Source organism: Talpa europaea (genome assembly GCF_964194135.1).
Source record: "Talpa europaea genome assembly, chromosome: 14".
NCBI lineage: Eukaryota > Metazoa > Chordata > Mammalia > Eulipotyphla > Talpidae > Talpa > Talpa europaea.
Window position 1 is genome coordinate 41,061,465 of NC_140082.1, and position 288,358 is coordinate 41,349,822.

General features: G+C 37.7%; 1 protein-coding gene across 4 annotated transcripts; it reads left to right on the top strand.

The window, feature by feature from the left end:
• Positions 1-22,633: 22,633 nt before the first annotated feature.
• On the top strand, positions 22,634-162,019 carry ZEB1 (zinc finger E-box binding homeobox 1; the record flags this gene model as incomplete). 4 transcript variants are annotated; one of them, XM_084253980.1, is made up of 9 exons in its annotated part: positions 22,634-22,691; positions 121,864-122,064; positions 132,320-132,379; positions 138,784-138,945; positions 140,730-140,932; positions 144,793-144,898; positions 149,669-151,479; positions 154,117-154,297; positions 161,029-162,019. In XM_084253980.1, 9 exons carry the CDS (start codon positions 22,634-22,636, stop codon positions 161,637-161,639), a joined length of 3,393 nt encoding a protein of 1,130 aa, XP_084110106.1. In that variant the 3' UTR covers positions 161,640-162,019. The 4 variants fall into 4 exon arrangements, with proteins under 4 accessions (XP_084110106.1, XP_084110107.1, XP_084110108.1 ...); XM_084253981.1 differs by lacking the exon at positions 132,320-132,379; XM_084253982.1 differs by lacking the exon at positions 121,864-122,064.
• Positions 162,020-288,358: the final 126,339 nt, after the last annotated feature.

The window sequence follows — 288,358 nt, forward strand, 5'->3', positions numbered from 1 at the left end:
AGGAGAGTAGTCTACATTAATTAATTTAGCTTGATCATATACTCCATCTTTAGAATCTGGGGGTCATTTCAATGCCTCAGGTACATAGGGAGTCCCAAAGAGAAATAAGAGTTGTTGGGAAGAGGGTGATGCAGAGGTGCCCAAGTTTTTTGTTCAGAGAGCCCTTAGTATCTCAGTAATTTTTAATGGGGTCTTCAGGTTAAAAGAAATATTGAACAGCTCATTTTTATTCCTTTTAATAAATAGGTTCAAACAATAATAGTTCATAACACAATATAGTTTACAACTTTTCTATTGAAAATATAAAATATCTCAAGAGTGCTTCTGTGAGCTCTCTGTAATTCCCCAGGGCATAAGAGTGCAGTTTTGGGAACTATGTTAATAGTGGCTGAGAGGTGGCAGTCACACATAACCGCTGGCTTCCTAAGTCAACAATAATGAAAACAACACTATTTTGGAACAAAGGAAAAAACTTTCATAAAGAGAAACTAAGGAAGTATAGGTGCAGACATTATTTCTCAACATCATACTGTGAACACCTATTACCTTTAACAAAACCATAGAACACTAAGGAGTGGTGGGCATCTGAAAAGGACATAAAAGAATTGATAAAAATTCACCTCCTAGCCTGCTGAGCCAAGAATTTTGAAAGACAATGAGAATCCCTGCACTTATATTTGAAACTGCAAGTCCTGGCGCAATATCCTTTGTTCTCCTTTATACTGGTTCCTATGCAGATCAGAGTTATGAACAAAGATAATGAAGCCACTTTATATATTTGTGAACAAAGAACTGGATTAAAGGCAAATAAGGATATCCACATAGCAAAAATATAAAGTCAAAAGAGAATATTTAATAGCTCTTATTTTAGAGGCTATGGTTTTTAATACTAAAGCACCTATAGTTAACTCAGGTAATGCTAATTACTGTTTAAATACAACATCCTCCGTCTCATCAAACCTGCCCCAATTGTTTCTGAGAGTTCACAAGAGCTGTCCCATATACGCTCATTAAAAAGTCTTGTCAATTTTCATTAAATTAGAGTGAATGAAGAGAAATCATTATTATTTATGATTTTATTTCCTTTTGGCTCCACATGCCCATCAACTCATTATCACCACATCCCTTGGGCACTGTTGTGGTTGGATACCACATTGTATGTGTATGACTGGACACTGTTATCATTTCCTTAAAGACCATATTGGTATGGCTATGAAATATAGTGGCATGGTTTTCCATGAGAAGAGGTGGAAATAAGTCATGAGATTATAGAACACTTCCCCTCCCCAGTATTTTATTACCACATCAACATGGCTCCAGTATATAACTGAAAGATTCACAAGATACAGATTCTATTTAAGAAAGGTTTTTAGGGAAACCTAAACACAACTCGTGAGAGCGAAAAAAAAAAAACCCAAGACAGACTAACAATAAAACAACCCCCAAGCCCCCCAAAAAATCTGAAGGAAACTTAAGCCTCTGGCACCACTACAGCGAACATTAAACACAGTCCAGTTCCCAGAATAACCTAGTATCTCACACTAAAAGCCTGATTACCTCTTCATATTACCTCAGTTCTTATTTGGCTTTCAGCAAAAAATTGTAAGGCATGCTAAAAAAAGACAAAATGGGTTAAGATACTTATCCTACGTAATGAATACATACAAACATCTACCCTAACCCAGCTCCTCTTCTCAACAATCTTGTATTATGGCAACAAAAGATTTTATTTTGATGCATGATATAGATAAATAACAAAACCCAGAGTACTAATTTTCTGCTATAAAGAGGAAATGTTATTCTTTTTTAAAATTCAACATTTTTAGAGCATATTAATACACAGTATCTACTCATCATTTCTAAGAGGTTCTGATGCCTTCTCTCCTGGTGCTATACTAAGAATCACTATCAGCAGTAGGTACAGACTTAAATGATCAACAATTCTCCATTAGAAGAAAAATTCAATTCTTAAAACAGCATGACTCAAGGATGATGGCTTTTCAGAGCAAATGTGGCCTAATCCTTCTATAATTTTTAGGAAATTTTAAGGAGTCCTAAAAGAAATATCTTCTTGACTACTAGTATTTTAAATTGGTGACTTAATTATATTATAATTTCTGTTTATAAATACTGGTGATAGTTTTGCTGAATTTGCCTATTTTATACTTGACATTTAAATGGGTCCTTTGGCTGTAGGCCTGGGACAGGGACATATGTCTTCCCGTCCATTAAAATCTCATACGATAAACATATAATATTTGTGTCTGTCCTGAAAGGCTTGTTTCCCATTTTGGTAGTTTACGTTAATTCTTGATGAAATTAGTTTTCTTGCTATGATACTATATCCAATTCTCAAGGACTATTCACAAAAATAAAGTCTAAGTTATTTTCATTATAAAAAAGTATTTATAGGGCCTCCCCGACGGCGCAGCGGTTGAGCGCTGGGCTGCGAAGCTGCCCGCAGCCTCTGCATCACCGGTTTGATCCCCAGCCGCCGGGCAAGGGTCCCACATGGCGCTCAGACCTCTCCTGCTGCCCGCTGCTCCCCTCAGCAGTGTATTTCGTCACTCTGCCTGTTCTGCTCTCCTCTCTGGCTCTGGTGAATTCTCTCACCCTCCCGTGCTTCTGACTATACCCAGTGCTTGTATAAATAAATAAATAAATCTTTAAAAAAAAAAGTATTTATAATCTGGGCCCAGTAATTGATAGACACATACACACACACACTAAAATACATGAAACATACACATGTTTTTATTGTAATATTCTTGTAATGACAAAAATCTGGAAACAATTTAAATACCTTAAACAATTTAAATTTTAATACAATTTAAATATTAGTAGGAGGTAGGCTAAATAATAAATCATGAAATTTCCCTGTGGTAGAATATTATTCAACCATTTAAAATAATGATATAAATATTATTTAGATTTAAAAGAATGATGTGAATATTTATGTACTATTGGCAAATATGCTGAAACTATATATGGGTGAAGGGAACTTACTTTTTGCTCAATAGTCCTATATATTCAAACTCATGAATAACTTAATACCTATTTTATAAAAATGAAATAATTTCAAACATAACTTAGATATAAAAAAATCACAACACAATATGTGAATTATAATTGCATTTCATTTTTTAAAACTATATTTTACATATATTGATAAATGAAGGCATTGAGTAGAACCACAAAACAATTAATTTGGAATTAAAATATTAAAAAAGTATTTGATAAAGTGCCTCTTAAAATTTTATTTGAGTCTATGCTTGCTAACTCAAAATATTTAGTGAAATATCCAGTCATTTTTTTTTGAAGATTTATTTATTTATTTATACAAGAACTGGGTAAAATCAGAAGCAGGGATGGTGAGAGAATTCACCAGAGCCAGAGCGGGGAGCAGAACAGGCAGACCAATGAAGTACACTGCTGAGGAGAGCAGTGGGCGCAGCAGGAGAGGTCTGCATACCATGTGGGACCCTCGCCAGCAGCCAGGGATGGAACCCAGCGCTGCAGAGGCTGCGGGCAGCCTCGCTGCCCAGCGCTCAACAGCTGCACCACAGGGGAGGCCCTATCCAGTCATCTTTTAAGTCAAGAGTCTGACTTTCCTAAGTACTATTATACTAGCTCACATAATGCCTTTCCCAACAACTATAAGACACCGTAACAAAAATAAATTGACAAAATAGGTCAAAATGGTATCTAACATGTAATAGTTGTTATTTTGCAATGGGGATTTTAAAAATCTTTTAAAATTTATTATTGAAAGTATAACAGGCATACATGAAAAATTATAAATTCATGAATTATCACAAAATGAACACATTTATAACCACCACCAGATCAAGAAACAACACTATTAGCACCTCAAAATCCCCTCTCTTGGATCCTCTCCATTTCTAAACCATTTCTCCTGGAAGAGAATTGATATGATTTTTTTTAATCACCATTGAATAGTTTTATCTATTTTTGGATTTTATTTGAATGGGTTAGCGATGGTTAGTTCACTTTCATTGCCTGAATGGTCACTGTATAATGTTATCTACATATATGCTGTTATGAACAGTCTTGTATGTCATTTGGTGGATGTGGAATTACTAGGTCATAAGGTATAAATCTGTTTAGTTTTAGTAGACATTAAAAATCATGTTCTCAGTGAGTGGTGCCAATTTATAAACATTCCTACCAGCAACATTACCATTGCTCCACTTCCTTCATACATAGTACAGTCACACTTTTCTATTTTATTCATTCAGATGGATTTGAAGTGATATCTCTTTATGGATTTAATTTCTATTTCCCTGAGTAATATAATGTCATCTTTCATGTATTTTTTGACCATTTTCATATCCTCTTTCGTGAATTGTTTGTTCAGGTCTCCTGACTACTTTTCTTTTGGTTATTTATCTTTTTCTAATGATCTACAAGAGTTCTTCACACATTCTAGGTATGAGATCTTTGCTGGCTATACAAGGCAAGTATTGCCTTGTAATCTGTGGCTTTCATTTTACTCTCAATTATTTTAGTGGCAGAAGTTCTTAATTTTAATGTAGTCTACTTAATGTATCATTTTATTTTTAAATAGTGTTATGTCCTGTTTAAGAAACCTTTGCCTAGCTTAATGTCCTGAAAATAACATTCTATATTATTTTCTGGAAGATTCACTGTTGAACTTTTTTTTACATTTATATTTATATTTACAATGTACTTGTAATGAATTTTTGTGTATGGTATAAAAGGGTTTAGTTTCATCTTTTACCATATGGATAGCCAAGTGAGTCAATGCCTATTATTGAAATGATGCCACCTATCATAAACCAATAATCCATATATGTATATAATCAGTCTTGGAACCTATTCTTTGGTCTATTGCTCTTTTTCTCAATTGTTTTGTAAATGCACACCTTTAATTATTTCGCTTTATAATAAATCATGGTATTTAATAAATTCCTTCATAGCTCTTTTTCTTCTCTAAGACTCTGTGCTATTCATGGCCCTCGGTATTTCCATATAAATTTTAGAATCAGATGGTCAATTTTCATAAACGCCTGCTGGAAATTTCCTTGCATATGTTTCTTGGGTACATTAAACTCTGATATCTTTACAATATTGAGTTTTTGAACACATACATATGAGAGTATTCTGACTTGTTCCACTGAACAGGCTGACGGGAAAAATGGCAAAAATAGGGAAACCCAGTGAGGGAAATTATAATAGTCCAGGTGAGTGATAATGGTGTTTGGGTCCAGATGGTAGCAAGTGAACTGATGAAAAGTGATCAAATTCTAGATGTTCTTGAAAGCAGAACATACAAATTTTCTGAAAAATTGAATGGCTTACAAAAAAATGGGGAGTCAAGAATAACTCCAAGATTTTGGTTTGAGTCTTTAGAAAGCTGGAACTACTATCATGTGAAATAAGAAACTGAAGGAGCAGGTTGGGGGAGGGAGGCAGAACCTAAAACGTCAGTTTGGGGCAGTTTGAGTTTGCAATACCTATTAACCATCCAAATGAGAGGCCAAATATGCCCAGAGTTCATGGATTATTTCCACACCAGAGACTTCGTGAACTATGGGCATACAGATGAGTATTAAGACCAAGAAAATAGATAAGATCATGGAGGGGAGGCATGTATAGAGAGGGAAAGACATCCATAGACCGACACCTGGGACTTTAATGTTTAAAGACTGGTGAGAGAAGGACAATAACCAAATAAGAGAGACCAAAAGCAGTAACTTGAAAAGTATTTGGGAAACCAGGCAAATATGGTAAAGGCCAAGTGCAGAAAATATTTCAAGGATGACAGAGGATTGCCTATGAGGATTTGATATGCCAGGGTACTGAGGACTAAGAAATAATCACTAGATCTAAAAACATGATATACCACATTGTATTACTGAAGGGGATCTTAGAGGGGAGATAATTTCATTCCTTGAGTGGATGAGGGGTTATGGAATTCAGCATACAAGTAGAGGGGCTTTTGCCTTATTGCCTGTCAAAGAGAAAACCAGAAGAAAATATAAAAATGCAAAAATATAAAAGTGTCTTGAGCAATAAGGAAAACTATCCTAATAAACCTATAAAAATCTGGAATGAGTTCTAAGTCTACTTACCTGGGGAGTTGCTTCAATCTTTAGAGATACTATACTAATAATATATTGCTTTTCTCTTGGAAGTGGGGTAGAGCACTCCTGTTGAACAATGTTAAATTTCATCCCATTATTCAGTGTGCAATTAAACTTCTTTACCAAGTCCTAACCAGTCTGCACATACACACGTGTGTGCATGCACACATATGTCCCTCTAAGAATATTTTGGAACAACAAGGAAAGAAAAACTTTAGATTTCAAAAATAATAAATGTCTTATTGTCACTGTTTCATAAAACAAAATGTGACAGGTTATTCTTTTGCAATCTTTTTTTCTTTAAATTTTTTTTTTTTAAGATTTATTTATTTATTTTTACAAGCACTGGGTACAGTCAGAAGCGCGGGAGGGTGAGAGAATTCACCAGAGTCAGAGCGGGGAGCAGAGCAGGCAGAAGGACCGAAGCACACTGCCGAGGGGAGCAGCGGGCGGCAGGAGAGGTCTGCGCGCCATGTGGGACCCTCCTCTGGCGGCCGAGGAGCAGCTGGGGATTGAACCGGCGGCGCTGCAGAGGCTGCGGGCAGCTTCGCAACCCAGCGCTCAACCGCTGCGCCACCGCCACCGGGGAGGCCCCTTCTTTTGCAATCTTAAAGACCAAGCTGGAAGAGAAACCTAAGACAAGGTCTGTGGCAGTTAGTGTTTCAGACACTCATTAATATGCAGTAAAGGACTAAAATGACTCAGTGTTTAGCAATTCAACTTGTGTAACAACATGAGTATTGACATTAGAACATTTAAAAAATTTGTATTCTAAAATTTTGGCTCAATCCCTAAATTACAAAGCATAAAAAATGAACTTTGAAATATTAATTTTTACAATATCAGCTTCTTTGCGATTTTTTCAATCTTAAAAAATCATGAATTATTAAGATTTTATAAAAGATATGTTACTTTGAAAAAATCCTGCAGTTTATATCCTAAGTGAATGTAAACATAAAAATAAGCCAACTAAGATTCTTATACATAGTTGGTTGCTTTCTTTATTACAGATTATGACAGTTCTGCTCCCATTCTGAGATGAAAGGAGAGGGTGAGTTGAGGTGAGCTAAATTGTTGGCTGGGGTAGAGCAGCAAGAACAGGAGCCAGAGGAGAGATGCTTAGTCATTCTACAACAAGCACTTACCTAGACAATACAATATCAAGATTTGGTAAGCTCCATGAAATAATTGTTCCAGTTATCACAATTAAACCAAGTCATTTAAATATCTCAGATGTTTTTAAGAACAGTGTAGGATTCATGTAGGTTCCATATGCCATGACCTTGGTAAAAACAATCTGAGTCTTTCATAAAAACCTTGCTGAGGAACAAGTAAGATTTTAAGTGGCAAAATTAGTATAGTTCAAAGCTCTTTAACTATATTATTATAATTAATAATACATTACTGAATTATCTTTCAAGGTTTGAGAAAAGGAGGGAGTAGTTTCTGTATATACATAATCTTGAACAGAAGTGTTATTGATAACATAGTTGAATAAAATTAAAATAGATATACCATATGATCCAGCAATTCTACTCCTTATATTTATCAAAGGAATGCAAAAACACTAATTTGAAGGCATATATACACTCCTATGTTTATTGCAGCAATATTTACAGTAGCCAAATTATAGAAACATCCTCAGTGCCTAACATCAGATGAATGGATAAGATATGGTATATACACACAATGGAATACTACTTAGCTATAAAATGGGGTGAAATCTTTCCATTTGCAACAACATGGATGGAATTAGAGGGGATTATACTAAGTGAAATAAGTCAGAAGGAAAGAAACAAATACTGGATGACTTCACTCATATATGGAATATAGAAACAAAGTAATAGGCAAAACTAAACCAAAGCAAACCTTAGAAATTTAGCTGCAGAACTGAGGATACTGGGGGGTGGGATTGACAATGAGGAGCAAAGGTAGAAGGGAGCCAACGGTCTATAGTAAAGGACTATGGGTACTGCGGTCATGGGTGTGGTGTGGTAACATACATCTGAATAGGTGTGAACATATTCCCCTAAATCATATACAGTATTGTAAACTGTTACTTCAATTTAAAAAAAGACAAACTGGGTAAGCACCACACTATGAAGCAATCTGCAGCCTCTACAGCATGAGTTCGATCCCCTGGCTGGCCAGGGAGCAACCCACATGGCGCAGCAGACCTCTGCTGACTCACCCGCTGCTCCCCTCAGCAGTGTATTTCAGTCGGTCTGCCTGTTCTGTTCCCCACTCTGTCTCTGGTGAATCCTCTCACCACCCCCCCAAATCTCTGGCCTGTACCCCAGCTCTTGTATGCATAGATGGATAAATCTTTAAAAAAAAAAAAAAAGACAAACCCCTAAGGCCTCCAGCCTCTCCCTAAATTAGTAAATTTCTTCACATTCTTTAGCCCAGTGTGCAATCAGGTGAGCTATTCACTCTTGGAAGTTAAAGAAATTATCCCTATTTTCTTAAACACACAAACATAAACAATTATATCATCACTAACACTGATGAAAAGAATGTAAATGTTTTATAACTGAAAATGTACATATGTTCAATTATTTTGCTTTTAAACAGTAGTAAAATTGCATTTAACAAAATGAAAAACAAAAAGAACAGGTGTTAAGAATTCAATTAATGGGAGTCATCACAGATTTTGTTTATTATAGCATTCATAAAAAAACTATTTTTAAAAAAAAAATCCACAACTTACTTTCTTCTATGACACCTGCTTTGAACCAAACCAGAATTGAGCAGTTAAAATCAAACAATAATTTATGGGACACTAACATCTTCCTCAAATATACTGTGGCGCCTTCTGAAAACCTGTTGCAGAGCACTGGAATTTTACTTTCAAATTTAGAAGAGGAAACCATGATCTCTCTGCCCCTTTAATCACTCTTACTCTGCCTTATTTTTCCACAGAATCTAATCCTATTTTAACAAATCCAATAATTTGCTCATTTATTATATTTGTTGATTATTTGTCTCATGCCACTTGAACGTAAGTCATTCTACTAGGCAGCTATTTTTGCGTCTCTGGTTCTTTGCTGTATAACAAGAACTTAGAACAATGCCTGGCACATAGAAGCAAATCAATAAATATTTGTCAAATTAATGAATACAATGAATTCTTCTCAAGTGTTCCTCTTGAAGAAGACTAGGCACTCTCCTTTGATTCCAAGTTAGGTTTATAAGATAAGGTTAAAGAGCATGTTTTGACATCTTGGATTGAGTATTTGATTTCAGTTTTATCTTACTTAGGCACAAAGTTGTTTCCTAAAAATAATCCAGCAATATTTTCTGTAATGCTTTTACAACACTGACTGCCCTCAGTACTGAAAGAACAATCATATTTCACTATTTCTTTTGTTCTAAGATCTTCATTATGGCTTGGATAACTTTTCAAAGATTTTTTTTAAGATTTACTTTCATTTATTTATACAAAGAAAAACTGGGGTGTAGGCCAGAGGTGCAGGGGATGAGAGGATTCACCAGAGACAGAGTGGGGAGCAGAACAGGCAGATCTACTGTAATACACTGCTGAGGGCAACAGCTGGTGAGCCAGGAGAGGTCTGCTGTGCCATGTGGGTTAGCTCCCTGGCTGGAGATAGCTTGATAGCACTAAGTCTTTAACCCCTGTGCCACTGGGGAGACCCAAAAAGGGGTTCTTTTTGTGTGAATAATGTTGACATTTCCTTGTGGACAATTATTACCTATATCTATACTTATATTCTTTTCAGTTTTTCACCCTTAGGTAGTATGATTAGAATTTATTTTTTTAATCATTATCATCATTTCACTCAGATAACCAATTAACAAAAATTTTTTAATCTCATTTTTTTAAAGATTTATGTATTTATGCATATAAGAACTAGGGTACAGGCCAGAGGTGGGGGTGAGAAGATTCACCAGAAACAGAATGGGGAACAGAACGGGCAGATTGGCTGAAATACATTGCTGAGTTGAGACAGGAGAGGTCTGCTGTGCCATGTGGGTATCTCCCTGGCCAGCCGGGAATTGAACCCACGTTGCAGAGGCCGCAGACAGCGTCACAGCACTGCACTCAACCTGCTGTGCCACTAGGGAAGCCCCTATTTCATCTTATTCTTTACAAATTTCAGTCACTGCATCTTGTGTGGAGGGTGTGTGTGTGTGTGTGTAACTATCTTCATTCTTACAGGAATCTCACCTTGGTTCTGACATAATTATTATAATCTTATTATTAGGATACAGGAATCCACAGAGGTAAGAAAAAAGGCATAATAAAATTTAAAGAGAAAAAACAGAATCAGTTTATTATGTCTATGGGTAACTCCAGCATCAATGTAATACTGAATTTTCTCCCAACTCTTAGTCCCCACTAGAGATATCCACTCTGAAAAAAATACATTCTTGATCTTTTCTGTCTCTGCAACTACAAAAACTATTTATCATGTGTTCAGACATTCATGGACAATCTAGATCCCTTTCTATTCTAGATACTATATTCTAACTCAGAATTTAAGTTGTTTGGATGTGGTTATAAATTTGTGACTGTCACTTTCCACTTGTACTTTTGTCTAGTCATGTCAAAGACTTTTGTTCCAAAAATCAATCTTTCCTCCTGAGTCTCAGAATCAGGAATACTAATACCATATGTAATGGTACTAAAATTAAAATGAGATAGCTTATCCTAGGGAGCTCATTGAAACAGAATTACCACTTTTATAGCCTTTTGGCTTTCCATTAGGTTAGGTTCAGGTTATTGTTTTAAGTATTCTGAACCAAACTTCAATAACTTCTATGTCAGTTTCCATTCAGGACCCGTTACCTACCAGTTATAGATGATAGTTATCGCAGAGATTATTATATATACTTTCTAAATATGCTCATCACTATAATAAGTTATTAGCTATAATCTTTATCATAATGCTGTTTATAATACAGCATGGGGTAAAAGGTAAAGAACAAATGATTATGAAATAAAAATGACTTGGGATGGGTGGTCAGAAAGTATGGGAAGCAATGAAGAATAAAAGGCAAATGGGAGGGATGGGGTGTGAGAAAAAAGATCTGAAAAGTAGGAGCAGGAGGGAATGTTTTGTGTTTATGGAGCTATTCAACTAGAGAAAAGGGAGTACAGAATGAACTATGTAATTCAAATTTTTGTACATAATGAGAAAGTTTACAGGAATAACTATACATTCACTAAAATATTTCTGCTCATAATTTTTCTGAACATTAAAATATTATTTATACTTAACAATTGATTTGATTTTATATTCAAGTACATAAAATTTAAACACAGAATTTGTAATTTTTATCTAGGTTTGAATCACTGTCTAGATGACATGAACTGTATGACTCTTTGAATCTGTTTATAAACATATGAGATGGAAAAATATATCATGTGATATCGTATTATAAAGGTTCTACAAACAATACATTTTTATTAGAATTGCTAAGCGTGTACTAACATATATAAGATATCTCCTTCCCTTTTACTCTTTCTTTATTCTAGAATCTAAACACAAGGAGATACATGATTTTCCATTTTATCGTAGAAAGCAGCTTTCATTCTTTATGTGGAACCTGACAGCAATCATCCCCTAGTTAGATCTAAATGATTGAATTGCAAGGTGAACTGTGTTGGTGACTAACTCATTTTCCCTCACCTCCAGCACCTTCTTTCTCCCAAGATCAAGCAATTTTCCTGTTTAATGAACTGTATCTGCTATCAAGTGGTCTGGAAATTAAGAGTTCCAAAGCATCTTCCAAATCCTCGTTTCCCATTTGGTATCATGATGTCTTTTGCTGCTACATTACTGATCTATGTTTTCCAAGGCTATACAAAGGAGAAATGCAAAAATGAATTGAATTACACAATAATTTTATAGACAAGGAAAGTTTCAATTGACTTTGAATTATTCAGGGAATGCTTTTCTAGTTAATGGGTTGTCAAATTCTTTTCATCAAATAGTTTTATCTGACTGATACCTTTCGGTCAGTTTGATGCTGACTAGCAATGGAAAGGGAGCAAATGCAATAGAGACATGCTTTAAATACAACATAAACCACCCGAAGTGGGTTTTAGCAGTTTGATTTATGTACATAACTTACCCAAAGTTTAGAGAGTGAGTTCAAGAGAGGACAAAAATATGAGCAAGCTAGGTAATAAGGAAACCCTATATTTTCTTGATTTACTATAACTTCCATAGGCATAGGGAAAAAAATAGGGAGGAACTATAAACAATTTATACAATCACCGTAAGAATTTAAAATTTTATCATAGTCAATGTTTTTAATATTTTTCTTCTAGCAGAAAATATTGAATAATTTCTTCTGCTAACCACTTCTGCTATTTATAAAGTATATGCTGAACATTTGCTGTTTTACATTCATATGTTACTTCCAGCATTTACTAAAAATGTCACCAGTTAGCTAATGAAAATACCTGCCAGAAACATTTCATATCATTATGACATTATTGAAAAATAGCGACAGATATTTATTAGTGACTTTACTAATTAGAAGTCCAATATCAAATATGTAGATTCAGGAAATAAGTTGAGTTACTAAAGAGAAAAGACACTTATCTAATGACAGTAATTATTCAATGTACATAAAATGACTAAATTACACAGTTACTTAACTTAAAACATTAATAAAAATTGTTAGTTATAATAGCAAAACATGTTGAATAATGCCGATTCCACAGGTACATGCTTTACAAGCCACTATAACGAGAAATGACTTATCCCAATAAATAAAATATGGTTAGTGAAGGTAAAACATAATTATCTAAATCTATCGAGCAAGAATATAAAAGAGGAATGCTTTATAAAATAACCTAGAGAGAAAAATGTGATTAATTTCAACTACATTTGACAGTCAGTAGAACATCTCGGCCAAAATCTAAGTGGATAATCTCAGAGACAAAACTGGTCATTAAAAAAAAAAAAAAAGTCAGTACACTGCAAAAAAATCCAGAAATAAAAAACAAGTCTTTTTCAAAATGATGTCAGGGTAGATACTTACAATAATCAAATATTTGATATGCCATATGAAACCTCCTTTTGCTCTGCCTTTTCTGTTTGCTTTTGCATTTGTTTTGACATTTTCATTGTTTAAAAGCACCTCTATCAGAAGGTGAAAAATAGAAATTAAAAGTAAGCAACTCAATTTATGTTAATGAAGTGAGTTGATATTATAGAAGTTCTAAGACTATTATAGAAGTTCTAAGAAAATTATTTAAAATTCATTTATAGTTGACTTTAGGAAGAATTTCTATATTGATATAGCATATCTACACAGTAAAACATGAAAATTTTGTCTTACAGTTTTTAAAATAACTTCCTCTTACAGGATCTCAGGTGATATTCACAAAAACTCTATTATGTAGGGAAATTAGGTTTGATTTTGCAGAAAATAAACTCAGGTTTCAAGAAGTTACGAGATTTGTCCAAGGTTATACCCATAGTAAAGAGGTGAATGTGAACTTTCAAATATCACTCACTCATTTTTCTTTCGCTAGTATTGAAACTGTTCGTCCATTTTGAGTACCCTTTGCTAGATGAAGGCAGTCTTGATAGAAGAGAGCAAGAAAAGCCACGTAAGATTAAGAATTTACCATAGCGGGCCTCCCTGGTGGTGCAAGGGGTTAAGAACCACACTATGAAAGCTAGCCTTAGCCTCTGCAGTGCCAGTTCGATCCCGGCTGACCAGCGAGGGTCCCACAGGGCGCGGCAGACCTCGCCTGTCTCACCCGCTGCTCCCCTCAGCAGTGTATTTCGTCAGTCTGCCTTTTCTGTTGCCCGCTCTGTCTCTGGTGAATCCTCTCACCCTCCCGTGTATCTGGCCTGTACCCCAGTTCTTGTATAAATAAATAAATCTTTAAAAAAAATTTACCATAGAAAATCAGAAAAATGGAAAATTAGCCAGAATTATATGCTTTTAGATATAGATCAAATGTGAAAATACTCCTAACAGGGATTTAAAATTCCTTCAGACCTTGCTATTCTTCAACCCATTAGCAGGGCTAAAAGTTGATTTATAGACTTATAATCTTACAGTTCTAAATAGAACTAGAAAGACTGTAATACTCTTATAATCTTACAGTTCTAAATAGAATTAGAAAGACTGTAATACTCAAAATCATGATAAAGTGGATAGAGCTGAAATAAAAAAAAATGATTTTGAGTATTACATGATTTTGAGTATTACATTCTTTCTAGTTTATAAGTACTATTGTAGTGTGTAACCTTACAATCAATAGGGTTTTCAGGAGGATAACCTAGCCCTTTGACGCCATTATTTTAAATTATCATTATTCATGTTTTTGAATTGATAATTGTGTTCATAATACAAAATTAATTCCAAAGGTACAAATATTTTCAGTACAAAAGAAGTCTTTCTGACTATCCTGTTGTTTATCCTCCCAGAACCCCTTCCTAGGGGCAAACATTGCTATCGGGATCCCTTCCACAGATAATCTACTGTCTACACTTGTGAGTTTTCTAAGTCTGTGTATATAACAAATGGTAGCAAACTATACACAATGTCCTTTAAGTTGCCTTTTTACTTAGCTGCTGCTTCATACCTTTTTTGAGTCATAGCACCTTTATATGAAGTGGTTGCTCCTGGAAAATGAAAGATACAGAGTGACAAGAGAGGTTAGAAATGAAGAGGTGCTTCTCATGTTTATAAAAGTGTATAACTCCTCACTTTTGAGATAGTAGGATGCTTTCCCACTGTGGGATTCTATGAAAACAAACAAACAACTATCATTCTTGTTACAAATTTCTGTCTTTTTGGCTCAGGGTGGTTTGACCAGGTATCTTTTATACACAAACCAAGAACCAAGAAACAAAACTTATGACAGTTTTTATATTTCTTTCATAACCCTTAACTTATATTTTTATTTTCTTACTGCAGTACCATGAGTTTACATCCTTATTAGTATTTTGGAAACATGAGCTCTCTCCCTTCAGCTGTAGTCAAATAGTGCACCCAGAATCAAAGCACCCATAGTCTTCTACCATATTCTACCATGCTATGTTCTCATCCCACTCTCTTCTCCTCCCCCTCTGGATATCTCAATTCTATGATCAGATTTAAAGGGTTGGTTTAAAAGTTTAATCTTCATCTGACTGTTTAGTTTCTTTATATTCCACACATAAGTGACACCATCGAATATCTATCTCCTTCTGGCTTATTTTGCTTAGCATAAACCCTTTCAGCTCTATCCATGTTGCCACAAATGGCATGGGCTTATCTTTTGTGATTGCTGAGTAGTATTTCATCATATAAATATACCGTATCTTCTTGAACCATTCATTCATTTTTGGACACTTAGGCTGTTTGTATATAATAGCTTGATTATTACAAAAAGGACTAAAATTAATATGCGTGCATACATTAGTGTTTTTGTATTCTTCTGTCAGAGAGCTAGAAGTGGAATTGCTGGGTTGTATGGCAAATACATTTTTAATCTTTTGAGAAACCTCCATACTGCTTTCCACAAGGACTGGATGAGTGTACATTCCCACAAACGGTGTAAGAGGGTTCCTTTGTCTCTCACTAACACTTGTTATTTCGGGGCTTTTTGATATGGGCCATTCTCACAGGTGTGAGGTAGTATCTCATTGTGGTTTTGATTTGCATTTCCTTGATGATAAGTATGATGAACATTTTTTCATATGCCTGTTGGCCATCTGCCTTCGTTAGAGAAGTGACTATTTAGCTCTTCTAACCAGTTTTTGATTGAGTTGTTTTCTTTTTGTTGAGTTGTATGAGTTCTTCGTAGATCTTTGATATGAGAACCTTGTCAAATGTATAGTGTGCAAATATTTCCCCCCATTCATAGGGTGTCTCTTTGTTTTGGTTAGTTTCTTTGTGCAGAAAAAGTTTGATGTAGTTTCAGTTATTTATATTCCCTTTTGTTTTCTTGCTGGAGATAAATCCTCAAAGACATCACTGATGTTTATGTCCTGAAGTGTTTCACCTGTTTTCTTTGTATCTTATGGTTTCAGGTCTTATATCCATGTCTTTTATCCATTTGATTTTTTTTTTAACTTGTATTTTTAAAAAGTTCCACATACCATCTATATGCATTGCAGTGGTGTTATCCTTACGTAGTGTTTACTTATTGCACAATTCCCCAAATACAGTTAACATAGCCAAAGTGTTTCTTGACAATGTAACAAATATTCCCTTATAAATGGGAGGCAGAAATAGAAATAGTGAGCTGGCAGCATAAGGAATCTACCTGCTATTGCTGGCAGGAAGATGAAGATGTGCTTTAGCAAAGAAATACGGCCAGTGTCTAGAAACTGGAAAAGGCAAGGAATAGATTCTCCCTACAGGCTTCTGAAGGAATGCAATCGAGATTAAACTTTGGTTTTAGCCTGGTGAAGCCCACTTTGACTTCTGACTTCCAGAATTATAATGTATTTGTGTTATTTTAAGCCACTAAGTGTGTGGCAATTTTTTATGAAGCAAAAGTAAATTAATACACATACCTACATCAAACAGGATTAACTTTGCATGAGAAAAAAAAACCTAAGAAAAGGTGGCTTAAAAATATATATTTATTTCTTTCTCTACAAAAGAGATCTGGAGGTAGGCAGTCCATAGACTCGGTTTTCTTCAATCTTGTTGCTCTGTCTTCCTTAATCTTATAACCCTCTAGTCAACAGGTCTGGCACTACCCATCAGTGAGAAGAGAAAGAATGATGAACTATCTTCTTTTGAAGGACTTCATCCAAGTTGCACTTATCACTGCCACTTATTTCTCATTGGTCAGAATCATGCAGGTCAGTAGTACCTAGGTACAAGCAAGAACCATTCAAGTGGCCATGTGATAAGAATGCAGAATTCTATTATTAAAAAAGGGAAGAACACTTTGAAGGCTACCAGTTACCTCCATGTTAATGCCTTAGTAGTGTGATTTCCCGCTGCTCCCCACTTGTTTTCAGTCTATAAAAGCAGCCTCTCCTATATTTTAAATCAGGGCAGGGGCCTTCATTCCACATAGAGTTACTGAATAACTACTATGTAGTAGGCTCTGGCATATTTCTAAGTATTTGTCAGATTTTGCATGTGTATATACATCAGAACATGAGTCTATACTTGTTCAACAAATGATATAATACACTGATATCACATTGATATTTTAGTGTTGTAATTAGTGGGAACAGATTTTTTGATTGATAAAAAACAAGGTTAGAAGGTGTATTTTATTTATATATGTTATTATTCAGAGGCCTGGCGGGAAAGAGATGGTACACTCAAAGGGTAAGTTAAAGAAAGTATGATGAAAAGACGACACAAAGGTGTGGGCAAGTTTTAAGGGAATCAGTAAAGGATAAAGTACCGAAGTATTTGCAACAGGAGGAAACCATTACCATCCCTAGGCCTGAAGGGACAAAGGGAAGGAGTTTCTGGAACTTGCCAAGACCCATAGTCATGGAAAAGGGTTGGCTGACTACAACTATGGCCTTAGGTAGAGGAATGAAGCTAATGCCAAAAGCCACAGACAAGCAGGGGGAAGTTGGGGGAAGGTGAAATAAATATCCTGACCTCTCTCTTTACTCCCTCTGATCATTTGCCAATGCCTCCAAATTGGCTGAAACCAAATAGAAACCAGAGAGGGTAAAGAAGCCTTGGGTGATGTGGTCCACAGAATTTTACAGAGTTGAAATGATTAAAAAAAAAAAGAAGAACACAAAACTTGAATAAAAGAGGAAAGGAACTGATCCAAACAGAATTTGTGTCAGACCTGGGACAAAGAAAGATGAAGAGAATGATTAAAAAGTAAAACAGTAGAAAGAGGCACAGTGCATGATCTATTTATATAAGCAGGATAAAGACAGTGAGCAAAGGAATAGAAGCATGAGATGAAAGAATGAGAAGGGTCTGACCTGGGATTTTAAAGTGTGGATATAGTTGAACAAATGTATTTTTCAGTACCAATTTTTTCATGTGAGTTTCACACAATAGTAGGACATCTAATTACCATCTGCTATTGACTGAAAATATTTGAAACATATATACCCCAAGGAGTGAACAGTGGTAGTGACTGTAACTGAGGATTATGGAATACAGAAGGCCAGGTCTGTAGGACAAAGAACAGCCACATTCTGAAGAAGAATCCGTCAGCTGATCAAAGTTGAGATACCAGGGAAAAGATATAGAGACAAAAACAACTAGCAGTAGAAACTAGACATTTAATATGGTAAATACTTAAAATTCACTTAAATCCAAAATATGTATGTTGCTCTCTCATACAAATTACCTACCTATAATTCTTACATTTAAAAAAATGCTATTCACAAGTGATATCAATGACATAAACCATCTTCTGTGGAAGGCTCTTTGAAAGTAATTTGTTTTACTAACTGAATTTTATGAAGAAAGTTAATTTTACTTTTTGGATGTTTATTAACATCCTTCAAATATTTCTTTCAACATTTATTTATACTCACACTGTTCTATACTAGAAGTATTCTTGAAAAATGCTCCCCTTCCAAACAAACGGCTCGGTGGGTTATCATTTCATCGACATATTAAAAATAGGAGCCTTAATCTCTAAAACTATTTTGTGGTGTAGTATCATATGAAGGTTTGGCCCCTATTATAATATAACTACCAGGAGACTTTATTACAAAAGATGGTGTGGGTCCTAAAGATAAACATTGGTTCTGCATCACACCCTGTGTTCATGTTTTCTTGCTGACTCAGCAATGATAGGAAATTTGGAGAAACTGCAGCAGTGAAATCACTATTGCCCTCTCTTGTTTCATAGTGAGCTAGATATCCAGAGTCACTTTTGAGCCAAGGACTGTGGAGAAACCTTAAGGGACTTTCAAATTCTGTACTTTGATGGATAACATGTATCAATTTTTTTTCTTCAAAGTGCTAAGATTAAAACCACATGTTAATATAACTAGCTTAATTAAAAATACATTATCCTTCCATGAAAACAGGCAACTTTTTATTTTGATGAAGATTAGAGAATTACTATATATGTATGAACTTCCCAAATGTGTCAAAAGTGATGAACATGAAAATCATGCTAACGACATGTCTTACACAGAACACATGTAACATATGACTTCAATGGGCTTCATGAAAAATTTATAGAAATAACTCAATACTGAAAATATTTTACCCATTTAGTTTTTTCTGCAAATTGAGAAAAAGGTATAGTAATTCAGCTTTAGCAGAGCATCTCTCACTATTTGCAATCCCAGTGCTCACTAGATGCAAAGTTATCATTTCATTAACATTAAAAATAAGAATATAGGGGTCTCCCTGGTGGCGTAGGGGTTAAAGACGCAGTACTATCAAGCTATCTTCACCCACTACAGCAGGAGGTTGAATCCAGGCCAGCTGGCCAGGGACCTAATCCACAAGGAGCTACAGACCTCTCCTGTCTTGCCTGCTGTTCCCCTCAGCAGTGTATTTCAGTAGATCTGCCTGTTCTGCGCCCCACTCTGTCTCTGGTGAATCCTCTAAGCCCTGGCACCTCTGGCCTACATCCCAGTTCTTATATGCATAAGTAAATAAACCTTTAAAAAAATGAGTATATATTGAGTATATGGTGTGTGATGCCATTAAATTTTATTACTAAAACCCCACAATACAGAATACATGTTAAACTCTTATTAGTAGCCCCATCGTGTCTGATTTAAATAAACCCAAGTTTTAATAAATTTATTCTTTCCAAATTTATGCTAAAGACCTTTCCCAATTTGTAGCTATGAGAAATAAGAAGCAAGCATCACATATGCATCAGGTTTAAAGCTGTAATTATTCTAACATTTACTTTTGTCTACTTTCTTTCCAGTCTATATTTCAATAATTTTGGGAACATTAGAATAAATAAAGCTTACTAATCAAATATTCAATTTATAATATATACTTATTACAGGATTTTACAAATTGAAGTTCTATAGTGGAATATTTTAGATCATTAATATTTCCCTGCATATTTTAAAAATAAGAAAGAGCAGAGTTAGTCATTTAGGAAAAATGATTATGAAGAATTTAAAATCCAAAGCAATTAGTCTCAAAATTACGTAGGATACAAATGACAGTAAATGGCTTTTGCATCTATGTTATTAACTGTTCCCAAGAACTAATGTGATGAAGGCAGGTAAACAATCCTCCCTTTAAAGTTAATGTCAGATTCAGAAATGCTCAACATTAATTTACTTAAATACTTGCTTATTGAATCTACTCTGCGACGAGGGATTCTGTGAGGGCTGGAGGACAATCAAAAAAAGGGAAAATGTATAAAATATGGACAAGATAACTAAACTAGTAACCATTAAAATAAGGAAGAGAATGACTTCCATTGAATTTGTCCTTTCATTGTGTCTGATTTTGAGGTGAGGATAAACAAAGAAGGAAGTTTAGTAGGGAGCTACAGGACAAGCACTTCAAAAAAAAATTGTATGTGTAACACTTTTCTAAGTTTCAGAGTAGGTTAAATGTATGCTAAAAAGTATTATTCCTTTCTGACTGGAGAGTAGAATAGTTGTAAAAAAAAAAATGGTTTTGGGGGTGGGGAGGGAATTGCAAGTAAAATAGAGTCTATAACCTGATTCAGAAAGCAACTAAACATTACATAATTCTAGGGTAGGAGAAATTACCATTTCAAACAAGTAAAGCATGGACACCGTTCTGCAAGTTTAGTTAACATGGTATTGAGGATAGCTAGGACTGCCTCTACCTAAAATGATAGCAAGAACGACTCTACTTCTGGCATTGAGGATAAGAGTGTGTGAGTGTGAGTGTGTATATGTAGTCATTATGCACAACAAAGATTATTTAGTTCATTTCATGCACCAATTAATAAAGATTTCACTTTTTGAAATGCCAAAGCAAATGTGGGAGCAAAAACTTCATCTATATTCAGGGTTAAACTTTCAAATTTTAAATTACCAGATTTCAACCGCAAATTTATTTCAGTTGAAAGGTTTGAACAGATTATTGATGAATCTCCTAAAATTCTCGAGCATGCTTAAAAGATAATTTTAATAAAGACTCACTACAGGTATGGCACAAATTACAGGTGTACATTTATTGAGCACCTACAATAAGACAGCACTGTGCCGGGCAACTTACAACATGATTTCTAATACTCTATGTCACCTTTCAGTTTTCTCAATTTCTCTATCAGTGACTTTTACACGGTTAGTTTATATTATCTGACATACAGTTCAGCTCATTTACTTCATAAAGTTGGTCCCAAAGACATTTTCTCATTTGAAGGGGCATCTTCTCATTTTAGGAGAAAGTTAAATCCCACTGAATACCTAACACTTGATTTTCTGACCTTTCAGAAACCCCCAAACGTGTACAAAGTCAAGGACTTGAGATAAGATCAACACAATCTATCAGTCTCAAAAGCCACATCTGTCCATCTTAGGGTCCTATACAGCGATAACTGCCCATTTAGGTAGTAAATCATGGCCTCCTAAACCCTTAACTCAAAGTCCTGACCCCTCGGACCTCCCCCGTCTATTCAGAGGGGAGAGCAGGGAGCGGCCGGGGAGCAGCTCCGCCGCGCGGGGTGGGGGTGGGGGAGGCCGAGGTGACAGCAGGTGAGGGCCCGGTGCGGATGAGGAAGTGAGACAGGGACAATGTGGGTATTACTCATTCTGCTTTACCGCCACGGTTGCTTAGAAGCGGAACTTGTAGCCTCGGTCTCGGCTCAGCTTAAGTTCTACCGAAGTGACTTCCCAACCCGGTTCGCTCGGGGAAAACCACGCGTCTGGGGAAGGGAAGAGAGTCAGAGCCGCGGCGGTCAGGTAGCCTCTCCCGTGACGCCGCGTGTCCTGGCCGTCAGAGGCCGTTTCCCCACTCAGTCCCTCGCTGTTCCCCGAACTTGCCCTTCCCCTAATTTCATCACGGGAACTCCCAGCGCAGCCCCGAGAGCACGACCCTCCCCAGCACCCCGGGGCGCGCTGGACGGACCACCCCAGCCCGGGAGCGGAGCCCAGCCGCGAGGATGAGGGCAGCCAGGTTGCTCCCGTGCCCCGGGGGGGGGGGGGCAGCTCCGAGCGCGCGGGGTCGTGGGGCGCTGCAGCCAGACCCCAGCACGTCCCCCAGGCGGCCGCGGCGGGTGTGGCCAGTCCCGAGGCAGAATGCCACCGAGCCGCCTCCTTTACCTTTCCCGCTGCGCCCGCCTTGTCGTCCTCCTGCCCGCGCCCCGGCCCCGCGCCCCCCCACGCGCCCCTCCCCCGCCCCACGACACCTGAGGGAAACTTTTCCCTCTCCCCCTCAATTCAAATTCAGCTGCTTCTACACTGCCGCAAACCGTCCTCTCCCTAGCAACAAGGTTCCGGCCGTAGAGCGAGCGCCTCTAGGTGTAAGGAAGGTGATGTCGTAAAGCCGCGAGTGTCGTAAACCAGGTGCGGTGGGGAGGGGGGAGGGGGGAGGGGTGGAGGCGGACGGGGGGGGAAAGGGGAGGGAGGGGGAGGAGGTGACTCGAGCATTTAGACACAAGCGAGAGGATCATGGCGGATGGCCCCAGGTGTAAGCGCAGAAAGCAGGCGAACCCGCGGCGCAATAACGGTGAGTGGCGGAGGGGACCCGGGAGCGGCGGACTCAGGGGGAGTCGGACAGCCGGGGCGTCCCGGGGGTGAGGGGGGCGAGCCGGGCTGGGGGCGGCCGGGGCAGGGACGGGCAAAGTGGAGTGGGAAAGTAGAAAGTAGTGCTCTCTGCCCCCCTCCGCCGCCGCCGCTGCCGGAGCCGCGCCGCGGCCGCTCGCTCTCCCTGAACCGTTATGTCTCTTACCTGGTCTCTCTCCGCCTAGCGGCTCCTGCCGCCCCTGCCGCCTCCCTGGACCGTTAGCCGCGCCGCGCCGCCGCCGCATCCCCGGCGCAGAGCGGGCGGCCGGGACGCGCCCGGCCACTTTTCTGGCCCCGGGTGGCGCGGCTGTTGCTTCTTTCCGCACTTTTCCCCACTCTTCTGCCCCCCGGCGCCTCTCCGTCCCCCGCCGCCTCAGCGCGGCTCTCCCCGGGCGTGGAGGCCCCCGGGCGCCGGGGAACTAACTAACTTGTGCCCGGCGCCGGCCGTGCAAAGTGGCTTCCGCGCGCCGCGGCCCCGGCCGGCGCCGGCGCTCGGGCCCCGCGGCTCGGGCCGGGCCGGGCCGGGCCGGGCTGAGGCGCGCGGCGGGAGGCGGCGGCGGGGCCGCGGGCGGCGTGAGGCGTCCGTGCGCGCGTGTGCGCGGGCGCCGGCGGGGCGCGCTCGGGCGGACCGGGCGCCCCCGGCCGCGGTAAAGTTGGGACCGGCCGGCGAGGCGCGTCCGCGGAGCGGGGAGTCGCGGACGCGCGGGTCCCTCAGCGCCCCTCCTCGCCGCCGCCGCCGCCGGGCCCCCCCGGGCTGCGGAGGGGCGCCGAGGCGAGCCCCCGAGTGCGGTCCGCGTCGCGCGGGGCGCCGGCGGAGGGGCAGCAACGGCACCTACTTGCTGCTGTGGGAGAGCTGCGGATGGCGGCGAGCCGGGCAGCGGGTGTGTTTGTGGAGTTGTTAACCTGGTCGTGGACACGGGGAAGCGCCACAGACGGAGCCCCCCTCCCCGCGCGGGGCTGGGGTTCTGTGCTTGTGCCTTTCTTTCTTTCTTTTTTTTTTTTTTTCTTTTTTTTTTTCTCTTTCGGTTTTTGGGGAAGTTGTTACCTGGGCCGGACGCACGGAGCGCTGAAGCTGGATAATGGAGCTGGGATGGCGCTCGAGGTCGCGGGTGGAAAGAGGGTGGGGGAGGGGGGCGGACGGACCGACGGACTCGCGGGGCTGCAGCGCCGGGGGTTATTGATTGGTGCCCGGGCGCCGACGAAATACACAACCCTCTGGCGTGAGACTTAATTAAAAAATAATAATGATGATGATGATAATAATAGCGGCGGAGGAGGAGGCGAGAGCCGAGCATGTGGCGGTGTGTGGCACGGTCGCCTTGCCTTTTCCAGTTGGGAGAGACGGTGGAAGTTGATGTGGATTTCTGCTGCTCGCGGGGTCGGCTCCGCGCTCGCCTCCCCTCCAGCGCGGCGGCGAGAGGTCCGCGGCTTGTTATTGTCTGGACAGTTCCTGTGGCGAGAGGGGCGAGACTCCTGCGCCCGGGGGCGGCGGGAGGGAGCCGGAGAGGCCCCCGCCCGCGCGGCCGGGTACCTGTTTGTATAATAATGGGCGGCGACGGCCCTGCCGCGGGCTGCAGCCCAGGCTATATAAGGAATTACACGTCCATGTCGGACCCAGGGGCTCCCGGGGGTCCCTGCGTTCTTTTGGAAGCGAGTTTCTCCAGAGTGGGGAAATGAGAGGCGCCAATAACGGGATGGCCGTGGCGTGAGGAGGAGGACATGTGTGTTGGAGGAGAAACTCTCGCGCCCTCCTCCCGCCCCACCCCCCGCGCCAGACTCCCCCCCGCCCTCCCCTCTGGGATGCGAAACGCGAGGTTTTGTAACCTTTCCTGGCAATTTTAGATTTTGTGTGGGATTTCCTGTCTAGAAGCAAGTACGAAGATTGTAAGCTGTTTCAAGAGGTTTCTTTGCAATCGTAAACGTTATTTTTTTTTTTCGTGTGTATCTGAGTCGGCATTAAAATCACTGTTTTCATAAATCGCTTTGGTGGTTCAAATAAACATTGGTGGTGTAAGGACGTCTGTTAGTTGTGATCGATAACTGATATTTGCTGTCCTCATTGTGGAGAGATGACTTGTTACAGCCAGGAGCGGAGCCTACATAGGCTATTGCAATTTTAATTTCCTGTTTTAGCGTCAAATAATGTGTTCTATATTGAGCTGTTGCCGCTGTTGCTGATGTGGCTTTTATGAAAGGTAAGTTGGTTCTGAAAGGGTTGTTCGCTTGTTGCCTTATTTAAAATGTTCATCGCCAGAGAAAGGGGCTTTTCTTGTTGCTGACGACATGTGTGTGACATGTGAGTCTGAACCACCCAGCGTCTGTGCAGCTGCTGTAAACATGTTTACCTGAACAGGAAAGAATGGATTTTTCTCCTAAAGATCCTGTGATATGACTATTATACTCATAAGGCATATCAACAGATGACTTAAGGGAGAAAAGCTATCCTGAAAGGTACTTGAAATCAACAGGAAAAAGAGATTCTCGATCGCTGCAGCAAATGGCAACTTGTGCAGGTAGAAAAAAGATGGTGTTTAGTTTTCTCCTGCATGTATGTCAGCCCCCTCCTGTCTTCTGCTTTCGTTCTCAAGGGAGGGATTTATTTACCACCTTTGCTGTTAGTGTTTTTCCTTTGTGCTTAATATTAGGAAAACAGATTTGGAGCTGTTTAGTACCAAATGCCTTGTCTGCAGTATTCATTACTCACAGAAAACAAAAGGTGTTTAAGATAGCACTGTGTTACTACAGGTATCTTCCATTTTCATCACTTTTGGCTCTCTCCTTGTATTTCTTTTTGTTCTCGGATGCATTTCATCCATTACTTTTAATTACAGACATGCTATTTGATTAAGCCTTATAATTTGCAAATTGAAAAAAAATGAAACTATATGCCATTGTGTTGGGAAACCTCAGGATAGGTGCAGGTTAATATTTCTTAGCAACGCAGTCATAATTAAGTTGCAGTTTTTGGGAGAGAATTGCTTGGAGAAATGTCGACTCTTAAATCTTTTTAATGAAGGAATACATGATGTATACAGTGCGAGATAAACAGAGATGCTTTATGATGTTATTTATATGTAAATATTTTTATATTATAAAATAAGGTAAGCAGATTTTATTGCTGAGCCTCCAGTAAAACGTTTTAATTTCCTTTCTGGAATATATCAGCAGAGTATGAATGGGAAAATCAAGTAATGTAATTTGACAAGGGTAAACCAACTGAGCAAGGCTTGGCCAAGGTATCAAACCTTGTGTAGTAACTTTATGTTATGATGTTAGTCATCTGTAAGGAGTTGCATTAGAATTGCTGAAATTGATTTTTACCATTTATAATGTAATGTTCTGTTGTATTTAAAAAAAATTGTCTTCTCATTTTCTAATTTTGCACACTGTGTGGTTTTTCTTATTTATATGTTTAGGTTGGGGGTGGGGGTTGGACTCTGGCTACTAATGACCACATGCTCATGAATCCACTTTAAATGGACTAGCAGGGACATATCTTTATGTCATTTGTACCATTTCCACTTGCTATCTTTGGAAACCACCAGTAGAGGATGCTAACAAAAATTAGTATTGGTGTAGTAATACCATGAGTCTCTTTATTATCTACTGTTGATTGGGACCTCTGCATTGATTAGGACCTTAAGTATAATTCTGTGTCTTACTGATATTTAAAACTAGCCCCAGATAAATTAGGCATAAGTATTTTCTAGCCTTCTAAGATTGGAAAGAAGTAGGAATGTTTTAACTCAACAGTTTTATAAATCTGAGATTTTTAAATCTTGTAATTGAGAGTGCCATCAGTTTAGTCTTGCTTTTGAATGATTTTAGCACTGCGTTGTTTTTTTAAGTTTTATGTTGTTGGATTTGGAGAAGAATGTGTAAATGATTCGCCCATATTTATTATGTATACTTACTGAGCTTTTTAGCCAGCCTCCTTTTTCATAAGATCCCTGAAAATAAATGTTTTCAGATGTTAAAAGATGTAAATGGTTAACTATGGTAAGGAAAATACAATTATCAGATTGGTAATACTGTGTAATTATTTTCACATAACTTGTATGGCTTAATCTATACATGCGTTGGCAGACAACTACTAAGGAAAGAATTAAATATTAGTCAGATGTTAGTGATTTTTAAATTTTATGTTTTCCTTCTAATTAAGAATCAGAATCAAGTAGTGTGTACATTTTAAATTTGTGTATGGTAAATTAAGGAATGTAAGTTTGTTTTTGAAGTTTTAAATGTGAGAAAATCTCTACTTTGATTATTATGTTTCTACTCAAATAATTCTTTACAATAGACTAAAAATTGGTATAACATTTTACATATAAGAAATTGCATGACTTAATGAATTTAGTTGTCCTTTTGGTTTGTGTCCATGTAATTATACTGTAGACTTTTGGAAGCTTTTCATTAGGTCAAATGTTAGATGTATTTATTTCCCTAATTATTTTTTATGGTGTCTCAATAAATGCATCAACACCAGTACCATAATGCAATAGTAATACTGCTTATCTTGAATTGAGTAGGAATTACTGGAGTTGTCAGGCAAAAACAGTGGATTTCTGATTTTAGGATGTCATGGTTCTTGTGTGTTTATGTGTGAATAGTTTCACATTTCCTTGAATTTGGTGTGTTCTAGTTCCTAGAGTTCAGCAGTCAGTAACTATGATTCACTTACTTATTTTTAATGAACTGAGGGACTTTACCACAAAACCTTGACATATTAATTGTAGCATGGAGGAAAAGCTTACAGTATCTTATAAATTGAAGGTGTCAATCACTTGTTAAGATGATCCTTACATAAAATAATTTTATTTCATATACCGTACCCTGCATTTGCAGTTTTAACAGCTTTGAGCCATATGGTGAGAAAGTTCTATGCAATTGGGAATGATATTAAATAATAGCATAATTATTTCTTATATTTTGTTTTTATTTTGTTTCTCCCCACTCCATTTTTGCTTCACCCTGCATAAATCACTTTTAAGCATGTGATTAGAGCCAGATGTAAACACAGATGCACTATCATATGGAATTATATTGTTAGCTGTTCTTAACTACCTGTATTGAATTGCAGTAGAGAAGAAAAATTAAGCAGATTTTTTGCATTAGTGTGAAAAAGAGTACTTAATAAAATTATAGATACAGCATTTGGGTTTGAAAAAGATTTCTTAATCTAGCCTATTTTATGTGGAAATGTGTGTTCATTCTAATAGAGATATAAACTAAAATAAAAATGTATTGTTGGAAGAAAAAATTAAAAAAATAAGCTAGAAAAAGTTCACTGATAAGGAAAAATAAAAAATGGTTTAAGAGATACTTTAAAAAGGCTGCATGTTATATATATTACTAACTCAATAATCATTGAACTCTGTATAAGTTAAAAGAAGAAAATAAGTATACATCGTGAGATAGAAATAGTATCGTGGTAATCCCACTTAAAATTAAATTTCATTTATTGTACAGGCATTGCATTGCTATAGGAAATAATCTTTCCTTTTTGTTGGGATAGTGTTTTGAGAATTGTATTCCTTAAAAGGTAACATTCTTAGCACAACAATTTTATCAAGTGAAAAATTTTGGTGTAGTGTAAACATGTCTAGATTTTAACCTTGATTAGGTAGGTTTTACTCTTGTTAGTGTGAACCTAGGTTGTTCAAAAATATACTATTTAAAGAGCCATATACTATTTAAAGAGCAGAATGCTCTCTAGTAAGTAAAGTCTGCCTTAAGATTGTTTTCAGAGAAAAAAATTAATAGTTAGAACTCACTTCATTAATTTTGTTAAAATATACTTTGAAGTATATAATTTAATCGCAGATAACTTGAAAGATTCCATAAAGGGAAGAGAAAAAAAAAAAACAAGTTCAAGTGTATACTTGTATTATAGCTATGAAACTTTATTAGATTCTTGTTTTCATTCTCTAAGAAATTATTTTTCTCATTTCTTCAAACATCTTGTTATTTAATACATGTCATTTATATACATTTATCTTTGTATATACACATTTCTCCTCATAATCAACTTTATATACTTATTGAGATTTGGTACCTGGAGATTAAGGTATACTATGACTTGTTGGTAGAATACTATGACAAACTGAGAAAACCTTCATCATCTCTTTGCAGTAAACGCTACATCTGTGCTGGAATTATTAGTAACAGATGTTTTGTGACTTCTTAATTCCCACTCCCTTACTTCCTTTTCCCACTCATATTTAAAATTAAATGTGAATGAAGGATAATAGGAGAATGCTGTCAGTTTTTCATGTTCATTGTTGTAAGAAGATTGTAAGTCCTCTACTTCTCTAAATCATAATTTCAAAATGTTGGTTTTTTTAAGTATTCTAATTTCAGTTTCTTAGATATTTTAAATAATCATTTTCTTATAAAATGTAACAACAGTTCTGTTCATGGTCACCAACGTATATAATGCATTCTTATTTTCTTTATTAAATTCTTCATGTTCATTTAATCCATCTTTCTCATTTAATGCTTCCTTTTTTGTTAAATGCTGAGAGTGACTAGTTTGTTGATTAAAAAAACTCATCGTCCCTTTGGAAGCTTACATTTTTAATAAGAAAGGGACCTTTAGCAATTTTTTTAAAATTTACAAATTGATACAGATAAACCATTGATTTCACACTTTCACATAGAAACTTAAAAAAAATTTAATTTGTGTTTTCAGATAGGTAATAGTGGTATCTGCAATAGCATATAGTTAGTAATTTGACTGAAGTTGAGCACAAGTTAACCTTACTTTGTCTTAAGGACTTGAAAAGACTGAAAATCACTGTATCCCTTTAGTGTTTTCTTCTCTCTACCCTTTAAAACTAAGTTGCTATTTCCTCCTATTGCAACATCACTTTTCTAATTCTCTTTGGATACTCGTCTTTTTTTTTTTTTTTTTTGAGAAGGGAGAAAATTATTTCATGTGACTAAAAATTTGGAAAATAAAATAAATTTTGGCACTGGTGAGATTTGGAAGAGTCACCCAAAATCTATTTTTTGCAGATAAGCAGACAAATTTAAAGAGGTAAATAACCAGGTCCTCCCCGGTGGCACAGCGGGTTGAGCACTGTGCTGTGAAGCTGTTCGCAGCCTCTGCAGTGAGGGTTGGATCCCTGCCTGCTGGGGAGAATCCCACATGGTGCCTCAGAACTCTCCTGTTGTGCCCGCCACTCCCCTCAGCAGTGTATTTCGGTCACTCTGCCTGTTCTGTTCCCCGCTCTGTCTCTGGTGAGTCCTCTCACCCTCCCGTGCCTCTGGCCTGTACCCCAACTCTTGCATAAAAATAAATAAATCTTTAAAAAAAATTACTTAAAAAAAAGAGGCAAATAACCATGTCAAGTCCCTATTACTAATTAGTTTGAACTAGGTTATGGCTTCTCATAGTCATAGCTACACGTTCCTTTTATTAAAACATTTTGAGTGTATTTATCAATAATAGTAACCAGCAAGAACTAGATGCCCTAAATTTTTAAATTTATCATAATCAAAACCAGAGTGTATCATGTGAAATACACTATCATCTCAGAAAAAGGCATTTCTAATCAATTGGCACAAATCTAATAATTGATATTACTATCACTTAAAACATTTCAAATGCACAGTTTTGTTTAGCGGCATACTCATTGTTTTGATCATAAATTTCTCTTTTAATTTTCAGTCTCAGCTTCCATTCATTATATACTTCCAATCCTCATTTGCATCATATGTACGTATTTAAAGATATATACATACACACACATATACACACTTTAGAAATCATGTAGTTAGGGGTTATAGCTCAGGGGTAGAGCATTTCATGGAAATGCAAAAAATTAGTTCTTTGTGGTTAGACATCTGTATAACTGCTATTTTTGTTAATCTATTTTACCTTTTTTACTCAGTATTGTTTGCTATCTGTTCATATTGTATGTCTGTCTAATTCACTACTTCTATCTGTGTAGTATTTTCATGGTTTGCATCCAAAACAAATGATGAATTTACCTTGTGATATTATACAGTGCCCCACATTTTGCTAATTTAGCTATTATTAAGTGGAACCTCATGGTTGCTTTAATGTGTTTCTTGTTTACCAGAAAGAGTGATATGTCTTCATATCCTTGCTATCCATTTGACTTCTGTGTCTGGCCTATTCATATTCTTTTTGATTGATTTCCAGTACTTCTTGTTGATTTCCTGGAATTCCATGTGTATCTGAAATAGCAACCCCTTGGTGGTTTTAGACATGGCAAATATTTCCCCAATTTGTAAATCATTTGATGACTTTGATGATGGTGCAGGAATCCCTAAGTATAATCTATGTAAAGATACCAAATTTGACTTTGTGGGTAGTAAGAAGTCCTTATTAACCCATAAATTGCAAGGATAATTCCCTAGATTTTCTTCTATTAGTTTTGTTGTTTTACATCTTATATTTAGATCATTAATGCATCTGGAGTTTACCTTTTAAATACAGCATTTCTTTCTTAAGAGGATCTTATGTAGTGATTAAGAATTTTGATTAATCCTGTATTTTTGCTAACTGAATCATGGTAGCCACGTTGCTTGGTTTCCCAATGCTTGAATTCCCCCATGTATGAAATGGCAACAGTAATCTCAGAGCTAGAAAGATTAAATCAGATGTATGAATCACTGAGCCTTGTACATGTTTTAAGAATTCAACATATCTTTAAATTTTTACTGATAATATTAGATAAAATTTATTATATTTGACGATTTATTGCCTCTTACCCAATATTAACTCTAATATAACTGCCACCTAAAAAAATAGTTATAAAATTTGTTGTTTGTTCTTTTAACATTGCTTAGTTGTGTTAACCTTAAGGACAAGGTTGTTAAATCAGCAATATAATGGTAATATACACCAAAGCTTTATCTTAATGTTCCTTGTGATGTCTTTTAGCTTGGGAAAGATTACCTTTGATTCTTTCTAAGGAACATTGTAATAACAGAGATCTCACCAAATTAATTTTATGTGTATAGCTTTAATATGGACCTCAAGGATAACTTACCAATGTTACTTGTATAAAACAACTCAAGCCCAAGGACTGTATGAAATTCACAGTTCCTCAAATTCTAAACTTAATTTGGAATTTAAGAAGATGGTTGTGTGTCTTCTTAGAACATAGAATGTTATTGTGGTATAATTCAAGACAAAAGCTAAAATAATATCCTAATATTGTTTGTGTGTGTTGCAGTAAACCTTATTGAGGTATCAAACACGATTAAGCATATAGATTTTGATGAGATTTGACATATTTATTCATCTGTGTAACCACCACCACAGTTAAGATATAGAACATTTCTATCTTGTACTTCATCTCAGTCTTCCCCACCTCTGGCCCAAGCAACCCATGTTTTTGATGACTATGTATTAGATTTATTGTTTCCAGAGTTTCATATAAACAGAATTATACAGTATGTGTACCATTTCATTCTTTCTTTTGCTCAACATGTTTTTGAGATTCATCCATGTTATTGCATATTTCAATAATTCACTTATTTTATATTGCTGAATAGTATTCCATTGTATGAATATATCAAAATTTATCCATTCAACCTACAATAGGCTTACTACTTTTGTTTCTGTTTGTTTTTGCTATAAAATAAAGCTGTTTTGAACATATACATACACATTTTTGTGTAGATACATGCATATATTTCTTTTGGGTAAGTACCAAGATACAGAATTGACGGGTCATGTAGTAGGTGTATGTTTATGTTTGTAAGAAACTGATCTCTAAAGTGATTGTAACATTTACTTTTCTACCAGCAGTATATGAACATTCTAGTAGCTCCAATTCTTACAAACATATGTTTTTAATTTTAGCCATTCCAATGAAAGTGTATTTTTGGATTTAATTTGGATTTCACTGATACTAATGATGTTTGAATATCTTTAATTTTAATTTTAAATTTTGTGTAGAAGAACTGAAGTGTAGGCCAGAGGTGGGGGGGTGGGGCGGGAATGAGATAACTCCCCAGAAACAGGGTGGTGAGCTGAGCAGGCAGAATTACTGAAATAAGCTATTAATGGGAACAGCAGATGAGACAGGAGAGGTCTGCTGTGCCATATGTGGGTTAGCTCCCTGGACAGGTATTGAACTCAGACCTTAGCAGTGATAGCACTGACACTGAACCCCTAGACCACCAGGGAGGCCCTAAGTATCTTTTAATAGACTTTTGGCCATTTGTCTATTTTCTTTTGCAAAATGTCTGTTCCAATCATTTTCCTATTTATAATTGGGTTGCTTTTTTATTATTAATGAGTTGTAATAGTTCTTTAAATATTTTGGATCCAAAATCTTTTTTGGATATAAATGTTTGAAATAACCCTTTGTGTGTTTGTCTTTTAATTTTCATAGTATATTATAATTTAGTATTTGAAGCACAAAAGTTTTAAATTTTGGTGAACTCTAGTTTATAATGTCATCATTTTAGGCTTTGTGTTTTTAGAAATCTTTGTCCACTCTAAGCAGATTTGCGTTTACGAAAATTTTAGATGTTTGTAGCTTTAGCATTTAGGTCTATGATTCATTTCAGGTTAATTTTTCTATACTTAGTTTTGATATTTATCTAGAAGCTTGCCTGAGAAAGCCTTGAACAGTTTGCAAAGGATAAAAACTTGACCTTACTCATTAATTTAATATGGGAATTTCTATTTGCATTTAAAAAAATATATTTTTCAGAACCCAACTAAGAACCAAAAACTCAAGAATGTAGAGGAACACAAGTAATACTTTCCTGGTTTTATATACAAAACTGAGAGCAATTGCATTGAGTTTAATCAGTGTTTTCAAAATATTTTATTTCCTTGACATATTTTTAACCCATGGAGACATACTTGAGTAAGGCTAAAATTTTAGATAAAGGTACCCATGGAGAGTAGCCATAGTTAAGCAGAATGTGGGTGCTATCTTATCTTCATGGTCTCTTTTATTTCATACACGGTTTTAATGAATTTAGTACTATACCAGCTCTTTTTCACATTCCATGATTTTTATGTTTATTTGAATTTATTTAAACCTACCACTTATCTTGAATTCATTAAGGGCCATAATTTTATCCTTTTGATATTAAAATTTCTTTACCCATCTCCTAAGTTCTTGTATAAGGATTCTACCCTATTACATTGAAGCTGAATAGTAAAGGTCTCCATCAACTTCCAAACCACATGAAGCCTCCTAGATTTTTATCTTACTTTTTATCTTAGTGGACATCCCCCCATTTGATATTGTTGACTGTCCTAGAAGGCTTTGCTTCTTCAGCTTCAATATTATTACTCTTTTTGTTGTTGTTGTATCTTCCCATTCTCTCTTAGAGTCTTTTCTTTTTGGTGTTACTCAGGGTTGTTTCTCTTCTTGTTTGGTACATACTGAGTCTAATCCAACTCTCTTAGTTTCAGCTCTCACCTGTAGCACATTTTCAATATATTTATCTCTTGTTCAGAATTAGACTGAGATCCAGATATGAGTATAGAATTGTTTGTGCAACTTTTCCAACTACATATCCCACAGTACTCTCAAACTTCACATATCCAAAATTGAACTAATTCCTTTTATCTGTATCTCACCTAGTCTTGCTTTCCTTCTGCATTCATGGTCTTGTTAATGCCACCACCAATATGTTATGCTTCCAACTTAAAACCTAGAATTAACATTCTCGCCTGTAGTCTATCTGATAATCACCACATCTGTCAATTTTACACCCTGGATAGCTCTCAAATCAATTTTCCTCTTTATTTCTATTTCTGTTGCTTTATGATCCTCCTTTCTCACCCAAACTCTTACACTGTCTGTCGTTTCCCTACTCTTCTCTGTCAAGCAGTGTGCTGACAATTTTTGTTAAAAGAAAGTCTGATTCAGTCATTCTCTGACTTCCTTCTCTGGATCTTTGTTAACTTCCCGATAAAGCTGTGATCTTTAGCATGACATACAAGGCCTAGGTTTGTGATCATACCCCTGCTGTTCTGTCTATCAGCTGATCACCTCCCACTCTCTACCAAGTACCTATAGATTCTTGTATCTACAAGCTATTCTTTTTTCCCTATCCCTTTAAATATACTTTTGGTTCCTCTACCTGAAATACACTTTTCCATTATCCCATACTTTCTGGTATATTTTGAAATGGAGACAGGATTTCATTTCAGGTTTGTGTTTTTTTTTTTTTTTTCTCCAAATTGTTTTTCCTTATCCTTTTCCTATTTGTCAGAGGAAGTTAATTATCTTTTCTGTTTCACATCTGTTTTTTATACATAGATTATTGTGCTTATCCTGTAGTATTGTGGTTTGATTGTATATCATCTTCCCTAATTGGGTATAGTTCCCTTTAGAATGGAAACTGTCTTACTCATCTCTTCATGCTAGCAGTAGATAGTAATAATTGTTGTAGTAATAGCATGGACATTATAGCAACTATTACACTTATATCATTTTCTGTATGCCAGGTGCTACTTTAAGTACTTTACATTTATTAGCTCCTTTTGATGCTCGCAATAATTTTATTATTATTTTCAAACTTTTTTTTTTAACAGATGAACCAAACAAAGAGAGATTAAGTTTTTTGCCCAAGTTCACACAGCTAATAAGTAGTAGAACAGGGATTTGAATCCATTTAATTTTAGGTTATAGAGTAGGCTCATTAGTTGCCACTCTTTGTTGCTTCTCAGTACATCTAACTCATGGTGGGCTTTTAGTACATGTTGAATGAATGATTAATCTAGAGAGATTATTTACTGTCCTGTTCCCCTCAGCCCCAAAGATGACTTTAAAGGTATACTTAGGCTTGGTGTTCTTACATTTCATGGATATTTAAAAACTATATATATCTGTGTTCATTATATATTATTTAAATTGTAAATAGAGAATTTTTTCAGTCTATTCTTCTCAGATTGATTTTTCATTTAAGTTACACTATTCTTTTAACTTCTTTCCTTATAAAGGATATATACGAAATAAATCGACTTTCCTCTTACAGTGGCATAATTATGATGTCCATTGCCTGCTGTAGCATAAATGCTTGATCTTGTTTATTTTTAGTTTACCCCTCATTTTGTTTTGACTAAAAAATACTTATTTTGAACCTTGATAAGTTAATTGCAGGTGTGTATAGATTTATTTACTTCTGTTTTTATGTTCAAAAAAGTATATGTTATTAGACTAACTCACATGTAATTTTTATTGTTATTGGGGGGTTTTCTGCATGTATCTACATACCTCTTTATCTCTTTTAATCAGCCATCCCAATTTATTGAAAATTCTCTATAACTAACATGTCTTATTTTTTATTTTAAAGCTCTTTTTAAGATCCCAGTCCTGTCCCATTGAAAATTATAGATATTGATGCATAATCCCTTCTTATCTGCAGTCCATAGGTGCTTTTACAGAATGAGCACTGATCTCGGAGATAGAAATGTTAGATTCTAAATTTAAATCTGCCATTAATTGGCCTATGAAATTTGGGAAATAATTCATCTTCCTTGCATCTAAGTTTGTTCATCATAGAATGACTATAATTCTTCACTATGTGGTAGACAATGAGACTCCAAGGGTGAAAGATATAGCATCTTGATTTAAAGAACTTACAGTGTAGTGAGGAAGAAAAACAGAAAAATGTATTTCTAGAATATAGTTTAGTAACTAATCGTATATTCTGTTCTGCATGCACAGAAGAGATGTCTATGCATCCGCTAGGCCAAGTCTAAAAGAATGTATATAGTAAATATATGGAAAATAACATTCCACACAAGGGAATAGTAGATGTAAAAGTTCATGCACACAGACACACACACACACACACACATCGTGAGACCCTACAAGTCACATTTCATCAAACTGTAGGGTAAATAGAAGAATTAGTAGAGATGAAGCTAGAGAATTATAGAGGAAGCAAGTGAAGGCAAAACAAAACTTTATATAGTCATGTTTATATTTTATCTAGGAAATGATGGGAAATTGCCAGAATTTTTGAAGAAGGAAATGACATATTTACATAATCCATCATTATCTTTTAATTAAATGTTAAATGATCACATTTTCAAGAATGTATGTGTGTGTTTTACAAAAGTAGGAAACAGTTATAATAGAAGACGCTAATTTGTCCAGATTTTCCTTATATATAATATAACGCTCCTTATATATAACGCTCACCATCATCATTGTCAATAAAAGGCTTACTTTAGAAGTGGCAATTGTTAGAGTTGATTGCTAAAAAATCAGTGCACTAAGTTGATTGTGCATTTTTGAGCTCTGAACAATTGTGGAAAATTATGATTACTTTTCTTTCCAAAACAATAAATTATAATCCATACAAATATGTAGTCCTATGGAATAAAATGGATTTTTTGCCATTTTTCATTCTCCAAAGATATAAAGTCCCGTTTATTACTACTACATATTTTTCTGCATCCTTTCTGGCACTTATTAATTGTTCTGTGTATAACTCAATCTAGTGAACCTGGTATCTGTATTTTGATATCAGTTCCCTGCCACAGATATTTAACAAAATACAGCTACATGACCTTAACCATTCTTTCAGTAGGCCTAATCCAGGGCCTGATTGCCAGTGATAAATGAGGCCAATAATTTTATTCTTTGCATTAAATAATTGGGCATCTACAAAACTATCAGATTTCATAAAATGAAGTTTTATTTACCCAAATATTTCTCATTTAGATTAGTTATAGGCCTGATACATGTTTTTCTTATTGAACCAAAAAAATTAAAAGCCTTTTTTGGAAATTATACTATCTGCCACAAGATAGATTAATACCAATGTCCTTTTTTTTTTTTAGATCAAGTGCTTACTAAATATATATATTACCACATTTCAGTAGCTAGGTTAATAATACATCTTATGTTAAAAAAATTATCTGGTTTATGTACCAGTTTTTTAAATATTTCACATGTGAGCTAATTTGTATGTTAACTCAGGGGGGTTTATGATGTGTAATCTCCTCAGCATTTTTTAATCTAAACTTTAACCTTACTATATTAATATTCATTTATACCTTATTGTACCATCTATGCTTAATTTGCTTTATGTGCTATGTGACAATAGTAAAACTTAATGATTATATATTTTATAATCATAACTTTTACCATGTCAAGCTGATATTTTTGATGGGCGGCATCTGCCTTTCCTTTTTTCATAAGAGATGGATATGGGGGAGTTTTATTGTATCAACTTCAAAAATGACTTAGGAAAGTAAGGCAGACTTTGATAGTGGAGAGGGAAGCAAAGTGTTAGCTATTGTTAGATTTCACTACTACATTAACCACGCATCTTGTTCAAGTTTACCTGAGTTGTAAGAGTCTGGGGATTGCCATATGTCTTTAATGTTGACTGAATCAGAAGTCAGGTAACAGTAGTGGTTAATAGTCTACTCTCATAGAGAAGGACTGTGTTTGCAGTTGGAAAGACTGACCTGTGAAAAGGGTTAAGAACATTGAAGATGGTGTGTGTGTGTGTGTGTGTGTGTGTGTGTGTGTGTGTGTGTGAATAGTGTATATATGTAGGTATGCACATGCACTGTGTAAAATGTTTGAGGGGGGGTAAAATTGTTGATTAACTCTAGACTTTTTGTGTTTCTGAGATAATGGTATAAAAATCTGGAAACAATGTATCTAGAAAGGGGGGCAAGAATGAGAAAAAATACTAAAAAGACAAAAAGCAAAAAAAAAAGAAAACAGTAAGGAGAATACAAATGAAAGCCCAAATAAGTTAGTAGTATGTTACATGCAAATATATTAGTAATTACAGTGCATGTAAATAACAAGATGTTCCAGTTTAACAGAAATTCAGTTTCTGTTAAACTCAGTTCCTGTTAAAATAACTGTATAAAATAACAAAATTTATGCTGCTTATAATAAATTTACCTTGTTATATCCAACATTACTCACAAAAAGAAAGGTGTGTAGCTATAATAATATCATGTAAAGTTGACTTTGGAGGTGTTCCATCCTAGAGAGTAATGATTAATGATAAGTGGATAAAAAAACCATAATTTTAAATTGGTATATGCTTAATGATATATTTTCGAAATATAGTAAGCAAAAAACAGGCTCACAGAATAGGCAAGTCTATCAGCATTGCTAGTCATTTAAATAATCTCATTAAATGTTGAAAAGTAGAGAAAAATCAAAAAAAAAATTAGATCTTAACAGGATTTGTAAGGTTGCTATACTGGATACTTATGCTTCATTGCATCTCAGAATTTTTTTAAAGCCCATGATGAACAGTTACAAAAGTTGATCCCATTCTGGTAAATTACAGCCAGTTTTAACAAATTTTAAGGGTTGACCTCATGCTACATTTTCTGTTTGCTGCACTATTAAATATAAGTAACAACACAATTTCCCTGTGTGTTGGAAATTAAGATGTGTTATTTCCAAATAACTTGTGAGACAAAGAGAAACTTGTAATGAATATTAGAAAAATTTTATAATTTAAAGGTAAAAACACTATGTATCAGAACTTGCATGATATAGCTGAAGAGATGGAAATTTATGGACTTTAACGCCTACATTACAAGAATAAGTCTGAAAAATAATTGCATCCTTAAGAATAAAAGAATGCCCCCAGTTAAAGCAAAAAAGAGATATAAATTAATGAAATGGAAAACAAAAGTCAATGAGAGAAGAAACAAGTACAGTTCAAAATAGATTCAAAAAGACTAACAAAATTGAAAACTGCTGGGAAGTTTGCTCAAGGGAAAAGAGAAGTCAGGTGTCACTTACATGTGGCATATAGAGAAACCAGACAAAGGGTCAGATAAAGCCAAACTCAAAAACAAGCCCTTGGAAGCAGACTGTAGAGCTGAGGCATTCAGAGGGGAAAGGGAAGTGGGAGGAGCTAGCACAAAGCAGAGGAGGGAGTACAATGGACTGTGGTGGTGGACTATGGATGTTTTGGTGGTAGGAGTGCTATAGTAACATCACCAGGAGATGAAGGGGAGATCTTGTACTTCGGAAAAACAATTTAAACCATTACCTCATAAAAAATAAATAAAATACAGAACATGTTGTCAAAATATCCATTCCTCATAGATGCAACATATATTTCTTTTTCTTTTTTTTTTTTAACAGAAATGTTTCCTTTTATTTTTTTTTTAAAGATTTATTTATTTATTTATACAAGCACTGGGTACAGTCAGAAGCGTGGGAGGGTGAGAGAATTCACCAGAGCCAGAGCGGGGAGCAGAACAGGCAGAGTGACGAAGTACACTGCTGAGGGGAGCAGCGGGCGGCAGGAGAGGTCTGCGCGCCATGTGGGACCCTCGTTCTGCAGCCAGGGATCAAACCGGTGCTGCAGAGGCTGCAGGCAGCTTCGCAGCCCAGCGCGCAACCGCTGTGCCACCGGGGAGGCCCTCAACATATATTTCAACATTGAGCATATTATCATGGTTTATCTTCAATTTCTTACTGAATTTTTTTTAAAGGTTTATTTATTTATTTATACAAGAACCAGGTACAGGCCAGATGCGCGGGAGGGTGAGAGGACTCTCCAGAGACAGAGCAGGGAACAGAACAGGCAGATTGATGAAATACACTGTTGGTTGTATTTGGGGAGCAACGGGCATGACAGGAGAGGTCTGCTGTGCCATGTGGGACCCTCGCCGGCCTGCCGGGATCGAACCAGCCCTGTAGAGGCTGCTGACAGCTTCACAGCACTGCACTCAACCGCCTGCGGCTGAATTTTATAAAATAAAAAAAGTATCTGGAATGAAAAAGGGGATGTTACATTACTACAGATGTTTCAGGAATGGTCACTTTATGTAAGTTTAAATCAAATGGACAAATTACTAGAAATTGACGCTGGGTCAAGAGGGAATAGAAAAGTAATAGGCAATAAAATATAAAGGAAAAATAATCTCACAAAGAAACTTAAGCACCACACAAGTTAACTTGGAAGTTCTACAAAATACCCAATGGATTATAGCAAGATACTCATTAAGGAAACTTGATCTAATAATGTAATGGTAATCAGTGAAGACTTGATGGCTCTTATGATAATTGGGGTAGTTAGTTGATGTAAATGGTAAAAAGTTGAGTTGCACCATTGCTTCATATCATTTAGAAAAATCAATTCAACTGATTATTAAGCTAAATCTATACATAAGGCAAAGGTATAGTTAAGGTGAAATTATCACACTTTCTAAAGATAATAGAATGTTTTCATAAATGAACAAAGAAGATAAAAATTCATGAAAGAATATAACTATTGGTAAATGAGACTACAAAAAATTATTGTTTCACTAATAGATACCATAGAGAGGGATTAGTGTTCAGTGAAATGAAGACAACTTAATAGAAAACTGGATGAAGGACTGGAATATGTACTTTATGAAAGAGTGAGTTCATTTTGCCAAAAATGATATCACTAAATATGCAACCTCGTGAGTAATCAAGGAAATACAAATTAAAACCACAATAAGAAGGCATTTCATACCTCCTAGATTCTCAAAAAATAAAAGCCAAATTGCTGTTGGTGTGAAAATGGAGCAACTGGAATACTTTGGCAGTGTTGGTGATAATGTTGCTGATCTTTTCTTTTAGAGTTGGAATTGTGTATTGCCTAATTCACTTTCAAAGATTCCTCGAAGACACGGTATTTCCTACTCAATTTACTTGAGAGACCTGTATTTGTTATTGTAAGCAATTACTGACTTTTCAATAAGGATAGTTTTTTCAATTGAATAGACACTTGTTTTTTAAGAATATATATATTATATGTACAATAACCTATAGCTGTGACCACCAGATAATTTGAAATGTTCACAAACAGTTCTGGGTAATTGTGGAAGTATCCCCTCCACATCTGTTACTCATTTTGCCCACGTTGCTACTAGGATAACTAAATCACACAATAGAGTATTTTATATTGTTTTAGATTAGTCCATCAGCATAGCACAAGAAAGTAATTTATACCTTTAGCAGATTTGGGGGTATCAGCCTTCATGAAATGTTTCTCAGAAAGTGAGAAATAGTTCTCAGTTGTATCTTTTAAATTAATGCAAAGTTGCTATGTTATTTTATAGTTTACTTGTGTGTTAATTTAAGGGCTTTAGGAATTTGCATTACATTTTTCCTCTTAAAATTGGTTCAAGTGAGACATCTAGATGATTGCATTATTTAATCTGTGGCTTTAAGTCCCCATGTTGTTACTCCTTTCCACTAGTCAACCAAGCTTTTTGCGCAGGATTTTTTTTCAGTTGTCAGATCGTTTAGGAATACATTTTGTGAATTAATATTCTCTTGATATAGACTTGAAGAAAAGCTACAGCAATTTTAAAATTGTTTCGTATTGAATGGAGCTGCAGCTAACCTTTAAGATTCATTGATAACAATTTAATACTAGCACTTAACATTCAGAAAGGAAAAATAAATCACCTAACTTTTCATTTTTATTTTTATGTAATTTCACAACTTGATATTTCATGACTTACTTGCTATATTTGATATTAGATAGTATAACAAACATTTAATGATTGCTAACTGAGTTGTAGGCACTGTACTGCTTACTAGGGATATATTTACATACTGTGATTAAATACCTTTGAAGCTCATAGACAAAGGATAGTCACAAAAACAATTATTAATAATCACTACAATATAGATAAAACAGATTTTAGACTCAGTTTGGTTAGTAAATAATAAATTCATTAGGACTTGATGCTTGGAAATGACTAGTGAGAGTGCAACAATGCCTGAATGGGGAATCCCATGCTTCTATTATAGAAATACTGTAAATCAGTATTCTCAATAAAAAATATTTCATAATAATAAAAAAGAAGTGGCTAGTGGGAAAGAAGCAGACAAATTTAACTCTATAAAGTTTCTAATTGGGTTGACAACACTGATAGTGATAACACCAAACAGGAGAGAATATGTGAGTAAGGATCAATTTCAAAGATAAGGAAATTAAGCTTGGATATTCTGAATTTGAGATGACAGTGTTACAGGTCACTGAGGCAAATATTACATATTACGTGATGTGTGTATTCTTTATTATCTCTAATCCTCACAACTGTGATTGTTATGGATGATTCTAGAATGTATGTTCTGTGACAGAGGGATGTTTTATTGTCTGTTGTATTATTAGTGCTGAAAATATAATAATGGACTTTAACACTTGTTGAATAAATGAGTAAATATGAAGTATATATAATTATTCCCATTTTACAGATGTGGAAACTGGGCAATGAGAGATTAAGTAATTTTGCTACTTACTGGCAGAGCTAGTAGGGAAGGAAGTGAGGAGAGGAACTAGTAGAAGAATCAAGTGATTCTGCAAGTGGAGATTTCTGGGGGGTGTAGTAGAAACAAAGACCTGAGAGTTATAGAAAAGGACAAAGAGTAAAATGTTGAAGCATATATTTTTTTGAGGTGGAGTTGTTTAGATGATGACAGAGGGTTACATTCTAGGAAATAGATTGGAGCAGAGTATATTCATCGTTGAAGCTTAGTGGGCATCTGTATAAATGTTGAAAGATTCTAAGATTACAATAGAAGTTTGGGTAGAAGGGAAGATTATAAATGAGCTATTAAATGGAGATATATAGATGAGGAATAAGAGAGCCAAATAGATGTATGTCATTTTCTGTCTTTGGGTTCCAGCTTTTTTAACATAAATTGAGGATTATCTGGTTTGCTGAATATGATTACTTTCCCCCACCCTGCCACCCATATGGATAATCTTGTTGGAAAGCTTCAAAGGTATTCAGATTATAATACAAAAGTTTTAAATTTTGCCTGATATTCCTGCTCTAACTATGGTGTGAATTTTGTTTCATTTTTCCAAATTTTATGTTTCATTTCTGCAAAGAAACCTACTCTGTGTGTGTGTGTGTGTGTGTGTTGTAGTAGTAGTAGTAGTAGCTAGAGCTAAATTGTTTATGTTCATAGAAGGTGCTCACCTCTTTTTATTTGGTAGATGTTGAATATACATCCCAAGGATGGTAAAAAACTAAATGCACTTGCTCTTCTAAATCTTCCACCACTGCCTAGTGGATTGCCATTTGTTCCTGTTCCCTTGCTGACCCCTTTACCCTTCCCCTCCCCCAAGTCTCTTTTTGAGTGCTTTGTTTCTAGAAGCTCTTGAGCGCTGTCTTTCTACATTGTGTTGTAGCACAGAAAATAAAGTTCATTTAAGCACTAAGTTATAATTAACATTTTAAGCTGTGTATTTTCAGAATGTTTTAATAATCTTAGCAATAAATCCTAGGTTGTCTAAAAAAGATTATGTCTGATATTTTACCTGCTTTAAAAAACTAATTTCTTTTCATCTATTTTAATAGTATTGTGATTTTTGTCCTGAATGTTTCCCTTCAGGAAAATAGAAAAATTCAATAATTTATTACATGATTATGTTAAACTTTTATTTCTCACATCAATTTCAAACATTGTCTTTGATATATAGAATTTGTCATTCTGTAGTTGTGTAGTTATGCCCACATATACTTTTGTTTGTATATGTGTGTGTGATTCCACAAATAGGTTTTCAGGAAACTCATGAATAGCTTTCTGGAAACTCAAAGTTAATCAAATATACTATAAAATATTTGTATAAGGAAAAAATTGAAGAATATGATTTCCAGAGTTACCTTTTAGAACAATTGTACTATGATTTTATGGCTTTCTATGTTCTACTCACTTTAGATCTTAGTTATTAGCAGCAGCTGAAACACAGCTAAATGACCTCTGACACAGAACCCATGAATGCCCCAAGTATGATTTCACTTTCAGCTCCTCCTTTGTAAACCTAAATGCTTGTCAAATTGGGTGTGTATTTAGATCTTTTTACTGAGTGTGACTTAAGGAGGAGAACAAAGCTTTGGGTCAAGTTGGTATAATCCCCACGTTTATCTTTTTCTATTATAGAAGTTTGTTGGGGGATGGGGTGACAGTTCTTTCTGAGAAGAAAGTACAAGCTGAGTGTAGGTGGGCTGGCTGTCATCTCCACCACACATTTCCCAGCAGCCTCACAGGGTTCCAGTGATTTCCATACATTAATGTAAAGCAGACTAGGTGGGTTGCTAATTGGTATTTGTGATTCTTGTTTAATCCAAGTGCCTCTGTTATGTAATAGACACATTAACTGACAAATTATATCAAAGCACTGTGTTAGAAAGCGTCTCATTTTTCTTTCATCAATAAACTATATTGTCTCAGTAGTTAATATAGGAGATTTTTTCATGTGTTCATGCATGTGTATTGTATCTATTAAAAGATTGTGGGAATTCTTATGTGTAAAGTACTTAAATATAAATATTCTTAACTAGAGTATTTACTGTTAGCACTTTAATTTTATAGTAATGAATTCTTGATTCTTATTCTTTTAAACTTTCAAGTTTGGTTCTGAAAATCATTTTGAAAACTAGGAATATGCTCAGACTAATACGACTTTTAGTCAAAGCTATTACATCCTTATTGATATAGTTTAGAAGCTGTAAACAGTCATTAATATAAGAAGGTTGTAGGGGACCATGTGAAAGAGAACTCCTTACCTTTCCAGTTTGTTCACTGTACCTCATATACTTTGTTTCAAAAGAAAAGCTCTATTCAGTTCCTTTGGTGAAAAGACCCTTGCCTCCTTTTAGATAAGGATTGTGGGAAATCTCTTGCTAACTTGAAATTTCAATTTTTTCAAAGTTTTTTTGAACATATTAATCTGGGGATGTGGAATGGTTGATAAATTCTGTTTTTCATTGAATCAGTAGTTTAATAATTAAAGTCTATGTTCCTTTAGTAGATTTAATAAAGAAATATGAAGTTGAAACTTCATGAAAACTATTACATCATTTGATGTGGGAGAAGTTAATAAATCAAAATGCTTATAAAGAGGGGCCTCCCCGGGTGGCACAGCGATTGAGCACTGGGCTGCTAAGCTGCCTGCAGCCTTTGCAGCGCCGGTTTGATCCCCGGCCTGCCAACGAGTGTTCCACTTGGTGCAACAGATCTCTCCTGCTGCGTCCGCTGCTCCCCTCAGCAGTGTATTTCATCACTCTGCCTGTTCTGCTCCCCATTCTGGCTCTGGTGAATTCTCTCACCCTCCCGCGCTTCTGACTGTACCCAGTGCTTGTAAATAAATAAATATTTTTAAAAAATGCTTATAAAGATTTGACTAGAAGAGAAATGTTTTCTACCAGAACTTGTTTTGATTTAACAATTGGGGAGACATGTTAGGGAGTTGGAGATTCATTAAGGCTAAATTAACCACTAACATGCTAAATATCCAAGCTCATAGGCCTTTCACTGAACCATTTATGTTTACAACATTTTTGTTGAGTAGTTTTCTCATTTACAAGGCTCTGAAATCACTGTTTACCTAAAACTCCGTTTAGCTAAAAAGTGAAACATCTATTATGATAGATGAAAACAGATGTTTTGAGGTTTGTGTGATGTAATGTAAAAAATTCTATTAAAGCTATTTAAAATTGAAACAGTTTCTCAGAATTGTTTTAGTGATGGGAAGGTAGACTGGTAACCTAAAATTAATTTTTTCTCTGAATTTGTCAGATTCTTCAGTTAATATGGTAAATAAAATGACATGTTACAGTACAAAACTGCTTTCCAGAAGCTTTGATGTTTCACATGAAGATATAAAGACAAACAAAACAAAATCCAGACACCTTTTATAGGAGAGGAACCCTGTTATAAGTTCATCTTAACTAAACAGAACACTTAGGGGTACACAGTCCTTTTAGACTGTTTGCAGACACAATTTCATTCATTTATAGGAATTATGTTACAAGGGAAATCAGCTTCTCTAGGTCTCAAGGAGGGTTTTGAAAATATTGGCGCAGACTAGAAAACTTCTGTATAAACAAAAAGATAGAAACTTTTTTTTAACTTAAGTATGTTATCATTTTTGAAAAGGATCTGAAAAAGACTGAGTGTGACATAATGTACTTTTTTTCATTTGGAAAGGAACTTTAAGAAAGCCAAGTGATGTGGTCATTTTATAGGTAGGAACCGAGAACCTCAAAAAATTATATGGTTTGGTATAGAAAGCTAGTTTGAAGCGGAAGCTACAATTTCCTTACCGGGTTTGGTTGGTTAGAAGTGTGAATAATCATTGTAAGGGGTTTTAGTTTACCTTATGACAAAAAAAAAAAAAAAATCTACTAGTTAATTTACAGTTTTATGCTATATACCTCATTCACTGTTTTAGAAGACAAACTATTAAGTGATTTGTGTGAAAGACTGACAAAAAGTATTTGAAGCTTCTTGCTAACTTGTGTATCTCAACTACATCAGGATTATTTGTAGGAACTGGAATCCTTGTTTGTTAGAATCCTAAGTTAGGGAAACTTATTAACGGGAGAATGTAAGAATTGCTCATATATGGGAACCTTAGACCCAAAAATAAAGGTAGAACTATATGAACTTAGCACTTAAAATTTAAATGAAACAAAACTCTTTGAGATGTTTGAGCGGTTGCCCTAAACAGTTTATCTTTAATTAGATGGAGCATTTATTTTCCTTTTCCTTTTTGAGGTAGGTAAGACATTTGAATGTTCTTACATATTATGCTTTGGTAAGTCTTGAAATATGTTGAAAGCTATGAAATAAGAATTAAAATAAAAATCAAATTTTTTTTTACTATCTTTTCATCTGTTTATTCTTATTGTGTTACGGGAATTGACTGAATCTTGTCCAGTTACACATAAATCCTATTTCTCATAGAATTATAGCCAAACATGTTCATTGATGTCAATTTTTAGGTCTTTCCCTGTAGATTACAGAAGAAATACATGTGTTATCTGACCTTCCAGTCTTAAATAATGCAAATATACTTTGTATATTTTTCCCCTCTCTTGTTTGATGATACATAAAATGTTTTTTCCACCCTCAGACTGTACTGCTTATTCAGCCTTTTCCTTGGAGTTAAGATTTGATAAGATTTACAGATTTTTAGGAGTGTGATTTTATTTTCAAGGCATCTAACAACTGATAATTTTTTGAGGTTGATAAGTGAGTTAGTGCTTTTAGAAAGGGCGTAAAGAATCTCTCAAAATACTTGGAAGATATTTATTCCACAACTTCTAAGTAAAATGCAGTTAAGCTTTAGATAAAGAGGGTTTATTTGGGGTTTAGGAAACACTAAAGTGATTATCAAGACAGGGTTTGTTCTCCATAAAGTGCTACAGAAAGAAAATGAATTGTGCTGTGCCAGTTAAGATAGCCAGTGATTTCTTAGAAAAAGATCTTTCTCTCCTACACCTATTCTTATTCAAAATAAGATTCCTCTTATTTCTGTCAGTCTTATTATAATTAAATCTCCTTCAGTGAAGAACTAAGGATTCATTTGGTTAAAAACATTTGTTTTGCATACATTCATGAGTTTAACTTGTCCCTCTCTACCCACACACACCCCACCACTTAACAATATAAGGGCAGTACCTCTTACAACACTACTATGAAACTTTCACAAACATTTCAAATAGCTGTTACAATTCTTTAGTAGATATGTTATCAGTTCTTTAAAACACTTTTTTTATAAATACCTGCTAGGAATATTTATATGTTAAGCTTATCCAACAATTCCCAGAGCCTCATGTACATATTGCTAAAGTGTAAGAGGGCCAGAAGACCTAATCAGTTTATAATTTCTTTTTTTTATATATATCTTTATTTTTTTTTATAGAGGCATGTTTTATTTATTTATTTATTTGTTTGTTTGTTTGTTTGTTTATACATGCACTGGGTACAGTCAGAAGCACAGGAGGGTGAGAGAATTCACCAGAGCCAGAGCGGGGAGCAGAGCAGGCAGAAGGACTGAAGTACACTGCTGAGGGGAGCAGCGGGCGGCAGGAGAGGTCTGCGCCACGTGGGATCCTCCTCCGGTGGCCGGGGAGCAGCCGGGGATCGAACCGGCGCTGCAGAGGCCGCGGGCAGCTTCGCAACCCAGCGCTCAACCGCTGCGCCACTGGGGAGGCCCCAGTTTATAATTTCTAATATGAATTTTAGAATTGTTTGGGAGGGTGGTGAGGAAATGTAATAGAGCACCATAAGGTGTCTGGAAACATGGTTTCTAGTCTCTGGTGTGTTACATACTATTTGTATATATCTGAGTTAATAACTTGTATAGACCTCCTTTCCTCACTAAAATTAGATGAACTCTGAATATACTCCTAGCTCTAGTCTCACTCTTTTTTTTTTTTTTTTCAAAGTGAGTTTAAACAAGGAGCATCAATGCTGGTATCTTACCAGATGATTTATCTAGAAGGAAAGGAAAAACAGGGACAGTCAGATGAGGAGGGAGAAAACTAGGTATGAACAAGACATTTTGTTCATTCTGGTATTTCATTTTAAGAAGACTAGAAACCAGTCAACTTATATAACAGATACATTGAGACTTAGGGATTTTCAAGCAATTTTAAACATAATGAAAGTATAAGGAGACATGTATATAACTTTTCAAAAGATGTTCCATCTAGGGGATATAGAATATGAAATAGCTGAATCCAAGCCAAAAAATATTTTGCTAAAGAATCAGACATTCACACAAAATGCAAAAAAAAAGCTTACAAATGTTATAGTAAATTATTATGTGATGAGTGATCATAAATTCTGCATCATCTCAAATATGTAGGAAAAGGTAGCTTGAGCATTGATTAAAGCTGATTATTTTTCTTTTCAAGAAGAAAGTAAAAAAAAAATAACTTATATCTGCCTTTAGTCAACTAAAACTCAGTCATTATTATTCTGACAACCAGTCATCATAAATGGTTGTGAGAAAAACCGGACTAACTTGATTTACACTCATCAAGAAACAAGACTATCTTCCAGAAACTTCAGTAAAATAAATGTTGACATAGTACTATCACTAGTGGAGAAGGATAGAAGGATTTACTTGAACCAGCTTACGATAATTAATTAAGTAGATTAATGATAATAAATGAGCATTTGTAGATAAATGAACATTTTTGTTTTTAACTCCCCAAATTTAGAATAACCAAAAGTCTTATTTCTGTTATTAGCTGATTTTTTTAATCTGTTTTAAAGATTGACACTTTTGGTCTGATTTACAAAATTTACATATTGGAAATGTAAATTACTGTATACAAATACAATTTACAGCATTAAAATCTTTTTAAATAGAAAAAAAAAAACAAAAGTTTGCTGAATAGTGAGTTTCTGAACTTTATTAGCCTTTGAAGTCTAAGACCTGCAGAGATCTTTAGAGTTCTAGAACTCTTTAGAGTTCCTTGATAGATTGTTAGTGTTAGAAATAGTGAGTTCATTGCTTTACTGAATAAATAATTCATACGGCACAAAAGGGGCTTTTTCTTTCTCCCCAGTTCCTTTCTTCCCCATTATTTTCACTTTTTTTTCTTTTAAAAGGATCTCTTTACAACTAGAGAGTAACTTTTTGTGAATGTGCAAGGGTTTACACAAAGTTGCAATCTCAATGTTTGCTGAATATCTGGGTTTACCCAAGAAAATGAAGAATCTGTCTTAAAAGTACATTGTCCCGTAGCAACTGGAAATAAATTTAGTAGCTGTAAATTGTTAGACCTTAGCCTTGTGGTAAAGTTGTCTTGGGAATATATTTCATTTTTCTTTTTGGATAAATCTTTCATAGTGTATTCTTCAAAACAAAACTGAGTTTTAAAATTGAGTAAATCATTAAATTTCTTCTAGTTTTTTACACGTTTTACTAAATTAGATGAAATTGTCAAATTCGTCTGATAAAATGTTTTTTTTAAGTACATGATGTTTTAGAATGAATATGAAGATTATAGGGAACACCAGGTTATTTATTTATTTTTTTGGCTATTTAAGTCATAAGAAACTCAGTGATCATATTTGTATCAAAGTTATCTAAACCAATCATCTCTTTGACAGTGGTATCACTGGAGATGATGGTTATCTTTCATCCTTATTTTCTGGAGTAAATTAGTATCTGATGTCCTTAAGAGATTATCTAAAAATATTTCTTGAAGTTTGTGTGTATTCCAATTTCATGGTATAACAATACTTTTACATTTATGCAAAAAATTTGAAGTAAGGTATTAGACTGTAATCCAGACTTGTATCAACTGGAACTATTCGTGAATTGATATTTAGCTGCATCTCCAGTAAGCTGATGTTTCACCAGTTGGTGAATTACTTCACCAGTATAATGTCTATAATTGAATAAATTTCTAAATAAGATAAAATTCTATGTTTAATGTAATTCAATGCTGTATATTTTATTGTATGCTGTTCTTCATAAAACAATATTCCATATACGTAAGTTAGTAAGTTTGATGTGGACGCTCTATCTTGCTATAACCAAACTGTTCTTGATGCCTTCTTATTTCAAGACTGGCATTGAATAAAGTTTCTGGCAGGGATTGAGACTGGGCTGACCCAGTGCTCCTTGGTTTTCCTTAAGCATGGTTCTCTATGAAGATAATTGGGCTTTTTAATAGTATGATAGCTGGCCTTCAAGAAGGAATGCTCCAGAAGTCAAAGTGAGAAGCTGCAACTTTCAGGTTCAGATTCTGGTGTTACCCAGAGTCACTTCTTCCCATTCCATTGGTCAAAATAGATCACGACTATCCCAAATCACTGAGAAGGGAAAAGGGTTCACTTCTTGGTGGGGGAGAGCACACTACAAAAGAACAAATGGAGTGAGTTATATTGTTAAAGCCATTTTTGGAAACTACCACACGAGAATAGAAATTTTTGCTGAACGTGTTTGCCATTACCACATTTCACAAACTGGGATAATCAGACACATGGTGGATTTATATGCTGACTTTACACTAGAATCACTTAAGAGCTATTATCCACTACTTTTTGAGCTGTACATTAGTAGTACGATTGTCACAGGATAATTTGACAGTTGAATGAGATGATTTGTGTGGAAATACACAGCATAGTACTAGAGATTTACTCCCTTCTCTTTCCTATGTACTTTATGTTTGATTTATATGCATATTTGTGATGCTGGTATTTAAAAATGTTTTTAATGACTAATTACAATTCTTCTAAAATCTTTTCAGTCATACCAAGGCATTTGATAATTCCAATCTGAATAAAGTTTATAATAGTCATGTAATTTGAAGGTTTTCTCTTCCAGCATCTAATCATGCAGAAATTCTTTATAAACTTTTATGTAGTGAGCTACTGGTTGGTAGAAATGTTTAAACAGATTCACTGACTTTTTATTTGTTGTAGTTCTACATTCTATTCTGCCTTCCATTTTGTTGGAAGAGTCTTGTGACTTTCCTAAGCTGTATTTTTAAACATCTTACAGAATTTGTTTATGATCTAATTTATAAGTCCCTTGCAATAAAGGTTAACAAAATGAATCAGAGAAGTCTGAAGAGACTTTCCAGCCATCATTTATAAGGCAGGCATAGAGAGATCAGATACTTAACTTTGTTTAAAAAGCATGGTACTAATAGTAAAAATGGTTGATTCTGTTTTTGTGCATTGTTGTTTGTTCTATATAGTGTGTGTTGTTGCCAGCACAACCGTCTGTTGTCAGCGCATAGCTTTGGTTATCAGGTGAGCTTGTCATAGAAAACTAGTATTACTTATAGAAAAATGATTGACAGCAGATGTCTACTTTACTCTTGAAGATCAGATTGAAGAGTATGTTTGAATTCAAAAAATATCTACAAAGACCAAAACAAAATATTACATTAAATATGAGACTGTTAAAAGAATGGTAGTAGACATGAGGAAGAATTTTTGGACAGTGATTAATGATTAGATACTAGAATAGATTTCCTGGACAATGTTTTCAATAATTGAACATGTAACAGTATTATGGCTTATATGGGAAGTGCTAAGAGTGAGAACAAGGTAAAAAAGTGGGCTTAGTTTTTTCAACTCTGCTTATCTACTGAAAATTAGGGGAAGCATTTTATTTCATCTAAAAAAGATCAGTAGCATTAGTTTTTTTTAAGCACCAACTTTATATGTGGTGTTGGGGAGAAACTTTTAAGTTTAATGGGAAGCTCTCTTAATATGCGCACACAATGAGCACCTTTAAAACTACATATATTTATAGCACTTAATTTGTAGATCATGTTCATGCATATTACTTTCTCTCGATTCTAAGACATTTTCAATTGTAAGGCATATCCTTTGATTTAAAAACCTTTTTCTTTTCTTTCTGGAAAAATCAAACAATTTTCTTGGAGGAGAGAGGCACATTCTATCTAAGGATTATTTTTGAATTACTTTTAGCCATAGGCATTATAGTCACATGCTGTTGTTGACCTCTTCCACTTTTGGATTGATAACATAATTCTGAGGCACATCCAGAAACTATTTTGGCTCCGTTTCCATTTCCTATTTAATTAAACATGTAGCTTTATTTTTCTTTATTAATTACATTACATATCACCAAAAGTTAACTAACTTCTCTTGAAAGTTATCCGGAAAAGTTTAACAGACAGGTATTTGATGCCTTACTTAGTAAACCTTCACTAAATTAGCCTCATGTGACAGGAAGTACTGCATTCATAATAATGTTTTATTTCACTCTTATAGTGATCTTGATTAAGATATTTCAGGAATTAGGGGTTGAATATTAAAGCTCAACTGCATATGGTTCTATAATTACAGATAACTGAAGTGGCAGTTCAATGGTATATTCTTAGTCATGTCTCAGTTCACAAATGTATGGGCAAGGGCAAAGAAAAACAGGTATATGACTGGCAGGGTTCTTTTGATATCTGCTGAAGACTTTTTCATTTGAAAAGATGTTAAAGTGATAAAAATTTGCATTTTGGAATTGAGAAAATAAACCCTTCCTTTTTTTTCTTTTTCTAAAGTACCTAAGGATAATATAGCAGGCATTGGATAGTGCTTGTATTAAGTTAAAGAATCTGGCTGTTTGATTCTTAGGGTCACACAATAATGGTCAATTTGGGATTCTACACTAGGTCTTCAAGACTATAGATACATGTACAATCTACTGTATGTTACTGCTTTTTCAACAATAAGTTAGTTATGGATTAACTTCAATTTACTAAGATGCATTTATTCAACAAATATTAAATCATAATAAGCGAGACACTAAAGGGCTGTGTCCTCATGATACCAACAATTTTATGAAAGACTGAAACTAAACAAATAATTATAACTAAGTTGAATATAAGGGAGGTTATAAAGTGATAGAGGAATACATAACAGGCAAACCTGCCCTGCCCTGGAGTGGTAGAGTAGTGTCAGTAGTCAGTTCAGGGAAGGACAAAGAATAATTTTTAGGCTGAGATGGAATGAATCAGCATGAGTCAAAGGGTGTTGTAGGTAGCAGAAATTGCATTTATAAAGGGAAGAACTGTAAGTTTCCATTGTGGCTGAGCATTGAAAAGAAGAAATTAAGATGAAGAGGAATGCAGGAAATAGATTATGTGATCTTGTTCAGGATTTTTGGCCTGTTTCCTAAAGGTTAGTGGGCAATAAAAGACTTTTAGGAGAGGTGTAACAAAAAACATGAACATGACCATAGTTAATGTCAGAAATCCTGTTGTTAGAATTATTCTGCAAACCAGATTGAAAATGATAGGTACAGAATTAGAATTGGAGAGAAGGTGACAGATTTGAAATTTGAGGAATAGAGAAAGCTTGGGGATTTGACAGAAACTAGTATTGTTATATCATCTATAAAATTTGATTGCTTGATCATCTCCAAAAGTCTTTCATTAATTTGTGCCGAATCTTAGGAAGTGACTATATTATAGGATATAATTTAGAAAGCATTGTTCCTTGAAAGTAATTTGTGAGTTAGCTAATTTCTATTATTCTTTGATTCCATTAACTAGAATTTAGTTTCAAAAGGAATTTGGCTTCTTTATATATGATAAGGCATATAAGAAATGATATGTATACATATAGTGCATATTATTTTGTTCACATTATTAATATCAGTTTTGAAAGGTGACAGTAATATTTTCCTATTTTTCGGTTGACTGGTTGAAATGTAATATAGAATTTAAAACATTTTGTTTCAGATAGCTTTTTATTAAATTCTTGTTTAAAATTCTGATAACTTCTTGCTGGATCACTGGCTCTAAAAATGGGCTCCTGATTAAATTAGAAGATTTTGGTGGGGAAAGTTTTGGAAGCATACTTCCCTAAATGCTTTAGGGATCTCTTTATTTTCTTAGCTAAGAACATTTCTGAGTCCTGTGACTATTACTAGTATATATAATATAACTATTACTAGTTATATCAGGGATAGCATAGTTAAATACATGTCAGGGCTTGACTATACAGAATTAGACTATTTGGGGAAGTATATAGACATTGAGGTCTAGAGTTTTATGCCCGTCTAAGTAAGGAGGGAGATAGCTAAAACTGTATTCTACCTAATTATGGCCATGTGAATACTCAGGCTGGCTGTTGCCAATTTTTTTTCAATTGTTCAAAAAGATCCTGACATACAGATTTAATATGAATTAGGTTATTAATTCAAATTTTTAAAAACACTATCACAACAAAAGTGCCTGTGGAATCTGTTTGGTCCATGGGCTTTCATTTATAGCCTCTCTTACGTAGAGGTCTCCAATCACTATATAAAAGTCAAAGATCAAAATCATTTTTAGGTAAGATGAATGTCAAAAGAAGAAAGGGGAAAGGAAGAGAAAAAACATGATATTTTATAAGAAGTAGAAACTGAAATATCTAGCTTATGTTTTTAGTTTAAACTGACTTCCAGGAGAAATTCACTTGCCCAGAATAATTATTTACATAGTTCAGAAGAGCATTCTTGTAGTAATCAACTGTCTGAATATGCATAACCGAGAACTCAGAGTGGGGTGGGAGTGTGTTTGGTATAGGGAGCTAATGAACTGTAGATGAGAATTTAGTGTTTTTTTTCCTTCAGCAGTTACAAGTACAGTACAGCAGAAACAAGAGATAGTTGTTACCAGAGAGAAATCAGGCGACATAAATATAGCAATCTGAATATATCAATGATTCATGAAGTCCTTTTCTATTAAAAGAGTAATTTGGCTTTTATATTAATGACCAAGAAGAGGTCAGATTGTTTGGTACACTCTAATATTTTAAATATTACCCTCCCATTGACATATATAACACACAGTCATTGTAGGAAACTAAGAAAATATAAAGTAATACATAGTACTTTTCCTTAAAATTCAGGAATAGATAAAATTTTATAATTTCCTAAAGGTAATTAAATAGAACTTGGCTCTTACTAGTCTCCTAATACTTAATAACTTTCTAAATTAGTCTAGTTCATGCTTAAATTAAAAAAAAATGAAGTACCAGAAGTACATATATAAGGTATATTTAATCAGTGGCTCAATAATTTTCTTGAGGACTTGATTTATCTTTCTATTCTTTCTCTACCCAGTCAGTATTGCCTTTCCCCCAACACTTGTTAAGAGTGGCTAGTCAATGCAGTCAGGATTATGTGATTTCCTCTTTCAGATCCAGAGAGAGGAAATTAACTTTTCTTAGCTTTCTTAGAGACAGTAAGTTACAGGGCAACCCCAGTGTGAAATAGGTTGGTGCTTAAAAGAGACTTATAATGAGGCTCAACTGCAGGCATATACAAAAAGGTTAATAAAGAGTTTATTTACAAAAAAGGGAAAGTGAAGAAAGGAATAACTTGGGAAAAGAGAGATAAATTGGTGAATGCATCCTACCAGTTCTGCTGAGTTGGAACCCCAATAGCACTCTGAAAGCCGCGAAAAACCAACCACCCCCAAGACCCACATACCTGGTTACATATCAAGCCTGGCTACCTAACTCTACCCTCAGTTCCCAGCAACCCTCCCTTTGGTGGTGATGATTTGGGATTTGTAGTCCTTGGTGTCTTGGATCTCTTTGTTCTGGGGTGGGGCTGGGGTCCATAAAACCTGTTTGTGGAATTTGTTCAAGGACATCCTTTCCCCCCAACAAATATAACATTTTTTTCCTAAGTTCCCCTCCAGCATTATTGCCAGCTTGGTTCATATTGGCCTAATTTGTGTAATTCTAAATACCTAATCACCAGCAAGGGAGGATGGGCTTACCATAATAATCTGTTAGTAGTTGTGGTCAGCCCTCATTGTTCAAAGTCAGTCAGCTCCCCTTGAAGCACACTGATTACTGGGAGAGAGTTGGATATAGAAATCAAATCATGGATCATTAGGAAGGAGAAAAAACTAATAGGCACTTCAACATGGTCCACTATGGGTGATTCAAGAGGTATGAATTGTCTGAAATTTTTACTTCATGAAAATTCCCCCTATCCTTATTAAACCTGGTAAGCCTGAGGTAAGTTCAGTGTCTCCTGTATTCCAGCACCCTCCTTAACAAAACTTTTATAGCTTCTAAATAGAATATATCCCCATCCCCCAGTTCTCTTGTCACTTTATAGATCCTTCTCTGTAGAATAAACTCTGGGCCATAAATGGAAGAGCATTTAGGAAAAGAGTGTTCTTTAAATAGACTTTTAAAAATTTATAGTCGCCTTCTGATTATCAAAGGATTTTTGTAACTTTATTGTAGATAGTGTCATCCACTTATTACAAAGGTGAAGTATAATTTGTGAAAATATTTACAAAACAAAAACAGATACTTTTTTTAAAGTTTCAAATTCTCTGTATAGAAAATACTAATTGTATTTTAAGTACCTATCTTTTTGACCAAAATTTTTAACCTGTTGACCATATATTTCATTTCTTTCTGTTTTCAGATTTCTAAGTATTAGTCAAATATTTTAATATCTGGGTCAGTCATTACAAACCAATCTAGGCCAAAATGGTTTATGCTTCTCAATTGACAGGTTAGTTCTGTTTTATCATGCTCTGACTTTTCATTATTTGATTCATTTTCAACTATATATTATTTATATAAACAGTACTGTATTAGTTCTTGTATAAGATTGGCCTTCTTATATCTTTTTTCACTAAATCAAGGTAACAGAGCAAGTAAGTTATTGTGCTCTTGGCTGGTATATTAGAATTGTTGTGCAGAGGGTCAGATGTGTTAAATTATCTGTGCAGTGCTAATTGTGTGAAATCTTGTAAATGCTAGTGAAAACATTTTGGCCTAGCAGCTGTAATACTTCTTAAAATTCTAACTTACATATAATTTGCTATCGAGAGCCTCAGAACTTTCCTAAAGACCCTATATGACTTTAAAATGTAAACTTGTTTTACCTTGTCATACATGGTATAGCATTTTTCTTCAAGTAAAATGAGAAGTCTTAGTGTTCAGATATAGAGATAATGGAAAGAAGAGAGGAATAAATTGGAACAACAAAAATTTCATCTTCATTTTTGAAATACTATAGGCTATAAAATTCTATTTTCAGATACTTTGTTTGAAAAGAGTGTAGTTTACTGGCAACTTCTGTTTCTTAATTTTTTTCCTTTTCTTATAATTAAGACCTTAATATATTTTGGAATTTTTAATATAGTTCTTTGCTAAATTTATAATGATTTCACACTGTTATATTTTTTGAAAGTATAAGAGCATGTTCTTGAAGATTTTTAGATAATTATTCATCTTGTGTAAATGGACATTCAATTAGTAAATTTCCACATACTCAATGCTTGCCTTCTTTAATTGCTGTAATACTTCATTTCTTATTGTTTAATATCTTAGAAAATCTTAAATATTTTAATGTCTCTCGATGTTGATGAATATTAGCATGCCTTCCCAGCTACTGAGGCATGTCGCGGGTCATTTATCCTTAACCATTCTCAACTGCTATTGTTACCTTTAGTTTTTATTTACTCAATACTTGATATTAATTCATGTAACTACTAGCAGGCAGAGAAGGGTGTCTGTGAATAAGAGAAAGATAGTTCTTAATAGACTTGAAGAGCACTTCAATGAGAAAAGTACTTGGACTCTATGATGTTTGTTTTTATTTCATTTATTGCCTTCCCTCTGCCCCATGAGCTTGCCCCCTTAAATCCTAGCTTTTTAAAAAAAAAAAAAAAAAACATGATACTTGGTGGTGTTCCAGTTATTTTCCAAAATGCCTTTCCAAAAAGAGGAGGAGAGGAGAAGGCAGGGTTTGAATGAGAATCGAAAGATGTGTTTATAATGTAAACTTTTCTTATGTTTAAGAAGTGTGCAGGTAAAGGTAAGTCTGTCTATCAAAGCAAGGATTATCTTTTCCAAAGGAAATAAAGGAATTTTGCTTGTCATTGAGATTTGTTCATAAGTACTTTTTATGTTTGTTTGTAGCAAAGATTTTTTGTGAACTTTTTGACTGCACAGGCTGAATTTGTGAGTATTATTATGTTAAACTATTAAAATACATTTGTATGCCCTACCAAATATAGGGAGCATAATCTTTAAACTTAACTAATCATTTGCAGACATTCCATGTATTAAACTATTCTGCCTTTTCTTTCTAATACCTTTAAGGTCTTCTGATATATCAGAAATAAAAGGCAGTTGTGAGTGATACAGCTCTAGCAAAGGGGAGCTAATTCACCTGAGGATATTTGCAGTTTTCCACTGAGTTCTCTTTTGTTGTCTCGGATTATTACCTGCTTCCTACTGTAAACTCTCTAAGACCATCTTCTCAAACCCACTTTAGATAGCTTCTACTGTCTACCAAATCCTTCATTCTGAATTGCCAGGGAAAAATAGAATGTTCCCTGAAAAAAAAACAGGCTTAAAACTTTAGTCATCTTTGACTTTGTCACAGTTAATTAATTGAAATATTCCTTTAGATTCCTGTCCCCATCCAGTTGCAAGACCAGGCTTAGAGTGTCAAACCCCACTATGCATGCCATTTCCAAAACAATCTTTCTGAAGTACTGATTAGATTTTTGATCATTAGATATGTTCATCCTTTTTAGGATGCAGTGTATGATCCTAAAATACATGTAGTGTGCCCAAATTTCTGCTTTCTGCTCACACTATTTTCTTTGACCCAAGATGGCTTTATCTTTACTCATAAAAATCTTAGTTATAAGATCTAACAAGGAATTTTCCCACATATGAATTCTACCCCATTAGTGCTAACTAAAATCCCCTTCTCTGAGATCCTAACTCATACTAAACTAATCTAAAACAAGACTGCTGTGATACTTGGAAGAAAGTGAGACATTATTTTCCTAATGAGATTCCAGTAGTGTCATATCTTACGTTTCTATACTCTTAAACTTAACAGAGCATATATTTATTTTACAAATTTATTTTGATAATTGCTTTACTTACAAGGATTTTTTGTAAAATTGCTCTTACAGAAAAAGAATGAACTGTGTTAGCCTTTTTAACTGTTTGTTGAACCTGAGACCCTTCTTTATTTTTGCATTCCCATTTGCTCTTGAGTAGTTGAATCATTGAGTAGTTGAATTATTGTCTTTTGGAAATGAAAATAACTTTCAAAGCTGAGCTTTTTCTATTTTAAAGTATTGTTTCTTGTCATTGTATTCATAACATCATTGGTACAAGCAATGTCTTACATATTTATTTCCTTTTTAGTACAGTGTTTTGATTTTTTCAATACAGTGTTTTCAAATTTTGGTGTGATGTTGAATTAAAATCTCTGGGAGTGTGATCTAGAACTCCGCATTTTTACTAAGAATCACTTGAGGTGCTTAGAAGGATGGTTGTAGCTATGTTGGTGATGCTCATGATGATAATTATTGTGATAGTTCTACTTTTGAAGACTCATGATGTACTTGGTGCAGTTTCTAGGCAATTTGCAATTAATTTGATTACCAAATTTTTATAGCACACCTGTATAGTAAGATGTTATACTTATCTTCTGGTTTTCAGATGGAGAAACTGAAGCATAGATAAATTAAATAACTTATCCCCAAAATGTTTCTTATGAACATGGTAAAAATCCATGAAAAGAATAAAGTATATTTCTTTGATTGAAAAAATATCAATTTCATAGAGTTGCTGTGAATAATATGAATGATACAAATAAGCTTCTTATATACATACTGACTTATCAATATACTAATGCTGTATAGAATACCTCAGCAACTAGACCTAAATATAGATACCCTATATGACTTTTAAGAAGCAGTCACAATTCTAGATGAAACATAGGCATACATACATAAATTTAGTATGTTGAGAAAAACATTAGAATATGATGCTTTATAATAAATGCACATGATATTAAGAAGACTGCCATTTAATATACACACACATATGTATATATGTGTATATACATGTTCACTATATATGTATATCTACATATAATATATTGAGAAGTTACTTTGTAAGTAGAGTATAATTCCTTAAGCATATATTTTTGCTTTAATTGCATAAGATAAATCTTGATTTTATATGATAAAATATTTTATTCTATTTTTAATAATAAATGATAAGAATAATTTATGCCTTTTTGCTTCATAGACTCTGGACTGTGGGTTGGGGTGAGGATGTAATTTTTCATCATTGCCTTTTCAAAAGCAGTTTGATAAATGATTTTAGGTGTTTCCTACTAAGTGCTTTAACTTTTAAGACCAGCTGAACTGAAAAATGTTAGATTTTACTAGATACATCATATGAACTATATATGACTGAGTAGACAATGAACTCTAAATTGTGTTAGTCATCAATTTTTATCCTTACAAGTAAATCTAAGGTTTCAACTATATCTTTATACTTCCCATTTAGAATTTATATATATATATGGCATATTTAAATTGTTGGACAATCCTGCAGAAAACTCAATCAATACAGAGTATGGGAGGTGACAGGAAGACAAATGTGATGCCGTAGAAGATGCCAGAAAGTATTTATTTTTGTAGAAAGTTTTAAAAAATTTTACATATTCCTCAAATTTTGATGAAATTTTACATATTTCTCAAACTCATGTTCTAAATCTGTAAGAGCTGGGTGTCAGACTAAATTCCTACCTTCAAACTTGCAAAGAGATATCAAATTTATATTAATTATACACTTTCCATGACTTTATAAATCACTTCTCTGCCTTTTCTGGGACTTAGACTCTGAATGAGTGTTTGAGATTTAACATGGAAATTGAGAAGTTGACATCTTCCCTGATAAAAGGATGTCTCTTTGTGAGGTATAAATATTTATTCCCTTTGTTATTATAAAAAAACCATTTGTTTTAAGGAGACTTATTTTGTCTAAGACTAGCTGTGTGAGTTTTGACAAATAATGTCATTTTACTGGACCTGTTTTCTTCATTTGTGAAATGAGGGTAATGTTAAATTTGAAAACTCCCATAAGCAGATTTGTATATTTAAGATTATGTACAAACACATAGACACACTGGCAAGTCATTTGATGGTGGAATGTGAAATTACTTTTATTTAGGTGCAATTTTCAATAATGTTACTCACACCAAAGTAATCATTCTGTGCCTCTTGACTCGTGACTTTGAATCATGACTATTCAGAATAATGTCTCTTGTATTGAAAATTAAAATACTGCCATAATGATTGGATGAGTGGCATGAAAAATTTTAATATCTTTTCATAATTTGAAAGCCTAATGTTTTTTATATGTCTGTGTTCTATAATTTCATTTGGCTAAGGGTTTTACCTTTGATCTTCCTCCAGAGTGAGGACATGACTATTTCCATAGCTACATTCTATTGATATAATTAATTTTTGCTTTGTAGGTTTCATCATGCTAAAAGGAGTAAGATTGTAGTTTTTCTCTTTAAAAGTATTTCTTTATATTAAGTCTTGTCATATCAGCCCCGCATGAGACAATTTATATTTACCTCAATGCAAGTGCATTGCAAGTTTCTCTCTTAGAAATCTAACCATTCGTAGGTATGTCTTTTTGAGCTCTTTTTTTCTCTCCTCCCCTGTCCCCATGTCAAATTTTAGATTCTGAACTCCTTTAGAAAGAAATTTAACCTTTCCATTGTATCTCATAGATACAAGAAAGAGAACTTTGTTAGTCTCTGGGTAGTTTGTAAATGTTACAGCTATTGAAGATTTGGATTAAAATTATTGAATAGAATGGAATAAGTCTGTTTCTAGGATATAAAATTGGGATCAGTGTGATTAACTCAAAGACAGCAGTTTTGTTAAGCTCTACTTTGTGTTCTGAAGTTGGCTTTTTATTTTACCAATAGTTGATTATTTATCTTATATCTCTCCTATATAATACTTTATTGTCAGGTTATTGACAGGGGAAAGTCTGTCAGGGTACAGGAAAGGTACATGGGTTCTGTTGTAAACACATGTACTTGTGTGCGTTTACAACAGAATAAAACATAGAATATATGAGAATTTAGAGTACATGTTATGTTTAGTATTGTACTTATGTGTGCTTTATTTTAGACCTAGTATAGTTAACATTTAGAAACAATTTTTAACCAGTTGTAAATATGATACCATAGGAAGAAAAGAACATGTTTTCCTTTTCTATCATGCTTTCATTTTAATTTTATTGTATATTTGCCAAAGACTTAATTGTCAAGGATAAATAACATTTGAAATGTGCTAATTTATTGCTGGACAGAAATTATATTGGGAATCATATATTGTGTGTGTGTTTCAACATTTGGAAGAATTTAATATGCCTAATACTTGAGGAGTATCAAAACAGACTGTAAAATTCAGCAATCATAAAGCTTAATGGTCAAATATCTGATCTAATTGACACACTTTAGAGCAATTAGCTATAATAATTAGGAGAAAATAGCATAAATTGGTACAGAGAAGGAATTAGTTGTTTTTGTACTACAGATCAGAAGATGGTAATGGTAAATTTTGTCTTCTCAAAGCAAAGAATGATTTTTCTAAGCAGGGTGTGTCTTCAATTTTCTATGATATGTACTATACGAGTAGTTATTTAATAGTTTATGAATATAGATGATGTTTCCAAACATTGCATTTAAGTTTAATGTATAGTTAATTTCTGACAGAATTTAAACTTGTAACTATACTTTTTATATACATCACTGAAGAAGTCCTTATCATGTGCTCTCTTGGCTTACAGAACAATTAAGGGAACTTTTTGGAAGTGATTGAAGTTACTGTTCTCTAATGATACTGGAATTTTAGAGATTAAATTTTGTTTACTTATTCCTAGCATTTCATCTTTAACATAGTATTATGACTAATTGAAAAGAGGTTTATCAGACTCAACTCACTTTATTTTCTGGCTTGGAATCATCATTGCTCATTATCAGTTGGTGGGTGTGGAAAACAACTTAATAAAGTTTGGGTAATTTAGTTTCAGTTTAAATTCTCATCTGGCAAGTGGCCGAAAACTCCTATCTGAAGACGTGAGCAACCAAATGTCATTTTGTGATTTGGCTACTGTCTGCTTGACATAGGAAGGCCCTATCAAGGAAAACTAATGGAGAGTGACTATCAAAAGAAAATCAATGGTAAGAGTTTCCATTTAAATTGTGTGTGTGTGTATGTGTGTGTATGAAGCATACTAATTAACTATATTTAAACTAAAATTCTATAGCTTTCACATCTAGAACATAATGCCAAATATATGAATTTTATGTCTCTGACTTACATTAGTAATAAATAAATATAGATGGTAGTTTATAGATGAGATTTTTATATGCTTAATGTTGATAAAAATAGTAGGAAAGTGTGAAAAATCTGATTAAACAAATTCTGGGGCTTTATTTTTACTGTATTTAATTATTTTCTAATAGCATATTTCAAATATTGCTTGAATGAAGTTTAACTTTAAAAAATAATTATGCCAAACTTAATTTATCTGTTTCATAGATGCTTCTTACTTAAAAGTCAGTGTCATAAATTTTTCAATAAATTAGTCTGTTGACTGTTGTTACAGTTTTTACTTTGATTGTAAAATGATAGAGGGCAAAAGAAAGAAATGTCATGTAATAAGAGTCACTAAATTTAACAGTAGGCCTCTAAAAATGTGTCATTACTACTACACCTCTGTGGAAAATAATAATTTCTCAAAATTAGAAGTTTATATACCCAAATAAAGTGGAGTAGCTATTCATAGTATCACACAGCACTAAATTTTGGTGATAACAATCAGACATCTCCCCTGACTTAGACATTGCATGGGGAAAATAACTCAAATTTGGCTACATTTTTATATGTTTCAAGTTACCTTAAATTTAATATTTTTATTTTCATTGTATGTGAGTCCTATATACCCCATCATTTGAACATTTATGTCCTCTCGGATTCATGATTAGTTATGTTAACTTTGAACAAGAGTGGAAGTATTAGCTTTAAAGATTGAAATCAAAAACTGCAATTTATCAGAACTTATGCTAGTGTCTCCCTGAACATAGTAGCTTTGTGATAACTGGATAATGAGTGAGGAACATCAGACATTAATGATAGATTGAAACTTCTGTTGTCAAATTTATACTTTTGAAATTACAGTTTGAGTAGTTTTTCTTAATTATAGGTGTCAAAATGATGTTAATTGTATATTACCATATTCTTAACTGTTTTCTAAAGCTTATGAACAAATAGATCAGGAATAGCACATGTGATAAATACCTAACACATCTGACATCACATAAGCATTCAAATATTGATGGTGAACTAAATATTATAGATAGCCATATCTGTCCTTCGGTTTATTTATCTTGTAATTCAATTTGTTAGACTGTCTACTATGTGCCACCTATTCAGCTCGGCACTGCGGATAAAATGGTGCAATTACAAACAGAGATACTACCTACTGCTCTTGATCTTCCAGTATAGATGGTGATTACGTGCAGATAAAATAATGCAGAAAAATGTAAAATTGCAATTGAAACCAATATTGTGGAAAACTGTAAGTTACTATGAGAGTAGAGCAGTAAGTTTGGGTGTGTAAATAAAGCACAGAACCCACACATTACTTAAAGTGAACTAACTTATTTTTTGAAATTTTTAAGTTTATAATTCTATTAAATGACTGTTTTAATCAAGTTGTACACAAACACTAAATTCTGACCATGGGGAAATACATTTTTTATGTTGCTATCCTATTAGATTTCTTAAGAATTCACAACAAAGCATTGTTAAAGTAGCATTTTTTATGTAAGAATTTCACTATAGGAGAGAATTCCCACAGGATTCTTTAACATTTTGGAATTGAATGCTATGAATGAAGACCCCAATTTCTTCAGCTGAATTTAATTAAAGGATTTCAACTATTAAATAATTGCTATTCTCTCCAGAACAGATACTCCATTCTAGTATCAAGTAGTACAGAGAGTTATTTATCATTCATTTTATGTCATTGTGTTATTAAAGGCAGACAATTTTAATGGTAGTATAATTTTCTTAATCAACTTCTTTAGTACATTTCTGAAAGAAAAAAATGTAAAATATATATTTCTTTTATAAATGTATTCTAAAATGCATATACTTACTAAATTTTTGAAAATAGTAAAACATTTGGCAACCTTATATATTTGCACTTTTTCTGTAGGCTAAGATAGTCTTAAGAATAAGACATCAGGGATGTTTGAAAAATAATGAAGTTAGTTGCCTTTATATGTTAGATCTGTCAACATTTTAAAAAATTTCATTGAAGATTTGTTTTTCTTTATTCAACTGATAGTATAAACAAAACGAGTCAGCATAAAATCTTGATTGAAACAAATCAGAACTTACTTTCATTGTAGAAATGCTTTCCCTAATTTATTGCTAAAATATATAAGCTATTTAAAATATTAAATAATTATCCTTTTTAAGTGGCCAAAATCCAAGTTAACTCCATTGTTAAATTTTTTTCAAAATTTTGTTATTATTATGAGATTATTATAATCTCTGGGGTTTTTAAATTTAAATTTTTCTTGATATACTCAAAGTCTTTACTATTGCATCAAAAAGTATTAAATACCTAGGAGTAAACATAACAAAGAAGATGAAGGACCTATGCAATGAAAACTATAAAACATTGTTAAAAGCATTAAAGAAGACACAAGGAAATGGAAAGGTATTCCCTGTTTATAGATTAGAACAATATGCTAAAATGACACCCAGAGCAACAAATAGATTCAGTTCAATCCCTATAAAAGGTTCAGTGGCATTCTCCAAAGAAAGAGAATAATCATTACTGAATTTTTATGGAACCACAAAAGACTCTGAATAGCCAAAGCAATCCTGACTAAAAGAAAGAAGAATGAAGGTATCACACTCCAGTCTTCAAAGTATACCATAATACTATAGTTATCAAAAGAGTCTGGTATTGGAATAAAAATAGACATACCGACTAATAGAATACAATTGAGAGCTCAGAAATAAACCCACACTTACATGAACAATTAATCTTCAACAACAGCTAAAAGTATATGTTAGAGAAAGGAAAGTTTTTTCAATAAATGATATTGGGAAAACCAGACAACCACATGCAAAAGAATGAAGCCAGACCACTATCTCACACCACATACAAAAATTAAAATGGATTAAAGACTTGGTTATAAGACCTGAAACCATGAAATGTGTAGAAGAAAACATAGGCAAAACATTCCATGACATTGGCCTTAGTGATATTTTGGGGGACTACAAGAGTAAACAAATGGGACTGTATCAAACTAAAATACTAATGCACAGCATAAGATACTATCATTAAAATGAAGGAGACACTTTATTTAATAGGAGAAAATACTTAATAGGAGAAAATATTTGTATACTTTATTTAATAGGAGAAAATATTTGTACACTTTAATAGGAGAAAATATTTGTACATCATATTCTGACAAGAGGCTAATAGGAGAAAATATTTAATAGGAGAAAATATTTGTATACTTTAATAGGAGAAAATATTTGTACACTTTAATAGGAGAAAATATTTGTACATCATATTCTGACAAGAGGCAAATATCTAAGATCTACAAAGAACTCATACAACTCAACAAAAAGAAAGTGAAAAACCCAATCAAATATGAGCAGAATAAGTGTATTGAGTTTCTACTATAAAAAATTAGTATACAAAAACAAGATTTACCTCTAATTTCTTTTTTTATTTCACCTTTCATTAAAACCATATTTTCATTTTTTTATAATTTTTTTAAATAAAGTAACTTTGGTTTACAACAGTCTCATTCAGAAGTGTAGAATCTCACCATTTTGGGATATGTTACCACATGGAACCCACCACCAAGACATCAGTAGCCCTCCACTGTTGTCCATGGTGCACCTTCCCCCCCTTTCCTCTGCTATCTCCCCACCACTCTAATAGTATCAGTTTTATAGTCAAATTTCTGATTTTGGTTTGGTTTTGTCTCTTTGTTTTGTTTCTCTTTATTCCACATATGAGTGAAACCATTTGATATTTGTCATTTTCCTCCTGACTTATTTCACTTAGCATAATCCCCTCCACCCATGTTGTTACACATGGCAAAAGTTCATCTTTTTTATTGCTAAGCAGTACTCCTCTGTGTCTGTGTGCACACACACATGCATATGCCATGTCTTCTTAACCTACTCCTCTTCCCTATTATTTCCATAGCTTGTCTGTTATAAATAGGACTGTAATGAACATGTATCCCTTTGAATTACTGCTTTTGCATTCTTTTTTTAAAAAGATTTATTTATTTATACAAGAACCAGTGTACAGGCCAGATGTGTGGGAGGGTAAGAGGATTCACCAGAGACAGAGCGGGGAACAGAACAGGCAGACTAACGAAATACACTGCTGAGGGGAGCAGCGGGAGAGACAGGAGAGGTCTGCTGTGCCATGTAGGTTGCTCCATGGCCGGCAGGGATTGAACCGGCACTGAAGAGGCTGTGGACAGCTTCACAGCACTGTGCTCAACAGCCTGTGCCACAGGAGGCCCTGCTTTTGCATTCTTTAGGTTGATAATGAGGAGTAAATTACTGGGTCATAATGAATGAGTCAACTTCAATATTTTGAGAAAGCTCCATATTGTTTTACATAAGATCTGAACCAGTCTTCATCCTCACCAACAGCGTGCAGAGATTCCCTTTTCTTCTCATCCTTGCCAATACTTGTCGTTTCTGGTCTTTTTGATATGAGCCATTCTCACAAGCATGCCATGGTTTCTCATTGTGGTTTTGATTTGCATTTCTCTGATCTTGTGTGATAATATAAAACTAGAAATTGCTATAGGAAATTTTTCAGTTTCTTAGGTACCAAGAAACATTAATATGAACAGAACAAACAATGCCTACATAATGGCCGATAGTTAGTACATTATTTACTTTACATATCATTTAATAAAATTATATGAAACAATTTCTATTAAAAATTTCTGATTTTAATATTTTAAAAAGTTAGGCTATCAATAGAATCAGACTGGTTAGACTTAAATATTAAATCTAACACGAGCTTTTGCAATCTCAGGAAAATTGTGTAAGTGCTCTGTGTTTTACTTTCCTTATTCTGTAAAGTAACAATAATGATAAGAAGAGTACATATGTTATAGAAAATGTTTTTACACAGATACCAGATTTTTTTTATACCTTTGGTTAACTTTTATAAACCAGTTTTAAATCACTGCAGCATTTAAATGGACAGGAGGCATTACTAACTATACTGCTTGTAGTACTATAGGCATTTCTAGTTCTGCAAATAGTATCATGAGTTCTCAGATTAATTTTAATAATTCATTTAAAGGTACACACTGTAATTTTAAATGTAAAGAAATAAAACAAGCTTCATCTGTTTATCAGATGTTTTCACTGAATGACTTAAAATACCATTCATTCCTACTAAATAGGAAGAGAGTATTTGGGACCTTCTAATAGAAGCACCACTATAACTCTACTATCCAACTCTCAGTTATTGTTTTAGAAGTCTATGCCCTGATATGCTTAGAATCAAGTGAACATGGGGCAAAAAATGTGATATGTATTTTGTACTAACCATTAGAGGCTCTTTGGTATGTCTACTTAGCTAAAAGATACTTCTATAATCATAATTAGGATAATGTTCCAAAGAGTTAAAATAAATGCCTTCATAGGCTAAATAGAAGATTTAAGAACAGTCTTCTTTAATCATGAACTACATTTGAAATGTTAAAATACAATAAGGGGATTGAACACAAATAGTTTTTCCGCACTGATAATATTTAAGTTTATGAGTTAGTTGATGAAAACATTAGCATGCAATCATATGAAAGAAGACTGATTTATATTAAAAAAAAAAATAACTTCTTTGAAAACCTTCTAACTATAGTATCATGTGAAATACTGTCATACATCCTTAAGTAATTATTAATACTTTAAAAATGAAGTCCAAAACCACTAAAAATAACCTTTGTAATTGCTATGAAAATAAGATGACAAGTAGATAATTTCATCTTATGTTATGTAATACTTTTTACAATAGGGAGGAATAAGTGATGACTGCTGTTCTTTGCTAGAGGTGTGAGTGAGGAATGGAGTGTAGGGTAGTCTTTCAGATTTAAATGTATTTTTGATGGAAACAACCTACCTTTCCATTGATTGGTGAATAGAAAAAGAAGGTGTATATATATATATGCAGCAGAATGTTTTTCAACCATAAAAACTGAGGCATTTCTACTGTATTGACAATATGGATGGACCTTGAAGACATTAAACTAAGTGAAATACGAGAAACACAAATACTGTATAACCTTTTATATTTAGATTAAAAAAAAAAACTCACAGAAAAGAGATCAGATTTGTGGTTACTGGTGGCTGGCGGAGGGTGGTGGGAGATTGGCTGAATATTCCAGTTACAAAATAAATACTAGGGATGTGATGTGCAACAGAATGATTATAGCTAATAATGCTATAATGTATAGGAAAGTTGTTAAAATAAAGTAAATCTTAAGAGTTCTTATGACAAGGAAAATTTTTCCCCTGCTTTTCTTCTTTTATTTTTATTGTATTTATATGAGAAGATGAATGTTAGCTGAGCCTATTGTAGTAGTAATTTCACAGAATATGTAAGTCAAATCATGACAGTAACACTAATTGTCAATTTTTTCTTAATAAAACTGGAAAAATAGAAATTCATTTAAATTTTTAAGAGTATGTCATTCCAGGTGTCTCCGTGGATGTTAAACTTTGGCATTTATTTGTATACTTGAGTAATAAGTATGATACGATCATTCTGTTATTTTATGGTTGGCACAGTGAGGCTGTAATGTACACCTCATATTCTTAATTGAGACCAGTCACATATAGAGTATGGAAGATCAGTTGATTAAAGAGGAGTCATTTGACTCATCGGATTATTTTTGAAAATATATGCCCCCATATAGTATATGTACCATTGAAATTAGAAAACAGCATTATTTTGTTGATATATGAAGAAGGTAAGAAGATATAATAGTTTACTTTCCACTGGTTCGTTTTGTACCCAACAACCTGTTACACTTCTGCTTGTTTGTTTGTTTGTTTTGAAGATACAAATTATTTTCTTCTGAAGTTTTGTTTCTTGTTGCACTTATAAAATTTTTCTTTAGAAATATGCAACTAATGAAATGAAAATACTTTCTAAATGATAATTACTAAAATCATCTATTTTTTAAGTGACAATTATTTACAACCTGATTTCTCCCTATTCAGTTTCCCCTGTTTGGGGGGAATTCACTTTACAACTTTGGTTGTTCATTCAAAATCAAAACACAATCCATATAGCATTTGATTGTTAGGACTGTTCTATAATTATAATATCTTTTCTTCCTTACCACCTCTTTAACTCTTTCCTCCCCTTCCTGTTCTCTTTCTTCCATTCTTCCTATTTCCTCTCTTCTTTTTCATTATTTATTAAATAAATTGGGTAAACTATTTCATAGAATATTCCCCATCCTGGACTTTTCTGTTGATTGCCCAAGTTAACCTTTTCCTCTAAATTTCTTAGAAAATAAAAATTAGTTCAAAAAACTTAGATTCAGGTTCAACTTTGTTTATGGTGTTGTGGAAGGTTGGACAGGAATATGTCATTCATGGTGGTGTTCCTTCATAAGCACCTAAGGGGACATATAGTGTCTGTCTGTCACGCTTTTCGTGATGCTGAAATTAATCAGTGAAGACAGCCCATTTTCTCCATTGAGAGTTTTGTATAAATCTTTTCCTCTCATGTTTTCATTCATAGATGATTTTTCTCTGAATCAGTTCTACCATTAGGGATTGCAAGGTAGTGAATTTTTTAGCCTTCATTGCTTTCTACATTTATTAATAAAAATTCCTCTATAAAGATGTTTTCTTCTTAAAATCTGGCTTTTTGATTTCCCTGAAATAGTTCATCCTGAAAAGAAATCTAATGCTTTTAATATAATCTCTTAAATACCTCTTTTAATATTCAGTAGTAATTTTATCATCTGTGGCACACATACACCTTAGGTACCCATTTAACTGTGAGGATTTTTTTTTTTTTAAGAACAAAGATATTTCTTACTTGATTTTCACAAACATTGTCAATATTAGATAACTTTATATAATCAAATATACAGTGCTGGGGTTCGGGAACTTTTTCTGGTTCTATTTGGTCAAATACATTGTTTTGTGATGCTATGGGTAAGTTGAGCTCCAAGGAATATAATAGGATATTTCATTAAGTCAACAAACTGAACAGTCATCCAGCAGGGTAGAAGTACAAGTGGGGATGATTTAATATTGGTTAGAGTCATAAACTAAATTTGCAGACAAAACAATAACTACTTTTATTAGTTTATTCACAGTGATACCCTAACTCCATTATCATTTCATACAGTTAATGAAAAAAACTAAAGAAAAGGAAATAAAGCTAAAATATTTTATTTTTAGAAGACACTGGGAAAGTTTATGATAGTCAGCTTTAAAACTATTTCAAAGATGTAAAACAGAGGTAATACACACCCAAATTTTAAAATAAACTACAAAGCAATAGTAATCAGCAGTGTATGATATTTGGAATAAAAATAGACAAATTACATATTAAAGGAATATAATTGAGAACCCAGAAATAAACCTACACTTTTATAGCAGTTGATTTATAACTGAGGAGCCAATGGAGAAAGAGAAATCTCTTCAACAAATGGTTTTGGGAAAACTGGATAGCCACATGTAAAAGAATTAAACTAGACCTTCACACAATACACAAAAATTAAAAGTGGATTAAAAACTTTGCTGTTAAGATCTGAAAACATAAAGTACATAGAGGAAAACATAGGCAAAATACTCCATGATATTGGCCTGAGTGATGTCTTTGGGGATTTGACTGCAATGGTAAGGGAAACAAAAGCAAGAATTAACAAGTAGGACTGTATCAAACTAAAAAGTTCTTGAACAAGAACAAAAAAAAATACCTATTAAAATGAAAAAACACCCTAGTGAATTGGAGAAAATATTTGCACATCATACATCTGATAAGGGGATAATATCAAGGTCTCCAAAGAACTCATACAACTCAGCAAAAAGAAAATAAAGAATCCAGTCAAAACATAAGTAAAGTGAAATAGACATTTTTTTCTAAAGAAGACATATAGATGGCCAATAAGCACAAGAAAAAAATGTTCATCACTTATCAGGGAAATGCAAATCAAAACCATAGTGAGATATTGCCTCCCTAGTGAGCATGGCCCATATAAAAAAAAAATACCAGAAAAAAAAAAAGTTGGAGAAGGGTGTAGACTGTTGGTGGAATGTAGACTGGTCCAGTTCCTATGGAAAACAGTATGAAAGTTTCTCAAAATATTAAAAATAGAGCTACCATATGATCCAGCAATTCCACTCCTAGGTATTTAATGGCACGAATACAAAAATGCTAAGTATCCAATGATAAATGAGTGGGTAAAAAGGATGTGGTATATGTACAAGATGGAATATTATTCTGCTATAAAAAAAATTCTGTCATTTGGAAGACATAGATGGAACTAGGAGGAATTATGCTAGGGAAAAAACAAGTCAGGAGAAAAGCAAATAAAGAATCACTCATGTGGAGTATAAAAAAATCTTAGAAACAGTCAAAAGTAAAACAAGAACAAACCCTAGAAATTTAACCGAGAATTGAGGCTACTGGAGGGAAAGGATGGGAAACACGCCACAAAAGGGAATGATAGTCCAGTGAAATATGGTGGTGGATTATTGGTGCTTTGATGGTGAGCGTGGTACGGTAACATACACCTGAAGAGGTCTAACCTTTAGGTCTAAATCATATATGTTGGTATAACCAAATTTACCTTGAAAAAATACAATTTAAAACAACTTAATAAAGTCTGGGATATACTATATCTTTATGCCAGTGGTACCCCACTCAGAATTGTGACATACACTATAATACTTAGCAATAAATTTGAGAAAGATATTAGATCTTTAGAAAGAAACCATTAACATATTTAAAAACATTTAAGATTAAAATAAATAGAAACTTTCTGCATCATGCAATCATTGGCAGATTATTTGACTATAATATAGAGCTTTAGAAAGTTAAATCTAACTTTTAAAAATTCTAGTGACTTATTTTAATGATATGATTTTGTGATATGGGTGAGTCTTACCCCACTACATATCAGAAACTTTTAAAGGCAACAGTGTCTATAGCAGTAGAAACTATGCAGGACTTAGATACGTAACGAAATACTAGAAGAGACCTCTCTGCAACTTGGAAATTTAAATACAATTTTTTCTTGACCTTTTGACTTCCTAGTCAATAAGAATCAAATGCCTTTCTTTTTGTGATTTATATTGTACAAATCCCTGTTCTGATATGTGTGTCATGTTTCTATGTCCAAGCTTGAAAGCTTCTCTGGTTTCTGGCAGTGTCGGTACAGATATAAAATCAGCCCTTTTGCTAGTTTCAAAATTTGACATTTTGTAAATTGAACTCAGAGTCAGTTATAAACTGAGTCACTTATAAAACTGGCAAATTCTTTTCTTAATCTTTCAGCAAAACATTATTGTCCACATCCATGCCCTCCTGGTCATACAGTTTCCCTAAAGTAATATAGTTGCTCTAAGAGGATTCTGAAAGTAATTTTTTTTTAATTATCTTTTTTTTTTTTATTTTAAAGATTTATTTTTTTATTTATTCAAGCACTGGGTACAGTCAGAAGCGCAGGAGGGTGAGAGAATTCACCAGAGCCAGATTGGGGAACAGAACAGGCAGACTGACGAAGTACACTGTTGAGGGGAGCAGCGGGTGGGCGGCAGGAGAGGTCTGCGCACCATGTGGGACCCTCGCCCAGCGGCTGGCCCGCGGTGGAACTGGCGCTGCAGAGGCTGTGGGCAGCTTCACAGCCCAGCGCTCAACCACTGCACCACCAGGGAGGCCCTGAAAGTAAAATTTTTTATTTCTATTTTGTGGAACGTGGGTGTCTGGGGCATTGTGAGGAATCCAAAATGAGACCCAGCTACATATAACACTATGTGATAGCATATTCTTTCCTTAAAGAGAGGCCACATAAAAGATATTCAGTGGTATAACCATAAAACTCAGATAAAAAAATGTTTTCATCCATACTTGATACAGTTTTCATATTTGAAGAATTAGTAGGACACACCAAGGTAAAGATATCCTTGAATATTAAAAGAAATTGTTAGACTAAAGTATTACAATTGAAAGAATTACTGAAGATACAGTAAGCAAAATGCCTGCATCAGTAGTTACAAAGAAAGCAATAGTTATGAGTTTTATTACAGGTTATGCAATATGCAAAATTAGAAATAGATTCTAATATAGAAATGAGAAAAAAATACAAAAGTAAAAATTTACTTTGTTATTAAACTAATTTGAATAATAAATATGAGGGAATATATTTACCCATGCACATATCACAAAATTACCATATAAAATGACATTGAGGTAGTTTTTCCTTTGTATTAAAGGAACTAAATTTTTTTAAGAAATATATCAGCAAGATTAGCAGTGATTCCAAACACTTTTGTAAAGATACAAGAATATATGCTGAGAGTCATAGTAATGTTCTATTTCACTTGTGAGAATTTAGGAAACACTGTGCTAATTATAAATTATGTATATATAGAAAAGTACCTAATTTAGATATTATAGAACATTAATGTATTTTAAATTATTACTAGAACAACTATCCATTAGAACTTTCTATGTTGATAAGAGCCATTCTGTAATTTGCACTATCCAATATGGTAGTCATCAGTCACATGTGATTTCTGAGCACTTAGAATGTGACTAGGACTATTGAGGAATTGAACTTAACTTTGTTTTAATATTATTTATATTTAAATACTAACAAGGATAGTGTCACAGTATAGGGTAGCATATCCCTAGAAATATGAGAAATATTAGATGTAAGGGGAAATAAATTAGTTTATATGCAGTGATTACAAGTAAATACCTCTATTTAGATATAGAGAGTGATAGTGACAAGTCAAAAAATTTGTTAGAATGGAAAAAAATGGGTGATTTTTTAAAAATGCTAATTAAAAGACTAAGTAAAAATAATGTACTCCAGCACTTTGCGGCTCAATATTGTAGCCAGATATGGCACTTCAAATTTAATTTAATTTAAAGAAGGAAAATGAAAAATTCATTACCTTACTCATACTAGCCACCCAGTAAGTATTTAGCATTTGTACAGAGCAGATATAGAACATTTCTATCATTGCCAAAGTTTCTTTCACAGAAAAGACTGTAGCACTATATAAATGATGAAAGCAATGTACTGTATCAAGTCATTGATAATTTATTAGTCATAATTTCTAGGGGCACAAATGAATGAAAACTGGACATTGGATTCAGTGAGGGAAGAAGGTATACAGAATAGTGTCATAAGATCCTACATTTGTAGCTTACATTACTAGTATCTTCCATCCAGTAATTATGGGCAACAGATTAGTGCTGTGACTAAATGCTTACTCTCAGTTTCTATACTTGTTCAGAAACTTTCATAACTATGTAATATTTCTGTGTCATCCACCCATACCGCCTAGGTAATGAGCTGAGTTAAGAGCAGCTTTATCCATGTGCATGGGCGCCCACAATAGAAATAAAAACATTATGAGGAATACTGAAGAAAAAGAGAAGGTATTGATAGATAGCTCAAGGCAGGTTTTTAAGGAATTTAAATTGTTTGCTAGTATAGCTTAATCTATTCTTGCAAGTGAAATTAAAAACGTAGCACTAAATCTGAATGTAGTTATCTTAGACTTTTTCCTTACTGCTGCTGGAAATGAGACTAAAGATCTCCTTTTCACCAAAGTGAGTTAAGGAAGATCCTGGTCAGTTCTTCTAACTGGGAAATTTGTTTCCTCTTTTCATCCTCCTGAACCTCAGAGATATAATCAGCTAGAAGAATCTTTTCCTTTCAGCAAAATTTCTAACTTTGTATTGTGTTTAACTCCTCTTAAACTTCTTCCCAAAGTTAGTTTCAAAGGTTTGCAAAATGTTCAGACATGGGGAAATGGTTTTAAATTTAATGAGCTTCTGAAGTTTTGTTTCAAAATCTCTTCTTTTTTTTTCATTAAATCTGATTCCTAGATATAAGATATTAAATTGAATTATTAGACAAATGAGACAAGTTTTTACTATAATCAAAGTATATTCTGTCAGCTAAAGCATTATTTTAATGATATGGGGTAAGCATAAGTCCTGAGTTCATTTACTGTTGTTATTTTATTGTGGTTTTGGATATAAATTAAGTGATTGCCTGTAGCCTGCAATGAAATGTTCCATGTGCATTGCCTCGTTTGTTTTGAGGATTAACTCTGCATTTGTGGAATTTGGGGACAAATGGAATCAAGTACTTTGTAATAGTTGTTTGTTCTGATTCTAGAAGCCTTGCATTAATAAAATATAAATGATTTTATGTTATTGATTTCATCATTTCTTCTTTTTCTGCCTAATAAGTTTAGACAGATTTTTTTAAAAAAGGAAACAAATCTCTGTTTTTAGCAATAGTCTGCAAATTACAGAAAAATAAGTACATGAATAGTAGTCAGCATTTTGTCTAATATTTTGTTCTTTTTAAGATTCAATAAAATTTACATTTTTACTTAAAATGTATAGGAAAATCATACTAGTAGAGTGGCATCTTTTGATTTCAGTTTAACATGCTACGATTTACTTCGGCAAAATTACAGATATAGGTAATCATATTGTCACTTAGTTTATGCAGAGCTCTTCAAAAGATAAAATCAGTATCATGCCTAAGAAGGCATGTTACATTTTATTTGTATCAATATTATCATTCTTCTATTTGATATTTGATAATATACTTTTAAGGTACACTGTACTTTCCTGATCTTAACAAAAGTATTTCATCTATTGGATTATAATATATATTTACAGCATTTTCTCAATTTTTTTTTAAGATAACAGTATTCTAAAAACATTTTTAAGTTCTTTAATACATGATTAAAGGTTGATATTTCTAATATTATTTTTATATGACACAGTTCAAACTCCTTAAAACATTTGTAGACTTTAATTATTTTATTTTGTGTAAATTTTGACCTTGAGTATATTGCTTCATACATGATTCTGAATCATTTAGCATAACTCAAAGGGTTACTTTTCGTGGTAGTTAAGAAATTTCCAAATGACTATTTGGAAATACAGAGATGTAGAGCCAGTACAAAATTTCTTCTGCTTCTTTTTAACTCATTACTTTCAGTGAATTTAGCTTTACTAATTTAAAAATGGAATTTATAACTATGATCATTTGGCAACTCGGTTTTTCATATATTTATCAACTTCCCAACTTCAGTGCTGGGATAAAGGTTGAACTAATCAATCACTTAAGTTTTAAATTTAAGGAGTAATGTTTGAAACATGCAGTATTTTTAGGGAAGAAATTTTTTGAAAAAAGAAAATGTGATTTTTTTGAATACTCATGATTTTATCTAATATCTTTTCTTCAGAGCCTACGTTTTGTAGTTTGGATAGATAAACTTGAACCAAATGGTATGATCTCAGTATAATTTTTTACTCTTCTCTCCTCCTTCAGGAAAATTTTAAACTTCCAGCATAAGAAGATTAAAAAAGAGGTCCCTCCTGCACCAAGAAAGATCTGCAGATCTTTTTCAGTGTTCTTGGAGGTGTGGGGTGTGAGAACTTGATCATTTTGTGTCAGCCACCTTGTTCTCTAAAGGTAAGCACTGTGTAATGAGTGCACACTCATGGGCCCAAGCTCCTAATGCAGGACTGGTTTTGGAATGCTCCATTGAGGGTTTGAGACCATCAGACTTTTTCATTGAAGGGTGACCTACGTAGCTACTTCTTGTCAGGACATCACACACATCCATCAAGAGATCTTTTTTGCTGTGTAGAAGTAAAACATGCCCTTGATATGTATGGGTTTGTTTTGATTTGCTGTTTTGTTTTTTAAATCAGTTAGCTTAATCTTGTCTTCCAGTTCAGTCTGCATCTTGAAATCAGTGTAATAACTGCTGTGGTTGATCCCTGATCAGAACTGTCCTTGGATGTTTTCATATTTGCATTCAAGAATTTTGAAACAGTGACAGCATTTAAGCAGTCTGGTGACATAATATCTTCAATTTTTATAACCAGCTGTGATGAATTGCTTTTTGTAGTCTTTTTGAAGCTTCATAATTCTTCAAAACATTTTTTTGAAATACATGTTAAACTTCAGAAAGTATGAAAGAAAAGACTTTAATCTTTAAGCACATTAATAAATATATTTTAAGCACATTGTCTCCTGCCTTCAGGAAACAAAGACTATGTATATTGCTTCCACCAGAGAAGCCTTATAAATATAAAGGATAAAAAAATAAATGGCTCGCCTTTACTTCTAAACTCTAATATTAGAAACTTTTTTTCTTGCACAACACAACTTACTGACAGTTCTCAAAATGACCAATCCTAAATTAAATTACTGTTTGTATATCATTTATTGATTATGAAGAAAAACAGAAGCATGTTAATTTTAAAAAATGTCATCAAGATTAAAAATAGGTCAGTATTAGATAAGAATAGCTTTGACTGCCACCAAGAGACTAAATGTCTAACAAGGATTTCAGATTATCACTTGAGTACTATAGAATTAACAATGAATATTTAAGTGTGAAGAAATTAAATCTGTCCATTTCCAGTGTAATTCATCTTTTTCCTTAAAGTTCTTAAAGTGGCCTTGTAAAATTTAGTTCTGTAAAATATGAACACTTTATGAACCATTAAATTTGTGGGAAAGCTGCTAAATTTTGTCTAATAACCCTATTTTGGTAAATGATAAATTTTATTGTCTTTTTGAAGCCATTCTTCCTATGGTTGTTTAATAAGAGATATAAAGGAGGAAAAAAAATCCTCTGTGTTTGTTATTAGAATGAGAAGAAAATGCAGCTTAGACCTTTTGTGAAAAAATCCTTCAGTTCGCTTTCCTTTTTTTGCATGTAAATAGTTGAGGAATTTGAACTGGTCTTATTGTAAGCAGGCAGCTTTATAATATATAAATCTTTAAATTAGATATGATATGTTAAATTAGTGAAGAAATAGAGATTTAGAGGTATTTAGAGGCATCTTATTTTTCATAGGTAAATTCTACATGAAATTTTCTTTGGATTTTTGTTTGTGAAAACATTAATCTTTATAATAGCATGGAACAGAATGGGTAAAAACATTAATTCTTTGATTAGCTAAGAAAAAAATACTGCTCAGCTAAAAAAAAGATCAAAGCTGTTACTTGGAATAACAGAGATAAAATTGGAGGGAAATTATGGTTAGTGAAATAAGTCAGAAGGAAAAATACAAATACCAATGATTTTACTCATGTGGAATACAAAGAAACAAAGGGACAAACTAAACCAAAACAAATCCTAGAAATCTGACTGCAGAGGTGTGAACCTATACCCCTAAATCATAACAGTGTTGTAAACTAATGTTAAAAATACATTTTTTAAAAAAAAAAAAAAAAAAAAACATTAAGTCAAATCTACTGAAAACATGGCTAATAGAGCTAACAAGCTAATAATGGGTTATTTTTTAAACTAAAATTTTAGACTAAAGCTTTATAATCACTGAATTTTTTAAATAAAAATTCACCCTCCTTTAAAGACAAACTTTTGTTTTATGTAATTGGCAACATAGTTTTTAAAATAAAATTTTTTTTCACCATTATGGATCTAGTATTTGAATTTCAGATCAGTTATATAGCATGTGTACATAAATCAGGTACCACTGAGAATTTGTCTTATCTAGGGTATCAAAAACAATTCTTATTAATAACATCATTTACATTCATATTAGGTAAAAAGTTAATTGTTCTGTGATTTTGATAATATAGAGGGGTGAAAACCCAACATAAAGCTAGTGAGGGGTTCTTCGATTGGAAGTAGGATATGGGAGAAGATATTTTTATATATGCATACACATAATAGAAGTACATACTAGTGTTTATGCTTTTGAATTATGTAAGAATGATTTATCAAAGATCATGTTTCTGATTATCTTTCACTATTATTGGAATGCTCATTTTGTTTTTATTTTTAAGGCTCACAGCAACTCCATGGAAATAATTCCTTCTGGAAATTTATTTTCTTTGATATGATTATGGTCCCTATCAATGATGACAGCTAGAGGGAAGTGAGAGAGGAAGCCTTGTTTTTACTAATAATGATTTTCTTAGAGAAGGAAATTCTAGTCTAACCCTTTCTTTGGAGACTTCTAGACCAATACTCTCCAATAAAAATATAATGTGAGCCACAAATACAAGCTACATATGTAATATAAAATTTTTAGGTAGCCACATATCTAGACCAAAGGTAGAGCTATCATTTCTGCTGAAGTATGATCGTGCTGAAGTATCAGATAACCATATCAGCTCTCCTGGTGAAGTTTCCAGATTTATCAATAGACAACAACAAAGCAAAAGAGGATGCCCAGTTGAATTTGAATTTCAGGTAAATAACATAAGAACAATTATTTACTATTATTATGTCCCATGCTATATTGTAACATACTTACAAAATTATTTATCTGAAATATAAACTTAACTGGGCATACTTAATTTTACCTTAATACTTAATCTTACCCTGATTTAACTGCGTAAAAGATATCATAAAACTGCCAAGAAACTTGTTGGACTAGAGGATAGAGAAATGGTCTCCTCAGTGGTAGATTTTGATAATCCTTTGAAAATCAGTATGCAAATTAGAAACTCTTTATTCTTAATTCTCCGAGATGTTGAAGACATGAAAAGTGTTTATATAATGGGCTTAGTTAGTCCTTACACATTTAAACTTTTAAATCTAAATTACTACATTAAGCTATAAGGTTTGTGAAATTTTATAAATTGATTGCTTAGTTACTTGAGTTCATAAAATATAAATTATACAATGGCACATTATTCTAGTCCCATGTCTTATGACAAACAGTTTCTCTTAGTGACAAGCTCAGCGATTTTCAGGGTCCTGGTTATTTCAAGGTAGTTTCCTACCATTGGTTACAACTGCTGTTGTTATATAACCCTCAAGTTGGCAAGCACTGACCCAAAATTCAGGTTGCTAAATGCCAAGATAAACCTTACTTTACAATTCTGTAAGAACTTACGACTTTTCTGCTCTGGTGTTACCCATTGGATCCTGACCTAGTCATTCTTCCCCCCCCCCCCCATCCTTAATTTTATCACTCACTAGCTGTTTGACCTTGGGCAAGTCAGAGCCTCTACACTCATTTCCCCTTAACTACATTAATAACACCTCTTGGGTGTGAGGATAAAATTAGTTAATAAAAATCAAACAATTCCCCATTCATAGCATGGAATTATCACTACCAAAACTACCATAATCATCATTCCTATTTTACAGAAGAGAAATTTAGGCTTAGAGTTGTTACGTAATTTGCATAAGACCATATAGCTAGGAAGCAGCAAATCCAAAATTAAATATAGGTGTCTTTCCCCAAAGCCAATACTCAAAATTGGAATTCCTTCACCTATAAAAATTGCTTTTTCCAAACTTAGTTTCTGCCTTTTCTTTCTTTTTTAATTTTTCTTTGGTAACAGTTTTATTGAAGTATAATTTATGTAACATAATTCTCCCATCTAAAGTAAACAATTCAGTGGTTTTCAGTATTTTCATAGAATTGATCAACCGCCATCATAATCACTTTTGGCACATTTTTATCACCCTAAAAGGAAATCTCATACTCTAGCAATCACTCTCCATTTAACTCTAACCATTCCTCCAACCTCCACACCAGTCCTAGGATACCAGTAATCTGGTATATAAACTTTCTGTCTATAAAATTTCTCCAAAAGTTTGAATGTTTTGTCTGTTTGGGACAATTCATATAAGAGGAATGATACAATGTGTGGGGCCCAGTCAGTTCTTATATGAGCATATCTCATCCTTCCTAAGGACTTCATTTACAAAGGAAAAGCTTTCTGTTACTATTCTTTCACACTTTTTAGAAGCATCTAATAACTTCTTTAGGAGTAGATCTGTCCCCCTTAACCTCTAGAGAAGAGATCATTTATAGTTAGTATTCTCCAAGGACAACAATTACACCAGGTTCATGCTCCCTCTCAGGAGGAACACTTGCCTTCCTGAGTCAGTGACTATAGGTGGCAGCTCTGATTTACTACCAATTAGGCAGGTAGATCCAACTGCAGTTTGGCAGTTTAGCAGTCAGTTTTAAGCTATGGCGCATTCCAAATCCATTCACACTTAGGAGAATGTACCCAAGAGTGTGGATATGTTTTTATAATTACTGCATTTCCTTCAGAGAACAAGAATTACAGGTAAGTTTTATTTTTGTGGTGATTCAGCATTACTTTTAGATAAGAAATTTAAAAATTTAAGAAATTTAAAAATATTCCCAGACCCCCGAAAGTTTCATAAAGATCTCAAACATAGCCTACCTTATGTAATTTTTTTTCCTCACTTTAAGAAGGAAGAGAATCTGGTCATGATGTTGGGGTTGAAAGAAAACAACTTATTGTCATTTGAAAGCTGTGAATATCACACATTTCTAGAAATATCTTTGGTTTAAGTAAGAATTTTATTTTTTAATGTGTAAGGGAGGTATGAATTATTTTGTCAAATTAACACTTAAATCTATATATAGATAAAGTGTTTGGCCTTTTTGAGATATCTTTAACAGCAATGAGTAAATTAATGAATTGTGTTTGGGTTTTCACTTTTATTCTCAGGGCTGACATCTTCTTGTTTAAAGGTTTTAACCTTATTTCAGAAACCAAAATTTAAAGCTACAAAATAACCTTAAAAGTAATCTTTTTGCCACATAGTATGAGATGAGCTTCAGAGAGTCTGGGAATCTCCTGAAGTTATAATCAAATTTTGTATGTATGTGTTTTTTGGTTAGAAGAATGTCCCTAATTTTCATCATGTTCTCAAAGAGTTTTATAACAGCAACAAAATTGTTCGAACAACCACTGATCTAGGCTAATTTCATCACTTTGGTAAAGAAATTGAGTTCAAAGAATATGCTACATGTCTCCAATCATTTGAAATTTAATACTTGTAAAATAAATGTTTATCTCTAAAAACATTATGCCCATTTTTAGAAGGAAGAAGGTTAACTTGAATTAATTAATTTGAAAATACCAACCTAAATGAGAACAGTTAATTTGCTAATTGTTCCTTCTATTCATCCCTTTCATAGGAACCTTTATCAACTGTTATTTAAAAACGGCCCTTCAATAAATTACTGACTCTGTGATAAATTATTGAAGATGACTTAAAGGAAAAGTAAATTATCATTTAAATTTAAATCTTATTTTTCTCTTTTCAAGTCCTTACTCCAAAAAAAAAATTACTAAAAACCAGGAAAACAGATGAATGTTATTTCGAGAGCTTTTAAAAAGCAGTTAATTGCACTAATGAACACCATACTTAACAGCATGGGAGTTTTGGTGGTGGATGTAGTAAGATAGCGTACATTTGACAGGGTGTGATCCTATACCTTTAAATCATATGTGGTGTTGTAAAACAGTGTTAACTCAAAACAATTAATACCACACAGTATTGTTGAGAGTCTTGGTTTTCAACTCTATTTTAAAAAATTCTCAATGGGGCCTCCTTGGTGGCGCAAGGGGTTAGGCACAGCACTGTGAAGCTATCCACAGTCTTTGCAGCATGAGTTTGATACCCAGCCAGCCAGGGAGCTACCCACATGTTGCAGCAGACCTCTCCTGCCTCGCCCGCTGCTCTTCTCAGCAATGTATTTCAGTCACTCCGCCTGTTCTATTCCCCACTCTGTCTCTGGTGAATCTGCGCACCCCCTGCACATCTGGCCTGTACCCCAGTTCTTTTATGCATAAATAAATATATCTTTAAAAAAAATTTTCAGTGAACTGTATGTGCTTCAAGTTGTTTTTTCAGTGCTAGAGTATTTTTTATCATAAGGTGCTTTTAATATTGTGGTGGTTCTTTAGAAATGGGAAGTAGCAAGTTCTATATAAATTAGGACAAGTAATAATTTCACAAAATAAGTATTTTCCTTTTCTTTTTGTCATGTGATCAGGTGCCTAACTCAAGACTTAATTTATATCTTTAACTGAATGTTAGAATAAGAAGAAATTGGATGATAATACAAACAATACAATTACTTCTCCATAAGAATAGGGGGGAAAAAAGTGAGAGAACTTAGTAAAAAAAAATACAATAAACAAAAAATAAAACAACCTTTATTTTTTATTTAATTTGAATTACACTTGATTCTACAATGCTTAGTATAAAGCTCATTATAGACAGTGGCATTGATTTCCAAAATGACCTTTTCTTCTTTGGGCATTATCATTCATGCTGATTATCACTCATGCTTTACTACCTTTATAGAAGCCAGGTGTTCTTTTGAAACTTTGCCACAACTATCTGCCATGTTTTTGTACAGGAAATAAGTAAATTTATTCAAGCGGTCATCAGATATATAGAGAACTATGAGAATAGAGTGGTATTTGGTAAATAAGACACTTTCCCCTACCCTTATTAAAGAGGATGCATGGTGGAATGGTACAAAGAGGGGATTGCTAATGGATCAGAGACAACCGCCATGCAAATATGAAATTTCAACTGAATCTGAGACATTATTAGGGCCTAGTCAAATAAAATGAGAAAGCAGAATAAGTGTATATGAAAACCCTGAAATAACAAAGAGAGAAAGACATGTTCAACATCAACAGCTTATGGAGCAAGGGAAAGATGAGACTGCACTGTGAAATATCTTTAATATCATTGAAATATCATTAGGTTTTTGACCTTTGAACTTTAGCTTAAGGGCATTGGGAAGACATTATTTTGTATTTTTTCTAAAGCTTTCAATAGAAGACTAATATTCAACTAGAAAAATGAGTATATTGTAAATTCATAGCTCCATGAATTTTCACAAACTGAATATACATATCATCTCTGTGAACACTGTCAGCATCCCAGAAGTATCTCTCATCTTCTTCGAGTCAATCTTGCCCACCCCACCCACCAAGAAAACTTCTCTCCTGACATTTTTACTGCATAAATGTGGTGTTGCCTATGTTATATTTCATATAAATTGAAGCTACAGTGTATGTTCATTTGAGTGAAAGAAGCCAGACATTACATGATTCTGTGATCTATCCATATTGATTGTGGTCGCTGATCATTCTTACAGCTATATAATGCTCCATCATATGAATATACCACAAGATTTGCATTTTTTGAGATTGCCATACTTGCCCTCTGAAAAATAGAAATATGTGAAGTCAGTAAGCTTCACAGTAAGTCTAAGAGAAAGATAATGAGATTTGAGCTAGTGTGTTGACACTGAGGATGAAGAGAAATGGGCATATTAGAGAGAGAGATTTATGAGTTAGAATTTATAGATGATAGGGCTTAATTCAGTGAGGAGATGAGGAATACAGAGATACCAAGACTAACTGGTGGGTTTCTAACTGTGACAAAAGTGGTTGATGATACCTTTTATTAAACTCAAACACTAGAGATGACTGGATTGTTGTTTGAGTTTTAGAGATGGAGGGAGATACTGAGTTCAATATCTAAAATAATGGAAGCACCTGTGAAACATTGCACAGGTTTGCTTTATACAACTAAATAACTATTTACTTACTAAATTAATGTATGATTTTATATTCGTTAATAACAGTGTGATAACAAAAAAAGCCTCTACAAATGAAACGTTGTAAGTTTTCTGTCTATTCTTCACCTCTAAATCTCATCAGATACTCTTTTACTAAACGTTTGTTGAAGTGGTTTGTTACAGCTTATGCTGTTATAGCTTATGCCTGTGGTATGCTTTCCCTAAAGTATTGCTAACTACATGCAGGCAGAGTTGTATCTTCCTATATATGTAATAATATGAAAGACATGTAATATTTATAATGCCTTCATACTTTAAAAATTGTTTCTATCACTATAGTTTTCCTTTAATTAGCACAATAACCATACCTTAAAATGAGTTGATTACATAAAATGATTAACCTAATTACTTGTCAAGATTTAAAGTGACTGAAACAAATATACATTAAAAGTTGGCAAGGGTTTATCTTTTTGATTGCTGAATAGTATTCCATTTTGTGTGTGTGTGTGTGTGTGTCTGTGTGTGTGTGTATGTGTATACACCACATCTTCTTGATCCAGTAATCTATTTTTGGGCATTTGGGTTGTTTACATATCTATTATGAATAGTGCTGCAGTAAACATAGAGGTGCAGTTATCCTTTTGAATTAATGTTTTGGTGTCTTTTGGGTAGATTCCTAGGAATGGAATTGCTTGGTCATATGGTAGCTCCATTTTTAATAGTTTTAGGAACCTCCACACAGCTTTCCATAGTGGCTGGCCCAGTTTGCATTCCCACCAGCAGTGCAGGAGAGTTCCTTTTTCTCCACACCGTCGCCAACATTTGTTGTTGCTAGTTTTTTTAATGTGTGCCATTCTCACTGGTGTAAGTTGGTATCTCATTGTCATTTTGATTTGCAGTTCTCTGATTATAGAGATGTTGAACATTTTTTTATATACTTGTTGGCCATTTGCATTCCTCTTTGGAGAAGTGTCTTTTTAGTTCTTCTGCCCATTTTTGACTGGATTGTTTACTTTGTTTTTGTTGAGTCATGTGAGTTCTTTGTAGATCTTTGTGATCAGTTCCTTATCAGTGAGTGGAGCTAGAAGGGATTATGTTCAATGAAATCAGGAGGAAAAAGAAAAATATCAGATGGTTCCACTTTTAGGAGGAATATGGGAAAACCAAATAAGGGATCAGGGGAAAAAATAACAATAAAAACAAAACAAAAATTAAAAGGTAGCTATAAATCAGAGACATTCTGCAAGGAAGGGTGACGGGAGGGAAGAGCACAAGGGACTATGGTGATGGTACACAGGAGGTGAATTGGTGTTGGGAATTCTATGGGACTACACCTGAGAGGAGAAAGCAAACATTGTACAAAAATGAACAATGATGTAAAATATATATAAATAAACAAATTACATTTGTTTATTACAACTTTTAAAAAGTTGCCAAGGGGAAGGAAAAGAAGGATAAGAATAACTTGAGCACAAAGCTTGGCAGATTGCCATAGGGAGATCTCTTGAAGTCAGCAAACAGGATGAAAGCACCTGATTTTAAAGGGATAGAATGTCCAACTATAAACAAGGAACTTTGCCTACTTTTCAGTGCTGTCTGGGATTGGGTATACCCTTGAAAAATTTTATAGAAAAGGGAATAGTAACTATAGCATTAAGTAAGACAAATCCCTATGCATTGTGGAATCAAGTCTGCCCAGTTTATATCAATTAGATATGATTTACTTAGTTTGGCTCTGTCACTTACCAGATAGTTCATTATTTAAAATTAAATGCTCTTCTTTATTTCATGAAGTTTTTTTTCCAGTTTTTTGTCTGTAATTGACATTTTCATAAGCCATTACTTCAGAAGTATAACATATAAATATATATATATCAGTTTTAATAATGTTCTATCCTAAGGTGATGATAAAAAGTATTTCTGCCTTTTCCTTTTTCTATAGTTGAGAAAAGCTCAGAACATACAAAAGCAGTTTGGTAATAGAAATTATTATAGTCGGGCCTCCCCTGTAGCGCAGCGGGTTGAGCAACATGCTGTGAAGCTGTCCACAGACTCTGCAGCATGAGTTTGATTCCCACATGGCGCAGCAGACCTTTCCTGCCCTGCCAGCTGCTCCCCTCGGCAGTGTATTTTGGTCAATCTGCCTGTTCTGTTCTGTTCCCCACTCTGTCACTGGTGAATCCTCTAACTCTTCCACACCTCTGGCCTGTATCCCAGCTCTTGTATAAGTAAATAGTTGTATATAATATGTAACATGATCCAGGTGTTACATATTTCATTGCTAAAGTTGGACATTTATTTAAAATGCTTTATATTTTGTAGAAAGGAGATATTTATTAGTTCCAAAACAGAAAGAAATGTATACTTGAAATAGCACACCCAGCAAAATCTATATCAAAAAGCATTTTAATTGTCCTTTTATTGAAAGCCAAATTATTTATAAAATAGTCATTCTCTTTGGCTGCATAATCAATTCAACTGATACACTTTTAAGGATTATCTCATATTATTATGCCAGTAAACAGTGAGAGAAAGGGAAATAATTGTAACATTTAATGGGTTTTAATCCCCCTACATTAAAAAAATACACAAAGAAGTTAAAGATGGTTTAAGTCAAGTGAGCAAAAGCTGTTTTACTAAATTCTTTTAGATAGTCAGACCTTTCAAGGTTTTGATACAAAGGTGATAGATTTTTCCTCTACTGAAAGATAGACATCTAAACTTTTGCCCCTAATTTCAGAGGTCCAAATTCCTTGAAACCAATCCATAAATTCTAGGTAAAGACTCCGTGAACTTAAAAAGTACAATCACTTCATGCTTACCACATGACATCAAGCAAAATCTAATTAATTACTTCATAATGACAAAATAAAATTACTCTTCCAGATAATCTGAAAATCCAGAAAATAATCCATGCCCTATATCTTGTGGATTTCTCCTTGGGTATCTCCGTGGCCGGCGAGGAATTGAACCCGTGCTGCAGAGGCTGTGGACAGCTTCACAGCGGCTGTGCTCAACCTGCTGCACCACTGGGGAGGCCCTTTTTTTTTTTGCATTTTAAAATTATATTTAGAAAGAGGATTGTAAGAGGTGAGGATTGTAAAAAAGAATATGCACCAGAGATCCTTTGTGGCTCTCAAAACTATCTGGTCCTTGGGGTTTTTTTTTTTGCCAACCCTTGTTAAGAGTAGATTAGTTTTCAGCCCTCTGAAATACATGTGTTTTTATACAAGAGGGTATAGTGTTTTTAGATAGATATTTTTAAAGTTGGGTACATTTTACTAGAACTAGCAAAGTTGATTAGGTAAGCTAATCTGTTTCCTGTAAGTTCAACTTTGTTAATTCTGGAGTTGGAAGTGAGTGGACAAAATGTGGCCCCATGTTACTAATTTCATAGAACTGGATGAATATAAAAGTAGATTTTATTTTTCATAAATGTATAATATAGGCAACCATAATTATGAACAATTGATAAATATTAAAACATGATCTTATTTAATATAAAAGTGCAATCTTTTGAAGATAACAGTACATAAAGACAAAAGAAAATATACAGTTAGTGTTCTCTGAATGTAATATAGTAACCTGACCTCTTGGACTAGATAAACCTCCTTATCTTCCTACAAAGAAAAATTCCACCTGAGTTTTCCCCTTCTCAATAAATATCAACTTTGAATTGGCTTTGATGTCAACCTTGATTCCTAGGTTTTATTCATTCTACTTTTGATAATTTGCCACTGTTCTGTCACCACATTCTCTTGTGTATACCTTTAAATATATCCAGAATCCCATTGATCATTATTTCTACTGCTACTCTCTGATCCAAGTCACCTTTACATCTTGCCAATATTAGCATAAACACCTCCTATAATTTGTCTTCCTGTTTCTGTCCTTGATTTACTTTAGGCCATCCTTATATAAAAGATAGAGTACTTAGACTATAACATGTCAAATATGTCACTCTTTAGATGACAATCCTCTATTTTCTTATCTCAATCAGAATAAAAGCCATACTCCAAGGAATTGATGCCAGGCTCTATCGTGTGTCGTCTGTCTTTTCCTTAACCTAAGCTGCTTTTCTCCCCTCACACGCTCTGCCCTAATCAGACTGACTTCTCAACTGTTCTTAGGAGGTTCAGGCAAGTTCTTGCTTCAGATATTTTGCATTGACTGTTCTCTCTTTTTTTCTCTTTCTGTTCTGTGACTTTTTTATCTGCATGATTCTTTACCTCATTGATTTGGGATTTTTACTCAAATAATTTATTGAGTCTTTAGCCACTCAATCTAAAAATTGCAAGTTTCCCCCAGTCTATTCCAATTTTCCTTCTTCCTTTATGTTTCTTTTCCCATAAGCACTATTTTTCCTGGTATTTTTCTGCCTTTCCCACTGGAATATAAATGTTTGTTCATGCTCTGTCTTCAACACATAGAATAGTACCGAACTCATGTTATATACTCAATATTTGCTGAATGAATGAAATGTCAACAAGGAGAATTAAAAAATAATTGAGGGATCTTAAGAGCCCTTACAACATTTAATAACTTCAAATATTTCTGTATACCAGTGCAATGAACTAAAGGTTTTAGGAATATGATTATGTACTGATATGTAGAACTTGCTTCTTTGAACTATTCCTTGGTCTTTACCATTTACTTACTGAATTTTATTAATGTAGAATACTGAAAAAATAAGATTAGTTGCATATATAACTGTTTTAAATAATAATCGTCATATGTAATGAACATAATTTCATTGTTTAATTATGACATCCATTTTTCCATGTTCTATATAATCTCCATTATTATCTTTTTAAGTGACTAATAATAGACCATATTGCTAATTGATCATTATCAATAACTTACTCTCTTCCAGTCGGAGGTTGCCATCCAAGTGTGGTGATAGTAAGAATGGAAAATAAAGTATAAAATTGAGCAGTAGGAATTTACCTTCCCTACTGTAACTAGAAATTAAATGTTGGATGAAGAGGATAAAACATAAATATTTATCCAAGATTGCTCCAAAGTATTATTCTGAGTAACTAAAAAAATAGTGATTCTAGGAAAAGAATACAGGATAAAGAAGGAACTGTGTGAGTGGAAGGAGAGGGTATTCTTGAATTGATGAGTTTAGTGTAACGAGGAAGCCTAACTGAATAAGACATAATTCTGAACTGAGAGTTTGACTAATCACATAATCACGTGGGAAACATGATGGTTGTCACTTGCTTCTCTTTCTAATCTGTCAAATATTACACTATTAGATGATTGCCAAATTCTCATACAATTTTGAAATAATTGCTTTGTGTCTTTTATTTGAACTTCATTATTATTTCTTCTGATTATTTTCAAAGGACCTTGGTTTATAATGACAGAAAGATAAAATACTCAATTTTAAGTCTCTTGGGGATTCAACTTTCCTTAATATTGAAACACTTCACATGGGAATTGTCAGAGCCGCCATTTCATTTCATCTTTCTCTGCAGATATAACATCAAAATTTAGAACAAGAAAGACTGGATTTAAGTCCAAACTTGGAAAAAACATTGTGCAATTTTCCTTAATACATGCTTTGTTGGCAAGGGGGTCTTACTAAGTAAATGTGATTATTAAATAGTTCATGTGTTCTTAATAAATGTAATAAATATAATCAAAAGGTGGCAATATACAGAGAAAAAGAATAGGCTGTAGAATTAGTCAACTTGAGTCCAGATACCAGTTTTACCACTTTCCTATCTATGTAAGCTTAGGCAAATAGAAATGAAAAGTTTGATTTTAGAGTATGATTTGTTTTTTTTTTTATTTTATAGTGGTAATACTGAGTTTGCAGAATTTGCAGAATGAAGATTAGAAAGACAGCAAAGTACTAAGTACATAGCCTGATATTCACTAAGTAACCTTTATAAATTTTCAGTTATTGTTTTAGTATGCTCTGAATATTTTTTCAAAATGTTACATAATTTAATCTTATATAACACTATTTAACATTCTTGCCTCTAATTAGGTTCGTGTGTGCTGTGTGTGTGTGTGTGTGTGTGTGTGTGTGTGTGTGATTTCTAATATGGGATTTCTAATATTCAGCTTTGGGACAGCTGAAGTGATTTGGCAGAAACTAAAGAATTGTTTTCAAAATTCTTACCCTAGAGTTTTAGCATTGTCTCAGAAAGAATAATGTTTATTTTTAAGTAAGTGATTCTTTTACATAATTGCCCATCTTCTGTTGCTCTTGTAAGAACACTTGTTAAATTCAGACCACAGTCCAATAAAGTTATTAAAAGTATACTTTTTAGTAAGTTTAAAAGTAATGCAAAATGTTTTGTGATACAAATCGGGATAGCAAACTTTTTTTCCTAACAATTATTGGTTATATGTTATGTCATTATAGTATATTGCCATTTAATATACAAATCTATTATTTCCTAAAGGCAGAGCCAGAAGAACTTCCCTGGGTATTAACTGTTGGAAGGTTCCTGTGGTTCTTGGTGGCCCCTTTTGAGAATTTTATTTGTTAGGTATCTAAAGAAAATAGATATGTTTTGTTGGCTTGATTGTTAAAGAGACCTAGGCAGTTCTTTATTCAAAAACATATAGAGAAAGGAAGAGTAAATGAGGGAATAATGATAGTATAAATAAATGAGATTCTAAAAAAAGAAAATATGGGTGAAAATGACTTTATGATTTATCACAAAAGCTGTTAATCAGGAAGGCAAAATAGAAAAACATGAAAAAAATTAGAAAGAAAATTTAAAAGATCCTAATACTTTGACTGTATATTTTATGAGAAGAAACTAAAAGATTTGTTTACATTCAAATAAAAGAGATGTTAAATAATAAAAGACCATAACCATTTGGTGGTGGGTGTTGCTGAAGTGAAAACTGTATACTGGAAACCTGTGTTGTACCTCAGAAAAACAAATAGAAAAAAAATAAAAGATCATAAAGATGCAAGTGCTATTAATGCCAAACAGTACACTATGAAAAAACCTGTTTTGTTCTGGAATTGTTTCAAACTGGAGTAAGATAGATGTGTTTTTAGATGGATGACTTTCTTTCTTGTGTCAGTAAGTAACAGATATTACTTTCTTCTGTCTTTATATTGTGCTTTCTTTATGTTGCTTTTCATACCTGTTATCAGCTCAGTAGATGTTGTATACTTATGATTTCTCAGTTCACAATATTTATTACATAATTGTTAAAGCATTTTTGTCTTTTCTTAAAATTTCCTAATCTGTCATTCACCAAGACAGTAAGCTGAATCATAATTGTTTTTCCATATGATTTGACTACATTATTGATAAAAATAGGTTTTATATATTTGGAGAATCGATTTCTCCTAAGCAGTACCTTAACGATTCGATTGGTATAAGAATACCTATCAATAAAAAATATATGAAATTTGAAATACATGAAAATACAGCTTTATTTCAAGTATGACAAATTTTGAAACCACTTTAGTTGTATCAGAATCACCTGAGGGCTGGTTAAGACAAAAATTCGTTGAAACCATTCCCATTGTTTCTGACTTAGTAGGTCTGGAATAGAACCTCAGAATTTCCATGAAATTTCTAATAAGTTCCAAGTGGTACTGATGCTGTTGTTTCAGAGACCATACTTTTAAAGACTCACTAAATTTAACAGAATAACTTTACTTCATTCCCCACAGTATTTAAAGTTAGTAATATTTGAATTACCTGTATTAAGGATAATTTTGTGGCTGTTTGTTACCTGGTTACATAGAGACAAATGATGACCTTTTTTCATGTAGTTGGAAATAATATCTTTGCTATTTCAATACTGAAACTGTTCCTTTGTTTAGAAAACAATTGTGTAAAATTAGGCTCTTCCATGTCTATTTATTGTATTTAAAACCATCATTTCTGAGATTAATTTGTTTTTTAAAATGGTGTTTATACTAAACCAAACTAACCCTAGAAATATGACTGCAGAATTGGGGCTACTAGAAGGGAAGTGGGATTAAGAGTGGGAGACAAAATGGGGAGAGGGCCTAATGGTCTATGGTAAAGGACTGTGTTGTGGTGACATACATATCAGATGTGAGTCTTTTCCCTAAACATTACATGGCGTAAACTAGTGTCATCTCAATTTTTAAAAATCATTTTAAAAATCATTTAAGAGTCTTAACTTCAGACTAGGAATCTGCTATATCTGACAAAATAGTAGAAATACTATTCTATAGAATTTTGCCTATATTGCTTCCTTAAAATATAGCCAGTGATGTGGGTATTAAAGATTTTTTACTAATGTATCATTTAAATTACATATTCACCTTTGCTTCTATAAAATTTGCTTAAATGTTTCAAAGAAACAGCTAGAACTTCCAGTCATCTCTTAAGTATTTGCTTTAAATAAAACAGATTGATAGGCTAAAACTGTCATGTTTTTGCATAAATTACATTTTGTGAAATAATAAAAGTACCTTTTAAAATAGAGGACATATGAAAGGAAATTGCTGCTGAATATTCACACTTTAAGGAATAAACCATGTATATGTATTGAAGGTGAACAAACTGGGCTACATTTATTATATTAAATTTCTATTTAAGTTATAAAACATTTGGTATGTTATCCTTTTGGACATTTAAAGGTAGTAGCTCATTCTTTTAAGAGTAGTGGCAATGTGTTTAACAAATGTATCTTATTATTACAGTTATATTTGAAAAGTGTATCTTAATATAATTGTAGTTTCTCTAATTACTTTCCACATCTTTTTATTTTTTACTTTTTCTTTAAGACTATTTCATTATAATGATTATCTTTCTTGTTTCAGAAAGAATAATGATTACTTATTTGTTAATTGTAAATGCAGGCTTCAGTGTTTATGCTTTCATATATTTTTTTTCAAACTATATACAGCACTTATCTATGCAAGTATTAATTTGCTGAGAAAGTTACTAATGTGACCTTGAAGTTTTTCAGAATTCTTATTAATTCAAACTCCTTTTAAAAGCAAATGCACAGCTCCAAATTGAGAGAATTTTTTACCTTTGTGGAAAAAAATAACACATTTAATCACGTTTTAAGTCCACAGCTATGTGTTTTCACATATTAATTGCTTCATGCTTTGTATAGTTTTCTAGCACATTAATCTTTTTATATATTTATTATGTCCTGTTCTTACCTGGTGTCAGGTAGGTTGCAAGTAAAATACCTCAGGTAGGTTGCAAATACCTCTAATCTGTAGACCTTACCTTTCACTGTGTTCATACTGAATCTCCCCATTATTATTTCAGCCTGAAATAATATCCTAGATATGGTATTTTCAAATTGTTTAATGTCTCTGCACCTTCATATGTTATGTGGGCTAGTGAGTTTTTTGTCACTTCCAGAATTAAATGACCCGATATTTGAAAACAACCCAGCATGTTAGCTTTAGTTCAGCAAATGTTACTTGTTTTTCCTTTCTTCTCAAATAATAACAACTACTGAAAAGGTGATAACTTAGAGAAAAATATTTAAATTGTAATGCTTACTAAAATTTAGCTTATATTTATACAGTGGATTATGAATATGTTTATTTTCAGGTATTAGATTATTATTTTCTCTTTACCTTAATTTTGTTGTTTTTAAATGGTTAATTGGGACATAACAAAATATAGTTCACTATTCTACGAGGGCCCATAAAAATCATAATTATTTTAAGACAAGTTTGAAAATTAGCAAGAAGGGTTGTTAAATGACACTGGTTATACTTAGTTCTAATTTTAGTTATGAAATATTTTCTTTTATATCTATGGTGGCATCCTAATCCCACATTTCTATCCATGACTTAGCCATTTTACAAGTTGTGAATTAATGTTTTCACATCCTTACCTATAATAAATCATTATAGATTTGATCATGATATGCCTTGTTAAGTGTGGCAGTTGTATCACATACTTCATAATATTTATACCAAAGTTTAACCTGTCAAAACTGCCACCCCCCCACCTTTAAAGATGCCTCAACAAAGTGGAATTCAGTCCTCACTTCATTATAATTAGCAGCAATTTCAACTAGATGTTTTGTCATATTAAATAAGCAGAAACATCTCAACAAATGATAAGAGCATTATTCATACTTTATATAAAGTGTAAGCTTTGATAAAAGAACTTTGACCTGATAGGCATTGCTGATGGTAAAAAGCAATGCCTAGAAGTGTCCTCTTTGAATACAATCTCCATGTTAATAATATAATTAGCTGTTCAAAAGAGAATGTGATTTCTTAAAAATATATATAGTTTTCCTTGCTCACTTAATGCTCAAAACTCTTGTCTATCCAAAAAAATTGTAAGAACCACTGGATGGTATGCATATATGAAACTTAATTTCTGAGAAGTAAGAGTATTTAGCCAACTGTGAATTTTATAAATTAAACAAGAAGATGGTAAGAGTCCTAGCTGTTCTTACTGCTGTTACTAGTGCTAGTACTGATAAAAATACCATTATAAGTTTAAAAAAGGTCTTTCTGGTCATAGGAATAAGGAACAAAGTGGTTATATAGGTGATGGGATCACATCTCTTTTCAAATTTCTTTTGCTTACCACTTTCTAAATTTTCTTTATTGAAAGATTCTTCTGTATTTAAAAATATTTTTAATTAAAAAATAACATCCTGTCTTACTGAGCTTTTTAACAATTAAGAAATGTTAATTGGTTGTTTGGTTTCATAACCATTTATAAATTTTTAACAAGAAATGTTAATTTTTCTTCCTTTGTGAATAATAATAATAATAAATTTCAATGCTACCCAACTTGACACTTAAAAATTTAAGACAACTTCAGAGCATCAGATACCTAATTAGTAATTGAGGCTGGAATTATTTGTAATCATCTAAGCTATAAATTCTAATATCTTGTCGCTTTTCACTTCTGCTTTATTATTGCTGGTATAAAAATGTATTGAAATGTTTGATTTCCTCTGTTATAGTTTATATCCTTTGAGAAGTGATATTTATTCACCAGATTTTAAATACGGAGTAATGTTTACTACTAACACATAGTCACAAAGACTAATTTGACTGAATATATTCTTGATTACTTACAATTTAATATTTCATATTATTTAGTTTATTTATAAAATAGGCTCTTGACTTTTTCCTCTTGTGCTATGGAATGCTAAACAAAAATTGGTATAATTAAATGTGTTGAGTGCTTTCATTTTTATTTTTTACTATAATACAAAAAGAAATATCCCTGCCACCTTACTATCAACCTCTTTTGCCAAGCATGGCCAACCCAACTCCTACCTCTAGTCTTGGTTTTCATGCTATGTGTATATCAGTATTCAACCCGTTGCTGTTTCACAAGTGCTTGTATCTATCCACACCATGCTTACCCACAGCCACATCTGAGTCCTGCTACCACACTGGCTGCCACTGCCAAGTGTTTGGTTGGGGATGACCTTGTCAGCAGAACAATAGCTGTCCCTAGCTTCCACTGCCAAGCCTGGCCTCTGCTGCATGCATATGCTGGCAACTACTCCCACGGCAACACATACATACTTAGAACCTCAGCCACCGCCTACGCCAGCACAACTTACTGCTGGAACTGGAGGCACTGTTGAGAATTTCTCCAGCCCCCACAGCAACTACTGACCCTCTCAGTTGTCAGCGCACAATTGTTAATGTAATGGACCCAAGCTGCCACGCCATCAGAAACACCCTTCCATCCTGGAGCTGCATATGCTCTTGTACTTAGCACCCACACACTTGTGGTGCAACAGTGCTCTCCCACATACCCTTAAAATTGCACTCACACTAACCACCTAAACCTTACCACAGGCAAAGGTCTTTCCTTACAGAAGACAAGTTATGGAATCTGGAAAATTTTCACTACTTTTCAAATGCACATACACCAATGCATGCAAAGAAACAGGGAACAACAAAAATCAGGGAAATATGACACCATCAAATGAACACAAACTCAATAACTTACCCACATGGAAATGAAGATCCACAGGTTGCCTCACAAAGTATTCAGATAACTGCCCCAAAGAAGCTCAGTGAAGTACAAAAAGAACATAGATAATCAATTTAATAAGAAAAATAAATTAAGAATAAAATAAGAAAATAAAAAAGTATAAAAGAACCAAACGAAAATTCTGGAACTGAATTACACAATGCTGGAGCTAAAAAATACAATTCAGGGCTTCAGCAACAGTTTCATCAAACAGAGAGTCATTGAACTCATACACAAATCATTTGAAATTGTCCAATCTGTTATGAAAAAATAATAGAAAAAAAGTGAAGAAATCCTTTAAGGTTTATGGGTCATTATTGCATGAGGAGTTATGGAAGGGTAAGAGAATGACAGAGCGCTTACTTAGTGAAATAATAACTTTTCCCATTATCTGCGAAAATGGATTGAACAAAATAGATTGAACAAAAGATGTTTGCATGTACAACATTATAATTAAACTGTTAAAAAGTCTAAGAGAGGGGCCTCCCTGGTGGTGCAAGGGGTTAAGCACCACACTGTGAAGCAAATTCGCAGCCTCTGCAGCATGATTTCAATCTCCAGCCATCCAGGGAGCTACCCACATGGCGAAGCGGACCTCTCCTGACTCACCTGCTGCTCCCCGCAGCAGTGTGTTTAAGTCAGTCTGCCTGTTCTGTTTCCCACTCTGTCTCTAGTGAGTCCTCTCACCCCCTACCCCGCATCTCTGGCATGTACCCCAGCTCTTGTATGCATAAATAATAAATCTTAGAAAAAAAATAGTCTAAGAGAAATGTTTAAGAACATCAAGAGAAAAGTGACTCATCACATAAAGACAATTTCTATGACTATCAGTGGATTTCTTAAGAGAAACTTTGTAGACCAGGAGCCGTATCAAAGGGGTTCAACAGGCCATGTTAAGAAGAGGCATTCTTATCATGAGGGCAGTAGGAAGTCACTGAAAGGTTTTATGCTAAGGAAAAATGACATGAACCTGTTTGTCATAGTTATTCTAAACTCAGAGTGAGAACTCAGATTCAGATTTTATATTTTATGCTTTTTGTTAATACATTTTTAAATGTTAGTTGATATTTTCTTAAAAATATTTTTAAATAAGGTATTTTAGATCCTTTAAATCAGTGATTTTAAAAGGATCTAACATGCAATTCCTAAGAATTTAAAAATTTTATAGTAACTGGGTATTTTTAAAAAGGTAAAATTTTGGTAGTGTTCAATGTTTATTTTGTTGCATTTTATGGTGGGTAGTAGGTATAGTGGGCAAGGATGTTAGTTGTCTTGGTTACTTGACTGCACTACAGCAAGGTTAAGAACTGTATTTTAGAGCGGCATTATGTTACTAGGTGGGCTCTGTAGGTCTCACTGGTGGCAGCAATAACTTTCATAATTTGGCTTTGGTAGTCTCATAGGCTTTTACGTTTATTCAAAAATATGTATGAAGTATTCTTAGTACTGGTAATTTTTCTGTAAGCAAAACAGATACAATCTCTGACCTAACAGAGTTTCCCGTGCAATGGGGAAAATAGATATTTAAAAATAATCACACAGTATAACTATAAGCTATATGATAAGTATTGTGTAGATGAGTTATTGAGAGGTCTTGCAAGAAGGGACATGTAAGTAGAGATTTAAGCTGAGATCTGAAGGATATGTAGGAGGGGTATATAACATGCATGAATGCTCTGAGTAATAAGAGATAAAAGCTGGAGGAGGCAGAGGCCAGATTACGGAAAACCGAATTAGGGGTAAACTTTTATCTTCAATATAGCAATAAATTATGAAAAAGATTTTGAACAGGGGAATGAAATAAAATGATTAGTCTTAAAAAGATTATCCTGGCTGGTGTGTGGAAATTGCCTAAAAGAATAGCTAGAATACAGCTTTGAGGCTACTGCCAGAGTCTTATCGTAGTATCAGGCACATAGTAGACATTTAGTAGATACTTGTGAATTAGCTTGATGTTGACTCTACCACTGTCTCTCTTGTGATTTGCAAATCATTCATACTTTACCCGTGAGTAAAATTGTATGTTTTCAATGGGTCATAAAGGGTGGTGCTAATGTGTATTAACTATCATAAAATTTCATGTATTTTGAATGCCTTCACCTTGACCACTGTGAAAGTCATTCATTTATTCAAATATTTGCATACTTAAAATGTGCTGGTACTGGCTAGGAGATGATGATATAGCTTCAGTGAATAAGAATGGCACAGTATCTACCATCAGGTGCTTCTAATCTCATTAACCAAGTCTAAACAAAGTCTTCTGCTATTAATTTAAGAATAACTTTGCTAGGAGGGAGCAGTTGTCTTCCCTTTTTTCTGAGGTGAGCTTCATCTCTTTTTTCTGATTGGTTTGTCCATTAAAAATCAGCTTAGCGGAAAAAAAAAAAACACACATAGCTGTTACCTCCTTGCTAAAAATTTTTCTCATTTCCAGAAATCCCAGCCCCAGAGTATATTCTTGAGAAAGCTTACCCTTTTTCTTTATTTTTTACTGGTTCCTAGGTCTCACATAGATATTACACCTGCCATAATGTAACTTACTTATTTTCATGTTTGTCTACAGACCTACTTGTGTAGAGATAGATACATCTACTTATATACTAAATCATTGCTGATAGGTACAGATCTGTTTTCTTAACCATATTGCCTAACATATTGCAAATTCTCAATAAATGCTTAAATAAATAGTTGAATTAATCATTGCACCAACCCAGATCACAATATTTCCAACCCACTTGACTTCAAGTGACCAGATCTGATTCCATTAGATACAGGTATTGATCTTGATGAACCTAATTTTACTGTGTTCTGTGGATATAGATTTTTAACTACTGGTCTCTTTTTCTGTTGGTGATTTGGCTACTATAGCCTAGGGTTCTCTGCTTTTCTTTCTTTTTCCCCATTAACCAGCATGCTTTAAAGTCCTTAGGCCAGTTTTCCAAGGAGAGGTTATGTTTGACACAGTATCTTTTTTGACTTAAAGCCCTGTAAGACACTCCAAAAAGTATAGGGAAAGCAAAGGGTATTGTCTTAACTGTCAAGAATTATTTTAAGTGTAAATGAATTAAGCTCTGTAATCAAAAGGTACAGAGTGACTGAATGGGGAAAAAAAAAGGATCTAGTGATAGGATAACAACAAGAGACTTAGTTTAGATATAAAGATATACTAGAAATGTACTTTTTAATACTAGTATTCTATCAAATATTGATGACTGTGTCATAGGAGTCTAGAATTTGCAAAGTTTGGTATGGACAGCAATGCATTAATTTCAGAAACTAATTTTTCATTTGGAATGTGGGCAGAAACCAGTTTTGTGGTTTTCTTTATGGTCAGCTGGTTTTTATTGGTACTTACCTTTTAGAAGATACCTGACCAATTACAATTAACTAAAAACTTTTGTAAAAGTTTTTACAAATCTTTTGTTGATAGAAAATATTATAGGAGGTAACGTTTTGTTTAATAAGAAATAATACTTATAAGCTAATAGTTTTAAAAACAGGTGTAAGAAATAAATTTTTTAGTAAAAATTGAGATGGCGCATGTGATTGTCAACATTAATATTATACATGCTTTTCCAACTTCATTTCCGTTCTCAGGGTATTTATATTTCAAAGGTTTATTACCGTAAGTTTACTCCCTAAAGGTTGTGTCACTATATAATATAAATGCATAAGGATTAATGCTTGAGGAACTGAGTAGTTGCAGTCTAATTTACCTCTTCCCCAGTTTTCCTTATACACTTGTCTTTTCATAGTGACTTTGTGTAGCATGGTTTCATGTAAATTAGTAAGTTGTTACATTTTATTTTTATTTATTACACCATAAATAGTACTTAAGGTGATAGTAATATGAATGAAATTTAGTGGGGACAGTGATTTTTTTTAAGTTCCTTTGTTTAAATGGTAACGCAATTTAGTTGCTCCTCTGAATTAACAGAGTACATACTTGACATAGTTAATGAAAGGTTTTGCTAGCTTTTTTAATATTGAACATTTGTACAATAAACAGTTCTGTTGTGTGTTAGGATGTGAATTCCTCATGCGCAAAAATACTTACTACCTTCTTTGTTTCATTTCAGAATGACCTTATTTAAAAATGTATGAGGCTATTTATAATCGACTCAGTGGCAGTGATTAAAGAGGTGTGAATAATAGGTTATTGGAACTTGACAGCTCCTGGTTTGCTAAACTAGTGTTAGAACATTTATGCTGCTCAGATGTACCTCATTTTCTTAAGGTGGGAATTTCTCTTTTGACGTGTGTCATTGTGTAATATATTCTGTAAGTATTTCTCTTTAAAATATTTTAATCCAAATGACATAATTTTACTGATTTTGTTTTAAACCTTCTTCAGCTCAATGTATCAACATTTTGTATTTAATAATAATAATCTTAGTATAGGTTATCAATCAAATAAGATTGAACCTTAGGTCCAGCACCACTGACCTTCTGTCAAGTTTTTTCTGTAAGATAAGTACAATTAATTTTTCATTTTTTTAATGGGAAAAAACTTCCTTTTAGAAAATTTGAAAATGTTTGATAGGTTAATATTCAGCAGCTGTTTCTTTGGGAGCTGTATTACCACTATTTAAGGTAATACAGTGTATCTAAAAAGGAAGCAATGTATGCTTGGTGATTCAGTAAACTTTTGTTAATTTTGATTGCAAAGACCACAAATACATGAATTTGAATTATTCAAATTTGGATGTCACAATATTTTTATTTAAGAAGAAAAGGAAATATAGGAAGGTTTTTTACAATTTTGAGATTGAGTCAACCACTCATTAACCAAAAGAAATCTACTGTTATCATAGAGTCAGAACTCTTTATAATTTGCTAACACTCAAGAATGTATACTCAAAAATATATTACTAAAATACACTTAATATTATAACTAAGTTATCTCTTACCAGCCAGGATATTAGGTCAGGTTAGGTTTCTAAAAAGAATGGGGTTACTGTGCATAAACTGAGAGGGTATTATTCTTAGTAAAATAAACCAGACAGAGAAAGATAAGCACTGTATGATTTTACTCATATGTGATATATAGAAAAAACAAACAGATGAACTAAATAAACCGCCCCCCCCCCAAAAAAAAATCTTTAGATTGTAAGGCCAATTAGTGGCTACCAGACGGGAAGGGAAGAGGAGAGTAGGTAAGTCAGAATAAAGGGAATATGGTAAAGGATAGAATTGGACTTTTAATAGTGGACTTAATGTAGTGTATACACACATGTTGAATTTCAATAGTGCACATCTGAAACATATAGTAGTATAATGCAGTGTTACTTTAATAATAAAAATACAAGTTATCAAAGGGGGGAAAGTGAGTGAGATTGGCAAAACTGTAGCAAAGAAACTCAAGCCTCATCGAAAACAAAAGTTAGGAAGATAATAAAAATTTATTAAGTATATGTCCCACAGTAATTGAGAAATTCTTTAATCTATAAAGCAATTCCAAATAAGCCACATTTCTTAGCATACAAAACTATGAAGAATTGTGTAGCAGCTTGTGTTTTGATGATACTTAAGGGCATATTTTTGTAAAACTAAACATCTCACTGCATGTTGAAAGTTAAAATACAAATGTTTACCAAAGATGGAATGATTAAAGGTGTTAGAATTGTATGTACATATAAACAACCCCAAAGTTTTGTGAAAATTAAATATATTTATTGAATGTATTAATGTATTCAAAGCACCTGGAATAAGATTTATATTTAGTCCTGTAGTACCTGCACACCATGGTATTTTGAAGAAAACTCCAGAAACCTGTTTTTAATACTTACTTTACCAATTATCTGTGTGAATTTGTATAGATTTTGTATAGTGTCAAATGCCTTTTCCTTAAAAACTGATGATGATACCAATTCTACCAGTTCACAGTATTATTCTGAGAATGTGCTGGTTAAAATGCTTTGTAATTTGTAAATTGCAGTAGAGCTGTAAAGTTTGGTGATGCTGTTTTACTCCTTGCCAACCTGAAGATTGAAGTTAAATACTTAGCATGTGACTTAGAGAAACTATGACTCCCTCTCACTCTAGGATGACTAAAGTTGACAACTTTTCTTAGTTAAGAGAAAACTTGGGAATCACAGAACAGTTTCGGGAACTCCCTATGGATCTTCACTGGCTAGTTCATTTTGACCTTCTGAAACACTTTTTCTTGGAAGATAATTTATGTCTGCAGCTTCACTCCAGAGTCTCTAGATTACAAAGATATACTGATTATAGAGTCAGTATATCTTTATAATCTTGGTATAGTACATAAAACCCTCTGTTATTTAGGTTTTACAACTGGGGATGTCCTGTGATCTGACAGTTCTTAGTGGACAAGCTAACCCCACCCATATCCTGTTTGTGAGTAATTGGATGGTTGCCTGGAAATTCTAGTGCCAGATTATATAGCTCCTTCTACAATAGAAATTTCTAGTTTTGAGTGTTTTTTTACCTTTTCCACAGATAAATACATCTTGTAGGTGAGTCTTTGAGCAAAATATCAAGATTATGTAATCAGAAATATCTTAGTTATGTCTATAATTATGCTTTGAGTAGCACTTTCCATTGCTTGGATGGAAGACACATCTAAAGTATATATACAGGGCTGTAGTCTTTCTGTATAACTGAGGAAATAGGTTTTGAATTGCATACCTATTCCTATGAATATAGAAGAGATATTTCTGGGAGGGGACGAATTTTTTAATTGTCTTCTTATATAAATTGTGGGGAATAGGAAAAGATACTTACATCTTTATAGACTTTTAGATGTTCTATAGCTGCATTGCATTGAGACTAAGGGCATAAGATTTGCAATAAAAATCATAGGTATAAATGCTAAATCCATCACTTGCTAAAGAATTCTAGTGGATGTGGTAGAAGAAAACTTCCCTTATGTCTAATTGCTGTATTCTCATTCATAATTAATATATTAATAATAAATTTTGGTTGTAATTTCAGAAACCAGTTCAATCTTAATGCAAAAAGGGGGAGACAGGGTATGGACTTTATTGGCTCATGTAACTGAAAAGTATAAGAAGTGATGACTTCAGATATTACTGATTGAGGGGCTCAAATTATGTCATCAGTAATTAGTCTTAGTCTCTCTCTCAATTTCTCTCTCTTCTTCCGTAAACAGAATTCTTGCTTGAAGGGAGACATCTCATAGGATTCTAAGATTCTGTTTTTTTATATTCATAGGATTAAATTGCATGTGATTTTGAAGTATGAATCTTAATTTTCTTAAATAAGATACTCTGAAAGTTTCCTACTGTTCAGTAGTCTAGTATTTACTAGAATGAATCAAGGTGAAGTGCATCTGTGTCCTAAGAAATGTGTGTGGTGTGTAAGGTCATTTAATTAATCACTGTGTATAATTTACTGTGCTAAGGAGTTTACATAAATTCCCTAATTCTGCCCATAAAAGAATTTTAAGTAGTTATATTATCATGTTATATGTAGGAAAAACAAGACTCAGAAAGCTAAATTGCCCTAGGACTATCAGCCAATGAGTGTTTGATCCATCATTCGAATTCACTCAGTATGATTCCTGTGTCTCTGTAAGAGATATTATTAGGTTATATCTTTATCCTATTTATTAATAAATTGCACCCCTATGCAATACAAATAGAACCTTTTAATATAGCATTTTAGATTTCTACTGTCTTCAGATATGACTTTAATTTACTAAAAATTGTGTTCAACTTAGTAATTATTTAGTCATGAATTCTATCAAAATTTTCTAATTTTTGCCAGGTAAAATTTAACAAACCAGTTGGAGCCATAAAATTTGATTTTTCTTTTTAAAATATTTTTACACTGCAGCTATAGTTTAAATTTTTTACCCCTAACTACAGATTAATGTTTAGTAGAAAGTAAGTTGCTATATAACACTTCCACCATTTATATGGAAAATAAAATTGTTTATGTAAATATGTTAACTCTTATTTAGATCATATGCCTTTCTAGTTACAGAAGTATTATTTAGGATGAATTTAAATAGCAAAACAAAATTGAAAACAGGCTTCAGTAGCTAGAGTAATACAAAGTTTATACTATGTAAGAATTCCTTCATAAAATAGCAATTAGTTTTATTTTACTTTTATTGAAGATATAAATTCCTAATTCAGCTTAGGGTACACATTCTTTGTGTGGTGTACACTGATTTTCTAAGGTCCAAAACAGTACTTATTCCATGCTATACTATACAATTGGCATATAGGTTTATTTATTATTTATGCATACGAGAACTGGGGTGTAGGCCAGAGGTACGGGGGTGTGTGTGAGAGGATTCCCCAGAGTGGGGAGCAGAACAGGTGGACTTACTAAAATACACTGGTGAGGGGAGCAGTGGACAAGATAGGAGAGGTCTGCATGTGGGTTACTCCCTGGCCAGGGAGCTAACTTGTGCTGTGAATAACTTCATAGTGCTGAGACTTAAACCCTTGCACCACCAGGGAAGCCCAAATAGCATATAGTTTTAAGGTTTTTTTTTTTTTCCTTCTCTCACCAAAAAAAAAAAAAAATAATAAGATCTTTTTCTAAAAAGAATCTGATGGGGATGTTACATTGTCCTAAATTGGCAGAGGACTTTGGTATATATGTAAGCAGCTAGTTCCGGGTAGATATCTTGGTTGTTGCCCAGAAGCCCACATATCTCTTGTTTTTTTTTTTTTTTTTTTCCTTCTCATAAGTGTGGTCTTGTCTGCCAAGGAGCATTGTCTTAAACTAAACTGAAAATAAGTATCATTCATTATGTTATAAATATCTAACTATTGTATGAAAAGTTACAGAGAGCAAAAGAACACTACAGGTCAGACCTAGTTTTGGGGATCCCAGAGTACTTTGAAATAACTTGAAATATAAAAATCTGAGAAATATAGTCAAATTTATTTTAAGTTTTAATTTTAGCAAGTTTTTACATATTCCATTAATAGGATACAAAGGTTGGTCAAAGCAAAATAATAGGGGCTGAAATTTCAAAAGATTAGGAATCATATAAATCTATACAGGATATAAAATTATTCTGTAAACCACAGGTGATAGTCATCAAAAGCAAATTTAATTATTTCATTGTTTACAGATTTAATGTAACTTTTAAAACATTGTTTTCAACCACATGTACAGAAGTTTTTGATAAACTTGAAATTAGTAGTTCCTGATTATCACCTATAAGACTTATTTAGTATAACCAATCTCTAAGAGGAAAGATCTTTAAATCCTTGTATTAAATTAAGAAAGGAAGCAACATAAACATCAAATTGGCTGCTGGCAGTTTCTCAAAAGATTAAAAGTAGGTCTACATGTGATCTAGCAAAAGAATACAAAAACACTAATTCAAAAAGAAATACAAATGTCTGTGTTTATTGTAGCCATATTTACAGTAGCCAATTTAGGCAAACAACCTAAGTTACCAAGATAGATACATGTAGGCATGTGTGTGTGTGTGCACGCATATGCGCACATACATACAATGTGGAATATTACTCAACAATTAAAAAAACTAATTTTTGCTATTTGGAACAACATAGATGGAACTGAAAAAAAGGTATTACGCTAAGTAGTATAAGCCAGAGGAGGAAAGACAATTGCTGGATGGTTTTGCTCATATGTGGAATATAGAGTAAAAAAAAATAAAAGATAAAGAAAAACCTTAGAAATCTGACTGTAAAACTGAGGCTAACCGGAGAGGTAGCTGGAGAGGAAAGGGAGAGAGGCCACAGTGCATTATGGTGGAGGACTACATGTTATTGGGAACATACACCCGAATAGGTGGAATCCTGTATTTCTGAATCATACACATTATTGCAAGCCAATGTTACTTTATTTTTTTAAACCAATGTTACTTTAATAAATGAAAAACTAATCATATATTAAAATATATAAATTTGATCAATGCTTATAGCATTTTTCCTAAAGGAAGTGCCTTCTTTCACAAGACTACCTGCATGTTGAATTTTTGCCCCTTCTGTCGTTGCCTTCTACTTATTGTACATTAAATTTTCAGTAAGTTTTCCATGGGAAAAGTAATTTTAGTTTTTATTTTCTTAAACTGTGAGTATTGAAACATGATTATTTTAATAATTCATTGTGAAAATCTCCCTTTTTGTGCTTTGTTTTTGAAGATTTTTTAAAATATATATTTGTTGAATCTAATGTTCTCCTTAGTTTGGAAAGGCACTATATGCATAGATTCAGAACATGGTCTCTAGAGCCACATGACTTGAGTTGAAATTCATTCTTCCATACTTACCAATTGGTTTACATTTGGCAGGTTTTGTTTCTAAATTTCCTTACCTACAAAATGGGAATATCACTAGATCCATTTGTTCGCTAAGATAAAAGTTGTATGAAAACTTTAGTGTGTGGAGTTCACACCCCAATATCATTTGGGTATTACTGGTTTTCTGAATAGGTTCTTCCAAAAATAATTATTCCAGCTGCTTCTCAGATAAGTTGGGTGAACTTATCTGTTGCAAATTAACTTTGCAACAGCATGGTTTAAAAAAAAATAAGTATTCAAAATTTAATTTTTGTGGCACATTAGCAAGGCATAAAAATTATTCTATTTAATTTGATAATTTGCAAGTTTGTAATATTTTGTAATGTTTAGAAGGTCTCAAAATAAATTCTAGTTACCTTTAAGTTATTTTTAATGGTTCTTAAGAAATAAATCCCAATTCAGATCTTGTTAGGATGATTTTTGTTCTTCTATGATTAGCTAATAGAGGAATGGAGAGGTTTTCTTTACAAGGCTAGACTCAGGGAATCAGTACCCCTGTATTGAGATTTGGCCCTCAAGAAAGTTTCTAAAGAGGAAGTTCTGTAGTTGAGGTTACTTGAATTACCGTGTTCTGTCACTCCTTGGAAACAAGGGAGGATCTGACCTCACACTACCATCCTTTGGGATTCATGACTTTCTTTTGACTTTTGCCATGATTTACTTTCCCATTGTAAACATAGTGTCTAGCACTTAGCCCATAGTTTTAAATTATACACAGCATATTACTAGCTTAAAGAAATCTGAGAAAAACAAATGAATGGAATTAGGATAAAATGCTTGTCCTCATCCTTCACCATACTTTTCATAACCATTTCATCTGTGAGACAAAATCTCAAAACCAATCAGAGAAGACATCTACTGGGATGGTAAATGACAAAATATTTCTTTAACTTTTCTGTAAGTTGAAAACTACTTAGAATCATGCCACTCCTGTTATAGAAGCTACTAAGCATTTGATTGTGTTTATGAGTATATATATGTTGCTCTAACCTAGAGGCTCTGGTTGCATTTGGCAAGGGAGAATATATCTTTCTGCAAATCCTTCCTTCTGGTTATGGATGCAGTGGGAGTGCAGCTGCCTTCAGCATTCAGCAAGAAGGAATAGGAGGGCCTCCCCGGTGGCGCAGCGGTTGAGCGCTGGGTTGCGAAGCTGCCCGCGGCCTCTGCGGCGCCGGTTCGATCCCCGGCTGCTTCCCGGCCACCGGAGGAGGGTCCCGCATGGCGCGCAGACCTCTCCTGCCGCCCGCTGCTCCCCTCAGCAGCGTACTTCGGTCCTTCTGCCTGTTCTGCTCCCCGCTCTGGTGAATTCTCTCACCCTCCCGCGCTTCTGACTGTACCCAGTGCATGTATAAACAAAAAACAAACAAACAAACAAATAAAGAAAGAAAACATGCCTCTATAAAAAAAAAAAAAAAAAAAAGAAGGAATAGGAGTCACTTATCTTGGTCTTCACTTATTTCTCTTTGCAAGTGTTACCTCTCCTTTCATTTTAAGTAACTTCCTGTTTTATGTAGCCATGAGTAGAAGAGGTTTAATGTTACACTTAAAACAAAACTGATGTATTTCATATAGAGAAAAATAGAGCTTATTGTTTTCTATCAAAAGCTCACAATTATTGGGCCTCCCGGTGGTGCAGCAGATTGAGCACAGCACTATGAAGCTGTCCACAGCCTCTGCAGTGCGGGTTCGATTCCTGGCTGGCCAGGGAGATTGCCACATGGTGCGGCAGACCTGCCTGCCTCACCCGCTGCTCCCCTCCACAGTGTCTTCGGTCCGTCTGCCTGTTCTGCTCCCTGCTCTGTCTCTGGTGAGTTCTCTCACCCTCCCACGCCTCTGACTATACCCCAGCTCTTGTATAAATAAAAATAATTTTTAAAAAGCTCACAATTATTTCAAAATCCACAAAACTTATTTCAGCTTAGCATTTATCTTCAGTCATTAAATCATTAACTATTATATTTCTAATTATTTCTTCTACCTACTATTGTTAAAATTCACATAAAAATATTTTTTAAAAAGTAGCCCCCACGCCAGTTCAGTTTTGTTAAGTTCACCACTAGCAACAGAATGCTGAATATTACTTCAAACTTTTTTCTTGCTCCTTTAAAATGTATTTTAAAACTATTTTAAAAGTAATATAAACATTTAAACAGTATGGAAGGAATGAAATAGCTCCTATTTTGGAGAACTTCTCTATCAGTACAAAGGGATATACTTTGGGTGGTTATGTTTTCGTAATTAAAAACTTTTAAAATAAAAGTCTATGTATATTTGCAAATATGTGTAAATTAATTTGAAGAGGAAAACGCCAAGAAATTGTTGAATCAACAGGAAGACATTTAAAATTTTGATAAACATTGCCAAATTAGTACCAAACCATGTAAGATTGTACTGATTTTTTTTACCTTTGCATGTATCATTGTTATTGGGATCTTTCTTATCAGTTTATTAAACAAATATTTATTGAGCAATTAGTCCTATGGACAGTGTTCTCCATGCACAACAGTGAGCAAAAGAGAAAAAAATCCTGCCCGCATGGAACTCACGTTGTAGTGAGGGAAGACAACAAATAATACATATTATGGCATTTGATCATAAATGTTTTAAAAACAAGTAAGCAACTCTATGGGGAAGTCTATAAATTTAAATAGGGTAGCCACAGATAACCTCACTAAGAAGGTGAAATTGAGCAATGCATGAAGACTACCCCAGTGGCAGTGATATGAAGTACAAAAGCCTTGAGGCAAGAGAACAGTGTATCTGGAATGGAATAAGTGCAAAAGTAGAATGTGAAGTCAGGGTGATAATGGATGAATGAGAGTTATCTCCTAAAGGGCCTTTAGATTATAGTAAATAAGGTGGTTAGTTTGAGCAGGGAAGTGACAGGTTCTCCCTGATACCTTACTAATGTTACTTAGGATATTTGTTAACACCCTAAGAATTACTTTGACTACTGTATTGAGAACTGACTGTAGGAAGGCAACAGTGAAGCAAAGAAATCTGATAGAGACCACTTAGAATATTCTGGTTAAAAGGTGATGATAGTGGCTTAGAGTAGGATGAAGGTAGTGAAGACTTACTGATTAGTCATCATATCCTGAATAAATTTGAAGGTATTTCCCTCTAGATGTAGATGTTGGATATGAAAGAATAAAAAGTCAAATCTGACTTTTGTCCTGAGCAACTGAAAGAGTGGAATTGCCATTAACTGAAGTGGAGGAGACTGTGAAAATATCTAGAGTTGGGTTTGGGATATGGTAAGTTTCCACACTATTAATAGATATCAAAGCAGAGATGTCAAATAGACGATTGGGTATGAGTTTGGGGTTCGAGAAGTTTGGGCCAGGCTATGAAGAACGGAGTCATCAGATGATACTTAGAGCCATGAAACAGATTAAGAGTTAAGTGGAAAACCAGGAGAGTCCAGAGATTGTTTTGAAAAAGAGTAGTTGGATTGTGTCATATGATACTAGTAGGTCAAATCAGATGAAGACTGATAGTTGTCATTGAATTTAGTCATGTATAGATCCTTCATAATCATCACAACAATTTTGTGACTGGAGTTGGTTTGCAAGAGAATAAAAGAAAATAAGTTGGAAGTAAATAAGGGCAACTTTTTCATGAAGCTTGGTAGTAAAAAGGACTAAGGAATAGGATTTAGGAAAGTGAGATACAATCAGAATAGGGACTTTGAAATTAGAATAAAGCAAGACAGAGGAGAGTGTATACAAGAAATAATTATAGCCGTATAGGATTTAAGTGGGTATTTCTTTAATGAGGCTCAGCATCTTGTTACCTGTTTATTGGGTATTCGTATCGGTGTGAGTGTGATTTGCCTTTGCTTATTCTTATTGAGTGTTTGATCTCTTTCTCATGGATATTTGAGAATTCTCTGTAAAATAAGAAATCAACTTTTGGTAGCATACATTGCAAGTGTTTTTCAGTTTATATTGAATTTTTTTCTCTGTGTAGTCATGAGTTTTGCATATTTTTTGATAGTCTTTTTTATTCTAAAGCTATGAATGAAAGTGCCTATACAGTTGATCCTTGAGAAACATGAGGGAAATAGGGATTTCAGGACCCCTGTCCTCCACACAGTTAAAACTTTTGACTTCACCAAAACTTCACATAACTTGTTGACTGAAAGCCTTACCAATAATATAAACAGTTGGTTAAGATGTATTTTGTGTGTTATAGTATTGTATGCTATATTTTTACACTAAAGTAAGCGAGCAAAAAGAAAATATTACTAAGAAAGTCATGGCAGAGAAAATACACTTACAGTATTGTACTATATCAGTACCATAAGTTTGTGTCATTTGTTTATAAGAAAATCCTTCTATAAGTGAAGCATGCAATTCAAACCTAAGTTGTAAGAGTCAAATATACTTTCTTCTAGTATTTTTTGTGATTTCTTTAAAGTATTTGATTCATATTGATTTCCTTTTGGTTAAATTTATGAAGTAGGAATTTGGTTGGCAAAATACCATAGATGTAAGGGCTATATTTGTAGATTCTATTAAAGTTCATTGATAACTTTCCTATCCCTGTATAGTACTATTCATACAGTATAAATCTGCTCTTATATTTATGGTTTCAAGGTACATTTTCTTTTCAGTACAGTTAGTCCATATTATTGTACCACAATACCTATTATTTTTCTGAATTTTACTGAATATTTTTATTTCCCCAGATTACAGTAACACTAAAATATATATTGCGCACTTATGTATAATACTATAGGGAGTTTTTTGCACATACAACTATTTTCATCATTACAACCACCCTTTTAAGGACATTTTATTATCCCTTTTTTTTTGAGATGAGAAAATTGAGGCATAAGAAGACTAGGGAATATGCCCCAGGTGCTATGGCCAGTAAATGATGAAGCTGTAACTTACATCAGGCAGTCAGGCTTCAGAGAACTTATCACTCCCTCCCCATATAGTTTTAGACATTTTAGGTTTACAATCCAAAATATATTAATATTTCAATTAGATTGTGTTAAATTTATAGATTATTTTAAATAGAATTGGCATTTATGACTAATGTATGCTTTGTTCTTTTAATGTACTACTTACTGGATTTAATATTTTATTTAGAATTTTTACATCGGCCATCACCAGTGTGCCTATGTGTATGTTGGCGGGGAGTGCTATCCATGTGCTTTTTCTCAGATTTTAATTGACTATTAACTGGGCTGACTTTACAGAAAGAATTCAAACTTTTCATTTTCTCTCTTTAAAAAGCAACACAACTATCAGCACTTTGAAAACCTGCAGCAATTCACCTGGAAAAACATCTGGTACTTTTTGTATAAATATTTAATATCTTCCTAAATTAATTCTATGATCTTTGCCTTTTCTGTTTCTATATACTTTTATAAATTTATAAAATAATACATGTGGTCATTATTTACAAATTCCTAGAAATTCCTGTTTAGTCCATGTTTTTAAATTTATTTGTTTGTATAAAGTAAGTCTCTTAGAAATTCCTTTATAGTTGTAATTCTCTATTTGCATTTTAATATTGAATTCTTGTGCCTTAATTTTATGTCACGGATTAAGTGGGCCAGTGATTTATCTCTTTTATTAGTTCTTTAAAGACCTGGTTTTTGGGTTGATTTATAAATTATAATTTTTCTACTTTCAACAATGATTTTGCATTTATATGTTTTATTGCGCCATCACACTTTTCCTGAGTTTTGTCATACTGCTAGTATTACATAAGTAGTGATTCAAATAAATTAAAGAGCATCCTTCTGATAAATGCAGATTTTGCCCAGAAGGAAATATTAATTATTGATGATTTAGTGTGAATTACTTTAGTCTAAATACTTTCCTCACACAAAAGAGCTTCCTGTTCCTAGGACTGAATTTAGCTTAATCTATTGAAAACTTTACCATTTCACTATTTCATCTTTTTGTGAGTTGTACTAACACTAAAATTAGTTCACTGAGTGAATGGGGGTTTTGATAAGACAGTTTTGATAAGGTTTTTGTTGGGGTCCTACACATAGGACCTATGGAGAGTGAGAAAAAGGCCAGAATCAGAATGAAAGACTACCAAGGACACATCTCATGAATACTTAGTAATTTTTGCATAATGAAAGAGCAGAGAATTCTGTGCACAATGGTAACCCTCTTTTCTGTCTGTCTCTTTGCCTGCTAGTTTTCATTCTATTAATAGCTTGAAGACATTAAACGGTACCAAAGCTTTTTGCAGGGGTAAATTTCAGAATCATTGATTTTCATTGGAGTTATGTTTTCCAAAGTATTTCGAAAATGTACTGCTTATTTTAATAGGCAACTTACATTAAGAAAGAGTTTACCTACAGAAGGATTAAATTTACCCTAAATTTTGATGAACCATAAGTATTTGTTGCAACTTGACGTGCATAGATAATGCTTGGGAAACTAAAATTATGTTGATGCTGTTTTTAAAGGACTTAAGTCAAAATTAGATAATGTGTTTTATTGTATTATATACTACATTAAATAACGTATATTACATCATAACCTTTATTCATTTTATTATCTAAACTGCTTATAGTTAACATTATCTTTAAATTAGAAGCCAGATTAAGTATTTATAGTATATACTTAATGTAATATTTATGAACAACCTACATGCTTCTCTCCTGTTGTAATGTTACATGCAGAAATTTTCTCAACCCTGTGAATTAGCAGATGACCTCTCCTTTCCATGTCATGTGTTAATTTACCAGTTCTTTGTCACGTTATCACTGCAGTTTTATCATCATTTTCTTGAATTATCAGTAACACTTAAGTATTTCCTCATAGGGGAAAAAAGAAGTGTGGCCACACGTTCAGTTCAACAAATAATTCCCTACTATGTGGAAGGCAGTGTTCCAGAGAATCTCTTCAGGAGGGGAAAAATATATTAACCACTGTTATTTTTGTCCCAATTAATGTTAAACAGAAATACTTGTTCAATGTCACCACCTTTGTTTTCATATTTCATAGCGTTCATTCCTAATTGTGGTATTCTCAGTATAGTTCCCACATGTGTAAAATATTCTATTACTTGATGGAATTATAATCTATTTCTCTGGAGAACATAACTATAAGTATATCTGTTCTTCTAGGTGTCACTTTAGTTTTTAAGGATCAGTCATGCCTTTTTCAACAAGAGATTTTCTTACTTCCATGCACATGACTGTGTCTTTGGGAATTTGGTAGAAATACGTGAGACAAAATTAAGCATGTATTAATGGTACAGTGTAAGCAGAATCTCTCTCCCAGAAAGAAAAAACCTTTGTATATTGAAATATATGTTGGGCTTCCCCTGGTGGCGCAGCGGTTGAGCGCTGGGCTGCAAAGCTGCCTGCAGCCTCTGAAGCGCCAGTTTGATCCCTGGCCGCTGGCGAGGGTCCCACATGGCACGACAGACCTCTCCTGCCGTGCCCGCTGCTCCCCTCAGCAGTGTATTTCGTCAGTCTGCCTGTTCTGTTCCCCACTCTGGCTCTGGTGAATTCTCTCACCCTCCCGCACTTCTGACTGTACCCAATGCTTGTATAAATAAATAAATATTTTTAATAAATAAATAAATATATGTTGAGTTGTTTCCATAGCTTAGCTATTGTAAATAGTGCTGCTATAAACATAGGGGTGCAGGTGCCCTTTTGAATTTAGTGATTCTGTGTCCTCTGGGTAAATACCAAGGAGTGGAATTGCTGGATCATATGGAAGCTCCATCTTTAGCAGGTTGAGGAATCTCCCACACAGCTCTTCATAGTGGTTGGACCAGTTTGATCTCCCACCAGCAGTGCAGGAGAGTTCCTTTTTCTCCACATCCTCGCCAACATTTGTTGTTGCTAGTTTTTTTAATATGTGTCATTCTCAATGGTGTAAGATGGAATCTCATTGTAGTTTTAATTTGCATTTCCTTGATTACAAGTGATACTGAACATTTTTTGACATGCCTGTTGGCCATTTGCATTTCCTCTTTGGAGAAGTTCCTTTTTAGCTCTTCTGACCATTTCTCACTCATAGCAGGAATTTAGAAAACCTAAATAAGAGACCAGGAAAAAGACTATAATAAAGTAAAAATCAAAATCAAAATCAATGAGCAACTATGAACCAGAAACACACTACGTGTTGGGGGAGGAGGGTATAGGGTTAAAATAATGGGGGTGGGAATTCTATGGGGAATATAACCAAGATGAAAATGCAGGGTCCTCCCCAGTGGCACAGCGGATTGAGCACAGCGCTGTGAGGCTGTCAGCAGCCTCTGCAGTGAGGATTCAATTCCTGGCTGACCAGGGAGCTTCCCCCATGACGTGGCAGACCTCTCCTGTCTCGCCCACTGCTCCCCTATCTGCCTGACTGAAATATACTGCCTGTTCCTCGCTCTGGCTCTGGTGAATTCTCTCACCCTCCCGTGCTTCTGACTGTACCCAGTGCTTGTATAAATAAATAAATCTTAAAAAAAAAGAAAAAGAAAATGCATACATTGTGCAAAAATTAAAAATGATGTAATAAGTATATAAAATAAAATTAAAAGAAAGAAAAAAATGAAAAAAAAAATATGTTGAAGTATGGTCTTAGTTTGTGACCTTTATGAACACATTACACAAATTTCACTTAACAGAGATCAAAGACCTGAGAGTTAAATTAGGCCCTTCCTCCCACTTCCATCCCTTCCTCCTCCTATGCTGGCCTAACTTGCTATTCAGAACTACAAAAAATAATGTGTAATGGGATATTTAAAGCATTTAGATGATCTTTCTCTTAAAGACTGAAGTTGAGATTGTACTGCTCCTTCTTTGAACTCTAGTCATCTAACTTAATCTAACTTTTTATTGTATGTTATTTTAGTACAGTATTTTAGGTGTTGTTACATGGGAGTTTAATTGATGCAGTGTTCCATGCAATCAAGTGCTAAAAAATACCATGCTATGTGAAACTCTTTTAAAGGTTTATTAACTATTAAGATAACATAGAAAACTCCAAGATATACTATTATGTTATTAAGAGGTTCTAATGATTAAAATTCTTCAGTTACTTGAAATGTCTTAAGTGGCAAATTGTTAATATGGAATTCCAGGGCCCCAGAATAGGCTAGATACGGAAATGTAAGTTGAGGAATGTAAGTTTATCATTAGCACCAAAATTCTCAATTAGGAAGCTTTATACATAGTAGTTAAAATATACAGGTTGTGCAATCAGGCAGACCAAAATTTGAATTCTTTCTATAACATAATAGCTACATCACCTACATCAGGCTACTCCCTTTTGTAAATGAGAGATGCACTAGTACCTACTTCTTAGGAATGATTATAAATATTCAGTGAGATGATGACGATGTGATAGCAAACACTTCGGTAGTCTTCACTGTGTGCCAGACACTTACCTAAGTACAATACTTTCAAATCATTAGATTCTTACAACCTCCTTATGTAGTGGATACCTTATGTCTTATGTCTGGCATTAGATGTTAGAAAATAATACAAACTACCACCAAGAAATCAATGCATCTTTAGTCCTATTCTAGTGACAATAAGAATGCATTGTGCATTAAAAAATGTTACCATTATATGTTGAAATTCCATATTGAAATGTTACTATTTTATAATGTAGTTGTGTATCATAAATTATACTGGAACGGTTTTAAAACTGTGTTTACCTTTTCTATTTTCCTTTTATCTTTGCTTTGTTAAACCAAGAGGTGATGATCACCCATGATTGTTAATAATATACCACTTTTTATACAATTATATTTTATTAAATTTTTTAGCCAAAGGTTAAAGAGTATGGAGGTATGGTGATAGATGATTAGAGAATTGAGATAACTGACACTTCATTGGCTACTACTAGGATTTATTAAAGTCCTCCCTTAATCACCATGCTTTTAATGATGGTTCTCTGTTTTAGAAACTAGCTCTGTAGATCCACAAAAATAATAAATCAAGAAACACAGGGAAACATGTCTATTAAGTTATAATAAATGGTTTTCACTGTTTTTTTCTCTTACCTAAATGACTGTGAAACAGAAGAAAATGAGAAGCCTTGGAAAATAGTTACTGTGTTTTTCATCTTAGCCAATGTATTGGGTTTTTGTTTTTTTCCTTGATTTTTCAAATATACCATATATTCAAACATCTTTTGGCAAAGTTCACAAGATAACTATAAAATATATGCAATCTCTATGTTTTGGGTATTTGACTTAAATCTTTCATACCACAATGGAAGCTTAGTGGACAAGAAGTTTTGCTAGACAACTAGAAAGTGACAGGCATTCTCAAAGACTGCTTTGGACTAGAGTTAACTCAGGTAGAACAAAACATTCTGCAACTCAGGATAAAAAGAACTTAGAAAAAACTACAAAGCATGTAAGCAGATATTTGTACCATAATGCATATGTCTTAAAGCCTAATTAGTAGGAAATTTTCAAGTTTAAAATGCTCTGAATGTAAATGTGTTAAATATATAATAGAATATTAAACAAACTACAGTTGATAAAATTGATTATGATAAAGCTAATCTACAGTATTACATCATTAAAAGGTAAGAATAACACCATTGTAAAACCACAGCCAACTAAAGACACTGAAGAAACACCAAAACAACCTCCCTTCACAAAATGTTTCAGCTGTTCATGCATGTCCACACATAGTGAGAACTTTGCATTAAACCAAACTTTATGTGGTGGCCAGATCTAATAGAAGGCAGAAAAGATTTTAACTAAGGTATGTAAATGATTTTTTATAACCATGCCAACTTTAGGAACCCTGGAATGTAAAAATGAAAGTTAATAGCATTGTACATCATTTGCCAGTAAAATTCCTCCTTCAAAAATGTGCATGCACTATTCTTAAAAGAATCAGTGAGAAACCCTGTTTGAACTGTGGGCCAACCTTCAAGAATCATTTCCGTTACTTACACACACAGTTTCGCAATTTACTCTGCTCATAGTGTGACTGGAGTACAAGGAATTCCCCATGTTCTTATTTCTGTCTACTTAATAAGTTTTCATTTTTACCTAACATTTTTACTTTTACTAATATGTCTAACAAATGTATTAAAAGAATTGACAAAGATATATATTTACAAGAAAATTTATTAGGACATGGCTAATACTTAAACACTAGAAACTAAATTTCCTCAAGAGGCAATTGGTTAAGTTTTATATGTACAATAAAATGCTGTGTTGTCATCTGGAGGAAAATGAGAAATTTCCACATACACTGACAGAAAAATTTTGCAGGTGGTTAAAAATTAAGTGGCAAAACAATATAATGAATGTGATCCCATATGTGTGTGCTTAAATACACATATAAAGATTTATAGATAGGATTTTATATAAAACATATAAGATTTATATGTAAGTAAAGTGAGGCCTGTGTTATAATTAAATAAGACAAGATACAGAAAATTATTAGTATTATACCTACCTAGTGCCTAAGTTAATTAATAAATTCTGCTATTATGTCAATTTTATGAGTGAATGAATTGAGAAAGGAAAATTGGGCAAGGGAGCCTTTTGCTAATTTCACGTGTTTCATACTATTTGGATTTTTTTACAATTAAGCATGTGATACTTTTATAATAGAATTAGGGAGCAGTTCGCTTTTGGGAAAAGATCTGTTAAAATATATTTGTGACAACACAAGACTTGATATTTTTTCTTCTTCTTCTCAGGAATTCCTAATGTGGGTGCAAGGGTAACTCTATTACTCTTTTGGACAAAGATGTCCAAAGATGTGTGAAAGCAGTTTTAGAGATTTTTGGTTATGTGTTCTCATCTTCCCATTTACATACATATGTTGATTATATTTTTTTCTTCACGTTCTCATGTGTGTATGTGTGTGTGTGTGCGCGCGTGCACACATTTGCTGTGTTTATGTGACGAGGAATATTTATACATACCATTTAAACATTTAGATAGATTCTTATATGCATATCTTTTTTCAAGAATGGTTGTAAAATTTAAAGACTATGGAAAGAAGTAACTATTTTTAGTTAACAAAACAAAACTTCCTTTTTCATCTTCTCAAATCATATGTTAGCAAGTAAAAATGACTCTGCAAATAGTTGAAAAGAGATTTTTCCAGTGATCATACCCAATAAGTACTCTATGGCAGTAGAGTGGCATAAATTACAAGGAGTTCAAAAGGAAAATGATTGACTATGATATATTATTTGCTTTAGAAGTTTTTATTCTCAACTGTTATGGGTCTATAAACTATCCTCATTCAGAATAATTTTATATCTTTGTGACTCTGGCATTAAATTTTATTGAAAGTCATTAAAAATACGGAATGGGTACCTACTTAAAATTTTCTGAATATCAATTACTTTTTTAAAATAACAGACTTACATACAAACATTGAATAACAGACTTACATATAACCATTGTTTAAATCATACCTTAATTATATAGAAAATGACTGACTTGGTTGATTCCATCTAAAGTTAGTACAGAATTAATATAAAATGGTAGGGCCTGATTGACAATCTGGAAATAACTTTCTTATAGTAAATTTCATGATGCACTGTTATTTTATTAGGGGAAATACTCTTCTCTTAAATTGTAATGCTTTACAGTACCATAATACTACACAACATTGCATAACCGTATATAAATAGTACCATATAGATTAAGTTAATCATGATTACTAAGCATGTTTAATATAGTGTTTTAGAGCATAGAATGTGGAAACTGACTGCTAGGATTCAAACCTGGGCCATGTCACTTCCTAGCTATATCATCTTTAAGTTATATACCCACCTGTGTCTTAGTTTCCACTAATGTAAACTATATAAATTGTGGATGGTAGGTCTATATTCTATTTTAGGGGGTTACTATAAGCTTGTTGTAATAATTAAATGAATTACTATTTATAAAGCACTTGTAAATATATCACGTATTTAGTAAGTATAGCTTTTATTATATGTCATTTTGGCCATGTAGTATCTAGTAAGTTTGTGTAGGTCAGCTAAATTAGGTGTCTACATATTATTGTCAAAAAGGAAAAACAATATTGAACCTACAATTTGTTTTAATCAAGTATTTTTTAAATTTCTGTTTTACTGAAGGGTATAAAAACTGACTTTTGATTATTTCTTGTTTGTATTACAGTTACAAATTATAATACTGTGGTAGAAACAAATTCAGATTCAGATGATGAAGACAAACTCCATATTGTGGAAGAAGAAAGTATCACAGATGCAGCAGATTGTGAAGGTGGTGTGCCAGAAGATGACCTGCCAACAGACCAGACAGTATTACCAGGAAGCAGTGAAAGAGAAGGCAATGCTAAGAGCTGCTGGGAAGATGATGGTATGTTTAATTTTTTTTGTAGTGTTTTCTGATTCTTTTTTTGAAAAAATAACTGAAAACCTAAATTGGATTAAAAGTTTAGAATGAACCATAAAATTGTCTATTAATCAACGATAGGTGTCCTTCTACTTAACAAAAAGTAGATTATGAAGCAGAATAATAGTTGCTTTGACAATTCACACAATGTATATATTGAATTTTAGTAATTTTTAAGCCAGAATCAAGCTTTGTTTCTGTTGATAAAATTGAATCTCCCTTTAATTTCATATTATAGCCTCAACTGAAAAATCTACCTAGAAACCAAAAGTTATGTTTTGATACAATAATATAATTCATTATGCAAAAATGTCTCAAATACAGATAAATTATGGGGGTACGTTTAGTTTTTATAAGCTCATATCTCTCTCCATTCCCTCCCCCTCCATATTATTTACATAGAAATACCATATCCATATATAAATAATATAAATGGATATATAATGTGCGGACAGATATTTCTATATTTATATCTGTGGTTCTTTCACTTGCTTTAAGTTTTTACTCAACTAACATTTTTACTTTTATTGAAGTAAGGTGTGATTAAGTGGAAGGAACTATGAAAGTGAGAAGTTCCTCTGCTTACTGCCCTTTGAATGAGTAAACGGTGAATGTTTAAACCTTCCTCTTACCTGTCAAATGAAGAAATTAGACTATATTCTTTCATTCTAAGTCTAAAATTCCTCCTATCTACCTTTCCTAATAGTCTAATGAAATTATTCAGTCTGTCTTGCCAGAATTTAAACAATACTGGTATAAAAACAGAAGGATGTGGAAGTGCAGGTAGTGTGAATTAGGAGAGTTGGAGATTAAGAATAGAAGCATACACAGAGACAAAGAGGAGCCTACAAGAGATCAAACTCAAGGTCGTTCAGAAAAAAAAGTTGCCCTGCAAGAGTTCAAATTCAAGAAGGTCATCTAAACAGGATATCAAAAGCCAGGCCTGACAATCTGGGGAAATGACTCTACTGTGTAAGCCAGAGAATCTGTATAACCAAAGTGGAAGCTTAGATAAAAGTCTAAATAGTAGGGCCCCCTGGTGGCGCAGATGGTTGAGCACAGCGCTGTGAAGTTGTCCGCAGCCTCTGCAGCACGGGTTCAATCCCAGCAGGCCAGGGAGATACCCACATGGCGCGGCAGACCTCTCCTGTCACCCACTGCTCCCTTCAGCAGTGTGTTTCGGTCAGTCTGCCTGTTCTGTTTCCTGGTCTGTCTCTGGTGAATCCTCTCACCCTCCCACACATCTGGCCTGTACCCCAGTTCTTGTTTGCATGAATAAATAAATCTTTAAAAAAAAGTCTAAATAGTAGGCACAGGGTAATAGTTATGAATCCTGCAGTAGGACAACTAAGAAATTTTATAGCTATTGTAAGGCCCTTTGAAGTCATGTTATCAACCCTCTCATTTTATAGTATTGTTCATCTATCCCTTTAGTAAACTCCACAGGAATGTGGTTGCAAACTTTAATAAGATAGTTATCTCTGTTTGAAAAGTCCTTGTAGCTTAGTGGGTGGAAAAATAACTGTAAATGGTTTGATGTAAGTGTATATTTAGAATTATATGGAAACATCAAGGAGGAACATCCAGTCCTTAATTAAGCAAGGAAAGGGAATAGGAGGTACTACAAGCCGAAGAGGCAACATGCATGAAGTCACAGAGGTTTGAGCAAACTCTTTTTGTGGAAAATTAGATCAGAGACGTAAATGGAGACTATAAGACATTGTATGCTAAATTGAGATTTGAGCTTTTCCTGGAAGTTATGAGAAGAAATCATTGATATGTATTTTAGAATAAGGCTGGTAGCAACATGGTAACAGAATGTTAGAGGGAGGCAGTCTAAGGCAGGAGATAGTGCCTTCAATAGGAGAGGAGGTTGTAATAATTCAAGCAGTGATGAAGTTTTTGAGCTAATATAGTATTCCTTGGAATGAGAATAAAAGGTAGAGATTTGACAGAAATGCAGGAGGCAGAACAATAAGATTTGGTTGATTCCTTGTGGATGGTAACAGAAAGGAAAAGCTGATATAACTCCCAGGCTTCTTGAAAATAAAACCCAGAGAAGTTAATTTGTTCATTATCACAGCTGGTTAATGAAATACTATAGGCATTAACAAAGTAATAGGAGATATTATTTGCCACTAAACTTGAAAATACAGTCAATATATTAGAAATTCTAAACCAAAACTGACTCATGAAGAATTACAAAACATGAATAATCCTATAATTTATAAAGAAATTGAATCGGTAGTTAAAAATATTCCCACCAAGATTTGTTGAATTTATGAAGCAACTGACAGCTTTATGCATTTCTCACTGGATTGCAAATGGTGTTGCTATCCTGGAAAAGAGTTTGGCAGTTTATTATACAGTTAAATATACTTACCATGTGACCCAGCAGTCCCACTCCTGAGTTTCCCTGAAGAATTAAAAGCACAGTTTCATACGTAAATTTGTACATTTAATGTTTATAAAAGCTCTATTTAAATTGCCCCAAACTGGAAATAGCCCCTGTCTTTCTACAGGTAAGAAGATAAGGGAATTACCTATACAATGTAATACTACACAATAATAGTAAGGAAAAAACTATTGCTATACGCAACAACTTAGATGGTTTTTAATGGCATTGTGCTGAGTAAAAGAAGCCAGTCTCAAAGATCATTATGATTCCATTTATATGACATTTTCAAAAAGACAAAAGTGTATTCTGGGAAAATAGTGGTTTCCAGGGCCTAGAGGGGGACAGTATAACTATAAAGAGGTAGAAGTGAAAAGTTTGGGGTAATGGAACTGTTCTCTATACTGATTTTGGTGGTGATTATGTGAGTCTATACATTTGTTAAAATTCACAGATCTATACAACAAAAGAAACAATTTTCTGCATGATCATTTGTATGTACATATGTGTGCATATATATTTTTTTTCTCTCCTACTAAAAAACTCTAGCCCAGATGTCATCACTGGTAAGTTCTAAGTATTCATGGAGCAAATAACTCTAGTTTTCAAGAACTCTTCAAATACTAATAGAGAGGAAAAATTCTCCAACTCTCTAAATGAAGATACATTAATATTGCTCAGAACACACCTAAAAAGTGGAAAGAAGAAGGCAGATAGAGAGGGGACCTCAGAACCAAAGAACAACACAACAGTGAGTTCCCTGGGTTTTCTTTTAGCTTATATTTCCTCATAGATCAGACTGAGGGCTGGAGAAGCCAACACACAAAACTTTCAACACGTGCACACGTGCACAAGAAAAGCCTACTTTCTCTGCCAGAAGACTAGGAAAGAGGCCAAATAGAAAGACAAAATACTTTTTGACAATAGCGGTTCCTCTCCAGCCATATACCACAGGGGGAAAAATTGTAGCTTCACTCTCCATCCTCACCAGCAAATGCTGAGTAGGGAGCCTTGGACTTCCACTTTAATGGAAAGGAAGTACTCTAAACTCCCACCATGCTCCTGTCAGGGAAGACTATGTAGGGATCCAAGACTTTCATTACCACAAATTAGGAGCAAATGTCTCCTCTTCCCATGTGTTATCAGTGGAAATCACATGGAATGCTGTACTTCCATTCCACCCCCACCTAATGGTAACATGACGTCTTATTCTTACATGCTGTGGTGTTATCAGTGAAAAAACCTAATGAAGTTTTCACCACTTCCATCACTCCAGAGGAAAGCAAGCCACCCCTGCCCCCCATCTGTGGTGTGAATAGAAGCCACATGGGAAGTAGTATTTTGACTCTCTTTCCCCTCTCAGCCAAAGTGGAATCACCTTATCTCTTCCCAGAATCAGTGGGGATCTTGAATTCCCAATCCCACTTATGTAATGAGCAGCTCCTTTTCTCAGGGAAAGCTGACAGAAGAACCTCGCCTTCCACTTCTACTTACCAGTAATAGTAAAATGCCTTCCTTCTCACAGGAAGCCCGCTTAAACAGAAGGTTTTAAATATCAAGTCTGTCTCTCTTTATGTAATTGATAAATATCCAAGTTTCATTAAAAGAATCACTTATTATACCAAGAACCAGGAAAATTTTAACTGAATTAGAAAAGAAGTCAATAGACATTAAAACCAAGGTGACAAAAATAATAGTAGTATCTACCTTGATAAAAGTGCTTCAACAAGCATTTATAAACATACTTCAAACTAAAGAATACAGTCTAACAAAGAAATAGAAAATATAGAAAAGCAGCAAATTGAAAATTTAGAACTAAGAAATATATTAACTAAATTAAAAAATAAAACTCAATAGGTAGGCTCAGTAGCAGGATGTGAGGACAGAGGAAGAAATCAGTAAGTTGGAAATCAAACAGTGGAATTTACCCAGCATGAACAACAGACGGAAAATAAACTAGGAAAAAAAAAAAGCAAACAGAATCTAAATAACATTTATATCTTATGTTCATATCCTCAGAATTCCAAAAGGAAGTAAGAAAAAAAAATGGTACTGGAAAAACAGAGAAATGAAACTTTTATCTAGAGGGGAAAAGCAATTTGAATGACAGCAGTTTCTCATTAAAAATAAAAAAAATTTTAAAAAAGTGGAGACCAGGCAGAAATTGGACATTTTTCACACGGTGAAAAAATAGAATTGTCTATCTAAAATTCTATACCAGTGAAAATATTCTTCAAGAAAGAAGAAGCAGGACATTTTCAAATGAAGGAACACTAAGAGTTTGTCACCAGCAAACCTACTCTAAGTGAATTGCTAAAAGAAGTTCTCTAAACAGAAATGATAAAAGAAGGAATCATGGGACATCAAAAGAAGAAATAACACTGCAAATTGTCAAAATAAGGCTATTTACAATAAATTGCCTTATAGAGTTTTCTCAATCATGTATGATGATGAAGCAAAAAACATTAATCATGTATGATGATGAAGCAAAAAACATAATTATGGGTAAAGTTAATAAAACAGTAAATCTCCACACTCTATAATTTGTATTGTGTACAAAATACCTAAAAAGTAGCTTTTATGGTAAGTTTGATAACCAAGTCACAGGATATTTAGAATTACACATTAATTCCTATGTCAACATTTTTCATTTCAGCCATTATTATTCAATATGCATTGTTATTGAGAACACTCACAAAACTATTTAAAACTTAATAAAGAAAACTTAATAAAGAAAAATTCTTCATTTGAAATTGTCCTATAGTTAATAAATTTGTTTCTCACAGAGAAATGGGTTATTCTGAAACTACTTCCTGTGTATTGGGTTGGAACAACTAAGTAAATATATTGAGGATAATTAAACCCAAATTTCTCTGAGAAGTTACAAATAAGGGGGAGGGAAAGGCTAAAATAAACCCTGTGGTGTTCAATTACAATCAGTTATCAATATGAACAGATGGTTCTTAACATATGCATAGAAATAGATACAAAATACAGATGCGATATATGCAGATATTAGTGTGCATACATAGTTTTCCTAGCTCTTCTGAGAAGACATGAAAGTGACACCTGGTAGCAATGAGCACAGATAGTGCCCATGTCTATGATTCAAACACGGTTTTCCAACAGAAGGTACCAAGACTCCTAGTAGAAATGGTTGATTGTGGAACTAAAGTAGGAAAAATTCAGTATAAGCCTAGAGCAGTGAGTAAAAGTGCTTCAGGAAAAAAAAATGGTGTTGAAAGCGTATCAAGAAGACATAAAAACCAGCTTGAAAAATTTCCCAATATTCAAATATGAAAGTTTTAGCAAAAAAAATAAGTAAATAGTGACAATTTCAAAATATTTCCCTACCAGATTATTATTAGTGATAAAAAAGGACATAATTAGTATAAAGAAACCTAGCAGGTTAATTTCAGATTTAATCAGGTTAATTTCATCAATAATAAAACACTGACATCATATACCACTGGTGAGATATATTACAGAGGCACATAACTTCTAGTGATTTTTTTTGCTCAAAATATATCCCTTCAATCTAACCAGAGAAATCAAATTAAGAGGCATCCTACAAAATAAGTGACCAGTACTCATCAAAATTGTCAAGGTCATAAGAAAACAAAAACTAAAAGCAACTTGTTCATCACCAAAAAAAAAAAAAAAAAAATTTCCAGACCTAAAGGGAAAAAGTAGAAAACAGCACAATAATACTAGGGATTCTAAAACCCTACTTTCATCAATGAATATATCCTCCAAACAGAAAACCAATAAGGAAACATCAATCTTAAATGATTCATTAGATAACATGGACATAATAGATATATACAGAATGTCCCATCCAACAAATAGAAGAATATATATTCTTCTCAAATACACATGGAACAGTCTCAAGGATAGATCACATGTTGGACCCAAAACAAATCTCAATAAATCAAGAAGATTAATGGCATACCACACATATAATCTGACCACGGTGGTATGAGGTTAGAAATCAAGTATAAGAGGAAAACTGGAAAACCCACAAATACATGGAGATTAAATAACTTGCTACTGAACAAATACTGGGTTACCCGATGAATAAAAAAATATTTGGAGACAAATGAGAATAAAAATACTACATATCAGAACCTTTGAGATCCAATAAAGGCAGTGCTAATTGGAAAGCTTATGGAGCATTAAAAGCTTATCTAAAGAAACAAGAAAAATCTCAAAACAATCCAACCTTGTACCTAAAAGAACTAGAAAAAGAACAAGCAAAACCAAAAGCCATTGAAAGGAAGACCATAATAAAAAATCAGAATAGAAATAAAAGAAATAATGAACAAAAATCAGTGAAACAATCTGTTTTTTAATCAGTCAACTTAACAAACCATTGGCTAAACTACTCATTAAGGAAAAAAAAAAAGACTCAAAATCGTAAAAGACTTTACAGCAGATACCAAGAAATACAAAAGGGTCATAAGGCTACTATGAACATCTGTATGCCAACAAATTCGAAAACCTAAGAGAAAAACCCTTGAATTGTACAGAAAATGTGAACGCACCAGTTACAAGTAAAGAAACTGAAAAAGTAATCAAAAAGTAAAAGTCCAGGATCTTATAACTTCACTGGATGCAAAACACATCCTTTTCAAACTCTTCCAAAAAATCAAAAATGAGGAAATACTTGCTGACTCCTTTTATGAGGCCAGCAAATACTGATATCAAAACCAGATAAGAACAGCACAAAAAAAGAGAGAGAAATAATAGGACAATATTGCTGATTATGCAAAAAATCCTGAAAAAAATGTGTTAGCAAACCAAATTCAACAATACATTAAAAATATCATACATTACAATCAAGTGGGATTTACTCCAATGGTATGATGATAGTTCAGCATAGGCAGATCCATCAATAAGATACATCAGATGAACAAAATGAAAAATAAAAGTTATATATGGTTGTTGAGTCATCCTTTTCCCTGGAATAAATCCCAGGGAACAACTTGAGAAAAGGCAGGTGTAAATGTGCATTATATCTATTGTGTAATAATCACTAAGAAAGACACAAAGCAGAAAAGGAAAATCAGATTGAGTTTACTTGCTTACTGTGCCACTTTAGGTATTGCTGTGTAAAATATTCCCAGAGACACATTTGAAGTGGTTATAAATACATTGATATGAATTTCAAAAATGGAAATTTTAAAATTTAGAACATATGCTAAATAATCAATACTGTATGTTGAACTATTCTACCATTGATAGTAAATCTTCTGAATTTTTAATTAACATGTGTTACAGTTGCCATCTTGCTTTTACTTACTATGATTTCATCTATGAGAAAATGAACAAGCTCCATTTTTTTTGATCTAAATTTGTGGTGTTTGCCATTCATTTATTTTTTATTAAACTTTTAATTTTGTGATTCACAAGATTTTAATTTAAGATTCACAAATAAGTCACAAATAGTTGTAGAAATAATGCAGAGATTCTGTGTATCATTTATTCAGTTTACTCCAAGCTACAACATCTTGCAGAATTATAGTACAGTATATTTTATTGCAGCATATTAGCATTGATGTAGGCGATATAGAGAACAATTCCATCACACAGGGCCTCTCTGGCAGGCACTAATCTATTTTCAATTTTTATAACTAATACAGTATATAATAATAAAGTAGTAACTGGCTATTTGGGTTTTGATTTGAGGAGAAACGAGAACATAGATAAATAATAATAAACTATACAACTATTATATAATTATCCAGTTGGCATACTTTTTACTCGTTTATAGGTGTTTTGGAAAAAAAGATGCTAGAGATTTTTCAGACCCTTAACACTTGCTTTTATTCTACAATATTGTACACAATTTACGGGGATTTTTAAATTGTAATTTTGCTGATTGTAAATATAAAATGGTAATTCTTCAAAAGAAGTTAAATCTCATCATTATCTACTTTTATACAGTGTTTTTTTATACTGATCTAAAGAAAATATGCACTGATACGCACTGATTTCTTTAGATCAGTATAAAAAACACTGTATAAAAGTAGATAATGATGAGATTTAACTTCTTTTGAAGAATTACCATGTAAAAATAACATGGCGATCATCTTTAAGTGCTAATATAAAAGTTAATGAGTAAAGAAAATCTGCTGAACAAATCCACTCAGTAATCTGAAACACTTAAAGAAGTACATGCCTTAATGTGAGCAAAGATTTTACTTGATTAGTGCTCCAGTTCTCAATTCAATTATCAAATCTAGGGGAAATCTAAATCAAGACTCTTGACTAACATATTCAAAGGGATTTGATTGGGGTGCAGATAACAACATGATGTTTTAGTATGACTTCATAAGTCATGGTAATCATAATTATAATACCAAATTTTTTAAAAAGCAGTTTTCAGTTCCCTACTATTTTTCCTGATGTGCATGTTCTTAATAAGCTACTATAATAAATAAAATATATCCAAATATATAAAACATACTTCCTGCTTAACAAAATAATTTGCATATTTATTCTGAACTTTCTGGATATAAGTGGCAAAGAAAATAGATATCCAAAAATGCTTTATCAGTACTCCTATTATTATTTATTACTATTCACTAGTAAGAATCATTAATAGAAGGAAAGAAAAAGTATAGTTCCTTAGGTGTTTACTCTGGGCATAATGAAATTTGGTCAAATCTTTCTTTCTAGTTTCCTGATACTCTAGTTAGACAAGCCAGAGTGCAAAGGAAAGTAGGTTTTAGAGCTGTTAAAACCTGTATTCAGGGCTTCCCTGGTGGCACAGGTGGTTGAGGCCAGCTCTGTGAAGCTTTCCGCAGCCTCTGCAGTGCCGATTCGATCCCCACCGGCCACGGAGCAACCCACATGGCACGGCAGACCTCTCCTGTCTCGCCCGCTGCTCCCCTCAGCAGTGTATTTCAGTCAGTCTGCCTGTTCTGTTCCCAGCTCTGTCTCTGGTGAATCCCCTCACCCTCCTGCACATCTGGCCTGTATCCCAGTTCTTTTATAAATAAAATAAAAATAAATCTTTAAAAAAAAAATCCTGTATTCAGGGGCCTCCCTGGTTGCACAGGTGTTAAAGAAACAGCACTATCAAGCTATCACCAGCCACTGCAGCATGAGGGAGCAACCCACATGTTGCAGCAGACCTCTCCTGTCTTACCTGCTGCTCCCCTCAGCATTGTATTTCAGTAGAGCTGCCTGTTCTGCTCCTCACTTTCTCTGGTGAATCCTCTCACACACACCCCCACCACACCTCTGGTCTACACCCAGATTCTTGTATGCATAAATAAAATAAAATAAATCTTTAAAAAAAAAAAAACCTGTATTCAAATTCCATTGTACCATCTAATAACTACAAGTCCTTGGACAAGTTATTTAACCTCTTTCAAGCCTCAAGTTTTGCTTTTTTTTTTAATTTGTAAAATGGATCATTATGAAGGTTAAAGAAAATAAGTTCATAAAGCAGCTACAACAGTGCCTACCACATAGAAATTTGTGATTTAGGGAATAATATAAAGGGAATTCTGTACCACCTATAAGTAGAGCTCCAATCCTAAAAATAATACTAAGACACCAGCATGCTTATAATTCTAATATAGGTAATTCCAGAGTTATATATAAATATATACTAATTTTGCTTCCTTAAGATATGTTTGTGAGTTTGATAAAACATCTGCTTAATTCTTTAAAAAGCTTTACTTTTCAAGGACCCAATACTATACTTTTGAAAGGGGGAAAATTTAAATATAAAAGTTTCTTTTTCAGATTTCTAGAAATTAAAATGTGTGTGACACATGAGTCTATTTTAAACCCTTGTTTTTATTTTACTAGCAAAGGAAGGACAAGAAATCCTGGGGCCTGAAGCTCAGGCAGATGAAGCGGGATGTACAGGTACTCTTTTGCCATTTTGTTTCCTACTCTTTGAACAAGATTCAGACTCATTCTTCTGATTCATTACTTTTTTTATTCATGAATGCTTTTCTCTCTTTTATTTGCCCTTCTAAAATGTTTAGGTACCTAAATAAGGGCCTCTATATGAAAAGTAAGAAGTTCTTTAAATATAATGTAAGCATAGAGATTCATATAATACAGCAAATTTTTCATTTTATAAGGATGACAAATATAATCTACAGATAATCAAAATAATAAGCATTTCAGTGTTTAAATTTCTATCAATTAATTTACCAGAATTAGAGAAATGTTGATCTGTTTTGAGTTTCATTGTTAATTACCAGGATCTATACTGAATTACCCACATGACAGAAAGCAAAAGAGAAAAATAAGCAAATATCTTAAGGTCTCTCTAAACCAGATGATAATCTTGACTATTGAAAAGTTGAGTGAACATGTCACCACAGACAAGAGATTCAATATTTTTTTATGTTTCTGGCATTGAAAAAGGCCAAAATGAATTTGAATTATAGTAAACAAGGAAATTTGCTTCTAGGTGACTGCAAGTACATATTCCCTGAGACTTAAGGCTATTCCTCTATAATGAATTCAAATCAGATCTAAGAAGCAAAAGAGTAGGTGGAAAACTTAAATCCAGAGCTTATGTGTAATAATATCAGACACTTTTATTGTGTTACAAAGTCAGGTAGATAAATTAGAATGTAAAATTCAGAAATAAATTTCAGATTATTAAAGCATTCCCTCAGAATACTTAACCTAAAAGTAGTATAATTACATTTTGTTTATTTTTGCATAAGTTAATATTTCTGTCATAGAGTTTTAATTAAATTTCCTCCTCTGCTTTAACATTTACAGTTTTTTCGCTTTGCAGTGCAATTTTAGGAATATTCCATAGAGCCTTATATATAAATTTCATTATGAAAGACAAGTATGTTTTATAATAATGTGTCAAAGATAGATTTTCATCTACAGTATAAGAGTAACATTCCTATAACTGTCAATTATTGTTATAATGACTAAATATTTGTGCTGTTATTAAAGGTTCATTCTAAATTAATTAAATAATAATGGATAATATGATCATTTATGGTGCCTGCAACCTAAGGTTTTATATTTTCCCTTTAGTGTGGTTGTGTTTAACTTGTGTAAATAATGTATTTCAGGTATACTTATTATCAAATATTTTTTCATGTTAACTTACACATTATATAAAATATTTAAACTGGAGGATAAAATAGTAGAGCATTAATAAACACAGAAGACTCCTCCTATTTATTACTTTTACCTAATGTTAAACTTTGATTACTTATTACCATAGTTACAGATCTTGTGCCCCTGTGGGCAAAATATTACCCCAAAAGACATCTAACAAGTTTTGTCTCATAGTTCACTCTCTGCTACAAATGACATTAATTCTTTCAATTTTAAGTACTGAGTAGTACATAAATTATCTCAAAAAAGAAAATCACATCTTTAAGGTAGCATGACCTTATATTTATGAAAGTTGCTCCTGAGACATAAGGTCTACCCACCCCCTGTCCCATCAAGAAGATGATCCCTGATGCATTATTTCTTTAGAACTGGGGAGTTAAGAATAGTCGAGCATTTATTAAAGCCCAGGTAAATGTAATTTTAGGAAAAGAAGGTTGGAAAACAAATGTTTGAGACTTTTGAACAGTTAATCTTTAAAATTGTGTTTTGCTTTTGCTTTCATTAATTCCTTGACTTCCGTGGAATAATGTGTTGACAAAGTAAACAACAACATTGTACAAAGGTCACCATTATTCAGAACTTTGTCAGGTCCTTTCTATAGCTGACTTCTTTTTGCAATTCATGAAGCTGAGACTATAGTTCTTTTAATGTAGTATTCAGACAGTTAAAAACTCACCCAAAAGTCATTTTTCCATCTGAGCATCCCTTTTTTGTTAGTAGATTTACAAAGTTTCAAAAATGGAAAATAAAACAAGGAGAAATCCTAAAAACATTTATTCTAATGGAAATAATTTACTGATGGCTAAATAAAAATGTTTAGTCTTTATATTAAATGTTTGTCTCTCAATGCCTGCTCTCTAGTTTGTGTTTACAACCCTGTTGTTCTACATTTTGATAAATGATTATAGTTCTGTAATTCTATACTTTGAGAATCAGCTCTTGAGTTTTGTTCTGTCTAAAAGAAAAACAAATTATCAGTATTTCTCTGTGTATTTCTCATCTCTCTTGTGTTGAATACACAAGTTTGTCAGTCTTAGGAACTACGTATTTTGCTTTATAAATGACCTTTCACAATGTGTACTTCCCAACACTTTAAATTTTGTGTGTAAAACTGCAAAATTTCTAATTGTAGCTTAAAATTGACTGGGTAAATACAGATTCATGGAGACATTGTCATCTGCTCTAATAGTAATACTTTTTTACTGTGTGACTTTGGAAAATGCTGTCTAACTTTTCTGACCCAGATTTGTATTTGGAACATTTTTAATTGATAAATTATGTTCACTTTATAAAACTGCCTTGATTAAAAAGCTGACAATATTACACAGAATTTACTACTTGCCAGATACAGTACTAAGCTCATATTGTATTGATGAATTTAATTATCACAACAACCATAAGAACTACTGTTATCCTCCAAATTTATATTAAGTAAACTGCCTGACATATTTATAATTGATATATAAAGTTGTTCATTAGAATCACTTCCTCTTTTTCTGGGTCATATGCCAAAAAGATTTCACCAATACTAACTTATCAGAGAACCAACATATCCTTTTGGACTTTAGCTTTCCCCTCCCCTCACTTGGAAGCACATTATTTGATATATTCTGAAATGATTGGTGAACCATATCAAATTGAAATATTCAGTATTTTTTGCCAAAAATCGTTTTATCGTATTAACTGACTATGTTAATCAGTGCTTCAGAATCACAGACTTAGTTCATTCAATTTTTGGAAAATCTCTACCTAATAAGCTAACTAGCAAAGCAGTTAATCACTGTTATATCAATCAACTAAGTCAGACTTTCCATCAGAAAAACATGAACCTTCATTTTCTATTCAAATTAATGTTTAGTACACATTTTGATGAATTTTATAAAAAATTTCCTCTATAAAGAATGGAAATTATAAGTAATAAGAAATATATAAAGTAAAAATAAATACATTTATAAAATTAGATTATTCAATGATATTAAAATTATGTGGACCTTTTCTAATTTTTATGCTATAAAATTCTATCTCCAAATGACTACATTTAGAACCAGTGTTTTAGTAGTGTATAAATAACCTTATAACTCATTGAAGATAATGTCATATATAAAATAGACTATAATTCTGAAAAAGTATACTATTTAAAATCTCATCATTCCACTGTCTTGCCATTGAGCCCTCATTAACATGGTTTTTAACTGTGCAAGTTGACTTACATGCATATTTTCTTATGGACAGGTGACATATACTTACAATATTAATAAATACACTTATAAATGTACTTGCTCTTCCTTATGATTTTCTTTCTTTTTTCAGTGTCTGAGTAAAGTTTTATTTGGAACATAACATTAACATATTTTCTATTGCTATATTAGTGCTACTACAGCAGTTGCATTGTTGCCATAGAGACTAAATGACCCAGAAAGCTTAAAATATTTCCTGTCTGGCCTTTTACCAAAAGAATTTGTTCCCCCCAATATAGGACAACTTTACTTCTCCAGATCTCATCTTAGCCTCATGACAATTTTATTCCATAGGTTTTTCTCATTTTTTCTTAAATGCTGAGAAATGTTACTTTTTGTAATATTTAGGCTTTAGAAAATATCTTTCAAGGCATTAGTGTTGGGGGACCATTGAGTGGCCACGACAGTAACATATGGGTTTCACGGTGATACTTGCTAACTTGCAAAAATAAATGTTCTGGTCACCACTCATTGGGAGATGTAGGACATAAGGTGTGGGTATCTTACAATTTTCTTACTAACAGTTTCTTTCTCTAAATTGTTTTATTGTGAGAATTCGGTATATAACACACATAACATACAAATTTGTGTTATCAACTATTCATGTTGTCAGTAAGTTTTTTGGTCAGTAGCAGGCTATTAGTGAAAATTATCAGGGGTAAAAAGCTACATGTACCTGCTCAGCGAAATAAGCCAAAAAGAAAAAGAAAAATACCAGATGGTCTCACTCATAGCAGGAATCTAGAAAACTTAAATAAGGGACCAGGAAAATGAATAACTATAAGAAAGTGAAAATCCAAAATCAACAAAAAACTATGAACCAGAGACACTTTTAGGGGGGCGGGGGCGGGAGGGGAGGGATTGGGGTCAGAATGGGGGGCTGCAATTGTATGGGGAATATAACAATAAAATTTATAAAAAAAAAAAAAGCTACATGTACCTTTTTGTCTGAATATTTTGTAAATTCAGGTGGGAGTCAGTGTCTTAATCAGCATGTTGTTCATGGGTCAGTTGTATGTGTGTGTGGGGGGGCGGTATGTATATAGTTACTAAAATATGGACAATTTAAACATTTTATAAGTGGAGTCATAAATTGAAATAAATGTATAATGTAATTTGATAAAAATATTTTAATATTGTGAAATCTACATGGAATCTAAAAGAAATCACAAAAACAAGTTTCAGGAGTTTTAACTAAAAGTTTTACATTGAAAAACTCTATGATACTGACTTGTACTGTAATAGCTATTTTAAAATGCTTATTATTCCAGCTAATAACAGATCTCAGATTTTTTGAAACACTGTGCTTTGTTCTCACCAGGCTCCTCAGGAGCAGTGAACTCTTTAGTAATAGTTAGGGGATGGAAAAGGTGAGATTATTAAAGGAAAATTATCTCCATTTTCTTTGGCCTTAGAATTATATAACTGATCACAGAATTTCCCAACTAGGATCAAAATGCTCCATTTTAGTTGCCATTCTTTACCCCTGATAGAACTCCAGGTAAACAAGAAAGACTGGGAGACCTCTAATGATTTTATGCTGTCTTGGTTAATCAATTAAGAAGTTTTCCCCAGTCAGTATTTTGAATTTTTTACCTTTGGCAACCAGGAGGTTTTTAGTTCCAAGACTAGGTACTGTATTAACAGTAGATGGATGGAGGGGTGTTCCTTTGTCTCTTCTTTATGTAAGAGAACACTGTGAAAAGAAGAGGGTAGCATGAAGAACCTTTAAGATTCTAAGAAAGACATTCATGATAGTTGAGAATTGGAAGTTGATTCTCTTAATACCACCTAACTCTTGAAAAATCTTCACTTATCCCTGGATCCAGTACCCCAGTGTGGTAACTACTAGCATAAACTAAATAGTACAGTTCTCAGTATACAGCAGATGCTAAATAATTGATAGCTATTGAGTACATTAAAAAGAAAAGTGATGGATCACCATTATTTCTATGACATTGACTCTGAGATTCAAAATAGAAGCTACCCAGAGGAGTTCAGTTACTGTGCAGGAGATTTCAGCAAGATTGTTTTAATGACTGTTGAACAAAAAGATATTCATAAATCACAATTTTAATTTGGCTTCAATCTCAGTAGCTGAGAATTGCTGTTTTACAAATTCAGTCTGAAGTGTATAAAGAAGTCTTCCATGAGACACTTGGGAGCCATACTAACCTATTAAATTTACCATTAATACAGAGTAGACACTCTCCTCTGGAGCCATGGAGGAAATGGAGAAAAACCCACAATGCAGCAATACTACTTTATTAGAAACTTAACAGCACTCTATACTACCTTTCAAAAGTGAAAACATTCTGTTGTGAACCTTTCTAATAACTCAAGGAAAAAACTCTGCCATAATCCACAGTTAAATATTTTCTGAGGCAGAAATACAGAAAGAATAGCCTCATGTGTCTATGAATGTAGAGGAAAGAAGAAGCAGTTTTATCAATTTGATATTCTGATGAGATAACTATTAAAGCTAGTTTCTAAGAAAATATAAATTAACTGAACTTCAGCATGATTTATATTCAAAATGATTCAGATACTATCAGTTGCTAGGAAGAACTAAGATTTGAGAACTAAGATTTCTTTTTTCCCTATTCCTTACATTATCCTTAATTTAGAAATTAAAAATTTAGTAAATCTGAATTTATTACCTCATCCGTGGCATGTTTATCAGTAAAATAGAAGTACAACTCTAAAACTTAAAAGGGATATTGTGAAAATTCCAAAACTTTTATAGTACTAAATTCATAAACCAAAAAGACTGCTTAATATAACAGAATGACTGAATTTCCAGTTTAATTTTCAGTAAATATTTCCTACAAATTCAAAAGTTACCATGTATTCTTTCAAGGTAAACTATTTATAAAAAACTTTGTGACAACTTGTTTGTGAAATCGCTTTTTATAAAGTATGTATTTCTTTTAGTAAAAGATGATGAATGTGACTCGGATGCAGAAAATGAACAAAACCATGATCCTAATGTTGAAGAGTTTCTGCAACAACAAGACACTGCTGTCATTTACCCTGAAGCGCCCGAAGAAGACCAGAGGCAGGGAACACCAGAAGCCAGTGGTCATGATGAAAATGGTAAATGGTGATTTACATTTATTTTTGTTTTCTTCTTTTAAAGGATTGTTATTTACATTAAAATGAGATACCTACTCCATGGTAACATTTTTGAAAACCAAAATTTATTGCAGGTCTCTGTACAATCTCTTTAAAGAAACGTCATGATAATTGCATTGCATTAAATCTGTAACATCTCATACCTCTGCATTTGAACTTCCTAGGAACAGTGCTGGATGTTGATTTCTGTTCACTTACATGGCAGCAAGTAGTATAAATGGGAGCTTGGTTGACACCTATTGCTGCTTGATTCTTTTTCATTTTTCCTGTTAAGGAAAACCTGGTTGTCTGCTTCAAAACATGCTTCTTTGGAGACAAATGTTTTTTTTCATATTTGCTTTTGTTCACTCTTGTATCAATAGCTAGTGTATAAAGAGTCGTAAAATGCAATAATAATGTGCTCATTCTCTCCTAGAAAGAAATAGTCTATCATTCTACCTTTTCATATAATAGTAGAAACAGAGGAAAATAGCGGGGTGGTATCACTGTAAGAAATGTTAGGTAAGAAATGTATACTAGATATAACATTTAAAAATTTTCCTCATGTGGCTATTCCAATCCCCAAAGAAGAGGTTCGTGTTAGTGTTTTCACCAATTGAAAACTCTGGTTATGGGTGCCTTGTAAGATGACAACAGAAGATAACATCATAAACTTTGGTAGTTTTGGTTCTTTGATGCAATTTTAAAGATCTATGTAGTCATGTGCTCAGTCTATTATTTGAAGATTCTTCTTGAGCAAGACAACTTAAAAGGATTGGAATTTCAATAAAGTTAATATATTTTCTGATATCTTTGCTTATGAAGCATTTGGAGACTATAACACAATTTTCTTTTGTAGTCATTTCTATAAGAAACTTAAAATGCAGGTAAACATGATACTTACAATAAAGTGTCACTTAGGAATATATTTCTTTGAAGAAATAAATAAGGAAAACAGTTCTTGGTTAAATTATAGTAATTGGCAAAGTAGAATTACATTTTAGGATTGGTAGACTTAATGGTTCCCAATTAAAAAACATAGTTCATTTAGTAAACTTCATTTTATGTATACATAGTGCCTTTATTTTCTGAAAACTTCCTTATATTGATCCATATAAAATTATACAAAAAGTTTGTTAGTATATTTCAATAGAGAAAAGAACATAAGAAACCATGCATGGAAGGTCTTCATGCTCCAAGCCTAGCTCTGACGCCCATTATTACTCTTTCCCGCATGCACATTATTTTGGTGTGAACTCAAGCCACATGACCACACCTAACTTAGTAATATATAGTGTGACTATGTACTTACTCTCTGCCCACAATAACTTTATTGTGTAATTTTCAAATTTGAAAATATGAATGTTAAATAATGATAACATAGTTGCCAATAGAAAAAGTACCCTTTAATATATAAACAGAATATTAATGTAACCTGCATTCTGATTTTACTTTTGTTTTTTTTTTCTGTCTGACCACACAAAAGAAAGAAAGCATTATGCTCTAGTAAAAAAGACTTGGGACTTTGAAATGAGACAGTATGTGTTTGCATCTTATCTTCATCATTTATTGGACTATGTGACTTCAGTTATTTGACCTATCTGAACATCTTTTTTGTGAAATACAGATGAGTATTGCTATATTGTTTTGAGGATCAAATAAAGTCTGTAGCACAATATTTGGCACAAAACAATGGAGTCCTAACGGTAGCTTTGGTAAATTGTTTTAAAGTTTTAAATTTAATGTATGTGAGCTTTTTTTTATAGGAACACCAGATGCATTTTCCCAACTACTCACCTGTCCATATTGTGATAGAGGCTATAAACGCTTTACCTCGCTGAAAGAACACATTAAATATCGCCATGAAAAGAATGAAGATAACTTCAGTTGCTCTCTGTGCAGCTACACCTTTGCATACAGAACTCAACTTGAACGTCACATGACAACACATAAATCAGGAAGAGATCAAGTAAGTGACTGAGGACTTTGCAGATTTTGAGAATTCAGTCCTTCATAAAGACAAGATTTTAATATACTTAAAAATTAAATGGATGTTTGCTGGGCACTGTGTTGTCTACAGCCTTATAAAAATGAAAGTGATTATTTTAATTATCTGGCCATTTCTGTGTTCAAAAGTACATATGAACATTATTTTTGAAATAAATAGAAGATTTTTTTCTTTTTCAGATAAGATCCCATTCATCTCTATTTAATTTACTTTGCTTATAGCAAACATTTCTGTTAAGTTTGGAACTGGATTTCAAAATGTATTCCATTAACATGTTCATTATAGGGAAAATATCAGCTATATAAACATATAACAATACTGATCATATTGAGAAAAAATAAAATAATAAAATTTAAGTTTTTGCGACCCAATGACTAATCTCAGTATAAACTACCTGTCCTCTTTCTTACAGTAAAGTTGCCTTCTCTAAGAATCTAAAGCTTAGATTTTAAGCCATTTTTATTATGAAAACTCAAATTTCATATGGTTTATTCTACGTCTCTATCAGTTTACCTCTATTTCTAGAAGTATTCCAAGACTATGTTACATTTAAACTGTTGGCTTGAAGATTAAAGTCAAAGTTTTGCCAAGTTGGCTTTTTTCCCCCCCCAAAGATTTATTTATTAATTTATACAAGCACTGGGTACAGTCAGAAGCACTGGAGGGTGAGAGAATTCACCAGAGCCAGAGTGGGGAGTAGAGCAGGCAGAAGGACCGAAGGACACTGCTGAGGGGAGCAGCGGGTGGCAGGAGAGGTCTGCGGCCATGTGGGACCCTCCTCCGGTGGCCGGGGAGCAGCCCGGGATCTAACCAGTGCTGCAGAGGCTGCGGGCAGCTTCGCAACCCAGAGCTCAACAGCTGCGCCACAGGGGAAGCCCGAAGTTGGCTTTTTTTAAGGTCCTGATATGGTAAACTATAAACTATCAAATTAATATTGCTTAATTCTAGCTTTAAAAATCAAATAAACATATAACTGCAGGGGATATGTATGTTTTGATTCAGGCACATGTCCAATCTTTTATTTCAAAGGCTGTGAATACCTGTATACCTAACTCTGTGAGAACTCTGCCCTATGTATATACCTAATATAAGTCAGACATCCCATAGAGAAAAGCTATAAATCATGGCTGCTAAACCAAAAGAAAAAATTGTAACAGAAACAGATTGGTTGAGCAAGCTTAACCTGTCTTCTCAGGACTTTGGCAACAAGTCCTTATTATTATAAAATAATAAGATAAAGGGGGGAGGGGAGTAATCCAGGTATAAAAAAACAGAATTTTCTTAGGTAGATTAATGGTTAAGTCTCTGAAGGAACACTTTAAATAAGAGTGAGTACCAAAAGAAAGGATAAGTTTATACTGAGAAGGAACTAATGAAGACAAAAGACCATCACTTTACCATCTACACCTACACAAGTCTTATTAGGGATAATACAGGACAGTAATACTGCTATCCTGACATAAGTATAGCATATAAAAGCCTTGGAGAAATAACTTACTCATCTGCTATTTCCTCAAAACCCATCTTTCGCTGTCCTATATTCTCTCTGTACTAAGGGCCTTTTTCAAGGGAAAAGAATCTCCTTTATTTCAAAACTAATGGTAAATGCAAGAAACCATTATAATAACAAAGCATAAGATACCTGATGAGAATAGCAGTCACTTTTATGATAACATTTTGATGGTGCAAAGGTAGTAGATTTTATGTTTAGTATTATCAGACAAAGGTCAGAAAGGAGCTATGATAAATATGAAGACAAATAATGGGAGGAAAGCATAAGTAGAAGGTCTTAGAAACAATTTAGGTTATGCAGCAACAAATAAGTAGAATGGCTTTCTTTGAAAATTTTGCCAAATTTTTAAATGTGTTTCAATTTATTTATTCAACAAATATTTGAGTCTATTATGTGTCAGACCCTATTCTAGGTGTTAAGTGTACAATATGAAAAAGATGAGCAAATCCCCTAATAGTAGGGAGAATACATTGGTAGATCACAAAGAACATAAAAGCAAGTGGTATGAGGAAAATTAAAGCAGAACAAAAGGACAGAAAATTATGAAAGCTGCTATTTTTTTCAGAGTAGGGAGAACTTTCTGTGAATGGGACTTGTGAAATAAGGCCTGAATGAAATGGAACCAGTCGTGGAATGATTGAGGAAAGGGACTGCTAATGAAAGCAGACAGAGTGAAGCATGGGAAGGCCTTGAAGCAAAAGTCTACTTGTCATCACTAAAAAACAGCAAGGAGAACATTGTGAATAAAGCGGAGAAGGAGGGGAGGTATTGGAGGAGAGGCTGGGAGGTATTGGAGGCAAAATTATGTGCCCTTTGTATAGGCCATGGTAAACATTTGATTTTATTCAAAAGTGTAATAAGTTTTTGAAGAATGTTGAGCTTTATCTTTGTTTTATTTTTAAGAGAACACTGGCTGTTAGCTAGAATACAGATCAATAGCGACAAGAATGGAAGCAGGGAGACCATTTCTTTAGAGACTTTTTCTATAATCGAGGCCAAAGGGGTTGTGACTTTAAATCACAATTATGACAGATGTGCCATAATGAGGGATATTTGATTCAGAGTATATTCAGATGACTTGCTGATGGGTTGTGTAAGGGAGTTAGAGAAAAGAGAAACCAAGGATTATGCCACATTTTAGGGTACAACCAATAATCATGTAAGTGAGGGTGTTATTCACTAGGAAACACCTAGAGGAGGACCTGATTTTCAGGAGAAATTAAAAGTTCAGTGTCAGTCATGTTAAATTTCAGATGCTACTCACATTCCAACTGGCAATATCAAGGAAGTAATTGGCTATAAGAGTCTAGACTTGGAGAAGTCTAGAGATAGAAATTTTAGAGTTATCACCATGTATTCTGTTTTAAGCTGTGAATTTGGCTATAGTAAGGCCTAAAATATGGTAAGTACTCATTCTTTTTCCTTCCTATATGAAAATAAAAATGCCAGGGTGAACATGAAGAAAGTAGAATTTGAGTTAAGCCTTTGAAGGGTGCATAGAATCCTAACAATCATAATAAAGTGTTAACATAGCCAAGAAATAGGAACTGAGACTCATTTAATGACTGAGGCATGGACTTATAGAGAATTGGTGAAAAATACATCAGGAAACTTACAGGCTATCAACTTGGTATCTATAGATTCAGAGTCTTTTCAAGGTGAATGGTAAACCTTTAAAGGTTTATAGGTGGGAGTCAGTACAATGCAATTCAAGCAATGCTTTTATGAGATAAAAGGTGCAGAATATATTTGAAATATGGAAAAGTAGAAGTTTGATAAACCAGACAAAATTATTATAATAGTCCATCTTTAGCTGAAAAAGATAGAAATACTGTTTTAATTATCAAAGTACATTTCAGAAATACCATTATAAAGAAACAGAATAAAATGCTAGGAAAAGCCTAGTCTTCTATTCAGGAAATTTTATTCTTCTATTTAATAACTATGCTTTAGACAAATTACTGAGAATATTCTAGACCTCAGTTTCTTACTTGTAAATTAAAGCTATGTACAAGATCATCTCTAGTTCATAGTAAAGTATGTATTATTTTATTTTTCTAAGAACTGTATTGCTTAATGAGGTCTGCTTCTGAAACTTTAGAGAGGGGATTTTTCTCTATGTGAAAATTCTATTCCTGTTATCACCATAGTTTTAATAATACTCTAAATATTAGATTTTTATGACTGCTATAGTTTGAGGCCTTTCACAAACAAAATAGTCACCAAAATATTGCTTTTATCAGGTTGGATGTTCTTTTTGTGGGAAACTTTTTTGCTTTGTAAATAAAATACCAATGCTTTCTTCCAGAGACATGTGACGCAATCTGGGGGCAATCGTAAATTCAAGTGCACTGAATGTGGAAAAGCTTTCAAGTACAAACACCATCTAAAAGAGCACTTAAGAATCCACAGTGGTAAATATTCGTTTTCTTTTTAGACCTTGAATATCTTACCATATGTGATAATAAGTAAAGTCTATTGTAATATGATATACACATATGATTAGAAACATTTGGTTTTCTTTTCAGATAAAAACTAAAGAAATTTTCTTGTAAGAAATGGTGTTTTATTGTAGTCTATCTTTAAAGTATATCAAGTTAATATAATCTATGTCCTATTCTAGTCTTCTAGTCAGAATATAACATGTTTTAAGTATGACCTAATAGTAGGTTAGAAATTTCTAAACATAAAGAGCTATATTTGTATTTCTTTAGAGGCTCTATTGCACAAAAACTGTAAGGAAAACTTAGTAGCATCTCACATTGTACTATGAAATTTGTTTGTCTCCCAGTTAATTTTGATGTTATTTTATACTTGTTTTGTTTACAGAAGAAAGGGAAATTATGGGTATCTGCATATTGCTTATTTTGTGAAAATTACTGTGTTGACATTTATGTTTTACAGACATCATACTGAAAAATAGTTGGGTAGCTTTGTGAAGGGTGGTTGATGATATCTGTATTTTATTTTGGAACTGCATTCTAGAAGTTTCACTGTATTGCTCATTGAGGGCTAAATAATGTTATCACTCAAAAATGCTCAAAGATTCTTATAAAAACATTTTCACACATTAATGTGTCTGGAAAGTAGAGGCTGTCTTTTACAACCTGCCACAGAATCCTATTTATTAGCTCAAATGCTATAAAATAATCTTATCAATAATATATTTATAACCTGCCTTTTTACCAGAGATAATTTAAAGTTGTTGATAAAAGAGATTTAAATAATTCAAGAGAGATTTTGTTTTAATTTTGAAATTGGGGCAGAGGGAAGAAAAGGAAAGAAAGCTTAGAATAAGATTCATGTACAAAAAGAATGTCATATAGTCTTCTTACAGTTGTATAGTTAGATTTCATATCTATAGATGATACAAAATTGGGAAGCATAGATCATAACAAACATTAAAATACAGGTCTAGAAACAAATTGTTATTTAATGACAAAATCTTGCATTGATATTCAAAAATCAGTCTCAATCAAAGTAAGTAGGGAGCTGCTTTCCATAAACCTACAGAAAAATTGTAGGCGTATGGATGGTCAAGAGCTTTATACAATCAAACTGTATGCTGGTTCTTCAAAAGCTAATGCAAATTTAGGCTACATCTTGGAACACAAAACACCCACTGTCGATTTATTATGTATTTATATCTGTCTTAAAATTATTACTGTGAGGCTTATATGCCACTAATACAGCAAGAAATTTGATTTAGAAATATATAAGGAAAATAAGAAAGTAAGAAAGGCATGAGATAAACATGGAGAAAAATGAATGCTATGAAAATCCTATGCATGTGCTGGAGATGGACTGCAAGAGTGTCTGTAAAGAAAAAGAATTGGTTACTAGAAAAAGCACAACTCTTTATTATATTAACTCCATAGAGGAAATTATCTCTTGGATCCTTGGGCATCATAAATAGGAAAACACAAAATATAATTTGTATCATCTTTAAAAATATCCTTAACCAGTATATGATTCAGAAAAATGCATTGCTCCAGGATGGCAACTTTGATACAATCTAATGATTCACTATGTTTCAAGGGAAAATTTTCAAGGAGGGCTGCTGTGTCATCCCAGGACTGTTATTACCAATCTGCAAGCTATTTGTTACTAGTTCTTGAGGGGATGAATACAAAAACTGAGAGAAAGCATTTAGAAACTATTATTCCAAGGTATAATATTGTGACAATTTCATTTTACTTTATACAATATTGGTCCATAGTAGGTTGGAATTTTGAAACAGACAAAAAAAAAATGGTCTACCATAGATGGCTTTGAAAGCACTGTTCAGTATATCTAATAATGGATGAACGCCATATCCTTCAGGAATTCTCTCAGTTTTCAAAAGGAATGGAGACTATTCAGTTATCCTCCCTAAAATTACCTGGATTGTTGCTTCTTCTGATACCCATAAAATGATCCCTATGCAGAATGTCATGTGTATAACCTATCACTTGAACTCTATGAAAGCTGAGCTATCATGAGGAGGACACCACGCCTCCACTCAGGTGGGACAACAGAGTACCTGTATATCCTCCACAGAAAATAAATTAGAATTTGTTCCATGGCGTTAGTAATTTTAGCCTGGAAAATTTTTATAACAGATGCAACTAAGCACCCACCTCAGCCATTTTAAAACATCTTAGTATTCTTAGTACATCTAACTTTGAGCAGTGCAGCTTCCTGATATGACTTCCAGAGTTTAGTAGTTGCAAATACTTAGATAAATTAGGTGAGATACTTTAGCTATAAACCAAAAAGCAGTGAAATTAGAAACTAGGGGTTTTCTAACAAATACAGTGACATTGACTTTAGAATAATTGTTCTGCAGACGTTTTTGGCAATGATAAATTCCCAACAATAATAATGATCATAACATTTATTGGACATTTAACAATGTATAGCCATATTGTAGTTATTTGTATTCATTAACTCATACAGCCCTCACAATAAACCTGTGAGATAGGGACTTTCATTTCCTCCTTTTTTTATTGATGAGAAAATGGAGGTTCAGAGAGTTTAATTAACTTGCCCAGAGTCACTCAGCTAGTATATGGCACTAGCTGGAACTTCAAAACCATTGCCTTACCCATTGTGTATCTCAATTTCTCTGTTCGTAAAGATACAAATAATGTATAATATAGACGCTTATTTTCCTAGTATTTCTAGCAAAAGAACAAACATGTAGCCCATCTAAAATTGTTATCAAATATTTAAAAATGTTAAAATAGAGATATACTAAAAGAGATCCCTTGTTTTACCCTCACTGGAAATTTTCATCTGATGCATTTTAAGTATCAAATCATATTTCAGGCATCCAATTGGAAAGATATTGATTAAACTGGAGAATTTCCAGAGGTGAGTTAACAAACGGGTAAGGGTTCTAAAAACCATGTCCTGAGGAATGTTTGAAGGACTTAGATATATTTACCCTATAAAGGGAAATTTAAGGATACACATGACAGCTCTTCATCAATTTGTAAGTCTGGCTTATAGAAATAGTTAGACCTGATCAGTGTGACATCAGAAGGGCAAACTAGGGCAGGGAAGCAGACTTTATAAGACAGGTAGTACTCAACCTGTCTCTCAGTAGAATTGCCTTTTTAAAGAAACACTAAAATTTATTGAAACCACATGAAGAGTTCTGCTACCACAACCCAGTGAGGATGTATCTAAATTTATTTACACACCAACACACTGAAACTTGGAAAGGTTAAGAAAATAGTGTGTGACAGAGCCAGGATTTATACTCAAATCCGTGGTCCTCAGCAGAACCAGACCTTATTCCATATAGTTGCCCAGCATGTAGTCACCATTTTTTAATAAAGGAGTGTAAACAGATGGGACAGTGTCAAGGATGATATAAAATAAACTCTTCATTAAAAAGGAGACTACACTAGATCCCTTCCAATTCTAAACTGATTCATCAAATAATCAAATTTCTGAGAAAATTAACTCACTTTTTAAAAACTTTATAATACTAAAATTCCATTACTAGCTTAACTTATATTAACTTTCTCATGCTTTTAACTTTGTTTAAATTCTTAAAAGGAAAGGGAAAGGGGAAAGCTTTTTTTTGGTAGTGGATAAATCAGTAACACCACATTTCAAAATTCTACAAGTAGCCATCCATTCATCTAAATAAAGATATAATGATCATCTTTCCACCATAGTAGATACAAGTAATAAACCACACATAATACCCATAAGTCCCTTTTGTATTGAAACTGATAGTCTATAACCTATACATAATAAATCAGTGAACTATAAATTAAAAATAAAGTGAAAAATTTGGTTTGTATGAAAATATTACATTTAGCTCAGTGCTTCTCAAAATTTCTTACATGAGCATTCTTAACAGCCAAGAAGTATAAATGCCTTGGAAGGCCTAGAGAAGCAACTTGAGACCTCTGTGAACAAAAATCTTTTTTGACTTTGTATATTTTTCCTAACAGTTCACACAACTGTTGCATTTAAGTGGCAGAATATAATCTGTGTCTTAATGTAAAAATAATGGTTTAATTTGCCATAACTTCTGTCACTAAAATTGAAACTCCAGACTGCTTTGCATACCCACTGGAACATTGCCTGGTGTCTCCAGGATTACAAACATCCCAGTTTAACAAGCCAAAGCTTACAGCACAATATCCTTAATGTAAAGTTTTCTTCCATTGAGAAATATCTTTTCAAGGAAGCTTTATAGATTTGGAAAGGATAATCTTATGATTCATACAATCAAGATTCATACAAAAATTATCCTTGTTAAGTCTTAAGGGTTATTTTACTCTATTTTCTTTCCTCATATTAATTTCTTTTACAGATTGTTAAATGTAGTGAAACAAAATTATATAGGTTTGTGAAACAGGATAAGAAAGAATAACTTGAAAGAGTAGGATGTAATTAGTTGATGTTTATAATTATTGTAGTGTTCAAAGTGATTTGAAGTCTTAAAGGTTAACAGAAATATTTATACAGAGATGTAAAGACTTCCTTATTGGTTAGCACATGTAATTCAAACTAAGTTTTTATTAGTCATTTTAACATTTATTTCGATCTGAGCTTAAAATGATGATTCTAAATAAAATTGTATCCCAAGCATTTATGGTAACCTCTTTTAAAGTTGATAATGGTTGTTTTAGGGAAAATGTAGATTCATAAAAATTTATGAATATAATTTTTTTGTTTAGGAGAGAAGCCATATGAATGCCCAAACTGCAAGAAACGTTTTTCCCATTCTGGTTCCTATAGCTCACACATAAGCAGTAAGAAGTGTATCAGCTTGATGCCTGTGAATGGGCGACCAAGAACAGGACTCAAGACATCTCAGTGTTCCTCACCATCTCTCTCGGCATCACCAGGCAGTCCTACACGACCACAGATACGGCAGAAGATAGAGAATAAGCCCCTACAAGAACAACTTTCTGTAAACCAAATTAAAACTGAACCTGTGGATTATGAATTCAAACCCATAGTGGTTGCTTCAGGAATCAACTGTTCAACCCCTTTACAAAATGGGGTTTTTAGTGGTGGTGGCCCATTACAGGCAACCAGTTCTCCTCAGGGTGTGGTTCAAGCTGTTGTTCTACCAACAGTTGGATTGGTATCTCCCATAAGTATCAATTTAAGTGATATTCAGAATGTACTTAAAGTGGCAGTGGATGGTAATGTAATAAGGCAAGTTTTGGAGAATAATCAAGCCAATCTTGCATCCAAAGAACAAGAAACAATCAATGCTTCATCCATACAACAAGGTGGCCATTCTGTTATTTCAGCCATCAGTCTTCCTTTGGTTGATCAAGATGGGACAACCAAAATTATAATTAACTACAGTCTTGAGCAGCCTAGCCAACTTCAAGTTGTTCCTCAAAATTTAAAAAAAGAAAATCCAGTTCCAATAAACAGTTGCAAAAGTGAAAAATTACCAGAAGATCTTACAGTTAAATCTGAGAAGGACAAAAGCTTTGAAGGAGGAGTGAATGATAGCACTTGCCTTCTGTGTGACGATTGTCCAGGAGATATTAATGCACTTCCAGAATTAAAGCACTATGACCTAAAGCAGCCTGCACAGCCCCCTCCACTCCCTGGCACAGAATCTGACAAACCAGAGTCTTCTGTTTCATCAAGTCCTGGAGATGGCAATTTATCTCCCAGTCAGCCACCTTTAAAGAACCTCTTGTCTCTTCTGAAAGCATATTATGCTTTGAATGCGCAACCAAGTGCTGAAGAGCTCTTAAAAATTGCTGACTCAGTAAACCTACCACTGGATGTAGTAAAAAAGTGGTTTGAAAAGATGCAAGCTGGACAGATTTCAGTGCATTGTTCTGAACCATCCTCTCCTGAACCAGGCAAAGTAAATATCTCTGCAAAGAATGATGATCCACCTCAGTCTACAAATGCAAATGAATCCCAGGACAGCACAATAAATCTTCAAAGTCCTCTGAAGATGACTAACTCTCCAGTTTTACCAGTGGGATCAACTATCAATGGTTCCAGAAGTAGTACATCATCCCCATCACCTCTAAACCTTTCCTCATCCAGAAATACACAGGGTTACTTGTACACGACAGAAGGTGCACAAGAAGAGCCACAAGTAGAACCTCTTGATCTTTCTCTACCAAAGCAACAGGGAGAATTATTGGAAAGGTCAACTATCACTAGTGTTTACCAGAACAGTGTTTATTCTGTCCAGGAAGAACCCTTGAATTTGTCTTGCGCAAAAAAGGAGCCACAAAAGGACAGTTGTGTTACAGACTCAGAACCAGTTGTAAATGTAATCCCACCAAGTGCCAACCCCATTAATATTGCTATACCTACAGTCACTGCCCAGTTACCTACAATTGTGGCCATTACTGACCAGAACAGTGTTCCATGCTTGCGAGCACTCGCTGCCAATAAGCAGACTATTCTGATTCCCCAGGTGGCTTACACATACTCAACTACAGTCAGCCCTGCAGTCCAGGAACCATCCTTGAAAGTGATCCAGCCAAATGGAAATCAGGTAAAAAAGACTCTTATCTTGGACTTGTTAGGTAAAATGCGTTTTAACTTACTTCAATGAAAAAAAAATATTTTTGAGGTAGCATTGATTTACAATACTGTATGATTCAGGGGAATAGGTTCATTCTTCACCATTTCACATGCAACACCAAAGTACCCATGGTCCTTTACCATGGACCGTTGGAAATACAACTGCATAAAAGAGGCTACAAGAGGCAGGCGGTAGGGATAAAAAGGGGGAAGGGGCTCAGTGAATGTTTTTTAGAAATATCAGCTCTATAGAGTCAGGCAGTTTGTTACAAATTGTCATTTATGAAAAGAAGCAGATAAGTGTCTGCTTTAACTTTTGCGGCAGTATATCTTCAGTTTATTCTTTTACATTTTACTAATCCAAGGTATAATTATCAACTGAAAATTAAAATGTAGTTCTGTGAAAAGTGATTACTAAGTTTCAGCTTAAAACTTGACAATTTGAAGCTAGAAAGAGAAAGGAAAAATTGGAATTCTCACTAAACAGATTTGTTTTTAAAGTTATATTCCAAAAATTAGTAATAGTTTCTGCCTTGATTTTAATCATTAATAAAAGAAAATATGTTCCCACTCACAGGCAAACTTGGCTATAACTTTTTATGTGTTAACACCTCTGTGTACAAAACATTTTAATCAAACAAGGATTAAGTATACAAAGAACTCATATAGTCAATGTACTGATCATTTTATGATCAGTTGAATCGTAATTAATATATCTGAAGAAGTAGAATTGTGAATCTTTATATGCATTTTCCTCTTTAACTTTTCCTCACAATCTATATGATAGTTTTAGATAGAGTCATTTTGTGTGACTGTTGTGTTTCATTGTTCAGACTTTTTCTGTATCACTAAACTTAATAACCCTATTTTTCTCATCAATTTCTGATTATATCAAATGAACACTGATTTAGAAATAAATTTTATTTTTTACTCAAATATTGCTATAAGTAGGTGTAGCTAAATAATTATGATCTATTCATATATGTGTTTGTTGCTCTTTTTTACTTTAAATAGTGCTGCCAACTGGTTTCCTGTCATTGTGATGTCTTAATTTTTTTTCACATGACCAATGAATTCATCCAAAATTATAGTGTATAAGGCACCATACATGCTTTTGAATAATGGAGGAAACACCTAACATTTCATTTAATCATGACTAGATGAAATAAATAACAATGAAAGTAGTTGTTACTTTAGCATCCATTGGCAGCTCACAAATGACCCCTGCAAATGCTCCATCTCTTGTGCTTTAAAAAGTCAGAAGAAATGTGAAAAACTTGTAAACTTTGAGATGATGAGTGGATTTTGAGGATCCACTCAAAAATAAAATGGAAGACTTAAGACATAAGTATCTTAGGGGATCCAATTCTGCTAGAGACTCCCTGCAGGATTATTCTGCCTACACAGAACCTCCTGCCCAGAGTTATCTCCCAACTACCTGCAGAATTTTTTATTCCACTGAAATTCTAAATAATTTATTTCTATTCCTTAGAAAAGTGATAGAGCCAAACCTCTTTTTAAGGAGGCCTTGGAGATTAGTTCTTAGAAATCTGAAGTTTTGGATGATGCAGTTTTAAAGACCACCTTTTAAAAAGTAGAATCTTAGTTTTCGTTTAGTGAAATGCAGCATGAAAACTCAGGTAAATTTGTAGATGTTTTGTAAACACTTTCTGCAAATTTCTCATAAAACAGCGATGCATATGAAACCAAGTAAATCTTGTTACTATATAGTTTACATTCTTTCTGTTTGATGTCCTTTATTTCAGTAACAATTGACCATATGTTTGGGTTTGTTTTTTTTTTTTTACAGTTGTGACAGTATTTTTTTTAAGACTTATTTTAGATAAATAAATCACCGCCTACCCGGTGGCGCAGCAGTTGGGTGCTGGGCTGCGAGGCTGCCCGCAGCCTCTGCAGCGCTGGTTCGATCCCCAGCCACGGCCAGGGTCCCACATAGTGCACAGATCTCTCCTGCCGTGCCCTCTGTTCCCCTCAGCAGTGTATTTTGTCAGTCTGTCTGTTCTGCTCCCTGCTCTGGCTCTGGTGAATTCTCTCACCCTTCTGCACTTCCAACTGTACCCAGTGCTTGTATAAATAAATAAATAAATCTTTTAATAAATAAATAAATAAATGTATCTTAAAAAAAAAAGATTTATTTTTATAAGAACCAGGGTACAGGCCAGATATGTGGGAGGGTGAGAAGATTCACCAGAGACAGAGGGGGAACAGAATAGGCAGAATGACCGAAACACACTGCTGAGCAGAGCAGCGGGCAAGACAGGAGAGGTCTGCTGTGCCATGTGGGTTGCTCCGCGGCTAGCTGGGATTGAACTGGCACTGCAGAGGTTGCAGACAGCTTCACAGCGCTGCACTCAAACACCTGGCCACAAGGGAAGCCCAGTTGTGACTGTATTTACCTCAATTTTTCTACATCAACCCCCACCTATAATCTAGCACCACTCTTGGAAACTTTCTGCAGTGATGAATAGTATGCTTGCTTTGGTTAAATTATTAAAATATAAATCATCGTAGTTCCTTAACCCATGCTTTTATTTATGCCTTTTGTTTATTTTTTAATTTTACACTAAATTACCCTTTTTTCCTTTAGGATGAAAGACAAGATACTAGCTCAGAAGGAGTGTCAAATGTAGAGGATCAGAATGATTCTGATTCTACACCACCCAAAAAGAAAATGCGGAAGACAGAAAATGGAATGTATGCTTGTGATCTGTGTGATAAGATATTCCAAAAAAGTAGCTCATTATTGAGACATAAGTATGAACACACAGGTATGTCAATGAACCTAACAGTTTTTCTATATAAGTGAATGTTGCTTGATTTATACAGTACTTAATAAAAAGGTTAAATTAGTTGTCATTTGAGAAGAAGACCTTTTTTCTTTCTTTTTGAGTTAACATTGGTTTACAAAACTATGTGTGCACACATGTGTGTGCATGTGCATGTGTGTTTGGTTTTTGAGGTAAAATTGGTTTGTATCATTGTGTATTAGAGGTATAGGACTTCCCCCTACCACCAAAGCACCCATAGCCTATCCCATAATCCATTGTGTTCCCTTCCCACCTTATTCCTGCTCTTCCTGATCTTTTAGCTTCAATTCTATAGTCAGATTTCTAGGATTAGTCCTTAGTTTGACTTTATCTTACCCTTTAGCAGCACCATCCTATATTTGTCTTTCTCCTTCTAACTTGTTTTGCTTAGTATAATCCCCTCTGGTTGCATCCATGTTGTTACAAATGTCAAGAGCTTATATTATTTTGATAGCTGAATTGTATTCCATTGACTAAATATAGATCAAATATTTCTTATCACTCAACGGTTATTTGTGCACTTAGGTTGTTTCCATAACTTAGCTATTGTAAATAGTGCTGCAATGAACAAAAGAGTGCATATTCCATTTCAAATTAATGTTTTTGTATTCTTCAAGCAGATACTTAGGAGTGGAATTGCTAGGTCACTGGTAGATCCATTTTTAATATTTTGAGAAATCTCCATACTGTTTTCCATAGAGGCTGGACCAGTCTACAATCCCACCAGCAGTTGTAAGAGGGGTTCCTTTTTCTCCATATCCTCACCAGCATTTATTGTTTGTGTTCTTTTTGACATGGGTCATTCCATGAATGTGAGGTGCTTTCTCATTGTGGTTTTGATACACATTTCCTTGACTATAAATGATGATAAGAATTTTCTCATGTGCCTTTTGGCCATTTGTATATTTTCCTTATAGAAGTCCCTGTTTAGCTCTTCTGCTCATTTTTTGAATGGGTTACTTGTTTTCTTTTGTTGAGTTGTATGAGTTCTTTGTAGATCTTAGGTATCAGCCCCTTGTTAGTAGAGTGTCCTTTTTTCTTTTATTGACATTTTCTTTCACTGTGCAGCTTTTTAGTTTGATGTAGTTTATATTCTTTTGTTTTCCTTGCTATTGGAAACTAATCCACAAAGATATCTGTCAAGCCAATGTCGTGAAGTATTTTATGTATGTTTTCTTCTATGCATTTTATGGCTTCAGGTCTTACATTGAAGTCTTTAATCCATTTTGAGTTAATTTTTGTGTGTAATGTAAAATAATGGTCTAGTTTCTTTCTTTCACATGTGACTGTTCAGTTTTTCCAACACCATTTATTGAGACTTCTCTTTCTCCAATGTATATTCTCCTTTGTCATAGATTAGTTTTCCATATATGTGTGGATTCACTGCTGGGCTCTCAGTTCTATTCCATTGGTTTGTGTATCTGTTTTTGTTCTGGTACTATTCTGTTTTGACTATTATAGCTTTGTAGTAGTTTGAAGTCTGGCAGTGTGATGCCATTATTTTTTTGTCAGGATTGCTTTGGATAGTCATGATCTTTTGTGGTTTCATATGAATTGTTTATTCTATTTCTTTGAAGAATGCCACTGAAATTTTGATAGGGATTTTATTGAATGTGTATGTTTCGCTGGGTTAGATGACCATTTTAACAATGTTAATTCTTCCAATCAATGAGCAAGAAATATCTTCCATTTCTTTGTGTCTTCTAATTTCTTTTAACAATGTCTTGTAATTTTCTTTGTTGTGGTCCTTCACCTCCTTTGTTAAGCTGATGCTTAGTTAATCTTTTCTTATGTAGTTGTAAATGGGATTGTTTCCTTGATTTCTTCTTCTTCTGGCTCATTGTTGCATATAGGAATGCAACTGATACTTGTATATTGATTTTATAACCTACCACATTATTGAACTGGTTTATTGTTCCAGTTCGTTTTTCAGGGAATCTTTAGGATTCTCTATGTGTTTTACCATGTCACCAGCAAATAATGATAGCTTTATTTCTAATTTCCCAATTTGGATTCTTTTTATATCCATTTCTTGCCTAGTTATTACAGCTGGAACTTCTAGTACTACGCTGAATGGCAGTGGTCAGAGCTGACATTTTTGTAGCAGATCTTAGTGGAAAAGCTTCAGTTTTTCACTGTTGAGAACGATGTTAGCTGTGGGTTTGCCACATATGGGTGTTTATTATGTTGGGGTATGTTCTAACACCAGTTCTAACATCATAAATCAATGTTGAATCTTATGTGCTTTCTCTTCATTTCTTTATATGATCATATAATTTTTATCTTTTATTGATGTAGTGAATTACATTGATTGCTTTTGGATGTGAGACCATCCTTGCTTCCCTGTTAGAATCCCATTTGGTCACAGAGTATGATCATTCTAATGCATTGTTGAATTTGACTTGCTAAAATTTTGCTAAGGAATTTTGCATCTATGTTCATTAGAGAAATTGGTCTAAATTTTCTTTGTTTGTGGTATCTTTGTCTGGTTTTGGTATTAGGATAATGTTAGCCTAATAAAATGTGTTTGGAGGTAATCCCTCTTTTTCAGTCATTTGAACAAGTTTGACAACAGTATTAGCTCATCTTTGAAGGTTTGGTAGAACTCACTTTCGAAACTTGGTTCTGGATTTTGTTTTGGGGAGACTTTTGATTAGTGTTTCAATTTCCTTGCTTATAATTGGTCTAGGTTTTCTGTTTCTTCCCGATTCAGCCTTGGATGGTTGTATATGTCTAAGCTTTGTCTATCTCTTCTAGGTTATTCAGCTTACTAGTGTATAAATGTTCCTACTAGTCTTTTATGAGCCTGTGACTTTCTGAGATGTCTGTTATACTTTCTTTTGTTTCTGATCCTGTTTATTTCATGTTTTTTTTTCTTTTCTTTACTAACTTTGTTTATTGTTTATTTTTCAAAGAACCAGCTTTTGATTTCATTAATCTTTTGGACTGCCTTTTTGAAGTTTATCTTTTTTTTCTGCTCTAATTTTTATTACATCCTTCATTCTACCACCTTTTGATTTAGTTTGTTCATCTTTTTCATGTTTTTTAAGGTGATAGATAATGTTATTTATCTGAGCTTGTTCTTGTTTCCTGATGTGAAACATATTACTATATACTTCCCTCTTAGTACTGCATTGGCTGTGTCCAGAAATTTTAAAAGGTTGTGTGTCCACATCATCATTTTTTTTATTTCTCTTTGATTTCCTCATTAAACCAGTGGTGACTTGTTGCTATTGTTTAGTCTCCACATGTTAGAGGGTTTTCCTGCCTTCATTTTGTGTTTGATTTCTAGTTGATAGCATTTTGGTCAAAAAAGATATTTGGTATGATTTCAGTCTTGATGAATTTCTTGATAACTTAATCTAGTATTTAGTCAATCCTAGAGAATACCCCGTGTGTACTTGAGAAGATTATATATTCAGCTTTTGGGATGTGCAGTGCCCTATATATGTATCTTAAGTCCAGGTGATCTAAATCTTTTTTTAAGACTATTTTGTCCTTATTTATTTTCTCTCTAGTTGACCTGTCCTTTGGTGAAAGTAGGTGTTGAAATTCCCAGCCACTCAAGTGTTTTTCGCCAATGTCTGTTTTCAGGTTGATTAGTAATTGTCTTATGTATTTTGATGTTCCTTTATTTGGTGCATTGTATTAATAAATATTATATCTTACTGATGTATTATTCCCTCAATGATCATCCCTGTCTCTTGTTATCTTTCTTAGCTAGAAACCTAATTTATCTGATATAAGTATGCCTTTTCCTGCTTCCCTTGGGTCCCATTTACTCATATGATTGTTTTTCATACTGTACTATGAACCTGTGTTTATTTTTGGAATTGAAGTACATTTCCTGGAGACAGCAAAAGGTTGTATTTTATATATCCAAAAGGGCAGATTTGTTAGAGAAAAATAGGAAGGTGAAGGCAACATTTGCAGAATCACAAGCAGGCCAAATAAGTTGCATTTAAAAGGAAAGGGTTTGTTAAAAGAGATGCCTGGCAGGCAGCCTTGGGATCTGAGATGTCCGGATTCTATTTTCTAGTCCAACCAGACACTCTGTCTTTTAATTGGTGTGTTCAGTCTGCTTATATTTAGAGTGAGTAGTGATATATGAAAGTCTAGCTACTGTCATTCTGTCACTAAGTTTGTGGTTCTAGTTATTTCCTTGTTCAGTTTTTTGTAGATATTCTTTCTTCGATTTAGAAATGAGAACTCCTTTCAATATTTCAGTGGTAGGCAGGAGTTTAATGTTGGCAAACTCCTTCAGTTTCTGTTTGAGAAAGCCTTTATTTCTCCCTCATAGCTAAAGGAGAACATAGCAGGAAAGAATATTTTGGGCTATTTTTAACTTCAAGTATTTTTCTCATACCATTCCATTCTCTCTGTGCCTGTTGTACTTCTTCAGATAAGTCAAATGTAAGTCTGATAAGGTTTCCTTTGTAAGTTATCTGCTTCTTCCCCTTTTTCAACTTCAGTATTCTTTCTTTGTTTCAAATTCTTGGAAGTTTCACTACTTTGTATTTTGGTGTAAGTCTCATACTGTTTCAGTACCCTCTTGTTCTTTTAGCTTCATGGACTTGTATGTTAGTTCTTTGTTCAGGTTTGGGAAGTTTTCCTCTATAACACATTTGCTCATGGAGTAGGATAATTCTCAAGTGTTTCTTCAATATTTTTTTCTTTGTATTCTTTTCCCCCTAGATTTTTTGTACATTATCATCTTGAAGGTCACTTATTTGCTTTTCCATTTGGTCTGTTCTACTTATTTAACTTTTTCCAGAACTTTTTAGCCCCTCTATTGATCTTTTTACATCCTGCATCTTGATTACTTTCTATTGAAAGCTTAAATTTAGATCTGTTCATAAATTTTACTTCTTAACGTATTCATTTGTTTTTCTGAGTTTTCTTGTATATCTTTTATCAGGTTTTCTGAATTTTCTTCCATTTTCATGGCAATTTTGAACTCTGTATTTGATAGGAAGAAAGATCTTCCATGTCTTTACAATTGGGTTCTAGACATTTGTTCTCTGTAGTGTTTTTCCATCCCCCCCCCCCATTATTTACTTTCTAAATATTAAGGGTATGGAACTTCCACTTTTCCAGTAGATGGCACTGTATGTCAGGGAGATCTAATCTGTACCCGGGTCTTCAGTGAGGCATGGGGGGACCCTGGAGATGTCATTTGTTAGTGGAAGTGTGTTCATTGATTGGCTTTTGCCTGTAACAGCTGCTAGTCTTCCTATCTGGGTTTCAGATTCATGTCCCTAAGGTCAGTGGGCTGGGCTTTTTGTGCAACCCCAACACATTCCAACACAGCTCTACTCTACCTATTTCTCTAGGGAAAAGGGGTGGGGGTCATGCCTTTCTGAGCTTTGTCTTCCTCACTGGAGGCGGGGTTCATATCTCCCCTACCTATTCCAGTGCTCTTACATATATATCCCATAGTTAGATCGTTAGCAGTCAGTTTTGCTCTTTCTGGGATGGGTATTAACCATTGTTCCCACTGTGGCAGCTGCCTCTTTCCCCACTCACCTCCTTGTTTTGCTCAGAAATGAATTTCCTCCATGTCTCTTCTTGTACTCAGTCAGTATCGGTCCCGGTGATTGTGAGATACTTCAGTCCCCCACACCCCCAGCTCACACACCCCCACACCCCCCCCCCACACACACACATATCATGGGATTCTCTGAGTCCAGTACCTATCTGGATTTCTTATTAATTTATTCTTCCCAGGTCAAAGCAGGGAACTTACTCTGATGCCAAATTCCCCAAGTCACTTCTGATGTTTTCCTAAAAGTTAAATTGTATTTTTTTTTATTGCGGTGACAACACTGTTCAGCAGAACTCCCTACGTTAAGGTCAATCCAATGATCAAATCACTTTATGATGAGTCCTTTCTATTAAACTGTGAATCACATTAAGATTTGATATTTGTATTATAATTGCTGACAACTAGACCATCTGGATTTAGCATTTGACTAATGGTAAATATATGAGCCAGTCACAGCATATTTATTGGTTTGATAATCTTTTGTCACATGGATCCACAGTTTTTCTTTCATAAAATGTAGAAATGTTTCTTTAGTCTTTCTTTATGTATTCTTTCATACAAGTAGTGGTTGTTGAATTGGGTAAAAGCCAGACTGTAACCATGGGCCCTAAAAAGCAGATTGAAAAAGAAATTTCAATTCAATTTAAATAAGAAATTATCAAAAAGTACAAAGGTGGTGTCAAAGTTAGTGAATTGCTGCAAGAATTTGGTTTTTCCTCCCCACTCCTTTAGCAAATCCAAAGTAATTTTAAAATAACCTTTTCCAATTTAACTTACTTTTAAATTTCATCTTTTTAATGTCAGTAAAAAAAATCAATATTTTTGTCATTGTATAAACCACAGTCTTATATAAGTTTAGTTACATGCTGAAATTTTCAAAATATGCCATCTTAAAATGAATTCTACATCTCAATATTATGGGGTTAACATGATACTTTCACTAAACTGCCTATAATAGTATGATATATCATAAAGTAAGGATCTACTGTATATTATTTAGGATTTTAGGTTCCTATCTCTGAGCCTGATAGCTTTTGAATAATGAATCTGTAACTCTTTTCACAACCTGAGGTGTCCCAAAACCTTATGAAGATTTTATTTTTTTAATAACATCATTTCATCTCATAGCCATGGTCTTATTTTTCAGGTAAAAGGCCTCACGAGTGTGGAATTTGTAAAAAGGCATTTAAACACAAGCATCATTTGATTGAACATATGAGATTACATTCTGGAGAAAAACCCTATCAATGTGACAAATGTGGAAAGCGTTTCTCACACTCTGGATCTTATTCTCAACACATGAATCATCGCTATTCCTATTGTAAGAGAGAAGCCGAGGAACGTGACAGTACAGAGCAGGAAGAGGCAGGACCAGAAGTCCTCATGAGTGACCATGTTGATGCTAGGGCATCTCCCTCACAGGTCGATTCAGACGAAAGAGAGAGTTTGACAAGGGAAGAAGATGAAGACAGTGAAAAAGAAGAGGAGGAAGAGGAGGACAAGGAGATGGAAGAACTGCAGGAAGAAAAAGAATGTGAAAAACCACAAGGGGATGAAGAAGAAGAGGAGGAGGAGGAGGAGGAGGAAGAGGAAGGGATGGAGGGAGAAGAGGGAGAAGAGGCAGAGAAGGAGAGAAAAGGAGCAAAAACTGAAGGTCTAGTGAAGGATGATGGCGCTGTGGATCAAGAGAGCAGCTTGGAACAAAAAGTAAGCGAGAATAGTGAGCAAGTGTTTGAAGAAAAAACAAATGAAGACTAATAGTTTTTCTAGAAGGAAAATAAATTCTAATTGGTAATGAAGTATGATCTATATTATACATGCTTTTCATGGAAACACAGTAACCTGTATACTGTGATTTCTGTTCACTACTGTGTAAAGTAAAAATTTAAAATACAAAATACAAAAAAAAAAACACAAAAAAACAAAAAACACACACACAAAAAAAATATCCAGGTGTGCCTGAACCTCCAACCTAGTAATTTTTCATGCATTTTTCAAGGTTAGGAACAAGTTTATATCATGAAGCAGATTAGAAAACTTTAATAAAGACTCAGAAAGCAAAGATTTAATAGGTTAAAGGAAACTGATTAACTAGATAAGCATCTGGCATTGTTTCATTTTATCAGTATTATCATTCATGTCAGTTTATTCCTAAACTGTACAATTGGGAGAAATTTTATAATTTTTTATTGGTAAACATATGCTAAATCCGCTTCAGTATTTTATTATGTTTTTTAAAATGAGAGAACTTCTGCACTACAAAATTCCCTTCACAGAGAAGTATAATGCAGTTCCAAACCGTGCTAACTACCTTTTATAAATTCAGTCTAGAAGGTAGTAATTTCTAATATTTAGATGTCATAGTAGAGCTTATTATCATTTTAAGTGTATTGCTAGCCTTAAGAAAGCAGCTGATACAAGAACTGAAGTTTTTTACTCATGTGGTTAAAAATAGAGTTCAAAAGATTGTCATTGAGTTCTGATTGCAGGGACTAACAGTGTTAATACTGGTAAGGACAGCAGAGTCGTCAGAATCGGTGTCTGTAATTGTGTTTGAGTATGTGGTGACAAATATGAAGGACATGATATGAAGCTTTGTATCTCCTTTGGCCTTAAGCAAGACCTTTGTGCTGTAAGTGCCATTTATCAGTATTTTCAAGGATCTAACTTGCCTTCGTTCAATGTGTGGCCTACAATAACTAGCATTTGTTGATTAGTTTGTTGTGTCAAAATTCCAAAATAAAATTTAAAACCACTGACTCTGTCAGAGAAACCAAAACACTGAGACATTTAATCCTTTAATTCCTCAGTATTCATTTTGCTTTTATTGACTTTTAAAATTTCTCTACAGAAATGAAAGGGAAATTTTCTAATCTGCTTTAACCATGTATTTGCATTTCAGACATGGACATGCCATTGTTATTTGGCTCATAACTGTTTCCAAATGTTAGTTATTATGGACCCAGTTTATTAACAACATTAGCTGATTTTTACCTATCAGTATTATTTTATTTCTTTTAGTTTATAGATCTGTGCAACATTTTGTACTGTATGTCTTCAAACCTGGCAGTATTAATACCCTTCTTACTGACATATGTACTTTTAGTTTTAGAAAACTTTTATATTTATGTGTCTTATTTTTATATTTCTTTATTTATTACACAGTGTAGTGTATAATACTGTAGTTTGTATTAATACAATAATATATTTTAGTATGAAAATTTGGAAAGTTGATAAGATTTAAAGTAGAGATGCAATTGGTTCTCTTGAATTGAGATTTGATTTAACAGTGTTATGTTAACATTTATACTTGCCTTGGACTGTAGAACAGAATTTAAATGGGAATGTATTAGTTTTACAACTACAATCAAGTCATTTTACCTTTACCCAGTTTTTAATATAAAACTCAAATTTTCAAATTCACTGTGTGACTAATAGCATGATGCTCTGCAGTTTTATTGAGATTAGCTTAACCATAAAATTCATTTCCTTATTAGTAAGCCAAATTAGGATAACCTTATATAAGTGTTGGGAACAATGTTTAACATTTTGTGCCAATTTGTTCCTGTATTCATGTATGTAAGTTACAAATCTGACTCTTCATTTTTAAGTTCCTTGTTACACCATGGTCATTTTCTAGTTTTTTACCAGACTCCCCCATCTCACAATAAAATGCATCAACAAGCCTGAACTTCTGTCATTCTTTTAATATTCATCAAGATTTTCTTTGGAAAACTCTCATGAAATGATGTATTACACTGTCATCCTACACTTGTCTTATCTCAGGCTGAGTTTTAGTTGGAAAACTAAATGTTTTAAATATTCACCACTAAATTATGGATTTTCCTGTGGCTAAATGTTTCTGAGAAGGTCAGAATTGGTAATTAAAGATTTCTAAGAGGTTGCTTCCTCTTCCTGAAACTTTTAACCTTCCCTCTTGATCCCATCACTCCTAATCCTTCACCCAAAACTCAGCCCTGTACCTCAAGGAAGCTTGGATTTAGATGCCCTCCTTCTGTTTCATAGCTCCTTGTAGCTTCTTTCCATAGCTCTAATGCAATTATATTCTTTCCCCACAAAAAACCATGTCTGTCATACTTATTCCAGATCCTCCACTATCCTAGTGGAGAGCCTGAAACTAATAAATGCAACTGATTTTGTTGAATGAAAATATAATTTGCATAACAACAGAACTCATACTACTCTTTATCCTTCTAATCCCAAGCTATGTGTGTTGAATGACTCCAGCAATTGATTTTTTTTTAATTTAGGCTCTATTAAATGGATGTAAGTGACAAATAGAAAGTTGTACCTTCTTTTTATCACCTTACTATTTGGATTTGAGAATGTCTAGGTACTTTCCTATTGCTTATCCTCATGAGTTATGACGCAGTCATTCAAGGCCTTTCGATACAACTGCCTCCAATAAGATAGGCCCAGTCCTAATACACTGTTTTTAGGATGCACTTCCCTTTCTAGGACCTCATATTCCTACATGCTCATTAGTATCATGTTGCTTTATTTATCTCTTCTGTTACTGAGAACAGCTATCCAAGAAACAACTTCACAATATTTAAGAAATAAGAATAACCCTTCTTAGGAAGATTTCATATTCTAATCACTATAATAGGAAGCTCAAGTAAGGCAGTGCTTAATACATATGGATAAATGGCTAATGGAGGAATCTAGATATTATCAGAATTTTTGATAAGGTACACATGTAAACCCTACCAAGTATTCCCTCAGATCACCTAGCAGCAGTGCCATATGTTATTTACTTGTACCATGCACTGTAAATCAAAATTTTCACAAATCCCCCACAAAATAGAAAGACATGACCACATATATAGAAAGTAGCAAAATAAGAATTGAACACAAGCATACATTGTACCAGTATCCATGTTCTTCACTGGCCTAATATCACTATCTACATTTAAACTCAAACTCAGTACAAAACACAAAGCAAAAACAGACAATTATAAATCAAAGACATACTGCAGGGGAGGAGGAGAGAGAGGAATCAGGGAGGGAGGGAAGGGCACAGAGGACTGTGGTGATGGTGCACGGGTGCCTTGGGGAAGGTAATCCTATGGGGACTCAGTCTGAGGGGGAAGCAAATATTGTTTAAAAATAAAAAAAAAAAACAGTAAAAAGTAAAGGTAAAAAAAATTAAAAACTCAAACTCAGCCTTAAAGAATGAGTGTCAAATGTCAGTAGGGTATTGGTATAACATGGTTAAAAAAAAGGGACGTGAGATTTTTCAAATGTGTGCAAACTTAACATTAAAAATATAAACTTAGAACAGATTTCTACTCTTTAAGATCAATAAGGATATATTAGCACAATCAATGAATTTTGTCTCTGAAGCTAAAAATAATACTTCACTCTAGTGGACCAAATATCAATACATTCCATTCAATAACAGCAGATTACACATTCTTAACAACATGTGGAATATTAATAAAGAGAGACCATACTATGGGCCATTAAATCTCAAAACTCAAAAAGAATTACAATGTGGTTTACTTGACTATAAGTGTTAAATTAAAAATTAATTTAACAAATTGTTGGAAATTAGACCATAGATAAAAAAATACAATTATAAAATAAAATGAATTAAATCAGAGGACATCATATCAAAGTTTTAGTGAGCAACAAAAGCAATAATTATAAGAATATGTATAACATTAAATGCTTATTTAGAAAAGAGCAGAAGACTCCACCTTAAGAAACTTGAAATTATATAACACTAAGCCAAGCATAAAGGAGGCACTGGTAGCAAAAAGAAAAATCAATGGCATATAAAGCAGAAAAACAGGGCTTCCCTGGTGGTGCAAGGGGTTAAGCACATCTTGTGAAGCTATCTGCAGCCTCTGCAGCTGAAGTTCAATCCCTGGCCAGCCAGGGAGCTACCCACATGGCAAAGCAGACCTCTCCTGCCTCACCCGCCGCTCCCCTCAGCAGTGTATTTCAGTCAATCCACCTGTTCTGCTCCCCACTCTGTCTCTGGTGAATCCTCTCACCCCCACACCTCTGGCCTATATCCCAATTCTTACATGCATAAACAAATCTTTAAAAAAAAAAAAAAAAGAAAAAACAATAAATGAAATCAGAATCTGATTCTTTGAAAAAAAAATGAAATTGATAAATCTCTAGCCAGATCAAAGGAAAAAAAGAGAAGGGATGTAAATCACCAATATCAAGGATGAAAGAAGACACATTGTTACCAATCCTACAGATTAAATTGATAAATATTAGGACCTTTATGCCAGGGAATTTAAAAACTTTGATGAAAATGATGTTTATTGAAAAATGCAAAGTACCAAAACTCTAGACTATCAAAGCACTAAAGAAAAACAGGTAACCTGAATATCCAATAGTAAAGAAACAAAATGTCTAGTTTATGACAAAGAAAGCTCCAGACTCAGAAAACTTCACTGGTAAGTTATACCAGACATTTGGGGAAAATACTCTACCAGCTCTACACAAATATTCAGAAAGTGGAAAAGAGACAGCATTTCCAACCTTAGACTGCAAAATCAGCATTAATCTTTTACTAAAACCAGATATTGACAGTACGAGAAACAAAAATTATACGCTAATGTCTCTTATAGATATGTATACAAGACCTTAACAAATATAAAAAACTGTGAATAGGATATCAAAAGGAAAGTACATCATGACCAAGTGGAATTTAGTCCAGGTTGGTTTAGCATTCAAAAATCAATTAATGTAATGCATCATATTTACAGAGCTAAAAGTCACACAATCATCTCAGTAAGGATAGAGAAGCATCCAACAAAACTCAAAACCAAGTCATAAAAATTCTCAGCAGCCTGGAACGAAGGAAATTTCCTCAACCAGATAAAGGGCATCTACAAAGAAAATTCTATAGTTAATATACTCAATTGTGAAAATGAAATACTTTCCTCCAAAAATTAGGAACAAGGCAAAAACATTTGCTGCCACACTTTGTTAAACAACACTGGGGATCCCAACAAATGAAACACGATGAGAAAGAAATTAAAGGCATGCAGATTTGGGTGAAAACAAAGTAAAATTCTTTATTTGCAGACAGCTTGGTTGAGTATGTAGAAAACAAGGAATTTAGGAAAAGCAAATAGAAAAGATGATTAGAGTTAAAGGATACAAGGTCTTAAAAATCTACCCTATTTTACATAGTGATAAAAAGATTACAATTTAAAAATAGTTTCACCATGAAGAATGAAATATTTAGGGATAATTTCATAAAATGTGGGCCAAACCCATATTGCACTGAAAACTATAAAACTGCATTGAAAACTATAAAAAATGAAAAATCGATGTTGCCAAAAAAAAAATTCCATGATTATGGATGAAAAGACTCAATATTATTCAGGTGTTAATTCCCCCAAAATTTGCTTATTAAATCAATACAATCTCAATCCCAGTTAATATAATTGAAGAAATTAAATAGATGATTCTCCATTTACATGGAATTGTGAAGGACTTCAAATAAGCAAAGCAGTTTTGTAAATAATAAAATTGACGGACGGGGCCTCCCTGGTGGCGCAAGAGGTTAAGCAACGCACTATGAAGCAATCTGCAGCCTCTGCAGCACGAGTTCTATCCCTGGCCAGGGAGAAACCCACATGGCGCAGCAGACCTCTCCTGTCTTACCCGCTGCTCCCCTCAGCAGTGCATTTCAGTCAGTCTGCCTGTTCTGTTCCCCACTCTGTCTCTCGTGAATCCTCTTACCCACCACATCTCTGGCCTGTATCCCAGCTCTTGTATGCACAAATAAATAAATCTTTAAAATAAATAAATAAAATCAAAGGACTTAACACTCACCTGATTTCTAGAGTTACTATAAAGCTACAGGGGAGGGAAAAACACGAGGAACTATGGTGATGGTGCACAGGTGAATTGATGGTAGGAATTCTATGGGGACTACACTTGAGAGGAGAAAGCACACCTTGTACAAAAATGAGCAATGATGTAAAATATATATATAAAGAAATTATACAAAAATAAAAAAGAATTAGGAAATAAATTAGTGGTTGTCTAAGTCTAGAGAAAGAAAATGGATAGTGACTGCTAATGAATATAAGCTTTTGAGATAATGAAAATGTTTCAGGTTAGATTGTGGTGGGATTTACACAACCCTGGATATATTAAAAATGTGGTATCATACATTTTATATGGGTAACTTTATGGAATGTCGATTATATAGTATATAAAGAACCCATAAAACTCAATAATAAAAAAATAAACATGCACCTTTTAACTGAGCAAAGATTTGAACAAATACCTTAAGGAAGGAGGTATATGGATGGGAAATAATGATGTTGAAAACATGATTAGCATTATAAAGAAATTAGGGAAAGAAAAATTAAAACTGATGTGCCACTACACACACTAAACAGAATGGCTAGAATTAAAAGACTTACAGTAATACCAGATATTGTGCTGAATTCAGAGCAATTGGGGCTTTCATACATTGCTGGTAGGAATTTCAAAATACATATGTGATATACAACCCAGAAATTCCTTAGTATTTTCCCAAAATAAGTAAAGACGTGTCCAATTACACACTTGGATTTAGATGTTCATAGCAGTTTTAATCATAATAGTCAAACTAGACATAACCCAAGTATCTATGAGCCAGTGAATTAATAAGCACATTGCAATATTGTCATGCAATGGAGGAATAACACTCAACAATAATGACAAGTACAACATGAATGGATCTCCAAAGCAAATATGCTAGGTGTAACATGATTGAGTGGTAATACACAGGCATATACTTTTGTAAAAAATTATCCTTTTGATGGCAATCTCCATTTCCTTTATTAATTAAAAGAAGATCAAAACAACAGGTAATAAGAACTGGCTTTGTGTTCTGAGTATATATTTGAGCATTGTTGCCTTTGTTTTGTGCAGGAAGAAAACAATAAACAAAATAACTAGGTTTCTTTTTCTTTTTGCCCTAGAATTCTAGAAGGTGGGAAGGGGACTATTCTCAAATTACAAGTTACTTTTTAATTGAGATATAATTAGTATATAGCATTACATTAGTTTCAGGTGTACAACATAATTTAATATTTGCATATGTTGAGAAATGGTCACCACAATAAGTCTGGCTAAAATCTGTCATCATACATGGAAACAAATTTTTATTCTTGTGATGGAAACTTAGCATCTACTCCCTTGGCACCTTTCAAATATTAACTGTAGTTACCATGTTAGAGCTAATAAATTAATTCCAGAAAATTGCAGCATACAAAATCACTCAAAAATCAGTTGCGTTTCAACATGGATGGAGCTGGAAGGGATCATGCTCAGCAAAATAAGCCAGAAAGAAAGAGGAAAATACTGTATGGTCTCACTCATAGCAGGAATTTAGAAAACCTAAATAAGGGACCAGGAAAAAGACTAATTAATGCAAAGTAAAAATCAAAATCAACAAGTAGCTATGGACCATAGACACACTGTGGGGGGGAGGGAAGAGGCGGGGAGAGGAAGGCTTAGGGTCAAAATAAGGGGGGGTGCAATTGTATGGGGAATATAACCAAAATGAAAATGCATACATTGTGCCAAAATGAAAAATGATGTGAGAATTATATAAATAAAATATTTTTAAAAATTAGTTGCATTTCTATACAGAAACAATGAATAATCTAAAAGGGAAATTATAAAGCCAAATTCATTCACAATAGCACCAAAAAGAATAAAATAATTATAAATTTACCAAGCTGATAAAAGTCTTGTATAATGAAAACTACAAAACATTGCTAAAATAAATTTTAAAAGATTTAAATAAATGGAAATATATCCCTTATCAATTAGAACACTTAATTGGGAAACTCAATATTATTAAGATGAAAAATACTACTTAAAATGATCTACAGATTGAATGCAATCCCTATCAAAATCCCAGTGACACTTTTGGCAGAAATAGAAAAACCCATTCTAATATTCACATGGAATCTCAAGGGACCATGACTATCCAAAATAATCTTGAAAAAGAACAAAGTTGGATGACTCACAGTTCCTAATTTCAAAACTGTCTACAAAGCTACTGTAGTTACAATGAGATGCTGGCATAAAGACAAATACATAGACCAGTGGAATAGAATTGAGAGCCTAGAAATTAACCATCACATGGCCAAATTACGTTTGAAGGAGTCAAAGGGCATTCGTTAGTTGGGGAGGAGGGAAAGACAGTCTTTCAACAGATGATGCTAGTGAAACTGGGTAACCACATGTGAAAAATTGAAATTGGATCTTGACTTAACTCCATGTACAGTAATTAAGTCAAAAGATTCAAGGATCTAACTATATGACCTAAAATGGTAAAAAAAAATCTCAGAAGAGAACAAGACAAAACTTTCATAGCATAAAATCATAGCAATGATTTATTCTGTATAACACCAAAAGCACAGATAACTGAATAGGAAAAAAATAGACAATTTAGATTTCATGAAAATTTTTCAAATTTGTGCATCAAAAGGCACTATCAATAGTGTTAAAAGGCAACCCACAAAGTGAGGGGGAAATATTTGCAAATCATATATCTGAAAAAGGATTACTATACTATCCAAAATATACACAAAACTTCAAAAACTTACCAACTGAAAAACAGGAATGTTTCTAAAACTTGAGTTCAATCACCAATATATGGTCAATAATGTAATCAATCATGCCTATGTAATAAAGTCTCAATTACCACTCCTGAACAATGATACTTTGGGAGCTTCTAAATTGGTAGGTATATCAATGTATTAGGAGAATAGTGTTCCCCAAAAAGGCACCGAAGCCTTGTGCCCTAGCCACATCCCCATACCCTACCTATGCCTCTTTCCCATTGACTGTTCCTAAGTTGTAACCTCTGTAATTAAATGGTTATCATAGGTAAAACACTATCTCATGTTTTTTTAGTCATTCTGGTGATTTATTGAACCTGAGTGAAGAGTATGGAAAATCCTGAATTTTTAATCATCTGGGCAAAGGTGCAGGTGGCCCAGGTACCTCATTTGCAGTTGATGTCTTAGGTAAAAGCAGTCCCATGCTTTAACTGAAGCTTTAACTTTGGGTTTTGTGCTAACTCTGGGTTGTGTCGGAATTGACTTTAATTATTCCACCCCTAGTTAGCTTGATACAATCGGAGAATTTGCTACTGTTGGAATGACACAATAATCTCTTAACTATTCCCATTTCCAAGATAAGGAAACTGAAAGAGATGTTAAATGACTTACCCAAGTTAGGGCAGCAGCTGTGATTTTTAGCCCTAGCTGCCTGATTTCATAATCCATGCTTATTACTTTTAATGGTGGTTCATATCTTGTGTTCCAACCATAAATGAAACGCTTGGTTTTCCACAGACAATTCCATTCTTTCCTGCTTTGTGTTTTCACTTAATCTCCCCATGTCCATGCTTTATTAAATATCAAATTCAAGCACCAACACCAGTACCTGAACAATCTCCCAATCACTGCTGCAACCATATATGGCCATATATGACAGGGATGGAAATGACCTCTAGAACCATGACTTCACTCTGGATTTCATTACTGTTTTTGTGTGGAGGCCAAATTGCCAATGGTCTAAGCCCATAGCTGATTGGGACTTAGTGGGCTTTATACAATAAACCTCAGTGGAAAACTTGGTATGACAGGCTCACTCCTGGGAGGTTCAAAACAACTCTGATGCTGACTTTGGCTAAAGGACTCCCAGTGGAATGGCCAAATCTTGCTTGGTCTGCACACACTTCCATTAAATGCTTATATAGTTGCCTGATGACTATCAGGTTTTCCCACAGCAGTTACCTTTTTTTCATAGCAGGTACCTCCTTATGACATTTATTCAAAAGTATGTTTTGGGGGCCTCCCTGGTGGCATAGCAGTTGAGCGCTGGGTTGCGAAGCTGCCCGCAGCCTCTGCAACACCAGTTCTATCCCCGGCCAATGGGTGAGGGTCCCACATGGTGCGCAGACCTCTCCTGACACCCGCTGTTCCCCTCAGCTGTGTACTTCGTCAGTCTGCCTGCTCTGCTCTCCGCTCTGACTCTAGTGAATTCTCTCGTCCTCCCACGCTTCTGACTGTACCCAGTGCTTGTAAAAATAAATAAATAAATCTTAAAAAAAAAAAGTATGTTTTTGTAGTTATTCTTCGGATGCACATAGTATTCATATCTTTAGATTAGTCTTTTGCTTTTCCAACTTAGCATGTCTCTTCATTTATAATGTTAAGATGGTGTCTTCAACACAGTCTCTTCTAAATATGCACTTCTCTGTCTAAACATGCAATCACCCTCACTATTGCAGACATACTAGAGGAATCCCTCTATTTAGCCTTTCTCTTCACTCAAGCACATTGGGTCCTTTACCCAGAACCTTTGCTCATGCTGTGCTATCTCCTCCTTACCAGGTTAACGCCTATCACACAGAAAACCTTCCTTTATCATCATCAAAGAGTCAGTTCTGCTTCTGTCACCTCTCATAGCTTTTCTTTACTCCTTAGAACTCACCAATTATACTTTTTAGTTTATTGGATTGATAAACTAAGTAGCCTGATTTTCCCTAGGTCATAATCTCTCTGAGTTAAGAAATCTGGTATATTTATTCTATCATAAAGCATATGAAATTATAGTTAGTGCATGTACTTGGGAACTTAACACAACACATTCAGGCTGGAATTTATCCCCATTGCCTTTACTGAACAGCATCAGGAAGTGGTGACATTACAAGCCAATGTCTCTTGTCTGTGTCCTCAGATGAAAGCGCCCCCTCACTGAACTGGTCTTCAAACTGGCAAGCATTGGCAAGCCAGCTGCAGTAACTTGTGCAGGCTGAACTAAAAATGTATGAAAGTAGGAATGATGATGAGCTGTAATCTGGTTTTTTGGACAAGTAACCTTCCTTTACGCTTCGGTCAGTGAATATTCGCAATGGAGAATCCCCAGGCAGCTGCGAACTTCCTTTCCCCTTAGATACTTGTTTAATAGCACATTTTTATCTTCAGTTTTGTAAACTGTTCAAGGAGGAAGTCGAGTCCACACAGATTTTGTGAAAGTGAGAGACTCAAGCTGTGTGGGGTTTTCTGAGTGAGAGGGTGAGAAAGGCCTGGGGCATCTGGGTCCTCAGAGACATGGCACAAAGAGCTATGGAAATGAAATCACCCCGCATGCCATCAGTTGCATTTAGGATTGTAAGGTGGGTGTACATTTGCACTCACCCGGTTTCCAGCTTGCAGTGGATGATCCATGACAAAGATGGTTTAGAATGTCTGTATTTGGGCTGACTCTGGACTGTACATGGGCATTTAAAGAAAGGTCTTAAAGCCAGGATGGAACTCCAACTTCTGTTGCTGCTACGCCTTCATTCAAGTTCAAGTTAATATCCCGGAACTGGGGATGACCAAGACTGGACCAAGGTGTGATGTGGTCCATCTAACCCCTGAAATGGGGTTGTCCAGGGAGAGAGAGGACAAGAAGGCACCAGGTTTGAAACATCAGGAGGGCATGGAGTGGAGTGAGTGTGTCCTTCAGTAAGTCATTCACCAATTCTAGACCTCTGTCCTCTTCTGGTTCTGCATGGGGTAGATGACAGTCATTGTGATGTAAGGATAACAAGTATACCAAAGCAATTTTAAACAATGCGGCATGACAGAAATATAAAGTACTTCCTCAGTTCCCTCCCAGATCCCAAGCCATATGTTCCTGTGAAATACAGACTCAGAGGGACTAGTAGCTTGGTGACATTTGCAGATGGAGAATGAGCAGCGCAGAGGAATGAAGAAGATGGACAGTAATAGGCCATCTTCCCAGTGACTCTAGCACACATGAATGATAAGAGGTCACATTATAACAGGTTAATCCCCTGGGAAAGGGAAGGTTCCTTGTTCCCTGGCCCCCTCCCCTAAGGAAAGGTAGAACTGGGCAGGGAGGAGAAACTAGGGAAGACAGGGAAGAGTAAGGAAGAGGGACCAAGAAGACCTGGAGGAGGCCTATGGAGCAGAGAGACATGTGAAGAAACTGCACTTGTTTCTCAGCCTTGGACTTGTGCCAGGGACTTGAGGGACGTGGATGGAGACACTTGAAAGAGACAGAGATGTGGGTAAAAGACCTGTGGGGAGGCTGATAATGGCAGCCTTTATCTTGACTTGAGTTTTGATTTCGTTCCTTTCCCTCCAGACTTGTCTAGCCCCTTCTGCACCTTTCGTATATGTCCCCACCAGAAGTTGCCTTCGACTTGTGGCAAGCTTTGGGGCCTCAGCAGTCCTGCTTTGGGGCCTCAGCAGTCCTTCATTCCCATGAGGGAATGGGTAACTTTGGGTGTTTGATTTGGAAACTCTATTCTTTCTCTTTTTCTTTTCTTTATCACACACTAATTGTATTTAAGTTCCTTTCCGTTGAAGGTCTTATGCACTATAGTACATTTTGTCTTGATGCCGTAGATGGCGGAACCCATTTAGAATGGGCAGGTTTGGGGCCCCAGGGTACCCCCTCAGTGTGCCCACTAACAACATGGAAAAATGTAAGCACATCAAATGTAAGCAGTCCTTGGTATCTGACATCTCCTCGGGAAATTGGAGATATTTCCCAATTGACTCATTTGCCCCTAAGATACAAATCGCCATTGATTTTCTAGTACAGCAAGCTTCAGCCACCCCAAAATTAACCCAATGGGGCTGCCTGCAGCAGAGGACCAACAGGGTGGCTACTGTGCCCAAGGTACAGGCCCATGTCAGTCACTGGACTTGTTCATCTCTGACCACAAGGCAGTTACACAAACATCCTGGCCCTGAGGAGAACAACACATGTTTGGGCATGAGGCCTGGGGGCAGACAAGGCAAAACCAGGAAGCTCTCAGGGATCATCTCTGTGGTTTGAGGTCAGAACAGGATTGAGTTCTGGCCCTGGTGATCTGGTGATGGTTCCTCTAGGTCAGGCTGTTCTTTCAGGGAGCCTGACCCAGTGCAAATGCTTCCCTGAGGGGCGTCCAGCATCTGTAGTAGCAACTCCCTCAGTGACAACAGCAGTCAGCACAATGCATCAGGTGGAGAAAAGAGGCTTCGCCTATGGATGGAGGCCGAGTTTGGGGTGGAGCAAAGGAAGGAGATGAAGTTTCCAGGCAGATGCCTGTCCATGGCCCACATAGAGGGTGGTTCAGGCACAAAGGGCTGGAAGTTTCTTAGTCCACTAGCAGGAGACTTTTCCTCTTGATTTTGTTTTTTTGTGGATCTTTTCCCTCTAGACCTTTAAAGAACTGACTGAAATTGTCCAGGTTTTGAACTTTCATAAGGCAAATCTGAAGCTTGGTTTGTGTCTTGTATCCTTATCTTGAAAGGAATTGTGTGGGCATTCTTTTTTTTTTTTTTTTCCTTTCACTGACTGTGTCTCGCCATGTCCCTGGGGGCTGCCTACTTCACAGAGCCACTCAAGGACAATGGCTCAAAGAAGAACTCGACTGCCTGGGGTTTATTTCTCCATTTCTTTCAGGATAAGCCTAAAAGATGAATGGTTGTATCTAGTAGGTGAGCCAAGATGCCAGGGTCCCCAGGGGGCTTGTGTTACCTGATCTCCCAGCCTCCCTCACTCAGTTCTTAGATTTATCCAGAAAAAGGACTTTCCTGTCTGTCTGTGGAATGATTATATAAATGTACCATTTCATCTATATCAGTTCCTGGAGACCTCAACATTAGACTGACTTTAATGCTGAAGGAACAGAATGCAATCCATTTAGGGGACCAGGAACATCTCAAAAATGCCCTTTCTACCCATCCCAGCTGTGCGATGATGACATTTACACAAAATGAGATAAGATAATAACATTTTTTGAGAACCTTGATTCTCCAGCTCTGTGCCACAAAATAAAATTAGCTCAATTTAATTACACATAACAAATGGCTGTGCTCATCTCTGTGGTGTACAGCAATCCCAGGAGATTTTGCAGGCTCTCTGCCTCCACCAACCTCTTGAGACCTTCCAGTGAGGGCTGACATATCTCCCTTGGGTCATTCCCCAAAGGAAGCCAACTTTCCCTGCTGCTTGTTTATCTCGGGAGCTGTTGCAGGGGCTGGTCAGTGTATTTCAATTGCTGGCAGCAGAGCTGCCCTTACAGAAGCGCAGAGGCCCAGACAGCTTCCGGGATGTGGGGCGCCCAGTCCTGCCCCAGAATACAAGGGATCTCCACCGCACAGATGTTCGCCTGTTCCAGTCAGCAGCTTCCTTGTTCAGCACGGCCCAGCCTGGGAAGCCGCAGGGCAAACACACAGCTAATGCCCAAGTCCAAAAGCCTGCCCAGAGGCTGTGTAGTGCCATGGGCACCCTTTTGCTTTAACTACAGCCTTTCTTAGGTCCCCGATAATATGAGTTTTAGACATGTCACTCCTGGTTGTGGCCTGTCTGAGAGTTCATGGTCTCTCTATTTGCCCAGTACTTTCTGGGCCAGGCCTTGCATGGGTGCTGAAGATACAGCCACAGTAACTCCCTCTGGGAGTTCATTATCCGATTACCCAAAAGGAAAACTAGGCTGCTATCTTGCCTCACAATTCAGAGTGATTCTGGGAGGTGGGAGTAGGGGGCTCATTTCCTTTCTTTTCCGAATTCAGAAATATCCTTAGAAGCAACGAAGCAACAGCTTTCTGATTTGCTGAGCACAACATGCAAGACAGCTTTTGGCCTCTGTCTTCACGCTGAAGAACACAAGTCAGCACCTCCCAGAATGTGAGAAAAACAACGTTAAATATAAGCTTTTGAGTAATGAGGGTAGGTGAGTGGAAATGAGGTAGCCTCAGCTAGTGAAAGTCTCTTTCAGATAAAAGTCACCCCAGGGCTGGCTCCCCACTCTGGCTCCCCAGGCCTGACTGGGCAGGTCACTATTCCAGGCAGAGAAAAGCTGAGAATCTTCACTATAACCAGTTAGGGCTGACAGGTCTAAATGAGGACGATGGGCTTCTGAGCTGGAGTTATTTAGAGTTCACTTTGATTTGTCCCTGGAAAATGATAGTGGTTATTTCACTGAAAGACACAAGATACACAGGATCCCCGGCGTGAAAGAAATCGCCCTCTGGGGCATAGGTGTATGTGTGTTGGGGGAGGAGTGGAGATGGGCTTGGAGTGGGATACATCCTTCCTGGAGGTAGAACCTTAAGAGTGGAGGTTGCAGAAATCCAGGAAGCCCAAGTGATTCTGAAGATTCTGAGGGGCCTGTGGCTACAGGGAGCTGACCTGAAGTCAGTACTGCCCCTTCTCACCCTCTGACTGAACTCCCCAACATAGAAATAGTGGCTTTCAAAGTGCTGAGCTCTGAAAAGAATTACCCTGCTTTCCCAGTGCACCCAACTTTCCCTGCTGAGATCAGTGCTGATGAGCATCAGGTTTGTGTGAAGGAGAAACAGAAACCCCTTTGCAGTGGAGGGGAAGCAAGAGAGTTTGGGACTCTGGTGTGTTCTGAACTCCCCACCGCAGGGAGTGAGCTCTAGGACCTCGCAAGGCTGAGAGGACTAGGGAATGCAAAACACTCAAACATGTGGTCCCCCTCCCTGCCCTGGCTAGCTGTGGTGGGGGGGTGAGGGGGTTGGCTGATGTTTGTCACCTCCCAGACCCAGTGGCTCCCTCCAGGTCTGGCTCTGCACTGCTGGTTGTGTCCAATGTGCTGAGAAGACTAAGGAGGGAGAGAAAAAGCAGGAGGGGAAGACAGCGCAGAAAGAAGAAAAGCAGAATGCTGAGAAGACTGAGGAGGGAGCAGCCCCTGTTTCCCCACAGCAGCTATCCCAAGCCCTGCAAGGCTGCTGCTCTTCTCCCATGATGCTACCTTTGCATGCCCGCAAGTCACAAGCCCATGCGGCTGGCCGGTGGACTTCACCTGGCTACAGCATGGGACAGACAAAAGGCTACTCATTCCAAAATTCCTGAAGACACTGGCCGGGAATGAGCGCCATGGATGGAAGAGGTTACTGGGGGGTGAATTCAACCCCAGCCTTCCTCAGTGAGCTTGGAAGGGAAGCTCAGCGAACTTGGAGTTTCACTTCTGAGTTCAAGTCTTACAGTTGTCACACAGCTCCAGGAGCCTTGGCTTCTTCATCTGAAAGATGAGGAATTAGACTTTTGGGTGAGTTCTGTGGAAGGTCAGAGAAACCTCTTGTTCCATGAGTTGGAACTGAAGGCTCAGCCCTCCATCTGCAGGTGGGGAGAGCCTGCAGGGAAGCCAACAGCCTGGCGTGACTCTTGAGAACCCAACCTGTCCTCCTCAGCCTGTTCGTCGTCCCCTCAGGACCACTCGACTGTGCAGGCACCGTGGCTTCTTCTGCTTTGCAGCTAGTGAATGAAATGACGCCCTCATTGTTGCCCCCCAGACACCTGGTAGAATGAAGCATATTCTCAGCTACCAGCCCCAGCAGTAGGTTCCTGGAAGTCATGTTTTCTTTACATTCCTTCCTCGCTTTTCTTTTCTCCCCTCCTATAGCAAGGGCAAGTTCTGTCAAATCACAAATTGTGACAATGTTTTCCGAAAGCGATCACTTGGACTCTATTGCAATTTTAACTATCCAGACCCTTTTATTTGGTATCATATAGAAAGGATTGTGTACAAGGTTGTTTCTTACAACATTTATTTGCAGTGACAATAAAAGGAAATAGCCTATATATTCGATTGGGAAATAGAAGAAATTACAGCGCCTCTAATTATGAAATCCATATTATGAGCTATTATGGAATTATAAAAAGTTATTAAAAAGCAGATTGGAATCATATAGAATTATTGATAAAATAACTATTGTGTATTGTATTGTGTATTGTAAACAAGCAAATTATAGGAAATACTGTGTATTGTATATTGTGTGTATTGTATTGTGTATTGTGTATTGTATTGTGTATTGTAAACAAGCGAATTATAGGAAATACTGTGTATAGAATCTCATTTAAAAATAAAGCAGGCGGAGAGACAGGTTGATAATGCTTTTGAAACACTCCAAGAAAGGCTTGAAAGAATACATCAAAGTTTCGTATTAATTCCCTTGGAAGCAGAGTTGAATTTTTTTTTAAAGAGTTATTTTATTTCTTTATTTGTTTGTTTGTTTATTTGTTTATTTATACAAGCACTGGGTACAGTCAGAAGCACAGGAGGGTGAGAGAATTCACCAGAGCCAAAGCGGGGAGTAGAACAGGCAGAAGGACCGAAGTACACTGCTGAGGGGAGCAGCGGGCGGCAGGAGAGGTCTGCGCGCCATGTGGGACCCTCCTCTGGTGGCCGGGGAGCAGCCGGGGATCGAACCGGTGCCGCAGAGGCTACGGGCAGCTTCGCAACCCAGCGCTCAACCGCTGCACCACCAGGGAAGCCCAGAGTTGAATTTTTTTAAAGATTTATTTATTTATATAAGAACTGGAGTACAGGCCAGAGGCATGGGAGGGTGAGAGAATTCACCAGAGACATACAAAACCGGGAGCAGAACAGGCAGACAGGCCAAAAACACTGCTAAGGGGAGTAGCAGGCGAGGCAGGAGAGGTCTGCTGTGCCATGTGGGTATCTCCCTAGCCGGCTGGGAGTCAAACCGGCACTGCAGAGGCTGCGGACAGCTTCACAGTGTTGCATTCAACCCGCTGCGCCACCAAGGAGGCCCCAGAGTTGTATTTTTAATATATCTTTGTATTTCTTGATATACTGTAAGCAAGCATATTGAAATTTTAAAAATCAATATAGAAGGAAGTTTGAAGAAACAAAAAGTGGCAGATTGCTGTCCCCTCAGTAATTATTCACTGCTGCTTACATAACAATAGAACTGTTAATATTTAGCTGGACCTGTGGTCAAATTTCCCTGCTTTTTTTACATTTATGTTATTATGCCTTCCCCTCCGTACCCCTCATCTTGCTCTGAGGAGCAAAGATGTGAGGACTGCAGCTTACTGTGGACCAAGGCTTTGAAGATCATTCAGGATGGCTGAGCATAGGACAGAGAGAAGATAGCAGTGTTGGGGAAACCAATTACCAATCCAAAGCAAAATATGAGAGGGGGAGGGTCCCTTGGCAATGTTAAACAAACAAAACAAACTAAAATATCTTCAGTAGTCAGAAAGAAGGCCAAGCTGAGAATGAAACTAAAAATTTTTCAGAATGATCTCTTATATTAAAGTTAGGACCTAATAGAGATTGAGGGGGACTGAGTAGACCTGGTATGTGGAAAGGTGCTTCTAGGTATATGCCCTTGAGAACCTTCAAATTCTCCAATTCCCCCAGATTTTTTTCCCATGCTCTTCCCTCAGTACCTCTCTCCTGAGATTGCTCCCTCATTAAATCTCATGCATTCATATCCTTGTCTCAGGTTTTATGTCTAAGGAACCCAATCTAAAACAGAAATAGAAGAGAAAGAGAATGAACTCACTTTACAATATGCTAAATTTACGACGTGCCTATGAGATATTCAAGTAAAACAATAATCATAACCATTTATAGAAATCTTATCATGTACTAAGACTTTGGGCCTAAGAGTGACTAATTTCTTACAACAAATATATGTGATAAATATGATTATACCCCTTTTAAAGACCAGGAAAGAGAGGTGCAGAGGGATTTAAGAATTTAAGCATGGTCATTGTATTGGTCTGGGCTCTCGAGAGAAACTGAACATACACACAAATTTGATAAGGAATTGGCTAACATGATTATGGGGACTGAAAAGTCTGCAGATCTACAATCAGAAAGGTGGAGACCCAGGAGATCTGATGGTATGGTGCTAGTCTGAAGGTCTGAGACCCAGGAGAACCTATGATGAGGAATCACCATAAGAAGGGGAGATTCCAGGTTCCCCACGCCACCTAATGAGAGGTGGAGTTGAGCAGCCAGGTAAAGACTTAGAACACTTGGAGAAACACTTGGGAACTTGGAGACAGGGGAGAAGAGATTTATGGAGCCATGAGACATGTGAAGAAGCCCCACTTGCTTCTTGGCTTTGGATTTGCACCAGGGATTTAAGGAAAATGGAAGGAACCACATGGAGTTGAGACATGTAGAGACACTTGGAAAAGACATGGGTAAGAGGCACATGGGGAGGTTGACAATGGCAGCCATTACCTTGGTTTGTATTTTGATTTTGCTCCTTTCATCCTAAACTCTACCTGGCCCCTTCTGCCGCTTTCCTATAGTTCCCAGCCAGAAGGTGCCTTCAACTCGTGGCAAGTTTTGGAGCCTCAGCAGCCCTGCTTTGGGCCAACCCTGTTTGTCCGGGTATTTACCCACATGGGGATGGGTAATTTCAGGTGTTTCAGTGGGAAACTATTATCTTTTCTTCTCTTCACTCTCTATGCACCATCATTCTATAAACGATCTTTCACACTAAGAATACGATATGTCTTTATGTGGCAGAGGGCAGAATCTCTTTAGAGCATGCAAGTTTGGGGGGCTTGGGGTACCCCTTAGTGTGCCCACTAACACCAATAAGAAAAGTTGATAGGCTTAACACCCAAGAAAAACCAATGTTTCAGTTCAAGTTCAAAAGCAAGAAGACAGATGTCCCATTTCTGTGGGTCAAGAAGGAGGCGTTTTCTCTTACACTCAGAAATAAGCCTTGTTCTCTTCAGGTCATACATGGATTTGATGAGCACATTAGAGAAGGTAATTTGCTTTATTTAGCATATGCTAATGTGAAATTCAAATGTTAATCTCACAGATGAACACAGAATAAAGTCTGACTAAATATCTGGACACCCCGTCATCCAATGAGGCTGACACATAAAATTAACCATCATATTCACCCCACTGGTAAGTGGTGGCTTCACTGTCAGATATAGAGATCATAAGTTAAAGAAAAATACCTGTGCTACAGACAGATTTAGGAGTCGCCATGTTGGTGGGAACTAAAGTCATAGAAGTAAATGGGAGAACCAGGGAAAATATTTGGGTTGAAAAGAAATTGCCTAGGACAAAAGCCTGAGGATTAGCAGCTTTCAGGTAATGGCAGAACCAAAGACTTTAGTTCTTTATGGCCCACAAGGTAGAAGAAAAGCCAGGAGCAAAACAGGGAAATGGGTGTTGCGAGTAAGAGAAGCTTGTCATAGAGTTAAATCAGGTTCATGTGTGGAGAGGGTCCTGGGAAGACACGATCTTGGTGCTCCCTTGGACCATTCTTCCAGGGGAGGAGGAAGCTAGACAGCAGTGACTGGGGAACCAAAGAGAAGCATCAGGCAAACCAGTAGGTGTGTACAAGTATTAAAAGGAATTTGTGAAGTGGAGACTTAAGAGTGGTGGGCCCTGAAGGGAAACAGTGGGAAAGGTTTGCCTGTTGATTTTCAGGGGAAAATACTTCAACATTTTTGAATTAGTAGGACTTGAGACCAGGCTAGCTACTAGTCTTTCATGGAGAGAAATGGGATGAGCCTAAGATTCGAGTTCGAGTTCTACTCTGCCTCTGTCCTGTCACTGTGCTTCTTTTGTATACAAGCTTGCTTCAAAATGCTGTTGAGGTTTAGTCAGAAATACATATGAAGACATTCTACCAATTATAATCATTATTTCTAAACATGCAAGGCAAAGGAGATGAGTGGATTAAAGACCCTTCCAAGCTTCTCAAGCCAGAGAGTCCAGAATACAGCAAGTTTGAACAATTGGATCCGAGAAATCCTGGCAGGAAAAGCTTTGGAGAAAGAAAAAATGACAAAGTTGGTTTATTCAGGCCAATACTGGGGTCATGGCAGGACGTCAAACGTGGAAATACTTAGCAGACGTGGAGTTCAGGACCAGATGCAGGGTAGAAGTCAGGGATGGAGGGAGAGTGCTGGCACTCCTCAGTCCAGAGGTGACCTGTGAATCAACACAGGGTTGTGTAATCTTTGGCTGAGTCATGCAAGAACACTCATAACTGCCGTGCATTTAGCAATTACTTTATGTCAGCCTCTTTACCTACAATATCTTCAAGCCTCGTGATTATCCATATTTTTACGGTTGAGAAAATTAGACACAGAGAGGTCATCCAAGTAATAAATGATACAACGCAGAATCAAACACAGTCATTCTGGCTCCAAACCCTGCATTTATTCCACTACCTCACACTGCTCCAAAGGATGAAGACTTGAGAGAGAATTCTGTTTAGGAGACAAAAGAAAACAGGTCATTGGACAGAACGCTAGAGGAGTGACGTTATAGATGCCAGGAAAGGGTAAGATTCAAGATGGCAGGACCAGCAAACAGGCAAGATGTTGTAAAGAGAGAAAGGAGAATGGGCTGTGAAAAGGCTAGTGGATTTGATGAGCAGAGGGTTGCCAGTAACTATCAGCAGCCACTAAGAACAAAAGTGCTTACTAATCCTCAGTCGCTCATACCTGCACAATGTTACTGGTAGAGAAAGTTTCACTGTAGTCAATTCAACTAGCATCTGATGATCACTGCATGTGGCTGGTCATGGGCATTAAAGCAAAGCCCTGTCCTCATGCAGCTCACAACTCAATTGGCACACTGGTTCTCAGACATGAAGACAATGAGAAAACAAACAGACTGAAGGGAATACATGTCTTCCCCAACATTCCCACCATGGCCCTAACTTCTGTCAACTCTGGAAATGTGGGATCTGAGCTCCTGAGGGAGAGCTGGGCCAGTCATCCACAGGGCATGTCTGTGTGTGATCGCAGCAAATGTCGTGGAGGTACACTGACTGCCCAAAGGACATGTGGAGTTGGGGAAGAGAAAGGAGTATAGAATGGAAAGCTAACAAGTATTTAAGGGATAGGCAGAAAAAAATGGAGCCCGAATGGACACTAAGGAGTGACTGGAGAGGAAGGAGGGCAGACAAGATGGTAGGAAGAAGATGTACACTATACCCAGAAGGTCTTCATTTAAGTAACTCATTTTGCCCACAGCCCATGGAGGTGTCTCTTCAGTCCTGTTCAGTCCTCTTCTTAACGCCTATCTTACCCTGCTTGACTGGGTAGCTCACTTCTTTTTCATCCCCCCCAGCAACAAATTCAGCCTTCTTTCATGTTTCCTGCCTCATTTTCTTAAATTCACAGGCCAGTGAGGACCATTCAAATGAGGGAAGCAAGACTCTGGACTCTTCCCTCCTGTTCCACCTCCGCCTCTCTGCCGCCTCTCACCTGCTGCAGGTCAGGGGAGGACAAACAAAATTCATCTGCTGGACCAACTTCAGACTTGGGGCCCCTGCCAAAAAAGCATTCAGCTGCCACAGTGCCTGAAATGCCAGCACTGTCATCAATTCCTTTGCTGAAGAATTATCCCCCTTTTAGTTCCTGTCTTAAAATGTAAATGGACCTGGAAAAGTAACAGATTTTATTTCTAATACTCTAGACTAAATCACATAGAGAAGATCTCTCTGATGTATCTTGGGAATTAAATACTTCAGGAGCCTTGGGCAGCAGGGTTTGGCACCAAAATGTGGTTAAGGGAACAGAGAGAGAAGCTGACGAAAATCTTAACCCATTATGCAATTGTGTCCTGAACTAACCTCATCCTTTGAATTGGGTTCCAGGGAAGAACTCATACTTCACGTATAGCTAAGACTGTAGTAGGGGCTCCAGCCATATCCCCTTGGCCTACCTTAGAATTTACCTGCAGACATTTTTTCCTAATAACAGTGGGGTAAGTCAAGAGATCTGAGTGAGGATGCCCTGCAGAAACCTCTGGGGTTGATTCGAGAGGATGTTCCATGTGTTCTCTCAGAGGGTCCCCAGAAGGATTGGGAACCAGCTGCCCAGACATTTTATTGCTCACCACTCCCTCATCCCTGCCTCCTCAATCATCTCTGAAAAGAACTATTCACAGCCAAATGATTGCTTCAGATTTACTTCGGGGAGTACAAACTGAGATGCTGCATATAATGAACATTTCCCAATACTGAAGGGGGATAAAATAAAGCCCACTAGATCCCTCAAAAACCCACGGGCCCAAATTTAGAAATGTGCACTAAAATTTTAAATGCCCATATCCTTGGACCTTACAATTCATTTTCTAGAAATTTACCTTAAGAAAGCTAATAGATTGTATTAGGTTTAATACATGTACAAAAATAGGGCCTCCCTGGTGGCGCAAGGGGTTAAGATACAACCTATGAAGCTACCTGCAGCCACTGCAGCACAAGTTTGATTCCCAGCCAGGGAGCTACCCACATGGTGCAGCAGACCTCTCCTGTCTCACCCACTGCTCCCCTCAGCAGTGTATTTCAGTCAGTCTGCCTGTTCTGTTCCCCACTCTCTCTGGTGAATCCTCTTATCCCCCACGTCTCTGGCCTGTACCCCAGATCTTGCATATATAAATAAATCAATCTTTAAAAAAACACATATACAAAAATATAGGCATAAGGATGGTTATCACCATGTATAAGAGTAAAAACCGGGAATCAACTTAATTTCCAGCAAAAGCCATTTGGTTAATAACTTATGGTGTAGCCTATGTTGCCATTAGAAATGATACAGATTTTTTGTCCATCTTTCCATGGCTCTGGTAAGTTAAATGAAAACAAGTGGACAATACATCACCTGTAGTGTAATCTACTTTCGTTTCCATCCTATATCCTGCTTTGAACATGTTTCCAGAAAGAATCTTGAACGTTAAGGACAAAAATATCAACAAAAGTTATCTTTGGGTGGAAGGACAGAGGACTGTGACTCATTTTCATTTCCTTCTTTACACTTTTCTGCGTGAGAAACAAATTATGTATTTTTTATGATTACAAAAACTTCTAAAAATTAAAAAAAAAGATGTAGAATCAACTGAATCCCATAGCAAAAATGCCTTTTCTCCCAGTCGGAGCTATTAGTCTCACCACTTAGGGAAGACTGGAACACACCCGCAGAAGGGATCCACCCCACTTAGCTCAGGTCCATGGCAGGCAGTGACTGTTCTATCAGCAAATACATCTGCTAAGTGGCCGCAATAGAAGCGAACTGCGCGTCAAGTGTCCAGCCAGTGTGCCCCCCCCACCCCATCTGACTCACAGCAAATGCACTCAGCCCTGCATCCCTGGCGAGGGTCGCTTGTCAGGCTTGATCGCACCCCGCTCCCACCCCCTCCCGACCCCCCTCCACCCCCTCCTGAGCCTCCCCACCCCCACCCCACCCCCTCGCCTGCCTGAAGCCCCAGCTGGCACTCAGCAGGTCCCTTTCCAATTTGTTGCACTTTCGGGCTCTGTCTTTTCCCAAGGGAAAAACTCGTTGCCATGGCGATGCGAGCTTTCCAACCCTGAGACTAGCCGGGGAGTCAATCCCAGCCCAGCCCCCCGACGCCCGGCCTCCCCGTGGAGGCCGCGCCCCCGGTGGGCCCGCGCCCCGCCCCGCCCGGCGGGACCCGGGTTTTAGGCGGCAGATTTTTTTAAACCTGGTGGGAGGAGGGGACAACAATTAAGGACTGGAGGAAAGACCGAAGAGGAGGAAGGAAAATGGGTGAGAAGGTTTATTACAAGTTCCCTGGCCACGTCGCCCTCTCCTCCCACCTACCCGAGCGCCTCCGTCCAATGCGCTCTCGGGCTCTGGAGCCTTCGGGTGGGGACCTGAGCCGCTGCTCTCCTCGCAGGGTCTGCAGAGGAGCCCCGGGCATTTTTTAAGTTTCTGGAACGGAGCACACTGGGATGAAGTCCTACCCCCTCCCGCTCCTCCAGCCTGGGACAGAAAAGCAGGGAGGGAAGGGGGTGGCGGACCCCCAAGAGGCCGGCCGACCGGGTGACGTTCGCTGCAAGCGAGGGAGGCCCTCGGAGGCCCGGGCTGCAGCGCCCCGGCTGGGATCAGGTCACCGCGCAGAAACTGGCTGTTGTCGGAGCCCCACGGCCCACCCGGGGCCACGCGGCCAGCCACACCCAGCCGGAGGCGGTGCGCTGGGACCCGAAAACCTGAGGGGGGCGGGGACCCACCCGGTGGTCACGTGTTTCCAAGGGCGCGCCCCGGTACCCGCCTGCCAGCTCAGGCCACGCCCACGCCTCCGGGCGCCCCCGGGCTCCCTAGGTGCCTCCCTCCCTCCCTCCCTCTGCAGACTCGGCTCGGGGACATCCTAGCTCCTCAGAGCACCCGTTACTCACCCCAGGCTGGATGCAGAGGGAAAAGCCTGTCTCTGACTGGCCTGCAAACCCTTTCACCTCTGCTCCATCAGCAGCAGTTTTTGAGCTTCCCGGCTTTGGAACAGCCAGCCATGACCTCCCTGAAAATCCCTGGGTGCCTGCTGACTCAGAGCTGGGGCACGTGTACACCCAGGTGCACCCCCTTGCCTCTGCTTTCTTACCTCCTTCCTGCGGGTGCCCCCACTGCACCCCCACCCCTTCAGCCTTAGGGACTTGTGGTTTCAGTGAACCTTCTATTTTCCAAAAGTCTTTCCCCTCCAACCTCTCTGTGCACCCACCCACTCTGAACCTGCCATTTTCTTTCAATTACATCCTCTATGCCGTGTGTGTGCATGTGTGTGTGTGTGTGTGTGTTCGTGTGCGCGGGCGCGCGCGCACACACGCCCGCCCGCTCCTCTGCTCGCCCCTGCCACCCTCAGTCCAAGGAGAAGTCAGTTCACCCGATATAAAGAGCCTGGACAGCTCAGAGGCAGCTGCCCGCTTGGAGGGAAGGGCTGCGCCCAGCCGCAGGATATCGTGCTTTTGACAACTCCAGGCATCATATTTCGTAAGTGAGCCAAATGGAGAAGGGATTAGCTGTTTCACCCAATAAGCCACATCTGTAGTTACATTCTGACTGGGATAAAATTACCCTGTTTATTAATCCTCTACTTTAGGGTAAAGCTGATCACCAGCTGGGGTCAGGGAAAAATAGTGTGCCCCCTGCTCCTCCAGCTTTCACCCCCTTCTCTACCTGCCTCATATCCTGCGGTGAATTGTTGCACATTTCTGTCTGCAAAGTTCAAGGCCCTCAAGTTTAAGGGCCCCAGGATAGGACAGCTACGACTTGTCCTGGAGAGGACACTCATTCCATCATGTCAGTATGTACTGAGAACTTACTTTGGGCAAGACATTGTTGGTCTCCACTATGGCAAAAATAAGGATGATTCTACCATGGCCCTTTTTTTTTTTTTTTTTTTTTTTATGCCAAGAAAAGCTGAAGTGGGTAGTTAGAAATGGCAAGTGGTTTCTGGGACTTCCTGCTCTGAGGTGCCCAGGGTGTATCAGATGGACTCGGGGATCCAGGTTGGGTATGGGTGGTATTTCCACACCTGCTGCCAACAGGGAGTGGAGGCTTTTCCCCTAGCCTCCCTTTCCGATGACTCCCCTACGATGCCAGCACACCAGACCAGACCAGGGTAGCTTTGTTTTGATCATTCATCTTTTCTGTTAGACTCCAAATCTGCAGACACTGGAGATTTCACGATATCTCCTTTTTCCTTGGTAGGACCAACAGGAGAGAAGCAGATTGAGGGCCAGGGTCTACTCCTTCCAGCAGTCGGGGCTGGGGCTACAGCACATGAAATAACGTCTGTGAGGTCAATTTCCCGTCTTCTCAACAGACCCTGCCAAATATGGGCTAGGCATATGATTCAACAATCTCAACTGGGACCTCTCAAATATGAAAAGAGGTAACATTGGTAATTACATGCAACTTACCCGAGCAAACCAGAATGTGTTCACCTTACCTAAAGAGTCATCTCCGTTGGGCAGGAAGGACTATCATAAAAGGCACCAGTGAGTCAGAGCAGTTAGCTCCTCCCTGATGATTTCCCTTTGCTTGTCAGCCCTAAACTTATGATGGATTTCCACTCACCTCCACTCTTCTCAACTCCTGAGTCCCCTGTACCTGAGGCAGCTGTATTTCCACTCTCCAATATTGGATTGGCCCAATTACCTATTTTATTGGTGCTGTTCAGGATGCTAGGTGGTAATAGAGGTTGTTATCAATATTATTCATTAAGTGAATAATCTGGGTTTACCCCATGACATAATTATTAATTCTATCCTTGATTGCTTCTCAATATTGCTTAATTCTGTTGGCTTTCTCATTTTGTTAGGGGGCAGAAGGAGGGGCTGCCTGGGACACCCCAACATCCACACTCTAAATGGGTTCAGTCATCCACCATTTAAAGACAAAACATGCGGTTGAGCGCTGGGTTGCGAAGCTGCCCGCAGCCTCTGCGGCGCCGGTTCGATCCCCGGCTGCTCCCCGGCCACCGGAGGAGGGTCCCACATGGTGCGCAGACCTCTCCTGCCGCCCGCTGCTCCCCTCAGCAGTGTACTTCGGTCCTTCTGCCTGCTCTGCTCCCCGCTCTGGCTCTGGTGAATTCTCTCACCCTCCCGCGCTTCTGACTGTACCCAATGCATGTACAAACAAACAAACGAACAAATAAATAAATAATAAAAATGCGAAACTAAATAAATAAATAAATAAATAAAAATAAAGACAAAACATACTCTTGGTGTGCAGGACCAATAGAAAAGAATTGTAATAGAATTGGTGTGCAATAGAGAGAAGAGAAGATAGTTTCTAAAAGAAACATCCAACATTACCCATCCCCTTGTGGGGAAAAGTCCAAACAAACAGTTGACCCAAAGCAGGGCCACTGAGGCAGGAAAACTTGCCACAAATCTAAGGCACCTTCTGGTGAGGTGAGGACCTGTAGGAACAGGGCTGATGGGGCCAGGCAAGTCTGGAAGGAAAAGAGCAAAATAAAAGGACAAGTCAAGACAAAGGCTCCCCATAGGTCTCTCAACCATGTCTCTTTCAAGTGTCCCCTTCTGTGTCCCCCAAGTTCTTTGTACAAGTTCAAGGCCTAGAAACAAACACAGCTTCTCCTTCACATGTGTCTCTGCTCCATGTGCTTCCTACAAGTTTTCTCTCCTAAACTTTATTTCCCAAGTCCTTCCCGTCACTGCTCAGCTCCACCTTTTCTTAGGTGGAACAGGGAACCTGAAACTTCCCTTTTCTATAGGGATTACACTTATAATTCAACATGGTAGAGTTCTAAATTCTACCTTCTAAAATTAGGAAATAGAGTAGCTACCCCCTAATTCTTGAAAGAAGCAAAACAGAAACAGAAAGAAAACAAATGAAAAATTACCCTCCTAAACTTCCTAAACTTTTTGCCACATGTATTTATGTGTATTTATGTGTACAATCTACATGTATTTATGGACATCCCTCTTCAATGAAAACTGCCCCTGCTTCCACTCCATCTGCATAGTGCCCCTAAGTGCTGCCCTGGAAAGCAGGACCTCCTCTGCACAGTCCAGCCACACTTTATTGACATGCAGTTAGGCTCCTAAAGACTAAAAATAAACCTGTAAGACCCTTTCCCTAGAATTTTTAACTTGTAACCAAGAGGGTCAGTCCACTCTCCTTCCTGTGGCTACAACTGTATACTTTGTTTCCCCACTGGATTGAAGAAATTGAGGAACAGCTGGAGTTAGGAGAAAAAGAGACAGATGTGGACAAAAAATAGAGAACAAAATAGAGTCCTGGTTCTCGATGTTTCTAAGGCCCAGCCATTTCTCTCTCTCTCTCTCTCTCTCTCTCTCTCTCTCTCTCTCTCTCTCTCTCTCTCTCTCTCTCCCTCCCTCCCCCCCTCCTTAATTGATTTGCATTGGTTTCTTCCACCTACAGTCAAAGGCTTCTTATGTAATGCATTATAACATCAATATTTACTTGCTTCTCAGAGGGAAATGTTCCCCTTCTCCTACTTCTAGCTATTTTATTTTCTCTTTCTGCACTTGACTCAATCCCCACCTGGGATCCTTGTTTCATCACTTTCACTACTTCTTTTGAATCTTCAGTCATTTCAGTTACAAATATATTGTGATCTCTGTCCCTCCTCAACTTCTCTTTTCTGCTCCCCTTACTACCCCCATTATCTCACCTCATACTCAATAGCCAATCTACTGCAGCAATCTGGCTCCCTCTCCTCTCCCCTCCTTCCTGACACTGCTCTCGATAAGCAGTGCTTTGCAAACCACGTCCACTCCATACTGTTCGTGATGCTTATCGGCAGCATCTGGCACCAGCAACCACTTCCTCTTCTCAAAACTTGTACTTCTCTTAATGGTTTTTCCTCTGGTTCTTGTCCTAACACAGAGAAACTTGACTGGTAGAAGTTGTGCCAGAACATAAAGATACTAAAGATCTAGAATTTTCCAGTCTTCCTCTTACTGCATAAAAATACAGCTGACCTGTGACCACTCTCCTGGTGCATGGGAAACAAGGCTGACTCATCTAATGAAATAATTGAGCTAAGGTGTTAATGGGTGAGTTATTTTGATGTTTTGATAATAGCTCTTAAGGATCTCAGTGTCTCTCAAAGGTGGATTAGAGTAGAATGGGGTGGTAGGAAGGAGGGATGGAGACAGAAAAAGGATGTATTTATGAGGGTTTAAGGATTTTTGTGACATATTTAAATTTTGTATTTTCACTTTGATGTTAATCAGTGCATTTTAATTTTTTAATTTTTTAATTTTTTAATTTTAATTGTGCATTTTAATTTTTCAGTTCCATGGGCATCAAGTAATCACCAACTTTTAGTACGATATTTCCAAAGCAGAATGTATTCTCCATGTTTCAAGGAATTCCTGATTCTAATATGAATCTCTTTGTCCCTCAGATTAGGAAGTACTGAATGAAGGTATAAGCACACTTGAAATGTAAATGCTATCTATGCATCTAGCAACAATACAGGGAGAGTGTTAGAAATGTAAGACCTGAGTTTTGCCCTCAAAAACTCATAATGGGGGGCCTCCCCGGTGGCGCAGCAGTTGAGAGCTAGGTTGCGAAGCTGCCCGCAGCCTCCTCAGTGCCGGTTCGATCCCTGGCCCCGGCAGCTGGGCGAGAGTCCCACATGGCACGCAGGCCTCTCCTGCCACCCACTGCTCCCCTCAGCAGTGTGCTTCTGTTCTGCTCCCTGCTCTGGCTCTGGTGAATTCTCTCACACTCCTGTGCTTCTGACTGTACACAGTGCTTGTATAAATAAATAAATAAATCTTTAAAAAAAAAAAAAAAACCTCATAGGGGACTCCCTGGTGGCCTAGGGGTTAAGTCTCAGTGCTATCACCACCACAGCCTCAGTTTGATCCCCAACCAGAGAGCTAACCCACATATGGTACAGCAGACCTCTCCTCACCTGTTGCTCCCCTCAGCAGTGTATTTCAGTAGATCTACCTGTTCTGCTCCCCAGTCTGACACTGGTGAATCCTCTCAGTCCCCACACCTTTGGCCTGCACCCCAGTTCCTCTACACAAAAACAAACAAATAGGCTCCTTAGGAAAACACAAGAACACTAAAGAATTAAACACAAGTGTGAAATAGCAATGTGAGATATGTCACAACATGGTATATTATTAAGTGATATAGGCATTGCTTCAATGGTAGATCAGAGGTGAGACAGTTTTCCAGTATGGAAATAATCAGTGGAGCCGACCTCAGTGGGGGGAGGATCCTGGTGGTGACTTTGATCCCCAGGAATTGAACAGAGCTTTAGGTGAAAGCAGGAATTAGGTAACCAGAGAAAAACAGAGATTCTAGATGCAAAGGGAAGCCAAAGCGTCTACAAAGTCCTGAGCTTGGAATGGAAATCCAACTAGATCAAATGAATTGTTCTCTGGTGGACACAGTGGACAATGCTTTTACCCACTATCAGGCATTAACATAGAAATCTCAGCAGCCATTTTTGTTGAGGAATTTAGTATTGGATATTTTTAAAAGATCAAGAAGACATAACAGAGGAAAATCATAACAGAATTGGACTTTCTTATGCTTTAGGTTATGTTTTTTAATAACACTTTATATTTATTTCTATGAGGGTAGAGGTAAGAGACCACAATCATAAAAATGCATAAACCCAATGCAAACCTTTAAAAGAAGATAAAGTTAAGCTGTATTTTGGAAAACTTCAATTCCAAACGAGGCAGCAGATTCTGCATATCTTAATGGACAAAGGGCTTCGAGGGTAATGATCAATTCAAATTCTCTGGGTCTCTGGAGCAAAATATTTCTGAGGTTACAGACCTAATCTAATAATAGGTTTCAGAGCTTTTATTGCCTCGTGTAATTTACATGGTCACACACACCAAGGTTCTCCTTATTGTAGTGATTATGCCTCTTTGTTTCATTACCATTGTTGACTGGCATTGACTGGAAGGGATAACATCCCCTCGAATGCAATGCCTTCCTTGCAGAATATTCCCTAAGAAAACCATTGATATTTATTGCTTTCATTAACTTGACAGTCTAGAAACATCTTGGATGCCATTTATACTCCTTTCATTCCCCTAGGGTATCAGGATACTACTTTGCTGTTGTCGCCTGTATGCACGTTTTGTTTGCTACGGTGAAGATCTAGCAGTGTGATCCCTGAGCCATAGATATCTATGAAGTGAGTGAATGAATGAGTAGTTAAGGAAGATTCATGGTAAGAAAATGTATCCCCAAACTGGTACTGAATGGGAAACTAGAATAGCTAATTGTTAATGGCTCTTCCAACTCTTAAGAACTCCCCTTACCCTGGGCGGCTTGGGGTAGGGGGTGGGGAGTGGTGGATGACATTCAATTCTCTAATAGTAGTCTCTCAAGGGAGTTCAACTTTCTGCCTTTGCCCTCAAGCTCTCTTTAAAAAGATCACATTGCCTTCTCCATATTTCTGTTTCTCCAAGCCTCAGGGAAATAAAGTTCTTTCTAATGGCCAACTCAACTCCCTCAAACTGCAGTTTAAGCCCATTCCATCTGGCTGGTTCTTCAGTGAAAATGGCTCTTCTGAGGATCAGGATAAGACTATCTATCGCTAAAGTCAGTCTGGATTAAAGTTCACACAAGGACTTGGTAAGGAGAAGGGGAGAGACATTTACGGAAAAGCCAAGGTGATGGGGATGTGCAGGATCCTGAGAGGGGCTCCAGGGATTCACTCAGAAAGAGTAATTACATTGAATATAACAGATCTGCAGGCCAGCATCGCTGCCCAGAGCTTGGCCCTGAACGAAAGTGGATTGCTTCAATTATCTGGGCATCTTGATGAATGGGCACTGCACATGCTCTGGGGAAGATGGGAGGAAAACTAGCCACAGATTAATCACTCATGGCAGCCCTGAATGGAGGGTGTTTAGAGCCTGTGGGAGCCAGTGGGACACAGGTTTTCAAAAGCAGAAAGGGAAACTGAAAGTAATCAGGCCATGATTAGAAAAAAAGGGGACACCTGTAATAATACCAAGACCCATCTTTTCAAGACTGATCTACACAAAGGTAGTGACAATTGTAGTAGCACAGGTCAAAATGAGCAATGGAGTTCAGTCCTGGGCAGTGCCCAGCCTCAACTGTGGCCAAAGAGAACTCCAAACCAGAGAAGGAACATCTCAAAGGCAAAAAGGGGGAGATGCCACAAAATAGGGTGAAGCAAGAAGATTAGGACTGATGTGAGCAACTTCCCGAGGGCTTCTGAATAGAGGCGGCTGAGACAACATGCAATTCCCTGCCTTTCCCAGAATTTTAACAACTGTACTCATTAGTGGGATCGTAGCATTTCTCTGTCTTAAATTATTATTGGATTTGTGTGTGAGTATGTTTATTTTTTTCAAAGATTTATTTATTTATGCATATAAGAACTGGGGTATAGGCCAGAGGTGCGGGGGGAATGAAAAGATTCACCAGAGACAGAGTGGGGAACAGAACAGACAGACTGACTGAAATATACTACTGAGGGGAGCAGAGGGCGAGTCAGGAGAGGTCTGCTGCACATGTGGGTAGCTCCTTGGCCAGCCGGGGATTGAACTCATGCTACAGAGGCTGTGGATACCTTCATAGGTTGCATCTTAACCCCTTGTGCCACCAGGGAGGCCTGGTGTATGTTTAAATAAAGAGATTTATTTTTCCTTGGTATATTTGATCATACAGGTACATCATTGAACATATGCCCTAAATGTTTGTTGATCAAATAATAATGATAATAGCTAACATTCATTGGGCTTCTACTATGTCAGGCAAGATATTAAGTGTTTTGCATGAATGATGTAATTTAATCTGTGTAATCATTTTATGAGGTTACTTTAATCCCTCTTTTGTGGATTAAAAAAGCAGGCTCCACTGCACAGCAAAAGAGACAATAACAAAAACAAAGAGAAACCCCACCAACTGGGAGAACATTTTTGCACACAACACTAATGATAAAGGACTGATCACAAAAATCTGCAAAGAGCTGATGAGACTCAGCAACAACAAAGAAAATAATCCAGTCAAAAACTGGGCAGAAGAGCTAAAAAGAAACTTCTCTGAAGAGGAAATGCAAATGGCCAACAGACATATGAAAAAATGTTCAACATCACTTGTAATCAGGGAAATGCAAATCAAAACTACCATGAGATACCATCTACACCAGTGAGAATGGCACATATTAAAAAAACTAGCAACAACAAATGTTGGCGAGGTTGTGGAGAAAAAGGAACTCTTCTGCACTGTTGGTGGGAGTGCAAACTGGTCCAACCACTGTGGAGAGCTGTGTGGAGATTTCTGGACCTACTAAACATAGAGCTTCCATATGATCCAGCAATTCCACTCCTAGGTATTTACCCAAAGGACACAGAAACATCAATTCCAAAGAACACCTGCACCCCTATGTTTATAGCAGCACTGTTTACAATAGCTAAGCTTTGGAAACAACCCAAATGCCCAAAAATAGATGACTGGATCAAGAAGATGTGGTCCATATATACCATGGAATATTACTCAGCATTCAAAAAAGATAAACACATGCAATTTGCAGCAACATGGATGGCGCTGGAAGGGATCATGCTCAGCGAAATAAGCCAAAAAGAAAAAGAAAAATACCGGATGGTCTCACTCATAGCAGGAATCTAGAAAACTTAAATAAGGGACCAGGAAAATGAATATAAGAAAGTGAAAATCAAAATCAACAAAAAACTATGAACCAGAGACACTTTTTTGGGGGGTGGGGGGCGGGAGGGGAAGGATTGGGGTCAGAATGGGGCGGTTGCAATTGTATGGGGGAATATAAAAATAAAATTTATTATTTAAAAAAAAAAACTACATTATATTGAACCTATGACTTTCTGTTATGATATCATCTTTACTTCATCCTGACACATTTGCTCCAGAAATACTGTACCCCTTGATATTAAAATGACTCTGAAAATGTTAACCGTACCCCTGCCTCAGGCCCTTTGCACCTGTGGTTTCCTCTGCCTGAAATGCTTTTCCTCTAGATATCATTATGTGTTGCTCTCTTACTTTCTTCAGGTTTTTGCACCAATGCTACCTTCTTAGAGAAGCCTTGATTATTCAGTTTTCTGACCCCCACTGCTTCCCAAATTTTGCTACCCTCAGTACTGCCCATCACCCTGTCCTGGCTTATGTTGCCATAATACTTAGCACTGCATATATTTTCAATTTATTTTTTGGCTTTCTTTATTAGAATAAAAGCACTATTCTTTTATCCTTCTAGCTGAGATTTTCCCCTCTCTGCTTGCTATTCCACCCCTCCCCCCACTGTTTTGGCATGTAGTAGATCTTCAATAAATATATTTTGAATTATAGAATAATTGAATGAATTTTACTGTTTCATTAGTATTTAGCAAAAAATGGCCAGAAAGATCATTCTTTGCATAATTGTGAATACTTACCAGTGACTACCTTAGAAAATTGTTAATATTTTATAATCTCCAGAAGCAGGCATGGTTTTAGGAATTAATTTGTCAGAAAATGTTTATAATTTGATCTCAATGGATTATTATTAAAATACACAGCAGAAAATATTCATTGAAATTACTTGTTTTCAACTGAGTTTCATTTTCATCCTTACTTTGTCTCCTTTAATCCTTAGTCCTCGCTTTGGACAACAGGAAATCTTTATTATTTCCTTTCTTTCGTAAAATGACTGATTCTGTAATTTCAGCAAAAATGGCTTTGGTTGGGGAAATAAATAAGTTTACTTTCCTTTAGGTTTTGAGATGATTAAAAAAATAAAAAAATAAAAATAAAAAAGCAGGCTCGAATAAGTAAAGTAACTTTTCAGCCAGTGACACTATTGTGGATGGAAAGAAAGTAGGGAAAGGAGTAAAAAGAAACCTGAGAGGAAGGGAGGAGGAACAACTTCAGAGAGAGTAGTGAGAAGTCTCAGAGAATTTCATTTGAAAATCATTTGTCTTAACAAACACATCCCTGGCACAGAGAGTCACTTTAATATCTCCTTACCACCAGGTAAGGTTCTGTGAAGGGCTGAGAAAACCAGCACAGCCTCACATGGGCCTGGAAGAAAGTAAACGGCGAGGCAGGATTTTAAATGAACACAGAAAACACAACCCAAGCGATTCTCCTCCTTAGGGCTGCTGACTCCTGCAGGCTTTACCATAGCAGGGAGACAATAGGGCTGAGCGGGGCTTGTGGGCTCATTCTGGGTTGCTGATTATCCAAAATGGTTCTGTGAATCCCATGCATACAGGTTCTGTTCCGAATAATAACTAAAAACCTTTGCGGGACTGAAGGGAAACAGGGATGGGAAAATAAAGGTTAGGTGACCTCACGCAAGTGCACACAGAGTGGTCAGCCTCCAGTGCAGAAAGGCAGGACATGATTTTCACTCTCAGCTATCTAGCAGCCTAAGCAATGAGGGAAATAATCAGTCGCCAGGGCTATGGTGTTCACAAAACAAACCTATGGTTTACAGGAAACACAGCTTTTTCTGACGCTGAAACCTCGGATATTTTTGTCTTGGTAACATCCTCAGCAGCATCCTCTGCAATGCTACCATCAGCAAATTTCATGTTTATGTCCTTGGGCTCCTTGCTGGCTATGCTCCCTGTCACCCACAGGCATCATGAAACCCCCTGGACAGATAAGGCCTTTACAGCTACTAAGGTAGCAATAATGAACCTCAGTTTCCTAATCGGAAAATATGAATAATAAAAATGCTCACCCTGGCGTTGTCAGTGGGGATGGATTGACCTGAGTCAGCTGACCCTGCCCACCTCAGGAAGGATTCAGTCACCTACGAGAAGCCCTGAGTTACCCAGAAAATAACCCAGGAAGAGAACAGAAGAACACAGCATCATGCGTCTGAGATATTAGAAAATGAAAATCACAGGCAGTCAAAGGGCTGAGAGGGGTGAGAGGAGAATGCAATCCCTCAGTAATCAGGCTGATGTCCAGATCACGGCCTGCTGCTCACTGTTGCCGAGCCGGATGTTAAAGATCATGTCTGTTAAAGAACAGATTTTGACTTTGATTCAGTTCACAGGGGCTCAACATTTTTATGTACCTAGGACCTCTGTGTGAGCCACAGGTACCAGCTAAATCTGGCCCCACTGACAACTCCAAGGTGGGCATTTTTATTATTCATATTTTCAGATTAGAAAACTAAGGCTCAGAGAAGGAGAGGGCTGAGTAACACACCTTCATTGGGTGTCACGTGGCTGTGAGTCCTGCTGCTACTACTATTGCTGCAGTGCTGTTGCAGGTACACAGTCATCAAATGTCTCCATTTCCCAGGTTGGTAACGACAAACTCAACTGTGCCTCCTATTGGCAGTATGCTTCTAACTCTAAATAAAAAAAACTTGGCAGGTCATAAACAATCCCCTCCAAAAAAATAAATAAATGAAACTAGATCACTAGATCATGAAAATTATCTTCATTACCATGCAAAGTAACTGACTTTGTCCCTGCCCTAGTATTTGCATTGCCCCCTCCCCAGGTGTAAGGGTTTCAAAAACAAACATAAAACAGTCTCCGCACTCAACACCTCACACTCTATCAAGGAGATGGACAAGAAGTTGGGGATGTCCTCATACTAGCATGAAGTGCTAGCACCAGGAGCCCTGACACCACAGAGAAAAGCCCCCCATGGGGTAAGAGCATGGGAGAGAAGATTTCAGCTGCTTGGGAAGTTGTATACGAAGCCAGTGGAGGCGAAAGATAGAGATGCTGAGGTTAATATGTGAGACAGGGCCTGGTAAAGAAGATGGTGTAGAAGTAACCAGAAGCCAGGGGTGGGGGCCAAGGGTTTTGGGCTGGTAATCAATAGTGACGATTTCATGTAGAGGCAAAGCATCTACAGATATTTTTAGTTGGATGTGGGGGCAAGGAAGGTGGGAATAGGGTGCTGCTGTCACTTGCTCTATTGGGGAGAAGCCAGAGACACTACTAGTGAGCCTACAATATATAAAGTGGTTCCTCACAGCAAAGAGTTATCTAACCCATGTCCAAAGTCGAAAACCCCATCGTGGAGTCATAAAGAACCATTAAAGGTTCTAGGAAGGACAGTTTTTAGATCTTCTATCCATAACACAGAAGCTGATTGTTTTTTCAAGTGGGATGCAGCTAAGAGACAGCTATCGGAGTCACAAAGCTGAAGGCCTGGGATGGTGAGAATTCCACTCTGGGAGAATGTGGGATCATGATAATATCATGACACAGTCCTGTGTCTTTCTTTCTTATCTGTAAAATGGTACATAAAATCATGTATTTGACTTATTCTTACGTTGCTGTAATGATCAATAGTATTTATGAAAGAACTTTGTGAGGTGAAATATAGATTAAAGGTAATGTTATATTATAAAGAGCATCTTTTTAACAATTATACAACTATTATACAGCTAATTATATTAAAGTAGAAAGTATACATAGGCAAGAAGAGGAAAATAAATTTCACCCATTGTCTCATTATTCAGAAATAACTCTGAACACTTAAGGGTATATTTTCAGTTTTCCCGAGTTGGATGCATGTGTGTGTGTGTGTGTGTGTGACAGTTTACAGTAAAAAATGGAATCATGCTTTCCCCACATATATGTATTACAAATAGCATACCATGTCAAGAAAATGTTTCTATGCCATTATTTTGACAAATAGTGTCCTCTGTTGTTGATAGCTACAATGTTTCAATTTCTTCCATATTTAAAACATTGCTGAATCACATCTCCTTATTTTAACTGAATTAAAGCAACAGGTGTAGGGCTTGACAAATGGCTACAGATAGGCCTTGCCGCGCGGCCAGCGCCCTCGAGACCTGAGCCATCACTCAAGGCAGGAGCACTGTGTGGAACCCCAGTGGACAGGCAAATGAGGAGAAAGATACTTCCTGTGCAGACAGAAGACTGGTTTTATCTTTGTCATGAAAACTTTGCCTCCAGCTTAGAAACCAGGGGAGATGGGCAGGTGGCCCACCCTGAGAAGCACCTGGTACATTTCAAAAGCGCCACAGTGGCCCCAACAACCCCCCAAGCCCCTTCATACAAGGCCGCTTCTCCAAGGCTCAGCTCACTGGGAACAGTGGCTTCAGCCATCACCCCTCATCTGAGTTTCCCTTTTCCTGGTTTCAGTTACCTGCTGTCACCCAAGGACTGAAGAAAGCATGTACAATGTTTTTTTGAGAGAGGAATTGTGTGTGAGAGACCATATTTACGCAGATTTTATTACAATATTATTATAACTATTCTATTATTACTTGTTGTTAATTTCTTAACAATTGTTCCTAATTTATAAATTAAACTTGACCATAGTTGTGTATATTTAGGGAAAAACTATTTATGTTTTCCAGCACCCGCTGTGCACCTTGGAACTCATAACCTGCAGAGAAGGAGGGATTACACTACTTGCTTTTCTTCAGTGGTTAACACAGTGATTTAGAAACTGCAGTGACATAGTAACAGTAATCTGTGGCATCCCTCACCAGGAAGAGGCCAAGTTTATGGAGGCGGGGGAGGTGTGGGGGGGGTTTGCCTAATTCACCCACACTCTGGCCCAGTTTCCTCTGTGGCCAACGGCACAAAACTAAAAGATGGCAGCCTTCGTCTGCAGTGCTGGAGTAAAGAGAGAAATGTGAAATTTATGATTCAGCTCTCCCAGTGACAAATTCAAAGTGTAGTAAAAGCTCCATTGCCAGAGGGCTTGGAGCACTGAAGAAATCACCTAAATGCCCAAAGCAAAATATGGGACTGTCCTCCATCAGACATCCTTTTCCTGGATTATTAATCAAGGCAACAGCTAAACATCTAAAATTCTTATGACAGAATGTTAAGTAAGAAAAGGAGAGCACAAAAATGTAAGCAGAATGAAACTACTGTGTTTTAAATTAGCATTTGCATGTGAAAAAAGGGCAACTGTAAATACTCCCCAAATGGTAATAACAACTCTCTCAGGTGAAAGTGTGGAGCAATATTTTTTTCCCTTCTCTGTTTTCTAAATGTTCTATAATTGGTTATGATTACTTTCATAGAGAATATTTCCACATGTGCTTGTGTGCATGCGTGTGTGGGTGTGTGTATGTGTGTTTAAGTAGTATACCTATGTACTAAGTCTTCCCTACACACCCTAGGGGAGGAGCTGGGCAAAGGAAAGGAGTATCTGGGCTTAGCAAATGCTCACTCAGTTGAGAAGGTGATTGAAGCCTCACAGTAAGAGATGGATGGCTGTGTCCCCAGGAAGCCTGCTTATGCCATTGTTGGGGCTCATGCCTGGGTTGACATCCCTAAGACTGGAATTTTCTCCCTATAGAAAGATGACTTTGAGGCAGACATAGAACATAGTCTCCAAGTGGGCCCCATCACACCCAGTAGGATAAACCCCTCGATTTCACAGACATTGCTGGGACCTGCAAGTTCTGAGATCCTGTGGACATCCTTGAATGTCCACCAGAGGCTCCTGGGATCTTAACCATATGACCCCAGACCAGGCAGGAAGAAGAGGCAGTCTTCTGAATGTGTTGCCTTGCATTCTGCCTAATGAACTGACCGAATCTGCTGGGATCCAGAATTTTCCTGCTTACTTAGACACAGCTTGCCAGAAGGCCCAGGTAGCTGGGCCAGCTCCCAAAGGTACCCTCTCTGCGGTCCTGTGGTGGGCAGGATGGGTGGGGAGCCCTTTTTCCTTAGCTTCAACATGTGTTGGCAGTTCTGGAAGGGAGCAAGGAGGGCATTCAGCTTCCAGGTGCCACCTTGGGACACATAGCCTCAAGTTTGGCTCTGGGATGTTGGTACTTGGAGCTCCCACTGCCTTCCTTCTCCACAGTTTCTGGGCCTCCCTGTGTGCTCCACTCTTGTTCTCATTGTTCTCCCCTCAGGTGTTATATCTTGCTCATCAGCCGCCTCATACTCTGTGGTTCACTCTCTTGGTCTGTCTTTCTCCCTCTTAGTATCTTTGCTTCATATAATCACCAACCTCTGTCTTTCCATCCCCTTCTATCACTGAACTCATCGTACCCCCCTGGCCTCTCTCAGATGCCACCATTTCCTCTGGGAATCCAACTGGAGCCAGCAAGTCTGGCTGCATGTTCCATGGACAAAGGCCCCCAACTGCTCAAGATTCCTGTCCCAATGCTCCCAGCAGGCCTAGGCACCAAGGGCTCCTCCAACTTCAAAGCAGGCCACAGGATAGAGAAAGGAGGCTGTCCAGTGGCCCTTCTTGCATCCCTCATTCAGCTGCTGCAACTTTCTACACTTGCTTTTTCATATCAACACCACGAGTTAATAAGATAACTACTCTAGGCTCAGATTCATCCATCCTCAGAGCAAGGTCTCCCTGGGGAGAGAAAGCAAGAAGAGCAAAAGCATAAAATGAGTTAGCGAGAGAAAGAGGGAGGTGAGATAGGGATAAGGTACAAGGAGCAGGCAAGAGGAAAATGATTTTGCATCTGTGGAAAGAAATATCCTTCCTGGCCCAGGTTTTGGCACCAAGCACAGCTGCCCCTGGATGTGTGACAGAAATGAGGTCACAGGGAGACGAGCGGAGGAGAGGGAAGGAAAGGGGAGGAGAATGTCTTCTCCTAAGCCCGCCCTAAGTTTGAGTCCCACGGGGCTCCAAATGGCATAGCCGTGGCTGGAGGAGAGGCCGAGCGGGAGCGACCCAGCCGTGACATAGCAGGCCCGAAGAGAAACCCACAGACACGCCCAGTGCTCCAGGAATTCAGAGGTCTGGATTCTGTAGCACATGTGGTATGTGTTATTCTTACCACAAACCAGAACTATGTTCCCTTTTGAAATGGTTGGCTCCACAGCTGTTTGAAAATCCCCTGGTACTTGGAGACAAATGATCCAATTCAGGCTGTGCTAACAGGCCCGTTTTGGGGCCAGCCGAGAGGTGTGACTGATGTGGGTCTGCGGCTCTGTCCTCGGGTCCATCAATCACTGCTCAGTGGAACTCCCAAGGGACCACCGGACTCTCCAACAATATTGTTTACATTAGAACACTATTGTGAAATGTCTGGAAAAAAGAAGGGTGGCAGGAAACGTAGGCTGGGGCCACATGGGCAGCCTTGCCCACACAGAGGCAGAGCGGCCTCACGGCCCTGTCCTTCATGAGCTGAGCCATTCCCTGCCAGACCGAGATGCAGGGAACATCCCCCAATGTGGGGAGCCGGAGGCACCCAGGAGAAGGAGTGGGGAGAGCTCACCTAAGTGACCCTACGCCTGTCACAGCGTGGTTTCCATGTAAATTCAACCAAAGGCACCTGCTGTGGAAAATACTTCTCAATTTTATTTCAGACTCTTACAGCTAAAATGATCCTGCCCAGCATGGGGAGGGAGCGTGATGTTTTGCACAGGACCAGGATGGCCGGTGGTGCCTGAAAGGTTCTAAACAGAGGAACACTTGGGAAGACCCCAAAACAGCAGGAAGCATGGCCACCAAGGTCGGCAGAAATGGGGGTCCCAACTGCAGCAGCGGATAGACTTGGCTACAGAAGCATTATGCACCTGTTTAATCTTGAAGGAAGGACTGCACATTAGGACTGTTTTGCTCTCACACACACCCCATTAAATATTCCTGGAATCCAAAAGCAAAAGGAAAAGTAAACCCCTTTGAAGTTCCAGGGGAGGGGAGATCTGGCCTGGGCCGCGCAGGTACAGCTGGACAGTATGGGCTGGGAGGGTCCCTCCTCTGGTTACTTTAGGCTCGAGGGGGTGGGAGTTCGACAGGCTCTGTACTTCCTGCCCCCTGCCCTTTAATGAGGGTATCTGGGCACCACTTGGTCCTTGGATCTGCAAGAAGGATGGTGTCTCAGGCTGCAGCTGTTGCCTTTCTTGAAGAGGGTGCGGAGGTCTGGCCAGGGTGAGTTTGTGTGGGCTGACTTTCCTGGAGCTCAGGCCCAGCAGAGGTCCAACTTTAAATCTGATGGGGCCAGCTGCCCTCAGGATACAGCCCTGATTGTTACCAGGTCATCCCAGAACCCTTCTCAACCCAGCCCACCCCGGCCCACTGGCCTGTCGCTACTTTATTATGTAGTCAGAATGAAGCCCATCACTGGCACCAATTCCAGCTCAGGTCCACTTTTCACCAAGTGACATACAGGTCTTCACTGCTCTGTATTAAGTCGTCTCATCCTCACAGCACACCTGCAATGCATCATTTCTGTGCCCACGTTCCCGACGAGAAAATCCAGCATAGAGAGATTCAGTGGTTCTCCTAAGGCAGACAGCAGGGAAGTGCCAGGGCTGGGGTGTAGCTCCAGAGTCCCTGCTCTTAACCAGGATGCTCCACTGTCCCCGTAACTGCAGTTCAACCCTTCAGACCAAGAGGCTTTTGGAGGACACACCCGGTCACACTGGCTCTCACCTCCTATAAGTTTCCCCAAAGACTCTGACTAACTTTCTTTCCAGGTTGGATACCCCTTCCCTGCCTGAGGCACGCAAATCATCCCAGACCCTATTTTCTTGTTCCCACCACCCAAGGCAGAAGAGTTATCCAAAGCTCTATTGCCAGGGCTTCTCGCTGGTCAGTCCCAGGATTCATTGCTATTTGTGAGTAACTGAGGTCTTCATTTCTCTAAGTGGACTTTGAGGGGAGACTGCCCTCTCCCCTGCTGCAGCCCTGAGTGTCAGGTGCCTGCAGCCTATGAAGGGAAGGATGAGAAACTGGGGTGGTGAGGTGACTGCTACCCCTTACTTCCCTAAGAAGCAGCTCCCTCCAAGCCCCTCTATTTCCTTTCATCTCTTACCTTCCCTGGGGCCAGAACTGGGACTTTCTCATAGCAGAACCCTGAGAAGAGGCCTCTTTGATGCCTTTGTACTGAACTCTCTGGAGTATGGTCTCTTTTCACCAAGTGACTCATCTAGCTTCCTCCTGTTACCAAGAGTTTTCCAGAACACAAACCAGATTAAGTCTCTCTCATGATTAAAACAACTTTAAATCTGATGGGGCCAGCTGCCCTCAGGATACAGCCCTGATTGTTACCAGGTCATCCCGGACCCCTTCTCAACCCAGCCCACCCCGGCCCACTAGCCTGTTGCTACTTTATTATGTAGTCAGAATGAAGCTCATCACTGGCACCAATTCCAGGCACCAATTATGCTGCTGTCCCTGCCCAGTCACCTCTCAGCCTGGTATACATCTCCTACTCATCCACCAAAGGCCAATTCAAGTATCTCCTTCTAGGACTACACTCAGCTACCCCTCTCCAAAAGGAAAAAGGACAGGGGATTGGAGGGTAGCATAGCTCTTTGCACATCCCTTTGTGTCTTGTTCTCCCAATTATATGTCACTCTCCCCACTGTAAAAAGCTGCTTAAAAGAAGGTGGTTTTATCTTTGTGTTGCCAATACCCAGCACCAAGAACACTGTAAGAGTACAAATACTTGAAAGAGAAAAACACTAACTTATCAAATACTCTTCTTCAGATCACTCTAGCAGGGAAAACATTCTGAGAGATCGCCAGCTGGAGGTGGGACTCTAGATATGACCTGCACCTTAGGACAGGCAGGTGTGGGATCTGGGGACCCTGAAGGGATGCAGGGATCTGGAGAGATTGAGGGCTTCACAGATAGGTGGAAGCCAAACTTATTTAGCTTCATGGCTTTCCCCATGCCAACCTTGTCCAAAGGAAGTCCTGTTGACTCATTTATTCTAGATGCCTTTCCCATTGAGACTTAATCCTGGCCACTGGTACCCCTTTCCTAACCTCAGAAAGCAATCCCTGAGTACCCCCTCTCTGTCCATCATGGATAACTACATTACTCCCCCCCCATCTCTGTCTTCCTCCATGGGCACTCTCTTCCCCTCTTTGCTGCCTCCATCTCAGATTCCTCTGACCTAGGGGCCATTGCAGTTGCCTGCCTGGACACCAGCAGTGTGACACCATGGGAAATACTGGTTTTGGAGCCAAATCAATCCTGACTCAGCCTATGTCTCAGTTTCCTCATCTGCAAGGAGGGTTTCATTCCTGAGGGCTGGGAGGAGTATTAGAGATAATGCATGTAGTGTCTCAACCAGCAAGTAGTACGTGCTTAATACATGGTAGTCTTGAAGTCCAATAACTCTCTTATGTTTTCCTCATGTTGAAACAGATGGTGAACAGCAGGCAAGTATGGTGATGTGGTTATTGGCTCTTGAGTCTGGTCAGAGTGGTCCAGTAAGGTCATTTGTGAGCCAAAGTACCTGTGGCATGGACATACAGAATGGCGATTATCCTTAGGTGGGGCAGGGTATAATGCCATTTTTGTAAGAAAAAATAAAGTTATGCATGTAAATGAATATGCCTAGAAAAAATCTAGAAGAATAAATTTCAATATATTAACAGTTGTTGGACTATGAATTTTTTCCTTTTTGTTATGTTTTTATCTACCCCCCCACACACACACATGAGTATGCATTGAATAACAATAAGAAAAAAATTAAATGACATGAGGTAGAAATCTGCATGCAATATGGATCTTAAATTCAAAGCACCATCTGGGATTTGCGTGTCAAAAACTCGTGGTTTACAACTGCAGATGGTCATAGCCTCCATGTGGAAGGAATTAGGGTAGCTGAGCATATCTCCACCCTAGGAAAGTCCCTGGTGGAGAGGAAGCACATGCCACTCCCAAAGTAGTGGCTTCCCATAGCTACTACCTAATAATGGGGTTTTCAAATTTAAGAGTGCTTACTGCTCAAAATAAATGATCTACTAGATACATTGACTTTGGGATTTTTGGTTTTTTGAAATTAAGTTGCTTTTTAATCGATTTGCAGAGATCTGTGTTTAAAAGATCATTGGCGGAAATGTCTTTGTAAACAAAGTTGTTTCTGCCATCAAACCCTCACCTGAATTTTTCTACCAATATTTTATAAATTTGTACATTAATTGACTTTCTTGCAGCAAGAAATGCCCCCACACTAATGAAAACTGTTCTATCAGGACAAATGCCACCAAAATTATTTCAGGATAAAACTTTGACACTGTGCTTTCTGCTTTGGCATCAACATGCTGGAATGCACCATGGCAAGTCTGGTGATGACAGTCTGTGTCTATGAAAAGCATGTGAAGCAATTTTATGGGGTAGTTTTTCATCAGATCTGTTTAGAGTCAAGATAGTAGACCAAATTAACTCTTAATAGCCTTTCAATTCTGCAATTCTATCAAGTTTATTGTGGAGATGCTTTTCAAAAAATAGTTCCTCACATAAAATCTCTGAAGAAAGATTGGAGAAACAGTATACCTAAATCATTTTAACACAAAAGTCAGCCTTGACAAGGTGCCAAGGATTCAAAATACAAGTTATGAACAGTAATAAAAATAATCTCTTTAAAAGGCAAAGTGATCCTCAAACTAAGACTCTAAAATTTATTTACAAATGAAAATTTGATAGTGTAAATTAGTTTTAAGGTTGATTAAGTCAACTGTGTCATTACATAAGCAATAACGCAGATTACTTTAGTTTTACTACTCTGCTCTACTGTCTCTGGCATTTTATTTTTCTCCTCATGCTCACAGGCTGTTTACAATTTGGAATGATCAAATTCTCCAGTAGAAACATCCAAAAACCTATTCCTAAATCAATCACTGACAAAAAGAATGTGTTTATCATGATTGACTTTAAATGAGTCATGAATTCCTCCCAGGGGTTAGAGAAAGAGCCTCCTTCTTCAAAATAATGGTCTTGATACTTGAATGAAATCAGTATTTGGTAAGAAAGAAGGAAATACTGGCTGGTAGGTAGCCTACTACTAAGACTCTCACTTCCCTATCATAAAGATGGATATAAGATTTATAATGAGTAACAACAGTAGATGCTAGAAGATAACAGTTTCAGGAATCACAAAATTGATCTCCCATAAATCTTTTTAAAAATATAAATAAATGTATTTGAAGACTTATTACATCAGCACAAACAAGTATCCAAGTAGGAGTGATGTTTGTGATCCAGGAAAAGTGAAATTAACCCAGGAGTGCAACAAAAATAAATCTCAGCTTGAAATTCTGCAACAGGCCTAGAAAACAATAGATCAAAATTAAAATGAGACGTGTCAAAGAATTCCGCTATGTATGTCTTCAAGATGCAGTGGTTCCATTACACAATACTAGGATTAGGATTCTGGACATTTTAATCAGATAAAAGCTCATGTTTGTTTGTTTGTTTTCCTGTCAACAACAACAAATAAAACCACGAAAAATCCCAGGGATAATAAATATACATACAACATCATAGTACATTTTAGTTCTTATTGATATTCAAATTGTCCTTGTCTTTGACCTATGTAAACCTCTTTAAGTTTATGTCTGACTTTTCTTGATCTAATTCTAGGAGTCTTTTGATACATTCTTTATTTTCTAGTATGAGTAGGTGTTCCAGATTCCTGGAGCTCTGGTTATTTTTAGTGAAAAATAATATTTAGAGATCTCAATGTGGGCATTTGAGTATACATTGCTATTATTTTGGTCATTGTTAAATTATTATTTCTAAATTCAAATATATCAGGCCATCTTATTAACTCCCTTCCTTCAATGAGTACTGATTACAAAAACTATAAGCCAAAACCCAGCATTTGCAAATTATAATCATATAAACACCATCTACTGATAAGCCTCAAAAAAAAAGTATGATTAGGTCCATAGCAAAGCAAATGCAATCCCATCCCACTACACTGAGCCATTGGAAAGAAAGCTTTATGAACACCATGGCCAAATGGATTCTTTTTGCAATTACAATCCTTTGCTCAATGTCATGCCACATTTTATTCTGCTTCATATTTGAACATCAATAAGAATTAAAATTCAATGACCTGAAATACAACAAATGCAGGTTCATTATGATACTAAAATAAAAAGAAACTCAATAGTAACCATTAGAGGATGCCTGGTACTCAATCTATCATTTTCAAAACTGGTAATTAAACATTTTTAATGCAATTAAAACAATTGGTAATTATTTCTGTTTTTCCTATATCTTAGTGTAACCAAAAGGAAAATTTATTTTCACAGGTTCTGTTTTATTTGCTTTGCTGGAACTTTTCATAAGGAGTCTCAGATTGAGACTTAATGGTCTCTCAAGACTCAGGACCATGTCAAGGTCACCCCCATGACACTGCACCTACAATACCTGTATCTTTGAGTAAATTCCTTTCTTCTTAAGGTTCCTAAGGTGTCCTGGGGTTCCTGGGCCTGCCTAAGGGTCACCTTCTTTACCCTCTTGATAGGCTCTTTGTGACCCTGTGAACAAGGTATCAGGTTATTTGTTTTCTTACTGACTCTGAGATTAATTTGAAAGCAGTCTGATCTCAAGTGTGGCATTATAATCAAAGTTTTAGCAATATAACCACATTTCCAATAATACACTATAAAGAGGAAAAACTGTCTTATCAGATCTATGCAAACAAACATATTTCCAAGAGAAGTAAAAAATTTCGTTCTAAAATTAAACTCAAGTTTAGTTAATAATATTTTAGTAGAATGCTCTGAATATTTAATGAGTTCCCATTATTAAAATTAGTAAAATCACAGTTTCCAAAGGAGATTTGGAAAACTACTCAAACACTTTTAAAAGAATCAGATTCAAAACAGAATTAGCTGTCAAAACCCAATGCTTGAAAGTTTGTAGTTTTAGTTCTTCCTAGAATGGAATTTCAATCTAATCAACTTGACACCACCAATGAAAAATACTTAAATTCTCTTTTTTCTATATCTCGACTCCACAAACCCCTACCAACTTTCACAAATATTCACTGATGTGGTATAGTAGTTCACCTTTTTATCTTTCACTCATTCTGAAACAATCATTTTACTTGACAAAACTACTTTCTTTTACCAAAAGAAAATGCTTTCTTTTACCAAAAGAAAAAGCTTTCTTTTACCAAAAGAAAATGTTTTTTCATCCTTCCTTACCCAGAAAACACATTCTATTATCCTCCTATTTTCCTCCTGGTCTCCTTACCTACTTTCCATATAAGTTCTCACTTTTTTTCTCCTCCATTTGAATCCTTAATTCCTGGCAAAAACTAAAAAAGCCAAGAGAAAGCTCCTAGCTGCATAGCTGTTTGAATTACATTTTTTTCTTTGTCATGGGCTCTTAGCTGTAAGCTGGCCAAATGGTTACAATACAACCAAATAAGCTCTCTAGTGGCTGAGAGACTGGAGACCCCATGACTCTTTTTTTAAGCATGATACTCAGTTATTCAGAAACAGAAACAGATTACAGAGCTGCACAACAGAAATATACCCAAGTCACAATTGTTTACCTCATACTTGTCCCCCATAGTTGGTTCTGAAGCCCTGATACTCCCAGTCATAGGGTTAGCTCATCACAAGCAACTGCTTGTGTGAAAAGTTTAGCCCTGGTGCACTGGCACAGTCAACTGCTCCACTCACTGGAAACCAAAAGGGCTGCAGTGCTTGGAGTGCATGAGCCCCACATTGGGTGCCAATTTTGTGACAGGAGTCTGAGCCCAATTCTTTACCACCCAAGAGACAAAAGTTGGTGGGAGAAAATCAGGTTTAAACAGAGCTGGCAACCTCACAAGATGGCAGACTATTGTCTCAAATATTATGTCCCTGAACTTGGAAGAAGCAGGAGTTTATATAGGGAAATGTAAAGGAGGGGGAAATGTTAAAGGGTCTATAACAGCAGAATTTCAGAGAAACGAGCAGGGATTCCCAGGAACTGCATTATGCTCCTTTTTGCTTCCAAGTTTGACTTTCACTGGATTTGTTCATGGCACTGGTGGGTATGGTTTTCACTATAGTAATGAGGGCATTACTTCACCCTGGTCTTACTTCTACCTTCATCCTGGTTTTAGCTGGTCTTGCCTGGATTTCTGGTTTTGTCTGCAAGAAAAGATAAAAAAAAAAGAAAAAGAAAAGATAAAGAGGAGCAAAGCAAGGACACATAGCGCAAGGACAATGAACTGATGGCTACCAGGCCAGTGACAATTCTCTACTCTGTCTATATCCTGCTCCTCATTCTTGAGGGACAATGGTTGAAGGTACATCTTCTGGAACTACTTCCCATTGAATGGGCAAAGGTTTGGAGGTCCACTGAGCAGCAGAATCATTTCCTAGCTAATGACCAGTTCCAACAGGGCTGTAATCCCAATTGTTAATAACTGAGAATTACAGCTACTTGCAGGTATTAATGTCTCCAGTCTTTTGGAGACAAAGCAAACAAAGTAATCCAGGAAAAAGGGGCCAAAGGTTAAAAGAAGTAAGCATATTATAACAGTCACTACGGGACCACGTAAGGGTACTGCACATCTAAACCAGTCAGAAAAAATGTTTATAATAGAAATCCAGGACCACAATTCAGTTTTTTCATGGTTCCCTGCCTCTGGGTGGCCCCTTCTTTCTCTGCTTTTTCAGTTTCCAGTTGGCCTTGGAGCTCAGCTCAAGGTTGCTGACCCTCTCTAAGCACAAACCTCAAAGAGAAAGTTAGATTTTTTTCTTTTGTGCTCTTTAAGGTCTGAATGCAATTTAATTATTTAGCCTGAGTTACAGAAGTACATTCAATCTCTCACATTCATCCTTGAGAGGAGACCCCAATCAATATTTACACTATTTACAGAGAGAGGATCAAGGGATCAAGGCATACACACACACACACACACACATATATATGTGTATATGTATTTTCATATATATGTGTATATATAGTATATGTATATATATAGTTTCATTCTAAACCACAGCTATATGTATATTCTAAACCATATATATAGAGAGAGAGATTATAGAATACATATATATATATATGGTTTAGAATTATGAAGGTAACCACTTATAAATACTTACAATTATTTATTAGGAGAGAGAAAGAGGGATACTTTCCCTTCCCACTGCAGACTACAGTACTGTATGATTTGTTAACTTGTATCTGTATTTCTATTTTCATTGTAGTAAAATACATGTAACAAAAATGTTACCATTTTAACCAATTTTAAATGTTTAGTTAAGTGACATTTTAGTCCATTCACAATTCTGCACAATCATCTCCACTATTCATTACCAGAACTCTTTCATCAAGTCAAACAGAAACTCACTAAACAATAACTCCCCATTACCCCTCCTCTCCAGCCCCTGGTACTCACAATTCTAGTTTCTTTCCTATGAGTTTGCCTATTTTGGATGCTTCATGTAAGTGGAATCATAAAGTAGCTGTCCTTCTGTATCTGGATTATTTAATTTAGCATGTTCTCAAGTTTTATCCAGGTTATATCATGCATCAGAATTTCATTCTTTTTCTTTTTTTTTAATTTTATTTTTATATTCCCCATACAATTGCATCCCCCTTATTTTGACCCCAATCTCTCCTTGCCCCGCCCCACCCCCATAGTGTATCTCTGGTTCATAGTTGTTTGTTGATTTTGATTTGTTCTTTCTTATAGTTATTCTTTTTCCTGGTCCCTTATTTCGTTTTCTAGATTCCTGCTATGAGTGAGACCATCCGGTATTTTTCTTTCCCTTTCTGGCTTATTTCACTGAGCATGATCCCTTCCAGCGCCATCCATGTTGCTGCAAATTGCATGTGTTTATCTTTTTTGATTGCTGAGTAATATTCCATGGTGTATATGTACCACATCTTCTTGATCCAGTCATCTATTTTTGGGCATTTAGGTTGCTTCCAAAGCTTAGCTATTGTAAACAGTGCTGCTATAAACATAGGGGTGCAGGTGCCCTTTTGAATTAATGTTTCTGTGTTCTTTGGGTAAATACCTAGCAGTGAGGAAATGCAAGTGGCCAACAGGCATATGAAAAAATGTTCAACATCACTTGTAATCAGGGAAATGCAAATCAAAACTACCATGAGATACCATCTGACACCAGTGAGAATGGCACATATTAAAAAAAACTAGCAACAACAAATGTTGGCGAGGATGTGGAGAAAAAGGAACTCTCCTGCACTGTTGGTGGGAGTGCAAACTGGTCCAACCACATGGAAAGCTGTGTGGAGAATCCTCAACCTACTAAGGATAGAGCTTCCATATGATCCAGCAATTCATTCTTTTTCTTATTGAAGTAAAATACATGTAACATAAAATTGAGAATTTTAGCAACTTTTAGGTGTACAGTTTAATGGCATAAACACCTTCACATTGCGGTGCAATGATTGCTGGCATCAATCTTCAGAACTTTTTCATCTTTTCAAATAGGAATTCTATTTCTCTCTCCACTTTTAGGCCCTCAATACCACCATCTCATTTTCTATATTTATGAATTTAACTAATCTAAGTACCTCTTATCAGGGGATTCATATAACATTTGTCCTTTTTTTGACTGCCTTATTTCATTTAACATAATGATGTCTTCAATTTGTTGCAGGTTGTCAAAATTTCATTTCCTTTTAAGGTTGAATGATTTTCCAATATATATATGTATATGTCACATGGTTTTTTGATTAATTTAACCATGGACTTTTGGGCTATTGCCACCTTTTGTTTACTGTGACTAATATTGCTGCTAATACCAATGTTTAAGGATCTCAGCTTTTGGCTATATTCCTAGAAATGAAATTGCCAAATCATATGGTGATTCTATGTTTAACTTCCAAATTGTTTTCACAGAATTTTTAGTTTTGACCAGTAGTACAGGAGGTTCCAATTTCTCCATATTCAACAACACTTATTATTCTCTGGGGTTTTTTTTTTTAAATAATAAATTTTATTTTTATATTCCCCCATACAATTGCAACGCCCCCATTCTGACCCCAGTCCCTCCCCTCCCGCCCCACACCCCCCAAAAAGTGCCTCTGGTTCATAGTTTTTTGTTGATTCTGATTTTCACTTTCTTATAGTTATTCATTTTCCTGGTCCCTTATTTAAGTTTTCTAGATTCCTGCTATGAGTGAGACCATCCGGTATTTTTCCTTTTCTTTTTGGCTTATTTCGCTGAGCATGATCCCTTCCAGCACCACCCATGTTGCTGCAAATTGCAAGTGTTTATCTTTTTTGAATGCTGAGTAATATTCCATGGTGTATATGTACCACATCTTCTTGATCCAGTCATCTATTTTTGGACATTTGGGTTGTTTCCAAAGTTTAGCTATTGTAAACAGTGCTGCTATAAACATAGGGGTGCAGGTGTTCTTTGGAATTGATGTTTCTGTGTCCTTTGGGTAAATACCTAGGAGTGGAATTGCTGGATCATATGGAAGCTCTATGTTTAGTAGGTCCAGAAATCTCCACACAGCTCTCCATTGTGGTTGGACCAGTTTGCCAACATTTGTTGTTGCTAGTTTTTTTAATATGTGCCATTCTCACTGGTGTAAGATGGTATCTCATGGTAGTTTTGATTTTCATTTCCCTGATTACAAGTGATGTTGAACATTTTTTCATATGCCTGTTGGCCATTTGCATTTCCTCTTCAGAGAAGTTTCTTTTTAGCTCTTCTGCCCATTTTTTGACTGGATTATTTTCTTTGTTGTTGTTGAGTCTCATCAGCTCTTTGCAGATTTTTGTGATCAGTCCTTTATCATTAGTGTTGTGTGCAAAAATGTTCTCCCAGTCAGTGGGGTTTCTCTTTGTTTTTGTTATTGTCTCTTTTGCTGTGCAGAAGCTCTTTAATTTGATGTAGTCCCAGCTGTTGATCTTTGCCTTTACTATCACTGCTTTGGGTGATGTGTCTGTAAAGATGTCTTTGATATGCAAATCACGTAGTGTTTCGCCTATATTTCCTTCTATGTATTTTATGGTTTCAGGTCTTATGTCTAGTTCTTTAATCCATTTTGAGTTGATACAAGGAACATACCTCAACATCATAAAGGCCATATATTTTCTGGGTTTTTATAATAACCATCAAAATAGATAGGAGATGGTGTATCATTGTGATTTTGGCCATTTTTCATGTGCTTTTTGAACATCTGTATATCTTCTTTGGAGAAATATTTATTCAAATCCTTTGTCCATTTTTGGATTGAGTTGTTTGTTCTTTATTGTTACATTTTAAGAGTTCTTTATATATGCTAGACTTAATCTTCTATCAGATACATAATTTGCAAATATTTTTAACATTCTGTGGGTTACCTTACACTCTGGGTTGTGTCCTTTGTTGCATACAAATTTCATATTTGAACGAGTACAGTTTATCTAATTTTATTTCTATTGCCTGTGTTTTTTGGTGTCCTACATAGGCAATTATTTTCAATCCAATGTCATGAAGCTTCTCCTCCTATACTTTTCTAAGAGTTTTATAGTCTTAGGTTTTAAGTTTGGGTCTTTTCTTTCTTTTGAGTTAATTTTTTATATGATATAAAGTAAAAACACATATATTATCTTTAAAGTTTAAAAATAACATTTAAGAAAATAAGATATAAAATCATTTTTAAGTATTGTAGATAATTCAGTAGAATAGTTACCTTTTAAAAACTGTGCTTGAAGTGTTACTTATTTTATTCTCAGAACTCATACCTTTGAAAATCACATTGTTCTACCTTCTCCTTCAGTTTTCCAGTTGCTTATGGTTAAATTGTATTGGGAAATCCAATATGGCCACTGACTTTAAACTCAATAATGACTCTTTTCCACAGTGCTCTGGAAAACATCAAATCTTGACAGAAGCAGGTGGTTTCCAGTCTGTTTGCTTCAGGAAAAGTTCAGCTTCTTATTTGGTTCATGAAAAAAGATAGGAATAGATTCTATAAACCTAGTACATTGTGCACAGTAGGTGATTATTAAAACCTGTTCTGTGTTTGGTTGATTTGTTCACTATCAAATTCTTAAAATTGGGCACATCCCATTAACTGTGGCGCTAGCTATTGACCAGCCAACCTATGTGCCAGGATGCACACAGGGAAGATAGAAATGAGGTCAGTGTTTGCTGGTCTCCTCTGGCAGTTCTCCCAGCTCAAATAATGAGTGGCTCTGTAAATCTATCCACATTTGCAATTCTCTCCTCCACCATGAAGTTTCCAGGCCTGGGCATTTTATACTAAGACATTGGTAAGATACCAGCAGCTCTCACATTAGTACTATACAATAAAGGTTTTTTCTGTGAAACTGACATCCCTCCATAGACCTGCCCTGTGAAATGCAGCAATGGCTTCCTTTTGTTAATTCTGTGTTGCTGCATGATCTAATTTAAGAAAAATCTGGGAAGGTGGATGTTTTTAATTCCATTTTACAGATAAGCATACTGAGGATTAATCAGCATATATAAGGTTACAGGTAGAATTCAAACCCAAGTCTGGCTGCACTGAAGACTCTGAATCATCACATCACAGAGACAGACCCTGATTTCTAGATGCATTTCACTGCTATCATCACTTAATACTGTCAGATTATCTCACTAAAGACCAGTTCCCAGATGCTTATATTGCTGTCATCCTTTGATTTAGTCTGCAGGGCCTCCACCACAAAGGCTATAATGAGAGGAAGCAAGGCCACAAAAAAAGAATCTATAAACCTCTTCTGTTTCTGGTGCCTCCCCTTGACACCCTTGGTGAGAGATGATGACAATCAGAAATAACAGGAAAAAATATTCGAAAACCCTGTTCCCAAATCTTCTCAGCTGAAGTCCTTTACCAATATCTTCAAAAACTTGGAAGATAATTACTCTTAAGAAGGCTGACCAATGGAAAATTCTAGAAGACTCTGCTACAGAAATACAAAAGATTTCTTTTGTAATGGTTTTATTAAAAAATTTGTTTGTTTATGTAGATTTTATATCAATGTTCACTTTTGTACAATGTGTGCTTTCTCCTCTCAGGTGTAGTCCCCATAGAATTCCCACCACCAATTCACCTCCCATGCACCATCACCATAGTCCCTTGTGCTCTTCCTTCCCCTGTTTTGATCCCTCTCACTCTTCTTTGCAGAATGCCTCTGATTTATAGTTGCCTGCTAATTTTTTTATTGTTATTATTTTTCCCATGATCCTTTATTTGGTTCCCCTATATTTCGCCTATAAGTGAAACCATCTGATATTTTTCTTCAAGGAAAAGATTTGTATTGGTTATAAGAAAGGGTCTGAGAGGTCAAGTATATGATAGGACAAAGTTACATTTTGTTGGTTTTGTACATTCTTTAGATTATATATATTGTACACCAGTATGGCAAGTACTTTGAGATCCAAAATAAAGCAGAAACAAATCAAAAGACCTAGGGGTTCTGTTTAATATTGTTACCTGGCTGGGTGACTTTGAGCATGCTGCTCATAATCACTGGACATTATTTTTAATTCATTCATTTATTCATTCATTAAGATAGTCAAGTATTTATTAGATACCTTCTGTTCTGAATGTATTATGAGATTTTAATTTATGGAGGTGATGAATGATGGCACTGAGGTCAATGTCAATGAAAAAAAAATTTATTACACATATTTCCCAATAGAAGGAGACAGGCCCACTCCAAGCAGGGCCACAGGGGAAGCTTCACCAGGAACAAGGGGAAAGTCTGAATCAGAACCTTTCTTAGGACTTTTGCAGGAAAGGCAAGACAGAACAGGGTAAAGAGGTTAGGATTGACTAGACTGAATAATTCCTTAGGACTGACTACAGTGAATTATCCCATGGGTCTTGGACAATGAGATAATCTCTCATTTTCTGGAAGTTAGCCCTGGAATAATTTAAGGCAGAAGAAATATTGACTTGATATAGGAGAGTTTCATAGGGGGAGGTTAGGGGTAGAGACTTGGGATTACTAGTTGCTGCATGAAATAGATGTTCCTTATCAAGTCCTTTGCCAGTTCTAATAATAGGCTGGTATTGGGAACAACATTGTCTCTTAGGGTCTTTAGGACCACCAAATGATAGAGTATCAAGAATGTAGGGGAAAAAAACTTAATAGCAAGATGGCAGAAGTTTTCCTTAATGGAAGCATCAGTTTGAACAAGCTTCCATACTTGAAAACACCTTCATGAAAATAAAAGAGTAATTTCAGAGAATTTGTAGCACCTGAGTAGAACATAAAAATAAGAAACAGATGAATTGAAGAGGGTAGAAAGAACAGTTTCACCTTGCCCACATGCTGTCGTCTAAATGCATCCCCAAATTCATATGTTAAAATTTAATGGCAATATGATGCGCTCTCCTGTGAAAGAAGAATGCACTGTGCCCGTTGCCAGTTACAGAACTTTGCCCTCGTCCCTAATGCTTCCTAATATCAGTGACCCAGAATGGGACTTCCCATTTTGGGGGTGTCTTTCAGCCCAGGAAGGTTATGAGAATACACTGACAAACCAAAAAAGCCCGAACGAGTACATAAGCGCTATGGAAGATCATCAGGTGGACCAAATGCACTACTCTGGTGAGGGATGTTGTGACGGGGAAATTATACATATGGGAGAGGAGGGGTCCTGTGGGCAAACCTCTATACCTTCCTCTCAATTCTATGTGAACCTAAAATTATTCTAAAACATAGTCTAATGAAATACAGTGTATTCATAGGAAATCTGGCGTGCAGTAAGACCAGTGGACGAGCCGTTAGTTGCCAATGAAATGGCAATTTGTCACAGCTTTCAAGAGGAGGAGGCATGTCATGTCACACAAAGCCACATGAGGCCACCCAGAGAAGCACTGTCATCGGGAAGCAGAGGGAAGGAAGGGGAATATGGGCAAGAGCCTTCTCTGTGGCTTCCATGAGAAGAACGGGCACACAGTTTAGGAGTGGCTTGTTTGGTCAAGTTCGGTGCACTCTAGCCACGGGCGCTGACCCTACTTGTCTGGTACCCAGCCTTGAAGTGACGAGGACAGGTGGAGTATCCCAGAGACTGAGAGTCTGCTAAAGGAGGTGGTTGAGAGTGTGGGCTCTGGATTAGTCAGTTTGTAGCTTTAGAGTACACTCGTAGACAAGGAGTTTACTAGGAATTGGCTAACTATGGGAGGGTCGGTCCCCCCCTTGTAGCAAGGCCTCAAATACAAGGAGAAAAACTATGGCTAAAGCAGTAGAACACTTTCATATGCCAGGTGCTGCACATATGCCAGGTGTCTTTATGTCAACTGAACCCCAACTCTAGGAAGTTGCTAATACTGTTGTCCTCCCTTAGAGATGAGGAAATGGGTCCAGAGACATGAAACAACTTTCCCAAAGTCACAGAACTTTCCCAAAGTCAACGGAGCACATGACTCAGAGACGCCCCATTAGAAAATAAACCATTTGCCATACAGCAAAGTTAGTGGCTGTCCCCACAAAATATCAAAACGACGTTCATTTCGTGTAAATCACTAAATCTGGTCTGACTCCAAAAGCAGTTTTCTAAGTAGTTTCCAAAGAAATTCCAGTATTGATTCTACTAAAGGAGAAGTCGTGACTCTGGTAGTTCTTGAACTTTGACCTCAAAGGCCTAACTGCTCCAGGACCCCTTCCTGATCTCCTGTGTCTGGACAGTCCTTATTCTCCCTGGGACTGTCTGATGGGCCTCTGGTCTTTTTTTCTTACCAGAGGAATAAATCCCCACCCAAGAGCCTGCCCAAGCAAGATTTGCACCAACAAAGCCAGTGAGCAATGAGGTTGCTATATCTTTAGTCAAGCACAGAAGCAAATGGTCAAAACAATGGGCCTCTAAGGCCATCATCATCAAGTTCCAGGCCCCAGAAAGATTTTCTTTAGCCACACCCACACTGCTATACCCGTGGGACTCAGAGTGCTGGAGCGTATTAGCACTCTATCCTAAGCTGTGAGCTCACAATGCCATCAGCCTGGGCGCTAGTGATTTTGCAGCAATGCACTCACTCCTCTTTTCTACCCCCTCTGCCTCTCCCTCCCATACACCTGCAGAGACCAGCCCACCCACCCTCCACACATGCAGTCCTTGCTCTGCCAAGGAGCAGGTCGGTGGGCTTTATCACACACTCAGCGTTTATTTCCACTGACACAGCCGAGGCTCTGAAGACACATTAAACTGCCTCCTCAGCCGCTCAAAGCCACAGTGGTTCATTACCCTGTGCTGCACCATGGGGCCATGCTCCCAGGCCAGCACAGGCCTGGGTGGGGAGATACCTGCAGCTGGGAGAAGAGAAGTGAGTTTTCACAACATCCACCCCTATTTGCCATTCCCACCCTTCCAGATAGTAAAAGTGCCTTGCATGGCCTAGCCCTCAACAGCCCGACCTGCTAGTCCCATTTGATGCCCTTTAAAGCCCTGTTCGATATCTTCCTGGGGGCACAAATGCCATCTTTTAGACCAACTCAAGGTAACTGATGGGCCTGGAGTAGACCTTGAGGCAATAAAACTGAACTCTCTGGTTTTATAAACAAGGGGAGTTGAAAGCTCACTGGTAGGAGCGGAGTAGTTGGCGCTCACACAGACAACAGGCAGACCACCCCCCACGCACAGAGACACACACATACAGATGCACAGCCCCCAACGTGCATACTCACACACACGCAGGTGCACACGCACAGGTGCACACACACAGAGTGCTGCTAGCCCTGGCGAGACCTGGGTATATTTTGTGCACTATACTAGAATTCGTTTCCTGGTTTTTAATAGTTTTACTGTAGTTGTGCCAGGGAAACTCCATTAAGGGTATCTCTCAGTACTTTTTTTTTTTCACAACTTGCTCTGAATTGATAATGATTTCAAGATAAAGGTTAGAAAAGATGGCCAAGGAGCTTTTAAAACATACCACTGCCTGTACCTCAAACCAGAACATCTAAATTAGAATCCCTAGGGGTAGGATCCAGGCAAACACACCTACTTTTAAAAACTTCTCAGTGAGAATAACAGGCAACTAGAAAGGAAAACACTGTGCCAGCTCTAAGACAGCAAGTGGGTGATAATGTGACCTTGAAGGTTCCCACCTCCTGCTTTCCTCATCTGGAGCATCTTTCTCTCTCTCTCTCTCTCTCTCTCCCTCCCTCCCTCCCTCCACCCCCCACCCCATCTCTTCTCTATGGAAGGGCACCACTGTTGCCGCCTGGCTGGAGGCGGGTAGCTGCTCTGCTACGCTCTGATGAACTCCTTCCTCCCAGGAGCAAGGGGCTGCCTGGGTTGCTTGGGACACTATATCTATAGACCTTGTCTAGGGACATGCTGGTGCTGCAAGTGGCTGCATGCTTGGGTTTGAGGACTGCTTAAGTTACAAGGCCCACAGATGCCCACTCATCCTGCAGGAGAGGATACAGAGGATGAGGTGATCTTCCAGTCATGCCCGCACTCTGCATTGCAGAGTTCCCAGCCTGGGCTGTGCGCAGACCTAAGAAGCAACAACTAGGCGGGGTTAGGGGCCGGCGTGAGTGACACGCCTTCTCTTTGTCCACCCAGTCAGTGAGTCTATAGGTTGCTCTTGTCATTAAACTGGGGTACTGACTTGGAAGATGTGCACCTCCCACTTCTGAAGAGTCTACCACAAGCCATCATTGTCTTTGACTTGGACACCAATTCCAGGACTGTCCCCTGTGACAAAGTGGCAGAAAATATGTTCCTTAATATGTGAGCAGCCCAGGGGCCTTCCTAGTGGTGCAAGGGTTTAAGTCGCAGCACTATGAAGCTATCCGCAGCTGCTGTAGCACAGCATGAGCGCAGCAGACCTCTCAGCAGTGTATTTCAGTCAATCTGCTGGTTCTGCTCCCCACTCTGTCTCTGGTGAGTCCTCTCACACACACACACACCCCACCTGCCGCACCTCTGGCCTGTATCCCAGTTTTTGTATGCATAAATAAATAAATCTTAAAAAAATATATGTGAGCAGCCCACACCATAGCAGTATCTCCAGGCAAGCACTGATTTTGGCTATTTAAAAGGCAGCTGAAGCCCTTGGTGTCGTCCTGAAGCCTGTTCAGTAAGTCCTTTGCCCCAGAAATATACTGTCTCAGTCCCAGGCATGCTCATGTGTGCTGGTCCCAGGGGTGTTGGGCTGGGCTCACCACAACAGGCTTTCAAACAAGTATTGAGCGTGGGTGATTTATTAGAGAAGTGAGCTCAGGAAGCTCTGAGAGAAAGGACTGGGAAGTGAAAGAAGCAAATGCGTGATATGATAATGAGCATGTAGCTGTGGGCCGCTGGCTCAATTCCCGCTCATCCTCGGCTACATCTGCCCCTGGCATTAACTCTTTGGTGCTTTGGGCCTGTCTTACAAGTCTCCCCAAATTCCTGACCTACCAAAGTTGTGAGAGATAGTAAGTGGTTATTGCCATTTTAAGTCAATAAGTGATGGGCTCACATGTTACACAATAAATAGCAAATATATTTGGGATTAGTATACCCAAAAGCCCCCCCAAAACACCTGAATGTTTTCCTTCTCCAGGTAGTTATATTCCGGAAGTGGCTCTAGGCTTCTCTGAAGAAGAACTTGAGGACTGCCCACTCCATACGCTTGCTGGTGTCCACGGTGCTTCCCCCAGGAAATCTGACCCTTTCTTGGTCTCTGGGTCTGCCAATAGGCTTAGTCCTGGACACTGGCAAGGGATAACCATTTTCCACAGCTGAGGCTGACATTACCCTTTAGCTTGGTCTCTCCTGTAGCCACCAGTGCCCCATCTACCTTGCTACTAGGAACTCCCTGGTCTATTTGCTGTGATCACAGATGTGAGTCAGTGTCTCCAATGGCCATTCGGTTTTGCTATCTGTTAAGGGAATTACTTTCCTCTGAATTTTTTTCACTTTTTTAGCATTTTTATTTTCAACTTTTAAATAAAAGTCACTTTATTCAGTCACCCTGGCATATTCATTTTATAACATTTCATTGTGGAGAGTGTTTCAAGAAGTAGTAATGTGCAAAGCCAAGCTATGCCTCTGTTAAGGATTATTTGTCAATTCTTTTTTTTTTTTTTAAGTTAGTTGGGTTTTTTTTTTTAAGATTATTTATTTATTTTTTTATTTATACTGGGTACAGTCTGAAGTGTGGGAGGGTGAGAGAATTCACCAGAGCCAGAGCGGGGAACAGAACAGGCAGACCGACAAAATGCACTGCTGAGGGTAGCAGCGGGTGGCAGGAGAGGTCTGAGCACCATATGGGACCTTCGCTGGTGGCCAGGGATCGAACTGGCGCTACAGAGGCTGTGGGTAGGTTCGCAGCCCAGCACTCAACCACTGCGCCACCCGGGAGGCCCAAGGATTATTTGTCGTTTCAATTGAATTCTGGGATTGAACAAGGATTGAAAACTACACACTTTAGAAATGCTGAAAATACATATGCTTTTCTCTCTGCTATAGTTAATCATGTTTTTGATGCATTTAACTTAAAATTCATGGTTTGACCATTGTTGTTGTTTTTTGTTTTTTTTTTTTAATAGAATGAGGAAAGTGACACTATCTGGATTCAGAGGTAGGGACTTCTGTCATATGTGTTACACTGGGGAACCAAGTTCTATCACAGCATCTGCTTCCATCGACTATGCCCTAGAGGACAGTCACCAGAGAAGGTCCCAGTGCTGCCAGTGCTGCCTCACTAGCACATTCCTTATCAAGTTCATGAAAGGAGCATGTTCTCAGGCCTCCTGGTATTAGTATTTAGTCTGTTCTAAAGTGATCCTCTCTCTGAGAATGTTGACGCCATCCTAATCTTTCTGCTAAGGTTGTTCCGGCATCCTCATATCACTGACTGCAGGTCATTATTGTTCTGAACTTCAAGAAGGACATAGGACCAGCGTCAGGTGCTCTTGCGCTGTTGTTAATTCCTGAGTCACAGAGTGTGGCACCATATTGACAAACTCAACAGTCTCTGCCTCCATCCCTGCCGGTCCTGAGGGTTCTTGGGAGCAAGTTCACCTTGCTCACCCATGACACCTAAATTCCCCATCACAGGTCTTCACAGGTCTCTGGTTTCCACTCCTTACCTAAAGTTCTGGGAACTTTAGTCAATGAGTTTAGTCAATACAAGACCTATTAGGTCTGTGTACCTCCACCATCTTTATGTATTTTTTTAAGATTTATATATTTAAGTATACAAGAGCTGGGGTACAGGCCAAAGATGCGGGGGGTGAGAGGATTCACCAGAGACAGAGTGGGGAACAGAACAGACAGATTGACTGAAACACACTGCTGAGGGGAGCAGCAGGCGAGATAGGAGAGGTCTGCTGCGCCATGTGGGTAGTTCCCTGGCCGGCTGGGGATCGAACTCATGCTGCAGAGGCTGCAGGTTGCTTCATAGTGTGGTGCTTAACCCCTTGTGCCACCAGGGAGGCCCTCCACCATCTTTATAACAAAATTTGGAGTTAATTTTCAGCATCTTCCTCTGGCTAGGAGATAAAAACTCTTTAAGCACCTAATGGAAACCTCTGGTTTTCCAGTTCTGCCCTAAGTTGATAATTGTCTGATCTGAACCTTTTATCTTCTTTCTTCTGGATTTCTATAGCTAGTACAGCCAACCCTTGAAATGTTTACTACCTCTATATCTTCTGTCACTAGAACTATTGCATCAGCTGTCATATCTGCCCTTCTATCTGCAGCCACCATAGCCACAGCAGGTTTAAGCCTTAGCAAGTGTGCTGAATAGCCTCCCAAAAGTTGTCATCATCAGTAAGCCATGTAACTCCAGCACCCAGTCCCGCTTCTCAAGTCTTTCCTGGGACCATTGGCCTTGAGCTGGTTCCCCAAAGCACACTGGGAGACAAAGATTTGAATGCAAGTATTTTATTTGGCACATAACCCAGAAAACATCAACATGAGTGTGGGAATTAAGATAGGAAACGAAAAGAAGATGCTAAAGGTACGTGCATAGTAATTTAACACTATGAGCAACTTGGGTTCCATCTTGCTTGGGGTCTTGGGAGATTGTGTGAGACATACTAGCAGGAGTTCTGTCCCACTAATACATGCTAGCACATTTATACTCCAGCTCTCTCTTGCTCCAGCCTGCAGGTGTTTGCAGTAGGTTGCTGTGAGCACAGACTAGGACCAGCACAGTGCTGAAGATGGGAGAGCACAATGACAGCTTCAACTACAGTCTGCTTATGCTTTTAACTGAACTGAGGCCTATGTCAGCCTGCACAAGGACACATCAGCAAGCCAACACAAGACAGGCATTGTAGTAAAGGTAATAACTGAAGATTGCTTACGGTCAGGTGGCAAAGAGCACAATCTCTAAGGAAATAAGGAACAGCACAAGTCAACTACGATAAAAATGCAGAGCAATGTCCCTGCCAGAGGGGACCAGGCTTGTGACCTTGGGTATTAGGGTACTCAATGTTGGAAAATGCCCAGAGAAAAGGAGAAAGTGTCAGACAGGCTATACTCATCTCCGAGCACTGCTGAGGACCAATCTTTACTGGAAGCTAATGGTAAGGCTGACAAATTAGCTTTTATGAGCAGGCTCCACACTTAATCATATCAAAGGAGCGCATGACTCAGTGAGGCCCCATTAGAAAATAAACCAATTGTCATACAACAAAGGCAGTGGCTGTCCCCACACAACATCAAAACAACTATTCATTTCAAGTAAATCACTAAAAAAAAATTGGTTCAGTAGGAAAATAAATAAAAAGGAAACAAACAAAAACATTGGCTAACTAACAATGGCAATATACTAAACAGTCAGTGCTCATGCCCAAGGAGAGAATTTTTACTTTTCATCCAGCTATTTTGATGCTGGCTGTCTCCAGCTTCGTTGCTTAGACTTCATTCTGTGCCACCTGCAGCACAGATAGAGCTTCCACAGAAGGAACTGACTTCAGCATGAAACAAGCCCACTGGTAAGCAGCTGCCATGAATGAAGCAGAAGTCAAGGCCAAGGAGAGGGGATCCTGGATGAGCCTCCTTTTCTCTCACCCTCTTCGTTCCTCAACATAGAGTACTGGAAAGTCATGGATCTAGAACACGATTCTTCAAGGAGCCATAGTTAAATCCTTATACCCTGAAAGGCACTGGTGGGTCACTTAATGTGTGGGGTCCAGTACATAGTTAAAATGTAGAACCTCCTTATTCAAAAATTATTAAGAATTTCAGGCCTCCCCGGTGGCGCAGCGGTTGAGCGCTGGGTTGCGAAGCTGCCCGCAGCCTCCGCCGCCCTGGTTTGATCTCCGGCTGCTCCCCGGCCACCGGGGGAGGGTCCCACTCCACATGGCACGCAGACCTCTCCTGCTGCCCGCTGCTCCCCTCAGCAGTGTACTTTGGTCCTTCTGCCTGCTCTGCTCCCCGCTCTGGCTCTGGTGAATTCTCTCACCCTCCCGCGCTTCTGACTGTACCCAGTGCTTGTATAAACAAAAAAACAAACAAACAAACAAACAAATAAATAAATAAAACATGCCGCTATTAAAAAAAAAAATTAAGAATTTCAAAACAACAGAAGATCATTAACCCAAGGGTAGGGGCGGGGAAAACCCTGGGATATTAATGCCCAGGTCACATACATATCAGCCAAGCTGGCCTGGTTTCTGAGCAACAAAGTAGGTTGAGAAAGCGCTGAGCTGGAAGTCAGTAGTCCCGGGTTTAATTCTAAGCCTGCCATGTGCTTGCTGTGCAACCCTGGGTGACTCACTTAGCTTTTCTGAGTCATCTGAAATCCCATAAGAATAAAGATATGAGAATATGAGAAAAATTCAAATTTCAAATCTAGTAGTTTGTTATTCATAAAACAAATCTTTTAGGAATCCATGTTTCTATCCCCGAGAAAGCTTTATTTTCAACTGACATCCATTCCTTACTTGCTTCCTGTTAGCCACAGTGCCAAGCTCTGGGAACAGTGATTAGAGACATTAAATTTCTTTATGGGAATCACACTTTCCAAATCTACACACCCAGTGGTGGGACTACAACATTAACAAGCAGAGTATTTCCACCAATGTTAGCTTTCAAAGAGATTTTCCAGAAATGTTAGTCTAATCTTGAATGCTGCCCTCTGAAATTGCCTGTACAGTCGAGGTTAAACAACCAACAAGTCAACCCTATTGTATCACAGTTACTCCTGCTTTTAGACCCCTTACGATATAGGACATAGTTTGATATCCATTGTTTGATAGTTTAATTCAGAATGATTTTGGACCATTTAAAATTTAAACCCACCTTCAAAGAATTTTTTTAAAGCATAAAATGCGTTTAGTGTTTTACGTTTTCAAAATAAAATTTACATGCATTTCCTTTGTTCATTAGGACAATAGAATAAGTATTTTTTATCTCCACATAATATGCAAGATTTTTATTTCCAGTAAAAAAAGTTTTAAAAATATACAATTAACCCTAGAATCAATTCTTTAAAAATGGCAAAAATGTTTTAAGGAATGGCAATATCATAGGGATATACTATAGTAATTTTATGTGATAACTTCAAAGGAGAATAACTTACAGCAGGTATGAGTTCTGCTTGACAAAAACAATGACATCATTTTAATCACTCACACATTAGCAATCCACAAGGTGTGGGCACACATGAAATGCACAGCAATCACTGCTTTAGATTAGTAGGATTCTTCCTTAAAATCTTACACAGAGCTCTAATACTTTATCTAATATTTTGGTTGATTGGCTTAAAGCAAGATAGGGTAAACACATCCCTCTGGCCACTCCCCAAAACCCTTCCTCTCCCCACTCCCCAACTCTACTGTCTCCAGGTTACTCTGGTCCTTGGAACCTTAGGGTCTCTTGTAGTACAATTAGGAAAACATTAGAGAATTCAAGCAAGTTACAGAAAAATTGATTCTAAAATATTATGTTTGGGCCTCCCCGGTGACGCAGCGGTTGAGCGCTGGACTGTGAAGCTGCCCACTGCCTCTGCAGCACCTGTTCAATCCCCAGCCACCCGCGAGGGTCCCACATGGCGCACAGACCTCTCCTGCCGCCCGCTACTCCCCTCAGCAGTGTACTTCGGTCCTTCTGCCTGCTCTGCTCCCCGCTCTGGCTCTGGTGAATTCTCTCACCCTCCCGCGCTTCTGACTGTACCCCTGCTTGTATAAATAAACAAATAAAACTTTAAAAAAATAAAATAAAATATTTTGTTTGGCTAGAGAATGTGGCTTGTTGATTCAAGGAAGGAAAAGCAAGCCAATCAATTGAAAGAAGCAATAATTAGTTAATGGGGAATATGAAACTAAGACTAGTCATATTTTAAAGAAAAATCATTTATATTCCTGGAGCACAAAAAGGATAGATAAAATTTGTTTGAAAATATGCACAAATATGCCCACACTGCAGCAGGGGTCACATGAGAGGGAAATTTGCAATCGTCCTCAACAAACATGGCTCATATTGAAAACAGTGGCACATAGCTCACTGTAATTTGTGAGGAGAGAAGCAATTTCCTCTTTTCCAATTAGTGCTCAAAAGTAGGGGAAGAGGGGCAGGTAACCCCTGCAGCACAGGTCCAACAGGTGCTAGTGATCACTAGTACTTTCTTTGGGTGTAGTTTTGGGGGTTTTTTTGTTGTTTTTTTTGTCCAGTGGGTTGTGTATAAAAGTTGGGTTTATTCAGGGCCTTCACCACTGCCTACAACCAGACATTTAAGTTCCTGGAGAGGTGAATTCTTTAGTAGACTTTGTGGGGAAAAAAAAAAATTCAGATAGGAGTAGAAATCAAGACCTAAAAAACCTTAAGAGACACAGAGACTTGCAATTGAACTAGGAGATTAATTTGAGTGTCCCAGTTGGAGTTGAGATGGGGACTAGGGAAGAGATGGTTTTTTCCTCTTAGAACTTGGACCAGGACCAAAAATGTTGACTTTCTACTTTGCCCGCTAGTGGAAGTCCATTGGCCTTTGCAATCTCAGATGGTAAAATAATGCAAATAAGAGTGATGCAGTATATTTAGTGGTTACTTTGTTCTAAGTACTTACTATGCATTCCTACATCTAGTCTTCACACAAGCCATCACTGAGACAGACACTTAACTCCGTTTCACTACTAGCTAAGGAGGATGAAATGGAAGGAGACTATCTGTCACAAGGAGAGGAAGTGGTATGGCTGGATGTTAACTCAGTTTTTTTGATTCCTAGATCTGAGCTCTGGATCTTTGTAGCGCACTGCTTACTCCACTGGATGGATAGACTGTGATATGTTGTCTATTTTTTTGTGGAATGTCGAGAGCAGCCTAGTAGGAAGACAATTCCCCCAACTTCTCAGGCACAATGATGCAGGTGTTCAGGCCTGCAATAGGCCACCAATCCATCCTGATTCGTATCCTCACTCCGTATCCCCAGGAGCCCAGGACAAGCACCCAGGAGAATTGGCTGGGCCTGGTGGCCTGGTAAAGACTACAATGGACCCTGCTGTCTTCTCTCTGGCCCCTAGGCCACTTTCTTTCTGGCTATTTACCTCTTGGAAGAGTCCCAGAACATACTGCAGAGGAAAGAGCCATGGAATTTCCTATCAACATATGGTTTTACTACACTCTTCCTGTTTTAGGGATTTATATGGTTCTTACAAATGCTAAAGATAAGGCATGGTATCCTACCCTCCCTTCCTCCAATTTTTATTCATCTTACTACAGGAATGGCCCAGACTCCACCCATAAGAGCTGAATGTGCTGCCATAACACTCTGAAAAAAAAATCCAAACCATCTTGCCAATACCCTCAGAATTCAAGACTTCCCACAGGGAGTGGGGAATGTTCTGCATTCTACTTTTAGGTGAAAAGAAAAACAAAAGGGGCAGGAAAAATAGTTAAACAAAGCATTCATTCCTATTCAAAGAATAAACAACCTTAACAGCAGCTTTTAGGCTTCAGATCAAAGTAATCTGATTTTACATTTAACTCCCTTTGCTCTTCAAGCATAGCCATTACAGATGAATTTTTCTTTACATCAAAAGGGAAGGGCCACAATTAGTAAATACATCCAAGGACTAGAAACTGGAAAAACACACAGGGATGAATGCTAATGTCACAAGTATGAGAGACTCCAGGCAGAGAATGCAGGAGCTCAAGCATGAAGAGAGATGGGTTGGAAAGCTTCCCTTTCCTGGTAGGAAACAGGATACTAGCTCCTGGGGGAGTGAAGAAGAGAAGGGCGACCTGGTACGTATCATAACATCCTCACCGCTGAGGGAGCTTCTGAAAAAGTCTTCATGTGGGTGAAATGAGAGAGAAATCATAAACAAGTCCCAATACAGGTAGCCATATAAAGTAACATTCTGAGGTACTTGGGAAAATGTAGCCCTAAGAAAGTGCTCCCACAAACTCAATAATCAACAGAGAAATCCAGTCTCCGTGAATCCGCGTAATAGAGCAATCTCAAAATGAATTGAAAATGAGCATGTTTAAGCTCCTGAAGATATAAATGATGGCTAGCCAAAAATATAAACAAGCTTTATGAAACAAAACTAGGAAAAAGACCAACTATAAATCCTGGAAAAGAGAAATACAGTTGATACATAACCAACATGGGGTTGGGATACCGATATCCCTCTGCCCTGCTGTGCAGTTGAAAATCCACATAAAACTTGACTTCCCTCAAAATTTAACTACTAATAGCCTGCTTTTGTCAGGAAGTGTTAATAATAACAGTCATTATCACATAGTCAATTAACACATTTTGCATGTTATATCTATAATATACTTTTAATAAAGTAAACTAGAGAAAAGAAACTGTTAAGAAAATCATAAAGAAAACACATTTTACAGTACTGTGCTGTTGTTACCAATACCAAAAGCTTACATTGTTTACAAGAAATCTACATGTAAGAGGAGCCAACCAATTCAAACCCATGTTGTTCAAGGGTGAACTGTATGATAATTGAAACAGCAGTTTGTACAGTATATATATATATATATATATATATATATATATAATCTTTAGTTCAGTAAGTGTTTGAAAATCCCTCACATAATTACATGTTCAGAATGTGAGCTGTAGTTATCTAGGAAAGTCTCAAATATGTGTGTTGGGGCTAAGGAAGGAGAAAGGGAGAGGAAAGAAAAAGAAAGAGGAGGCAAGGAACAGAAGCTGGAGGAGGTGAAGTTGTTGAAAGTAGAGGCAAATGCATTCTACTTTTAGGTGAAAAGAAAAACAAAAGGGTGGGGCCTCCCTGGTGGTGCAAGCAGTTGAGCACATTGCTGTGAAGCTGACTGCAGCCTCTGCAGCGCTGGTTTGCTCCCAGCTGGCCGGCAAGAATCCCACATGGCACAGCAGACCTCTCCTGTCTCACCCGCTGCTCCCCTCAGCAGTGTATTTCAGTCAATCTGCCTGTTCTGTTCCCCGCTGTGTCTTTGGTGAATTCTCTCACCCTCCTGCGCATCTTGTATAAAAGAAAGAAAAGCAAAAGGGGCAGGAAGAATAGATAAACAAAGTCCTTGTCCCAAGACTAGCATTCTTTAACCTCCCCCAAACATCACAGCATAACAACTGCATTTTTGTGTTGAAAAAGGTACATATTTTGCATAAAGTAGTATACCCTTGGTAAAAGTCACTTATCAAGGAAGAAAGTACATTGACACATTGTTAATAGTATTTTTAATAAAAAAAGATGGTATCTTTCATACCGCCGTCCTTTGTTATCAGAGTTGTGTATTCTCTGGATATTCTAAACATAAAAATGTCCAGTATGGAGGTGGTTTCTGCCTATTAATAGAGGCTCTTCTTGGGAGCTGCCCGTAAACACTCTGCTTCACTTGAGGAGTCTGATTCTGCACAGCTTGGGTGAATCAGAATCAGATGGCCACACTATTGTTTCATTTGCTCACTTGACAGGAGAAAAATGTTTCAAAATGACTTAATTCTTTTACTCTCTAGAGTCTTCCTTCTAAGTGCTCCCTCTTAACTCAATAAAAACTTATCTGCGTTAATAAATGTCTATGTCTGCTCCAGTCATAGGGTTTGTTTGCCTGGCTTATACCCACCATCTGATCAACAAGATGCCTGTGTCTGCTTCCCAAGCTGGTTACTGGACATGATGTTGTGGCTGACCTTGGGGAAGCGCTCATTTCTAATAGCTGATACCCTCTCCTCCCTGGAAAATAGAGAGCCCTGATTAAATAAAAACACAGCCGAATTAGATCTCCCAACATAAGTAGAACCAGAAACACCTGTGTGTGACTGCCTAGGGCAGCATCATTGACCTTAGGGAGAGTGGGGTTAATGTGAACAATCCCCATATACCCCAAGAGGCTTTGGCCTCAGAACTGGAAGAACAGCTTTGAATATAAGGAAATAAACTGGCAACCTTGGTTTTCTGTTATCCGCAACTTTTTAAAAAACATAAAATATTTCAAATATCCATGATAATAAATGTTAGTGTTTTGCCAAATTTACATGAGTTTGATCAATCTCTAAGAAATAAAATGTTACAGATATGACTAAAATCTCACCCCAAAACTTCCCCCACAACTTCCCCAGAGACAGCTATCATCTTGAAGTTAACATGGATGTTTTTTTAAACTACAGACCCATTATATAATAATAAACTATGTGCCTTAAGACATATATAGAGCATACATACCTTTTTGCAGCTTACTTATTTCATTCGCTATGGTATTTTTGAGATTGCACTCATTTATTAGTTTTGCACTCATTTCAGTTTAGAGGTTGCCTACAATAAAGCAGGCACTGTTTTAGGGGTTGGTAGGGCTAAAAAACCAAACCAAACCAAAACAAAACAAAACCCTAGTCTCATGGGACAGACAATAACAATGACAAGTAAATAAAATATATATGCTATATATGAAATAGAGTGTATATGAAAAATATTATGGCAGTGGTAAGTGCTAAGAATATTTTTATTTATTTATTTATTTATTTATTTTTATGTCATTGTTCATTTTTAAACAATATTTGCTTCCTCCCACCCCCCCACCCCGTAGTCACCACAGAATTTCTTTAACCAAGACACCCGTGCACCATCACCACAGCCCCCTGTGCTCCTCCCTCCCTCCCTCTCATCCCTCTCCCTCCTCCTCCCTTGCAGGATGTCTCTAATTTAGAATTGTCTGTTTTTGTTTTGTTGTGTTTTGTATTATTATTTTTTTACACTGATGTCTTATTGGGTTCCCCTATATTCCTCTGATATTTTTCCTTTTCCTTCTGACTTATTTCACTGAGCATAATTCCTTCTACTTCCATCCATGTTGCTGCGAGGGTCCCACATGGTGCGGCAGACCTCTCCTGTCTCGCCTGCTGCTCCCCTCAGCAGTGTATTTCAGTCAGTCTGCCGGTTCTGTTCCCCGCTCTGTCTCTGGTGACTTCTCTCACCCCCTCACACTTCTGGCCTGTACCCCAGTTCTTGTATGCATAAATAAATAAATCTTAAAAAAGAAAATGAACAAGTTAAAAATATCCTTAAATGAAGAATTGGACCACTTGGGCTTAACAGATGGCACCAACACCAAATGTGGTGATGCTGGTGCAGACTATGTTGTGGCATCCACTGGTCAGAACATCGACCCCACTTCTACTGGCACCAAGGCTGGGGGCGAGGTCATGCTTGAGCTGAACGAGAAGCTGATTGACATGGCCTTCCATGTCCCCACCCCCAACGTGTCAGCTATGGATCTGACCTGCTATCTGGAGAAAGCTGAAAAATATGATGACATGAAGAAAGTGATGAAGCAGATTCACAGAGCCCCCTCAAGGGGATTCCAGGCTACAATGAGGAGTAAGTTGTGTCCTGCGATTTTAACAGTGCCACCCACTCCTCTGCCTTCTATGCTGGGGCTGACATTGACCTCAATGACCGCTTTGTTAAGCTCATTTCCTGGTATGACAATAAATTTGGCTACAGCAACAGGTTGGTGGACTGCCTGGTCCACGTAGCCGCCAAGAAGTAGGAGCCCCCAGACCACAAGCCTCAAGAGCACAAGAGGAAGAGAAGTGCCCTCAGCTGCTGGGGAGTCCTTTCTCCACTCATCCACACTGAGGATCTCCTGACCTGTCGCAGTTTCATCCAAGACCCCCTGGAGACAAGGGAGGGGCTTTGTACCATTAATAAAGTACATTGTACACAGCCCCTCGCACCCAAAATGGTACAGATGCTAAAATAGGAAGATTATCCTGGATTTTCTAGGTGGGCCCAGTCTAATTATATGAGTCTTCAAAAGTAGAAAACCTTTCCCTGTTGTCAGAGAGAGATGTAATGATAAGAGAAATTCAGAGAGATGTGATTTGACAAACACGTGACCCACCAGACAGCTTTGAAGATGAAGGAAGGTCAGAAGCCATGCTGGGAATGCCCGTTAATTTATAGCCAGCAAGAAAATGAGCTGTGAATGTGAAAACAAATGGATCCTTCCCTAGACCCTCCAGAAATGAATGCAATCCTGCCAACACCTTAATTACTAGTCCAGTGAGATTTCTGATCCAATAAATTTGCGTAATTTAAACCACTAAATTCGTAGTAATTTGTCATGAGAATATACCAATTATTAGTGAGGATGCTGAACAATTAAGACTCTCAAATATCACAGGTGGAAATTCAGAATATACAACCATTTTGGAGAATAGTTTTACAGTTTATTTTAAATTAAGCATGTGCTTCATTAAAAAATAACACATGTATATAAAACTTTTAAAAAATGAACCACTGATACATACAATGACACAAGTGAATCTTAGAAAACATTATACTAAGTGAAAGAAAACATAGATGAGGCAGAGAAAGAGAGATCTGCTGTATGATTTCATAAACATGGATTTCTATAGTTACTGCAGTTCCTATAGATAGATCAGAGTTCTCAGGCTTAGATGGAATAGAAGGAAACTGATGATTGAAAAAGGGGCATAATGGAAATTTTAGAGGTGATGATCCTATTTTCTTTGTTATTTTAGAGTTTACACCACTGTAAATTTATAGTTTATACATTGTAAACACTTGAAATTTATCAAGTTGTTTACTTAAAAATTGGTTAATTTCTGTATGTAGTTCATGCCTCAGTAGAGTCGACTTAAAAGAAACAAAGGTCTTAAATTAATAAAAAATGAAAAATGACCTGATAATTTAATCCATTTAAATGCATTATGATTAGTGATCTCTTTGGATTTATTTTCACTGTGTGGTTTCATTTACCATGATTTTGAAACTGTATCCCCAGGGCACAAGCCCTGGGCCAAACCAGCTACCAGACCCCCTGCCCCAACCCCCAAGCAGGAAGGCTGCCAGCTTTGTTGGCTCCACAGTCCCCAGAGCGAATAGCCTGAAGGTCTGCCAGCGCAGGCTATTCTAAAAACAGCTGAAGTGGTGGGGACACCACCCGCTATCCCCAGGGCGAGTAGCCCCGCTAGGGCTCAGGCAGCAGCAACAGGCTGCAGCAACAGGCTGCAGTGGTTTCCAACCTCTCTGCCCCTAGGCCTAAAGCCCCAGTAAGCTCCAGCAGCAGAGGCAAACCCCAAGCCCCATCACTCCTGGCCTGGGGCCACATGGAAGAGTATAGGCCTCTACTGGGGCAGCCCCAAGCACTGCAGTTCCCTGAAGTCACAGGCAACAGAGGCCCTGGAGTGCCAGGCCAGCATGGCAATTCCCAGTGGAGGCCACCCTGTAGCAGCACAGACCTAAGTCCCAGTCTGCGACCGACTCCCCCTCCGTTTGCCTTGTGCCCTGCTGGAGGGGCACTGGAGGGTGCCGTGTAGCTCTGGCCCTACTGAGGTGGCTCCAGAGTGAGTGCCTTCTTGGAGTGCACAGGCCCACGAATCTGCACTGGCCTCATGGTGGGTCCAGTCTATGCAGACACCAGGCTTTTCCTTTTTGTATTTGGTGCCTGGATCATAAATGAATGGATCAGGTTCTAGCTCAATGCACCAGTGAGGCTCAAGCTTACTTTCATCAGTTAATTGTTCAACTTGAAAAGTAGAAGTGAACTGATTGGTGCTAACTGGCACCTATCAGATGGCTAGGATTGAAACCGATCTAATCAGGCCTGTAGGTTGGGGGGGTCCTGAAAGAGGATATAAGGCAAAGCAAGGGCCAGCTTTATCATTCTGCTTCCAGCCTCTGAAAAAAGGACACAGCAGACAACCTCTGAACAAGAAGCATCACGCAGACGACCTTCATGGGGATTCAGCAGCACTTCAGAGCTCCATAGACCTTTGCAGTGGCCTGCTGCTGCGCCTGCTTCCAGGCCTGCCTCTGACACGGCCTGCAAAGAGCATCGCTGGCCTGGCCAGTGTCTCAAAAAAGAGCTGGTTGCTACTGACTCATGCCAATAGCTCACAATGAATAGTTGTGTTGCACTCTGTATTCAGCCACCTTTGAGAGCCTCCCACTGCTTCTGATCATTGGCACCACCTCCAGGTGCTGTTGCCTCCACTGCTGTCCAGCCCGGGCTTAGGATTGTTGCTGTGGACTGCTGAGGCCCCTCCCGTGAGATCCTGTTTGTCACCATGAGTTGGCGCCTGGTGCACACTTTCTGGGGTGCTACCAGCTCCAGGCCTTCCTTGATGGGATAGCACCATCTTGCATGATCAGTGTTTTTTGGGGTCTGCTGGACACTGCAGACACTATCTAGGGTGAGACAGCCACTTGTGACCTTAGAAACTGTTTTTCCCCAAACTTCTGATTGTTAAATAAACCCTGTTGTTGTTCCTTGAACCTGAGTGGTCTTTCAATTATTAGCACATGAGTGAGAACCCACAGAACTCACCTTGGCACTGTCCCTTGACACTGTTTTAATTTTACTGTTTTTATTTACCATATTCTATTTACCATGATTTGTTTGTTTCTTTTTCTCTTTGACTGCCTTCTTTTGGATTGATTGGACCTTAATTATCTCCTGTCCTTCCCAATATTGATTAAGTAGTTATACATCAAAATTTTACTATTTTGGCATTTACTCTTTATTTTATATTTTTTTAAGATTTATTTATTTGTGCATACAAGAGCCGGGGTACAGACCAGAGATGCAGGAGGTGAGAGGATTCACCAGAGACAGAGTGGGGAACAGAACAGGCAGATTGACTGAAACACAATGCTGAGGGGAGCAGCTGGCAAGACAGGAGAGGTCTGCTCTGCATGTGGGTTGCTCCCTGGCCAGCAGGAGATCGAACTTGTGCTGCAGAGGTTGCAGATTGCTTCATAGTGCGGTGCTTAACCCCTTGTGCCACCAGGGAAGCCCTATTCTTTTTTTTTTTTTTCCCTTGTCCAAACTTCACATTTTCTAGGCTGTATTTCTTTCACACCTTTATTTTCACATAACAAGTTAGTGTCCCCTATAGCTAGTGTCCCACTACCAGATTTTGTATTCATTGAGTATTCCAGCTGTCATGACAGCTGCAGTTCTCATTATTTTTTACTCTTTATTTAAATTTTATTTTTATATTCCCCATACAATTACAACCCCCTTATTTTGACCCCAATCCCTCCTTTCCCTGCCCCCCACCCCCCATAGAGTGTCTCTGGTTCATAGTTGTTTGTTGGTTTTGATATTTTTTATATTTTCTTTCTTATAGTTATTCTTTTTCTTGGTCCCTTATTTAAGTTTTCTAAATTCCTGCTATGAGTGAGACCATCCGGTATTTTTCTTTTTCTTTCTGGCTTATTTCGCTGAGCATGATCCCTTCCAGCGCCATCCATGTTGCTACAAATTGCATGTGTATCTTTTTTGATTGCTGAGTAATATTCCATGGTGTATATGTACCACATCTTGATCCAGTCATCTATTTTTGGGCATTTGGGTTGTTTCCAAAGTTTAGCTATTGTAAACAGTGCTGCTATAAACATAGGGGTGCAGGTGCTCTTTGGCACTGATGTTTCTGTGTCCTCTGGGTAAATACCTAGGAGTGGAATTGCTGGATCATATGGAAACTCTATGTTTAGTAGGCCCTATTCTTAAATTTTAATAGTCATATTGATTTAACATGGCCTAATCTTATTGATAGATCTAACCGCCAGTGAAACAACACAAGAATCTTAAAATGCCTTAACTTTTACATCTTCATCCTTCTTTACCTATTACTGTGATCTACCATTTCACTTCATTTTGTTGTTATAATCCTCAAGTGAGTCATTATTATTGGTGTTATCTTCTACCATCAATGCTTGTCTAAATCTGCTCACGTATTTTCTCACTTATTTTCTCAATGTTGGTCATTATATCCTACTTCATCTGAGTTCAATTTTTGATAATTCTTTTAGTGAAAGTCAGTGAACAAAAAATTCCCTAAGTTATTTGCTAACTAAACCTGCCATCATTTGTTTCCTTTACTCTTGCTTGATATTATAATTCTAAGAAGATATTATTATATCATCTCCTAATCTCTATTGTCAGTATTAAGAAATCTGCTGTCTTTCTAATCTCTGTAGTTTTTTATGGGATCCCTTATTCCTCTTTGCTTTGTGTATTTTCTCTTTTCATTTAGTGTTTAAATAGTTTTATGAGGAAGTATCTAGGTGTAGTTTTTTAATATTTATTTATTTATTCATATAAGAATTGGGGTACAGGACAAACCAGAGTACGGTGGGGTGAGAGGGTTTGCCAGAGACAGAATGGGGAACAGAACAGGCAGACTGGGCCTCCCCGGTAGTGCAGCAGTTGAGCGCTGGGTTGCGAAGCTGCCCGCGGCCTCTAAGGCGCCGGTTTGATCCCCGGATGCTCCCCGGCCACCAGAGGAGGGTCCCACATGGCGCACAGACCTCTCCTGCCGCCCGCTGCTCCCCTCAGCAGTGTACTTCGGTCCTTCTGCCTGCTCTGCTCCCTGCTCTGGCTCTGGTGAATTCTCTCACCCTCCTGCGCTTCTGACTGTACCCAGTGCATGTATAAACAAACAAACAAAACAAAATAAATAAATAAATAAATAAAAACATGCCTCTTTAAAAAAAAAAAAAAAGGAACAGGCAGACTGACTGAAATACACTGCTGAGGAGAGCAGCAGGCGAGACAGGAGAGGTCTGCTGCGCCATGTGGGTAGCTCCCAGGCCAGCCAGGGATCGAACTCGTGTTGCAGAGGCTGTGATAGCTTCACAGTGCTGTGTTTAACCCCTTGCGCCGCCAGGGAGGCCCTGGGTGTAGTTTTGTAAAAATATTTACCCAGCTTGGGAGTCCTTGGGACTCTTCCATTTGAGGGTTCATGTCTTTAATCAGTTCAGAATTATCATCCATTTTCTCCCCAATATTTCTCCTAATCCCTTCTGGAGCTCTTAATTAGAAATTGTTGGACTTTTTCATTATCCTACACTCGCTTCCATATTTTCCATCTTTTGTTTCTCTGCTGTATATTTTACATAATATCCTCTGATCTTTAAATAATTCTCTCCTCAAGTGTGCTAATATGTTATATAATTCACCCATTGACTTTTTCATGCAATGAATATATTTTTAATTTCTAGGTCTATTTGTTGATTCCCAAACCCTTCTTTTTTATTATAGTGTTCATATTTTTGCTACAGAACTTGATTCCTTCTCTTATGTTTTTCAGCATTATCATACTCTCCCTGCCATCATGCTTCTATAAGCTCAAGTTTATAAGATTTGTATTTTACTGTTTATTGTGTCTACTGACTCTTACTCACAGTGAATTATTTCATTGTGTGTTTTCAAATTTTTTAAAAATTATGACCTCATCTTTAATGGGTCTTATTTTCTGAGAAAATACACAGAGATCTGTGTTGTTGGAGTGTCACTTCAGGGTGAGTCAGTATCACAGGCATTCCAGGACTATCCACTTTGGGACGGATCATTATGTTTATTCTCTGCTAGGAATATCCTGAACCATGCTGATATTTGAATGTTTTTTGAATGGATTAGAGACATGTTTTGGACCCAAAACCCTAGGGCAAGCCCAAGGCTTAATTTCTCCAGGGAGACTGTCTCACACTAAACTCAAGCTGAAACAGTTTCCTTGTCTTCTTCCTTTGACAAGAGACAGAATTCATCTAATTCCCTCTAATTTATCTAATTTCCCTCTCCATTGAGATTGCAGTTCTTCAAAAGTTCTAATTTATACTTCTCAGGATTCCAAGACAGACCATGTCTCCTGTCTTCAAGTGGGTGTTAAAATCCAAGTCCCCACATATACTGTGACCACAAGCACACACCCTACATCAGATTTTCATTCTTTTTTGTCTGATTTTCAGTCTTCTCCTTGTTTCCAACTCTTATAATTTCAACTACATAATTTTTACTGCACACACCCAGAATTTCTGTGTTTGTGGTAAGAAGGATTTTAAGTTTTTAGTCCATCATTTTCTGGAATTAGAAATCTTTGTTCATACAGACAAAGCCCAAGAAATATAATTTCAGAGTAATATGTGATTGTTTACACAGCACCAAACATTACTTAAGTTGAAATAGTTAGCCAATAATCCAGATGTTTTTGTCTACACAGTGCCAAATATCCAGATGCACGTGTGTCTGATTCATCTGCAATTTCAAAATATAATAAATTTGTGTTACTAAAGTGCATTGTTATTTCACAATTCAGGGATCCTGTCTCTTATTTGCCAAGACTAATTGTATTAACATACATAACTTTAATTCTATCACAGATATTTACAATGCTGTTATTCTCTTCTGTGTTGTTATTGTGATTCTTGTTTTTTCCCAAAACAATATTGAGGTCAGCAAATATTGATCAAACTCTTGTTGAAAGTAAAAAGAATGAAAAAGCACTGTCCTTTGGGATGTTAAAATCTAGTTAAATTTACTTATTCATTCTTTCATTCAATGCCTTTTTGTTGAGTACACACCATATTCCTGGAGAAACAGTGCTGAATAAGGCAGAGTCCCTGCTCTTGAGAAGCTGATTGTCTAGTGGGATAGACAAATAATCACACAAATGATATATAATAAAATTTGCAATAAATACAATATAGAAAAATAGAGGTGCTATGATAGAACATAATACATAGTCTCAATTTATAAAATTCAGGGAAGACCTTTCTTAAGAGTGATCTAAGCTGTGACCTGAAGGATATAAGCAAACAGTGAGGAAATAATGTTCCATTAAGACCATGGGAGAGGCTGTAAGGGAGCCTGGTCCTTGGAGGCTCTTGGAACACAAAGATTGACAGTGTGGTTGGGATTGTCAGCAGGAGGCTGGTATGAAAATAGGGTTAGAAAAGGAAAATAGGATTAGAAAAGGAAGTAAGCATCTTAATCATATTTGACTAGGACAGAGTTTAGATTCTGGATTTTTTTTTCCTAAGTGCAATAATTCACAGTTGGCATGTTGGAACAGAGAAATAATGTGAAAATATTGCTGGTGGGAAGGGTTGGAGAAATGTGACATGGGAGCAAAGAGGTGAGTTAAGAGGTTGGTCTACATAATAGACAATGGCTACGTACAATAAGGAAATAACAGTAATAGAAACAGATGAATATAAATATGTTTTAGAGCTATAATTTGGTGGTGGAGATGGGAATAAAGGGAAAATGTCAAGATTGACTATGGCCAAAGGAACTGTACATAGATGCCACCTACCTCTACAAGGAAGCCTCCCAAATATATTTCTCTCCCTAGATTTCTGCTGGTTCTAGTGAGGGCCAATTTCCAGGAAGAGTTCTTACCCCATAATGAGATGACCCGAGAACAGGAATGCCCCAATGTGGGGTGAGCAACAGACGGAGAAGCAGTAGTCTGCCCACCCACCTAGGAGTTTGGAGGAACCTACACCAGGACCCAGACAAATACCCAACTTCTCAGAAATAGTCCATCCTTATTTATTATCTCTGACTTTTGCTGGTTAATACATTATAGTTAATTATGTTAATAACATTTTGAAATGACAAATTTCATTCTCTGAATCCTCAAGGGGGTCCATCAGAATCAAGACAGCAAGACTGATGTGAATTTGCCTGACAGCTCTTGAAACAGAAGACCTGGGGAAATGACCTTACACATTGTAGCCACAGGCTGGAGAGCTGGCTGCTGCAAGCCCCCAAATGAAAATACCCTGCAGGTTTCAGGTACTAGATATACAGAGGAAGAAGGTGGTGGTGGGTTGCTTCTGTAGTCAAAGAAGTGACAAGATAGCACGTCCCAGCTTCACAGTTCTGTAGCCCATTCTCTTCTCGGGTCTGGACTGCAAATGTGCACACACAGCAAAGGGCCCCGGATGGCTCAGATGTCAAACAGCATTTGCTATTCCAGTTCACTACTATAAAGAAGACACACTAATACTGGTTCTTACTTAGTGTCTGTGAGAGATGATTTCTTGCATGTGGTAGTCCCACGATGTATGCGCAGGATGGGCACGGAGCAGGTTTTCCAGGATCTGGCAGACAGGTAAAGGAGAGTCTTGGAGCCCTCAGCGGGTTTCTCAGGCTTTTGTTGAGCTGTTACATATAGAGCAGCAACCAGGTACACGGCAGGCAGGGGTGCCAGGGGGCCAGGAGGCAGGCAAGCCTCCAAGCCACCAGCAAGTCTTCACTCTGGTCTTCTTTCTCCCCTTCTCTCTCTGCAGCCTCTCTCCTGCTGCTTCTCTTTTCTTGGTGACTCTCTCAATGCTCCTCCCATGGCCCACAGAAGTAAACAAATCAGTTAGCAACAATGTAACAACTGTAGGTACCCCATCAGGCAGGGCAATCTTAATGGTGGGAGGGCAGAAAAGCCTGAAAAACCATTTAGGCTACACACAGTCAATTCAAGCTCCCTAAATTCACAACATATACAAAATGTAGACACAAGGGCTTAGGCCTTTTGGGAAGGCTGAGCTGTGCTGGAATGCTGTAAATGTTCAGTGTTGGAGCAAGCTCCCCATACAGAAAGACTCAATACCTCAAATATTTCATAATTTGGAAAATGTTCAAGAGATAGTATGTGAAGAATGCAAGTTATACAACTTTGTGTATAAGATGATTGGATTTCTATAAATAAACATTCATATGTCTACATGGGGTGGGGTATACACATTAATTTAAAAGATCCCAAAGTGATATACACTAGAATGTTAACAATGGTTACTTTGCAAGGAAGAGACTGAGGGTTTATAGGTGACAATTTCCCTTTCCTTATCTAACTAAACTTTCCCATAAGGAATACATATTACCTGGATAATATTTTAAAGTTGTTTTTTCAAACAAACAAGGTGTTTAGACAAACATCTGGCAGAATTCTTATAAACTAGTGTTGAAACCTGGAATTTATAGAGTTGCTTTGGTGGGGTAGTTGGTGTTAGGGTAAGTGTGCATGTTATTTGTTGTTGTTTATTGCTATATTGCTTTATTACACTGTAATAAAGGAGGTGAGTTACCTAAACAGTGTCTAATAACAACATATTACCAACATGAAACCACATAAAAGATGGTTCTCTGGATTGTCATTCTCACTCGACTAACCATGAATAAACCCACTAGATAATTGCTGGCTGGTACTAGGGCACATAATTCCTCCATAATCAGTCTTTCATACTACTTAGTCCAGATAACTATATGTTCACCACTTGCTGTCTGAAGTTTGGTAGAAACCACTTAATCACAATGCTCCAACAGACCACTTATCAGCCCTAGTAGGTAGAATCCCCAATTAAACCAAGATGACATCTTATACTCTAGATACTTATTAGCACTTCTCAAAAAGGCTTGCATGTCCACATTCAACCTATTGACTCTATCCTAATATCCTAAGATTTGAATGAAAATCTTAAGTGGAATTCTTTCTCACTATAATCTAACATCCTGAGCTCGCTATAATATACCATGTGCTGTGTATCTACTATGCATACACGGAAGTATATGGCTCTGCCTAATGTCTAAGAGCATGGATTTGGGAGTCAAAGAGTCTTCAGCTGGTTATCTTTACCTGCATGATCTTATTTATCACAATAGTCCTAGGAGGGCAGTAATATGGTCCCCATCTAACAAATGGGGAAACTGAGACTCATGTAAAGGAACTCACTCTAAGTCACACAGAAAGTCAGTGAAATCTGGAGCATGCATTTGCCTGAGTCATGACACTGAGTCATTACACTGAGCATGCATTTGCCTGACTCTAGGATCTATGTTTTTCAGCTCCTAATGGGTTACTTCCCCCACTCCTACAAAGATGTGGCTTCGTGGGGATGTGTACATTTTAAGGAACTATGTCATCAAGTTATTGTGATAACTCTGAATTTCTCCTCAGCAAACTTCACCAAGGAACAGAAAAGATTGTCTTTCTCCTTTCTTGTACATTCCATCCCTCCCATTCTACACACACACACACACACACACACACACACACACAATCTTCACAAAATAATCACTTACACTGGGACTAAGGAGAGTTTCAGACCCTGCCAGGGCTGTATGAGAGCAGTACTGGTGGGTCCCCACACACTGCTCCGAGTTGTGAGGTCTTCTCTGGAGTGTGTGGCTACTCCTTATTGTTAAGACTGTGGAAAGCTCAGCCATCTTTCCTAAGCTTCCTTTCACATAGCAATTGGACATACTCACAGGTTGGACATACCCACATACCCACAGATAATCGGACAGGGAAGCAAGCACTTTAAAAGGCTCGAAGATCTCAAGTGACTTGGCTTTCCTGCCATTAGCCTAGTTCATAGGGTAGTTGTGAAGCTCTGGAGAAGTTTCCTGGGAGGATGCATTTTGGCAAATAAATGTAAGAGTTACTGTCTCTTAGTAGAAGCTGGCTACCATGATGGTGGCCATTTTATGGAGTTTATTAAAGCTTGAGGAGGGGAAACCACACTAGGGCAGAGAAGCTGGGAGGGAGCCCTTGGGATATGAAAAATGGATAATCATATGAAAAATGGATAATCTGAAAAATGGATAATCATATAGAAGTGTGTTGATGCCTCCATTAAAAAGGCTGGTATATAGCGAGACTTTCAGAATCTCTAATAAAGCAATCTAACTTGATTTTTAAAACTTAATATCAATCTTTATACCCTAATACTAGCCTTGCCAACTGCCCCTCCTGCCAGCAGTTTTACTCATACAAACAATTCATGGTCCCCTGGTAAGGGGATCAAGCTGACACATGCCATTGTTCAGAAGGCAATTATCATAATGAGAGAAAGCAAACTGAATGGAAGGCTGATCCAACTGCTAGGTTGATAAAGCATAATAAAAGTGGCTGCTATGGAACACAACACAGAGTTAATTTGTACATTTTTTCCACAAGCCTGAGACTGCATACACCACAACTGCCCTCATAACCAAACAGGAGCTAATTACTTGTGTTAATTACCCCTCCCCAGGTCAGATCTCAATGCTGGTTAAAAAGCCAAAGACGAAGCACTGGTGTTCTTCCTCTGAGCATTATACAGAGGCTGTTTGGGTTCCTAAATCCTTGACATCAGTTCTTATCATCCTAAAGGTACATTCTCTGATAGAGTAAAATAGTTCTGTGGATGAGCACAGCAAGTTCTCACTTCTTTGTCCTTCCCCTTTAAGATCTTCAACCTAAAATATTTTTGTTTTTCTTCTCTCTGCACATTAAAATGGTGAAAACTTTAGCAAACTAACTTAATACATTTAATTAATGATTAATAAACTAAAATGCTGTGTAATTCTGGAAAAGGCAAAACTATGAAGATAGTAGATAGATCAGTAGTTGCCAGGAGTGGGCATAGAGGGGAAAACAGCCTACAAAAGGAATTGGGGGTGATGAAACTCTTTCTATATGTCAACTTCAATACTATGAATTTGTCAAAATGCAGAGAACTTAACATCAAAAAGAGCAAATTTCTGTATATTTCACTAGATATAACAAAAATAATTTTAGGAAGAGACTAAAACTTGCACTCTTGGTTTTCTTGTTATCTTTATTAGAAATGACTAAGATTAAAAATAAAACAAAAAAAGAAATTGCTAAGATGTCTTTTTCTGACAAAGGAAATCTTTGAAACTTTAATTAAAAAAAAAAAACAAAACACAAGAGGAAGGGAGCCAATAATTGCTTGGATCAATCATTTGTAATAAATGCCCTGTATCTATTTGAAATGATTGGGCAGGTGTTAACCCGCCCTCCCAGAAATGCTACACCAGTGTCTACCAAAACAGTGTAGCAAAGGTTTAAGCAATTTTCCAGTGAGACCAGTCAAATCCTAATAGCCATGACGCCAAAAGACTTGGCTTTAAAGTGGAAAGTTCACTCAATTACCCACCTGTTTTGTCTCTGTGTGTCTCCTAATCTGTGTGCCTGCTCAGGGACAGGTTTCCGATTATTTGAGCAGTGCCAGGGAGATGCCATCATAGTTGGCAACTGTCCCCAATAACAACATTATGTTGTACTTCCTGGACTCCCTTCAGAGGGCAGCTACAGCCTGAAGTTCTTTGTCATCTCATTTCAATAATAGTTGCTTTAAAAATATATCTTAAATTGACTTTATGATGAGTTGAATACGCATCTTTCTTTTCTTCTCCTTGGAACCTGCATAACAACTCCTCCAAAAGGCTGATGCAACAAGGCAGTCTTCACTATCACAAAGGTCATTCATTATCACAGCAACCTAAAAACTTACATTTCCAAAATAATCACGCCAGAGCTGATAGACAGTTTTGCATTCATTTGTAATGTTAAATACTTAATCAACAAGTTAAATATTCTTCAGGTTCACAAGAATGATGACAACATCTGAATACTTTTCTATCACTTATGCGGAGGTTTGTCTGATTAGAGCTGACAGACATAAAAAAGCAAATAGCTTTACCTGCAGGCTTTTTTTTTCCCTCTTGTTGGGAATATGATGTGATAAAATTAGATCTTAAAATGTTTGCATGTTTATGCCTTTAAAATGATGCCTAGCTTTGTTGCAGAAGCAAAAGGAAAGAAAGTAATCTTAGAGAAGGATTCCTACTGCAACTGTTAACTGCCAACGCTGGGGTTTAGTTGGGGAACCAGTAGCTTTTCTTGAGTGCAGGGTTACTCAAGCTTACCCTAGCTCAAAAAATTGTAAGAAAACATGTGAACTGGGTCTGAGGCTGAAAAAGTGTGAAAAATCAAGACAGCTCTGGGCACCAGTGGCTTGATTTGTCTTCCTCAAGCTGCATGCTTCTGAGTCTCTCTGTTTACAGCTCCCTCCCATCTCTCTCAAAACAGCAGCAACAACAAAAATAACCAACTGAACTTCTTTTAGTTGCCTCCTACTTTCAACTTGCTCGTGGTCCTACGAGACTTTTCTGGCTTCTCTGTAGTATCAAAACCATTGCAAACTTCCAGAGCTCACTGTGTTTCTGCTTTAAAAACTGAGAGAGAAAAATAGCATCAGTTCACAACATTTTTCCATATCAGGCCCAATTACACGTCAGTCAGTCCTGGGGATCCAGTGTCAACACCAGCTCCTCAGCCCAGAGTGGGGTAACATGGGACAAGCACAGCCATCCTGGCACTGGCGTTGCTGAGTGGTCATTCTCACTAGAAAGGGAGGGCTGGTGAGACTGTGGGGTTTGTGTGCCCTCATCTAATAGCTGAATGTTCTCTAATTCAAAGACATACATGTATCCCTATGTTAACTGCAGAATTATTCACAGTAACCAAGGTCTGGAAACAACCTAACTGCCAGACAACAGAGGATTGGATAAAGAAGATGTAGTAGATATACTCAATGGAACACGACTAAGCTATAAATAGGGTGACCTTCTGCCATTTACAACAACATGAATGGACTTACAGGCTATTTTGGCTAGCGAAATAAATCAACAGAGAAAGACAAACACTGTATTATCTCACTCATATGTGGCACAAACTTACACATTAAATAAAACAAAAATAAACATTTAGACTCTGAAACTCCAAAAAGTCCACCTATTAGTAGTTATCAGAAAGGAAGGGGGAAGGAGGACAGGTTAACTGGGCAAAAGGAGTCAATAGTGAAGGATAGACTTGGACTTTTACTGGTGAACTTGGTTTATATGTTATAATGCAATGTTACTTCAAAATAAATAAATAAAAACAAAAGGCAAAAATAAAAAATACTGAGTTTTCTCTACAACAGGAGTTTAAAACACAAGTATCTACAGTCAGTGAGGTGATAGAAGTGAGTTAAACTTCCTCTAGGAAGTTCCTGAAGAATAAGAAATACCTGGTGGAGCTCCCCAAGGAAGGCAGAAAGCCTGGGGAGGATGACAGTTGAGGGAAGAGAAAGAAGAAGATAGGAGAATATTCTAGAAGGAGGGAAGGAAGCATGTACATCCAATTCTTATCATGTTTTGTTTTTGTTTTTGTTTTTCTTCTGGCAACTGGGCTTGTGGTCAGGGAAAAACAATTCTGTCTGCCCGCCCCTGCCAGCTCTGTGTCAGAACTCTGCTATGATCCCATTTGGTCAAATTATGGTTAAAAAGACCTTTATGAACTGATCTGGGGTCCCATCTTTCACTGCAACACCGCTTCTGTGGGAGCATGTGTCTGATTCCAATGGCCCACTTACCGTTGGCCTATGACCACAATTGGGATCTATCTGCAAATGAGAGGTTAAGCTAAAGCACCAGATGATGAATTAACCTCTTCACAAAGTGGACATGGTTAATTACCAAAGAAGCATGGAAAGCACAGGGTACTGATCTAAACACACAGAACATCTTGCAGGTTGCAGGTGGGTGTGAGATTCCTCTGGAGGCCTAGGAAGTATGGGGTCAGATGTGAAACATGGGTGGGGTTCTGACAGACCCCCCAAAGAGGGTGGAGAAGAACAGCTAGGTGGGTACAAGGATGACTAAGCCAGGAGGGACTAGGAATTTGGGGAAACTTACCCCTTGTCCTTGTCAGACTGCTTGGCACCAGCTTCCTTCATTTCTGATCAAGTGGAGGGTGGGATTCTAGTATGCCTGGAGCTTAGGAGGTCAGCAGTTTGCTCTGCTGTCATGTGGTGTTGTGTCGTGCTGTAGGTACATAAATGCTGGCGCTGGCCTGCCTGGGTCTTTCTCTATGCCTGTCCTAGGAACTTGGATCCTTCTGTCTGCTCACCGCAGTCAGGCCTTCTGTGCAGCCAGTCCAGATCCAGAAACATTTAGGAGGCTTGGTCAGTTGCCAAGCCTTGCAGCACACACTGAGGAGACAGAGGAGAGAAACGGCAGCCGGGCCTGTGAGCCTTTTGGGAAGAGGACAGCCATGTGGGGAGCACTCTGCTGAGTGGGACCCCAGAGAATTGAAGACTTGGAGCCTAGGGATCAGATCCACCTGGTCATTCTACCTCCACGCTGAGAACCATGCAGTGCCTGCGTGAGAAGGGTGGACAGCAGTGCAGGGCCAAGTCTTGCTCCTCAACCAGGATTCTGAGTCTGTGCTCCTGCACTGACCAGCCTGGGCCCACCTGGAAAGTCTCAGTTTCCTCATCTTTAAAATGCAGGTGACAATGTAAGCAGTTCTGCCACAATGTGATATAGGAAGTCCTAAAAAAAATCACTGCTTGATACAAAATTGCATGATAAAAACCAAGGGCTAATGGGAAATGAGTTTTTGTCAGTGACACAAAATAATATAGAAACCTAATAAAAACGGCAACACGGGCCTCCCTGGTGGCGCAGCAGGTTGAGCGCCAGCCTGTGAAGCTCTCCGCAGCCTCCACAGCTCCGGTTCTATTCCCAGCCGGCCAGGGAGAATCCCACATGGCAAGGCAGGCCTCACCTGTCTTGCCCGCTGCTCCCTTCAGCAGTACCTACGGTCCGTCTGCCTGTTCTGCTCCCTACTCTGTCTGTGGTGAATCCTCTCATCCTCCCACGACTCTGGTGTGTACCCCAGCTCTTGTATAAATAAAAAAAATAACCCAAAAACGGTAACACCATTTTACATGCATTAAACAGTTAAAAAAAAAAAAAAAACAACTGCTATGAATAAGCCTGGTGCTTCACCTTGAATAAGACTTGAAGTGGGCTGGGTAAGCAGGCTCCACACGCCACAGCTTGTAAGCTGTCAGAGGATTCTCTGAAATTGGATGGAAAATGAGGACACCAGATGCAGCTGGGTGTGACTTCTGATATGTGGAGAACTGCAACCGGCAGGTGTTTGAGGTACGTGTATCTGTGTTTTGTGTCTTCCTGGGCAGCTCACCGAGCTGGGCCTGTGTGTGTGTGTGGACAAAATGACACAGAAGCAAATGCAAACTTCACATTATGCTCAAATTGTTCCCCATTATGTTGAGACACATTCTCATTTTAAAAGCAATTGTTATCACAGAACTTCCTGGATGAACTGCCTCATGGGGAGGGGAGATCATGAGGATTAAATTAGATGATTTCTGTAGGTATTGAACTCAGTGCCTGATAAATGGTGACTAAGATTTGTTAGAGTAATACCTATAGATCAACTTACTATATTTCAAACAATCAAAGGATGAATTCATAAATGCAAGAAGGCCTAATTGTGACATGAAAATGGAGGTATTGGGAGCTGGGATGGTGCTAATGATTGATCTTGATGAGGAGAAACTTTCTTGAAGAGCGCACAGTCTGAGTCTTCGCAGGTTATGCTGGGTCCCAAGACCAGGAGGGCGAGCCGCACACTGTCCCCACCTCCACCAGCGTGCATGTGATGGCAGGGACACACCTGCCACCAGGGCACAGGCCTCACTGCCTCACACCCACTTATATTTTGTTGAGGAATTTGGACAGGACTCAGAGGGCAACTCTTGTGCTGCCTGTGGTGTCAACAGAAGCTAGCAATGTGTTTGTCTGGAGGGATCAAGATAGCTTCATCCACATGAGTAATGTGGGAATTGTTAGTTACCGTTAGGAGTAAAACAGGTGTTGACTGGGTGACTATTTTAAGTCTAATTTAATTTAGCATTTGGATTAGGCGAGGGCTATTTATAAGGAGTGATACCAACTGAGGCTTCAATCTTGGAGCAGGTGGGCGCCCATGTGTCCCATGGCCATCTCTGGTCTGTAGCACTCCTAGTTCAGCTCAGAAGTAGGCCTCATGCAGTCAACGGGGAGCACTCGAAGCCATCGCTCTATGGATAACAGCTCTGTGTGCCTGCGTTGAACCGAGGCTCAGCCCTCTGTGCAGCAATAACATGCAGGGCATGGGATGTGCTGGGACACACAGGCCTTTGTGCCCCCTGGCCTATCCCTTCAGGAAAGACAAGATGAAATGGTTCCTCCCAGCCTGGGGGATCCCCTGCCTCACAAAGACCTTTGGAATCGTCCACTGGCCATAAAGGACCTGTCCACCTGCCTCTCTGAATTGAGACAGACTGAGCTGGAAGCCTGTGCATTGGCTTCCCCAGTAGAGGAAAGGTGGGCCTTTTCCAGAACAAAATTGACTTTAGAGGCAGCTGTGTCGTCAGGGCACAGCAGAGCAGAACCACAGGCCTGGCTAGAGGAGAGCAAGGTTAGCAGAATCCTACCTGCCACAAGTTGCCCACCAGGCAGCAAGGGGCAAGCAGGCAGCCTCTGCAGAGGACAATTTCTTAGACAGAATTAAAAGACACTAAATCAGGGCAGAGCAGGGGAACAGGACAACTCTGCTGGGGCGGTGGCATGACAGGAGTCCAGAGGGGGAGGTGAGGAAGGGGCTCAGGTTTGAGGTGTTCTGCAATCCCCCAGTGCAGCAGTAATCGGCAAGTTACCTGAGAGCTCCTCTTCACCTCTGCTCTGCAACTAGGGCTGGGACACTGCTCGAAGGGATGCAGCACCTCCTGCGGGAACTTGGCACCTCACACAATGTTTGGGCTGAAAATAAGGCCAGCACAACAGGCGTCTGGAAAATGCTGAGCAGGGCCTGCTCCCTGGCAGGCAGCATATCATTTCCCAAGCCTCCCTGGCATGAAGTCTGTCCCTCCAGTTAGCACTGACCCTCCTCGCCTGGGCACGGAGACAGTGACACATTTTGAATTGGACCTCTCCCTTCAGTCTTTGTGAGATGTCAGACGGTTCACAGGAAACCCAACCTTGCATTCGGTTTGGTCGCACAGTGACAAGGGACTGCCAGACCTCCAGGCCCAGGTGGCTGGCATTGTTGAGTTGGAGGTTCCAATGATGCTTTGGTCATTCCAGGACAGTGGTGACAGAAGAGAAAACTATCAAGGAACAGGCTTTCTGACTAAAGCTTTTACTCCTGTCCAGGTAAAAAGCCAGTCACTGAAGTTTGATTTTCCTTTGTCATCTTTAATTCATTACCTGGTAAAGATGAAAGTAGAGGCATTTATTTTTGGAAGATTTTTCTATTTGTCATTAAATCATGGCAAGAGGCTTGTCTTTCTGAGTACACACATAGAATGGAGCATCGCTATGCAGGTTTGTTACCAACCAGAGCGTTGGCATGTCCAGTTCCCGCTCCCCCATGGCCAGGGACATGCCACTGATGGTTGCAAATGTGAGCCTGGTCACCTCAATGTCTCTTCTGTCCCCGTTCCTCCAGAAGTGTTGGCCTGGGAGGAAAAGCCGGGCTCACCAGTGCCTGTCGACCTTCTCAGAAATGTTCCTTAACTGGTGACAAGCAGAACACTGCTTACTACTTACCTGATTCTAAAAAGGAAAGTGGTCCTCTCTGTTTCTCACAAGGGGAGGTGGAGAACAGTAGGAGAACACGTCCAAACTTGCAACTTCTTCACATCTGGAGGTAGGGAGCAGTCTCCCCTGAAAGCACCGTCGACCTCCAAAGGCGTAGTCCTTCCTTTCACTCACACTTTTTCCTCCTGTCTTGTGGTAGTATTTTCTACCTTTAGTATGTACTACCTTTTGTAGTAGCCTGGCTGTTTGAACTCCAGTCACAGTTCATGACTTGGGAGCAGCACTATTAGAGATTTACTGGCCATGAGCTTCAAGTTATTCAGCTTCTTTGCTGGAAGGGTCATTCATGACGAGCAGGTTGTACAATAGGGTGAGGCCAAAAAGACCCCACCGGAAACTAAGTTCTGGACTATCTGAAAGAAATTCTGGTCTATGTGTGGCAGTGGGGGAGGGAGGGAACTCACTGACAATAGATGCAAAAAGTGGTAACATACCCAACTGCACCTGGAAGGCCTCTCCAGTAAGCGTTGATCATCCCACAGAAGCTTCCTGCGGAATGGTCTCACCAACCAACCTATGCATTACTTCTCACATGCACACAATCCTCCCTCCTAACTAAAGAAATTGGTTTTCTTGCTTCTCTTCTTGACCACCTCCTGGACAAACTTCCAGATAAATCATCCTACATTATTCATTTTACCTGTTCACTTTTCTCCTCAAAAACTTTGAATTCCAATTTAATTATTGACTCAGAACTATCCATCCTGCTTTATTCCCACTGTCCTGCCGCAAGGGACCCCAATTTGGCCCGTGATTGCTCCCCAAATACGTTCAAAATCACATACCCATTGAAAACTCCAAGTCCATTCCCACTCAGACAACTTTTTTGCTATCAATGTCCAGCCTCAAGTGGCCTTTTAAGAGCTATGTCAGCAGGGATGAAGTAAAACCTTCAAAAATCTTCTCCCCATAAAAGCAATAAGAACACTGGTAAACAGCATCAGAATTGACTTTTTCAGAACTTAGGAAAATTAACCAAAGCAAAGTCACACCAAGTGTGCGTTTCTCTCTTTTCCTCTCCTATCTGTCTGCCTTTACCAACTCTGAGACAGCAAGATCAACCCCTCTTCCTTCCCCTCTTCTTCCTCAACTTATTAAACATAAAGATGATGAGGATGAAGATCTTTATGATGATCCACTTCCACTTTGAGGCAGTCAAAGTTTTGGGGGAAGTCAACTACCTGGGAGGTCAAAGCACCTAACCCCCATGTTGTCTAAGGGGGTCAATTATGTGTATGAATATGATAGATGATGACACAGAGAGAGCACATAAGAGAAGACTCTGAAAGTTGTGGAGAAAGCAGACTCCTCAGGGATCCCACGACTCAAGGAACGACGTGAAAGTAAGTCTACTGTGTTTCCTATTTGCTCTCTGTAACTCAGACTTGGTGATGGAGAACCTGGCAACCTGGAAACACCAGTGGGGGGCTTAAAAAAGAAAAAGAAAGAAACTTTTAGCCAATAACTACCCAACCCCAACCAAACCCCAAAGAAAAACTGTTATCATGCTGCCACCCCCCCACCCCGCCAGCAAAGCCAGAATGGGAGCCTAGATTCTCACCCCAGAAGGCTGTCATGAGACACCCCTCCCTCTCCTGCCCACCAGGATGGTGTCAGACTGAGTTGGGATCAGAAGGGTGATGTTCCTTGTGATGAAACAGTTCTATATTTTAGCTGTAATTGTTACACAAATATACACACGTGATAAAATGGCACTACATACAATACAATTATACAGATGTCATTCCCCTGGTTTTTATATTGTACTGTGTGAAATAGTGTATTACTTAAGATGTTACCTTTGGGGAAAACTGGATAAATTGAACAGGGGACCGTGCTCTACTATCTTTGCAACTTGCTATGAATCTATAATTACTTCAAAAGAAAAAATTAAAAGAAAAGTGATTAATTCTGAACACAGTTGCCTGGTTTTTAATATCAGACATTATTCTAAGTGCTGTACAAGAATTAACTCTTTGAAGGCTCCCAATAAGTCTGGAGTTACTACCTATTGTGGTAGGATTCTGTAGGGAAATACAAATCTGTGTGTTTGTGTGTGTGTGTGTGTGCGTGTGTGTTTCTCCCTAATTCCTCTCCCCACACCCCTACACATCCCACACATAGCCTTGCTCACCATAGATTTGGTAGAAGGAAACTACCATTTAAAGAGTTCTAGCAGTTTCATTCTCCTACATAAATATGTTAGGACAAAACGTTGTCTTTTTCTGAGAAAACAACAACACTATAAAACAATGGTAGTAAAATAAAGAGCTGTTGAGAAACCTAAATGCAGTAAAATAAATTGAAAAAGAAAGAGCAGGCACTTAAGGTTTCTCTACAGTACTATGAATTAGATGCACGTGTTGGCGTGTTGTTGTCTTTAGAGAAAGGTCTCTGACAAGGGTTTAATTTCCAGAATATATAAAGTACTCATACAACACAACAACAAAAAAACCAACAAACCATCAGAAACTGGCCAAAGACCTAAACTGAAAGTTCTCCAAAGGAGACATTCAGATGACCACAGGCACATGAAAAATGTTCAGCGTCACTTATTTTACAAGGGAAATACAAACTCCTGTGAGAATGGCCCCCATTAAAAAGAATGGAAACAATGATATTGATGAAGACATAGAGCCACTTCTCATCCACTGTTGGTGGAAATGGAAATGTCTTTTGACGCAGCCTCTATAGAAAACAGTATGAAGATATCTTTAAAAAATAAAAATGGAATTAGTATATGATACAACAAAACCCCTGCTAGGTATTTACTCAAAGAATAGGAAAATTCCAATATGCTCTCCCATGTCCATAACAGCCTTGTTCAGTAACCAAGTTCATAGAACAAATCTCAGTGCCCAAGGACAGACACAAGGATAAAGAAATTGTGGATTAGGCACTCCATGGAATACTATTCAGCTATTAAAAAGATGAACTAGTGCCTTTCAGGACAAAAATGGGTGGATCTTAAGATGACTGTGCTAAATGAAGTCAGAAAGTGAAAGACAGATACCAGATGGTTTCACTTATTTGTATATTATAAAGAAACAAAGAACGTATACTAGAAAAGCCCAACAAAAATAATTCTTAGACTCTGTGAAAAATATACTGGTTACCAGAGGGGATGAGACAGGACTGGGGAGAAAAGAATAGGGGAAAAAAGGGAATAGGATATAGGTGCAGGGGTTTTGTGGAAGATAACTAAAGTATGTGCACAAATGAGCTATGAAAATATGGAAATGACTGAGAAATTAATATTAAAAAGTTCATCCCAAAACAAATAAAATTGATTTTGGGGCCTCCCCAGTGGCACAGCGGTTGAGAGCTGGGTTGTGAAGCTGCCCGCAGCCTCTGCAGGGCTGGTTCGATCCCCGGCTGCTCCCTTGCTGCTCCCCGGCCACCAGTAAGAGTCCCACGTGGCACGCAGACCTCTCCTGCCACGCCCACTGCTCCCCTCAGCAGTGTATCTCGTCAGTCTGTCTTTTCTGCTCCCTGCTCTGACTCTGGTGAATTCTCTCACCCCCCCTCGCTTCTGACTGTACCCAGTGCTTGTATAAATAAATAAATAAATCTTTTAAAAAAATTGATTTTGGAATATTGATATTGTATACTGTAGGCTTACAATAATTCACTTACTAGATGATTGTATCAATCATAGATAGTAATATTATCTGGCAAGTAAAGACTACTTTGCTTTTCCTTTTCCGATATGAACGTTCTTATTTATTTATTTATAGTTCCTAGTTTTCCTGATTAGAACTTCCAATACAATGTTGAATAGAAGTCATAAGAGTGGATATCTTTGTCTTATCCCTGATCTTAGGGGAGGGAAAAGATTTAGTCCATACCATTAATTGTGATGTTAATTGTACATTTTTGGTTGATTCTACTTACTAGGTTAAGAAAGTTACCACCTTTTAGTAGTTTCTTATCAGTTGGTTTTTTCCAATCAGAACAAATTTTAGATTTTGTTAAGTGCTTTTCCATAGTTATTAAGATAATCAACTAATTTCTCCTTTGACTCATTGGTCAAATGTGTCATTTAGTTTACAATTATTTGAAGATTTTCCAAATATCTGTCTGTTATTGATTTATAATACACTTCTACCATAGTCAGGAATATACTTACATGGCTTGAATCTTTTTTTAATGTATTGAGACTTATTTTATGAATCAGAGAATGATTTATCTTAGTAAATCTTCCATGTGCACTTGCAAAAAAATGTATATTTTACTATTAAGTAGATTGATTCATAAATGTCAGTCAGCTCAAGTTGGTTTATAGTGTTGTCTGAGTCTTTTATATCCTGACTAATCTTTTGTCCATGTGTTCTATCAATTACTGAGAGACTGGTATTGAAATCTCTGACTATAGGGCCTCCCGGTGGCACAGCGGGTTGAGCGCAGCGCTGTGAAGCTGCCTGCAGCCTCTGCAGCACGGGTTCAATTCCTGGCCGTCCTGGGAGATACCCACATGGCTTGGCAGACCTCTCCTGGCTCACCCCCTACTCCCCTCAGCAGTATATTTCGGTTGTCTGCCTGTTCTGTTTCTGGTGAATCCTCTCACCCTCCCATGCCTCTGGCCTGTACCCTAGTTCTTGTATAAAAATAAATAAATCTTAAAAAAAAAAAAAACCTCTGACTATAATGTGGATTCATCTGTATCTTTTTGCAGAATGATCAGTTTTTATTCCATATATTTTGAAGGTCTAGTATTCAGTACAAAATTGTGTAGGATATTTATGTCCTCTTGATAAATTGTTCCCTTTAGAATTATGAAATGACATGGTTTTTATCCCTGGAAATATTGTTTTTTTCTGTAAGTTACTTTGTCTGACACCCATACATTCTCTCCAGCTTTCTTTTGATAAGTGGTTATCATGGTATATCTTTTACATCATTTTACTTTTAAACTGTCTGTGACTTTTATTAAAACTGCATTTCTTGGGCCTCCCCTGGTGGCACAGCGGTTGAGCACTGGGCTGCGAGGCTGCCAGTTCGCTCCCTGGCCACCGGCGAGGGTCCCCCCCCACACACACACACACAAAAAAAAAAACCCTGCATTTCTTGTAGGCAGCCTATAGTTTGCTCCAGGTTACACTCTTGGACTTCCTCACGTCACGTTACGGAGCACTGGATAGTGTGCTGTCATCCCTGCTTCTCTCCAGTGTCCAGATTTCTCCCCTGATCCTGGTGGGGATTAAGCAGAGTAGATGGTAGGACTGTGGGTGTGTGCAGAGAGAATTTTTCCCTGCCACAAGCACTATCTTATAGCAAAGGCTAAATCTCAGCACACCGTATCTATCAGCTATGTAACCTTAGGCAGACTCCTTAACCGCTCTGAACCTCAGTTTCCCATCAATAAAATGAACTGAATAATGCTGGCTCGGCAGGGCTGTTGAGAGGATTATAAACAATCTGTGTAAAACTCCTTTCCCAGGGCTGGATCTCATTTAGTGATAAATACTACTATCATTATTATTATTTTTCTATTAATGTACGTATCCTGCAAATGTATATATTTACATTAAAAACCAACCTTTTAAGTAAGCACAAAGCAAAAATCATACTTTTTGAAAAACTAACATTCTGTGCTAGGGAGGGAATAAAAGTAATGAAATCAGCTTTTTTTTTTTCAGTGCAACTGTCATAAATTCAGCAGGTAAGTGCCTCTTTCCAAGACTACAAGTACTCCTGCCGCATCTGCAATGGGAAAGCAGGGACAGATGGAGAGGGCAGTGAGTGAATTTTCCATTGCTCTGCTTTTGTGCGCTTCTCAGAGAGTAGTCTGCCTGGGTGCTTACTCTTGAGTTGCGTGTTTATGACTCCCACCTTGAGTAAACCTGACAAGGAGCAAGGGTCCCGAATTTTCATCAGGCACTGCCAGTGGTCTTTTCCATCTGACATATTAATTCCTGCTTTTTCCTGTAAAGATAATTCATGCTCCTTGGCAGCGCTGCGTAATGCACAATGCTGGGTGCCAGGAATCTTCTTGCAAACTTCAGCAGGGCCTTATTGTAATGTGCCACTAGATTAATCCAGTCATCTAAAATGCATTTTTTAAAAAGTCAAAGGTCTTTGCCATGAATAACCTGGCAAGTATTTGAGCTTCATTATAACTTTCCTGTAATGGAGTTTAGGGAAATGAAATGGGAGTTATTAGCCAGATTTATGACTGTCTCTTGAGAAAATAGGGAAGAAGAGGGGCTGACTTAGCAGACGAGGTACACTGGTTGGCTACCTAGCCAAAGAAAGAGTTGGCCCCAGTTTGCAAAGACAAAATATCTCCCTACCCAACAACCACTTCTCCTGCACTCTCCAGGGAGGGCTACCTGTATTTTTATAATTAGAAAAAGTTCTGTGCACATCCTCCATGTTTTCAAAATCCTACCCCACAATTCCACTTTTGAGGTTTTAAATCAGGATCTCAAAGAGATATTAGCACTCCTGTGATCACTGCTACCCAATTCACAACAGCCAAGATGTGGAAGTGACCTAAATGTCTACCGAAAGATGAGTGGATAAAGAAAATGTGACATATACCTACCATGGATACTATTCAGACATGAAAAAAAGAAATTCCGCAATATGGAACAGCATGTTAAATTTGCCAGCTACAAAAATATATGATTGCATTTCTATGGGGGTATCTAAAATTAAAACAGTCAGATTCATAGAATCAAGAGTAGAAAGATAATTTCCAGGGACGAAAGAGAGGGAATTGCAGTTCCTACTCAACAAGCATAAAGTTTCAGTTAAACATGATGAATAAATTCTAGAAAACTGCTGTACAGCATGATACCTAGCGTCAACAATAAATTTTAAATTTATTTAAACAAAATTTTTTAAGTTTTAAATTTTTTATGATTATAACTTCAACATAGAGTCACAATGTTTACCTTTACTGAGTATTTACTGAACTCCATATGCATCATCTCTCCTGCACCTAATCTTCACAACCTATTTATTATAAACTAAAAATTTGAGAAGGAAGAGAGGAAGGGAGAAAGGGGGAGAGAGAAGAGAGAGAGAGAGAGAGAGAGAGAGAGAGAGAGAGAGAGCGCAAGCGCACATCTTGCATGGAAAATGGGTGGCCAAGACTTCTAAGGAAGAAGGAACAAATTTCCTCCAAATTGAGTGGAGATGTATGACTACTACCCGGGGAGAAACAGGCCTGGTGCAAGTATGAGGGCTCCCCTAGGACATCCCTGGGACAAGAGCCCCGGGAAGATGAGGGAACCCCAAGAGTGGGCGTGGAGAATGTGCCTGTTTTGCTGGGTGCAGAGCAGAGTCTTCTTTCTCCTTGCATGTGATACATCAAGCATCTGTGCACTGTTCTTAGATCAGAAGGAGCTCAGGCCAGAGAATTAAACCAAGAACAACAGTAGCACCAATATTCTCATTAAGGAGCTATATGAATTTGTTAGGGGAGACAAAACAAAGCACCACCGGCTGAGTGGCTTGAACAACTGAAGTTTATTTTCTCACAGTTCTGGGGGCTGAAAGTCTGAGATGAGTGTCAGCAAGGTTGATCTCTGCCGCGTTCTCTGTGGCTTTGCACGGTCCTCCCTCTGTGTCTGCATCTGTGTCTAATCTCTTCTTATATACAGCACTCATAAGGGACTAGAACCCACTTTAATCACTTCATTTTAACTCAATTACCCTTTAAGGACCTTATTGCCAAACACTTTCACATTCTGAAGTGTTGGGGACTAGGACTCCAACATAGGAATTTTTTTTAATTTTTTAAAAATTTTTTAATTTTTATTTTCCCCATTCAATTGCAACCCCCTTATTTTGACCCCAATCGCCCTCCTTTCCCCGACCCCCCTATTATGTGTCTCTGGTTCATAGTTTTTTGTTGATTCTGATTTTCACTTTCTTATAGTTATTCATTTTCCTGGTCCCTTATTTAAGTTTTCTAGATTCCTGCTATGAGTGAGACCATCCGGTATTTTTCTTTTTCTTTCTGGCTTATTTCGCTGAGCATGATCCCTTCCAGCTCCATCCATTCCAACATATGAATTTTGAGGGGACACAATTCAGCCTATTATCCCACAAACTTTAATTTTTTTATGATTATAACTTCAACACAGAGTCACAATACTTACCTTTACTGAGTATTTACTGGACTCCTGATGTATCATCTCACCTGCATCTAATCTTCAAAACCTATGTGGTAGATGACTTTACTGTCTACACTTCAAAGATGGGTAAACTGAGGCACACAGCAGTTAAGCAACTCACCTGCTTAGTGGCAGGATGGAACCAGACCACCTGAGAACCACCCCTATGCCTGTGATCACCAGATCATTCTGTATCTTCTCCTGCAATGTTACAGAAAATGTGCCAACTCTAGGAGAGAAAGGAAAATCAAAATAATCCACAATGACTTGACCTGACATCTAGATGGAATCATGTCATAATTGTTTTCACATCCTGCTTTCCTCCTTAACAAGGGTTAATGTGTTTGATGTCACTTTACCGATAAGAGGGTCAAAGGAGAGCAGTGAAGGTTTAAAAACTGTACACACACACACACACACACACACACAGACACACCACACCCACATGGGATGAGCAGTAAAATCCCAATTTAAAACAAAATAAAGACAAGAGAATGCTAATGAAAGCTCTCTGGCCAGTGGGACTATAGGAGATACTAATTTTTCTATTTCACTGGTATTTCCTATATTTTTCAAATGTGCTATAAATAGCATGTGGATAAAATGACCTCCTGAGCAGAAATGAAAACAATAAATGTCACAAGAGAAAAATTAAACTGGAGCACGCTCAGAGCCCCATAAATACAATTCACTGATTTTGTCTCAGGGCTAGACGATTTCTCCATATGTATTTGGGAAGGAAAACTAAGGCAGCAGACAGAGCCTGTGAGGAAATCTATTGGAAACAACATCCTGACTGAGAAAAGCTACAGAAGAACCACCTCCCTAAAAGCAGCCCAGACTGGCCATTCAAATAGTCAAAATGACGCAGGACTTTGGAAACAAAGTCCCAGCTTTCAGTTGGAGCTTCCTGAGCCGGTGAAAACAGCAAGCACAGAAAAGGACGCCTGAGCTCCCCATCCCTCCAGGGACATTGTGGTCGCCTCTGCCCAAGGGCCCCTGAGGCCCAGGGATCTGAGTCCTGTCATCCTCGGGGTGGGGGGGGGGGTGTTGGTGTCAGGCCCTTTTCTCAACTCCTCCACCCCCCACCCCGCCCCGGCAGAAACTGCCCCACATCTGCTTCCCCCCCCAGCAGCCCAGGGAGCTACTGCTGCACTTTCTTCCCAGCAGCGGGCTACACTGCAGTGAGGACCCAAGGCAGGCCCCGGAGGGGGCTGGGTCCGTGGTCCCACCGTGCGCCACCTGCTTCCTGCCAGGCTGCACAGCCCGGAGCCCGCCAAGCAGACACAATGGGCAGGGCCCACGTCAGATTCTTAGGGGAAGAAAACTGCTCTTTGTGGACCGAGAGATCAGGACAGGATATCTATAACTGTTTAAAGAAAACCCGGTCCGCAACCCCCTCCCACCCAAGCACTTCCGAAATGTCGCGCAACACGCCCGTCTCTTTAAATATCCAAACCCAGAATAAATGTGCGCGCAGCATTTCCCCCCCAGCAACCAACAACTGGGGCTGCACGGCTGCCAGCTGAGTCACCGGGTCTGGCAGTGTTAGAGCTGGAGAGAGCCTTCCAGATCAACAAGTTCAAACTGAGACCAAGATGTCCAGCATTTGGTGCTCCCTCCGGCCCTGGGCGCGGGAAGGAGCCTGGGGTCTTTAACCACGGCTCCACACTGCCCTCCTCACTTGGGCTTCTCCCTGCTTTTAAGTGAGATGCAGTCTAGAGAGGTAAAAGGTCTTGGCCTAAGACACACAGCTTGTTCCTTGCAGAGATGGAGCAAAAACCTGCTTCCCAGTCTTCCATCCCCCTGCTCCTTCCCTGGACCATGTGGGCCTTGAGACCTGATGAGTCCTGCTTTGGGGCTGTCCTCTGATAGTGCCTGTGATTATTTTGGATTAGAAATAGTGGAATGTGCCTCAGGATCTTACAAAGAGGGTTAGGTAGGAGCTTCTCCTAAGAGTTTTGGTTTTCTACCCAGTTGGACTGTATTTGTAGTTTGTTTCTGGTTTTGCTTTTTGTTGAAAAAAAATTAAAAAAAAAAAAAAACCATGGGGTGGGGGACTCTGGTAGAATATAGCTTCTACCAGATCTCAAGATGTGAGACAGATACAAGCCAAGCTGATCTGGTGGAAGTAGGGACAGAGGCCCAAAGCTCCCTCACCCATGGCCCGGCACTCCCTGTACCCAATGTTCTGGAGGCATATCCGGACTCAGGGCTCTGAGCCATGGTTTGTAAATCTCTGGACCAGTTAGTATCCAGTGGACTCAGATACCTAAAAATCTGATTCACCATTATGAGTCTGGTTATGTAGGAAACAACCTTGGTTTCTACCCAATCCTTTTCTGCAGCCTAGAGTAGCAAACAAGGATGAGAATAGAATTGAAAGTTTAACTTAAATGCAACCAGAGGGTACTGTGAAGTGTGGCAGGTCCACGCTCAAGATAAATCATTCATCTTTTCATTCACCCAACAAAGTTTACTTACGTACTTACTATGTACCAGCCAGGATAGCAAACACGGCAAATTAGATACAGAAGAGTAAATGCTGGACTTTCATCTTAAGGAGGTTTGTGTCCTAAAAAAGTCTGACAGATAAATACTAAGAAAATTATAATATTTCAGTTACCTTTTTTTTTTTTATAATAAATTTTATTTTTATATTCCCCATACAATTGCAACCCCCCCATTCTGACCCCAATCCCTCCCCTCCCGCCCCCCACCCCCCAAAAAGTGTCTCTGGTTCATAGTTTTTTGTTGATTTTGATTTTCACTTTCTTATAGTTATTCATTTGCCTGGTCCCTTATTTAAGTTTTCTAGATTCCTGCTATGAGTGAGACCATCCTCAGTTACCTTTTTTTTTCCTTCAAAAATTCATGAACAAGGGGGCCTCCCTGGTGGCGCAAGGGGTTAAGATGCAGCTTATGAAGCTATCTGCAGCCACCGCAGCACGAGTTTGATCCCTGGCCAAGGGATGCGACCCACATGGCGTGGCAGACCTCTCCTGTCTCGCCCACTGCTCCCCTCAGCAGTGTATTTTAAACAGTCCACATATTCTGTTCCTCACACTGTCTCACCCCTGAACCCTCTGCCCTGTACCCCAGTTCTTGTATGCATAAATAAATCTTCAAACAAAAAAAAAAAAAAGCAAGAGCTACCCTTTCCAGCAAAGTTTTCACAGAGAGATAGTGAATAGGCAGGGGTGAAGATATATGGCATGTTTTTGCCATGTAGAGCTGGGAGAGGTCACTCAGAACAAGGAAGCAACATGTCAAAGGGCCAGAGGTGTATGGTCACCCAGGCTGTATAAACTCCAGGAAGTGTTTCCATGGAGTCTATAAAATGAAAGGTATCCCCCTGGATTTAGCTACATATGTGACTAAATGTGAAAAAGCACATATGTGCTTGGGAAATACTATAGTAGCTTGATGAGAGCATAGGAGGGATCTCTATGGAGTGGTAGAGAGAGCTCAGGCGCAAAGGTAGGTTGCCACCAGAGCACGGAGGGCCTAGAATACCAAGCAAGGTGATGTGATTTCCCTCTGCACACAGGGGCAGTTGCTAAGGGTATTTCAGCAAGTAAGTGGCAAGAGAGCGAAGTGACAGCTGAGCCAAGCAAGCAGCCACATGAGGGAGCAATGGAAGGGTCGGGTGTAGGCTGGGACAGTGACGAAGAGTTTCTTCCTCAGCAAAAGGGACAGGTGATGGGGCCAACTCTGAATGGAGGCACTGGGGATGGAGGATAAATAGATGCGTGAGATAAAATTGTGCTATAAAAACCAACCAGACTTGGCAAGTAGCTGACTTTGAGGGTCAAAGAAGAGAAAACAAAATCAGAGGGCCTGAACTCCTGGTTGGGGTGCCTCTGGAGACACACTCAAGGAAATCACGGGCACTCCCGGGACTTGCTGGGCACAATCGGAAGTTTGATTTTAGGCCTGGAGGATTTAGGGTGTGAGAGAGTGAGTTCAGAGTGCCAGCTCAACCCCTGAGCTAGGCCTTTCCTAGCCTCTGCGAAAGCCTGTACAAAAGTATCCCTCGTGAGAAAGGTCTGACTTTGGTGAGGATTACCCTCATGATGTGTCTTCCATCTGATTCCTTCTGCCTCCTCTTCTCTCCAGGGAACACAGGAAAGCTGAAAATGAGACTTCCAATATGGGCAACAATTAAAAGAGCAAGAAAGGGGAATTCCCTGTGGCCCCATATTTTCCAGCTGAGCCTGCTTGTCAGAATAAACAGCAACTAAAATAATCACAGTTGCTTGCCACTTGGAATATTATTATCTGAACAGTTGGTGGATATGAACTGTTTTTAAAACAAGCTATCAAAACAAACCCAGGAGAAACATCTGCGAGGCCACAGAGCTGTGAGTCGCTGAGGAAGGAAACCGGTAACCCATCCGCCTCTCCATCAGGTGTCCCGGGTAAGGGGAAGGTCCCAAAGGTTGCCCTGGGAGAGGTGACTCAGGGAGGGAAGCAAGACACAGGCTGAGCAAAGGAAGGGGCTGGCGTGCCAGCAGACTCTGAGCAAGATGCAGAAATACAGCTTCTCACAGCAGCACAAGGCTTAGGTAACCAGGCCTGCGAGCCAGCCAGGGACTGGGCGGCTGCTGGCCCAGCACAATCTCTTCAGAACATGGGTAGCTCTCGAGTGAAAACATCACATGTTATTTATAGCCATGGGTTGAAATCCATGTTATTTATTGTGATGTTTATAAAAATTAAGTGTCGCTGGCCTTTCCTTCCTGGCCTCTCCAGTTCAGCGTAGAAAGTTTATTATGTGCAGACTTTCTGCGTCGTCATCGAGCTTATTTTCCTTTTCAAGAAATTTAACTAATGAGGGTGAGGACAACAAATGCTTCTTATTTAAAACCTTGGATGAGGTGGAGGCGCCTGAACTTCCTGGAGGAAGGGGCAGCCGAAATGGGCATTGCAGCCCTCTGGTTGGCTTGGACAGGGAAAGGCTTTCAAAACAAAATTCTTCACACTGTCTTCCAGGAGTTTTGTTTGTGACCTTTTGTGTGCAGTGAATTTTTTTTTTTTTTTAGAGTAGGGAAAGGATTTCTACAAACAGAATTGCTTCCTTTCCTCAGTTCTACTCCCCTTAGACCCTAAATAAACTTTATAAATGTTCCCCGACTCTGGGGCCCCCCCATTGTGTTGTCGCTGGTGCAAAATCAGATTGCACTCTGTTTTAAGGGTAAGGGAGTGGTTGGGAGTCTGCAGTGGACTAAATTAAGAACTAAGAGGACTAAGTCTGGAGTGGACGGGTTAAAGGAGGTGGTGGGGAACATTGGTAAGCCCCCTAGGCTGCAGAACTAACGCCTCATTATCCAAACAGTTCTGTTGGTAATAAATATATTTGGATCTGAAAAAAACAAAAATGATTTGCCCGTGGCGAGTGTGCCAACTGCAGGCCAGTATAACAAAGGGGATCCAACTGAAGTCTGGCAGGAGGCTGTGGTCCCACATGCAGCGCCCAGGCCCCTGCCTCCTGGAACTGTCTGCTCCCCATCCCTGCCTGGGACTGACCCCAACTCCCCTGGCCTCTCTGTGCTGCTCTCTCTCTGCCTTTCCCGGCAATGTGAAACCCAAGGCCTTGGGGTCCCAGTGGCCCAGGCAATGGCCACAGGCTTTCTCTCCTGAGGAAGCAACCTGAGAGAGCATAGAGGCCAGAGAGTGTCCTGAGGGCAAGAAGGCAGGAAGGACACAGGAGGATTTTTCTGGCTAGCTTTCACTGTCTGGTCCCTTCAGGGCCAAGTGCCATGAAAATACCATCCCTCAAGGAGCACAGATTCTAGGTGCATCCCTGAAAAGGCCACGGGGACTGTAGGAAATGTTGCCAAAATGGAGAAGAATTGGGAACCCTCCACAGGAGATGCAGAGATTGAGGTGGAGAGAAATGCAAGCAGAAGAATAGGGAGGCGGAGGGTGCCAAGGGAGGCAGGGTTTTCGTTTTGAGGGGAGAGGAGGAAATGAAGAGGAAGGCAGTTCCAAGGGAGGGAGACAGCTAGATAAATAGTGAAAGATCTGAGAGGACAAAGGAAGACTCAGATGAAGACGGTCCTTGGACCCTGTGGCACTGAAGAGAATCTTTATCAGAAAAACCGCAGGAAGCAGTGTCAGGAGGATGGTCTCCTTCAGGAAGCCAGGGCAGCATAGGCCCAGGTCTCTCTGCACAAAGGCTGCTGCTGCAGCTGGCATGGACTGGATCACCCAAATTCCTGGAGGGAGGAAAAATTAAATCAGGTAACTTTCCATCCAGACTACTGAAGGCTGACAAGTCTCCGGTCACTTGACAGAGGGATAAAGAAATTTGAGTGGAATCTTAAAAAGTCAAATCTAGTAAAAAAAAAAAAAAGCAGAAAGTAAAAATGACAGGGGCTAAGGAGGGGCGTGAAGAAGGGGGAAAGCGAGCGGTGGTGCTTAAGGGTACAAACTTATAACAAATCATAAATAAGCCAGAGGCCTAATGCCTAGAATAATGACTACAGATAGTAATATTCAACTGTAATGATATAATGCAACAAATACTGCTTCAATGACAATTATATTACAATATATCAAAATATCATGCCTTAATTTTTTAAAATGTAACTTGTCAAATTTGTCAAATTGAAAAAAAAGTTAGCCCTATGATTTCCCTGATTTGTGGTATAGATCAAATAAAACAAACTTTTAGACTGTAAGACCAACTAGTGGTCTTATAGAAAGGGAGGGAGTAGGGGAGATGGATAAATAAGGAAAAGAGGGCAAAAGTATTAAAAAAAAAAAAAAGAAGTGTCTGGAGTGCTTTAGGCCATTGAAGGGTAATGGAATCAGGGAAATTCATTCATGAAAGTGGAGGAAATATAGGGAATGTCTTAATTTTCACCTCTTTCATTTTTGGTTTGGCTGTGAAAGTTTCCTCCCAAATTGATAAAAAGGACTAAATTAAATGACAAACAGCCACGTGGGAGAATTGATAGGCAGGTTTAGTAGGAGAAGCCAGACACGAATGAGTCCTTGGGGGTACGATTACATTTATATGAAGTTCAAAAGCAAGAAAAACAAAAATTAACCTTTTGGCACAGAAATGAGAAGCTCATTCCCTGTGGGGTGCTGAGTGACTGAGGGGGCTTCAGTTCTTCTGGGCCTGGAATGCTCCATGTCTGGTGGTCGCACAGAGAAGAATGTGTAAAAAGACATTGAGCTTCACAAGTAAGATCTGTGCACTTTACTGCGTGTCAGTATCTCTCAGTAAAGATTTTTTTTTTAAAGATTTATTTATATTGTGCATACAAGAACTGGGGTGTAGGGCCTCCCCTGGTGGCGCAGCGGTTGAGTGCTGGGCTGTGAAGCTGCCTGCAGCCTCTGCAGCGCCAGTTCGATCCCCGGCCCCTGAGGAGGATCCCGCATGGCGCACAGACCTCTCCTGCCGCCCGCTGCTCCCCTCAGCAGTGTACTTCGGTCCTTCTGCCTGTTCTGCTCCCCGCTCTGGCTCTGGTGAATTCTCTCACCCTCTCACGCTTCTGACTGCACCCAGTGCTTGCATAAATAAATAAATCAATCTTTAAAAAAAAAAAGAGAATTGGGGTGTAAGCCAGAGGTGCAAGGAGTGAGAGGATTCACCAGATAGAGTGGTGAGCAGAACAGGCAGATGGACTGAAATACACTGCTGAGGGGAGCAGTGGGTGAGACAGGAGATGTCTGCTGTTGTGCTATGTGGGTTGCTCCCTGGCCGACTGGCAATTTAACTGTGCTGCAGTGGCTGGCAATAGCTTGATAGTGCTATCTTTAACCCCTGCGCCACCAGGGAGGCCCCCATCTCTCAGTAAAGATGTTTTAAAGTAAATCTTATGTTTTATGTAAGTGCATTCACTTCCTTTTGCTGATGTAACAAATTGCCATAAACTTAGAACAATACAAGTTGACTTAGAACAATACAAGTTGATCTCACGTTTCTGCAGGTCAGAAGTCAGCAGAGCTGTGTCCCTTCCAAGGAGAATTCATTTCCTTGGCTTTTTCTGCTTCTAGAAGCCACCTCTATTCCTTGGCTCACAGCCCCTTCCTCAAATTACTCTGACCTCTTGCTTTTGTTATCATATCTCCTACTGCTGTGTGACAACTTTGGGATCACCCAGTAAACCAGAATAATCTCTCCCTCTCAAAATCCTTAATTTAGTTATAGCTGCCAAGTCTCTTATGCTATGCAAGGTAACACATTCACATTTCTGAGGACTAGACATGGTCATTTTGGGAGACCCATTTTCAGTTTACCAAAATAACGTTATATGAAGATCAAGTTCCTCATTTATGCAGGCTGTCCTTTCCAGAACTAATCTGATCAACAAATCTGATCAACAAATGTGATCATTAATATATTAATACATAATTAATACTAAGTGCTATTGCAACACACAAACCCCAAATCTTCATGACTTTTGGGCCTCCCTGGTGGCGCAAGGGGTTAAAACGCAACCTATGAAGCTGTCTGCAGCCTCTGCAGCACGAGTTTGATCCCCGGCCACCCAGGAAGCAACCCACATGGCATAGCAGACCTCTCCTGACTCGCCCACTGCTCCCCTCAGCAGTGTGTTTCAGTAGATCTGCCTGTTCTGCTCCCCACTCTGTCTCTGGTGAATCCTCTCACCCCTGCACCTCTAGCCTGTACCCCAGCTCTTGTGTGCATAAATAAATAAATCTGTTAAAAAAAAATCTTCATGACTTTAAACAATAAACAGGGGTTTTTAACCTGGGTAAAAGCATCTTTAGATAGAATTCATATCTGTGAACCTGAATATTTTCTCTAAACTTAGCACTTTCTTCAATAGTAAATACAGCTGATAAATCACATTAGTATTGGCAGTACCTGTAACATTATCGTCAAGAGAAACCAAAAATATGTTTACATCGTTACATTGTTGCATTATAACAAAATATCACTTATATTCACCACTACTTCAAAAGTATGGCAATTATTAAACCTTCTGCTATATCTTGATATTCAATAATGGAGTAACAAAAAGGTATATATATATATATATATATATATATATATATATATATATATATATAACTGTCATGATTTTTATAATTATGTTTATGTCTAACCTTTTAGATATGAAAATAAAGCACAATTGACCCTTATACTGTGCATTTTGGTATAAATTTGATTCAGGTGTTCTCTTTTATCCATTTAAAAACAGTGCTACAAGGGAGTCTACATACAGGCCTCACCAAGCTGACGAAGTGGTGCACACAAACACACACAAAACAGCTTAAAATCCCCTGAAACAGGGTTTTCCTTTTGCTCCTTTAAGTCTTGAAACAGATAGGGTGGCCTCTGGTGCTGCCACCCTGCCCGCCCAACCTGGAACACATGGTCCCAGGTGATCCCATGGGACTTATTGGCACTAACTCCTATCCTGCCACTGTTAGTGCACATATAGTCAGGATTGTCCCACAAGAGCCTTCTCCCTGGCATGGCTTCTGTCTACCCAGGTGCACAGCCTTTGGCATCTCTGCTCCTACTTTAGACTTTCCACACTGAACTGTCACTGGCCCATCAATGACCTGGTTCTTGGCTCTCCTCATGAGACTGGGATGTTTCCTTCTAGTCCCTCTCTCCTCCTCTTCCATTGCACCTGTTTGGCGTCCTGCATCTACTCCTGCTGCCCACACCTTCACCGTTGACCCAGAGCACCCTTTCATTAGAGGAGGTGGTCATGCACCATCCAGACAGGCCGTCTGTGTGTGTAAGGAGGAGGCGTGCCCACTCCATCCACATTATTCACCCGTCTTCTCTCTGAATTCTTCTTCCAAGCTCTTTCTTGTGAAGGCTTATAACCAGCTTTGAAAACAGAAAGAAAAGGGTTCTTTCCCACTCATAATTATTGGCTCCACAATCCCAATAGTTTGGGCCATTCTGCTGTTCTTAAACTACCATCTGCTTCCTTGTCATCTCCCTGTGAGAATGTTACTCCATGGGGAGGGTGCAGAGACTCATGGAGCCCGCCCCTAACACTTATATGTGACCTGGGGTGCTAAGTTCACCAATGTTAAGGAAATAGGAAGGATTCTTAGATGGATTCTCAATGGATGCTACATCACACCTGGACACTGGCTAGTCCACTTTACAAGTGCAAGGGGCACCCACTTCTCAGAGACCTCCCTGAAGGAGCCTGGTCAGCTCCCAGTCTTGGCACCGGCCACTCTGCAACAGGTGGCCTATCGGGGTAGGTGCTGCTCATGAGTTTTCTTGCCTTTAAAACCAGCAGAAAAGTCTGTGTGTGTAACAGCTGCTCCACTCCCTGGAGATGAACACACTCTGGATGCAGAACTGCCCGACATGTCTCCCCAGTCCATTTGTCATTGCTCCCCAGTGATCTTCCTGGGGTGCACTTTGACAATGCATTTGTTAGCACACTTAAAATACCTGGGTTTCAAGCCAATCATATGTCCTTCCTTTCCTCACATGAGGCTCCGTGACCTCCCCAAGGAGGTGTTTTCCATGACTCTGTTGCACTTTTCTGTGTGTCTTAATCTTGTGAAGTAAAACCAGAAGTAGAGACAGGAATATAAAACAGGCCTCCAGCCACCCAAGACGGGGGTAGGGGGTGGGGCGGAGGTCACACCTCTTCCCAGAAACTGAAGGTGGACTTTGAATCTCCAAGTTTGACAGGCAGGAAAATGAAAAAGGGTGCGAGTCATTTCACAAAGCTGCCCTAACAAAGCTCCATAACCTGGAAGCTTAAACAGAAATTGCCTCATGGGTGTGGAGACTAGATGTCCAAAATCAGGGTGTGGGTAGGGTGGATTCCTTTTTCCAGCTTTTTGGAAGAATTGGTTCCATGGCTCCCTGCTAGGCCCTGGTGACCTTTGACATCTGTGGGGTCCCTTGGCTTGTAGCAGCGTCACCCTGCTCCCCACTGCTGTGACCACCTGGCTTCTCCTGTGTGGCTCTGTGTCCAAACTCCCCTCCTCTAATAAGGACACCAGTCATATTGAACTTCACACCCTCATAACGTTCGGCCTCACCTTCCTTATCTTACTTGATGACATCTGCGAACTATTTCCAAATAAGGTCGCATTCATGGATTCCACATGCATACGAATTGGGAGGGGGAATTCAGCCCAGTGTAGGTAAGAAGGGAAAGTAAAAGAGATGGCAGGGGACACGTGGGGCAAGAGGGAGAGTCCCAAGAAGGTGAGTAGGCAAAGGATGGAGAGGACAGCAGAAAAAATAGACCAAGATGACAGCAATTTCAGAAAAGGAAAGAAAATACAGGTCAGGGGAAAAAGTGGGATAGAAAGACAACACACACGTGTTCCACTTTTCCTGGGTGCTGGGAGGGTGAGAGGCGTCTCAGTGCAACCATTTGTTCATCAGATATTTTGTGAAGTGTTCCCTGCATGCCACGCAGTGTTGGAAGCACTGAGCACAGCTCTGACCCAGTCTCCTCATCTCAGAGGCCTCTGCAAGGATGGGAGGAGGTTGGTAAGCTGCTCAGGGTCCATAGCCAAGTGGTCGAATGGCATCCAGATGAGGGCCTCCCTGGCTTCACATCCATGCCCCTACGGAAAGGAAAGCTTGAGTTCTGCAAGGGCCATGGTGGGAAGTGCCCAGGTGTCTCACATTTCTTGTTGGAGAAAATCCCCCACCCTTCCCTGCAAAGAGACGGGACCACCAGCTGGCACCTTTCCATCAGGTGGGCTCTTGGCAGCAGCTAGCAGTTGAGATGCCCTGTAGTTGGTATCTTGTGGGCCCCTCTTGAAATAAGGAGTCAGAGCCCCGGCCTAGGTGTGGAGCTGCCTGGGTTTGGGGGTTGAGTAAGGCTGGGCATGTGAGGGGACAATAAGCTGAGTCATCTCTCCCCAGACCTGAGCTACGAGGCAGAAGGGATGCCAGGCCGTGACTGTGAAACCTGTTCTGGCTCCCCCTGTCCCAAGCCTTCTGCCCTCCCACACCCCCGGCTGGCTGCACCTGCCCCTCTTGGTCTCCCCCTACCTTGGAGTTCTCTGCTTGCTCCCAGGCATCTGTCTCCTGTCTCTGCCTCTTTCCTAGTCTTCCTGTCATTGCTGTTGGGGCATATCACTGTGTCTTCTTGCCCAACCCCTGGGCTTGCAACACCTGACACTGACAACCACACAGGGTGGACTTGGTCCTACTGCTCCTCATGCTCAGCCCCTAGGAAGTGGTCCAGATCCTCCCTGCTGCACTGACCAGGAGCCTGAGGGGCCTGCTGTACTTGACTCTGCCCCCAACCAGCCCAGCTGATCAGGTAAACCCTGCGCCAGGATATCTGCCACCCCCATATCCCTCCCTTAGTCCAAACCACAGGCTCCAAGGTCACCTCCAAATTGGTGTCCCTCTAGCTCTCCTTGTGCAGCACCCTGGATGAGCTTTTGGAAAGACTAAATATTTCATTCTAACCAATTCTTACACATTTTGAGATGTTAACAACTATGTTCTTCTTCCCTCTGCCAAAAGGCCTTTTCAGACCTGTTCTTGTTCAGTCTGGTTTTCACACTCATGCACACGCACGCGCGCGCGCACACACACACACCCCAACTCCAGTCAGGCCCACCTTTTTACTCACATGCACACTTATTTACAGAGCGCCAACTGTTCCCCTTGGCCTACAACACTAACAGTTTAAACTTCTTAAATGTATCACTTGTGTGTTTTCTGTACTTTTCCTCCTAGTATTTACTCAGTTGGCATTGTCATCCTCTCTCAGGGGGACATGGCTCGATCCCTTTTCAAGTCTTGGCTCAGTAGCCCCCCTGTCACTCCTCACCTGCTTCCCAGGAAGAGCAAATACCCTGATGCCTCTCTCCCACTCCTTTCCCAGGTGGGAATGGCAACCCTGCCAGCAGAGGCCAGAGTATCTTATGCCGCCCGTGCCTGACACAGGGCCAGAGAGCTCGCTGCACAGTTGGTGTCCTCATTGCTGAATGTTGAACTGGTGCCCCAGCTCTCTCCAGGCTTGTCTCCAGGAAGCCCTGCGCCAGCATCTCCCAGCTCCACATAGGGTGGCACGTTGTAGTACTCTCATGAGCCCTCACTGCGACTGGGTGACGTCCCCAGGAAAGCAGGAGCCTCTTTCTTTGTCACCCTACCAACTTCTGCTGAAACTCAAAATTTGACTGTTATGTACCTGAAGAAAATGGACTTCTCTCCCACCTTCCTACATTTGGCTGGAGAAATTAAGAACAGTTTAAAGCCAGGTCCCTGGGCCTCCCCGGTGACGCTGCGGTTGAGCGCTGGGCTGCGAAGCTGCCCGCAGCCTCTGCAGTGCCAGTTTGATCCCCAGCCCCCAGGCGAGGGTCCCACATGGCACACAGACCTCTCCTGCCACCTGCTGCTCCCCTCAGCAGTGTACTTCGTCAGTCTGCCTGTTCTGTTCCTGCTCTGGCTCTGGTGAATTCTCTCACCCTCCCGCACTTCTGACTGTACCCAGTGCTTGTATAAATAAATAAATAAATCTTAAAAAAAAAAAAAAGACAAAGCCAGGTCCCTGGTGTGCAACACAGAGGCTCCAGCCCATCTGAAGCCACACTTGTCTTCACCTAGTTCACTTCTCCCCAGGACAAGTCGTGGAGGGTAGCTCACTCCCAGAGAGTGACCCAACTTCCCTGGGGTGGAGGACGAGAATCGGGGCTCAGGGCCTTCACAAGTCCAACCTGGGGGTCTCACACTCTCTCTTCTTTCCTCTTGGAAGCTACATTGCAGTTAAATATTTAGAAGCTGTTGCAAAAATGTAACTAACTTGCAACTCTAAGGGCAATTCTATTTCTTAGAAGAATCTAGCTTGACTTAGAGGGTTTTATTTTTCCTTCCGGTTTAATGAACCTAGTATTTGGGAAATGCGTTCCCAGAGTCAAGCCACCAACAGCAAATTAGAGCCAGCTGTACAGATAAGACAGTTAGGAGCTTTTGTGCCCCAGCGGACTGAGATGTGTGGCTCATTCAGTCTCAGAAGATGCACTTTATTCCTGCATTTCTTTTTTTTTCTCCTAACACAGAAGAAGCCTCAGTCAGCGCATAGGAAACAGGAAGGAACCCGTTGTTTTAAATAGCAGACGGCAGAGAATTGGCTCATTATGGTCTGTTCATTCATAGAGTGATGGCCAGAAGGCAGCCCCTCCAGCCCCCACATTCCCAAGATGCGGGTCAAGGGGTATATCCAGGATTCTCACAGAGGCTAGAAGAAAACAGTGCAAGCCCCTTTGAAGAGAATTGGAGACTCCCAAGGTTTCTATCTTTCTAGGGACTTTACAACATTAGTGTTTACAAACAAAACAAAAACAAAAACAAAAGCTCCAGTAAAACCCTACAAGAATACCTGGAAGTCAGACGACATCCTGTGTTTCCCTTCCCCATCCTGATTTACTTCGAGTTAGGAAAACACAATTTCAAGCCTCCTTTCTTGTGCTGGCAGCAGTCTATTTTCACTTTTCTGGATTTCAGAATCACAGGCTCAGGACTGGGAGGCAGCAGGAGGGGGTGGCCTCTGCAGGGACAGAAGGCCTCAGGCCAAGGCAGTTTCCTGCAGGGAGAGGAGGCCCTATGGGGCAGTTGAGTCCAAGAGCTTAAGGGTTAATCTAGCTCCAATCCATCATTGTGACAGCCAAGCACCAAAATTAGGCCTGCCCACAGCACCCCTGACCTCTGAATTTAATTTTTTTAAGTGCATTGTTTCTGAAATTCGGATTGGAATTCAGGTGTCAGAATGGAACCTAAGGCCCTCACATACTTCAATTTATATTTCTCCCCAATGTTCTTTATCTTCTTTGTCAACCATACACCAGGTTACCTATTTTCCAACAAGTGAGCCCAAAGGCCTTAAAACTGATGTTTCTTTCCAAGTCTCTCCAACTGTGAATGCACGGCCTCCTGGCTCACAGATTGCTCTCAAGGAGCCATTTCCTTCCCAGTCTTTTTGAAATCACTGCCAGTCCCCAGGGGAGGACCCTGACTGTCTCACCTCCCAACCCGGGCAGTTGGACTCAACTGCCTCACATGGCTCATCCAGCTATTCGGGCTCATATTTTGACCTGGAACTGATGGTGACTCCTGTGTTCTTCAGAGCATTGACATTCTCTAGGTGTTATGATAACCCTGGACTTTCATGGCAACAGAAAGTGTAACATCTTGAAATGGAAAATTTCCCAAGTCATTGCACTTTTCTAGAACCTGCTAAATAACCAGGGTTCTCAATTAACCCCAGAGGTGCACTGATATCCTGAGACTGAGGATGGGAAGAGCCTTCCACCTTTTATTTTCTTCAAAGCCATTTTATATGCCTATGGGTGTCAGTATAAGCCAAAGAAAGGGTCCTGTCACAGATGAAAACACAACAATGTCTGTATGTGGGCACCACTGAGACCAAAAAGGGGGCCTATTAGTTATTTGCCAAAATATCAAGTTAGGTAGTGACTGTACCCAGCTGGGACATAGGGTCACCCTATCAACTGTGAGTACATTTGAACCAAGTAACCCTAAGTCCCGCAGGGTGGAGGAGGTTGAGAAGGGCAAGAAGGTGGCTGTTAGCAATTGTGCCTATTGGAGGCCATGTGAGGTTGGAGACTGGGGAGAATAAGGGTTATTTGTCTCAGTGAAAGCTGATGCTGCTACAGACTTGAGGAAAGCCAGGTTCCTTTTCTTGTCTGAGTTGCTAGCTGCCCTCAACAAAGTAACTAAGATCTTCCTCCGGAGGTGCAAAAGACAGCCAAGTGCTGAGTTGAAGTTGGAATTCCAGACCCACTGTCCTACCTCCAGTTTCTGTGAAGTCTATCAGAAGATAGATGCAGGTCTGCAAAACGCATCCTTAATTTTCTGTCAAAAGGCCCAGCAAGGTGCTCTCCTTCATCCTTTCCAGAGACACAATGACAGGGTCACTGCTCTATATCCTTCCCCCAGCCTGAACACGGAGGCAAACTTATCTTAAGCAATCACTGATTAACTCTTCTCTTCTCAGACCCTCAAAAATCAGAGTTCTTATTTGATGAAAACATTTTCATTCACTTAAATAAATAAATAATTCATTCACTTGAATAAAGTTGTATACTCTTGGGTACAAACTCTCAAATGGCCTATAAAAATGACATCTTATAAGCCACCTTATCCTCAACCTCTGGGCAAAATTATATTGAAATCAAATTGAAATAACTCAAATGAATGCAAAGATAAAATTATTCTTCCCAAACACAAACATATTGAATAGAGGATCCAAAATTACTTAAAAGGGAAAAAAAAGTCTCCATGTAACTATAAAAGTAAACAAGGAAGATATCCATGTTCTGAATTCTCATATAAACACAACAGAATAACAATTTTAAGTTGAAATTAGTTTTTCTTTGGGGTCCAGTTCTCTATTTTTACATTTTCCTTGCTAAAGTTATTGTTGGTATGCTTTGTCCCTACATTTGCTTCCAGGAAGGTACTCATTAAATATTTGATGTATAGATGAAATTAAAATGTGATGCAGAATAAAATAAAATAGGGGATGGACCAAAATGGCAATAGAGGAGCTTCCTTGTTTTGCTCCCAAGAGCAGTTAACCATATGGACACCAGCACAGTACAGGCAGAGAATCCCGTGACTTGGGGTGAAACTGGACACCTTTAGACATAAAGGTCAACATAGACTGTGATGGAGAAGATAGAATTCACTGGATAGGAAGTGGGTACAGAGAATACACCAGGGCTGGCAATATAAATAATAAACCCACTTCATATTAACATAAATAGCTTACTTTGTTTTTCAAAAGCTGCATATTAGAAAAAGAATCAAGATATTAAGATTGCAACAGAGAAGTTCCTTATTTTCCTCCTAAGGGGAGCATCTAACAGTTAACCAGAGGGTCACTAAACTCAGAGAATCCCACTGATTGGGGAGAAACCGAATTACCCCTTGGAATCAGTGACCAGCACAGAGAGGATTCAGGTTTCTTGTGGAGAGAGGAGGGGAAGGCAGGGCTGCCAGCTCAGCTAGTGACCCTGGGGAGAAGAAAGCTCGATGTTGGGGGCCACACACCCTTGACTGAGGGGAAACATGTGGAAGAGCTGGGGCAGGGGCTCCACAGATTCCCCAGTAAGGTGATCAGAGATTGCATTCTGGACTGCACCACCACTCCCACACTCCTTAGGACAGGCACCCTGCACTTGAAGTCCACTGAGAGCACACAAACCACAGGGTCTCAGGCCAGAAATGCATTTTATTTTATTCTGGAGGGATGCCAACAGTGCCACACACAGGAGCCACCCTCCAGCCTCCTAGCATGCTGTCACCAGTGGCTAATCCCTCAGCAACTGCAGCTCAGGGCTCTGGACCTAATGACACCAGCAAAGACTAAAAAGCTCATGCCATTCGCTGCAACGTGGATGGAGCTAGAAGGAATTATGCTCAGTGAAATAAGCCAGAAGGAAAAAGAAAAATATCGGATGGTTTCACTTATAGCAAGAATATCGAGAACACAAAGAAGACATCAGTGTGAAAAAAATAACAACAGTACAAAACACAACAAAACAAAAACAGACAATTATAAATCGGAGGCATCCTGCAGGGGAGGAGGAGGGAGAGGGAACCGAGGAAGGGAGGAGCACAGGGGACTGACGTGATGGTGCAGGGTGCCTTGGGGAAGGAAATTCCGTGGGGACTACACCTGAGGTGGGGGAGAAGCAAATATTGTTTAAAAATGAACAGTGATGCAAAAAAAAAATTTTTAAAGGAAAAAAGCTAAAATAAAGCAAAATCACTGTATCATCTAGTTGGAAAAGAAAAGTCATTCAACTTACTAAGTTACTACTCCATATACATTTTAAAAAATAGGGACACTTAAATCAGCAAAATGAGAAGAAGAAAAAATACAACTTATGGCACCTTGAGACATATAGCAGGGCCTCCCCAGTGGCGCAGCGGTTGAGCGCTGGGCTGCGAAGCTGCCTGCAGCGTCTGCAGCTCCGGTTCAATTCCCGGGCCCCCAAGGCGGTGAGGGTCCCACATGGCGCGCAGACCTCTCCTGCCGCCCGCTGCTTCCCTCAGCAGTGTGCTTCGGTCCTTCTGCCTGCTCTGCTCCCTGCTCTGGCTCTGGTGAATCTTCTCACCCTCCCGTGCTTCTGACTGTACCCAGTGCTTGTATAAATAAATAAATAAATCTAAAAAAAAGTTTTAAAAAAAAAAAGATATAGCACAACAAGGACAGAACAATTCTCTAGAACTCAATCAAATATTCATCTCCCTATCTAATACAGAGTCAAAATTGTTCTAATAAAGAAAATCAAAGAGATGGAAGAAAATGCAAAAAAGCAAGTCAAGAAACTGAAGAAAATTAACCAAAATTAACAAAATTCAGAAAAACAAATTAATGACCTGAGAAATAAAATGAGGGAACAGAAAATAGAAAATGAAGCTTACAGAGAAAATAACTGAGTTTCAAGATTGAAGAAGTTTAACAGATGAAACTAAAAATTTTGGATAAAGCTATAGCAATAGTACAACCAAGTAGAAGATCAAATAAGGAACTTTGAAGATAATAATGCATAAAGGACCCCTGTGGCACAGTGGGTTGAGCGCAGCACTGTGAAGCTGTCTGCAGTCTCTGCAGTGCAAGGTCAATTCCTGGCCAGCCAAGGAGCTACCCACATGGCACAGCAGACCTCTCCTGTCTCCCCTCTCGCTGCTCCCCTCAGCAGTGTTTTTAGTTGTCTGCCTGTTCTTCTCCCCGCTCTGTCTCTGGTGAATCCTCTCACCCTCCCGTGCCTCTGGCCTGTACCCAGCTCTTGTATAAATAAATCTTTAAAAAAAAGAAGAAGAAGAAGAAGAAAGAGCTCCCCTTTCATACCAGGTGGATATGAACCTTGTTAACAGAACAAGACAGTCTCACCATTAGCTACCAAACTGTCACCTCCTCGTTTCTTTGCTAATGAAAGTTTAGTTTTATTCAAGTGTGGGACCCTGCTCTCCAAAAGTAGTCTATCCCACCCGCCCAGAAGATAAGCCAGAGTGGGCATTAGTGATCATGGTAATCTCAATGCCCTTTGCCAGGTGTGACTTCAGGTGTAGGCTTATGAAATCAGAGAAATCGATCTAGTCAGGAGCCTGAAGGGAAGTTTCTTAGAAGCTTCTGGAATTTTTTTCATGGTAAAAATAAAAAGATACAAAAGGAAGGCCTTGCTCCTGCTGCCCTTTCTAAAGGAAAACCTTTGAAGGCAGCTGCATGAGGACCAGCTGTGCCATTACACAGACATCACGCAATCACATGGAGAGGCTGCAAGTGGAAGACAGTGGAACAGAGATAAGAAGCACTTGAGTCCTTCAAGTCCAGAACCCTTATTCTCAGGACTGTTCCTCTAAGATACAATTTTATCTACCATTGTTCCAGCACTTTCAGAGCTTCTGTTCCTTGTCAAAAGCTTGGCAACACCAGTCCTCTCTGTTCCTCACAAACCAAGATAAAATTCTCCTCTTTTTCTCCAACATTGCAATTTAAAAGACTCTTTTTATTGCTTGGGTTCCTGCCAAAACCATGCCTTTCATAGTGTCATTTTGTACCCCAAAAATGTAGTCAAGCTATTTTCTCAAACTAAGAAAATTCCTTCCCTAAGAAGAATTCTGGAGCTGGCCCTGAATAGGCCTTTTGTCTTAAAATCAGATCTTATTCAGGGATCTTCAAAAGATTAGTACCTTTACAATCGTAGGATGTCTGCTTGTTCTTTGTTGATTTCTCTCTAGACTGCACATCTCACTGGTTTGGGAACCCAGAGGAGAGTCCCCAGGGGTATGTCAGGAAATCCAGCCTCCATCCCTGGGGCAGCCCCTTCAGAGCCCCAGTTCCTGAAGAAGTTGGGCCTGGACTGGGGGCATCACTCACTCTCATCTTAATCTTTCTTTCCAGTCTTCTTCACCCAGCTCTTCTGTTGACATATTTTCTTTTTTTTTTTCCCCTCATACAACAATGCCCTCTCCTCTCTTATTTCTTTCCCTTTCCCCCAATTCCTTAATATCCCATATATCCATCTTTGTCCATTTCTATTCCAAACACATCTGATGTGCAGAAAACACTCATGCATCCCCCCTAATGCTGGGTATTGGTCCAGGCTAGGGAACCAGCTGTTTTCCAGTCAGACCCAATGTTTCAGCTCATACTACTAAGATTCTGGAGAGAAAATGAGCATTAAACAAGTAATTCCACAAGTAATCAGGTACAATTGTGATAAGTAAATTTCTTCTTTCATCAGAGAGGGGTGGAGAATGCCCTCCTCCCAACCCCTTCTTAGGAAGGTGGGTGCAATGTGATGCAGGAAGGAGAATACAAACAGCAGGAATAACTTGGTTTCAAACTCTGGTGCTGGCTTTTTCATTTGGGGAGTCAGAAGCATGATACCTAATCTTTCCAAGCCTCCGTTTCTTCATTTGTAAATTGGGAGTAAAAACACCTTGCAGGGCTGTTGTGAAGACTAAAGTATCTAAAATACCTAGTATAGCAATTACCATAATTGAATGTTAAATTGGGGATTTCAGTCAAGGCACCAAACTATGATAAATGTACATTGTAAAGGAGATCCTATACCATTTGCAGAATTTTAACATAGATAGCTGAACACTGACGACCCAACTGTAAATCCCTTTACCTAGCCTTAAGAGTGAAAGTGAAGAGAATTTTGTAAGGATTTTTGGGGAGAACTTTTGGGTGCTTGGATTCTACCTTCATTTCAACGATAATTAGGGAGAGGGACTCTCTGCCATTTGCTTTGAAAGAGGCTTTGGTGTGACCATTAAGAAAAAGCGTACCCAAGACTGAAGCCTGATTGCTGCTTGCAAAAACCACATTCAAAAGAATAAAACTAGACCATTAACTCACACCATACCTGAAAATCAACTCAAAATGGATAAACACTTGGACCTTAACACCTTAAACCATAAAATACAGAGAAGAAAATATAGGCAAAATATCCTATGACATAAACTTCAGTAACATCTTTGCAGACTCATCTCCAGCAGTATGGAAAAGAAAGGAGAAAATAAACAACTGGGGGCCTCTCTGGTGGCACAGGGGTTAAGAAGCAACCTATGAAGCTGTCCATAGCCACTGCAGCACCAGTTCGATCCCCAGCCAAGGAGCTACCCACATGGTGCAGCAGACCTCTCCTGATTCACCCACTGCAGTGTATACACTCACCCTCAGCAGTGTATTTCAGTAGACCTGCCTGTTCTGTTCCCCACTCTGTCTCTGGTGAATCCTCTCACCCCCTGCACCTCTGGCCTGTACCCCAGTTCTCGTATGTGTAAATAAATAAATCTTTAAAAGAAAAAGAAAATAAACAACTGGGACTACATCAAACTAAAAGGCTTCTGTACAGTGAAAGAGACAGTGACCAAAACAAAGAAAAGCCCTACTGAATGGGAGAAAATATTTGCACATATATAACTGACAAGGGACTGATATCTAAGATCTACAAAGAGCTCAAACAACTCAAAAAGAAAACAAACAAAAAAAAAGGGCAGAAGAGCTAAATAGGCACTTCTCCAAAGAAGACATGCAGAGGGCCAACAGGCACATGAAAAAATGTTCATCATCAATTATCATCAGGAAAATGCAAATCAAAGCCACAGTGATTCATCAACTCATACCTGTAAGAATTGTCCCTATCAAAAACAAAAACCATGAACAACACATGCTGGCAAAGGTGTGGAGAAAAAGTAACTCTCTTATACTATTGGTGGGAATGTGGATTGTTCCAGTCCCTATGGAAGAAAGTGTGTAGTTTCCTCAAAAGACTAAGCATATGAAATTCCACTCCTAAATATCTATCCAAAGAGCATAAAAACACCAATTCAAAAGGAAACTTGCTCTCCTATATTTATAGCAGCTCTATTTACAATAGTCCAGATATGGAAACAAACTAAATGCCCCCAAACACATGAGTGGATCAAGAAGATATGGTCTATATAAACAATGGAATACTACTCAGCCATCAAAAAAGATAAACTCATTCCATTTGCAGCAACATGTACAGAACTGGAAGGGATTTTTCTAAGCAAAGTGAACCAGAAAGAGAAGGATAAATACTGCATGGTTTCACTTATAGGAGGAATCTAGAGAAACCAAACAAAGGGTCAGAAAAGGGAAAACTGTAAGACTGACCCTTGAAAGCAGACTATAGATCTGAGACATTCAAGAGAGGATGGGGACAGGGCTGGGGGGAAGGGAAGGAACAAAGGAAGAGTATAGAACAGTGGGGCGAGAGCACAGTGAATTGTGTTGGACGACTGTGGGCACTTTGGTGGTAGGAAAACTATTGATATGTTGACTGCACCTGAGAGTAGAAATTCTATATTATGAAAAATGAAACAAGGATGTTTAAAATCTAAAAACAAATAATTCAAAAAATAAAATAACATTACATTTGATCTAATTCATGTAAAAATGTGTAGGAAAAAGCTGGTGCAAAGTGTGCCATGTTAAAATCTGCCTGAATTATGGGAATCTGGTGATGTTTCCTCCTTTCTATTGTTAACCAAAGCTAACAATTAATTAGGCCCTCCTCTCTCTTGTTCCAACTATGGGATGCAAGTCACCAGCCAGGATGCAGCTGGTGTAGTCCTGTGAAGAGTCTGTGCCCAGGAAAAACGTTGTCTATGAAAAAGCAACATTTGGAAATTGCGGTCTCCAGATAAACCAGTAACTCCAATAAATGTCAAGATTTATGATGTTGCCAAAACTCCCAATTCCCGGAAGATAAGGCTCTAAATGGGTAAGGTAGATTTTAACAATCCTCTTCGTTTTCTTTACTGCATTGATAACATTAGATAGATAACATTAGCCAGACCCCTACATGGATTTCTTTGTCTCTGTATAAATCCTTGAAATGTTTCATGTAACTCTGCAAGTACACGCGCTGTCTATAGTCTCACTGAGAAGCTCAGAATTCAGGCAGCTTCCCAACGTGACCTGGAGGCTATTCCGGGCTAGAGTCCTCACTCTTGATTCTTTAATAAATTCTCTTAATTTTGCTTGCCTCAATTTATTTTAGTTGCTAATACTCATTTATATCTTCAGTTTTTAAGAGTAATAAATTATTGTTTCTATAATCAGTGAAAAACAAGATTGTGTGTGCGTTGGGGTGCTGCATGTGGGTTGAGGGGGAGGCTGGAAACCTTTATTTCCCAACATCCCAAATGGTGTGACTCTATAATGCCAAGTCTTCTGCTAGTCTTTACTTCCATCTGAAATCACAACCACACATATGCAGTATGCAACAACTTGGGTGAAATTCAGAGAAGCACCTTTCTTGATAAATTAGACAGTATAGAAAATTATGACTAATGAAGGAAGAAGAGACTTGATGGATGACTGATGTTTTACTATGTCAAGTTCTTCAGGAAGCAACAGGGGAGAGAAGGAAGGGGAGGGGGCTAGTTACACACTATGCTAGAAGGAATAATGATATGATTTATATCCAAGGATATTCAGGCCCTAATCTTCAGAACCTGTGCACATGTTACCTTACGTGGCAAAAGGGACTTTGCAAGTGGTTAAGGATTTTGAAGTGGGGCACCTCTAGATAACCACAAATTTTCCTTTTGACTGGCCCATTTTAAAGCCTGTTGCAGACTCTGACATTTTTTAAACTGCATCTAAAGAGTGGGGACTTTTTCTGCCATTCAGAGTTATCACATATAACAAAATTATAGGTTTCAACATCTAATATCAATTTCTATTGAAATTTCCCCAACATCCCTCCAAATGTCTTTAATAGTTGACTTTTTTTTTTTAATCAGGAAATGTGCTTTATCAATTTTGTTTTGACTGTTCTAGACAGAGCTTGAGGATGTCTCACTCCCACAATGATGTGCTGTGGGATTCCCCAGGTTTTCTGTGCCCTTCCACATCTGGGCAAAGGTTTACCCTGGCGTCTGTTACTGACCTAACTGGGTTGTATCACTCACATTCAGAAAGCCAAATTCCGAGCCACGAGACAGTTTCCATAAAGGAAATGCTTTTGTGGCACGGCATCAGAAGGGCAGAATCAGTGCTCAAGGAAAGAGTATCTCCCAGAGTGGTGAGTGAAGGAAGATTCTACAGGAAAGAAAGGAATGAGAGGATGTGCAGGAGTGGGGAGTTTCTTCATTCGTGGGTTGGGGGGTTAAGCGAGTGCTGTATCCTCTAAGGCAGTCAATCACAAGCTGTTGATGTGTTTCTGGAATAGATTCCTTCTTCTGTGTTATCAATGAAAACAACCCAAAAGTGTTCATCATGCACTAATGTTATCAGCATCTTCAGAAGGAAAAGAAATATTTCAGCAGAGCAGGCATTAGGCGACCATCATCATGACCCTGAGGAATGTTGTAAAGTGACTTTTAAGGCAGGGGTCACGTCACTATTCTTGATTCAGTTCCCACTACAGTGAGGGCCTGGCAATATTGCAGCCCCTGCCACCACCTCCTTCACAGCCCCCCAAGGTTGGGGGAATCCCTGAACTGAGCAACAGCAGAGCTGCCACACTGCCATGCCCTGTAGTGGCAACTCCACCATATTGATGGGTAACTGCATATTCTTCCTCTTTCTCCCATGTTGGTTAAAATTAATGCTTTACTTCTCTTTTGCTGCTCCAGAGGCCCTTTGATTCACTTTGGCAGTGACAGGTGGCTGATCCCATAAGCCAGTGAGAGAAGTTCTGACCCTTGATAGTTTTTGACCCTTTGCCCTGGTAACAGTGGCGTTGGAAGGACATAGATGGAAGGCAAGATGTTGGAAGATCTAATGGCTGGGTTTTTTTTTTAAATATTTGTTTATTTATTTATACAAGAACTGGGGTACAAGCCAGATGTGTGGGAGTGCAAGAGGATTCGCCAGAGACAGAGCAGGGAACAGAACAGGCAGACTGACGAAATACACTGCTGAGGGGAGCAGTGAGTGAGACAGGATAAGTCTGCTGCGCCATGCGGGACCCTCGCCGGCCAGCCGGGATTGAACCAGTGCTGCAGAGGCTGTGGACAGCCTCACAGCATGGAGCTCAACTGCCTGCGCCACCAGGGGAGGCCCTGGTGGCTGGGTTTTGTTGACCATGGTAATGACAGGCCTGTGGAGTGAGATAACTTTTCTGACACATACAGAGAAGAATTTTATATCTACAGCTACACCTACTTCCACGCAGAATCAATGTCCTGAATGTCCAACTCAGAACCCAGGGGGAAGTCATGAAGCACTGAGGGAATTACAGCTCTTCTATTGGGCAGATATGTCAATGACTGATGAGACAGGTGGGAGACATGCAGAGTCAATCAAATTTTCAACTCTACCAACTTCTTATCCTTTGCACTGGTTGCAAAAGGTGGAACCCTGATTCATAGATTGGGAGATTTAAACAGATACAAATGTGGCTGTCAAGTCACCTCAGGACCCCTTTCCACACCCTTATTGTCTCCATGCCATAATTAAAGTTATATGCCACCATAGCCCAGATAGAGAAGGACAAAGTCTGGTACAGGGAGGGCCTGTGCATCAAAAAATTTGAGGAAAACCAACAGGAATCTTCAGAGCATATTTATGGGGGAGTTCTAAGGGCACTGGAAGGAGAAGAGTGACATAAAACTCTGTTAAGGAGAATTTAATGATACATATTGACTCAAGACTTCAATATTTAATGTGCTGCCTTGAGCACCTGGGAGTGGCATTCATGGCTGTGTTGGTTCAGAAGCCTGGACTCAACAGAGGCTGGCAGTTAATAAGGATTTTTCTATCATTCTGAAGAAAAGAAAACTGAAGTCTGGAAAATTAGGCATATTAGAAGGGATCTATTCTGTTCAACATGCTTAGCCACACCTTAACCACACTTCCCAGGAGAACTAAAATATCCTCTTTTCACAAGGTTGGAAGAATTCCATTGTAGTGTTCACAGGCCTCCTTGAAGAGCTCTTCTTGGCTATTTCCTGTAAGCAGGAAATGACAATGGGAACGGCTGCAATGGAATTAGTCTCTCTTAATGGAAAACAAAGAATTGCAACATAGAGGGGTCCAATAGAGGCCAAGTGTGTCTGTGCACCAGAAACTGGTCTCTACAAACCCCATTGATGGGCTTCTTTGTCTACTGCATCCACTTGGACTTGGCCGGCGAGAGGCTCTGGTAGGAAGTTGGAGGCAGAAGGATGAGGAGGGCAAACAGCAACTTTCATTAGCATTTTTCCAACACATCACAGGTTGTCCGTGGCCATATTCCTCAGCCACACAGCTTAGCCCCCAGGTTCTGGTGCCCAACCTCTTTTGTTTCTCCTCTTCAAATGTAGGGGGAGGGGTTAGTGGTATCCTATCCTAAAGTGCTTCATTAACCTGCCCCTTAATCCTGTTCAGACTCTTATAAATGGTCTCTTTACTAATTATTCCATGTGAATTGCCTAACCTCTCTGGTCCAACCAGTTTTAGTCAGGCTGTATTTAGGATGGATCTTTTCTCGCAGCCTAGTAACAATCCTCTGTTCTGAGTTGATTCATAATTTTGAATCCGCGACTCATCTGTCTGTAGAATCTGTAAAGGTTTTCAACACACACCTTTCACCAACCTCAGGAAGTTTTTCAACAAGGCTTTCCTAGTCTCAACTGGCTCAGACACAAGCTTACATACTAGAGAGCTGCAATGAACAGAAAGTTTGCGTTCCCTCCCCAAAATTCATATATCAATATCCTCCGCCCCAATGTGATCATGCTTGGAGACAGGGCCTTTGGAAGGTAGGTTGTGAAGAATGTAGAACCCTAAAAAATGGGATTAGTGTGCATATAAAGGGACCCCAGAGAATTCCTGCCTCTCTTCTACCACATAAAGACACAGAAGTCGGCAATCTGCAACCTGAAAGAGGACTCTCGCCAGAAGCCAAACACCCTGGCACCTGGACTTCCAACTCCAGAACTGTGAAAAATAAATTTCTGTTGTTTATAAGCCACCTATTCTATGCTACTTTGTTAGAGTAAACTGCAAGGACAAGGATTCTAAAACATTAGGCTCAATTACTAAAACATCATAAAAACAATGTCCCAAATGCTGAGCAAGTCAGAGTAATGCAAATGAGCTCCAGAAGATGGTCTTGCACTAGAAGATGGTCTCCTTATCCTTCAGGGGCAGCAGAGCAGGACCTGGCACTGATGTAGCCTCACCTAAGGCTCCATAGAGGGCCTTCAGGAAGGTGGGGTCTGATGGTCTGTCCCCTGTCTACAGGCAGCATGCTTATGAGCACAATGAACCAGCCCACACCTGTGGCTCTGCCTCCACAACCTGGCCATGGACTTGGGCAACCAGCCACACGTCTGCAGCCTCTGTACGTGGACAAGCATGGTGAGATGCTGGGACTCTGTCCATGAGCCCCAATAGCATGGCCCGCAACCCAAAGAAGGTCAATCTCTAGCTTCACATATATTTTAAAATTTCAGTTTTAACTTTGAATGATATGATATGATATGATATGATATGAGCTTTAGTGCTGTCTGAGCTATCTGATGAAGCACTGCTCTACCAGTGCATATTTTTTCTGCAAATTAGAACTTCTCCATTCTGAAATTGTTGATATGAAATAAATTACTTTGGATTTGAAATTTTACTCACACCATCACTCACGTAAAAATCAACATAATAGATGACACAAAGAAAAGGAAGTGTTGTTAGAGTCCTTAAATGTAAACATACATTATATAAATACATAAATACCTATAATGTATTATATCTGTTTATATTTTAACATACACATAATTGTTGTCCATATCTGAATGATGAAAAACAGTCTTATGTTTTATCATCCAGTACTTCAAAAATATTTTCTCCATTTACCCCAGTTTGTCACATAAAAATTACCATTTTCTATGGTGCCGTGTTATGAAAAGGCTGGAAATGCTCCTGGGAGCCATCAGCACTCCTCTTCCTGCCTCCAATACTTGCCCGATCAACTTCACAAACCACAACTAGAGGTTAAACACTGAATTGAACACTTGGATTAAAGGTGTTCTCTAGGCCTCCCCTGGTGGTGCAGGCAGTTGAGCGCTGCGCTGTGAAGCTGTCCGCAGCCTCTGCAGCGCGGTTTCGACCCTGGCCTGCCAGCAAGGGTCCCATATGGCGCAGCGGACCTCTCCTATCTCACCCGCTGCTCCCCTCAGCAGTGTATTTCGTCAGTCTGCCTGTTCTGTTCCCCGCTCTGTCTCTGGTGAATCCTCTCACC